General features: G+C 44.1%; 10 protein-coding genes across 24 annotated transcripts; 7 read left to right on the top strand and 3 right to left on the bottom strand.

Moving 5' to 3' along the window:
* Positions 1-24,753: 24,753 nt before the first annotated feature.
* Positions 24,754-37,452, bottom strand: SUCNR1 (succinate receptor 1). 2 transcript variants are annotated; one of them, XM_074591920.1, is made up of 3 exons: positions 36,982-37,452; positions 29,811-29,952; positions 24,769-27,175 (listed from the first exon to the last, which is right to left on the bottom strand). In XM_074591920.1, exon 3 carries the CDS (start codon positions 27,143-27,145, stop codon positions 26,225-26,227), a length of 921 nt encoding a protein of 306 aa, XP_074448021.1. In that variant the 5' UTR covers positions 27,146-27,175; positions 29,811-29,952; positions 36,982-37,452; the 3' UTR covers positions 24,769-26,224. The 2 variants fall into 2 exon arrangements, with proteins under 2 accessions (XP_074448020.1, XP_074448021.1); XM_074591919.1 differs by lacking the exons at positions 29,811-29,952; positions 36,982-37,452 and adding an exon at positions 29,359-29,430 and having other exon boundaries at positions 24,754-27,175.
* A 6,101-nt stretch (positions 37,453-43,553) lies between these two features.
* Positions 43,554-88,158, bottom strand: AADAC (arylacetamide deacetylase). Of its 3 annotated transcripts, none has more exons than XM_074591917.1 (5): positions 87,975-88,158; positions 46,718-46,940; positions 46,411-46,480; positions 45,907-46,078; positions 43,554-45,262 (listed from the first exon to the last, which is right to left on the bottom strand). In XM_074591917.1, the coding sequence occupies exons 1-5, from the start codon at positions 88,008-88,010 to the stop codon at positions 44,654-44,656; spliced, it is 1,110 nt and encodes a 369-aa protein (XP_074448018.1). In that variant the 5' UTR covers positions 88,011-88,158; the 3' UTR covers positions 43,554-44,653. The 3 variants fall into 3 exon arrangements, with proteins under 3 accessions (XP_074448018.1, XP_074448017.1, XP_074448019.1); XM_074591916.1 differs by lacking the exon at positions 87,975-88,158 and adding an exon at positions 52,493-53,095; XM_074591918.1 differs by lacking the exons at positions 46,718-46,940; positions 87,975-88,158 and adding an exon at positions 52,493-52,674.
* An 11,437-nt stretch (positions 88,159-99,595) lies between these two features.
* On the top strand, positions 99,596-114,919 carry IGSF10 (immunoglobulin superfamily member 10). Of its 4 annotated transcripts, none has more exons than XM_074592313.1 (7): positions 99,596-99,688; positions 100,293-100,538; positions 102,470-102,599; positions 104,463-104,853; positions 105,583-109,995; positions 110,666-111,566; positions 112,524-114,919. In XM_074592313.1, exons 2-7 carry the CDS (start codon positions 100,345-100,347, stop codon positions 114,430-114,432), a joined length of 7,938 nt encoding a protein of 2,645 aa, XP_074448414.1. In that variant the 5' UTR covers positions 99,596-99,688; positions 100,293-100,344; the 3' UTR covers positions 114,433-114,919. The 4 variants fall into 4 exon arrangements, with proteins under 4 accessions (XP_074448414.1, XP_074448416.1, XP_074448415.1 ...); XM_074592315.1 differs by lacking the exon at positions 99,596-99,688 and adding an exon at positions 99,904-100,043; XM_074592314.1 differs by lacking the exon at positions 99,596-99,688 and adding an exon at positions 99,928-100,088.
* A 2,694-nt stretch (positions 114,920-117,613) lies between these two features.
* MED12L (mediator complex subunit 12L) lies at positions 117,614-271,219 on the bottom strand. 5 transcript variants are annotated; one of them, XM_074593305.1, is made up of 44 exons: positions 271,046-271,219; positions 264,846-264,950; positions 262,834-263,025; positions 260,758-260,917; positions 257,355-257,524; positions 256,570-256,680; positions 255,860-256,129; positions 253,477-253,626; positions 252,836-252,935; positions 252,493-252,629; positions 240,863-240,994; positions 239,378-239,504; positions 237,110-237,324; positions 235,875-235,979; positions 234,708-234,884; positions 166,159-166,306; positions 165,447-165,565; positions 164,117-164,260; positions 163,395-163,558; positions 162,804-162,935; positions 159,923-160,150; positions 157,216-157,357; positions 156,245-156,365; positions 155,429-155,530; positions 153,583-153,696; positions 150,175-150,374; positions 149,434-149,622; positions 148,241-148,315; positions 147,928-148,118; positions 147,441-147,602; positions 144,662-144,773; positions 143,358-143,447; positions 141,527-141,636; positions 140,885-141,020; positions 140,211-140,372; positions 138,369-138,731; positions 137,220-137,376; positions 135,808-136,028; positions 127,600-127,689; positions 126,902-127,125; positions 123,922-124,078; positions 122,983-123,048; positions 118,993-119,074; positions 117,614-118,539 (listed from the first exon to the last, which is right to left on the bottom strand). In XM_074593305.1, the coding sequence occupies exons 1-44, from the start codon at positions 271,142-271,144 to the stop codon at positions 118,490-118,492; spliced, it is 6,501 nt and encodes a 2,166-aa protein (XP_074449406.1). In that variant the 5' UTR covers positions 271,145-271,219; the 3' UTR covers positions 117,614-118,489. The 5 variants fall into 5 exon arrangements, with proteins under 5 accessions (XP_074449406.1, XP_074449407.1, XP_074449408.1 ...); XM_074593306.1 differs by having other exon boundaries at positions 159,923-160,147; XM_074593307.1 differs by lacking the exon at positions 271,046-271,219 and adding an exon at positions 265,165-265,843.
* On the top strand, positions 169,229-170,248 carry P2RY12 (purinergic receptor P2Y12). Its single transcript, XM_074593312.1, has one exon. The coding sequence runs from the start codon at positions 169,229-169,231 to the stop codon at positions 170,246-170,248; it is 1,020 nt and encodes a 339-aa protein (XP_074449413.1).
* P2RY13 (purinergic receptor P2Y13) lies at positions 172,965-174,801 on the top strand. Its single transcript, XM_074593311.1, has 2 exons — positions 172,965-173,093; positions 173,621-174,801. Exon 2 carries the CDS (start codon positions 173,634-173,636, stop codon positions 174,663-174,665), a length of 1,032 nt encoding a protein of 343 aa, XP_074449412.1. The 5' UTR covers positions 172,965-173,093; positions 173,621-173,633; the 3' UTR covers positions 174,666-174,801.
* On the top strand, positions 196,570-198,675 carry GPR87 (G protein-coupled receptor 87). Its single transcript, XM_074593310.1, has 2 exons — positions 196,570-196,603; positions 197,639-198,675. Exons 1-2 carry the CDS (start codon positions 196,570-196,572, stop codon positions 198,673-198,675), a joined length of 1,071 nt encoding a protein of 356 aa, XP_074449411.1.
* On the top strand, positions 205,810-225,697 carry P2RY14 (purinergic receptor P2Y14). 4 transcript variants are annotated; one of them, XM_074593315.1, is made up of 5 exons: positions 205,810-205,948; positions 210,824-210,908; positions 213,665-213,951; positions 219,722-219,812; positions 221,702-225,697. In XM_074593315.1, exon 5 carries the CDS (start codon positions 221,720-221,722, stop codon positions 222,731-222,733), a length of 1,014 nt encoding a protein of 337 aa, XP_074449416.1. In that variant the 5' UTR covers positions 205,810-205,948; positions 210,824-210,908; positions 213,665-213,951; positions 219,722-219,812; positions 221,702-221,719; the 3' UTR covers positions 222,734-225,697. The 4 variants fall into 4 exon arrangements, 2 of the variants coding, with proteins under 2 accessions (XP_074449416.1, XP_074449415.1); XM_074593314.1 differs by having other exon boundaries at positions 205,816-205,948; positions 213,328-213,951; XR_012587783.1 differs by lacking the exons at positions 205,810-205,948; positions 210,824-210,908; positions 221,702-225,697 and adding an exon at positions 220,126-220,387 and having other exon boundaries at positions 212,942-213,951.
* On the top strand, positions 230,707-233,485 carry GPR171 (G protein-coupled receptor 171). The gene is made up of 2 exons (XM_074593316.1): positions 230,707-230,842; positions 231,936-233,485. The coding sequence occupies exon 2, from the start codon at positions 231,985-231,987 to the stop codon at positions 232,951-232,953; it is 969 nt and encodes a 322-aa protein (XP_074449417.1). The 5' UTR covers positions 230,707-230,842; positions 231,936-231,984; the 3' UTR covers positions 232,954-233,485.
* Positions 271,220-278,187: 6,968 nt separating the features above from the next.
* Positions 278,188-288,030, top strand: CLRN1 (clarin 1). Of its 2 annotated transcripts, none has more exons than XM_074591884.1 (3): positions 278,188-278,440; positions 285,902-286,074; positions 287,044-288,030. In XM_074591884.1, exons 1-3 carry the CDS (start codon positions 278,188-278,190, stop codon positions 287,386-287,388), a joined length of 771 nt encoding a protein of 256 aa, XP_074447985.1. In that variant the 3' UTR covers positions 287,389-288,030. The 2 variants fall into 2 exon arrangements, with proteins under 2 accessions (XP_074447985.1, XP_074447986.1); XM_074591885.1 differs by having other exon boundaries at positions 285,902-286,081; positions 287,123-288,030.
* Positions 288,031-288,358: the final 328 nt, after the last annotated feature.

Raw genomic sequence — 288,358 nt, 5'->3', positions numbered from 1 at the left:
TCCCTTTCAAACACCCCCCCACCCCAGCATTCTGAGATTCGGTGATGCAATTTAGCAGAATAGCAATCAGCTGGAGCAAATAAAGAATTGCACCTGAGGGACAGGCCTACAGACCTTTGCTAAGTGTTTTGTGAAACAAGCAAGATTCCATTGCGTGCTCCAGCAATTAAATCATGCTTTGGCCTTCAGCTCGAGTAGAGGCATCAAATAGTTTGCCAGCCATATTTAGAAACGAAGAAATTCTTTGTAGAAAGACTGTAGCCAGCTACTTATTAGTTGCTTTTAATATTTAACTGAAAGCGTGTATGCTGCTGTGCTAACAGAAGCAATAAACTCTGATCTGTGTGAAAGCTCTGGCATTTTGGCATTTTATCAAAGTATTTCCTTTGGTTCGCAAAAGGGTTTTATATATCTGCAATCCAAAGCAATGGCATTTTCAAAGTATTTTGCTGCAAAACTGCCAAGTTGCACAAGTGGAAGTACACGGTAACTCTTCCTTTATACAGCAATTTCAGGAATGGAGATGTTTTTAAAGGATCATAATCTAAAGGACAACTCCCATTTTTCCCCCGGCATCTGTTACAGCAACATCAGCTGATTAACATTCGCTTGCCAGAGTGGCATTGGCTGGATTCACCGCTGAAATGCTGAGACCTCTTAATATTGCTGGCTCCCTTTAACACTGTCAGGAGCAGAATGGCTCCAAAATAATACACAGCCTTTTGCGTGTAGTCACGCTAACAGTACATACATAGATGGGAAGTCCATGACAGGGAGCACAGTTCCCCTCCTGCCAACGAGGAAGATTAAAATTAGAGGAAGATTAAAATTACTTTCCAAAGTCAGGTTTCGTTTTGATTGTGAACATGGAGAGTTATTGCAGGTTAGCCTACACATACACTTAAATAATTACATTATAATGAGCGTAGCAGACATGACTTTCTGTGCCCCACATATTTTCAGCCAAATAAAGAGAATGCTATTTTTCACACTTTTCAGCAAGGGATTTCACAGCTCCGGCAGCAGCAGCGCCCCAGCTCCAGCCAGGCGCCTCGTGACGGTGACATACGCATTTTTGTACACCGGTATTTCGTTTCGCACCCCTTCTGCCAGCTCCGGCAGAGCCAAAGGCCGCTTCACTCCCCTTTTTAGAATGCCAGGCCCCCGCGCCAAGAGGGAGATGCTGTTCCTCTCCTTTTAAGGCCGGCTGCATGGCCCGGGCCCCGGCCGGCCGGAGGCTGCTGGGGTGCGCGAGCAGTGGCAGCACGACGGGCAGGAGCAGCGCGGAGCAAACCACCAACAGCTGCTCTGCCAAAGTGCTGCAAAGTCCCTGTAACTGCTGCTGGAGGTGTCATTTGGTCGTGGTTTAACCCCAGCCAGCAGCCAGGACCACACAGCCACCACAGAAAAGCAAGAAGAAGAGGGAGAAAAAGAGGGGAAAGAGAAAGGGAAACCCTGCCCCCTGTCTCATGGGTTGAGACAGACGGTTTAATAGAACAATAACAGAAAAGGAAAACAACAACAACAGCCGCAGTAGTAGTAGTAGTAATAATAATAATAATAATCACAGAATGGTCGGGGTTGGAAGGGACCCCTGGAGATCATCTAGTCCAATCCTCTGTCAGAGCAAGTCACACAGGAACGCGTCCAGGCGGGCTTTGAATGTCTCCAGAGACAGAGACTCCACCACCTCTCTGGGCAGCCTGTGCCAGGGCTCTGCCACCCTCAGTGTAAAGAAGTTCCTCCTCCTGTTTAGGTGGAACTTCCTATGTTCAAGTTTGTGCCTGTTACCTCTTGTCCTGTTGCCGGGCATCATCAACATCCTCCTGACACCCATCCTTTAAGTATTTATAAGTCACTCCCACCTCCAGGTGAACAGGCACTGTGCCAAGCAGTGATCATGAGCACCCACATGCCCTGGCCAACCCCATTTACATACCGAGCTTGACATCTATGATATAAAATATTCGATTATTTTTTTTATTAATAATGGTTGGGAATACATTAAGATGAATAATAGTCTTAAATATTCTGAATGAAAGAAGTGCTCTAAATCAAAGAACATTTTGCTTGAGTGATATTTAGATTAGACATTAGGAAGAAATTCTTGACTGTGAGGGTGGTGAGCCCCTGGCCCAGGTTGCCCGGAGAAGCTGTGGCTGCTCCATCCCTGGAGGGGTTCAGGGCCAGGCTGGATGGGGCTTTGAGCAACCTGGTCTGGTGGGAGGTGTCCCTGCCCAGGGCAGGGGGGTGGAACTAGGTGGTCTTCAAGGTCCCTTCTAACTCAAACCATTCTATGATTCTATATACATGGCTTGTCAATCCCCAAATCTTTATTAAAACTACTAGAAAACTTGATATTTAAGAAGGCGGCTCTGTGCTCTTTGACAATGGCAGGGGCAGCACAGCTGGCAGAGCTTTGGTTTGTCTGCTGTAGATACAGCCATTATGGTAAAGACTTGAATTGCAGAATCTCACACTAAGTATTCTTATGGAGGTAATGAAAAATCTTCTTCTTGGAAAACATGCTCTGTGCAAGCTACAGAGGGCTGCATGAGGATGCAGGGGAATTTGCGTCACTGCAGACAGTAAATTACTCTCCAATTACTTGTAATTAGAAGTTACAAGACATCGCCATAGTGATAAGTCCCTAAATGACAAGCAGTCAGAGCTCTATACGTGCTGGACACCATTTCTGAGTTTCAGAGGAGTGAATTGACTTTTCCTATAGGTCAGAGGGTCCCTCTGCGCCAATGAAACGTGTTGCCAGGTACAGCAGTTCTTCTCAGCAGCTCTTCACAGACCCTGCCCTGAAAAAGGCTGCCAAGCATAACAAGAGTTAGCAGCCTGGCTTTGGGGTCTTCCAAATTAAAATAAAAAAAATAAATCTACGTTAAAGCTGATGTTTTGTCATAGCAGTAGGAGACGGCAACAGTCCTTGTTGTGCAAATATGCTACACCACATTAAAAGCATGAGAAAGGCAGAAAGAGAGAAAGGAAAAAAAAAATTAATTCGATTCTGAAGAGCGCAGCAGCGGATCCCAAATGCTCTGGAGGAGGCTGTAGACGTACTTTCATTGTGGGGTTGTCAGCTCCAAGCCCACCTGGCCTTAGCACAGGATATTTTTCCCAACGGCATTTCCCAGCTCAGAAGAGCATCCTCCGGGGCACTGCGCCCAGCCAGCCCCTTATCCCTGAGGCACGGCTCCGCAGGCAGGTGTGGGAGCACGCTTCTCCAGCCACTGGCAAAGGGTGTTCTTATAAACAACAGTAATGCAAACAGCACATGCTCCACTCCGTCTTCTGCACTTACCATCATCTAGAGACAAAAATGATCATTCAGCCTACAGAACCAAGTGGTAAGGGCCCCCAAAGTGAAGGGGGAGAAACTGAACTGTGAGGAAGGCAGCAGCATGTGGGAAGGGATAACTCTCCGCCGTGGGATCTGGATTCATTGTGGGAGGTGGGTTAAACCGGGGGGTTGCCATAAGCCCCTGTGGAGGAGCCATCACGGCCGTGCGTGTCCCTGCAGCCCCCCCAGCCAGCACCACCCAGGGCTGCCATCAGCTGGCATCTATGGCGCTTTACACGTTAACAGCTCATGGCAGAAAATGGGATGCAGTGGCTTAAACCAATACTTAAGCATGCCATTACATGCTGCAGTGTTACGTCAGCAGTTTCAGCCCTCGTCCCAGAGATGCCAGGGCTTGGCTGCGGCTCCAGCTCCCAGTGCAAAAGTTAAACCAAAATCTGATGTCTGTAGGAAATTTCAGTTACCGCTGATTGCAAATTCAAATTCCAAGGTATTCTAATTCACAGATCCCGACTGCCTCACCCTTCAGTAACTCCCTGACTCTTCAACAAACCATAGTCCTCAAGTTCTTTAAAAGACGCTGCTATTTCTCACGGGTCTAGCTGAGACCTACTTTCAAACACATCATCTGCAATGAAACACCCTCCAAACAAGAATTTTTATTGCACATATTTTCCCAATCTGAGGAATTAACCAACACAGTTAATGTATTTTCGGGATGGCATTGGGTTCACAACATCTCAAGAGACCACATCGCTTCGTTATGACAACTTCTCCTGCCACCAGCCCTCGGCCGTACGCACCCAGACCCATCCTTTCATGCCCAAATTAAACATTATCAGGTTAAAAAAATGGGAAAACAACAGAAGTATCACTTCTGTCTTCCTCTCACCTAGGGTCTGAGTCTGGCCATGTAAAAAAATCCCCCTATTTCAGGAATTTTTTTTTTCTCTAAGTGCACATTGCTTGAGAACTACAAATGGGCTGAGGAACCTACCACTTAACCAGAACGCGGTGACAAACACAAACACCAGCAAACACACCATCCACTTCACTTTCACGCAATCCCAGGTATTCCACAATCTGTTTTTCTATGATGCAACTGTTCATAGAAAGAACCGTCCCGTTTGTAAAGCGAACGTGCTTGTGACTGTATTCTGCAGACGCTGGCTGCAGAGCACAGCCTTTCCCCAGCCTGTCCATCCCTGTCCATCCCATCAACACAGGGAACAGAACAGCGCTCACTCAGTAAAGTTCAGTTGATGCAATCGTTAAAAACTCCGGGCACAAAAGGGCATAGGGCAATATCTCTAGAGCCTTGGGTTAATGATTAGCTTATTCCATAAACATAAGCTGGATTTTCTAACCCCATATTTAAAGTTGTACTCCTTGTATTTAAGTAGTAAGCATAGATGTGTGTCATAAAAATCGGATTTGAGGTAAATGAATGTTCGGTCAATTTTTCATTAATTTTTTTTTATTGAAGAAGGCGCTATCCTCCAGAGGATACACCGACCTTCACAACCTGTAAGGCTCCACACAGCAGCAGTGGGGATCAGGGTACAGCAGTGCTTTGGCCATTCACTAGTTGTTACTGTTAGTCAGCGTGGAGCATGACGCTGGGGGCGATAACTTCAGACGCTGAGAATGAAACAAGCAGAAAAGAAAAAAAAAAAAAAAGGACAGTCAAATTCAACAGCCACTTTTAAAGATCGCTTTAACTGAAAAGTCATACGTCTATGATCAACCAAATAACAGTAACTTTGGGGAACAGACTGTGATGGAGAATGGAGATGCCCACCACTCTTGGGTTGCCCATCTTTCCACGTTAAATGAAGGATCTCATCAGGGGAATGTCTCTCTTGGGGCACATGGCCAGTTATGGTGCTGTCATAGCTGCAATGAGAAGACTAGTAAGTGCATTTCATTACTAATCATGTCTCGTTTTCATGTCTGAATTGCCCTAAGAGAGCTAAAGCAGGCACTGAGCACAAGGTCCCCACCGTCATCATTGCGCCCACACCAAAGACCTGCCCTGCCTCGTGCTTCCTCCACTACTGACCCGGCTGGCCTGATGCAAGATTCACATTAACAGCAGGCACTTTCATTACAGTAAAAAAAACCTGGGGTTTGCAGAATGCACATGTTTCCTGTTACTTTATTTAACTAAAATCAGTATTTTTTCAGATTTTTACAACACTTTTTCAACTTCCTCCATGTAAAACAAAATATGTCATTCCATTCACCTTCTGATCATAAGGGGATTGGAAAATCCTGCTGAAGAAAGACTCTCGAAGCCTTTACTCTACTCTGCTGTGTTGTGGTACAGCCTATGCAAAGCGGCGTGTCGGAGTGACAAGCCAGCTGTGGAGAGATGCTCCTTTCATGGGTCACCAGATGTCACACTCCTAATTCCAAAATATTTGTAATGCACTGCTGCTTAATTAATAGCCTTCAGATGGCAGCAGCAAAGTAATGAATGTTGATGAAGAGTAGGGGGGATTGACACACAGAGCACATCTCTTGCCCATGCGTGTTGCCAAGCTGCTGAACGCCGCGTTTTCATCCGAATTGTCGTTTCAGAGCTCCAGGCTGGTTTGCCCAGTCTGTGGCAGGCTGTATCCCGACAGCAGAGCCACGGCACATCCAGAGTACTCTGCAGGAGGAGAGCCCCAGATCATGCGGGCATCGTTACTTGTACCTTATGTTTTAGAAATGGATATGAAGAAGAAAAAAGATCAAATTACAGAAAGACACAAAAATAAATAAGAAGTGCACATACAGACAGCAAGTCCATTAAAACAGATTTACAGGTTGCCTCTTAAAGGCATAAAGCAGAAACCTTCTTTAAAATAAGATTTAAGTCCAGCACAAGGAATCAAATTGAAGTACTTCATGCTAAGAAATACCATTTAGAGAAAGTTATGTTCAATTATATCAGTATGTTATACAACAGCTTGAAGGATTGCAACGATATGCAGCAGCTTTCATGAAAAAGCGGATTTCTCTGATATAATTCAAAGAAGGAATAAAGTAGCTAAGAGAAAGCATTTAAATATGTTTATTTTGATCTTTGCCTTGTGTAAAGCAATACTGAGTGTTACATAGAGCAGTCTGAAAACCGTTTTAAGCAGCATGCAGGCTTATTCTTCCTCGCACAGGTCTGAAAAGCTACTTTGACAAACAACAAAAGTCACACAGAACTCCTTGGAACATCATATATTTCACAGTAAGCAGAGGAACTGTTAATGAGAACAGGATAATTATAACTAAACATTAATTCCTCTCTATTTATTTTGGTACCAAGGTCAATTCTGATGTTACTTCTTCCCTTGCCAAGTTGTACCAAACACTATGTCCGAAGGTACTGCAGTCAGGGGAAAACAAAGGATGCATTAACCTCTGATGGTAACTGGAAAATTAATTTCTGGCTTCTTTGAGGATACTACTGAAATCACTCTAGGAAATAACAAAAATTAAAACAAAGGAGAGAGCGCCTGCCCGCCCAGCTCCAGCTCCACACATAAGATGAAAGATATGCAACTGGTCCTAGGGGAAGGCAAGGATGAGGACTGGGACAGGCATTCGGGGGATCACAACGCTCATCCTAAAAAAACAAACAAAACCTAAATTCAAAGTGGTTTGATAGAAATCAGGCAATTTAAAAATGCCTCAAGGCACTTCTCCAAGTGAAACAGAACAAGCAGCAAGAAGAACCATGCTGGCCATCCTATGCCCAGAGCAGGATCTCCCATTGGACATCCCTGCAAGTCCCTCCCGGCTGCGCTCATGGCGTTGCCCTTGTCACACCACCACCGCAGACGTGAGCGGTGCTGGCCAGGGCTGCAGGTCCCGCATCTCCCACGGGACGGAGCCCGCCCTGCCCTGGGGGCTCTGCCCGTCCCTGCGCCCAGCTGCCCAGGCAGCATCTATGGCAGAACAAGCCACGTCCCGTCTTCACAACCCCAACACCAAATTAAGGTTTGGGATGAGATCTCCAGGCATGGAGCAGATAAACTCTAATAAAATACTCAGTCATGGTAGACAACACTGGCTTGTTCAAAGAACCGTGTGTGTCCATTATTTAAGGTACACCCACTGAAGTCTTGCCTTGAGTACACAGAATTTCTCCCCAGCCCCACTGATCGAGGCACTACTGCGTGCTCCAGGCTGGGCAGGCGGCTCCAGGTCTCCGCAGGATTTATTTCCAACAGAGCGGGACACTCATCCAGGCAGCTGCCAAGAACAGACATCGTCCGCAGCACAAACACTCCAGCACATCGTTTTCCCAAGTGGCCTGGAGATCATGTTTCACAGGGTATTATCATAGTGAAACGGCAAAACTTCACCACAGGCAGCAAAGCAAAATTAGGAAAAATAACACTACCACTACTGCTGAAAAATATCAGTACCACTGTATTTTTATGTTTTAGTCCTTAAAAACTGCCGAAACAGGTTTCCCATTCAATTAAAGGAGCTCTCTGCATTACACTGGTATTTTAAGTGGGATAAATCTGCTGAACTCCCATAGAAAGAGCCTCTCTTGTTTTCCCCTTCCAGCCGCTCCACACAGGAGCCGGAGGGCTCAGCATCAACCAGGAACGTGCCAGTGTTCACCGTCCCAGTTCCAGTTTGGGCAGTAGGTTATCAGCAGCGTCTGGGGGTCGGTGGTCCAGGCTGCAGCTCCAGCTTCAAACAGACCAAATACTTTGCTTAAGAAAGAACCCAGTGACCAGCTCAGGTGCATTTTTAAGAAAACTATAAACACAGAGGGGAAAAAAAAAATATCTGTCCAGATAGTCAGATAGGGGGGAAAAAATAATTTATTATACCATTTCAATTCTCAGGACAATGATCTATCAAATCCCTGTCCTCAAATGTACATATTGGCCAGAATCCTTTCCTGTACAGGGGCTAGAGGGGGGAGGGACCAGTGTGTGGGTCTGGCCTGGAGGCGCCAAACATCTGCTGGACCCCAAACCCCCCGAGACGGGGTCTGTCTGCGCAGGGCAGTGCTGCACGGCACCCAGGGGGTCCCATGAACTCAAATGGCTTTACATCCACTAAGGACTTGAGGAGCGCGTCTGTACTCACTAAATCCCGACAGGGTGGTGAACTGATGTATTTTCATGATGTTTTGGTGCAGATTTGCTGCCCTCGCGCAGTCTGCGGGGCTCACCACCCAGACACGTCCTTCCCAGCACCTCTGTTTTCCCTGCACAGAAGCTGCTAAAGTTTTCCAAGAGCACTCCCTGCAGCAGTGCTCCTCTCGCCTCCCCTCCCATCAGATTCGGGCCAGGAACAGGCAGCTCCTGCCAGGAATCATGAGATTCCTCTGCAGGGAGACTCCAGCCTCTGGGTACCCAGGAGGGCACCAAGCAACCCGTGGCTGCTGGAGGACCTGCCCTAAGAGGAAAACCTCTCCCTGCCCGCTCAGCTGCCTGTACAACCATGCAAATGACACCTTAAAAAAAAAAAGGCACCTTCAAAACCATGGCTGTTAATATGCAAACTGATGCTAAGCTGATGTTACAGCCATTATGAGATCAAGAGTTGGCGTTTGCATGCCATTCAGCTCCATTTTCACAGGGAATTATTTCCCACTCTGTTTATATTCATGTCCAAAAGGTGCGTGGAACTGGAGACACCTTTAAGCTTTCTTCATGCAAATTTTAGTAAAGTCACCCAAAATGTCTTTGGGAGTAAAATCATACTCAAAAGTCATGCTCACAGCAAATCATACTCAGCAGTGAGCGTGACTAGTACATGAACAAGGTGTACCCCCAAGAGAAGATCCCTATTTTGATCTTACAGTGTAACTCCTTAACTATTTAAGCATGCAACAACATCACGTATGATGTTATCCACATTCCCTATGATGCACCTTCAACTTATGACCGCACAAAGTTGCTCTCGGCGTGCTGCACTGCTTTCTCCCGCTGCACAAGGGCAGATGGCGCTGCCAGGTTTCCTTTGGTCAAAAGCCCAGGTGGAGCTTCACAGGGTGCTGCCTTCCAGAGTCACCGGATGAAGATGCCTCCACTGTGGCATGGGAGCTGCTGTGCCTGCCCAGGGCAGCTCCTGTGTCCTGGGTCCCACAGCCACCAGAAAAAACTCTTCTGCCACGCGTGGGGTGGAGCCAGGCAATGCCAGCCTGCCGGGGCCAGGATTTAATGCAAAGCTTTGATTCCAGACCTGCCCGCAGGGATGGGGGTCAAGCAGAGGGGTGTTGCTAGCCCCAGGGAGAACACCACTGTGAAATGAGCAAAACTGAGTTCTTGAAGATACGTTGAAACTTGCCACAGGGCGACTAAGTGTGTTCTTTGCAATTTCATAACAACCTTCTTTAAAGGCACAAAACAATAATTAAAAGGAGATAAGGAAAAACAACCTGCAAACCAAGTAGGCACTGGAAATAAGTTACCTTCATGTCAGGAAAAGGTTATTTCCCTGTGACAGAACTGTATACACAAACCTCAGACAAAACAACATTGCTTAGGGTAACCCATACCTAAATCAACCCCTGCAAATGCACCAAGTTTGAAATGTGCAACAGAAACCAGAATTTCTGCAAGCCCCATAAAAAATAGGATGATAAAGTACTTCCTCTCCACTTAAATATATTATTAGATTTAAAATTGTGGTAATTGAACCCCATACATAAGCTTTTTAATTCAGGCCTTTTTAGAAACGTACTATAACAGGATGACGTTTGTTTTTACTGGCCGCTGCTCACCCTGGAGAAGTCACCAGCCATTGTGCTCCTCCAGAAGGAGGATTTCCTCTAGTAAACCTGCCAGTAAAAAAAAAAAAAAACAATCAGGCATCCTGATAGCTTTATTTGGTTAGAAGAATGGTAAACTCGTGAAATGCCATGAGCTATTCAATAGAAAAAGATTAGATGTGAGCAGCCCAAGGTTCATCATTTAAAGTCATGTCAGTGTGAAACTTTCCATTAGCTGATTAGAGGAAATAAGAGGCAGGGGGTTGGTTTTTTGTTAGTTTAAAGGAAAGAAGAGACAGTCCAATTTTTTTTCTGAAGCTAGCTCGCATCAGCTTCCATTAGAGGGGTAGAAAAAGCATGCTTAAAGGATTCACACCTTTTGAGAGCTTTGCCCGCTGAGCGGAGGATGGAGCAGGGCACGGGCTCCCACGCAGGCGCCCCCCCGCAGAGCAGGGCAGGCTGGCTCCTGGCGCTAAGCTTGTTCTTCACGCGTTCATTTACAGGGGGTATTTCTGAGCAGTTTTTACTCGTAAACCAGCTCTATGGAATAACATTTTTGCACGTTACGTCCCATCTGCCACAGCTGCAGAAATGTGTGTTATGAGGAAAGTGAGACCTTATGGAAGCTTATTGATTAGAATAAACATCATTGAGGACAGGTTGAGAGAGCTGGGATTGTTCAGCCTGGAGAAGAGAAGGCTCCATGGAGACCTTAGAGCCCCTTCCAGTCCCTAAAGGGGCTACAGGAGAGATGGGGAGGGACTCTGGATCAGGGAGGGGAGTGATAGGACGAGGGGTAATGGTTTCAAGATGAAAGAGGGGAGATTTAGATTGGATATCAGGAAGAAATTCTTGACTGTGAGGGCGGTGAGACAGTGGAACAGGTTGCCCAGAGAAGCTGTGGCTGCCTCATCCCTGGAGGTGTTCAAAGCCAGGCTGGATGGGGCTTTTAGCAACCTGGTCTGGTGGGAGGTGTCCCTGCCCAGGGCAGGGGGGTGGAACTGGATGATCTTTAAGGTCCCTTCCAACCCGGACCATTCTATGATCCTATCTGAAGTACACACCAGGGTCCTGTGGCTGCAAAAGCAGAAGGAAGGGAGATACCATATCAAAGTACTCTTATTTCCAATTTCATGCTAAATTTAATACCAATATGCTTATTAAAGCAGTGTTCTCCACTGCAAGACATACAATGAATAATTTAATATCAAAACCACTCTAAAATTCTCTAAAAAACCTTAATAGCTTCCCAATGTTTAGCATGCAGCCACGTGCTTTGCAGAGTAGAATCCTATTAAATCCCTATGAAAATATCTCAGCAAATCACTATTAATCATACATGAGATGACTAAGAAGCAATCCTATAAGCTGGATACAGTGCCATTACATGTTAATATCCATTATTTAAAAAAAAAAAATCCAAAGAAGAAAACAAAGGAGATCTCTAATAAATCAGTGCTGTTGATTGGTGGTGTAGTAACCACATAAGGAAAACTTGAAGCAGCAGCCCAGAGGGGCCACTGCTTTTAGCAAATGAATATAATTCTTTTTGTACATTCATTCAGGCCTGTGCTGCTCTCATCACAAACCTCACTTGCTGTATCACCACAAGAAATTTGGCGTTGGTTTCGATTAAAGCCCTGTTCACCAGCACTGTGGCTCCTGCCAACACAGGGTCTCACCAGCTCCTACACCCAACGTGTCACCGAGCTGCCTAAGGGCAGGGCAGAGCTCAGCAGCACCGGGACCCCCAGTCCCTCCCGGGGTGGCAGAGAGGGCAGGGACTTTTTTTTTTTCATCAGTCAAGGCATGTGTTAAACCAGAGGTTTTCCTTCTTGACCACTTTCTACCTCCCCTTATTCACTAGAGGTATCTTCCGCTGGGATGACTCCATGTGTCAGAAGACTTTATTGCACACTTTTGAGTGATTTACTGTGATAATCAGAAGAGTAGTCTCCTCAATTGATGTTGTCAGCTGTAAAAGCATAAAAGTTTACCCAGAATATTGAGTATAATGACCATCAAGCCATAGTTTCAGAGAGTTCCCCAGCTCTCAGCAATCACAGCTCTTCTTTTGCATCCCCATTCAGGTATTCTGAAACAGGTTTCTTTAAAGATGTCCCTGCTTACTGCAGCGGGGTTGTACTAGGTGACCTTTAAGGGTCCCTTCCAACCCAACACATTCTATGATTCTAACCTCACACCCTACGTTGTCATTTCAAAGGTACTAAACTTACTATGTTATGTCAATGGATATTTTGTCACTCTAGAAGTTGGGTTACAGGCCTGATAGAGTTTAACACGTTATGCTGTGAGTATGAATGCTGCACGTGTGCACCACACCTGTCTCAAAAATTCACGTGCCATTTTCAAAACATAATTGTCCACACCTGAATTAGACAATGATTTGAAATAAATAATTGGAATTACTGCTGTTAAAGCACATGCAAAGTTACAGAAGTAAAAGGAAACCTAAATGTGACTGGCAAGCTTGAGCCCGGGGCAATATTTTTTCCCAGGTAATTTGGAAACCCCTAAAGGTAAGACTTTTATGAAATTAGTGCTGATTTCACCACGAGCTTTACTGCTGTTGGGGTTTTCTCTTAATGAAGCTCTTTTCGAAGCTTTACATTGCACGGTCTTATAGACTGACGGTAACACCATCTCAAGCTTTTGGGTTCAACAAAGAACATGTACTGTATTCTAACTCCTCTCTCTTGCAGACAAAGGGAAGGAGTTCCTCAGGGTGGAATTCCTGGGTCATGATCCCATTGGCCACATCTCGGTGCCTGTGAAGAGGAGCCCTGCCAGCAGGTTCTCTAATGGGCATCACTGCTGGGTGCAAGGGGATGCTGAGCAAAGGCTCCATCAACCTCTGAGCACATCGGTCCGTGGTGCCAGAGCAGGGACAAGTCCTGCAGATGCATCAGGGGACCCAACTGGAGCAGGTTCTTGAGAGCCTGCTTGCAGGCATGGGTGGAGGAGAGCAGCTAGGGCCTGGGAAGGAGCGCAAAGGGACAGGGGTGGAAAAAGGGAAGAATACAAGAAGAATGATATGAATGATCTGGAAGGGAAAACAACTGCAAGGGCATGGAGTCAATTTAAATATATCTATAATATATATTATTTTATATTAGATATTGTAAATATATAATATGGATATATTTCTATATTTTTAATATATCTTATACACTATATATATTTATAAAGGGAGGTGGTAGAAAATAGTAGCTTGTTGGTATGTGAAGGCCTGCCCTGAGAGTTGTCTCAGTGCAGTTGTCAGCCTTTGCAATCATCATTAGTACTGCAGCCAGAGGTGCGCTCCCAGCCGTGGCCAAGCCCCCGCTGTGCCCCTGCCTGGGCATCACCCCCAGATCCCTCCTCTAACAGTATCTTCCCAAGAAGCTGTCATCTCACAGCCACCCAGTTCAGGTGACAGGTTCTTATTACAGACACCATCTTGCTACAGCTTTTATTACAGCCTCTGTATCCCCTCACAGGCACAGGCGAGACATTTCGGGTCTGCGATCCCAGGGCTGCGCGGGAGGAACCCCAGTGACCTGCAAACAGCATGGCACGGGCATCACCTCTTCTACAATGGCTACAGACGAGGAGGCATGAAAACAACAGGGAAACTGGGGCTGGCACTGCGAGAACTGCAAACAAGGTCAATAGCGGCGTTGCTGCTCCAGCAATCAGCGTTTTCCTTAAACCTGTGCAGTTACACAAGATGTATATAATAAAGTGAATCTTACTTCGTCATCTTCTCAGGTGCTTACTGAGACATGCTGCTATAAGCAAAAGCCAATGTTTTAAAATAAACAGATGACACACCACTAAAAGAAGAGAAAGGTCAATAGCCAAGGATGTTCTTAATCCATGTCAGATGATAAATCATGGAAGAGCCAATACATTAATAGATCAATTCTTAGTTTACTGATTTTGGCATTTGTGTTCCATTTGCAGCCAAAACACATTTGAGCTCAGTTTTATAGAGACTTGCACCTTGCGCACGAAAACCTTTTCTTCTGCCAGCACCACCTGGGCACTATTTTGCCAAGTACTCTTATCTATATATCTATATCCTGATGTATCTATATCCTGAAAATATATCCATATATAAAAATTTTCAGTTGTCAAATTCACATTGCCATCAAACCCCAGACAAGTTTCTTTGACACCAGCTCCTGGGTTTACTTCAGCTGTGGTTTCCACTTGCAGCCGCTCTGTACCAGCGGCTCCATTCCTCCCAGTAAGACCAGTGGACAGACAGCACAGTTACACCAAGCGCTGCCAAGCGCCATCTCCAGCCCCGGGCAGGACGGGGGCAGCCTGGATGCCCACCACTGGTCTATGCCTTCGGTGCAGTGACAGCACACTGCTCCACGTGGGCAGCCCCAACGCCACCCACAGCACGTGCTGCGTTTTCCCAGATGCTGTCAGCTGCCTTCATGGGGCCACCCAGCCAAATGCACAGACAGGCAGAGGCACGGGGTTAACTTTTCTGCGACATTTACATCTTGGAAGGGATAAATGTCTAAAAAAAAAATCTTAGTTTATATTAAATACTACAATAAAAATTTACATAAAGAAACAGCAAATTTCAGCATCTTATTCTGCACAAGGGGGAAAAAAACCCCCAACTCTTTGACAAGTACTCAAACATTCTTTTCTTCCTAAATTAAGAGTGGAGAAATCTGTATTGAACAAAATCTTACAAGTTTAAGTCATCCTCACCCCTATTATAAAGGATTATCCTCTTAAAAAATAAAAACCACGAAAGTACTTCAGGTTCCCTTTCAACATAACTCAATACTGCACCTTTTACGTCCCCAGAAGCTGCACTTGCACAGCCCCTTCAGCTTCTCCGTATCCCAGAAACAGCCAAGGAATCAGCACATAATCGATCTCCTTGCTGAACCCCAGGAGTTTTTTTTATTGTCAACCGCCATAACTCAAATCTGGTTACTAAGAATTACAGTCATTTTTAGCTTTAGCTTTTTCAGTTCTCAGCCTCACAAGCAGGCAGCGTTATTCAAGCTAGCAGGTTAATGATTTAAGTGTGTCATTAGAGAAGACTGGCTTCTGTTCTGTTGCTATGAAATAATAGCACAGGAGATTAGCAAGATTTAGATTATCTTGTTGTTATATCAAGTTTTTTCAGGGAGCAATGCAAGCAGAGGCCGGGCTTCTCCTTCCCCTCTCCCCTTTGCAGCCAGGGCATTTCCTTAGGTGGTGGAACTGCCTTTCCTGCTTGGCAGAAACACGAGCCGCTGCCATTGCGGCCCGCTTCCTCCAGCTTCACTCCTGAGCCCAACGCGCTCTCAGCCTCATCGAAGATTTACACAAGGCAAACACGTGTGGATGGAATCAAGAGAAAAGCCCAGTAGCAAATACCACCAAACAGCCAGCTTACAGAGAAGTGTTCGCGTCAGCACATTTCTCCACCAGCAGAGACGTCAACAGCAACCAACAGTTTGGAAAGGCTACAGAGCCACTACCAAGAGCAATATCTTCCTACTTGGTCATGTTATGCTCCCTAGGTGCATTGATAGCTTTTGTGGCTGGATATAGTGACAGAAAATACAGCGTTTGAACTGCTGCTGCTGGGTCTGACCAGTAAAATCATTCCTTAGACCCCCCCTCCTCTTGCCACTCAAGCATGAGGACATCCCATCAGGGAGCAGGTCTGTTAACCCCGCTCTGCTGCAGGACACCAGGTGGAGATACTGCACCCAGGCTCATCTTCCCAGTGCACGCAAGGGCAGCAAAAGCTGTAGAGCCGAACCATCCAGCTCAGGGTGGGACAGATGGTGCATGTGCCAGAACAGCATTTCTGATATTCCTCACCGGCGTTCACCTGCTGGCAGGCACGGGCTGCCTGGCAGGGACCACCAGTCTCCAATCCTCTTCCTCCACTGCAAGGCCATTTCTTTTCAAGCTGGTTAATGTTTTGATGTAGGACTAGAAAACTCACAGCCATATGGTTTCCATCACATTTTCCACAGGACAACATTAAGGAGAGGGTGCCTTTGAAGGAGCAGCCTGAGCTATCATGCAGGACCGATGCAGTGAAGTCTTGACTCGTCCAGCAATACACAACTGCAGGAGACCACAGGCCCTGTATGCCAACCCCGCTTTCATTTCCATCCACCACATTTCACAGTCTCACACTTGTGCCACAGAGAGCATCTTAACAAGGACCAGTTCCCCTCCACATTGCTGCATGAACACTGAATATCTATTTCCGCTGCTAGATAAACCAAACTGGGTCACTTTGTTTCTCTATAGCAACTCATATTTCCATCTGATGGTTCACACCACAACCCAATACCACACAAAACACTCATATGAGCTTTGTGTCCCCAGCAGATCATCTAATGATGCTTTCAGAAGAAATACCACACTCAGCAGTAAATTTTTCTGCTGCAGCTTATTATTTAGTTAGAAAAAGACATTTGAGGAATGTAATCTCATTCTTACCTTTTCAGCTGGCTCCTTCTCCATGCGCGCTTGTCTCAGCTCTCCGGGTGCTCCCACCTGCAGCTCACAGGCAGCATCAGGGCAGAGGGTCCTTATGCAAGCAGGCAGCCAGCATCGTGGTTCCTATATAACCCCCACTGAGGCACCACACCCCATCTGACAGGGAGCCTGTGGCTCCTGGGGCAGGTGGGATTCATCGCCTCCTCGTCAGCGCTGCCGGCCGCCCCCAGCCCCTCGTCCAGGTGGTGGGATGCTCCCCAGCCCCCTGCCCGGGCAGACTGAAGAACGGCACTTACAGCCTATGGCCTGCCGTGGTTTGGAAAGCTGGGCTATGAGAGGCACAGTCTTCGTCTTTCCCATCAGAAAGAAGGAATCAAGCCGACAGCAGGTGGGACGTGTTGTCGGCTTCTCAGCATCACTCACCAAAACTAAGCAGGTCTCTAGGAAGGAAGAATTCATAACACCAAGCCTTAGAGTAGCTGGAAGTGCAGAATTTATTTCAAAAGTCAGCACACAAGCTGCTGAATTGCTTTTATTTATCAAGTGACTTAATTATTTCTACTGGAAGGTTATTCGTGAGACTTTCCATCCTGCAATTCTTACATGACTATGTCAGGAAGTGAAGTAAGAGTGCAGGAATGGACAACGTGAGTCAAAAGCAGCAGTTAAATGTTTGGTTTCGCTTCTGTGGATCAGAATCAAGACATGGGAAAGTAAAAAGAACTGAGATGAGTCTAACTGTCACCTTGCCCATGACAACAGCCGCCGGCAATGTCCTGTCCTCAGGGTGTTTATGCATTTAGGTCAGACCCCCGTGCTGCTGATCCCTTGCTATAAAGCTGCTTTGAACAAACATATAAGCATTTAAGTATGTGTTTTACTGCACACTTCAGATGCCGTCCATGGACCACGGGGGTACTGTTGAGGTGATAACATTTAAACAAACAAAGAGTGTGTTTGGCTGCCTTACAGACTCTTAAAGAACTGAGTTCCTCCTGGGCTTCGGGAAGATTATTTAGCTGAAGTATTTTTAGAAAGCAGAAACCAAATTGAAAACAAGCAAACGTCAGCTGAGTTAGTATCTCTATCGCTATCAACATCAGTAGTTAAAAAAAGTTGTCCAGCTGTACCAGCTACCCTGTCAGGAATACACTGGGGTGGTTCTTCACGCAGGGGGCTGCCAGCGGGCAGCGATGGCAGCCGGGCACAGGGGCTGCAGGGTCACACTGCGGGGAGAGCTCATTTCGAGGTTCCAGGACTTTTTCTGACTTTGCAGGCAGCCAGCCTTCACGTGGCACAGCACTAAATCCACAGCCGCTGCCGTGGCCCGTGGGCAATCCTGTTCTTCTGGAAAGCTAGTCTTATAAATAATTATTAAAATAATGCAGAGCAGAAGCTGCTTTGGCATAGAGCGCTGCCGGAGAGCTGGTGGGGAGAGGAGCAGGTTCCTGTCCCCGATGCTGATGTGGTGGGGAGCAGCGTTGCCCGGGCAGTGACGGGGCAAGAGGCGATGGGCACAGAGGGAACCGCTAGAAATTCCCACTGAATGTAAGAAAACACATCGTAGAATATTTTACGTATCCTGGGCTGTGGAGGAGCTGAGCTCTGCTTGGTTTTTGAATGAATAAAAAACACACTTACGCATTTTTCAGCCCCCTGCTCTGATGGGTGGGTTTGGAGCCAGTTATGATTTCCCTCTGAAGGTGGGTCCTGCTCCCGCAGCTCCTTCCCCTAAAGCCAGGCGTCGCCTGGAAAGTGACTTTCCCTCTTTCAGACAGACACGTCAGGCGCCTAAAAACAGCGATTGAAAGTAGCCCTGTACCTTGGCTTGTGCGTTGGGAGTGGGGAAGCAGACGGATGGGCTTGGAGCATGCCTGCGCTGGGGAGAGCCGAGGGCGCCCAGCGCTGGGACGGGACCCCTTGCCGTACCCGGCATTGCTCATCACAAGGAACATTTATTTTTAGATCGCTTACCGCCACTAAAACATACTTGGACTGTTTTCAGTCTGACTCAGAGCTGAATTCCTGTTCTTCTGGAGGATGAGTTTTCTGTCCCCACCCAAAACGGAGAAGACAAAACAAAATGAAACTGAAAAAAAACCCAGCTGGATCTGAATTGAAGCCCAGTGCGGATGTTTCCAGCCTGTGCTGGTGCCTGTGTCCAAGCAGGGCATGGGACGACTGTCACGGGCCGGCAGAGGGTGGCTGGGGCACTCTGGCCGGTGTCAGCATTGGTCCACAGCCACAGCAGTGATGGGACATCGCGTGGGTCTCCCCAGGAGAACCCAGGCCCACAGCCCATCGCCTTTACCGCCCACCACACCCCGGCTCAGCACCACTTAGCCCAGCCTGGGTGAAATACAGCCCTCAGCAGAACTTGTGCTTTGGGGCTCTTTTGATTTAAATTTGCCTGTATGCTCCTCAGGACTGGAAGAATTAAGCAGCAAGGAGTATGCATGCAGAACTTTTTATCACAGGGTTTCTATCTTAACGTCGCCTGGGACAAAACAAAAGCCTGTGGGGGGGTCTCAGAGCTGGAAACACCGTGGCACCCAGGGCTGGGGGAGCAGCACTCTTACCTTAAAGTGTTTGGTTTGTTTTGGGTTTTTTTCCAGAATTATATGTTTCCCCTGTGAAGTGAGATGCAACCAGTTCCTGCAAAGGCCCTGAGAGCTGCCCCTTCAAAGCGAAACGGGTACAGCTGCAGGGAGTAACTTCGGAGGGAAGCAAACGGTCCTCTTGAATATTAGCCTTTTTGGAAAGAAACTTTAAAGTTTTTCTAGCTGGATGCTACAGACTATTTATTCATTTTCATGATAATTTCTGTAAGAGTCCTTTTTTGTGGATTTTTTTCTATTTTTAATTGCAAGACCAGAAACACCATAGTAAAGAGTGTAATGAACAAAGTTTTCACTAACGAGTTTGGGGAAATGGGAGTAGATGGGGATTTTAGAGACTGTCACTAACTCAAAGGCACAAACCAGGATTATCTCAGGTGGTGAAAGGGACCAGAGCCTGACAGGTCTTAAAATCACCCGAGATGCCTAGGTTTTGTATAGGAGCTCCCACGCTAAACAGAAACGCCTTTTATGAAGTCCAAGAAAAGAAAAGGTGTCCTGCAGCAGAGCTGAAGGGGGCTCAGAGAAGAGTAAGCTGCTGCTGCGCTATTCACCTTAGGCTGGGCAAGGCAGGAGCTGCAGGTATCACAATTTCCAATTATAGGAAGAGTTAAAATTACGTTAATCAATACCATATAATCGGGACAAAACCAGACTCAGAAACAGGGTTACTAAGAGATTATTAAACTTCATTTTTTTCCCCTCTTTGCCATTGCTTTCGGTCCCACCCAGCCGCTGCAGTGCTGCCTTTCAGCCACAGGAGAGCACGAAGAGCTCGACTGAGCCTGAGCCGCAGCAAGGGCTCCTTGGGGCCGGCTGTGGGGAAGGAGAGCAAAGCCCTGAGCTTTGGTGCCTGTGCAAAAGGTTTCTTACTCTCTGGTTTTACTTTGTAGCTGCAGTTTAATACCATCGTTGCCATCTCTTTTCCCCTCTTCTATGTTTTGTGACACTAGTGATGTATATCCTCTGCTAAATCTTCCTTTTAGAAGGAACTAGTCTGTACTGCTCGATATTTACAATTCATTGTCTTCTTCCATTCTGAGCAGAATGGTTCTAAAACTTACTTATGTAGACAGCATGGATTTTTATTTTGGCTATGTATCTCTGTATCTGCTTTATACATAATTTTTCCCATAGTATGAAATCAGCCTGGCCATTCAGAGTTACTGTGGATACGCTGGTCTGGCCTCACAGCTGCCGGCTTTGAGTGGGAGGTTGGATTAGATGATGCCCTGCGGTCCCTCCTGCTCTGACTTATCCTGTGATCCTATGATATTACGTACTTATATATAATTAAATAGAATTTTTTTCCTGGGATTAAACAACAGCTGGTCTTAGAATAAATGGTCAATAAAATCTGAGTTCCTCTTCCTGCATCTCAGGTGGCCCATAAATCCAACTTACGCTGGAGTACAGCATCTGCAGTGGAGACATTAAAAAGAAGGAAACATTAAAAATGACAATATGAGACACAAACCAGCAGTCAGGAGTGTGGAATTTTGTCAAAAATATGTGAAACAGGAAATAATACCTGCCATGAGAAATCTCAGAAGATGTTGGTTTCACATTCTGCCCAGATCTGTAAGTGCCACAAACCTGTATAGTAGGCAGTGCTTTGAAAGACAGTTTTCAAAAGCACTTGGATTTATAATCCTGAGGCTCAAAACGGTTTCAGAGATTTCAGCACACTTTGTAAAGGCAAATATTACCTGCTGATGATTCTGCTCCAGCTGAGATGCCCACCTTTCAGCTGGACGTGAAGTTATCGGTGCCAGCTCCCACTTTGGGGGTGCTGCAAAAGGCAGAGCCTGGCGCAACTCCGGACGGAGCAGCCGCACATGCAGAGAGCGGAGTGATGCTGAGCCTGGCCCGGGATGGTGCCAGCTCCAGCCTTGTCCTCCTCTTAGGGAAGGACGCGAGCGCTCGGGGTGTTGTTTGCTTAGTCAGGGCAGGCAAATATTTCTAGACTCCTGTTCTGCAGCTCCAAATCCCACTCGTTTGTGGGAACCGAATGCAGGGTTTGGGTTGGGCTGCAGGACCTGGGCACAGGGGGGAAATGTGGGGTGCTGAGCCCGGCCCCGCTCGCCCCACGGCCCTCGGACCCTGCGTTGGAGCAGCAGGGATCACCCCTGCAGCCCTCGGAGTGGCTTGATGGGAAACTGCTGATGTGGTTTTTTTTAGTCATAGTCTTGCAGCTTGATTGCATAGAAACAAAAAAGAGCTTAACAGCTGCCAGCCTGTTCCCGCTTCGGTTAGAGCCGTTGCAGTCCTTCAGAATTTCAGCTGAATGCAACTGATAACCGATTTTCCAATTAGCTAGCCTGTGACTTTTAACATTTCGTGTGCCATGATATGATGAAGACGCATACTAGAGAGAAATAATAGCATCTCTATTATAAAAAACAGTTGATATAATGTATGGGAGTTCTATTAAGCAGTGCTGGGCTCTCAGATGCACAGGCACTGGTTTCTAACTTTGCACCTTTTTGATGATGGATATACAGTATGTATTAACAGAAAGAGCATGTATTTAGAGATGACTACTTGCTGGGTACCAAGCCTACGGGCAATAGCTGTGCGGGTAAATCCAACGCTGGTGTGTACACAGGGAGGTATCCGTAGTGACTCGATCCACTTAATAAGGAGCAGATGACCCTGCTCACCTCGACAGACACAGCAAAACAAATAATTAAACATGTTAATCCATAAGAACTGTCACTACACATTGTTTACAAAGAAAAATCACCTCCTGGCCATCGATCAGCCGGACATGGGATGGCACATGCTATACAGATGCGTCTCCGGTGGGGAGAGGGCAGTGGCATCTGGCATATCCACAGCTCAGCCCTGTCACAGGGCTTGCACTGGCCTCGTCCCCGTCTGGGCAGGAGATCACAGACAGACACCGGCCAGACCCCGCAAGGACCAGGCAGTGACACCTGGAAGTGTTGGGCAGGCAGTGCCGCCTCTTCCAGCAAACCCAGACTTGAGGAGAACATCTTAAGCCAGACCTCTGTGCGTCAAAGCAACTTGAGCTTCTGCAAGACTCTTTTCTGTGCTAAAAAAACCAAAAGCAAAACCATACATTTCTTCTTGATTTATACGAAGAGCCTAGAGTCACCTCCCTGGCAGTAACAGAATTGATGACGATGTGTGCTGATGGGAAAAACAGACCTTGTTTTCACCATACTGTGACAGGACCCTGTCCTCGTGATTCAACCTGTGAGACGTACCTGCCCCGGAACACCCCGTGCCCAGCCACGGGCAGGAACGAGCCGGGGTGAGTGTCAGGCGGGGTCACCTGCGCTCCCTCAACAAGCCTTGCCATCCTGTGTGCTCTCTGGAGGGGCAGAGGTGTGTTTTCTAACATCATTAAAGGTAGGCTGTGGCTTACCATTTCAGATTCATACAGGCCTAATTAAATAGATCGTTTCAAATTACCAATGCAGATGCTTCCACGGAAGCTGCCGATCTTTATCTGCCCTTCTGCACACAGGGTTGCCGGGGGAGGCTGAGCTGGCAGCACAACCTGAGCTGAGGATTGCACAAGCTGTTTTCTGGAAAATGGCTCGCAGGCGGCGGTTTATTTCTCTTCTGCCTTCTCCTTCCTTCCTGCCCTGCCTTCAGTACGGGGCCTGAGCCAGCGCCTGGCAGCCCCTTCCTCCGCTTCCCCATTCGCAGCTGAGATGAGGATGCCGAACCGGCGCTTGCACAACCAGGAGTTGCTGCCATCTCACTGCTCTGCACGTACGGCCATCACGTGGGGGGAGGAAAAAGGGGTGGCTGGTATCGCAAAACTGCCCATGACATCAAAAGGTGAAGAAAGATGTTTCCATACCTTGTAAAGATGATGGAATTCACCAGAAGAGAAATGCTACTACTGAGAAGGAAGGGCACGTGGCAAACTACCCATGACAGGCATTGCCTCCGGTGGGTTGGGATGGGGGCACTGGGAACAACAGTGAGCCTAATGGCTTCAAACTGGAGGAGGGTAGATTTAGATTAGGTATCATGAAGAAATTTTTCACTCTGAGGGTGGTGAGCCCCTGGCCCATGTTGCCCAGAGAAGCTGTGGCTGCCCCATCCCTGGAGGTGTTCAAGGCCAGGCTGGATGGGGCTTGGAGCAGCCTGGTCTAGTGGGAGGTGTCCCTGCCCAGGGCAGGGGGTTGGAACTGGATGGTCTTTAAGGTTCCTTCCAACCTAAACCATTCTGCGATTCTATGGTTCTATGAATAACTGGGCAAGGTGAACAGGTGACCAGCGGGTGCAATAGATTGGGTTGTGGAGTGACAGGCATTGCATTTGGTTTGGCAGACTCCTACATGAGATACACATAAGAATTCAGGCTAAACACAAAGTGGCTTTGTGTTGAATATGCACAATTTCTCCTTTCACGTTGTCTCTCAAGCCCAAGATGGATGGCAGCAGTGAAAGCAAATATAGATAGTCAGGTGTAGGAGCTGGCAACCGCAAATCTCTAACGCAGAAAAAAATTAAATAAAACCAGCATGTCCGGGTGGAGTGTACATGGCCTTTCCACTTCTGCTAGGGGATTATGTACATATTTTAACAAAACCCAAACCCACCAACTCCTCTTGTGCCCCACGTAAGCCTATTCACAAGAAAACCAAGACACTGAGCTGATACAGGAAAGCCCCCAATAGCTACAGTTTTAGAAAAAAAACATTTCTTTGAAAAGTCCTGTTCTGTCCACTGCAAAAGGCAAAAGTGAGTCTAATAAAGGTGTTTCAGCTTAATATTTATTGCTGTGTGGTGCTTTCCCTGGAAGAAAATTCCTCTTTGTTGCATTAGACCCCAACTTTAAAAAGGGAATATTCAACCAGCTTTTGGAAATTCTGCTTTCAGCTTCCTCTGTATTGGGATGAACATGCACAATGTCACAGACAGCTGAATAACTGCGTCTTGATGCTAGTTCCAATGGTCCTTACAAAACCAAGAGGTATTTATAACGGAAACCTTATCTGTCCCAGGCTGTGCTGCCATAACATATGTGATAGATCTTTTTTTCATCACCAACAGGGTGATTTAACAATTTATGCATAAAAAAGCAAACAGAGGGAAGAAAATAAGGCTTTACGTACATTTCTCTCCAGTCAAAATTCTGGTTAGCCCTGCCCGGACACTCCCTCTCTGTTCCAGCATGGGACCCGCTGCCAGCAGAGCCGGAGAGCGGCGGCGTTAGCCAGCGGCATTGCCGGGGGGGACAGGACCAGCCCTCCCACGGCAAACTTCTAGGGGAGCAGTCCAGGAGACACTCATGAGATGTGACAGCCAAATCCTTCCCGCAGCATCACCGGGATCAGCACCAGCATCACCCTGAGCTCAGGGGGATCCCCACGGGTGCCCCGAGGGTGCTGGGCGCAGCACCCAGCGCGTGTGGTGGCCGGCCCAGCGGGACGCTGGCACGAGTATTTGCACGAGATACTTGCAGAGGGAAGCAGCTACTTAATCTGCCAAATTGAGCCAAAGGACTACCTCTGCTCACAAACTTCTAGGTTCTTCGGATTAATAGGAAAAAGGAAGGCAGAATGGCTTCATAGACATTAAAGGGAATAGCACATAAACCAAAACACTCAACACAAAGGAGGTTGGTTGTGGTTTTTAAACAGGATGCACAGTTTATTATTGGGCAGGCAGGTATCAATGAAACAGTTAGGTGCGTTGCAGGTGAACACCACATCAGAAGGCAGAACTGAAGCTGTCTCTGATGAGACAGGTGGTCCTTTCTCGATGCCTCAGGGCCACCGAGCCCGTGGGCAGCGCTGGCTTTGTGCTGCGCCAGGGGCCCCTCCATCACCCGTGGAGCACGGGCAGAGGAGGGGGCTGCCCGTGATGCTGCCCGTGATGCTGCCCGTGATGCTGCCCACGCTCTGCCCGGCGCTCGCTGCTCTCGGCACATCCTTCCCCAGCCCAAGCCCGTACCAGCTTCTTACTCCATGGATCTCTCTGTCCTTTCCATTTGAAGTCAGGTCGGTCGACCGGAGAGTAAGTTCTGCTGCTGCAACGATTCTGCAGGGATGTTAGGCAGATAACTGGCTCCTCGTTAGCTCCTGTTTCATTATCAGAACTGTTAATGAAGTTCGAACTGCGAGGTCCAAATTCTGCTTCAAGATATACATTCTGCTCACACTTATAGATAATTACATTGAAGTTAAGTAAATATATAGTTTGAAAAGCGACTGCGAAAGTGCCAGTATGAGCTTGCATAGCCGTCCCCGCGATGTACAAAGGCAAATCTCAGATAAGAACTAAAATGACGGATTTTCTTATTTCTATTTCCGCAAGCTGAATCCAGGTTTAACAGCAAAGAGTGAAAGAACCTGACTGCACACACACACGTCTTCGCTCTCTCGATGCTCCCGTGAAATGCTTGTTTCAAGGAGCCAAACGTTACAGCGTTCTGCGCTCCTCGCACTCATCACAAACCAACCCAGCAACCTCGCCCCTGCCTCCCTCCTGCAGCGCCGACGGCGTTCCACCCAGCCCTTTGCATACCCTCCTTTTTTGCCACATCTGAGATGCCAGCCCTCGCCAAATCAGCTGGAAACGGAAATTGTCCCAGTTATTTATCCTGAAAGGTAAACCTCCCAGGAGAAGCAGCGTTTGCAAACGTTTATGCAAAGAAGACTCAACCTTGATCCCCAGACTGTGTTGAGAATGTGAACTAGTGCCCCTGGCACAGTTCATCCAAGCCTAGGTCCAGTCCAGCATCAAGTTATAGCTCACAAAGCAGCCGTCTGAGAACAGCATATTCCTTCTAATAACTACCATGATGACCTTTTATTTTCAATATTAATCAGCCGTAGCGTGTCCTGCTATGAGAGCACGGTTTCCTGCTGTACTGTTGTGAGAGCACATCGCTTCTGGTTTGCCGCAGTCAGATCAGCAGCAGGAGGGCTCCTGTACAGCAAGGTAACAAGTGCATTTAGAGGAACGCAATCAGCTCATGCATATTCTATAGCGTAAATAAAGTTATCTAACAAAACGGCACTGTACGTTGGTGAACGCTCTCCTTAAGAAAGTTTCCTCCTGCCATGTCCCACTACGAGAGGTCTCCTCCTTCATTCATTTGCTGGTGGTTGTCACCCTGCTCAAGAGCTGCCTTAATTTTGCCACCAGCATCTCTCTGAAGTGGTCACCCATTAAGAAATAAAAAACAGGATTAATGGCACTATTCAAAAACGCAATGGGTCTCGTGATGATGTAAATGATGTTGATGATTCCCTGCGTGCACACAGACACGTTCAAGGATGGTATTCGGGAAGCAAGTCGGACATTGCGCATTACGTGATAGGGAGTGAAGAGCAATGAGAAGATAACCACTGTGAGGATGACTAAAGTAAGGGGTTTTTCAAGTGTCAGGAGAGAACTGACTTGCTCATTCCTATTTTTAAGGAAAAGAACCATCTTTACATAGAAACAGCACATGATCACGAGAGGGATTAGGAACCCAAAGACCGTCAGAAACATGCTATAGATGAGGTTTTCCGCAGGGTCTCCAGAGCTTGCGTAATCAAGACACTTGTAATTATTGTCAGGCGTTATAGGCTCCAGGAAATACATCAAGGGCAGCAGTTCCAGTATCACCCCAAACCATATGGCCACAGAGATGATAACGGCCGTTTTCCTCTTCTGTAGAAAATGTTCTCTGAAAGGATATTTTATAAGCATGTATCGGTCAACACTGATAACGGTGAGGAAAAGGATGCTGCTATACAGGTTTGCATGCAACAGGAATCTGTTGCTATGGCACAAGATGCTCTCCTTTGCCCATTGATCTCTGGAGTAGCTGTTCACGAGTATTGGAAGAGTACACAGAAATAATAAATCTGATAAAGATAAATTGAACAGGTAGACGTTGCCACTTTTCCAGTTTTTCAGGCAGAAAATATAGCCAAACACAGCAACAGCATTTCCAATGAAGCCAAAAATGAACACAAGGCTGTACATGGTGGAAAGATAATATTTTTCTAGGGCTCTGTTCATCAACAAACAGCCATCTGTCTCGTTCACAGCCTGGAAAGTCAAAAGGAAAAATAAATAAATAAATAAAAATAAAAAAATAATAATATATTCACACATACATATATAGACACACAGATATATAAAAATTATAAAAATTGCATGGCTATTTTTATATTGTTGCTGCAATAGTTGAATATAGCATCCTATTTCCTTATGACTTATACGGTAAATAGAGACTTAAACTCAAAGACTATCCCTTACGCACACAAGGTTTCTACTTTCAGCTATCGACCAGGGTTGCCAAGCAAGATGAAAACGTGCGTGATCTAAAACCTGTATGAGGTTCAGCATCACCTGAAAGCATCTGCCGTAGCGACCGAGCTGCCGCTTGGTCAAACCCATGGCACTACCAGGGGCTGGGAAAGTGAAAACGGCCTCTCTCCACTTTTTCACAGCCCTCGCTGGCAGTCATCTGCCTCCCTGTTACCCAACGCCGGTCCCGTGGTCCCCTCACTCATCACTAAAGCAGAAGTTGGCTGTCAAGATTGATAAAGGATGAACTCATTAGCAGCAATACGGCCACGCTCTGACGGTGATACTCAGAATTCGTTAAGAGGTCAGGAGAGAATGTGTTTGTTAAATTCATGGAACCGTTCATCGTGCACATTGTGCGGTTTTGCTGGTAACTCGGTGCCAGAGTTGCACGGGAAGCGCTGTGAGAGAGGATGAAGCGCGCATCCTGTGCATCCCGGCAGATGTGCCGCAGCACTTCCCAGCCATTCTGGCAGGCACAGGGCATTTCTGCTCCTGGAGTTTCACAAGTATCTTCTGTTTTCTACAAAAAGCCCTTTCAAAAAAGGAAGGTTCAGCTACAACTGATCAGTCCTCATTGACGTGAAAGCGACTGTGGTCAAGGGCACAGCACCATCAAATTCAGGATAAAAAAGCCTCCGAAGCCAAATTCACAAAGTTTAAGTCGCTTTTGTTACTAACCGCCTGTGAAGTGAGAACACGGCATATGATTTATTCAGGTCACAGCTCGTAACTCCTGCTCAGCCCACACCCCGGCCACCGTGGGAAAGATAACACTTTTCCAGGGCTCTGTCGGTCAGCCTTTGTCTCGCCGTGCCCAGAGCCCGGCCGGAGGAGGGGAGCCCGTTCCCTGCCGGGACAACACATGGCCGTTCGCAGCCGGGAAGAGCTGCCAGCACCGCTGCCACCCCTCCTGGGCGGCTATTTCATTTTCTCTTTGGCTCCAGACAAAGAGCTGCTTGTTTCAGCTGGGAAGTCGGTAGCACGCTCAGTATTCTTTACGGAGCAACGCTTTCTAGGAAGCCGCGCCACGCGTGAGTTTGCCTGAGGACAAATTTTGCTTTCTTTCTAAAGGTTGGTTAAAAAAAAAAATGCTTTCACGCTACAGGGGAAGAAACAGAGTAGGATCTCAAGTGCTCACTCCTCTCCGTCCTCAGGGAAACACACCCGGACCCACCTGCGGGGGAACCGCAAGCTAAAGACAGCTTTTAGCGAGAGCCTTTGGTTAAAACATTAGCAAAACAATTAGAAAGCAAGGGAAAACAAAACGGTAGAAAAATGGGATATAGATTAAAATTGAAATCAAGCTAAGTCTAAGCTCTGAAAGAGCAGCAAGGCGGCTGCCACAGAAAGCTGCTAATGACAGTCTCCACAGTTCTTGTCATTATTGTCAGTCTTTCCTAAGTTGTTCCGGTGTCTAGAATTTGTTAATAGGTCTCTGCTCTCAAAGCACTGTATTTTATTTTAAAGGTTGATCATGAGGCGGAATAAAGTACAGCGTATACAAAACTTCATAAAGTTACATCCAACAAATACCTACACTTGTTCTGTACCAAACAAACACAATCATACAGCCACGAAGGCTCACTCTGGTCAGAACAACCTGCCGTGCAGCACCCAGCCCAGCCCTGGCTCTTCAGGCTCTTGGGAAGAAACTCAACACGTCAGTGAGATTTGAATTCTAGAAAATGCTGCACTAACATCAGCACTTCAAACGCAAATAATAATTAAAACATTACTGCATTGACAGACACGTTGATTTAGGTAGTCATTAGAAAAAAAGACCGATTAATCAATTTTAAGGTAAGTAGTCAGTAACACAACGAAAGGATTCATTCGAAAAGGTCTCGGCCGAGGAACAGCAGAGTCTCCCGGAGAAGCGGCCGTCCGGCAGCCGGCTCTCGGGCACAAGGACACCTTACCATCCCCAGGGCTGGCGCTGCCTCTCCCCCGGCACTCCCGGACCATGCCGTGGTGTGAAGTGTTGGGATCCCCGGCGCGCAGCGCAACCTCGCCACGCGGCCAAGTTTGCATATGATTCAATCATTAATGAGTCAAGACAAAGGCGCTATTTGTTTGGCTGAGCGGGACACGGGGGGCAGTTTTTGTGGGAGGAAGGTTCTGCAAAATGTGTGCTGAGCCCAGGAGAGAAGCAAACAGACACTTCCCCTCGGCAGAGAACTGTTTGGAAATGGCCGGGGCGGCCGGGCTCTGCTCCGTGACGGGGCTCAGAGACGGGACTCCCCCCAAAATGCTGCTGTGGGGGCGAGGTGCGGATCTCGCCCACAGCGAGCCATGGGCTGGCAGTCGGAGGTGCCCAGCGCCGTGCCCAGCACTCCCTCGGGCGGGCTGAGCACACCGCTCTTCATCCCACCTTTTGAGAGATCCCCGGAGGCACCTGGAGGGCAAAGCCGGCGGCTTGTGTCCTGCTGACATCCCGTCGTCTTCAACCACGGAACAGCCGCTCGCCTCACACTCAGAGATCAACCCAACAGGTGCCGCAGCCCAGTGACATCCTGTAGTTATCACAAATAAAGAAAACAACCTATTTCAATTGCATGAAAGCAGAGCACTGAAGAAGAGCACTTAGTTTTCGTACAGTAACGCATTTTGACATTTCAAAGCTTGATGGTTTATTTGTCAACGCTATGTAATATTATTATGCTTTTAACTTTGAGACTAAATGCTGATTATGCAAAGTGACTCTGTTCCTGCAAGTAATGCACCTGAACCCCTTTATATCAGCACAAAAATTGTTTCTTGGTTTCAAATTATACAGTGGCATTTTTATGTGCACTTTTGATTGTGTTTTTACTTGTGGACCACTGTCTTCTGCTGTTCAGAAGCCCCCAGGCCCTCCATAAAAGATGAGGTTTCAATCTCCTGAGCCCAGGTTGGGTGCCTTGGCTGAAAGTGCTGATTGTTGCACAAGAACCTGAGGGTGCTGCGGTTTTCTTGCATAAAAAGGAGCAGGAGAATGAGCTCAGCAGCGGTTTGGGCTGAGCGGGACCGGGTGGCCGCGCAGCTGACACACGGGAGGTGTCCCAGTCTGGGATTTCTGCTGCTACAGGGCAGGTTTGTATCCAGGGGAGATTTTTAGAAAATCCTGCACTGTGCAAAGTAAGCTTTCATGTACTTCCATTTAACTTCTATCGCTGTGCGTAAGCATGCTCTAAGCGAGGTTTCAAGCCAAAAAGCGGCTGCTGTGCGATCTCTCAATCCACATTAATGCCTGAAGACAAAAGGACCAGTCTCTCTTTCCTGGCTCCAGCCTGCTACTGAAAAACCGATTCACGCTGTAGGCAAAGCTGCTGGTGTCTGTCATGGGGAGACACCAAACCAAGCAGGGCTGCGCCCCAGCAGATGGCCATGCATTTGCAAAACGCGCGTACACCAACATCTAAATGCTTCACCTGATCCCAGCCGGACCAACATTGAGATCGCATGCGGCATCTGGAAAACACGGGAAGTGCTGGCGCAGCCGTGAGCCGGGCGAGCGGCTCCCAACAGCACCGTATGTCCTTGCAGAACCCAGCTGTTTGTCCCCCCCCACCCCACAGAGGACAAGCAAACTGGAGTGAAGTTTGATGCTTTAAGTGTGTCTCAAAAAGCTGTCCTCAGCTGGGTTAGCCCTTTGTACAGCTTGTGTACCCGAGGGCAAGGCTTCCTCAGGCAGGAGAGGAGCCCCAGAGGCTCAGCAGCAGTGGCAGAAGCCCAGGTGGCAGCGGGTGACAGTGATGCTGTGCCGTGCTCCAGCTGGGACGGTCCTTTCACTGGAGAAGGGCATGCCCAGGAGAAAGGGACCTCTCATCGGGGTGGGGGACAGCCGCAGGCAGAGCACCGCTGGGTGGGTATCTCCAGGTCTCCGATGGACCGCTCAGGCTCAGGGTTGCGGTCTTCCCAGGCTCATCCCTGCTCCTGACTGCGCAGGTTACAGCACACCGTCTCATCCAGCCTTCTCCAGGGGCTCACTGCCACGGAGAGCGTTTTAGAGCAAAGCTTTTGAGGTTGAAGTAGTGACAACACGTCAGTTGGCAATAGCTGAGGCAGGCAGGGAGGGTGCCCGCGTCCCCGGCCACTGCTCAGTCGGTTCCTCTGCCCACAAGAGAGCACCCAGCCCAGGGGCCGCATCTCCAGCCACCCTCTGGGCCAGGACGGCAGCTACAGGCTGCTACAGGGAGTTATTTAATCTTTTTTTTTTTTTTTTTTTTTTTGTAAACTAAATCTGGCACAAACACAGGGCACAACACAAACCTCTATACATCAACAATCACTGCAGAAATCTGGAAAGGAAATGAAATTATTATTATCATTTATCTGGGGGGGACACGTGCCTCGCCACTGCCTGTTGTGTGGCAATTTGGACAAGCCCAGCTCACATTAACACGGCTGTGCAGGATGGGTACTTTTAAAAAAACACTATTTAGAAACAGCTATATGGTTCTTGTCAAGTCTGTTTGTGAGAAACAAAAATTCCTGGATATTGGAAGTTTAGCAAATATAGCTGAAGTACAGTTACGGTTTTTTAAATTTAAACCAGAATTTGAATGCCTCATTTTTAAAGCTTAATTAAAAAACAAACAAACAAACAAACAACAACCCAGCATTATGTAGACGGCTGCGGGAAAACGCTAAATAAACTGCTAAATGACACATTAGCTTTCAGTCCCTGGAATTTTGGAAATAATCAGCACAAGTAGGTATTCAGCATTACTTCACCTTGGTGAATTATACAAAAGAGCAGTTTCTGAGTTTTACCAGCCCCATGAAATTAAAATTTTAAGAAGATAAATCAGAAAACAACCAGATGTTGAAACTTCTCATTAGCTCAGCAGTGCGGTGGGCCACGCTGATGCTTCCCACGGACCGTCTGTCTGGTTTTAGAGGAGCCAGGAGCTGCTGTTCTCTCCTGTCACGGTAAGAGCAGGGTGAAATGGGAAACGCCACCGAGGCAGGAGGAGCAGCTGCCGCCTGCTCAGAGCTGCTGGGTTTGCTGTACAGCCCTCACACCCGGACAAAACTGAACAAAATGTGCGAAATCAAATAAGGGAATGAACAGGGGGGTCCATTATGCTCAAAATAACTCCTTTCAGTGCACACATCTTTTGCCCCAGCTACCAGAAGGATTTCTGTATTTTTGGCTTGGGAGGGGGTGGCTGTCAACGTACATGGAGCTGTACGGAAACTGCGAGCAGCAATCACTTCATTTATGGCATGATACGTGCCATAAAATATCCAAAATGGAAATGGATGGTCACTGATAACATTGAGAGTCCATCACAAATGACTCATCACACGTGACTGATGATGGAAGAAGTTTATGGCGGATAAAGTGCTGTGACACAATTTAATGTGTATGTGCAGAAAGTCACAGTAAATGAGTGACTAAAATGAGACTTCCTTCAATGGCCAAGTAAAGCACTATAAGAAGTAACACATTACATTTTAGAGCACTACTTTATATCAGTAACAATTTGCAAGGAAAACTAATAACTGTTCTTAAATCATCACATCTTTCATACAACTGTATTACAAACCCCAGATCTTTTCAAGGAGAACTGGTAGGTTATGCCGAGGCGTGATGTTTGAAGCCCTGGCTGAAAAGGACCTAGTGGTCATGACATATCTGGATTTTCAAAAAGCCTTTGGATGAGGTCCCACCCACGCCACCGATTTGTGAAGAAATCTTGTTACTCTGTGGGTTTGTCTGGGTGAGTCCTGGAAACCCCTATGGGCACCAGTTTCACCCCCCAACCTGTTCCTGCGGCCACACGGCAGAGTCCGGGGGTGTGAGTGCCCAGGACACCGCGGTGCTTAAAAACCCCCAGAAGGTGCTTCTGCCGCCCGGCTGCAGCCGGCAGAGAGTGGCCGAGGGTGCCGCATGGGAGCAAGGCTGGAAACTCACCTCAACTGTTCTCTGCTACAGTAAGTTTGGATTTTCCTTCTCTGGAATCAGGTGCCGTCAGCAGGGCGGGAGGGAGCCAGGCTGGTGCCGGGGCGTGGGAGGGAGCGGAGCTCAGCAGGGCAGGCTTCAGCCCCGGCTCCATCCAGCGAGACAGGCTCAGGTCCAGTTTCTTTGTCAAACGAGCCAAGACTTGCGCTTTTATAATTGGCACAGAGTTCTTACCCTAATATTTTTCATGTACTTCAATATTATGACTAGATATAACAAAATCACTAATAATTCATACTTCACCTGAGCAGTTGCCAAAACACATATAAGGAAGCACCAGCCTCACGTCTTATCACTGACTTACCCGAGGACGGAGAAGAGCCGTCACCACCAGTGTGCTGGGGACATTTGAGCTCTTCCAGTAAGCATCCACACCACCGTACGTTACTGGGAACTGGATTATTCTGGGTTTTGCTCCCAGCAAATGCTGATCCTGATACAGGATCAGAGACAAATGCCCTACTGCAAAATGCAATGATCAGAATTCTTCCTGCACCCCCTTTTTTTTTTTTTTTTTTAATATATTTATTTATGCGTGCTTTGTAGGCACATCTTGAATGGTCACTCAGGACAAACCAGAAGCATTCAAAGCAATCAAAACAGCCAGTTTTCCCTGTCTCCTCTCCTGACTCGTTGTTCAAGTCAGAGGTTTAGACCTCTCCAAATATTGAGGCCAGCCTCTACAACATGCATCAGAAGAATGAAGGTGTTTTTTGGAACAGACGGACCGCCCGTGCTCTCAGTCCCCTGCACTCCCCAAAAGACCACAGGGGTGACCAGTTGCCGCTTGCCAGCGCGCAGCCGTGGGGCAGCCACATGCCAGGGCAACCCCAGACCCTGAACGTACGTTACTGGGAAATGATAATTCCCCACAGAGCGCTTCTCTCTCAGAGTTCTGCATGCACTTCCCTCTCAAAGTTCTACACATCCATCACCACTGTGTGAGATTATTCTCCAAATGCCTATGTTCTTGGTGGATCATTTATTTAGAAACTGATTCAGAAGCAACTGATGCTCTTTTCCTGCACACCAGGCTTTAGGAAAGCACAGCCACCAACATTCCCATTCAGTTCTGCGCTGCAGGCGGTGACAGATTCTTCTGGTAGAACAACAACTGCATGCAAACAGCTAGTCAAATCACCCAATAAAACCAGTGTCTACTGGTTTTAGACACTGTCTAAAAAAGTGTCTTGTGGCCAGAATACCAGGTGTGCGTGTGCTGGGTCTTTTCAGAGCACCTGAAGAGACCTGTGTTTGCCTGATAAGGTTTCCAGCATGGGTAATAATGAAACTTTAATTACACAATGTTGACACAAGTCACAAACCTCTAAACACTCGGGCAGCTGCTATGTTTTTCCACTCTTGCACTCAAAGGCAGAGGGATTTATTTTTCAAAACAAATTGTGCTTGTGAAAGATATTGTTCAACCATGGGTTGACTTAGGCAACCCAGTGCTCACCAGATCTACTAATTGTATCTTATGTCACCTGGAGGGGTTTAAAGAGTATTTGGAGGAATACAAGGGATCTCATATGTAGCTATGTTGAAAGAACGCGTTAATACAAGTTGCAAAGTCAGTATTCGAGCATTTACATTTGCTTATACAAGTCTAACCTTCCAGAGCAGATTTGAGTGCTGAAGGGAGGAGAGAGACAATTTTGGGGTGGGGGCACACCAGAGAGACACGGGTGGAAAGCACGAGCACTCCAAAGGTGCACTAAAAGCTTGGTGAGGTTCTGCACCTGCGCAAGCCGCAGCGTCCTGTGGGGAGCCCCCGGCAGCAGGGAGAGCCGGCAGCGTGCTGGGAGCAGCAGGATGTGGCCTTGGCCACCTTACGCTATTTGCTGATCCTGGGTACGTGTCCATAGTGACTTGGGAGGAGGGAAATTCATCCCAGAACCCTTATTCCTACAGCACCCTAATAACACGCTTTTTTTTATTACAGCCAACCAGTCTTCAAAGGCATGTTGTTAGTACAAACCTTTCCACCGAGAAGCAGCCCAATGCAACACGATTACATGCCCCTAACGACACCAGAACTTCTTCGCACTGGTTTGGTGGATGTCTATAGTGTTTCTCAGGGAGTTTATTGAAACAGTGCTGCTCAGATTTAATCCTGCAGCTCCCAGGCAATTGGAAACAAGTTTGCAAAAAACCGGGCATTTAGAGAAGGAGAGTAGGTTGGGCTCCAGCTGTAACTCAATGCCGTGCTGTTAAACGCATTGGGCTCTTTAGCAACCTGCGGGCTTTAAAGAAATGCAACTGGAGTCAGGCACGTTTGTTACCATTAGATACCCATTTGTCAATTTATATTAGACTGAGGCCTATTAAATGAGTCATGCATATTTAACAGTTTATTATGATGTATTTGCATTTGACTGATTGGAATGAGTCATTAAGGTTGACCTTGAGTGAAATGTGGCGCCTCTCCTGCAGAGCCCTTTAAACAGGGGATGTTTATCCCCACTCGGGATTCATCCCTAAGAGCAAAATGGAACATAGGAATATTCTTTTAGGTCATAGATTATTACTAGGGAACATTAATTAACACCTTGCCCTGGCCCCAATGAGCCAGAAGACAACCTTGCAATGACGACGGCAGTGGAAAGGGGTCAGCAGCACACGCCACTGCCACACACCAGCCCAGATGGCGCTGGGCAGAGTCTGTACAGCCGGTTACTGGAAACGTAACAGCCTAATGACGTTTCTGCCCTTGGTACAAAGAAAGGATAAAATTAAACGTTTACTTTTGTTTATCTGTGGCTTGTTTGTGTTAGCCCAGCAGTACCTGGTTTCCCTGTGCTCCAGAATAAATATGACCCATTTGTCCTCTGCTTCAGTGCCCCCACCAAAGTCATCGTGTTTGGACTCAGATGCTTGTTTGCCAGCTCTTTCAGAAGAACACATCCGAGCATGTCTGTGCTCACCCTGCCTTTAGCTCTCTCTTAGGAAGGGGACACGGCAGTACCCACCCCAGCTGGCCACGGCGATTAGGGGATGCGCGCAGGATGCTAAACACAGCCCAGGCTCCAGCAATCTCTCTTTACCCGCCGTGTTGCTGTTCCTCCTGCAGGCACACGGCACCAGGACCCCAGCTCCCAGCCGAGCCCTGCTGGGGCCCCGTGGTAAAGCCTCCTGCTCGGCAGATCCCCAGGGACAGGGAGCTGGGGACGAGTGGGCACCGAGGGGCCATCACTCCTGCAAGCACAGGGGGCTGTCACCCATGTCTGCACATGGCATTTCAGTAGCAGGGCTACCCGGCTCCAGCTGCAGGTTTGGCCAGACCCACGAAAGCCCCCAACTCCCCCACAGAGTTTGGGATGAAGCTTTCTTGGCTCGGCTCCTCCTGCTGAGCCAGCGTAAGATAAAATTCCCAAACTTTGACACCATGGTTTGCCTGTGAAACCCCCAGCTCTAACACAGGCACTGCCCCACTGAAGGGAAACGGTGATACAAACACTCCCCAGGCAGAGCTGGCTTATAAACTTAATTCAAAACAAATTTTGTTTGGCTCAAATATAGTTTACCATGAATACCAGATTTCTTGGAATAAAAACCTCTGAATTCAGCAAGGAAAAAAATCAAGCAGAACCTGGTGGGGAGGGCAGGATGCGTTCCTGGCACAGCATGGTGAGCATTTGCCATACCCCTCAGGGGCTCCAGCGAGGACGGCTGCTCCCCCTGCCCTCCAGCCCCAGGCTGGCAAGGCTCTCCCCCAGCACAGCGGCGGTGCCAAACCCGCAGCGCGAGCTGCACCCGTCCCCACTGCCCGCCTCCAGCAGTGATAAGGTTTTCCTGTAGGAAAAAAAACAAAACAAAACAAAACCACTATGTCAGGGTGTTGAAAGTTCAAAATGACATAAATCTGGCATTATAGCAGGAGAGGCAGCCTGCCCTGCCGCGGGCAGCTCCTACCACCGCGCTCGCTCGGGTGCAGTGCCCAGCCTTTGGCCACCGGCAGCTCCCCCCAGCAAGGTGGTGTTTCCCGCACAGCACCCAGCCAAACTTTGTGACTCCTTTCCATAGCACAGTATATTTCATAGCTGAACAATCAACCAAAGCCCCAGGAGGATTACACTGCAGGGACCTTTTGCAGCCACTTCTGTAAACCAGAAGTTACATATTTTTCCATCGCAGCAGCGAGCCATGTGGGCCCAGCGCCCGTACTCACCCACTGCAGCAGCACTGCGCTGTTGGACAAGAGACCTGATGTTTATGAATCGCTGTGCGCAAACAAGCGGCACGATATAAAAGAGCAGATAAACCCCAAATGAACCCACTCCCACCTGTGTAACTTCTGCCTGCAACTCTGCTTTTATGACAGCAGCATCTCAGCAAGCCTGCAGTGTAATGGCTGTATGTAGGGTGTTATTTGCATAAAATACCTCCATAATACACATCTCGTATACAATTGCTCCCCGTAGCACTTTGCCATCTGTTATTTGGAATTGTACTAATTACACGCAGAGCCTGAAAATGAGGGAAGACATGAAATTGCTTCCATTATTCAATTATCTTTTTTTTCCTGAGAGGAATAGATCTTCATTAATAATGTATGTTTCAAGAAGTCTTAACGCACAGATTTCATTTGATCTCCCAAAGCTATAAAGCCCCTTTTTCAACCTCCACCTCCCTGCAAGAGGAGGAGGAAGGGGCCTTTGCTATTCTCAGCTGCTGCATGGAAACTTCACCCTGCAGCCTTCCTCCTCCTCCTCCTCCTGCTCCCAAAGACCAGCCCAGCCATGTGGCCAGGCAGGGGGCAGGTGGGGGAGACCCAGCCTGGGCTCTGCCGCCCCGAGCCCTCTGGATTGGTGTGTTCTGGGGCTCTTTTCCCACACGGCCGCAGGTGAGCAGAGAGCTTTGGTATTTCTCTAAAGTGCAACACGTATTTTATTTAAAATGTTAAATTTTGTTGTATTTATACAAAGAAATATACATAAAATATCTATCATACTCTTATAAATGCATTTCTTTTATAAAGTACAAATGGCAGCTGAGTGTAATTAAGGCCTGGTGAATAAGCCCCGTACAGAAGTTAAATGCAAGGTCACAATACGCACCAGTGAAAAAGTCTGAATATCACCATGATTATTTTAAAATAGGAGAAATAAACATGGTTCACATACCAAAAACACCATTTCCCCCCACCCCTTCCCTTCATTGTGATCTACTTTAAGATTAGTGAATATTAACCCTACTAATATCGAGGACATAAAAAGGTACTCTGACTTTTCTCTGAAGACAAGGCAAATAGATCAGCTAATACTTAAGTATCCAGAGCTTTAAAGCCAATGCTTTAAAATTTCCCACAAGGCTGATAAATAGTACTGGCTTCTCATTCACCTGCTTTTAAATATTTTGTTCATTCAGGCAACTGCTGTTGCACTGAAGGATAAAAGGGGGCTGAGTAAATGGAGCATTTATTCTTCCACGCTGACAGTAAAGCTTCAAAGAACTGGTAATAGAGCAACAAAGAATAAACCTCCAAAAATGCCTCTGCCTTTGCCACTGCCCGTGTTTGGCTACTCAAGCCAGCAGCGCAGGCGAGGCAGACTGACGCCCAGTCCGGCCACACTGTTTGCAAAAGCAATAGCCTGGCACAGTTGTGCACTCTTCACAGGTAATTAATAACTAATTCCACCTCAGCACTTTCACTATTAGTGGATTCGTATAAACCATACCCAACAGCTGAGGCTGAAAAGTGCAAAATACAACTTTTCATTTTGTTGGGTTTTTTTTTTTTTTTTTTTTTTCAGCTTTGCTGGTGGTGGTCCCCCCTCCAGCTGCAGGGCCAGGGTGCTGCCGGGAGAGCCGAGCAATGGCTGGGACCCCCGCATCTCTCCCCTGACCCCCAGACCCTGCCCCTGCTACCCCAGGGCCAGGAAGGTCTCTCCTTCTCGCACAGTGCCAAGGGCCGGGCGGGGGGTCCCTGCAGGGCTCTGCCCAGGGGCACGCTCCAGCACCCCGGGGACACCAAAGCTGCAGCAGAGGCAGGGAAGGAGGGCAGGTCACAATCCTTGTCTAGCCCGAAACGTGATCTCCCTCAAGAAAAAACAATGTACGGCAAGGCACAAATGTTTCAAAGAAAAAGACATTTCAAAAATGTCTTACAACTGTTATAGTTCAAGTAGTCTTAATGTGATATCAATGTGTTTAGATTTTTGCCCCAGATTAACATTCTCTATGAATATTGCATGGATTCGTTTTGTTTCTAAGCAGTTTTCTTAACCTTGATTATGTTGAAGCCAGAGAATTAGCGAAGCTCTCTTAGTCACGTGAGCTGGCACCTGTAATGACATTGGCTACCGGGAGGCTTATCAAGAAGGAGTGCCTGAGTTAAAGGCTCTCTCTGCAGCAGTTTTTGTTGTTGCCAACAGTTGGGGGTCCCGTATTGGTGTCAGATAAGCAACACCGGGAGGCAGGTCGGGGTTCTCCTCACAGGTTTGAGAGGTGCTGTCCTCTGCTGGGGAGCATTCCGCCTGGGGCTCCAGGTTAACCTCAGCGTGAAGAAACAAAACAGCACAGCTTTATGGGTTAACACTGAACGGGAGCCTTTGAAACTGCTTCTGTGAAGTGGTTTAACCCCAGCCAGCAACTAGGACCACACAGCTGTTCACTCACTCGTACCCCCACCACCACAGTGGGGCAGGGAGAAGAGGGAGAAAAAAGGAGAAGGAAACTTATGGCTTGAGATAAAGACAGTTTAATAGAACAGTAACACCGGAGTTGATGATGATAATGGTAAAAGAATAGATAAAACAAAGTGACACAATATAATTGCTCTCACCACCCGATGATCAGCTGCCCAGCTTGTCCTGAGCAGCAATCAGGGATCCCCACGCCCGGCCAACCCCCATTTTTATACCAAGCATGATGTCTGTGCTATGGAATGTTGCTTTGGCCATCTTCTGTCTATGCTCCTTCTCAGCTTCTGTGGGAAGCCGAAAGAGTCCTTGACTTAACATAAGCATTACTCAGCAACAACTGAAACAATGTGTTATCAACATTATTCTCATACTAAATCCAAAACACAGCAGCTACTAGGACAAAAATTAACTCTATCCCAGCCAGAACCAGGTTAATGAAAATAACGAATATGCTAAGCAACACCAATGGGATTGGGCCTTAAACTGAATTTGCCGACAGGGACCAACATAATCAACAGTTCCAAAAATACTAGAAAACCAAAACTATTTGCCAAGTTGTGTTTTGTTTACTATCAAACACCAAATTTCATTTCCATCTCTATTGGGAGACTGAACAAATCCTTCCCTTGGGGTGGTTTTTACTGTTTTCTGCTCTGGATAAATAAGTTGCTCACTGTGGCTTCAGCCACTCTTGCCAGAGACGCTGATGTTGCAATTTTCACTGTCACGTTTTGTGCCGCACCAAGCATTTCCAACTCAAAAAGTCTACTTCAGGAACCTAATTAATAGCTTATATGGTCCAATCAATCATGAATCCATATTTAGGTGCTGGTGGTTAAGAGACATTTACTTCTTGTTCCAAGCAGAATCCTATAAAAACACAGTGGGAGGTTAGTAATACTGGAGCATTTTTGCTTAGAGCATACATTTTTCTACTACCTTACAGGTATAAAACATTTCTAAAGGTAAGAAAGATCATTTCTGGAAGTGTCTTTCACGCTGTTCCTCTCACTGCCAACATCTCCACTGCTTTATCCCCTTGATACCTGCTCCACTAGATTCTCCACTAATTTCAGCATTTACCCTTCAGACATGGTTTCACCTCCTCCTTCACTGCCTCCCCAGGCTCCTTCTCATCCAATAACTGTCTCGTCAGCCCTTCCAGTGCCTCCCATGAGTATAGTCCCATGAGAGATGGGCCCATGTGAACCTCATGAAACTCAACAAGGCCAAGGGCAAGGTCCTGCACTTGGGTCAGGGCAATCCCATGCACAAACACTGGCTGGGCAGGGAATGGATGGAGAGCAGCTCTGAAGAGAAGGACTTGGGGGTGTTGGTGGATGAGAAGCTCAACAGGAGCCAGCAATGTGCACTCACAGCCCAGAAACCCATCGGCATCCTGGGCTGCCTCCCCAGCAGCGTGGCCAGCAGGGTGAGGGGGCGGATTCTGCCCCTCTGCTCCGCTCTGGGGAGACCCCCCTGCAGTGCTGCCTCCAGCTCTGGGGCCCCCAACATAAAAAGGACATGGACCTGTTGGAGCAGGTCCAGAGGAGGCCACAAAGACGATTAGAGGCTGGAGCACCTCTACTATGAAGATAGACTGAGATAATTGGAGTTGTTCAGCCTAGAGAAGAGAAGGCTCCAGGGAGACCTTAGAGTCCCCTCCAGTCCCTAAAGGGGCTACAGGAAAGATGGGGAGGGTGGCGAGACCCTGGCCCAGGTTGCCCAGAGAAGCTGTGGCTGCCCCATCCCTGGAGGTGTTCAAGGCCAGGCTGGATGGGGCTTTGAGAAACTTGGTCTAGTGGGAGGTGTCCCTGCCCAGGGCAGGGGGTTGGAACTGGATGGTCTTTAAGGTCCCTTCCAATCTAAACCATTCTATGCTTCTATGAGTTGTCTGAAGCAACAGAGGAAATGCCAGGACCCACATCCAAAGCCTTCCCCAGGGTTTGCCAGGAGCTGCACACACACTGTGCTACGCGTGCATCAGGGAAGCACAGGAAGGACCAAGAGCCCTGCTCAGGGTGCAAAGACAGGGGTAGTAGTGCCCACCCCACAGACCCCGTTGCTCTCACAGCATCAGGTGCTCCCCATGCCCCTGCTGCAGCTGATGCCTGGGCCACAACAGAGGAAACACCACATCAGTGGCCACGCGGGCAAGGAGGGTGTCCCAGGTTTTCCCCTTCAAGGCGGGCATGCTTCAGTGGCATGCTCCTTCAGTGGCATGCACCCACTGAAGGGAGGGAAAGCCTCCCCTGCCCGGGGAAGGATGGATCCCTGCCCAGGGTCCCACTGTGCTTTCAGGCCACCTGGGCTGCCCTGGCAGCACGTCCCCAGCTCTTCAGTCTGCTAGGACCAACGTCCCTCCTGCTTGTTGTGCTAGTCCTTGTCACCAACTGAGTGATGGGTGGTGAGCTTTCCCCAACACTTCAGACTAACACTGTTTTATCAGCGATGTCCCAGTACCTGCAGGGAAAGAAAACAATCAAAGCCAATACCAGTGACAGCAGTGTAATCACTGAGGGATGCCTGCTTTTATATCCCAGCTTTGTGCATGTCCTCTGTGACACATACAAAATAACTGTCCCCTCTAAAAATTCTCTTAATCAAGTCTTTTTCTGCTGTTTATATAGAAGAAAGAATAAAGCAGCCTGTAGGACACAGAGAAAGGATCGCTTAGAGTGACTAAAGGCCAACTCTGTTCATCCCACTAGCACTTACAGCATGGGAAACACCCTACCCAAGGAATATTTTTGTGGACATGACCCTAATACTATATAGAAAGTCAGACCAAAGGTGTTACTGAGGCAAAACTGCAAAACCCTACTTCCTCAGGAATAATAAACTGCTGTTAATTAATCCCCAATGACAAATGAAACTCCAGTCAAGATATCTGCTGCCAGCAGATGGGACGCCAGTCTCACGGGCAAGAGCTGGGACCTGCCAGCAGCATTATGGAGAGCACTGTGAGAAATAACTTCCCAAGTACACTGGGAGCTTGCATGAACACATTTTCCAACCTCAATAATTCTGTGTCCTGAGAACGTACAAACACATTGCAATGCTGTGCACGGGGGTTATATGTGATGCTTTTTAATCCCATGGTACATTTTATGGTTGGTATGCTATCATCAAGGCACTCGCTATTTCAAGGATGGATTCAGCAGCACAGAAACGTAACGCTCCTGCTGCGACACCAAACCCAGTGTTCTGACCCGTCTCCTGGGGCGAGCAGGAGCCCAGCCCTCCCCACAGCCAGGCTCAGCTCCCCGCTGCTCTCCAGCCCCAGCAAAAGCTTCAGCATCCTTTTGCTGATAACATGTACCTACTCAGCCACTTCTGTTTCTCTCTTCAATAAGCACAGTCACACTTTACTTAGGATTCACATTAACAGTAACAGCAGAAGTAAAACAACATCTCCCTGGGTTTGGTCCTGGTTGTTTGCAATAGCTACCATGTGTACTAAAGCCAACTCGTTATTCCTTTCTGATAAATGGGATACTCGAGTGACAAAAGTACATCGCATTGGAATCAAAGACAAGTTTAATTTTTGTATTCATCATTCAGAATTTTTAGGGTATATATTTACTGCATAAAACATTTATATAGAAGATAGTCATTCAAGCTGAATTGTGTTTCTTTTTCAAGGCTATAGGGCTACTAAGATAATTTTCTTTTTAAAAATTCATATGTAAGAACCGCTAAACAATTTTAAGGATCATTAGAACACTTATTTGATAAGTGGAGCATAAAACATACAGCAGTGCTATTGTAAGGCTACGACCTTCATAGTCTTCCTTTATCTGAGGAATATCCAGTGACGTTTTGTTAGGCTATTTCCTTGTAGTATAGCTATTAAAGCGATTACTGAGTAAGACAGATACTTTTTAAAAAAAACAAGCAAAACTGAAAACCCCAAACCTTTGCACTGTTACAGCCATCCCATTTGGTTTTTCAAGCGCTTCCCTTGAGCTGTGCTGGAGAGAGACTACTGCACAAGCCCAGCAGCCACGTGCGATGGGCAGGGTTTCACAAGCTGTTGAGGACTTCATCAAGTTGGGTCCTTGCACCTCCGCTCAACCCCATCGCCCGGTGGTGGCAGCGGGGCCTCACCGGCTTGTCCCACAGGACAAAGGTGGGATAGGGATATCCTAATCCTATGCCAAAGGGGATAGGGAGCAAGGTGCCACCAAGCACCTCTCATGTGCAAATGGTGACCTTGCCCATTTGCACAGGCCTGTGATATGAAGACATTGTGATAGGAAGAAACAAGAAGCAACCAGCACGAGAGATCAAGTCCCACAGGCCCACAAGCCCAGGCAGCGAGTGGGCAGGGTCAGGCACACCAGCCCTTCTGGTCTTGGCCAGGAGAGAAATCCCAGGGCAGCCTGGTGGTTTATGGGGTTCTGAGCTCAGACAACAGCACCGAAAGAACACTTAGGTTAGAATCAGACCGATGTTCCCGCCAGAGATGATGAGAAACGCTGCAATCCAGACGCTGCAGGGCAACACAACGAAGATGGCAATCACACCCAGAAACTCACATAACTCCTATTCTCTTATGCTCCTCAATCGCACCAAGTAAACATGAGCCGGGTACACTAGAGAAACATTTTCGATTCATAGATTGTCATTTAACCACTCAATATATCTCTTCAGCAGCCGGTGCCCTACAGCTAACTCAGCTGGACTCGAGACAAACATCATCGCCCCATGAAAGGCGTCCTTGGCATGATCATGCGTGACAGAAACGCCCGCTGCCCGGAGACGCTCAGCATACATGACTCCATCATCCCGTAAGACGTCATGCTCGCAGGTGAGGATGTAGGTGAGGGGCAGCCCGCGGAGCTGGGCATCGCTCGCCAGCAGCGGGGCCGCCCGGGTATCCAGAAACCCCGGGTACTTCTGAGCGAGCTCGGAGCTTCCGTAGGTGGGACTGGTATAAACACAATCTTTCTTCAGTTCTTCAGGCAGCAAATTGCTCCAGTTTACAAAGTGAAATAAGTGGCTCGATTCAACTGGGACGTGCCTGTTGGAAGCCATCGCCTCCCTGAGAGATGAATCGGAAGTGAAATATTCACTCCAGAACTTGACCATAAGCAACTTGGGTAAAATGGGCTTGTATTCATTTTCTTGGTAAGATGGCAAATTCATGTCAAGGGTTTGAAGAGCAGGGTAAACCAAAGCCTGGACTTTGAGTTTAGTTTTAACTTCAGAATCCTTTAACAGCTGTAGAATTAAAAAGAAATAATTACAAAAAGTTAGTTAAAAAGTGACTTCTGCCTTTTCAGTGTCCACGGCAAATTCACAACCTTTCCAAGTGAGATTCATTACAATCCAAATAATGTCTTAAGAGAGCAACAACATTGCACTGACGTTATAAACCTGAGAGAGAAGGTCAAAAGGCACTGAACTGTGTGTGATGAGATGACACTAGAACATCTAGTACGCTATTTTTTTCTTTTTTTTGCTGCTATTTACATCTATGAGTCAAATTGCTAAAATTCCTTTTTCAAACAACATACCTAAACCAGTCAAAATGTGCTTAAGCATAGAGTGATATATGCCCTAATTATAGGGCAGAGAGACTTTTTTGAGGGTATAAAGCTTTGGAGGACATCATGGCATCAAAGCTACTTCGATGCCGTTAAATGGCTCAAGTAAATTTACTTGCCTGGAAGCTCCGAGCCCCCACTGACAGTCCTGCAGGCTGCGTGACGCAGGTGTGCGTGTGCACCCAGACCACGACAGACATTTGGGAGGTGCATTTGCTTTGAGCAGAGGCTTTTGTTAGTCTTTTGTGTTTGTGAACTGACAAAAAATAAAAATTGAACTAGCAAACCAGCTTTTTTTTTTTTTTTTTTTTTTTTTACCTGTTGTGCCACAGCTGCAGCTAAGTTGCCACCTGCACTGTCTCCTGCTACACAGATCCGATCTGGGTCTACCCCATACTGGGAGAGGACGCTGCTCTGGAGGAAAAACTTCGTTACTGAATACACATCTTCAAATTGAACCGGAAAACGGTATTTAGGTGCCAACCTGTAACTGTTGGAGGCAAGCAGAAGCGTGTTACTTCCTGCCATTAGCAAAGAGAAAGGCTTGCTAACATCTGCCCTAGTGGGGAATGTTTTATTTTCTGTGTCCAGAGAAATGGGAACTATCTGTCTATGCTGGAGGATCAAATAATTTATTGCCCACCCAGCTTCATAAAGCAATATCCAAAATAACTACCAACCACAATTCAACCACTGCAACCTTGACAGCTTCTGTTTACAAATACTTAAAGCTAGCAGGAAAGCACACAGTAAAAAAATTAGAATTATTTAAACAGATTAATTCCAAACCCTCATCCCATCTAGAAAGAGAATCTCTCTTACTTGACTGATACCACGACAGCATTTAACATATTTGAAGTCCACCTTGTCAGATGATCATAGGATTTCATGCCTGAAATGAAATGAGTCACTTAGAATATACTCCAGTACATTTAAGAACAGACACATATATCGCAGCATGTTCCTCTTTGCAGAAGCTTTCAGGTGATTTCCAAAACCTCCACTGGGTTTTAACTGGTGAAATACCAGTTCCCTGACCATCTTTATGTCAACTTCCATAAAACAAAAGGCAACGCTTAACACGTTGGGATCTTCCGTATGGCACCCTGGTACTGACAGAAGAGCTCACCTGCATCTCCTACACACCATCCTCCACCATGGAAGTAGATCACTGCCCTTCTCAGCCCATCAGATGCCCTTCTGGGCAGGTACAGCCGGACGGCAACATTGCTGAACTCTGTGTCTGTCACAGTGATGTTTTCATCAGATGTGGGTGCAACATACTCGGCAGCTGTGAGCAGCATCAGGGCATCCATATAGTGCATCATCCCCAGCCGATCAGCAACCTCAGCCTGAAGCCCGAGTCAAGGGAAAATGGTATTTTAAATACAGCCTCAGTTACTCTCAGACATTAAAGGTCCATAAAGCCATTTGATACTCTGTACAAGCCTGTAAGGTTGTTATAAAAGTCACTAAGTCAAATGCTGCTGGCTTGGAGGAGTCACAGTCTCACACTGTCCAGCTTGAGCTGCTCAACTCCCTCCTCATCTCCCATCACCTCCGTGTGAAGTTCAGTGGCTGGCAGGCAGCCCAGGGGACACCACTTGTCATTGCCGAGACAATGACCAGAAGCACAGGCACAGAGGGCATCAAGGATGCTACAAAGGGTGTGGAAGAAAGCAGAATCAGCTGAAACCTCCAGATACCCAGGACGAGGGTCTGCTCAGTGAGTCAGATCTCCTCGTCTTTCCAGACAGTTACTACAACACCAAGTAATAGCTGCTCCTGAGATGAACTCCAGAAGCAAAAGCAGCTGGTACTTTTAGGATGCCAAGGACACCGGTGGCACAAAAAAAAAAAGATATAGCAATTTGACTTCAAGCTGCACAATAATTTTTAATGATCAGTTCCATCCCAGCAGTCAAAGAGCATCATTTAGAAATGAGTACCGTTACATTATTAAAGTGAAAAGTTTTCTCTACTTTGAGATGTTAAGAAGGCAGAATATATTTTTGCCACTTTACCACAGTCTAGCTCTGTTTAATTTCTTCAGTTTACGTGTAACAATTCCATTAGTTACATACCTCTATGTTTCTCTATCTAAAGAAGAAATGCTCCTACTGAATAGCAGAGCAAGAGCAGAGTTGTGTGTTTATTGTCCGTTCCACATGGTCAGCAGATGAGACAAAATTTTGTCATGCTACATGTGCCACTGGTATAGTTCTGGTATATATTCTGAAGCTATTCCCTGCTCCATTGTCCTTGAGGATGATCCAGCTTTGTCTGAGCCACACAAATCCTTTCCTTACATTGGTTTGATATTTCTCAGTAAAAAGTGAAGAATAACCCTGCCACCGATGCTGTGATTTCCACCAGCCCTCTGCCGGTGAGGCAGTCCCCTGCTGAATGAACTGACAGAAGTACAATTCTGGTGTGGCATCACCGCCGTCGCCCAGCGCTGGCTCAGCCCGACTCCAACCAAGGACCATCCTACTGACTCCCTGACCTGGAGATGGGCTCCACGGGATGAGGAGGAGCATCCTCCAGGAGGGGAAATAAGGATGATGGTAACCGGGATCTCTGTCTGCCTGATGAGTGCATTAGTCTGGGGTATTAAAAAATACCTATAGGGTTAACTTTTTTGAAAGGTTCTTTTTCCCAGAAATCCTGAATCAACCACAGCTGTACAGCAGTGCTGAAGCCCCAGCCCTGTGCCGCACTCCAAGGGGAGAGAGCAGGGGAGACCACCGGTGCCCCAGGCAGAGCTATGGAAAGGGCAAGGAAAGCTTTCCCAATGAACTCCACAGAAATTCCCTGACAGAAGAAAAGTGATATGGTTCAGGGAGTTCCGAGCCAAGGAATTGCCAACTCTTAACACTGTTAAAGCAGTTTCCTTTGAAATTTGTGTTTTAAACATTAATTATGAAATTCTGTGGGTTAATCTAACAATTAGATTACAGTTATTCTAAGATAAAGATAGTTCTAAGATACCACATAAACCCAAAAGGTCTGTATAATACCCTCATCAGAAAAGTCTCATTGTCCCTGAGCTCAGATTATGGCACGTTATGGGGGAAGCGCAAAATGAACCTCTTTGGGTTTTTGTGTTCCTTGTGCTTTGGAAAACATTTTCCACAATCACTTTCTCCATCTTCCATAAGGGGAGCATGGCAGCAAGGACAAAAAAAATCCAAAATTTATTTCCAAGGAAGGGAGCTGTGCCTTGGCAGGCAGAGAGCCTGGCACTGATTTTTAGCAGCTGACTTCTCTGATCAGGCGATAGCACAGGGGGAGGCACCCTCCCTGTGAAGCTTTCCATCAGCTGAACGCAGATAGTTTGTGGCAGGGCTGCAAAGGGCTTTAATCCAGATTTTACTGCTCCTGAGGAGCCAAGGCCAAGGACAGAAGAAGCATTGGGAGGATTTCACACAACTGCAGCCAGGGAAAAGTTCAGCTAGGAAGAAAGATGTTGTATTGCATTCTATACTTTCTTCATGCGTTCTATCTTACACTGTGTGCACGTGGTATTTTCTGAAAATACACGCAGGATTTTGTGCTTAACCACCACAGAAACCGGCTAGTTTATTCATAGAATCATGGAACAGTTTGAGTTAGAAGGGACCTTAAAGATCATATCTGGTTCCAACCCCCCTGCCCTGGGCAGGGACACCTCCCACTAGACCAGGCTGCTCAAAGCCCCATCCAGCCTGGCCTTGAACACCTCCAGGGATGGGGCAGCCACAGCTTCTCTGGGCAACCTGGGCCAGGGTCTCACCACCCTCACAGTCAAGCATTCCTTCCTAATGTCTCATCTAAATCTCCCCTCCTTCAGTGTAAAACTGTCCCCCCTCATCCTATGGCACCCCTCCCTGATAAGGAGTCCCTCCCCATCTCTCCTGTAGCGCCTTTAGGGACTGGAAGGGGCTCTAAGGTCTCCCTGGAGCCTTCTCTTCTCTAGGCTGAACAACCCAACCTCTCTCAGCCTGTCCTCACAGCAGAGGGGCTCCAGCCTCTCATTGTCTTTGTGGTCTCCTCTGGACCCGCTCCAACAGGTCCATGTCCTTTTTATGTTGGGGGCCCCAGAGCTGGAGGCAGCACTGCAGGGAGGTCTCCCCAGAGCGGAGCAGAGGGGCAGAATCCGCCCCCTCACCCTGCTGGCCACGCTGCTGGGGATGCAGCCCAGGATGCGGATGGGTTTCTGGGCTGTGAGTGCACACTGCTGGCTCCTGTTGAGCTTCTCATCCGCCAACACCCCCAAGTCCTTCTCTTCAGAGCTGCTCTCCATCCATTCCCTGCCCAGCCTGTATTTGTGCATGGGATTATTCTTCCAGGCTATTCCCTACCTAAACAGCATGTAGACATTTTAACACAAACATGCGAAGAGAGACACTCCCAGCCTCCTTTCTGCAATGAGATGGGTACGAAGGGACTCTGCAGCACGCCACAGGCCAGGCACACCTGTGAAACCAGGCACAGCTGCAATTCTGCCCCGTGGCTAACTCAGGGCAGGACCTAACCTCAAGCCTCCCACTGGCTCTGGAGCGCCTCAGCAATCAGTACCCTGCCCAGAAGAGACTTTGAAAACAACCTGGGACTGGCACAGGCTGTATTCAAACCATTAACTCATCCAGGCCAGGAAACCTGAAACTGGAGAAAATCTTCACAATTTGGCTAGGAAGCTGAAGAGCTCCCCAGGACCTATTAAAGCAAAGATGACAAAGGATGGCATTTCATGGCATGTCCTTTTGGGAGCTTGGAGAGGACCCTCTTGCTCAGGATCGTCTGGCGGTGGCTGTATTACTTCCCTTTTTTCAAACCAACACCAGGGAATCAGAAAGATTAAAACAGGGTCCCCTCTGCAAATTTAGACCTACTATTAAGTGATTATAAGTTGTTACCCTATAATCGGATGACTGTTTAGAATGTATTTAGGAGACTTTAGAGCCATCTCAAATCTAATTTGCACCAGTGCAGCTGCAGGGAGGCTATCTCCATCAGAGTCCCTTGGGATTACAGTTTTGCATGAGATTGGAGCACAGTTATAAAACACGCTTGCCCTGCGCCACTGCTGCTGGTAACAGACTGCGGCTTAACAAGCAGCCAATGCCACGGCCACGAAAGACGCCAACTCCATGTTAAAGCGAAAGCACACAATCGCCCAACACTGAGAGAAAACGCTTCTACTTGCTGAGCACTGCTGTGCTGAAGGCTACAGGTCTGACCGAGCGAAAGACGAAGCGTTCCTGGGGAAATGAGTTATCTCTGCACATACCCTGCTTGCAGGCTACCTCCAAAAGAAGATCCAACAGGGAAAGCAGCAAGGCAGCACATCAGAAGTGCAGACTACAGTTTCTTTCTCACCATTGTTTCATCTCCCACCTCTCAGCCTGTAAGACTCAAGCCGCAAGTTCAAAACAGACAAGGAAGCAGCAAAGGGCCCATGAGTAAACACACACACGAAATCTTCTGCCTCCTCCTTCTGCTGGCTGTACAGACCTAACAAGAGCTCTGCACTGCAAACGCAGGCTGTCTGACACAGGGATGGCTCTGGAGATTGACAGTGGCTGTTAGATACTGTCCAGAAGTGTGACGTTTAGGAGACATCCCAAGAAAACATGCACCTTTGCCTCCACCAGAGAAATCAAAAAAGAAGTGGCTCCCACAGACTTCTGAAAATCACACCCACCACATTTTAACTGAAACAACAGGAAAGGCAAAGTCCCAACCTCATGTACTTTGGAGCAAACAGCCCTGTGCTGTTTGTGTTTGCGCCTGCAGCGGACAAGCCTTTCAGCGGCATCCCTCAAGCAAAACTAGAAACTTCTCTCTCCTGGCTCCTTAGACCCTCCTCCTTTCAATGTATTTTTTATGGTGGAGAAAAAAGCAGTCTCAAAATGTTTGTAGCCACCCAGAAAGATGCCTGAAACACTCAGCTCCCCTCCTCCCCCCAAACCTTCATCTTTGACCTTGTTTTTAGATTTTGATTACACTGCTGCAGCCACCATTGCATATTAAGTACAGGCTAGATTCAAAACAGCTCCCAGTTTAATGTTATTAAGAGGTGGGAACTACGGCACCATTATTTGTGTGTGCAGCCTCATGGATTATTTACATATGTTTGAAATGGCTGTATAACATGACTGAAAGGAAGCAGAAGCCAGGGATGCAGTATATATAAAAATAGCATTGAAAGACATAAGGACTGTGTTGTCAGTAAATATTGCCATATAACTACAGAGAGGGTATAATACCACTGCCTTTCCAGTCTGCAACATATGGTTCTGTGCTACTTAGATAGATACCATTTTTTGGTAGGCAAGATTACAGTGGTATTACAAAAAAGTTATATATATAGCTTAATTTCTACATGCTCTAGCGTTATCACCCCTATAATTAGCTTTGTGTAGTTTTTAGGCTTATTCTGCTGGTAGATTTCTATGAAACCACAAAAACCAATAGTATTTAAGAAGTGCTCTAGTTTTCCCTCCCTGACACCCAATACAATACTTCAGAGGAAGCTCAATACACAGGTTCTGAGAAACAGGAAAAATTCAAGGAGCAGTGCTCCAGCTGCAAAAGATTGTAAAGCAAAATAAACTTGTTTGCACTTATCTATCCATATTCACATTCCATATCCCATTTCCAGTTACTCTGAGTGTCCTCTTTTTCAAGACTGCACAATTAAGTCTTCTCTAAGTTTCTTTATAGTCATAGTTACAGTAGATTTAATGCTTAATTTCAGATGCTTCTGTCCTTCATTTAGTATATTACCATATATGTATATCACCATATATGTATATCATGTAGGTATAACATATATATTCCATATCTCAGCTCTATAGAGGCACTGAGAACGCCGTCTGCTCTGCAGCCAGCCCCACACCAAGCCCAGCACCAAACTCACCAGATGCCCCATAGCCCTGAAGCTAGCCGTGATTAGCATCACTTTCCAGGGCTCCTCAACATCCTCGGGGATTGGAGTGTAGATGTAGTAAGCGATGAGGGCAGAGGCGAGGAAGAGGCACAGCAGCTTGGCTCCCATCTCTACAGGCACCGCTCTTCCCAGACTGACCGGATTAAACGCTCTCACTGACTCTTAACAGCTACAAGCCAGCACACGCATAGGGCAAAGTTAATCCCATGTTTTGTTTGGTTCCCGGCCAGGAGGTGATTTCTCATCAGATCACCCAGGCAGAGGTTACTCTGCCGTGCAACTCCCCAGAAAACGTGTTTCTTCATCAAGGCGTTCAACCACTCCGAGCTGACACTTCAACCCCAGATTAACCACCGAGGATCCTCCGTCCCCATCACCCCCCTTCCTGCATTTGGCAACGGCAGCTGGCAGAAGGGCTCAGGGGGAAAGCGGCAGTTGAAACATAAGGAACAGAATGTGGCCGGCAAACTGAGGGCTGCCACAAAGCAACACTCAAATGCAAAAGGATGTATTGAATATTCAGGAGCTATTAGTTGCTGCTTCATCATGCAGCAGTTCAAACGCAGCCCAGCTGACAGAGATACCCGGTGGAATCAGACTACAGCAGCGAGCAGCGTGTAACCCACTGTCGTGTCTCAGGCAATACCAAGAACCTCCTACTTTGGCAAAGCACACCCTTCGTCTTGTACTAACACACCAAAGCAGTTGTGCAATAATAGGTTTGGCAGAAAAAAACCTCATAATCTTTTACAGGGCTTCTGGTTACTATTTGAAAGATCAGATTTAATAGCTACTGTTCTCAGGATTAAGAGATTTCTATGCATCTCCCAGAAGCAACCGCTTCTGCACAGGGTGGACTCAAACAGGTAGCAATAATTCCACTAGGGAAACACTACAAGCACAGGCACACACGCAGAGGGAGGGGTAAAAAGAATGACGGCAGCACCAGGAACTCTGCTTTCAAGATTAACTGAGAAGATGAAAAGATCAATTAAAATTTATTTCCTTTGCTGAAGTTTTATCAACTGCAAAGGAGCACCGCCGCTTGCTCTCACACACTGAACAGCCCCTAGGGATGGAGCACCCTTTGGAGGACCAGAGAGCACGAAGCATCACAGAAGACTGCAAGCTGAGCTGTATGTCACCCGCCCAAATGCAGAGAAAGAGCAGGCCTTAGTCAATCTTTGAAATGCTTTCTTTATTTAAGTTCTAGGCACCTGCACAATATTCAAGTGTTTGGGCTTTTTTTAAAATCCAGCTGTGCTATCCCTTCTCTGCCCAGGATGGGATATCCAGTTCACCCCTGTCAGTCCTTCTGCAGCACAGGTCAAAGCCTGACATTCTTGACACCACTCCAACAAAAACGAGAGCCACCACACCTCTGCGGTCCCTGCACTTCTCCCGGAGGCCAGTGCAGGTGCTGGGGATGGGGGTGGGTGAACCCAGGCAAGGGTGGTGAGGTTGCCCTGGCCCCGTGCCCAAGCAGCAGCAAGGCTGAGCCTGCATCCACCGCAGGCACACACACGCTAACACGCGTGCACACGCGGGGTGGGCACGCAGATCAGCAAACCCCTCTTCTCTTTCCTACAGCTCAGATCACCCACTTCTCAGCGGCAAACTTTGGAGGCTAAGAGGCAAAAACACAGATAAAGGAGCTGGATTTCAGGCAACAGGGGAAGAGGAAGCACAGCCGGCTGAAGAGCAAGGAGCCCTGTGCTCCCTCTGTCCCTCCCCGGGAGCGAGATGAGCTCAAGCTCTGCTTGAGCACCGCTTACTGTTTCTGCACTGGCAAACAGCATGGAGGAAGATATAGCAAGACCTGGAACTATCACAAAACCAGTCTTTTATTTTGTTGCATTTTAGGACCGTTTACAACCTCTTCTTCCATGCCAACCACCAGCTGAATTACGGCTGTGCCTTTACAGCACGTGCTGTGCACTGTCCTTACCCCAAGGTCGCTGTTGGCTTAGGCAAGAGCTCACAGTGCTTAGCCTTCAGGCACCAACATCTCCTCATCTCCTGGCAGATCCAGCCCTCCTGCCCTCCCGTGAACCGCCACAGCAGCCTACCCTAATTCACAGTGGTACCGGATAAAGAGAATAATACATTGAATTCACCATTTACCCAAAGCAATCTGGGTCAGAGCCCTTTCAGAGCCCTTTCAGCAGAAGAGACCAGCTGAGACAGCACAAGAACCCCCTCAAATGGGGGGGATGAGGTGCCAAATGAAACATGCGAATATGAAAGTGCAGATTAATCCCATGCAGCAATTACTCAGCGTCTTGCCTCCACACTGCTGCCGCTCTTCACAGCCCTGCACCAGCACCCACCACTGCCAGTTTACTGCTGCATCCCACAATCTCGCACTACTCACTGCTTCCTAAAGCAAACCAACCTCGCTTTGCTGCTCTCCCAGCATATAGCGTACCAACAAAGAGCCACGCAGCATGCCCTCCTTCCTATCTGCAGCATTTTCATATATTCATACATTTCATATATTCCCATTGGTGTTTCAGAAAATAAGGAAAGAAAAAAATTAAAGTAAATGGACTAAAAGCCAGGGCTAACACTGCAATGGACAGAAGAGCAGCCAGTGCGTAGCCCTGCCCAGAGCCAGCACCCCCACTGCCGTGGGCTCCACAGGGATGGTCACAGTGGGAACGGCCTGTCCCTCCGTACTGCATGGTGGTGGAAAGACTGGCATAGAATCATGAACTAGCCCCAACACTGACCTCTGCCTCAATAAATCAGCCCTTCTAAAAATAAGCATTGCAACATCAGAATGAATTTTCAAGATGCAGTTTGGAAGGAAGAAATATGTGGGCTTATAACTTGCATCTGTTCGTAACAGCAGTACCTCTTCACCTCTCTTCCACCCCTATTGCATTTCCACTTACTGCACTCACAACATTACTGCGAAAGAATCACCCGGGTCAACCAATTTCTGCTCAGATGGACCCCTAGGAAACTGCTTGCTTTAGGAAAACACATCGGGAAATAAACCTCTTCAAAGCAGAAAGCATTTGCAAGGCTGTCCGAGGAAAAAAAAAAAAAAAAAACCTCTTTTTCCTTGTCTGTTAGTGTAGGTTCAGTAGCTGCACCGCGGTCAGGGTACAGCCCTAAAGCAGGCACACAGGAGTGCCTTATGTCACACTCTGGAAAGTGGTGGTCTCATGGTCTCATTTGGGGTTTTTTGTCAGTGAAATGCAAGAGCGCCAGAAGCTTATTACACTTGTGTATCAATCGTTACATTTCTTTCATGTCTTTTAATTTTCTGCTTCTTCTTGAACAACATCCTTGCAGTTTTAAAACACGGGTTACCTTTTTCTACCAGCTGTAGTGCTGCTCCTGCAGGTCACCCATACACACCAGTGGAGACACTTCCCACCTCGCTCACCCCATCGCTGCCTTGAATTTTTCCTTCAGCTGTTTTGTGGGATGGTAATTTGCATATCATTCGCATGAACAACATGCAACTCTCCAAGACTGATAGTCTAAATGTTTCTTGTACCCAGAGCCCCAGTGGGACATGTTTGGCAGATGACAGACGACCCTTGGGTTACACTGGATGGTGGCCTGTGACTGGCTTGGCCCAGGGACACTAACGGGCATTGGTGGCCCCGAGCAGCCTCTCCTGGGACCTCCTCTGCCCTTGCCCACCCTCTGGGGGCCCACTGGCACCCAGCTCTGAGCACAGTCCTTGCCTGGGCTGTGCCGCAGGGGTCTGCACTGCCCGTGCACCACCACACGTGCTGGGCATGGCACCAGCGTGGTGCTGGCTGGGCTGAGGGGTGCTCCCGGCAGCGACAGCACCCCTGGGGCTGCCAGGGTGGCCTCGCTGTTAAAGATAGACACTAATTTGATCCTGTGATGACCACAGTGTTTTTATACATCGACGCTGAGAAGGGTCACGTCTTCACTGGGGTACAGAGTAACGACTTACCAAAATAGCAGCCAAGGGCTGGAAGAAGCACACGGGCTCCACGCCTGAACAGGTTCATCATGCTCTGGTTACCCACCTGGGTGGCAGAGGGTCAGGGCACACCACTGCCCCACACCCGCTGGGAACAGACACCTTGGGTAGGGGACAGCTGGCGCCTGATCCACCCGGGCAGGGCTCCAGGGAGTAACGGATGGAGACATGGGATTGAAAGAGGATGCAGGAAAAAATAGCTACAAGCCCCAGGGACCGGTGGTGGCATGGGCAGCCAGCTTGGCAGGGCAGAAACTTGTCCCCAGCTACAGCGGGAGGCAGCCAGATGTCCCAGGCATCTCTGCCAGCCACTGGTGGTGCTCATGGCTGCAGCCATCGTAGGGGGACAACAGGAAAAGCAGAAATCCTCCAGTTAGTCATGCTATATGCCGAAGTGATTTTTTTCATTCCAATACAATATTTTAGGAAATAAACTGAAAAGCCACCAGGAGGCAGTACAGCACTGCCAAAGTTTTCCTTTCCACCTAACAACTGTATTCAAAGGCATTCAAAAGCCCAGTGAGAAACAGTGGTTCTGTAAGTCCTCCTCACTCAGCTGTGACTGTCACCCAGAGACTCCGAAAAAGAGGGGAAAGGATAAAAAGCAACACTAGAGTTAGTAAACACTGTCCACATTTGCCTTCAGTGAAACAAGTCACAACCTTGTAGTAAGAAGCAAAATTTTCCTCTACTGTCCTTTAAATACCTCTGATCTATGTCCACTAAGCAATCAGTATAATTAGAACAGTGTGGGGCTGAAAATACCCTTTGAAATGCAACAACACCACACCTGCTGTAACTACGTCTTCATCCAACACAGAAAGACACAGTAAATAACAGCCATTAGGACCTAGCTTAACAGTGCAAAACATTAAAGCAAACAAAAGACAATCCACACCAAACCTAGATGTATAGCTGTTAACGTTAATAATTTTGGCCATGGATATTTTGTGGTTTATCAAGCCATCCTACCCTCAGTGCTAAACTGCTGCATTTTATTCTGCAACAAACTGAAGTTTGTTTCAATAGCGAGTTGTCCCAAGTCTCTGGTGGCTCCCATGGCTGCATTTCGTACCACCAAGTTCAGAGCTTCATGGTACCATATTGCTTGTCCCACCACAATCAAATTGCCCTCCAATCCGTCCTCAGTAAATTAAAGAGGCTGGGGTTCGTGTCCTTCACCGTAGGGGATTAAGACTTCTTAACACCAGAGACAAAACAGGATTTCATTACCCAAGGGCGAGGACAAATCCTTTGCATGCCAAGCTTCAGCACATCTGCAAGGGGAGAGAACCAAGGCCCCAACGCTGGGCATTAGCAGGAGATCTAAGTGTCACCATGCAGGCAAAGTCCAGAAGGACCTTCAGCCCTCAGCTGGGGAACAGAGGAGACCTACTGCCAGCACAAGGACCATGCAGTGGAAAGCCAGGAGTGCTCCAGCTGCCGGGTGCCTGGAGGAAGCGTGGACCAACCCTGCTCCCCAGGGGCAGCGGCTTTCCCTCTTCTGTCCCCCGGTTCTCCTAGGAGCAGACACAGTTGTGCCCATCTGCCCCGACCAGACCCATACCACCTTTTGGGGACACACCATGTCCCCAGCTTTCCCACAGCCAGGGCATGGTGTGACGGAGACAGAGAAACTTCACTGTAAGGTTCAAACTAACAGTTTATTTGAACTTCACTCACAGGTCCAATATGCCACTATTGCAGGCTTTATGGATACAGCAGAGGAACGCACTATCGCAATTTAAAAAACAATTCACAGGACATGCTATTACAACCTACAAGTGATTCCTGGAACGTACTACCATAAACCACAAGCGCACCAGCTATTTAGTACCTAAAAAGAGTGCACTAATCATGATCTTAAAGCGTGCCAAATATCACGCGTATGTTTCTTAATCACTTACCCTCTCTCTCAGGTGAGGCCTCTTAATCCCTGGGAAGTTACCTTGTACGGCGTCCCGGACAAGGGGGGAAGAATCTCCTACATGCCAGCTGTGTCATTGGAAAAGACTCCCCTTTTTTCTAACCAAACCTTACGGGTTTTATTCCCTGATTGAATGGGGGGGCAGGATTAAGCCTGAGTGGATTATACTATCTGGAAAGTTTATCTCTGGTTTATACTATCCAGAAATTGGCCTGTTTTTATAAAAATGAAGAAGTGGTATTCACAAGATGTTTTATACAAGCGAATTTGGATATTGGTTTTCCATCTGTTGTTTATTACTGAATTGTAAATTGTATAAATGGAAACAAATGTCTTATTTGAGACCATATTCATACTCTGAACAGGAAAAAAGCTATTCACTGAAACTTAAATAAGCTGAAATTTAACACATGCAGTATTTCTGAATACATGACAAAGCAGCAATTCCAGAAATACACTAGGTTCATAAAAGCATTAAAGTATCCAATAAAATATTTTCCTTTTCAGTCTAAAAAGCATAGTATCATCAGAATAAGATAATGGAAGATTTCAAATTAGTAATTTTTTTTTTGATGTTTTAAAAATCAAATATTGTTTTCAAACATATTACTTTTTACAGTTTCGAAGAAAGGTAGCTAGCAATATTTTTGTCCTTTTAACTGTTCTGAAAATACTGATTTCCGACTTTGTTTTCATTTTTGCCACTGACTTGAAAAATCAATTATTTTTTCCATTTCTAGTTAGAGCATGCACTCATCTTCAACACTGGATGGAGGGATATTAAATAATCAAGTTTACCTGAATTCCTTCTTTGCCTCCTTAATTACATGAATTCTGATGTTTTTTCCATGAAAAAAAAAAATCAGTTTAAGACTTATAGAATAATAGAATGGTTTAGATTGGAAGGGACCTTTTAGGGCCATCTAGTCCAACTGGCAGGGACACCTCCCACCAGACCAGGTTGCTCAAAGCCCCATCCAGCCTGGCCTTGAACACCTCCAGGGATGGGGCAGCCACAGCTTCTCTGGGCAACCTGGGCCAGTGTCTCACCACCCTCACAGTCAAGAATTTCTTCATGATATCTAGTCTAAATCTACTCTCTTTTAGTTTGAAGCTATTACCCCTGCCTATATAATAATGTTAAGAGATTATAAAGGTGAAGTTACTAGTCCATAACTGATAAAGACCCAGGCAAAGGTGAGAAATTACCACACAATATACCTGCTCTTCATCAAATACCAGAGAGAACGAAACAACACCCAATTAAATGTGGTTACACTTGCCATAGGTCTCCAACAGACTTCTATGCCACGTGGTGAAGCATGGAGCTTGAAGACTGCAGTGTGCCTGCTGTGTTGTTGCAACAAGACAGCCTTACCAAGAGCAGCTTTGCACATGCAACGAAAAGACCTCTAAACCTTTGACCGCTGTCACCCCACCCCACCACAAAGAGAGAAAAGACCCAAAGAGAGATTCTTTATATATCTCCTTCATTTCTTCATGCACAGGTTGCAAGAGGACTGAGAAGAGCAGGCCACAGTGACTCATGCACACCACTCATGGGAGCTGAAAACAGCCAGAAGCCTTCTGCCTCCTCACCTCCCGTACCCTACACTCCTCCTGCTCCGTGCCACCCCCGCTCCCTGAGAATCCTGTTGTAAGGAGTTATCCCTCTGCCGGGGATGTGACATGGAGAAGGAGGACTTGTGATGGCTTGTTCCCCTGATGAAATGAGACAAACAGAAGTCTGCAGCAAGTTAAATCCTCCTTTTTTTTTTTTTTTTTTTTTTTACTCATTCATATCCATTCCTCTTCTAAGTGAAGAGATTTGCTCAGCAGAGAAATGATACAGAGCTGTGTCACGCGTGCGCTAATTCACAAGAGCCATCTCACTCCAAATCAAAACAGTCACCTCTTTGGAGGTAGATCAAGACAGTAAACTCCCATACCTAACTCACACCAAACCAGAAATCTACACAGACTTTAAACCACCTGCACTGATTTCTTAAGTTTCAAAGTTCAGAACAACTTAAGAAACCCAAACCTCTATCAACAGATCCATTTTGCTCACAATTCAAATTTCCAGCTTCTCCATGTTCACATAGTTCTAGTTTTCACATAGTTTCTTGTTTTTACAACAATAAGCACAATTCCTGAATTCAGGATCCAGCAGGAGGTTGCTGAAAAGTTAAATTTGCCATCCCACAGGGGAACCAAGACCAGTAGAGGAGAGACCTGTGGGACAGTCAGCAAGAATCTCACATAAAATTAAAGCAGTACTGAAAATTTTAGTCCAAAGCAGTTACTTGGGAAAGCGGAATGCCTGACAGACCACAAACAAGGAAAGAAACCATTTGGTAAACGTTTTCAGCAAATGAGTGCTTAGATTTGTTTACTCAAACATACATTTGAATTTATGAATGTACATATATACACAGAAACATATATTTAAGGCTGAATTCTGAAATTAGTAACGCTTTGGGATTGCAGAGTCAATGGGCATGCTGAGGATGATGAATGGAAGAGACATTATTCAAACCAGAGGTCTATACATTTTTAAAATTGAGCTGCAATGACATTTGGGGGGATTAAACTGCTGTTAAAGCAACAGAGCATCTCCGAAAGGTAATTTCAACAGCAGAGAAGAAAAAAGCTTGATGAAAACCAGAGTTTAGTTACGTTTGCTGTTTATCTTTCAAAATGAACACTTTGAGATGTTTTTGAAGGGCATACACAAGGTTATACAGAGTTCCCTGCTGCTCCAGATGCCAAACAAGACCCTTGACTGGGGGCAGCCCCACCATCCTGTGCTGTGCATGAGGTCAGACAAATGATTGCAGGTTCTTTCCTGATATTACAACCTACAAATTCAGAGAGGGAAGTTTGCCGTAATCCTGACTCACACAGGTCCAAGGGGTCAGAAGAGATGTCAAGTTTAATGAGACCAGTCACTCAAATGGGATTGCAGAATGCCGCAGCCCCAAGTGCATTCAGAGACACAGTCTGTCCTGCCAAGGCATCCCTCCAACTCTGCTAGGAACATCCCAGCGCCTCTCCAAACGAGCTGTGGAAGGCAGCCAGAGCTGTGCGTCTTGAGGACACGTTGCTCTCAATGCCCCCACTCTCTTTCTCCAAAATTAGGAAAAAAGTTAGGAAAACAAGGATGGGGATTTCAATGCACTGGAGAGACTCTTCAATGCTGTTATTAAGCAGCTAAAGCCACAATGAATGGGACTATCAGAATGTAACCATTTATATTGGATCTAATATTTGTTAAAATAAACATGCAGGGAAGCACTCAGCAGAAACAGTTCATATTTATTTCTCCGGCAGATTTGCTTCACGGTGGCACCTCCTGGAATGTGGCCAGCCTTTACAAGTCAGACTCTTCAGCAGTAAAAAATGATTGGCCTTAAATAAAGTAACCACTAGGACGTGTTCAAAGATCCATGGACATCCATGTGCTTTTGACTCTGCAGATTACATGAGGAAGAAACATGCCTGCCAGCAGCGGTGAGGGCTCCACAACTCCTGCTCCCGGCCCCACCGGCACGCTGAATTCTGAGCACCGCACCGACAAGGCAGTGTGCCATCCAGGTGCTCTGCGTGTCTCTCCGACAAATAGGATGGACACGGACTGATTTCTGTGCCAGCCTTTCTGTTAGTCTAATGCTATCTAAAGTCAGCACGGCTGTTTATGACCTGCTCCAAAAAAAAAAAAAAAAAAAATCTATACTCACGCAGCTGAAACACAAACCTGCTTCATTCTACTGCGCTCAGGTCCCAAGAGCTCTGCTTTGGCAGCAGTGGTGACATGGACAGCAGGTGACAAGCGGGGTTTGGTGGAACCTGAGCCTCGCCACGTGGACGTACCAGCGCTGTTCTTCATTGAAAGAACAACACACAGGACACCACCATCTGAGCGACTCAGTACCCTTGTGACTCCAGGCACTCTTCCCACCACCCACGTCAATACAGCCAGCGTGATGATCTGCTGCCGGGACAGCACTCTGCACCAGTCTCTTCAGTGCAAATGCTTGAATTTGAAATCACTCAAAGGAAGTGAGCCACTCCCGGTGAAAAACAGAAAGAGAGCCAAACATGAGTATTTCCCCAACAGAACAGCCTTGTTGTGATGGAGCTGAGACTGCCAACACAGATTAGATTGATCTAATTACTACCTTCCTTCCCGCAGTAGTAAAAGTAAAGACGCCATAGCCATGGTGCCAAAGGAAAAAACCTTCAACTCTTTGACTTATTTCTCTGCATCACATGAGGTATCTACAGTAGGACAAATACTTGAAAATGCAGCACAAATTGTCTGCGATAACAATTCAGCATTCCTATAATTTGCAGTGTTTTGTTTGTAAAGTCCAAGCTCAGAGCAAACCTCTTCCTTTCAGCAGCCTGTGCATCTGATACCAGAGCTGTATGGAGCTCTATGGACTCCGACATCCTTCAGTTCAACTTAAAAGTTCCTGATTGCGAAAACTTTCCCATGGGTGAGGCAGCAGCCAGCCCAGTTTCTCTACTTGGCAGCACTTAGAGAAAAGGTTACGTACACTTACACAATTACTGTTAGCAGCTGACAAAGGATATATGCACACTTCCTCTTGCACCGCTGAACTCTTCACTCCTGGGAATTACACTTTGCACAATTAACTTTTGACAGGTATAAAGTCAACTGTACATACAACTTTAAATAAATAGTAATTAACGTATTCCACTAATGTCTACAGCATGCTAGGCAGAGTCCAATAATAGATAAAGATGTCTCCTGTCAGAGACTTGGTCACACACACTGGCTAGTCTGCATTGAGTAATACAGCTTGCTAAGCTACACCAACAGAATAAAACTGGAGGCACACTCAAAGATTCCAGAACATAAGTTAGAATAAAAATTAGTTCAATGACTGTTCCCCATAAATCTGCTTTGAAGTGAGGGGCACTGCAGTTTATGAAACCGAGGACAGACCAAGGCATTCCTGGAGCAGCCCTGACTATCTACAGACCCACGCAGCACCACCTGGAATTCAGTATCAGATCCGTCGCGGAGCTGAGGCATAGAAGGTAACGTGCCAATACCCAGACAGAGATCTCCAGCTTGCACTTCGACAGCCCCTTAATATCTTTGTTTGCCACTGCTTTGAACTGATTGACTCCAATCAGAAATTTCAAACTACATAGTTCCAAAAATAAGATACTTTAGAGCATGAACTGCCCAGTAAAGTAAGGAGAATATTAAAGACTGCAGATAACTGCACTTGCTTGTCTACTATTCTAAAATTATTTTGTATTACACATGAACTAAGAGAAGGCACATGGTCTGTTGTTCAAATCACAACTTCATTCACAAACAAAGAGAATAAATTAAATGGAACATGAAACAAAATGTATTGAAAGCATCAGCCCTTGAGCCCCAGGTCTAGACATCATTTTTCCCATATTAATGCTCATTTTTTATTCCCCATTTTATTCTCATGGGAATGTTTGTAGACTGCACATTTTCTGATACCACAAATCTGACCCCAGGATTTGTCGGCTCTATCAGCACGTCATCTACCCTGACCGCACCTAACTGTATTTCAAATGAGTTTGAAAAGTCCATGAACTGTTAAATTGAAGATAACAGGGAAGGAATTGTTTTTAAGATATTCTTTTGAAGATGCTGCTTTATTAGATAATACTTCTCAGTCTAAAATTTGTTACATTACTTGTGCTGAGTAAGAATGGTGCCTTAGGGAAAGTGTTGACTTTTGGGAGACTTAATATGCCTAATTGTTTACATTGTGCTAAGAAGCTTACTCGGTCCACTTGCTTTGGATTTTAGTTCCCTACTGCCTGTGTATCTGACCTGTACTGACTGTCAAGCTATTCATAAGCCAGAATACTGCCGTTTTCTGAGCTACTGAACAATGGCACTGCACAACAGACTACCTGCAAAGGAGTTACGTTAGTTCAGTGAGCTTAACATTAGTTTCATGATTTAGTGAACCTATTGTTTAAAAAACAAAACAAAACAAACAAAAAAACCCCACAAACAAAAACACTAAGCAAACAACCCAGAAGTATTCTTAAACGAGAATATACCAAACCTGTAATCACCACAGGGAATACACCCTTAATCAGGGATTCTTTTTGAAGGTTGCGAATGCTTTCCTTGATTACCTCAGAGGTTTCAATATATCCCATGAGTGGTGCAACTATTCTCTGGCTGAAACTTTACAGCATTTAATAACAGACGAACATGCAGCCACAGCAATATTCCCATAAACATCCCAGAATAGAGCAGGCAAAAGCCTGTGCTACAGTTTGGCACTGCAGCACAAATGTTGAAAGAAAGATAAATAGCAGAAACAGTTTTGCTGTCTGATTCATATGATTGTAGACACAATTTGCCCCTCACCATAAGGTATTTTCATGTTTTTTTTTCCCCCAAAGATATTTCATATTTCTTTCCCAAAGCTATTCCTCCAGCACCTGGCAGGAGAGGTGCCATGCACACACCTTTCAGCAATGATCCGCAAAAAGGTGCTCCCCCTTACAAAAGCAACTGCTGCTTTGCAGAACAAAGACCCCATTCCTGTGCAGACCTCATTTCTAGCAAAGTTTTCCCTTTTGTTTTTGAAGCAGCAAATGTCGATTTTTTTAATTTGTTCCTCTTGTGAATAGGAGAGAGAAAGGAAAACAACCAGGAGTAATTCTCAACAGCTGCTGAAAACACTAACACAAGACTCTGGAGACACTTCTTTATGCAAGAGAAGGTTTAGCCAAAGTGCCACAAATACTTGTCGTTTATATTTGTAAGAGAAAGGTTACAGGAAGCTAAAGATGTTGGGCTACCAATTATTCATCACCTTAAGTCATACCTACACCAGTTGTCTGTCAGCGCAGTATCTATTCAAACTCTATGCCCAGAGGAAAAATGTAGGCTCAACCGAAGTGGATTACACAACTCTCTGAAAGCTTGTAAAATAATCTTATTTATCTTTGAAGCACCTTCATGCTCTGAAGAAGTGTGGGTCACATCCGATTCGTGCCAACAGAAGGTCCATCCTATGACAACAGCATTTGGAATCAGTATTGCCATAATTAAATCATGGAAGGGCTCTGAAGACGCCTGGGTAGTTTCCCTGCCTGTAAGTACTGTTCTTAGCAGTAGCTTTATGTTATGAAGACTTAACTGCAGGTTGCCGCTAACTCTCAGTCAGAATTAAATTCAAAAGCATGAGAAATTCATCAGTAACCGCACGTCCCACAGATATCACATGTACAGTACGTTCACAGAACTGGCAAAACTAAAGCTTTCTTCTTCATGTTTCCACAAAGAGTATAATTCTGAAATGCTATTTTCCCAATAAATGCATTTTTAAAGCCCATCTCACACTAACATTTTAGGTTTCATTCTCTCCATTTATTACAAACAAAATCATTCATTCAGCTAAAGCGAAACACAAAACATATTTAAAACTAGAACCCAAAATACTTTCATTTGGGTACATATTTCCTTCTCTCCCTCCATCTGCTTTTTCCCATGTCTGCACACCGCCTGCCCTCAGCCAGACACAGACATACTGAACCAATGTTCTCCCAGCATCTGTGGCCAGGCTGGAGCCGAGGAGCACTGGGAATCTCAGGGAAGTCGAGGCCACAGAGGTCTGAATAAACTGAAATCATCACAAAACGCTGGCGGATCACAGTCATTGCAACTGAAATCATCACAAAACAAACGAGCTGATGTTCGCTCATCACGATGAAACATGCAGTGAATGCTAATTCATGAGGGGAAGCCGAATGGTCCCGAACTCTTTCCTTTTCAAGCATAGCAGCGCTGAAAGCCAATAGTCGTACTAGATACTAGCTGTGTATTTTCTCAAAATACCCTGCAAAGCACTTAGGATCATAGGTTACTTCTGACTGTTCACAGAGCCCAGCTGACAAAAATCCCTCCTGGAACAATCTCACCGGTACAAGGTCCAAAATTACGAAGATTCAAGCAAGGTCCATTTGCTCCATCATTCAATCCACCAAAACTCTGTGAAAACGGGGAGAAGACAGTGCAGAAAGCATTTAGTTGATGTTGAAAGTCAAACCATTTAAAACCAAAACAGAAAATACATGATCTCAGGAAACACACTACTAGGGGAAAAAATGCTTTCTGTAAGTATAATTGTGAATATAGTATTGACATTTACCTTATCCCTTCATTTTTATCTTAAGCTAACTTGGGCCTAAAGAAGTGATAAAGTGATAGCTATGGTGAATAAAAATGAATGAAACTAGAAAGGAGGAAAAAGAATAAGTCACATGTTACAAAAAAAAAAACAACATAATTTGAGGATTTGGAGATCTCCCTCCCGTCCTTCCTCCCCCACCCACCCTCAGAGTGGGCTCAGCAGCACGCAACTCCTGACACCCATTTCTCCTGCTCCCGCTCCTCCCAGCTTCCCTCCCTCAGTCTCTGCACTGCTGGAAGCGCTGTGCCCGCACGGTCCCCAGGCCCCGGCAGTGCTGCCAGCCACGGACACTCACACAGCCAGACGAGCCCTGATAAATAACGCAGATCACAGCACCACAGCTCCTCCGCCCAGAGCACAGCGTGTCCTGCGGCAGGACCAGCAACATTCCCTACTGCACTCCTTAAGCAGCTTCTGCTTCCAAGCTCTTTCTTTTTTTTTTTTTTTAAAAAAAAAAAAAAAGTAAATTTTGTGAAATTCACTGGGGTGCCAGCTGGGGCTGGAAGAAAAAAACCAAAGTCCCCCTTTCTTGTTCTTTTTCTTTTACTAAAAGGAAAAAGGAAATACATTCATTTTCATGTCCTGCAATGCATTTTTCACTTCTTTATAAAAGTAGATTTCTTACAAGTCTGAAATGGCCATTACTGAGCCATAATCACACCACTAACCCCTACCTACGTGCCTTTGAACATTAATTTTAGCATCAGAGCTCCGTATATGACACGCCAAAAAGATAGAACAGTTCATAGTGCAGCGTATTTCATGTGTAAAATTCACCTGAAGCGTAAATCCAATGGTATCAAACTGCATCTACAAATGTAACAGTACAGTAATTCCCAGTTTGGGATACCATCTTATTTTCCAACAGCCTAATCATAACCATGGAGTGCTTTAGGGATTTATGAGACAAAATTTGTCCTGAAATGCAGTCTAGACAATCCCAGGGCCACTTGTAAGAATAGGAAATAGTGAGTTTTCATGTAGTGGTTGTTTTGTCATTGTTGTTATTTTAATGTCAGCTTCTGACCTACAACAATTTCCCCCAGACTAAACATGGGGCTTTCTTAGAGCCCTTCCTTCATATTTCATTACTTTCAGAGCTGCAAGTATTGAAACTGAATGTAGTGACAAGAATTTTCACTACAAAACCAATATACTAATAGGAATATTAAATCTTCTATAAAGTTTGAAACAATAAAGAAATATTTAGATATTCCTTCTGTAAATCCTTATAAATGGGGTTTTTGTTCTCACTTTATTCCTATTTTACTGCTGACTGAACTAAGGAATTTGAAGAGAGTCACAGTATGCATTAATTTTATGACCCTTTTGTAGCCAACCTGTCTTTTCCAAGGGTTAACCAGGATTATCTCTCTAAGGTACTTTCACAGTCTATCGGCCGGCGAGAAAAAAGGCCAGAGTAACGCATCCGGGAAATGTGTTATTCATTCTCAGTAAGTTAGTGCTTAGAATGAACACACACAGGGTTTAGCTTCAGAATGATTCTGAGAAATGTTGCAATATCAAATGCTTTTAATAGGCATTAAGGACATGGATTTGCAATAACAGTTTGTTAGTGTTTCTTAATTGAAGGTTCATTCATAGAGAAATTTATTAATGTTTTAAAATACCTACAGCACCCAGCTGGTTGCAGTGCTGCTGCAGAATTCCCGCTCGGTCTCCAGCGAAAAACTCCACATTCTCAAGCCGAAGCTGAAGTGACTTCAATGGATTTGCAATCGCAATAATGCAATCGAGTCCATGAGGCTCACTAGCTCTGTGGCTCAGGTTTCTGTTACAGCAGAGCCAGTACTTCTCACTGGATGTTTTGAAGTGAAAACTATCTACAACTATAATTCGCTAAAACCTTTAAAAACTATTTCTGACTCTAATAATAATAGTGCAAGCTAAGCAAATAACTCTCAAACCACTTCTCTAACTGTTAAACGGGTTCCAAGACTGTGTTTTGCCCATGGGAAAAGGAAGGCAGGAACGTGAAGTGACCTGCTGCTTCGCACAGACCAAGTGAAAGGCAAACCTGAATGTCAGTACCTGCTGAACTCCAGGCAGTTTTCACTCTCACAGCTCAGACTGCTTTGTGGCCCAATCAGTTACAAAAGCGTTTTAGCAAGTTTTCGTGTAAAAACCTTAAACAAGCTGCGAGAGACTCCGCAGCCACTGACAATAACTAACACAGACGAGTGAAATACTTGGAATATTAACAAGACTGAAAATACTGATATGATTTGGCCAAGGACTGGCCAAAAAGGATTGACCACAAACTACGTAGAAATAGTCTCAGAATGTGAATGGTATCAAAGATTAAAGATCCACCTGGAGACTACATAAAAATAAACCTTATTTTTAAATAGTCCCAGTGATGAGAACAGCTTGTCTCAGCTCGTGACAGGCTAGGGTCCTTCCGCAAGCTTCTTGTAATATTTTTCATCTAAAGGTATAACACGCAATTATCACCAAATTCCACATCCCTTACACTCAGGGATGCAGAGGGAAGAGGAGCTGTATGTACGCAGCAAGCACTGCCTCCGTGAGAGGCTGCTGGGGAGGCCACACAGGCAGCACGACACAGAGAGGTGGGCAGTCGCCAGATCCTGGGAAAAAAAGGGTTCCTTGGAAGCCTGCATTAAGTGTGTTAGTTTGGGGCTTCATCCAGCTTTCGTAGGAGTCAATGGAAAGCGTCCCCGGGGTGAGCCACATACCTGCAACAGTTCACACATAGCAAGAAAGCTTTTCACCCTTAGTAAGCAGTACAAACCTGCCAGTTTTTCATTCCAGGGGGATTTTATCTAAATATAGAGTAATTCTGAGTGACACACACAATACATCTAAGTTTCAAGTAAAAATATTTTTGTCTGCAGTTTTGTTAACTCTAATAAAATGCAAACTTACAAGAACAAGCGCATTTCTAAAATTGTAAAATGCATTATAGAAGATTTAGTATCTACAAAACAAAACAGAAAAATCAACTTCAGTCTTGAAGCCACAATGAGGCAAATACAAAATTATCACAGTCTGTATTTAAGTGGAAACTCTGAGTTCCTGAGAAACTTCATCCCTTCTGTAATCCTGCCACGAGCAGGATCTTTTACTGTCATCCCGGCTCTAACCCTGCCACAACCAGAAAATTTTACTGTTTTTCCATAGACTGAATTCTTTCTGGCTAGAAACACAAATTCTGTCTTTAGCCCCCGCTAAGGAAGTTTACTCTAGAGGTGATTTCAAAACCAATGTTAAAGCAGGGTGTGCAGTAGAATACTTTGCTGGCAGCCACTTCCAGCAGCAAACTGGCCATTAATTACAGCAACCTTAGGACAGAACACGGCACCGAATTCCCTCCTGCAGTGTCCCTCTTGCATCCAGGAGGGGGAAAGCCACCTGGCTGGGGACCGAGCTGGGCCCCAGGGGCAGGGGCTCTCCCTATTGTACTGTCTACTGGCTGCTGGCAGAGAGGAATGTCACCTCCCACCAGGCAGGGACCCCCCAGCATGGCCGCAGAAGGCTGGCTCCCAAGGGGGAGCGGGGAGAAGAAAACATTCTCAGCTTCTTCAATGGGCCAACAGACCCAGGTCAGTGACTAACTCTTTTCTTATCGCCGCCTCAAACGCTGCTCTCGGTACCTTGTCATGGAGTGTGGCCACAAGCAGCAGATGCTGCCTCACTGGCGCCTTGCGCAAGGCTTGCGCATCCAGCCCTGGGGCTTCTCTCCCTGGAGAGCCCCTCTCCAATATTTTTTCTGTGCTAGTTCCCGTAAATTATCTTTTTCTGCATTTAGTGCCTTTGCTACTAAACAAAAAGCAAGGAAGGCCTGAAAGTTGTTAGCCAGTGGATTTGACCCAGTGTGCTCTCCCAGACTTCGCTAGCCTCCACCCAGCCTCCCGAGGGTCCTTCACACATACCTGCCCGCTGCGATGGGCCTGCGAGACCGAACGGCTCAGCAAGATCAGCAATTTCTTCTGTCAAATTTTCAGAAGAAATCAGAAATGAGAATTAGATCCCAGTCAACCATCAAAGCCAAGAAAACTACTAAAACTACTTAATTGGAAGGCAACGAAATTATGTCCCAATTAAAAGACATTTCACATTTCACCTCCATGTTGCATCTCTAACTTCAAATTACTCAAAAATTTTAAAGCTGTTTCAGAATGTACATTTAAACCCAGCGAGGTGCCTTCCCATGCCTCTGTCCACTCCACAGAGAGCTCCCAACCCAGAGGGGTTTTTCTGAAGCCAAAGAGGACTCCAGGGTTGTGTCCCAGCCAGTGTCCCCAGCTCAGCACCTCACTGCTCTGGGTCTGCTCAGGCGGCTGTTCCACTGCAGCTACTTTGTATTAAGAAAAAAGAAAAAGTTTCCCTGGGCCTTTTGCCTTGCCTGGCCTCCTCTTAGATGGTTGTCATTTGGTGGCTTTAGTTGACACAGTTCTTTTGAAACTAAACATGTAATTATTTAAAAAGACAGATGCTCTTCCTGTTACATACAACATAAGCTAGCACAGAAAAAGATGCACTGAGTCCTCGGTTGTTTTGTTTTTTGGGGTTTTTTTTGTTTGTTTGTTTTTTAATCAAAAAACTCCCCAGAACAACCCTACCTCTTCTTTCCATTAAGATCAAGGGCCTAAATTTTTTCAGTAGAAAAATTGCATACTGCTGATCTGAAATAACAGCTATGCCAAACTGTAAGCAGCGACAGAAAAAAACAACGCGTATTTACAACATTTTGCTCTGTTTCACAAAACCACTCTTCCTGTGCGGTTTGATGATGCCCTGCAGAGGCATCCTGCAACCTCGCAGGAGAAGGGAACGCCAGCATCCGACCCACTGCAGGACAGACCAGCAGAAGCAACAGCCAGCGGCTTGTGGGAACGGAGCAGCTCCCGGCACAGGGCCCGTCAACAGCCTGAGCATGAAAATCATAGAATCATAGAATGTATTGGGTTGGAAGGGACCTTTAAAGGCCATCTAGTCCAACACCCCCTGCTAGGTCAGGTTGCTCAGAGCCTCAACAAGCCTGGCCTTGAATGTCTCCAAGGATGGGGCCTCCACCACCTTTCTGGACAACGTGTTCCAGCGTCCCACCGCCCTCATTGTAAAGAACTTCTTCCTAACGTCTAGTCTAAACCTACCCTGCTCTAGTTTAAAACCATTACCATGGACATAACGAAATAGGTAGACGGACACAAGAAACAAGTCAGACAATATTTCTGCAAAGACAGATTTATCTAGAAGACTTTTTTGCCGGAAAGCTAAGGAAAACCACGGTCTTCCAGTAGCAGTCAACAGGCACAAACAAGAAAACAGAGTTTGCTATGGATTTAAAAACATCCAAGTTAAAGAAAGTGCACTGGAGAAGTGTAAAGTGTGACTAAAATTAGAGCCCTTAGCAGGGAGAACACCATCACTAGCAAACATCTGCATGGTTAAGATAAATTTAACTAACATATCAAGGGAGTAACAAAGCACCCAACAAACCCACAGGACAGCAACAGGCCCGCAGAACTCCTTGGATCAGCCGGCATGACTTCACCAAAAAAGTGAGGTTAACATCAGGAAATTCTGACCTGCTTGTTGGCTTAGAGAACAACTAAGAGAAGTGTTTCAACTGCACCAGGTTTCCAAGCACAGCCTGTGACTCAGGAGGGGGATCCATTAGTTTTGCTCTCGTTCCTGCTTCCTATCTGGTTTTCCAAAAAGCTCACCCTGTAACCAGAGCCACAATACCCCATGTATACAAGGGGCGTACAAGAGCATCTCAGAATGCACTGTGAAAAACACAAACGTTGTCATGCTTATGTGAGCTTCTACCTAAGGGCTTAAAGTAATACAGAAAGATTTTAATATGGTGCTGTTATAAGGAAATAATTTTTGAAGTTTTAATCCTATTTATAGCTATTGGGAAGCTGATGTGTATTAAAGGACCATTGATACTTTTATTATTTGCACTTCACATGAAATTATTCCCTGGTTTATCTGTCAATGATAACATTGTTGTCATTCTCTGTTACTGGGATGAATTGCTGTAACCCTTGTTTCTCGTCTCTGATGTTTAGGCAGACCCATTTCTGGTAGATTCCTCCCTCTGAAAGCTCCCCGACCTCCTGCCTTCAGCAATTCTGCCTGAGCTGCCTTCGCGTGGCAGCTGGAGCATCTCTCCCAGGGTTGTCCCCTTTGAGGACAGCAGTTGCTGCAGATGTTTGGTCTTCCTTCTTAGCCCTTATGAACTTTTTGTCCTTTATGGATTCTTTGCAATTCCTTCAAGGGCTCTATACTAAGAATGCTAAGCCAGAGACCTGGCAAAACGCCACACACACACAGACCCCCTCAATTATTAACTTTAAGAGAAAGTGCCAGCCACATTCACAGCCAAAGCAAACATTTTTCTGTGTTACTGCTATGTTTAGCATCTGAAGGACCAATAAATGAAAAAACAATGCTGAAAAACAGGAAGCTAGACAGATACTACAGTAACTATGCTCTAAATTAACTTCTTTAAATTCTGACGGAGCTCCATGACATTTGCAACTTAAAAGGATTACTTCTACCCCTCTCCTTGATTAAAAAAAAAGTAAATATCCAAACCAAACAAAAACGTACTGAAGCAAGCACAAATACGGACTAGAGACAAGCGCTCATAGACAAACAAAAGGGAAAGACCCTTCCGTGTCACCAAACTTTGTGCTGCTGCACACAGCCTTACACCAATGTGTTTCAAAAAAGTCACACCATCCTCTGAAGAAAGAAAATAAAAAAATCCTACCTGCTGAAATTGAGCCGAAGTGCTCAACTTTGAACTGCAGTTCAGTAGGACACAATTCCCATGAAAGCTCAGGTTTCTCACTGTCTTCAAGTATTAGTCCCTTAAAACGATTCAGGGTACTTACCTCAGAAATGGTAGATGTGCTTAAATATCAAAGAAATGTGATTCTCTCTATGAACAACAGTAGACATGCTGTGAAAAAAATGAAATATCAACTGTTGAATAAAGTCTAGTGACAGTGCAGCAAGGGGAGAAGGCAATCATATCTGACTGTACTCACACCTTGCCTCAGGCTTGGCAGGAAAACACAAGGTAGCAATAGGAAATAATAATAATATCCCTTTCAATATAATTTACACTTACTAGTGATGACTTCTGCTTCTTAGCCCCTTGCTCATCATTCCACACTTTTTATTATCAATTTATGGGCAAAGCAATTTAAACAGCCATTAAAAACACTTGAAAAGGCTTTCAAACCCTATGAAGGTTTGTGCTAGCTGAGGTGGGGGGGAAGAAGTGATGCCTGGGGAGATGTGGACACAGCCCAGACCATGGACACTGAGAAGGTCTGGAGAACCAGTGCAAGTCCTTCAGCTTCTTCAGCCTGCTCTTTGGCACAGTCTTCTCCACTCCCTTCTATCTCACCTTGTGTCAATACCACTAGGCAAACTTAGAGAGAAATGGCTTTTTAAGCATATATTAGAAGATTTTCACATTAAACAAGCATTGAACAATTTTCCAATGAAAACAAGTATTTCTCAGCAGTGCTACAACTCAAAAGTCTGAGTGCTGCATTGCTGCTAGGAAGCTTGAGCAACCAATGTCCCTTGAGCAAAAGAAACACACACAGAGTGAAAAAAGTCATTACCAACTGAGGATCAACTAACTAGGCAAAGCTTTCCTTGAGTCTATGCGTATATAGCAAGAAGTGCGATAGGAAATAGAGATGATAATTACCTAAGAGAGATCACAGCATGTTTCATGGGAGAAAGTATTATTAATATAAGCACAGTAGTAACAGCCAAGTCCACCAGAAATAGGAAGTGTGCACAGCAGCTCCTAGGGTTACTACAGCAGTGTACACCTCGGGGAAGGAATGTGCGAGCTGTCAGGTTTCATAGAAGTGTTTAATGTCTCTTCACAGAGGGCTCAGCCAGACATGAGTATTCAAGCCAAGATGGGTAAAAGTCCTGGCTAGGTTAATACGTAGCTATGAGAAACTATTATCCACTACCTGAGAACATTCTGTTGGTATATTGCAATTCTAGATTAATTGCTCCCTGCAGTAGAGAGAACAACATTCATATAATAGCTTTGTATTCCTCCCAACAGCTGATTTCCAAAAGCCGGGGTGGGGGGGCAAAAACTTTACTGCAAGCTAAAGCAGTAAAGTCAGCAAGATTCTTTAAGTGTCTTGTAAAGTGATAATACATGATTCTTCAAGCCGGTTGAGGAGCTACCTACATGAGGAAATTGTACAGGCATAACTAACAAACAGGCTGCGCGGCTACAGTTTCAGCTGAAACTGCAGCACTTCCGATTTGTACACTCAGAATAATTAAGGTAAGAATGACTCACACAGAGTACTCCTAACGATTTAACAGGAAAATAAGGACTTTAATAGGAAAGTAAAGAATAACCACCTTTCCTATAGATAAGCGTAGATCTCCATCAATATCTGTAATATTATATCATTTTTATATTTCTGTAGCACCTCAGTTTGACAAGTTTGAAACGACTGGTGAGACCACCTTATAAAGCACAAAGTGGTGTTTTCAATTTATGCAAATCACACGCTCCTTCACGGCAATGCCTACAAGAATGAGCTACTGAGAGGTGTGAAAAGAGCGGGGGGGTAGGGGTGGAAATCCTTCCCTCAATTGAGTCCAACAGCCCTAGCATTGCTCCAGATGGTATTTTCCCTTTGCAGCATTAACTGTGGTTGGAACAAAATGTAGTTTGGAGACAGTCAGTAATCAAGTACTCAAAAACACCAAAAAAAAAAACCCCAAAAGCATTGCTAATATACCAGGATAAAGTAGAGCAGTTGCCTCTCACTTCACAGTGCACATAAAATGGGATCCCATCACTAACAACCTCACACGCTGGTTTTAATGGTTGCATGCATTTTTGTGGCAACTTAGCAGTTGTTTTATAAGATAATGAAATACATTCAAATACAAATGTTAGGAAGGATTTTAGTAATGGAGAGAAAAGAAAGTTTCATTCACATGATTTTGGGTGAAACCGTCCTCCAAGTCTTGAGATTCGTACACAGAAGAAAAAACACAAGCCTGCCTGCCACTGAGTTGTCCATTCCTTAAAACGCTGATCTGGCACAGTCACTACTGCAGGCACTCAACACACGCGGCAGCACCAGAGCACGGTTTAGCTGTCCCGTGAAATATCATCAGTCATTCCGGTGCAGGCAAGGAAGGTCATAGCTGTATTTTACTACCAATTTATCTTCAGGAAACTAGTACGGGATACAAGACAGAAGTATATTACCACCAGCGTCAACACAAACCGAGTTCTAGCACTTTTAGAGGGTAGAAGGCAGTAGAGTGCCAAGTGTTAGCTTCTCAGCAAAATAAGTCACTTGCATAGTTTACTTAATAGCTGATTTTTTCAAAAAGAAAAATATGCCATAATGAGGTTTAAGGCATACACTATGTTTCTCTGCCCCTCTCTCTGGTGGTATTTTTGAGCCTAGGAAATGATCTTCTAGGCAAACTAACAATTTTCAGTAACATCTAAACAACTTGATCCAAAAACATTCCTACCACAGTCCTTGTTTTTCGTCTATAACTGATGACGCTATATTTCTTTCAGCCACACTTAGAAGTTCTCCCCTGTGCACCTATTTGTAATCCATCCCACAGGGTCACTGCCCAGAGCCCCATTCCGCAGTGTCCCATCACACCAAGGCAGGTCGGAGCTCACCCACTGGTCAGCGGGACAACGTCAGTGAGCAGAGGCAGAGAAGTGCAGTCTGCCGTCCCTGCACGGCCGCCTTCTGCGGACACATCCTTAAGTGCGTGGCCTTGCTTAACTTTATCTTATCACTGTCTTAACACATAGGTATCAACTATAAACCATATGTGAAAGTAAGAAATATTGGAAGAGCTTTATTTCCAGACTACAGCTGCAAACTGTATGTTCAATTCCAGGGAAATATAATGTAGATACCACTAATTGTGCTTGGATAGTACTGCAGCATCATGCTGATGGGGTTCTAAGTACACAGAGAAGGAAGCAAATTATCAGAAGTTATCCACATGAGCAAATCCATTAAACCACCAAGGAAGAGAGACATACTCATCCAAACGGTATGAGCTTGGAAAGAAAGGGGAGAAGGCTATTTATTCCCTCCACATTGGTTTCCTGCCATTCAATTGACACCAAGCGCAGCTTTCGTCAAACTGATGTGTAGTATTCGTGGTTTGTTAAAAGCCTCTTTAGTTCTGAACGCACTTTAAATGTACCTTTTCCTGTATTTGAGATAGCATACATAACACTAGTAATCAACTAGCAATCATTTTGAAAGCACAATGGAGGTAGATTGATCCTGGTGCACACAATAAATGTTCACCAATACACTGAAAATGTGAAAGCCTTAAAGAGTATGGTTCATACACAAACAAAAATCACAATTATCACCAAACTGACAGAGAAATGAAATCTTCACCTGCTTCACAAAGAAAACAACTATGATGATATCATTTCTCTGTGTTGTATCCAACAACATGCCTCAGCTGCCGTCTGAACTTTGATTAGAGCAGTCAAATAGTGAAAGACACCAATTTGCAGTAGCTGCAGTAACTCTGATGGGCACCAGCCACTAGCGGTGTATTCAAACCGACCATTACTACTGAGCTGCTTTCCGTAAATTAAGGTGTTTTGAACTCAACACACATGTATGTAAAGCAGATATTTGTATCTCTAACTGTTTACAGGCAGTAAAAGTTTCAGAATCATATCATGAGCTGATGCGATTTAGGCAATGGATCTTGCATAGGAAATTTCAGTGCCGACTGCTGCGTACGTGGCAGTTACCACAGGAACTACAGTGAAAAACAGGAAACTACAGAAAAACCAGCACAAAATAGGATTAGACGCCTAGGAAAGTAGAGAGGAGGCGGCCTAAATGAGAGGAGTCTTAGACTTCTCAGTGCAATGGCTTAACAAGTTTAAAAGTATGTTACGTTCAGCATTCCCAAATTCCCTGCTGACTATTGCTTCTGTGCAGTATTTCAGTTTTAACACAAAACTACAGCTCGTAATATTGGTGAATAGAAAAATAATGAAGAAGAACAGTGTGTACATCCAGAAAGACAGTGGAAATTTCCACATTTGCTTGTCAAGCCAGTTCAGAAAGGAAACGAAGCTAAAATATTCCTTCTGTACAGGCATCCCACACTCCTGTCCAGAGCTACTGAATACGCATTATTTGAAGAATCAGATTTGTGAAACTTTCAGTGTGAAAACCTTTGTACTTGCATGTCTGATTTAGGATGCTATTCTGGTAGTTGCACATGAAGTCAGACATTTGCACGTTCAAACAGTTCCTTACCAACTATTCTCAAACTCATCAATTTAGCGTATCAAACACGTGCTTTCCTACTTGAGCAACACAAAGTATAAGACAGTAAGGTTTTGTAAGAAAGCTGAATTCAATTCTACCTAATGAACTAAGTTTTTGAATAAAGCGTCATGTATCCAGCAGTTCTGCTGAGCTGGTTAGATGTGTGTCACCCACCTTTACGCACTGCACAGAAAACAAAGAAATCAAACCGTAGGAAGGCTGAGCTTAACTGGAACAAAGCCAATGACATTTGCATGGCACACTTGGATCTACCCCGCACAGTGGGGATTTTTAAGTAGAAAAATGAGTGCCATTCTCAAAGAAAATTGAAGTCTCACTTGAAGCAAGATCCTTTTTAAATGCTAAATTTCTACACTCTATTAAAGCTTATTTTACCCTTTTATAACTTTATTGCTAATAACAGTGATATGATTTTAAATACTAGTGATCCTGAAAGTTGTTTAAAAATCCCATTTATGTTTCAATAAAAATTTCTCACTCCGACTCTCACTGTAAGGCTCGCATGACAACCTGTCTGTCTGTAATTTACAGCTGCATTACTCACGCGGTAAACAGGTCCCCAGGGACCCTCGCCTGCCGAGCTCCTTCCCCACAACATCGCTTCCTTTGAAGTTTTCAGCCGCAGACCTGGGGTCTTAGTCCACATGTACTTGTTTAGCTGAGCAAATAAATCACGCTGCTTCAGCCTCCCTCTTACAGAACTGTCTCTTGTCTGCAGTGGTTTATTAGAAAAATAGCAAAGACACTTTTTTCATGAAGGTCTTTATCTTTTTTGATCTGTCTGAAATTTCTGAAGCCAACACTTGAAGTAGTCATTGTCTTGCTCACGTTTTCCTTTGCTTAATTTCTAGGACCACTAAGTTGACATCAGTTTTGTGGTACACCCTACAAAATCAATGCCTTGATTTTGCAAGCACTGTGAGTGACAGACGCTCTGAGACACAATACTTCCCTAGAATCAAACACAACGGGCTTCTCAGCACCTAATAAGCAAAAGCATCTTGCAGATGGTTTTGGTTTTTTCACCTTGTATCCCTCCTATACTCCAGCTGCTGAAAACAAGTTTTCCTGAGGTTACTGTTCCTCTTAGAGACGTAAGAATATATTTTACTGTCTTTGTAATACATGGAATAAAATTCTTGCACACACACTGCTTATCTCAATGTCAAGATAGATAAATAACACTAGTTCAATACTTGCACTGCAAGACCTTCAGAGCAGGTACTGGCTCCAATTTTTTTTACACTGCTTATTACAGACATGTGCCACTAACATTAGAGTACTTCTCTCACTTCAAAAACCATTTACCCATATGAAATGACACAGGGTTTCGTCTCTGAGCATTTCTACCCGCCATAAATTTGAAGTGCCATGAAAAAAAAAAAAAAATAGATGCAGCTTCACCTGTGACATCCCAAGCACCAAGCTGAGCGATGGCAAGGCTCTGCATAGGGCTGTGAAGGTTACAGAAAGCCCTACTAGGAAGATGGCAGCTATGGGGAGCTTGCACAACAACCCTGCACCCTCTCAGGAGAAAAACACACGAACAGAGCTGGCTGAGATAAGGTATATCATCTTTATAAGGCTCCTCCGTCTGAGCGGGGTTGATGGCATTTGCTAGATATATTTAATTTCATTTATACCCTCAAATATACCCACTTTCAGTCTCTCAAGACAGAAAGTACTCACATAAACATCTGAGCTGAGAAAAAAAAAAATAATAAAAATGGAGTGCTGGCAGAAAGTGAGCCAAATGTGTTTGTCAGAGGCACTCAGATGTGCAAAATTAAGTCCTCTGCAGCCAATTCTGAATCCTTGGAAACCAGTGGGAGTTTACCTATGTCATCACTGGATCAGAATTTGGTCCCTCATCCTTACTTATTATGACCTAGAAATTAAATCCAGCTCATACACAACCAACCAGGTATTTTCTACGTGTATTCACAAGGGGAAAGTCTTCAGAAAGAGCAGAGGAAGTAGTATGGTACGCTTACTTTGTTTTAGAAGATTTGAACAAAAATTATGAGGGGAAAGAGAAAAGCCAACAAAACACTATCCATAAAAGAATGTCTGGTGGAACTGGGGCTTAGCATAAGGGAAAGTGTAATATGTTTCGACAACAAAGAAAACATAAGCTCCATATTGTTATACTACTTTCCAAAGCATCTGCATTTAGAAGATCTGATCTCTTTGGCCTCTCTGCCAGATGTTTCTTATTCTTTTTATAGCAGAGATGGGTGAGAACAAGCAGAGTGCATCTCCTAGGTCAGCGCAGCCTGCGCAGGAACAACTGTATTCCAGCTTGCCTCCCTTGGAGGCAACCTGAGCTTCACAGAGGTTGGCAAAACACTAGTCAATCATGGATTACTGCAGTTCTCCACAATTTTCAATATGCAAAAGTAAAAAAAGTTTTGTTTTGGGTTGAGCTCTCTCCGGGCAATTTGAGACCGCAGCATGAACTCTCACGAGGACTGGGGTCCACAGCAGCTTCATCACCTTGTCCCCAACAGCCTTGCACTTGAGCAGTGGTACAGACAGTCCAAATCATGCTCCTCCTGCCTGGGCACCCCAACACTGCAGCTCCCAGTGAAAGAAACTCACAGATGCTTGATACTGCTCTAGGATTGACACAAGAACCAAATTAGAATAAAACCTTATTTTTAATTATGCTTCACGCCATCACAGGATAAATGGGACACAGAAGTCTCCAGTTTTGCTCAACATGCAGGATATTACTCTCACAACTGTCTAATATCATTTTAGTGAAGTCACTTTGGACTTCACGTTGTAAACAAAAACTGAACAAAGCCAAAGGTTATCTGCTAAGTACACAGTAGATAAAACAAGCTAGAAGCCAAGAGCATGTGAATTTACAGCTAAGTACTTCCAGACGGTGACTCTCTGGTCTTGGCTAATCTCAATGTCAGAAAATGCTTTTCCAGGATGGGTTTGATTTTTTTTTTTTTGGAAGGATTCAGAAATGAACCGAGTTTGGTTTTTGGGGGGTTTTTTTGTTTTTTGTTTTTTTTTTTTTTTTTTTTTAAAAAAAGAACAGAAAGAAAAAAGCCAATTTTCCTCTTTTTTGTTCTTTCTTTTCAATGAAAAAAGAATTCTGAAAGTATTTTCAAGAAATGGAAAGACTGCGTTAGTTCAAATACTAGAAAACTGATGATTTTGGCCAGGTACCATTTGGGTTATTCCATCCGTCCTCTGCTTTCAATGTTGAGCGGGTAACTTACCTTCCTCAGCTGCTCTAAGGCACATGGCCTCTCTTTGCAGGAGAAAAAAGGTACTTATTACCTAGAGGCTGCTACAAGCACACCACCGGATACCACCCTGCGTGCAAACGCAAGTCAAAGCACAAAGAAAAGAGGAATAGTAAAGTGAAGCTGCTTTAAAAATACACACTTGCTGTTTCCCACGTCTAACTAGTGCCTCTATTCTCTATTATGAAACAAAGGAAAAAATGTGCAAAGTGTTCACAAATTAAGATGAAAATCTTCTGTGACTAAATGCAGTATTTACTTGAAGTAAATCTGGTATTTACGGATTTGTTTTTTCAAGTGCTTTGAACATAAACAAGGATTTATAAATATCCTGGAAAGTGTTTAAACTTCAGCCAGAGATGAATGCTTCATTTCAGAAATTAACATTGGCTTTGGGCTGACAGAGGAATGACAGCATGACAAAGCAGCATCATCTGGGCCTTTTGATGAAGACCAGCTTACAGCAACAGGTTTCCAGTTTTAACTACAACACAAGCCCATGTTATATCATGTTACGGAGAGCTAAGCTTGCTTTGGAAATAATTTGTTCATGTATATTATCCAAGTACCATCAGCCCTAAGACAGCATTGAGGGGAAAAAAGGCATTTTCTCTTCATACCAAGAAAAATGCTGGAAAGCATGGAAATGAGAGGCAAATGTTGTTGCAGAAATAAGAAAAACATTGCTCGGGTTTCTGAACAGAGCTGTTGAGCATGTGGCTTAAGGACTGCTGAAAGAATTAAGGGCACATTCCTTTCAGCTTGATTCAACAATTTTCCTCATATAAAAATTACAATACTAAGCTTACTGTTGTGGAAAGAGAACATATTTACTAGCTTTTAATAGAGAGTTACTAACTTTTAATAGAGAACTTTTAGCCAGTGTTCACAATCCACTGTAATTTTACTCAAGAAAGACACTGAAATCTTTATTGGTCTAACTATCTACAGTTATTTTTTTCAGGCATTCAAAAACAGCAATTGCCAATGTCCTGATCTAAGTAAAAGCTTATTTGTATAGCAGTGATTTTTTTTTTTTACCTACAGATACCTCCTGGCCAGCCAAAATGGCCATTTCTGATACTTTCGCTTGGGAAACAACAAACACCACCATGACCGACGCAAATGCCTGCGCCCGGGCACGAGGCCTGGCCACACCGCCAGCACCCACTTCTCCTGGGCTGGTACCCGACCCCCCCTCAGCTGTGTGCCATGGTCTGGTGATGTCCTACACAGCCATCTCCCCACCATCCCTGACGAAGCCATGACTCTGTGCCTCTGGCCGAGATCCCAGGATCGCCACATCGGGACGCTGCCCAAGCCAGCAGTACACATCGCTCCACGTTCCAGCATGGAACCAAACCTGAGGGGACAGACCCCAGTTCACACCCCAAAGCCCACAGGGGCAGCAGTGCTGCAGAAGCTGCGTGCCGGCATTGGGAAGCACAGAACCCGGAGAGCGAGAGGAGCCATCAGCACAGCCCTTCCTCCACTGCTGGGAGCATGGAAGCAAAGAGACAGGAGCCAGCTGACAGCCCAGGAGTTCTGCTGCCAGATCCAAAGGAGACCAGGAGTAAACTTGTCACGCAAGAGTCAACCACGCTGACTGAAAAGCTTCCGAGTTTCTCTCATACAAAACTGCGCTGACGCAGGTTTTTGAGCCAAGCCAGCTCTCTCAAGAACCTCTTGTAAGAGCTCACTAGGAGGTAAGTCAAGCCTTCAGTGTAAGCGGAGGGCAGCACAGGTCTGCTCGCCAGCAGGCTGGCAGCGCTTGCTGCCAAGCTTTGGGCGGTGAACACTGGGGCACCATGCCTGCAGGGGTCTGGGCTGCGGCAGACAGCTCCTGACGGAGGATGCTGGCCCTGGGACCTGGCAGCCACCACCGAGTCATCACTAAATGGGCACTGCTTCATCTTTAGGAGCAGACAGAAAGCCTAAGACATGCAGGGAAGCTCTTATGGAAACGAGAAGCCCACACACCCTCCTTGTGACAACACCAGTAAGTAACTTTTCTGACTCCACCAAAATAAAATCTCTCAGCGGCCGGCATCAGCACTGAACTACCTTGAGTGGGACATATGGCAAAGTATAGCATAGCTTGCTTCAGAAATGCAAGCTATAAATAAGATTTAAGATAAGGTGCTAAATTAATTTTAAAAATTGTAAGATTCCATAATCTAGATGGAGTCTATAACCTTCACCATCTTTTTTTTTTTCTTTTAAAAAAATGGGTTTAGCCACAGAATGCTGAAAACCAAAAGACACCAGTAATTAAAAAACTATGTTCACCCTTTATGAAAGGCTTACTAAAGAGGGGGGGAAAGGGACAACAGTAAAGCAAAGTGCTGTTAATTTGGTAGTAAAATAATAAGTGCATTCCTACTCATACTGAATTTATTGTTGACTGCCACTGGAACAGGACGAAGTGCAATTTATATTTCTTCTCCTATGCAAAGCTTAGAGTCTCTGTTGTGCCTATAACTAGAGCAGTGCAAAGCAAAGGGTTACCAGGCATTTACTAACTCCTCCTGTTGCCGGCAGACATTGGGACAGCAGTTGTGCTGTTTTGGCTGGACTCTTTGCAAAGCTCAGATGCGTGGGTGTCTTCCTCATCCCCTCCAACACCACGTGCCTCTGAAGAGCCACACTGAACTGTCACACACTGGGACCCCTCTTGCTGTGTGAATGCTTGCACGTATGACTTATCCCTAGGTTCACGTTAACTAATCTTACAGCCTTTCTCAGGGCCGAGAAACATGCACCATTACACATGGCATAGGAACAAAACCCTTAGAAAGTGAATAGATTTTTAAATTTGGATTCTTAAAAAGGCATTGAAAGGCCTTTACAAACACCCTCAATTTGTAACGCAGATATGTGTTCAGTTGTTAACCTATATCACAAAAGCACAATACCACAAGTTTGCTGGTTGCAGCACTGAAGCCCGGAGAACACGCCATGGTCGTGCCCTCGCCTGTTTGCTGGCGAGGCGAGCGGCAGAGCCCAGGGATCCTCCCAGCCTGCCCCGGCTCACGCTGCAGCCGAGGAAGCGGTGGTTTGGCCGCCAGCGCTGTTTCCCTGCAGGAGAGGCAGGCGGGCCTTTGAACACGCCAGACCTCGGGACTGAGAAGCTCTGAACACAGACAGGAGGGAGCCAAGGCCAGGAACATCCATTTCAACATTTCTGGGAAAGTTAAAAGAGCATCTGAGCAAGTATGGTATTCTGCTGCTCTTGCACTTTTCATCTGTTAGTTGTTCTGCTTCCATCTCCCACTCCTGAAGGCACAGTTTTGCCTAGTTCTTCCTTCACCCTCCGTCACCTTCATGGCTTTTTAAACACATAACTCAATCCCTTCCTCCCTGTGTCAAAAAAAGCATCTGTGCGCCACTGAAAGATGCACACAGGGCAGAGGAACCCCCTTACTCTCTCCTGTAAATTCCCATTCCAGACCCTTCCCCACTGCCCATCCGCCCCCAACCAGGTCTGCCTTCACACCTGCCTCCTGCCCATCCTCGCTCCATCGGCCATCCCTGCTCCCAGAACGAAGGATTCCTTAGCAGTGGCTGCTCTTGTGAAATATAACACAGATCCAACATGAAGTGGAAAAACAAAATATTGACTATCTACCCAGGAAGCTTAAGGCTTATAGGCTGCATTGTGAATGAAGACATGCCTTTAAAAAATTGCCATATTGATAATCTGAAATTTATCTGTGTCAGATTAGTAAATATAATTTAGTTACTGACTGAATGACAGACTTATAAATTTTTTTTCAGTAAAAAAAGTAAAGTAAAATCACATACATTTAGACAGTTCTGATTCGTATAAGGTGTTAAATGTAGGTAGCCTCTTTAAATCCATTATTTTTTCCTAGTGCAACAAAAAAAGGAAGTAATGTTTTTGGTTTTGAATTGTATTCAATTAAAGATTTAGTAAGATAGTCAAAGTTTTTGATTCTTAATGCATCACCATTTAATTTCTGAACGCAAGCCAAGGAATAAACAGAAAAGAACATTTCTTTTAGTGGCTTCGAGTTGCTTCCAAATGCTTTCTTCGTTCCACATCCCTAATAGAAAACTAATAAATAAAACCACATTATGCTGGGCCCAGCACAAGGGATCCCAAATCCAAGAGCCTGACACCTCACCAGAGGATCCCTGCTTGTCTGTGGTGTCCCAGTGGACCCTACGGCACCTCCTGCCCATGGAAATGCCACCCATCCTGAGAAGCCTCACCTGCAGCAGCGTTGCCCAGCAGCTGGGCAAGGAGAGCTGCGTTTTCCTCCTGCATCCACCTCTGCCCCACAGTGCCAGTGCCGGCACCGAGGAGCTGCCACCGCGCTCCCAGCAGCCGCACCACACCAGGGCCTGTCCCGGCACACTGCACCTTCCCTGCTGCTCCCCCCAAAAAAAGGGGAATCTGCATTAAGGGTCATACCGACAGCAACAGGGAGACAAGAAAAGGGAGCAAGGCATAGGGTAAATAAATGTAGGTTAATTGTATTTTGAGCTGTATGAAAGCACCAGATTTCTTGAGTTTTAGCACAGCAGTTGATATGCTATAAGAGATTTTTATGGAAGAAAACTGTGTTTTGGAATACTTTGCAACATTCGTCCTTGGAGAGTATATCACATTCGGTAATGGAAAGGTCATTCAAACTGACTTACGGTTCTGACACAAACCAACAGAAACATACAGTTAAGTCTGAAATATACAGCACGTTTCCAAAACAAATGAAACATAATAGCAGTCACTTAGGAAACCAGCAAGGAAATGCTCTGTCCTCCACCAGTGCATTCTTGCCTTACACATACGCCAACACAAAAATCCGTTGTTCCATCTAGCACTGCTGCAGGGTGCCCGATCTCATTCATTAAACTCAGGATCAGCAAGCTATTCCAGAAGAGCTTGTGTAACAATGGAGTTTCCTCCTCCGTTCCCCCTCACCCCGATAAACATCTGAGTCAGCGCTGATGGAGCCACCTCACACAGGAAGAGTTAAAGCTAAAACCCACCGATGGGCAAAGCCCCATTTTACACCTGGTTTAGACAATGAAATGAGAACCACCAAAAAAGCATTCCCCAAGTAAATAAACACTATTACAAATATAAGGCTATAAACTTCTTTGGATATAACCAGACTGGACTCTGGAGTCAGGGAATTGGAATGGAACTCACTCCAGTGATAAAAACAAGTTCTTACGAACTTCTGAGCCCAAGGAACTAAGATCCGTGCACTTGCCAATCCATCCGTAGCTCAGAGCCACCCCGCTGAAACAAAGCTCCAAATGCTCTAGAAATACCTTTAGTCATATAATTAATTTGAAATTCTCACCTTTCCTCTTAATCAGCAAGTCAATAGCTCTGTACAAGAAGCACAAGCTTTTGACCATCACCTTTACTGAGTTTATTGGGAATTATACAGATGATCTCTTCAGTGTTAATGCAAGTTCAGTAGTGCGTGTTCCTGTACATCCTGTCTCACACATTATCAAGCTCACCTCTCCTCATGACATAAGATATTTGAATTGCGGCCCAGTGTTACACTGAACTTATTTATACACTTTAACAGGCTTTAGACATTTCTACCGTTACAGTCAAAAAACGTAGACATCCATTTTTTTAATTGCAGAGCTATGTTTGGTTTTTATAATAGTTTGCACACTTCTCTGTGCAAGTATTAGGTTAAACGCATTCTGGACGACTATTTTGTAGGACACAGAAAAAGAAACCGCACAGTATTATTCAATGCAAGAACATAAGTAAACAACACAGACTTCAGAAACCTCATCTTGAGATGTTTGTAAAGTCGTATTTGGAAGAGACCTTGTTTTTCCCTGTGGTGATCCATTTTAAACCCGAACACAAAATAAACATGTTAAATCTAATAAACAACGTAGCTTTGGCATTGTATAAATGTTGAACTACAACACACTCAAAGCAGAGTTCAAAGCAGGCGAGTCATTTCTCATTTCATTTTGTCATAGGACACAGCTATTACAAGAGCCTCGGAAAGAACCGCTACACAACAGTCACTGCATACCTTTAAAGAAGCTACGGGACAATATTGTTAAGATAAAAGTAGCAGAAGAGACACACAGAGGTCATTACCTAGCTCTAACCTCATAACTCATGATGACAACTAATTTTTTTTTTTAAAGTATTTTTAATTAGGCATTTTATACTTGAAAATGATTGAGACGCGCTCTGCTGAACATACAAAGGGAGAAATAGGAGAAAATGGCAAGTTTAAACTCTCCACTTTTCACTTTTTTTAATCCATACCACACTTTCATACTGTTTTCTCCTCCCAAATGACTTTTCAGATGCTATTCAACGTAGAAATTATTCAATCACCTAAAGCTTAAGGTTTTCAAAAGGCACACCAAGCGAGCATTCGCCCCTGCCTTCTTAATCAGCTTACTGATGCAAGTTCCCCACAGAACCGCTTCCTTCAGTTCACGTGCTCAGTCCCACAGCCCGCACATTTACAGCCACAGCAGAAAAGCCTTATACTATAAGTTAAGCTTATACAGGAAAGTATACTTTTGATTTTATGCAATCCACCATGACATGTTCAGTAAGTAAAATAACGTGTATTAGCTAAAAGCATTCTCAATGCCTATACTGTGAACAAGCATGTTCCAGTGCAGCGTTCAGGCTTTCTTACCTGTAGAACAGGCATCTTCTTTTCCCTCCTCTCCATATTTCAACCCAGAAAAACTTCTCATTTTCCAGTATTGACCTTGACTTAGAATATAAGAATTCCTACATTTTTAAGGCTTCTTATGGCCTGCAACCACTAGTCTTCAACCATAAGGCTCAAAAACTATTTAATTGGACAAAGCACACAGAACCACACCAGGCCTCACCAAACAAAAGATCTGAACCTTCGCACACCTTTAAATAGTCCCTCTAGCTTTGTGTGAATAACATTAGGCACAGTGTGATTCACCCCTCTAACACCTGAAAATAATGAAGTTCTCCACTTCTCCACCTAATTAAAAATGCTGACAAATTCAGAGCAAAACGTATCAGCTGTGCAGAAGCAAGGCTGCAGTTGTGACCTGAAAAGCTAGCATACCTGACTTTAAAGCATTCCACTTCAAGATGTAATTTAATTGAATTGCAACTGGGAATAAAACATAATTCAGAAACGTATCTATCTTGGAAATCTATATCCATCTATAACTTGGAAATAAACAACCATGCCTTGTTTCTTTTGTCCAGAGATCTCTCTGCTTGTTTGGGTGGTGGGTGGTGGCATTTGCATGTTTGTTTTGGTGGGGTTTTTCTCTTTGTTTTTTTCAACTATTTAAAAGATGAATTGAAGGCCAGTGTGCAGGGCCTTCTTCAGGAGATGACAAATTGTTACTTCACCACAAGCAAAGATTATCCATGGCATACATCAGCTTTTGTTTGTTTCCAATTGGCTGATAGGTAGGTTTTAAGATTCTTGTTAATGAATTGCCAGAACATCTTTCTTTAACCACTGCACTATACCTATAGGTTACATAGGCTTGTAGAATTGTAAGTAACAACATACTGCCCTTTGGACTCACTTATTTTTACCTAAGATGCTGGCTAATTATAATTAGCAATTGTCAAATTGTTAAAGATGGTATCAGCTATTAAACAATTATGCTATTTCAATTCCCACTGATACATTATATCATTAGAGATTAGAGATAATCTATTTAGTCATATGTATATTACACATATATGTGTGTATGTGTATATACATAAATATTCAGGCCATTTTTGCATCAGAGGAACTGCAATCACATCATTTTACTAGTTACTCTTACAATGTGATGAAGTACAGCTTTACCCAGAGCATTATGATAAATAAAAGAAATAAAGAATCATGTTTTTTTAAAAAAACCCCTGATTTTAACTACCTGCTATCTCGAGGAGCTGTTATCTACTGCCCAGCAGGTGCTGCATGCCTCCTGGTGGTGAAGTACTCTCAGTTCACAATGACCACAGTTAAAGGTAGGAACTTCTAAACTGTCATACTTGGTAGTCTAAGTTTAGGACTTTTAGTTCCAACCCGAAGCATACAAATTTACCCCCAAGTACGCAGAAGACAATGGAAATACCCCAGCTGATTTTGGCAGAAGTTGACAGTAGGAATCTAATCAGGCAAAGAACTTGAGAGAAAGGCTTATCTTGGAAAAGTCACAGGTTTGACTTCACATCATGCCCAGTATGCTCAGTTCCCACCATGACACGTGAAATTCTCCAAAGTGCACTGGCCTCTGTGAGCCAAGAGACTCAGGAGGTAAGTGCGTGAGGAGAGAACAAAGCTTTAACAACAAAGTCACTCTTCCCAAAAAAAAATCTGTAGCGGCTCCAGAAGAATGGAGATTAACCCTTTAACCTCACAAGATTTCTCAGTTTGCAAACTATATTTGCAAATTTTAAACCACGTAGGTCACATTCGGCAAGAAATGAAGAAAACCAAAACAAAGCTGCTGTTGAGTTGGTTTACACAGGGGAAAACAAGTGAAGCTTTCCAAATTAAAATTAAAACCTCGATCATGCTTTCTGCAAATTATACAAAGCTTTTGCACCTCACACATTAATCAAAGCTATTGATTCATGGCAAAGTTACTGGCAGGGTATGAGAAGATACAATTAGGGTTGGTTCGTTCTTGTTTTTTAATATACGAACTGCTCATATCAAAACAAGGGGAGTTAAATCCCTCATTTAAAGAAAGGCACTTGACTGTAATTTTGGGGAGATGCATAAACAGAAAAGTTTCTGCATGCTCTTAGCACAACTTTTTTTATTTTTTAACTGCACATGCAGGAGTCTTCTAATACATTTCTTTGTTTCAGATCAAACAATATCATAGGAGAAATCAGAAGTCACTTAGAGCAATAAAAGCTGGTTGTAAGAACTTCTGACCCGTGTGGTTGAGTAGTAAAACTGGCATTTGGGATCCAACAGATACCCTCAGATCCTGACAACTTGGCAGAAACCATCCACAAAACAAAGCACTCTAAATGTAAATTCTCCAATTTCAAGGTCAGTTTTTAAAGCTAAGGGGGGAAAACAAAAAATGGAATATTTACAAAGCCTAGAGACTTAGAAAATGCAAGAAAATCCGTGCTGCAATATTTAACTACTTCTGTTTGTGTAGCTAATTTTGTTGACATTTTATACAGCCAGGTTCATTCAACTTTTTGGTTCTTCTCATGTTTTATTTTTTATTAAGGCAGTTACAGTTCAGCATTGCAGGAAATCAGATAGTTCCACTGGCTGCCATGAGAGCCTTTCTGTGGAACAGATACAGAGGAAAGGACGGGCAGCAGTGAATTACTCCCTCCCGTAGAGCTGCAGTACAATGACCATCCTCCACTGTCTGTCGGTCTAAACAATGAGCACTGACACCAGCCTGAGGAACAAAAACTGTTGCACAGGAGCAGGTTTGACAGCAGCTTGGCTATGGTTTTTTGTTTAAAGGTAAGGGCACTAAATGACCTACTGCAATGGACCGCCATGCTGGGAACTAAGACAAGAACAGCAAGAACGCTTTTTCCCTCGTAAGGGTCATCCTCCAAGTCAGACACCAGCATGATCTAGAGACTGCCCTCGAATTGACTTAAAGAGTCTTCATGTAGTTATCTATGTACTAAGGCATAGTTTTGCATTATCTACATTCACTGAATGTGACAAACCTTTTTGTATCAGCATAGCTATGTTCCCCTCTTTTATGACCAACGTCCCTAAATTTTCCCAAGGTGCTAGATCTAATCTGTTCATCCTGGGAGCTTGTTTTCACTGTACACTGATAAAATATTCCTTTCCAGAGCAAGTAAACAAGACAATAGAGCTGCTTCTTCACTTTTAAATTAAATTAAAACAATTCTATCATCTTTGTGCCTTTAATAACACAAATAACCAGAAAACTTGCTGCCTTATCCTATGCATGTAAATTTGTGCTGTATAGTGGCCATCAAGAAACAATGACATGCCAGGTTAAGTATTCTCACAATATACCTATAGAAAGCAACACAAGCACCTCCAAAATCTGATTTCAATACTGCTTTTGAAATGAAAACCATTACAAAACATTCTAGACAATGTTTGAGATGAGCACTGAAAACATCCCGTCTGCACCTGCAATACTACTTTAACAGGAACGTCTGTGATTCGGTTCATCTGCCGCTTGAGTAGATTTGCAGGTTAACATCTCTGCTTGCCAGGTGGTCTGAAAGGAGACTATAGCTCTCACTGAAGGCACAGGAACTACTGATTCTACGTGTCATTGTAGATCAAACACGCAATTACCCTGTTTGAGGATATGCTCCAGTAATGAGGATAGCAGATTTTCCCCAGGCACGCAGAGTTTTAAAACAAGCTCTTCCTCTAAACTTGAGTGACAGATGATCCCTCTCTTCATGCCCACCTCTAATAACTACCCAGGTGAGGGAGAAAGATGTTACAGCTTTCCACAAGGCAAGAAAAGATAGACCTTTGTCAACAAAATAGGTTATTATCTGCGTGCCTGTATTAAATGCACCGAGAAGGAGCTTTTGATGTGGCTGCCAGTACTGTGGGTGATTTATCGGGCCCCGTGTCATCTGAGCTGGATAGAGTTCAAAAGCGGTGGCCAGTGGGAGTCCCCAGCTGCTCAGACCCAGTGCAGGCATCAGTAACGGCCCATCCCAACCAGGAAAGATGAATTGCCTCCTGACCGCACATCTGAGATACTCGCCGGTCAGCAGGGTACGGAAGAAGAACAAAAGGAAGCCGGAGCACAGAGCGCCATGGCCGCGGGGCCACCCTTTGGGACGGGCCTGGAGGGGAGGGCAGCCACAGCCCTGTGCCCCATGGACAGGCAGTGCCAGTGACCAGCAGATGAGGACGAGGACAAGGATGGGGACAGGGGAGGCTCGCCTGAGGCGCAGCCCTGGCATTGTCCCGCTGCAATGGAGGCATCGGGCTGGGCAGAGCAGGGCAGGCCCCGGTGAGGCCTGTGGGCGTCCTCAGGGCGCTGACAGGGAACAGCCCCTCTGCCCGGGACCCTGTGGAGAAAGCAAACATAAACGCAAAATTTTACATTAATTTTAGCGTCACGTTAATTTTATGTCCATGACTTCTGGAACAGAACTGTGAAGTAAAACACCCGAGTCTGGTAGCATCATCTACGCAATTTTAATTTCATTACTATATTAAAACCGTAATTCTCAGACCCTTTCTCAGGACACACACCCAGAAGAGCGTTTCTGCAGGAACCAGAGGACAGCACACATCCACCTCCAGAGGCGGGCAGCCACCCTCCCTGCCCATGTCTCTCCCTCCAGGCCCCGCAGCCTGGAGGAGCCGTGGAGCCTCCATGCCGGCAGCTGAGGGACACATTTGGGACACAATTTCCCTTCATTCCCACCTGAGAAGCTCCTTTTTACTGCCTGGGACCAGCACTCAGCACAAAGCCGGCGCTCCCTGCGACAGGCAGCACCCACAAGTGACAGTGTTTAACAGTTTCCAAAGCGTCTTAAAGAGCTGAGAAGAATCAACATGGATGCCAGGTGATAACTTCCACAGCAAAAAGAGAGCTTTTTACCTCAACTGGTTCTAGCAATCTGCCCAGACAAAATCTGCATCAATTTAATTTGGTTTCTGTGGTAAGATGCTAACTGGCAATACCTGTCACAATGCAGAAGATATTTAAAAGTACCAGTTTTTTAGCATAGTTGGTAATTGTGAAACAGCTTGTTCTACTCCAGGTGCTGTTGCCTATTGCTATTCATACTCAACAGCATAGGAAAGAGCCTTATTGTCTCCTGATAAGATTTTTACATTGCTGTAGTTTCACTGAAATCAGCTAAAATTCTCTGAAGTAGCAACAGAGAAGTAAGAGTGAACACCAGTAAGTCCAAGGTGCCTTCTGAAGTCAGTCATGCTCTTATGAAAGGCCATTAATTTCCACAGGAGTAAAATGGAACTCTGACAGGATTACTGCCATGAGATTTTGGCCAGGGGAAACAGGAGTGTAATCTCTTTTCCTATGACCAGCTGCCTTGTTCTTTCTACATAAGTAGAAAAATTCATTTAAGCTTTATCAGAGTTCCATATTAAACCACCAAGGCTCAGGCTGCATGCCTGAATGTGTTTGCTTATACATATGAGAGAATCTCAGTCCTCTCTACAAATATTCCTCTGACGTACTGCTTGGTTTCTTGGAGAGCTGTATACAGCACTGCATTGCATAAAGCAGATGTGACTTATGGTCCCCATATTAATATTTGCATAAATATACTAGCAGCTCAAAAAGACTGATTTTCAGAATCGACTGATGTTTTGCTGGGAGTTTGTCCAATTCATTACAATGGAACTTAAGTGGCCGACTATGGCCTCGAGCCACAGAAGAATTGTACCTCAGTGTGTTATTTTGAAAATTCCCAACAAGGCACTCAAAGAGTCATGTAAACCTTTTAAAGGCTGTCCATCAACACAATGAGACAGACGTTAACAAAACCTTATCATACTTATGTTAGTTGCCCTGTTAGTAACCTATATTTCACAGTCTGGCAAAGGAGATCACGTGCATTAAAGCCTATTTGAAGAAATTTACATCACAAGCTTCAATCAGATGCCAGGTATTGTGATCACAGCTGAAAACTGCCATATTTGCTTTAGAAAAACAGTTAAGCCTACCTGAAGATGTGTTATTTTGACTTACTGTGTAAGTTAAGACCCTGTAAGTCAATGTAAACTTTGCCCTAATGCCTAGGAACTTGAATGTATAGCATATTAATTAAAAGAATTTTCTGCATACTCACTCAAGCACAGTTAACATAATTTCTTAAGCACTCAGCCTCAGAAGCTGAGATCTATAGCTCTGAAGAGTACATTGGAAATACCACAGTGAAATGCAAAATACCAGTCTGGTTCTGGCTCTGAGTGTTAAGCACTGTCAGAATGCTCAATTCTTCATAAAAGATCCAGATATTTAAGATTTAATTTGGAGCATATAAGATTAGGTGAGACAAGCTGAGAAACTAGAAATATTTTATGGAAAGTGCTGCATAATTTTGTGCTTACAGCCTTACCCCAGGACTCTGACTCAGTGCTCAGTTCGTTGTGCATGGAGGAGGCATGGGGATACACAGCATCTGCTCCAGAGAACCAGGTAACAACGAGGACTTCTTTCCAGATGTAGCAGTACTTACTGCCAAATACGTGAACTGCGTTGTTCTTTTATCACAGAGTTGTTCTTTCAGTCTTCAAAAACTCTGGCAGATGCAACTGCACCAAGTCACATCTTCAGGTTTTTCCATGTGTAAATTATGGCAGAAGCCATACCTTTTTCAAGGCAAAACAGTTTTTGACAAAGGTACTGGGCCCTAGGAGCTCAGTGACTCCTCAGTCCAGCACTGGGCACGTGTCATCTGGTCAGTTTGGACAGATTCCCACTCCTTCTGCCTGACTGTTCAAGAAAAATGGGACAGTGGGCAGCCTTGTGCCCTGCGAAGCAAGTCCTTCACACTGAATTAGCTTCCTGGATAGATTTCTGTTAGCTTTCTTTTTCCAACATGAATTGAAAATAACATATTCCTACACAGATAAGAGATGCCAACATGCTGCTTTGTCACAAATTTTAGTATTTTCTTTTGTTTGTTATTACTTCCCTATTTAAGAAAATAGTAAGACAATCTGATCCTGACACAATCAGACACACGATCTGGTACCATACAGGGAATTGGCACAGAAGACATTAAAAGTATTTGGCCAGCAAGAAGCTGTGAAGAAAAAGAACAACATAAAAACATTTTGCAAAGGGCATTTAAGGAGAACCGGCATAATATGGAGAGAAGGGATAGCAGAAGGAGGAATAAAATGAGGCAGAGTAGGAATGCATGACAGGAACTGAGACACCTGGAGTACTGGTCTGCGAACCAGCCAGATCAGTCTCACAAGGAAACAGTGCGCATGTGGGAGGGAATGGCCAGTATCCGCAATGGAAGAACAAATTAAAAAGCAAGCATCAATCAAACAAAGAGGTACATAATTCAGATTAGAATTGCACAAAATAAAAAAGAATCTTTTGCTGACACTGATGCATAAAACACAGCAGTACAGTGTTCTTCAAAATCGTTGTGCCCTTTTACCTAAAAAAAAGGTTTTGTTTTTTTTTTTACTCCTGTGGATTATCCACTATTTCCTTTGAGATTCCAGCTTTGTGATTCAGCCCCTTCGCAGTTTGCCTGAAGGAAGCTGACAATATACTTAACGACACAGAAGCACTATGCAACAGCTCCTGCTGCGCACAACACACGTGCAGCTCCCCTGCACTGGTCGCTGCGTTCTGCCTTATGAACAGGGTTGGCCACCAGAGATGCAGACTTGCTGCTTGAAAAGCGAGGCTATTCCCATTTTCCAAGAAGAAAAAGAAAAGAGGAATCATTCCTTCCATACATCATTTGCTCTGTGTCACTTCATTCCCTAAAGTTTGAGTCATTTTGCACTGACTTGTTCATGCTGAGGAAGAAGAAAAAGAAAATGCTCGTTAAAAAAGTAAACAAAAAAACTGAAAAGCAAAATAAGAGCACCAAATTACGAACTCTAATACAGGGTGGATTAGTTTGTGCACTTGAAAAGTCTCTGCATATTTGACTTCATAGGCCTGGCTTTCTTCAAAGATACAGAGTTGTAAGTAATGTTGAAATATGTAATAAACTAAGCAGTGTTCGGTTCCAGAGCCTAGGCTTTGATTTGAATGGTGTTTTTGCCTGAATGAAGATCTCCGTATTGAAGTTCGGAACTCTGAGTTTTACACAATACACTGAACTCAGGTTGAGGGGAGCTGGCTCGTTTCCTTGTGCTACCCCAGATCTTTATGTAGTTTTGCGCAAGCCACCTACCAATCATGCAGCAACCGTGTCCCCCTCTCCCCCGAGACCCTCTGGTTTCAGGTGTGCCTCCCGCTGCCTTGCTGCGCAGCCAGCCGTCCCAGCTGCCCCGCAAATGCCGGGCTTCCTCAGGTAAACCAGAGACCTCCTCCAGAAGCGCGATACCAGCAAAAGTGAAGCAAACATAATGTGCACGAATGTCACCCGCCTACTGTGAGTTCCCTATGCTTTGAAAAGCACACAAACTCTACAAACGAGTTGTAGAGCCACGCTGCCTCTCCTCCTCGCTTGTACAAAGTAAGGTTATATCATACAAACGTACATTAGGAGTTCAACTGCTAAAAACCAAACTGAAATTGCGTTCCATTTTTGGTATGTATAATTTGCTGTGAACACCGAGTCTGAAAGTACTTTCTTCATTCAGCGTTCCTCTTCTTAGCACTACTGAGCTTACGCTCAACCACACCTTCTTGCCAAAATAAGTTTTGCTTAACAAAAAGCTCCCTTGATTCTCCTCAATAATGAATTCCATCTAAAGCAATGTCGTTTAATCTCAGACATGTGCCAGAATTTGCCAGCAAAACAGACAGATCAGCATGGGTTTGTATAACCATTGTATTTTCCGTAAGGCAGCCCCATTAAATCACAACCACATTATAATGTAAAATATTCCACATGTTCTTCAGCAACCTTCTGGAAGGAGAACGTTGTGTTTTTTGTAATCTAATACTCTGTTTCTCAGAAGCATAGTAAGAGCTGGGTTTTAATTACAATACACATAGTGTATCCCTAGATGAATACGCTTTTCTTAAAACTTTGACAAGGTACACTGTACATTTAAAATATTTTTTCATTTTAATGCAGATTTTCAAGTACGTGTTTTTGGAAAATGCTCTCAGAAGAAACTTCAGTCCCTTTTCTACCACAAATTACGGAGACTAGTACAAATAATTAAAAAACGTCTTTTACCTCATGTTTACACCCACAAAAAAACAACACTGGAATGTGTCACTCCAGAAGCCTTGACCTCAGTAATCTAATAGAAAAAAAAAATTATTCATGAAAACAATTCACCCTTTGCCCTTCAGGCTGTAATTAAGATTTAGAAAACATGCCTAACGACAGCCCTGCAAGCCTCTCTCTATCGCTCAGGGGTACAGACTTCAGTAGGACCAGGGACCTTGTTCTCAGGGTAACACCTAAAAATGTCAGCATATAATTTAGTGCCAGTGCTCAATCAGGGCTTTGTTATTTTTCTGAGACCAGAAGTGCCAGGTAGTACAGGCAGGTTAGTGTTTCTTGACATAAACTCCCATGCTGAACCGAACTAAGACCACCTACGCGTTGCACAAGGACAACCACTGAGATGATAATGAACAGCATCCAGTAGGTGCCTCAAGTAAAGTTCTAGCTGGCATACACGCAAAATCACATTACTGCCAACCTCCTGAACTTCCCGTCGTTTGTGTTACAATTCACAATTTCAGAATATGTGCGTTTTTTAAGTGAAGATCATCGTGATGTTCTTCCCTACTTAAGCATACACAGTCTTACGGACTTAGATCACTTCCTCTGTTGTTTGATTTTTAATTTCTCTGAACAGCTTTTAGAACCTTGCTAATGTGCGGCGTGTTCAACCAATTGATCTCTGAGGAATATAAAACTGAAAAGAACCAGGGACGAGGAGTGCTAAGTGCATTTGGGCCTTAGTGGGAAAAATTCAGGTGCTGGATGAAAATCAGCAAAGCTGGTATGCGTGGTGGTGTTGGCAAATAATGATACTTCGTAAGAAGTAGAGAGGGGTGCAAGGAGCTCTGGGGCTTCTTCCAGTGCCATTCGGGAGATGCATTTAGAATCAAAGAATCGTTTGGGTGTGAAGGGACCTTTAAAGCCCACCTACTCCAACCCTCTTGCCGTGAGCAGGGACATCTTCAACTAGATCAGGCTGCTCAGAGCCCCATCCATCCTGACCTGGAATGTTTCCAGGGTTTTCCTAAAAGTTCCTACATTTTAACTTTGTGCAAGCAGTGGTGTACTAGAAATTTCCTGTGGTTTAGAGGGTTCATGTTTAACTTCTAATCCTGACTGCATAAGGATATAATAATTTGGCATTAATTAAAGCATCTATTAAAATACAATTGTAAAGTTTAGCAGCTTAAGAGCTGCTGGAGAGCTAGGTAATCATCTGTTAAAGTATCTACTAACCTTTTCTAACACGTGCTCTCACTAGAAACATGACATCGCCCAAGTTTATCACCGTTATAAACAGCATTTAGCAAAACATAAGGAGCTGAAGTATTGATGGCCTTGATCTAAAATAGAATCATAGAATCATGGAATCATAGAATCCCTGGTTGGAAGGGACCTCAAGGATCATCTGGTCCAACCTTTCTTGGCAAAAGCACAGTGCAGACAAAACGGCTCAGCACTCTGTCCAGCTGAATCGTAAAAGTGTTCAATGATGGGGAATCCACCACTTGCCTGCAGAGATTATTCCAATGGCTGATTGTTCTCATTTTAAAAAAATTTCCTCGTGTCCAATCAGAATCTCCCCAGGAATAACTTGTGCCCATTACCCCTCATCTTTTCCATGTGACTCCTTGTAAAAAGGGAGTCTCCACCTTCTTGTAGCCACACTTTAAGTACTGGAACATGGTGATAAGGTTCTCCCATAAGCCTTCTTTTCTCAAGGCTGAACAAACCCAATTCTCTCAGCCTTTCCTCATACGTCAGGCTTCCCCACCCTTGGCTCATCCCTGGAGGTGTTCAAGACCAGGCTGGATGGGGCTTTGAGCAACCTGGTCTAACGGGTGATGTCCTTGCCCATGGCAGGGGCATTGGAACTAGATGGTCTTTAAGGTCCCTTCCAATCTAAACCATGCTATGATTCTATGATCAACTTGGTAGTCCTTCCCTGGACCCTTTCCAGCCTGTCCACATCTTTTTGTACAGCAGGGACCAAAATTGCACACAGAATTCCAAGCGTGGCCTGACCAGTGCTGAGCAGAGTGGGACAGTGACTTCTTTGTCTCTGCTGGTGATGCCCTTGTCGATGCAACCTCCATCCCCAAACCCCAAATTTAGGAGTAGTTTGAAAGTATCACCACCCAGGTTTTTGGAAGGATCACGCACGAATTCCCCCACGACGGCAAATTTTAGCTGTTTTGTTCCTTTAATTGCGAGGGCTGGGGCCGGCCGGGCTCCCCGCGTTCCGCAGCGGACCCCGGCCCGGGGCGGGGGGTTGGGGCGGCGTTGCCGGACCCCGCAGCCCCAGCGCGGCTCTGCTGTCCCGGGGGACGGCGGCGGCCGCCTCTCCCCGAGCCGAGACGGCTGCGGGGGGCACGGGCGGGCTGGCAGCTCCTCGGGCGGCCCCGGCCCCCGCCTTCCCCACCGCGGCGGCGCCTCCCGGGAGGAGGAGCCGGCGGCGGCGGCGGGACCCTCCCCGCCCGGCCCGGCCCCGAGGTAGCGGCCCCGCCGGGGACTGCGGCCGCCAGCGCGGCCCGGCGGGACCCGCCGCAGGTAGGGGCGGCAGGGCCGGGCCTCTGCCGCCGCACCGCCCTCGGCCAGGTGCCGGCGCGGCCGCGGGCTCGGCTGCCGGCGCAGGTGGGGAGCGGGAGCCGGTGGCCGGCCCGGGGGAAGCGCTGCCGGGGGGCGCGGGGGCCGCTCCCGCCGCTCGGCGGCTCTGCGCGCCGGCTTTGAAATTAGTTAATTTCGTTTGGAATAATTACTGGCAAGAAAGGAGCTGACGTGTGCCTTCCCCAGGATAAATTGCTAGCAGATTTATACACGCTCTGCATAGCCAGAGTCGTGATGCAACCGCAGCCAAATACTACGGCTTCCACGTTTGCTTCCTTCAAAAATTAAAACTCTACCTGTAAGCAACAACTCACGGGGCACAGCGCACTGAGACGAAGAAATTGTGAGGCTGTTTCTTTAAATGACAAACATTTCAGATCATTACGCAGATCTAAAAACCGAGGGGGAAAACCAAGAGTTTGGGGTCTGTTTTGCGGGTTGGTTTTTCTTTCAAGTTAAAAAATTCCTCTGATGCTTCTAGCTTAAAACTGAGCAAACTCAGCACAACTGTCACTGTAAACGCTTCTGTGTTTTGTTTTCCTTGTAGGAATCTGCTCGCTTTTGCCGTGAAGGATGGCAGCGTAGTATTTCCCTGCAGGATGAAGGCAATACGCAGAGGCAGACCCTGGTGCCTGGGGACCCTCCTCGCTCTCTGCCTGGCCGCCCTCCCCGGCAGCAGCGCCTGTCCCAGGCTCTGCGCCTGCTACGTCCCCACCGAGGTGCACTGCACGTTCCGGTACTTCACAGCCATCCCACCGCACATCCCTCCAAACGTGGAGCGCATCAATCTGGGGTATGTTTGACATCAAGATTACCTTTCGACACTTTGCAAAGCAATAATTAGGAGTTTACAGATGCAGGGCTTAAAACTAACCAAGGCAATAAATAAATCTTAAGAGCCTACTGTTCTGCAGCATTCAGAAATGGTTGCAGTCACAGCTAGCAATGCCTAAGACCTTCAACACTAAGTGGAAATTTTGGGAATGTATCACAGGGTATGTAAGAACTCCGAAGAGTTTTGAACTTAAATGAATTTTTTTATATTACCCAAACATTTTGCATCTCTAACACGACACTCAGGAGGAGTCTGAAATAGAATTCTTTCGGGGGAGAGAGTTTTCCAGCTCAGAGTGGGCTGGAACATTAGTATGTGTATTAAAATCTTCAGAGACAGTGATGTGACTTCAGAATGTCACACAATGCTAATATCTATGCTTTTATCAGTCAAGTTAATGGGAAATTACTCGTCTGAATATTTCAGACTCCAAAATGGTTCTGTTCTGTAAGTGGTTAAAATGAACTATACCCAGGGTCGGCTGGCCCGTTAATGCAGTTTCCAGCAAGTATCCTCTGTTACACAATCGAATGATGAGACCAATCAGCAATATTTGACTGATCCTTGTGTCACTTTTGGCACACATAACTGAAAATGTTACACATAATGGTACACATAACTGATAATGTTACACATCCACATGTGTATGCAGAAAATATAAAAGGAAGTTTTCATTGAAGTCTTCCCCTTACCTGCCTTCTGCTTCCAGGCAACGTATCCAGATCCCAGCTCCTGAGTCCTGTTTGCCCTTTCCTTCCATTGATTTTGCCAGTGTTGTCCCGAAGTGCTGTATAAGAAGTCTTACAATTAAGTACCAGTACTTTTAGAGGACTACAAGTTATCTGAGGTGTGAGATGTATGTTTGAAATACATTAATTACTACTCCGGCCATCTGTCTGACTGGTGAATCAATCCAACTTACGGGTCACTTCACAGGAGGTGCGACTGCAGCATGAGCAGAGTCCCTGCGTTAGCTAATCGGGTCATGCAAGTGTGGTAGCAGTCACAAAGTCAAAGGCATCACAGAGCAGGTAACAGCATTTGGGAGGCTTACACCACACCTCCTAATTCTGGGATAGCGGAGCGTCACTGCTGTCAATACCCATGCTGACTAGACTTAGGTATGACCGATGGCCCAACCTTGTCTAGCAGTGTAGTTCTTACTCAAAGCGGGCTCCGTTTCATTTTTGGTTCCCCATTTAAATCCAGCCTAGACTATCCATACTGTATGTGTGCTCATGGAAATCAGGGGAGGCTGAGGCTAGGTCTGCATTAAGAAGCAGTGTGCACCACTGAACACCTGTGGAGTGGAAATAAAACTCAAGATGTACAACTGAAAGGGGCGGGTGGCATAGTCAGAGACAGGGGAGGGACTGCAAGACACTCTGCAAAACCCTAGGCACAGCCCTCGTCATCCAGGTCCCAGGAGGAAGGTCACACCCCAGTACCCTTGGTTTTACCTAGGTTCTCGGCGGACAGCAAAGGAGTCTTTTGCTTATGGTCCTCTTATGGCACTGCAGTGCTGAGAAAGCCCTCCTTGAAAAGAGGCATCAATGTATCACCAACCTCTACCACTACAGGAGCTCCTTGCTCTTCTACATTGAAGCCCAAAACCAACATTCTTGTCTGCGTATTTTTGCAGTTATTTTCCCTATCCACCGTGAAGACAGTCTTCAGAAAGCTGCCCTGGAAAAGTTGCCAAATTTTGTGTTAACATGAAGGAATGGCTTAAAATTTCATCTTAGCAACCAAGAGTGCTACCTACCTTTATGCATTTCCAAAGAGTTGTTCTTAATGTTTTGGTTTGGTTTTGTTTGTTGTTTGTTTGAAAACTTGTGAAGCTGAGCTGTCTGACTAAACCCAGGTCTGGGATGAAATGTTTGTTACAGTTACAACAGCTTGCTTAAACTGACGGAAACAGATTTTTCTGGCCTGGAGAAACTGGAGTTACTAATGCTGCACAGCAACGAGATAAATACAATCCCTGATAAGGTGTTCAGTGATTTATATTCGTTACAGGTAAGAACAAAATGACCTAATCTTAATTAGGAGATGACCTAATCTTAATTTTTGTTATGACTTTTAAACAATCTGCAGTAATACTGATAAATGGAAGGAGACCAGCGGCCTGTAGCATTTTGGTTTCCTGTTTCTTATTGCATCCACGTTAAAGATGAGGGCCTTCAAGATCCAGTATCCTAATGGGAAATGTCTTTCCTTCCCAGGTGCACATTCAGGTACAGTTTAAAGAGCGTGATGAACACATTGGTAGATATGTGTCAGCAATATCTTAACGGGCATCTGCAGTTGAAACTCTTTTGCACAAGAGAGAAAGATTGCAGAGCTCCAAGTACCGCAATTTGTCTTCAGTTAATTTGTTAGTTCATTTTTTTTTTTTAGAGGATTGTTTTCTATCCAGATCTCCCTTTCCCTTCAGTGCAGTATAGTCCTGTCCCTTTCTGTCTTTCATTAAAAAAAAAAAAAGCCTCCTACTGATACTGCATATAAACATTTTAATGCTTTAAAAAAAACATACAGTTCAGTGGTTTTATAATATAATATATATATTTGTGGACTTTTAAAATGTAGTATTTGATGCCTGTTTTGTTCTTTAACTGAAATATTACCTATATTTACATATGTTGTAAAAATTAGTAAATGTACGGTGTCATAGAGGGATTCTGGAGCCATCTCAGTATCTCACTGTGCCATATAGATATTCATATATAAAGTACTTACATGATTATTTAGGAACAACCATTCCCAACTTATCCGATGTACAGGTAATGCTCATTCTCCAGTTAATTTTCCATCTAGAGCTGTTATTAACTGCTATAGAGAAGTAATAATGTTGCAGCTGTGGTGAACTACGAACATGAGAGACCTGAACTGCTCAGACAGAAAACAGGGTATTGGCTCGGTTGCTGGTTTTAGAGGATTAGGGGTGGGAGGGAAAGGCAGAAACCAGACAAACTTTGGAGCACATGGATCTTCAGGTTCCATTAACCCTTGTAAAGGCAGTTCTGTGCCTGAAAGCTTGTTTGTTAACTCCTTGCAACTGACTTAATGAAATAAGCTTTATGCAGTCCTGTAAGTATTATTTCCTCCCTTAGCAAGATGGCAACACAATTATAGATAATTTTAATGGCATTATATTTGGCAAAAAAACTTGCATGTTATTGTGATTTTGTACTTTTTTTTTTCCCCTCACTAATTTTCAAAATACAGAATTTGTGACTGTAACAGTGTAATTGTAACAGGAAAAGTAACAACAAAAAGGCTGTCTTGGGTACCATATTTAGTACTTCAGCAATATGCCGGATTTGTTTGTCTCATAATTACGAATTTGACTTTTAACCTGTCAGCAACAAAACAGCACCTGAGAGTTGAGGTTTGGCAAGTACACACCCCACATGACACAAATCCTGAAACCGGGAACTCAATTAGCAGTTCTGTTGGTTAAGCTTCAGACAAAACAGACTGTTGCATGCATTTTTATAGTCATAACACTGGCTGGAACAAAAATCACTACCACAGTTTATGTCCAAATTCTGCTTACCCTTTTCATAAGTGTGGTTTAATTGGGATTTTTTTGAATGAGAAATAAGCATTGCTTTATTTACTTTTTAACCACTGCATTTTGTAAATGTGACTGCTGAAGTGTCACACCTTGATGGACTGTTGGAACAAGAAAGCATCCTTGTAGTCCTGCAACTAACATAGCATTTAAAAATAATTTAGCCTACGAAGGTTTTTTCCCCAAACACTCGCATTACTAGTCTGGTGAAGTACCTTCATGTCACATCAATCAAAATTTGTTAGGAGTCTTATAACAATATAACATGGGTTAATATTATACACTTGTTACTTTCTCATCAACAGGTCTTAAAAATGAGTTATAACAAGGTCAGAGTACTTCAGCAGGATGTTTTTTATGGTCTAAAGAGCTTGGTACGGTTGCATATGGACCACAATAAAATTGAATTTGTAAATCCCAACGTTTTCTACGGACTCACATCACTGAGGTTGGTCCACTTGGAAGGAAATTTGCTTAAGCAGCTTCACCCAGATACTTTTGTCACCTTGCGCTATAGCCAAATATTTAAAATATCCTTCATGAAGCACATATATTTGTCTGACAATGTGTTGACTTCACTACCACAAGAAATGTTTTCCTACCTGTCCGAGCTAGAGAGCATTTACCTCCATGGAAACCCATGGTCCTGTGATTGCAATCTACAGTGGTTTGCAGAATGGGCAAAACAGAGACCAGGTGAGCTGAAGGCTTTGTTTATACTTTTTAATCACGTTATAAGCATCTGATTCTCTCTTATAAAGGTAATTGTCCTTTATTTATTTATTCTCCCAGAAAAGACTGGAAGACAGAATTTTTGTAGGTGCATGTAATCAGGATAAACAGATTAGTACCATTCAGTTTCCCAGATTAAACAAATCTAGTGGTTTTAACCCATTCCCAAGCACAGCTTTCCTTAATGGAACATTTTCCTTGGCCAGCCCAAAGCTTCTGTGCGCTAGGAGAATTCCACAGGAGATAAGGAAGCTAATTTTTATGTAACTGGCAAGAGTGAAGGCCACATTGTACTAGATTCTTCAAAAACAAATAAGGAACGGGACTCAAGGACTTTCTCTGTCGCTGCCCTGAGCAGAGGTTACACACAATAGTGTAGTGTCACCCCCAAACTGCTAGAGCCTGTGTCTCTCAGAACAGAGCTTCGGCCATGTAAGGCAGAGCCTGCCTTGCCCAGTATAAAACCACTGGGACAGAAGGACACCACTTGGAGCAGCAATAGCAACAGTCCTTGAGCAGTTTCATCAGAGAAAATTCATCAGTTTTCTTAGGTTACTTTAGGTTTTCAAAGGTTACTTTAAGGTGAACTTTGTCAATATTTTGTTCAAGAGATCAACATACTGGTAGCTATGTATCTTTTCTAATACTAGAAGTTGTTATCACAGAAGCTTACTGCCTTTTTCTTTCCTTCAGATGTTATAAAATGCAAAAAAGATAGAAGTTCTGGCGCTCAGCAATGCCCCGTTTGTGCTAGTCCCAAAAATCGTAAAGGGAAAAGCTTAGTGGGTATTCCTTCTGCATCTTTAACCTGCTCTAAGCCAGCCATATGTGACTCCCTGAAATTTAAAAACCTCACAGTGCCAGATGATGGGGATTTGAGTTCCGTCTCTCCCAAGGACTTCATAGCTCCTATAGGATCCATGGTTCTGAACATGACTGACCAAGCAGGAAGTCGAGGTAACTTGGTTTGCAACATCCAAAAACCTAAAGAAATGTCTCCCATCTCGTTTGACAACAATGGCAACAGTACAGTACTCAAAACATCACTGTCGGCATTTCTTGTGTGTAGCATTGATTATGAACATATTCAGCAGCTATGGAGCATATTGGCACTGTACAGTAATTCTCCCTTAAAACTGGAAAGGGACGTCCTAGCAACTAACATGCCTTTTATTAGTTACAAATATAAACAAATCTACTCTGAAAAAGATGAACTTTTTACCAATATAGAGACTGAACTGAGAGCTGAACCATCCTGGTTAATGCAAAGCAAAGTGGCATTACAGCTAGACAGGACAGCAACCACACTTAACACGTTGCACATCCAGTACTTTACGGATGCTCAGATTACTTTGCACAGTGCTGACAAAAAACAGGTGAAAAACAGCTGGACCATCATCTCCAGGGACAACAAAACACAAACGGAACACACTGTTTTAATTGGGGGGACCGTAGAACTGGAGTGCCAAGCAATTGGAGAACCAGCTCCAGCAATAGAGTGGATATTGGCTGATGGGAGCAAAGTTAGAGCTCCTTACATCAGTGAGGATGGAAGAATCGTAGTAGTTAAAACCGGCACATTCACATTACGGACAGCTGATACTTTTGACACTGGGCTTTATCACTGCATAGGCACAAATTACAATGATGCAGATACTCTCACGTTTAGAATTACTGTGATCGATCCTTACGTGGAACACAACAGTGTAAATGGAGCCAAACTTTCCACATTTGTAGGCAGCACACTCTACCTTCCCTGTACATCCACTGCTGTCCCAGATGCTGCCATTAGCTGGGTGTTACCTGAGCATGTGATTCTTCATCATTCTGTAAGAAACAAACATATTTTTGACAACGGTACCTTGAGAATACAAGGGATAACAGAGCGAGACAGTGGTTACTTTAGATGTGTTGCAGCCAACCAGTACGGTGTTGATCTTTTGGTTTTCCAAGTGCTAGTTAGAAAGGATGAAACCACTCTAAAGAAAAAGCATGTAGCTGTGGGAGAATGGGAAGAGGGCGATGGCTCTGGCAATGAACTGCTGGCCTCTGCTACAAGACAGAAACATCCTATAGCTACTCCAGCTACCTTGACAGCTAACCAGCAATCTGCTGCCTCAGCATCCAGGAATCGGGTCGCAGAGAGTGCACGTAAAAGTAACAGCTACGGGAAAATGACTCACAGGCAGTACAAGGACAAAATAAGCAGGCGGTTTAGAGGATACAGAAGACAGTTTGTTTCCGCAGCCAGGAGAGTTGATCCAGAGCGTTGGGCAGCCTTTTTGGAAAAAACAAAGAGGAACTCAACATTGATAGAAAAACGAGGAGAAGTTGCAACGAAACCACCTATGCAAGCCCACAAGTTCTCAAAGGTACCTGGGGACGAGGAGGAAACATCTGGTGATCTCGTGTCTCCAGAAGAAGAATTCATGATACCAGTAACAGAGACAGCCGCTGTATCTACTCTGGGGAGAGCAATGGAAAGCGTGATAACTGCGGGGCCTGATGTGACTGCGAGTAACACTGCTGCTAGGAAAACCTCTCTCCTGGTTGCAGAGGCAGTAACTCCCCTGCCCTCTCCTTTTTCACAGTCTGTGTCATCTGACAGGAGGAGGCCACAAACATATCTAAAACCTACAATTACAAACTCATGGGAAAGATCTGACTTAAGTCAAATATCAGCAAATGGTATAAAACAGTCAATTGTATCAAATGGAGCAAGTAGAACATCTACACTCTTCCCTGCTGGGCAAAGGTTGGTATATTCTGGGGAAAGTAATAACCACAATTTAAAATCTGTATCTACCACACCCACGACGGATGTTACAGACACCAGCAAGTCTGTAACTTCCCAGAATGCAGTGGACAAGCTACATGTTTTTACTGGGACTGTTGAGAAGATTTCCACCAAAACAGATCACCAGATATCTGTAGTGACAGTCAGTGAACCAAGTCTTGAATTTGATCACATTTATTTTCATAGTATTCCGAAAAGAGTAACTCCTAAGCCACCAGTGGACTCAGCTATCATTACTCATCAGCAAATTCAGGTTATTCCGGATGTTACAACCTATACACCCCAGGCCCGGCAGCAATATGGAAGACGAAGGAAAATTTCTGGTAGGAGACGAATTGTTAGACCAGGACGTATTCCAACTATGAAAGAGCACAGATACAATTTTGGGAGGCGAGGATCTGTCAGAGAAAGTACAGCTGTGGCTGCAGATGTTCAACTGAGTATGAAATACGTATCAAATTTACCAGCCTTAAATAATTTAAGCAGCTCCATCAACCCATTTAGCCCAGACGCACCCCTGTCCTCCTCCTCTACCATGGATATGCCATTGGAGCACCCAGCGCATACTCATCAAAACACAGCATTCCTCGGGGAAAAGAAAAACAAAGGTAGCGCAAGGCAAAAAGCTACTACAACAGTCACGCCTTTAATTACAAAAGGCACCCAAGATACTCCTCCATGGAAATTAGAGACCAGCACTCCATTTCAGACAACTACTGATACAGTCCAACCTTTTACTATCAGACGACCAACAGTGGCAATGCATACAGCTCATATTACGACAGAAATTACACATACCCGAGGCACTAAGGCATCTTCTACCCTTGAATCAGTCTCACCCAGTGTTAAGCCTAGAGCCTCAGAAAAAAATTCCCAAGGAGGAAAAATTACGTGGGAACATCTCTTTGGAAGTGGTGCACAAATTGAGGTCCTTCTTCAGAAACTACCAACACAACAGACAGATATGTTTCTATCGACAGAGGTATCGACCGTGCTTCCTAAAACTACGGCAGCATTACTTATGTCCAACACGTCTCCCTTGCACTTTACGCCTATTTCAAGAGGTGGGAATCACAGCAGTGGTTTCTCCTCTTTAAACAAACCCATTCATTATGGCAGGGGTAAATCAGAAGAACATCTTCCCACGGCAAAACCGCAGTCTTACTCTAATCCTGCAACTAGTGCAACCAGAGAAATGGATGTAGCAAGTTTGAAGCCAACAGTTACACCAATTATTACTCTTCAAACTGACACCAAAATCACCAAAAGTAAAATATTCAAAGTGGGAAGAAAGAGGGGTCAGAGGAGGAAGAGGCCCCCTAAAACACTGACTTCACAAAGTGTGACTGCAGGCCACAGCACTGCAGCGATTCCCGCTGTGAACGCAGCCGTATCTGTCGTGACAACGGTTACATCATTAACTATGCCCACAAGTCTTACACCTGCAAAACCTGTCTCTGAGAGTGCAGGTGCAGTCTCGGCGACAGAAATGCCAGCACTGTGGAGCCTTAGCACGCCAGAGGCACCTCAGCACGTGCCTACAGCAGCCACGCAGACATCAGTGACCCCTGTCACGTGGAGGAACAGCCTGTCATCCACGTTGCCACCCGACACTCGTACTGGTCAGAGTCCCACCACCACAAGCCAAACCACACCACTGCTTTCAAAACCTTTCAGCGCAACAACCATGCAACCTGCCACAGTCCGTGCAGCATCTGGGTCAGAACCTGCGCAGCAAATCAAAGCCACTGCAACGGCAGGTGAAAAATCACACCTGAAAATGGAAGAGAGATTTGTCCAAGAAAACCACACTGCACAGCCCACATTCCCAGCAAGAACCGAGTCAAGTGCCAGAGCTCCTGCCACATCTACAGATATCTCTCCTCCCAGCGCTCAGCATCCCACCCCACCACCACCTCTACCAGCGGTTGTGCCGCCTGCACGTACTGCGAGAACCACCTCGCCTCCATGGGGGGAAATCAAATTCTGGCAGAGGCCCTCTGCTGAAGTCACATTAACTGTCAATATACCGACCACACCATCACAGATCGCAACTCCGTACGCTCCTCTGTGGGGAAGGGACAAGGACAGTTCTGTCAAAGGCTGGTCTGAAAAGAGACAAGATCAAGAAACTACCACAAACAATCCTAGAGCCTTGGACTCTTTAAGCAGAAATCATTTTGCAAAGCCCAGAATAACTGGAGGCAAATTAGCTGCTTTCACCGTGCTAGCTAATTCAGATGCTTTTATTCCTTGTGAAGCTACTGGTAACCCCCGTCCAACAATACGGTGGACCAAGATACCATCAGGTAAGCTTGAGAAACCTCTCTAGAATTTACCTTCCATTATAGTCTTGTAATTTGGCAGATGTTTTGTGTGGCAAACTCAAGTATTGCTTCATTTAGGAGTACCATGAAATAACAGGGAAGAGATGAAGTTGGAAACAGTGAAAAAGACAGGTAGCCCAGCACACTTGCTGGAGTGTCTTACTACTAATTACAGAACAGTTCTTTACGGGGAAAAAAAAAGAAATATATGATCTATATTTAACTATAATTCTGTGCTTATTGTGAGAAGATTCCAATATTTATTGTATGTTACCTTCTATTTCAGAACAGTGAGACAAGTGACCAGAAAAATCTATCTGTGGTAACAAACCACTAAATCAAGTTAAAGCTACGCCAAAATATTTTTGAATAATGCAAAGCCTAGTCACAACTATGCCAAAGTATTTTTGGATATGTAAAGCCCCATCTGCTTTATCCAAACTTTGTCTCTACTGGGGACTAAGTTTTGTTTTTACTTTAAAGCTTTGTCACTGTATATGCAAAATACTATTATTTTTCTCTTTTTCTCACTAGTGTCTTGGTTATTTGGGCAAAGTAGACAGGATAGGAAAAGCGTTTTCAGGGGCTGAGTAGAAAGGAACAGAAGAGAGAGGTTCTGATGTGCTGCGCTGTTGCCCCCTTGCTTCTGTAGGAAACGACGCTCTGGAAGGCCGAGGTGATGGAAGATGGGTGGTCTTTGCCAATGGCACGCTCTCCATTGCCCGGGCGGGCCTGGAGGACCGCGGGCAGTACCTGTGCACCGCGGCCAACCCGCATGGTGTGGCACGGCTCCTGGTCACCTTGTCAGTAGTGGCCTACCCACCCCGCATAACCGGTGGCAGGTGGCAACTCCTTACCGCTCACTCCGGAAAGCACGTGGCAGTGAAGTGCAGAGCTGAGGGCAGGCCTCCTCCCACCGTCTCTTGGATTCTAGCAAACAAAACACACATCTCCGACTCTTATGCAGGAAATAACAAAGTTCATGTGGAACCAGACGGCACTTTAATTATCAAGGAAGTCACTGTTTATGACAGGGGCCTCTACACATGCCTGGCTAAAAACCCAGCAGGCACTGACACACTGGTTGTAAAACTGCAGGTCATTGCGGCACCTCCCGATATTCTGGAAGAGAAGAGACAACGTGTTGAAGGAATGATGGGGGAAGATCTGAAACTCCCTTGCACTGTGAAAGGGAATCCTCAGCCTACTGTCCACTGGGTCCTCTTTGATGGCACGGTGGTGAAACCTCTGCAGTTTGTAAACGCAAGGCTGTTCCTGTTCTCCAACGGTACCCTCCGCCTCAGCAACATGGTCCCTTCTGACAGCGGGAATTATGAGTGCATAGCCACAAGCTCAACTGGCTCGGAAAGGAGGGTGGTGAGCCTCATGGTGGAACACAGAGATATGCTTCCAAAAATAGCTACCGCCTCTCAAGAAATGACTCAGTTGAATTTTGGGGATAAATTGCTTCTGAACTGCACAGCGACTGGGGAGCCAAAGCCCAGGATCATCTGGAGGTTACCTTCCAAGGCAGTTGTTGACCAGTGGCACAGGTAGGAGTCTTTTTTTTCCCTCCACTTCTTTGAAACTTCAAACGCTCTCTTCTCTGGTGCTCGTATAAGACATTGATATGTCACTGAAGCAAAACATTGTGAACTAAATTAACTTTTAAACCTTTAACAGTGGTGAAACATCTGTGATGATGGCTTGTTATTACAGGTCTAATAACAGATCACATCAATTGTCATAAGTGGGTGAGGTCTTACCAAAATGGATACAAGTCATATTTAGATTAAGGAAATTGACATTAATCATGCATTGGCTGAATTTTGTCATTTTATAGGAGGAGAAGTTATTTATAAGAGATTTGCAAAGTAGGACTCAGGAGGAAGACACTTGTGTAGTCTCTGCCAAGTCCACGTTTGAGGCCTCCCCCCCATGCCTCCTCCCACAGTAACACTTGCCCTTTGCTGTGGAGGAGACAGTCCCAGGTCAGGATGTTCCCAGCACGCTCATGAGAACTTGCAGCTGGGCCAAGAGAGATCCAGGTCCGTGCCTTGTCGCAGGAAAGGCAGACAGAGAGTAATCACTCGGTGCCAAGTGGACAACACGCAGTGGCACTGCCAGCTGCCCCTGGCCGGGGGCAAGTATTGCCGGTTATCTGCAAGGAGAAGCACGAGGGAGATGAGCAGAGGCTGGCGGGATGAGGGACATAAGGTTCAACAGGCTCATTTGTTCACAGAGGAGTTTTCAGCAATGCAGAGGTGACATTGTGCAGCTTTGTGCATCTGCGTAGAGTCAGTGAGCTCGGGCACATCCACATAACAACAAAAGCAGCAACTACATCAGGTTATAACCCGCTGGGTCTGTGGGGGATGTGGACACAGTCTCTTTGGAGAGAGATTCTGTACTGTATCGTACTGTTAATACTGTCAATCACTTTCAGTGCTCGCTATTCACCTCCAGCATTTTGTTCGATAATTCTTTTTCTCTTTCTCCCCCCACAACAGAATGGGAAGTCGAATCCGTGTCTACCCCAATGGATCCTTGGTTATTGAGGCAGTTACTGAAAAAGATGCGGGTGACTATTTGTGTGTTGCAAGAAACAAAATTGGCGATGATCTGATACTGATGAAAGTCAGCATCGCAATGAAACCCGCCAAGATTGACCAGAAACAGTATTTCAAGAAACTGGTGCCATACGGAAAAGATTTCAGAGTGGACTGCAAGGCCTCTGGGTCACCCACACCAGAAATATCTTGGAGTTTGCCAGACGGGACGGTGATTAATAATGCCATGCTGGCAGATGACAGTGGACACAGGTCTCGCAGATATGTCCTCTTTGACAATGGAACTCTGTATCTCAACAAAGTTGGAGTAACAGAAGGAGGAGATTATACCTGCTATGCTCAAAACACACTGGGAAGAGATGAAATGAAGATACGCGTCACGGTCATCATGGCAGCCCCTCAGATAAAGCACAATTACAAGACATACATTAAAGTGAAAGCTGGAGATACGGCATTACTGGACTGTGAAGCTGTTGGAGAACCCAAGCCAAAAATATTCTGGTTGCTGCCTTCCAGTGACATGATCTCCTCGTCAACGGATAGACACTTTCTGCATGTCAATGGTTCTCTATCAGTCCACCAAGTCAAACTGTTAGATGCCGGAGAGTATATGTGCGTTGCTCGTAATCCTGGAGGGGATGACACAAAATTGTATAAACTGGATGTTGTTGCTAAACCACCTATCATAAATGGCTTATACGCGAACAAAACCATCATGAAAGTGACGGCAGTGAGGCATTCGAAGAAACAAATTGACTGTAGGGCAGAAGGCACACCTCCCCCTCAGATTATGTGGATCATGCCGGATAATATTTTCCTAACAGCTCCATATTATGGGAGCAGGATTGTAGTACACAAAAATGGGACACTTGAGATTCGGAACATAAGGCCTTCTGATACAGCAGACTTTATCTGTGTGGCACGTAATGATGGGGGAGACAGTATGTTGGTGGTGCAGCTGGAGGTATTGGAAATGCTAAGGCGGCCGATGTTCAAAAATCCATTCAATGAAAAAATAATAGCAAAACCTGGAAAAACTACCACATTGAATTGTTCTGTGGATGGAAACCCTCCACCTGACATAAGCTGGATGTTGCCTAACGGCACATGGTTTTCCAGCGGCATCCAGAGTTCCCAGTTTCTCACAGGTAGCGGTGGTACCCTTACCATCTATAATCCCGATAGAGACAAAGCAGGAAAGTACCGCTGTGCTGCCAGGAATAAAGTTGGCTACATTGAAAAGCTGATCATCTTGGAGGTTGGCCAGAAGCCCAATATTCTCACTCACCTGACGGGGCCAGTGAAGGGCATTAGCGGGGAGTCACTATCGCTTCACTGCCTGTCTGATGGGACTCCCAAACCAAAAACAGCATGGACTCTGCCAGGCGGCCACGTGCTGGATCGACCGCAGATCAACAGCAAATACATATTGCTGGAAAATGGGACTTTGGTTATACGAGAAGCCAGCATTCACGACAGAGGAAGTTACGTGTGTAAGGCCCACAATAATGTCGGAGATTCCTCTATAACTGTTCCAGTCGTTATTGTAGCCTATCCCCCGAGGATTACGAACAGACCACCGCAGACCATACACACGATGCCTGGTGCAGCAGTTCAGCTCCACTGCATAGCACTGGGAATACCAAAACCAGAAATTACCTGGGAATTACCTGACCACTCAGTACTCTCTACAGTTCACCAAGGCCGAGCGTCTGGGAGCCAACTGCTTCATCCCCACGGGACATTACTCATCCAGAATCCCCGACCCTCGGATTCTGGTGCATACAAGTGCACAGCGAAGAACCATCTTGGCAGTGATTTCACAGTAACATACGTTCACGTCATTTGAAGCAAGAAATACAGCAGGAATGATTGTTAACAAAGTCTACAGCTGGACTGAGTTCATTCTTGGAAAAAGTTTAATCAAAGGCAGCCGTAGGCATGTAAGTGCCTAAATACATGTACAGTATTCGGTCTGCAATGACCGTGCAAAAAAAGAGAGGAAGGGCTTGGGGAAAATTAGATCTATCATTATTATCTAGCATTGGTTCTTTCAGTGATTAATCAGACTTAAATAAAAACAAATGAGGCACTTTTGCTCTGCCAGCAAACTTTGAATATCAAATAAAAATACCTTCTGGAAATGTACCTAGAGATCTTCAGTAAAGGATAGACTTTTTCATACTAGTTTAATATTGTCCACCTTGTATGACTATCATGAGCATGGATCACATAAAGCAAGAGTATCTGAGAACCAAAGAGCAGATTTTACTGTGATGCAGATTACCTTCTTTATATGTTTGAATATTTAGTATGTTTTTTTAATAAATATTCAATAGCGAAACAAGTAGTGAAGTATTTTTAATAATACAGCTGTTTCACACAGAACCTTTTTTGAAGAGCTTTGGGATGATACATACAGAACATGTTTCTTCTCATTTTTAAATGAGAGAGCAAGCTCTGTTTAGTGCTGTTTAGAAGAAGTGTACGGACCACATGTAGGAACACTCCCACTTGGTATCACGGAATCTTCAGAGTTGTAAGGGACCTCTAGAGATCATCTAGTCCAACTCCCCTGCTAGAGCAGGATTGCCTAAAGCACATCCCTCGGGGCTGCATCCAGGCGGGTCTTGAAAATCGCCAGAGAAGGGGACTCCACAACCTCCCTGGGCAGCCTGTTCCAGTGCTCTGTCACCCTCACTGTAAAGAAGTTTTTCCGTGTATTTGAACGGAACTTCCTATGTTCCAGCTTGTGCCCATTGCCCCTTGTCCTGTCGCTGGGAACCATTGAAAAGAGCCTGGCTCCGTCCTCCTTAAACCCACCCTTTAGATACTTGTAAACATTAATCAGGTCCCCCCTCAACCTTCTCTTCTCCAGGCTAAAGAGCCCCAGCTCTTTCAGCCTTTCCTCATAAGGGAGGTGCTCCAGTCCCATAATCATCTTGGTTGCCCTACGCTGGACTCGCTCCAGTAGTTCCCTGTCCCTCTTGAACTGGGGAGCCCAAAACTGGACACAGTACTCCAGTTGTGGCCTCACCAGTGCAGAGTAGAGGGGGAGAATGACCTCCCTCGACCTACTGGCCACAGTCTTCCCTATGCAGCCCAGGATGCCATTGGCCTTCTTGGTGACAAGGGCACACTGCTGGCTCATGGATAATTTGCTGTCTACCAGGACCCCCAGGTCCTTCTCCTCAGAGCTGCTTCCCAGCATGTCCGCCCCTAACCTATACTGGTGTTTGGCATTCTTCCTTCCCAGGTGCAGGACCCTACACTTGCTTTTGTTGAACCTCATTAGGTTCTTCTCTGCCCAGCTCTCCAGCCTGTCCAGGTCACGCTGGATCATTTTCCTATTGTCGTAAAAGCATTTTTTAAAAATTTCTCACTAGAATACAATTGCATCAATTTGCATATAAATTTAGAATTCTGGTTTCTCCATTCAGTAGATAGGTCTAAGAATCATAGACTCAACCTGCTGTATATGGGGGGAAAATGCCTTCGCAATGGTAGGAAATTGTTACCTCCACATTTCGCGCTAATGAATCACAGACTGGACTGGTCAAATAAATCTTTAAAAGATTAAGCCAGTAACTAAAGCTCAGAATTTCTTATTTTCTTCCTAAGATATATCAATGTCAGGACAGGGGGGTGAAAATACATGCAATACAGCCTTTCCCCTTACATTTGCAAGTTCATGACCTGTGCGTCTCACGGAAGGAACAGTGCTGTCTGTACAGTCACAACTGGTCTCGCAGCCAGCAGCACCTGGAAGTGCCTGATCCCACTGGAGCGGAGCAGAGACCGCCGATCAGTGTAACCATCCCCTGTCTTATGAACAACTCCAGCTCTTTACATCGCCTATAATAATAAAAAAATCCAAAAACGGTAACACATCTCTTTTGGGCCTGTAAGATACCACTTACAGCAATGAAACTCCTCAGTGCTACCGCGACAGCAGCATCCGAACCGCTTGCACCAGCGTCTCTCAGCAGCAGTTGGTTATAGCACGCCAGAGACTCATCAGTGAGCAATTATTCAAGTCCCAAGAGCCAAATGCAGATTCTACCTCATTTAACCGCATCACAATCAACCTGGGGAACTTTTACTTTTTTTTTTATTTAAGACCATAACCTCAGCTTGGATTGCTTTTCTGCTGGTTTGATCATTTCCTGACGCCAACCACAGACAGTTTGCTGGGGGTGTGTTCCCTCCTTCCTTAGCGTTGATGGAGCAGCAGCCACAAAATGGCTCGTGACATCAGTCTCACTGGCTAATATCTGTAATAGCTTTAGCTACTATAAGAACAGTAAATCTTCAAAAAACCAAACCTGAACACAAACAATTACGTAAGTAAGGCTTACCTGACTATTGTAAAAGCCACTCAAAACTTACTTTTCTACAGATTTCCCTGTAGTGAGTATTATGTCATTAGCTGCCTGTACTGCCTCCTGCAGTCCTCTGAAGCTTGCGCAGTGCAGTCTTCCCCCTCCCCACAGAACACCTGACTACGATACCGTTGATAAACTCTTTGTATGGTAAATAAAGCAAATAGAGTTAATGCAAAACAGGGGAAAAACATTCCTATTTAGATTTTAAAAGCCCCGTACGTTCCACTTTCAAAATCAATGCATTTAAAAAAAATTATCATCATATAGGCTAACTCCTAAATTACATAAAATAGGATTAATTTTCTTCTGTTTTTTCAACTCTAATACAAGCAAAATTATGACATATTTGAACAGGTTTGAATAACAACGATTTGTTTGCAGTAATTTTGATTTATAATTTACTTGTGGTTTTGCACCGAGCTGTTAATACGTAATGCCTTACACCGCTGGAACTCATCCAGCAATCAAGACTCAAACCCGGCATTTGAAGTACTTACCGTACAACATTGGGAGCAGACACAGGTAACAGGAAGAACTCATTTTGGGCCACTTCAGTACCAAGAGCTCTCAGCTACGGCAGCGCTGAAACCACAGAAAGGACTTCACTGGCTTTTCCCCCCCTCACTTTGTGAAAGCTGGTACGAGGTTTGTTACTGGAGGCATCAAGTGAGACGCAGAGATTCGCCTCCTGTAAGGCTTCATCAGGACTCGAGGATTTCCCTACGCGAGTGGAGCAAAACCCGCTTTGGGTGTTCAATCCTTCTTACTACATCGTGCACTCCTTTAGAACTGATCAATGGTGAACTTTGTATGAAAAAGACCAAATATGAAACACTGCTACTTCTAGTAGGTTTATTAACGTTACATTGTGGCTTTTAATATAAACTTTAAGAAGTTCTAATACAAGCAATAAACCCATTCAGCACCTTCTTACCACAATGAGAGCAAGAGAAAATTGGTACTTTAAACAAGGAACTTTATAAAGTGCATATGAAAATTACAGTCAAATAAACACAATTTAAATTGATGCTTGTTCTACCAACAAAGAAAGGGTGAACATTTTAACGAACAAATTAACTTCTATGCCAAAATCGGAAGTGCCTTTCAGTTCAGCAGTTTGGTCCAGTGCAGTTCTTTAACCAAAAAATAAAAAAAAAATAATAAAAAAAAAAATCAACAAACCCAAAAAAGTGTTTCCCACAAATAAATAAATCCAGCATTCTTTGTCCTCTTTAAAATTAACAGGACCTAAAAAGCACCAAATTCATAAAATCTGCAATAACATTCTTCAAATAGACCCACAAGTCCATACATTTAAATCTAGTTAAACGCAAAAAAATCCCCAAACCCAAAAACCCCACCTTGTTACATATTCACATCAACTGCAGCACAAAAAATAATTATTGAAATAATAAGAGAAGAAAACTAAAGTTTGCTTTCTAGCAATAACTAGTGCATTGAATTTTGAATGTTCTGTTCTTCAGTGCAAACCTAACATGACGCCTCCTTTCCATCGCTGATTTAGAAGTGTGAAGGATGCCCGTACTGGTTCACTCCTTGTGGCTGGTTACCTGGTTGATAAAGCAAAGGGAAGTGTTTGTGCCTCATGAGTGTACTCTACAGAAATACAGAAAAACACCTTTATTTCATGCAGCGGTGGCAAACAACAGCCAATAAATTCCCTTATATACCTGTCGAATGCACGCAAGGGGGGCTAATTCCCTCGGGGGCTTTGCCTGCGGTAGGACTACAGAAGGGAGGGGAGAAAACACCCAGCAAATTGTGACTGGGCTACCAGCCCAGTGAGGTGGGCTTCTCTGGAGACCAACAGAAATCTGTGGGATGCACTACAGCACGAGAATTTTGGTATTACATGACTACTGGGACGGGTAATCAGCAGGTAGATCACTCACATGTATATATGGCAGCATTTAAATAGGCAGAACACCTCCAGAAAGATAACTCCACATTCAAATATGCATATACATATATTTTTACGTACATCCATGCACACACACACTTACTAGAGAGCTGCTTCTGGAGCTGCCTGACCAGCGCCGCTGTCTGTTGTTGCTGCTGTGTCTGCTGTAAGCCTTGCCTTGGGAACTGCAAAAGAAACATGAAAGGTGGGAGAACCCCGCAGAGCCCCAGTGCCCTCAGGTACCTGCAGAAGGGGGACGGCAGAAGGCAGGCGTGCCTGCGCGGCAGTCCTTGTATTTCGCAGCACAGTAAGGACACATGGAGCACACTCAGAACTCACAGAACATCTGTTCTCTTCGTTCCCTGAAATCTCACACATTTCCAGTTGTTACAGGTGTCACACGTCTCCGGCCAGACACGAGGGACAGAGTCAGTCTCTGTCTTTTCCACCTCTGGAGAGGCTGGTATTCATCCTGCAAGTCACCCTGAGCAGTTTTACTGTCTGTATTGTTCTAAGACAAGGCAAATTAAAACTGCAAATCAAAATAAACAGCCTTTTTAGCATTTTAAAACACTTATGTGTGGTTGAAGCCTAACAGTCAAAAGAAGCTTCTTGAAAAATATTTTCCCCAGGGCAATAGCACTCCAGTTAAAGAGAAGGGTGGGCACAAAGCACACGTTGCTCACTGCACTGCATGGCTGCAGCGGGGCTGCAGCTGCACACTCAATTCTTGGCTCCAGTGATACGGGAGACGGATCTGTGCCCAGCCAACTGGGCCAATTCCTCCACTGACCAAAATAATCATCGTTCTGATCCTTACCCCTAAGCCCACAGGGCTGAGACAAGGCCCTTTCAGTCCATGGCATTAAGCAAAATGGGATTAGACACAAAAAGCTTCCAAAGAAATCTGCTGTTAATGAATTAAATCACGACTTCGATCACTTTGAAAGTACCCTAGGTGTAAATGCCTTGACTTTCACAAATTTGCACCCTATTTATACTTGCATCAAAGCAGAGTTTAGTCTTTACCTGGTCTGACAGCATGCATTACTCCCTACCTATCTGACCCAGGAAGTCTATTTTTCAAGTGAGGATAGGTAGCAGAACAAGCACCGTCTCGCCTTCCACGCTCCTGGCTGTCATTCAGAAGAAAATCATTCTCTGTTAACAAGTTCTATTGATCATCCACTTGTATGCCAGAGTACTGAATATACTGCACACCACGCTACTGAATTATGACAGACAGACCTGACACAGACCGTCTGTGTGCGTGCCATTAGGATGGATGCCTCTGGAGCCAAAGGTCTGCGCATACAAGAAGCATTTATTCCCTTGGAAAATGCATCACCCGTATGAAAGAAAACCGTCTGTGCACGAGCTATCTCAGACTCCCGAGGACAGAGAGCCGAGGGCAAAACTCCCGCATACTGACCTGCTACTGGGAGGGAAACTGTGATGCATGAGGTGCTGCTATGCCAGCAAGCACAAACCAAACCAAGCCCTCACCCTTTACCGTCTGCCTTATCCTCAGCGTCTCTAAGCTCTCTAGATCTGCTTCTTAAGTCCTGGAGTTTTCCTTCTCATTAGATTTGATGAAAACACATGGGCCTCTAAGTGATTTTTTGTGCTTCTGCACAAGGATACACAATACGCCCGACCAATTTGAAAACCTGATGATACTCTAATAACATCATATGCGCTACAGAAAACACCCAGGCTTTGTTTCAGTGAAACCTTTTGCTTACTGAAGGGAGTTTCAGTGTTTTACAAGACTTCAGCATCTTTTCCCTTTCTGGGAAACCAAATCCTTTACTTAAAATATATTGCGTAATCTTCTGGCTAACAGTCCTTAGTAAACGCTGAGGTTAGTAAAAGCATTAACCACACCAGGGTTTCGTGGGGACATGAAACCAGCACGCAGAAAGCTTTCTGCTGTGCTAAGTGCTGGAAGAGGAGCCCGCAGCCAGGCAGGTGCTCCGTCTCTGTGACAGTCTTTCACATGCCCTTTGTTCAAGGTATGAACATGATTAAGAAAAACTCAAAAATGGATGAAAACGATCTTTCAGTAGCTATCAGATAAAGACCTTTCATTTATCCTTACTCTTGCACTTAACAAACCGCCTCCAAGTTTCTCTATCAGATCACGTTGATTAATGCTTTTAACTGGGAAGCTAGCAATTTCAGCAATACTTTATTTTCTCCATTTTTCTACAGCAAACTTTTTTAGTTACCCTCAACTATCTTAAATATGTCTGAAAAAAACTGCCCAAACACAGGAAACAATCATAACGACGCTGTCAATTCAGTGGACGTGTCCATAAAAATTACTTGGTAGTGATAGCGATTTGGTAAAATCGTACATTAAGCTATAAAAGGCTGCAATTCCGCATAAAGGAATGTCTCACAAACAATTCTGTTTGTACAGTTGTCGTCATGCATCTTTGTTTTATGACTAATGATCTAATTTAAGAGGATCTTCAAACAATAAAACCCATTTTTTTCCCCAGCATGTTAGCAGTACAGCCTAAAAATCAAAGGCCTGAAGTCGCTCACGGTCACTTGTGACGCGACTTAAGGCAGGGACTGCAGTTTGGCAGTGGTGGGGCTGCCGGCGTCCGCAGCCGACGGCAGAGGGAGCGGAGGGAGCGCAGATGCTCGCGCAAACACAGCACAGGCACAGCAAGGTGGAGAAATGCCAGCCATCAGCCCCTCACAGTTCCAAGTCAACGCTTTTCTTAGTGTTACAGCAAAACCTAGTTCCATAAGCAGGCTCAATCGTATACGTTATTCTGCTTTCACTTCAAAATATTACCAAGACAGACAAATCCACCAATTCATATGCAGCAGCAGCAACTACAGGTTTCTGATCAAGTTTTTAAAGTTAGCAAGGTCTATTAATTCTTAGTATGATATATTAATTAGGATAACACTTATAAAAACGCACAGCACAGCACGCATACCCAGGAAAAATTCATTCCTGCAGCAGTCAGATGTTAATTTACCTTAGCTTGCTGCTTTGGGACTACTAAATGCCATCATTAGACCCCCAGAAAAAAAGATCCCTGACTCAGTGGGGCTTACAGCACTTGGTTCTGTATCAGATTTTCAAAGGAGTCATTTTTTCATGCTGCACTAGGAGTAACACCGAGGAAGACTTTAAAGCATCTCATTTGTCCCCTCTTTGAATTCACATAAAGAAGTTTAAGGCAGTTAGTCTGGGCAGTCTTATTTTACTCATTATGGAAGAGAGATGTAGAGAATTAGAAAAGCACCGGTACCCATTTTGTAAGAATATCCTCAAGAAATTCTCAAAAGAACTGCTCCGGCTGGTTATTTGTATTGTTTGAGACATTAACCATTAGTTTTATATCAATACTGTAAGACAAGTTGAAACAAAGCATTTGAACTTTTCCTACACACACACACAAATATTTTTTTCAGTCAAAACAATGTGTCATTGTTGGCCCAACTTCGGTATCAGTTTTGACTAAATTGGTGAATGAACCATGAAAGTGCAGGAGGCAGCGTGGACTCCAGTCCTAGAAGGAGCATCCTTGAACAGCAAACCCAAATGCGCTGCTGCAGAGGTGCCAGGCGTCGAGCAGGGCAGTGCAGTAGCCCTCCTTGCCAAGCCCTGCCTTCAGAGGGCAGCAGGCGAGGTCACCCCCAGGGACACCTCAGCACACACATAACCCACCTCCTGCCACGTTTTGGCAGGATGGACGCATTTAGGTGATCTTCTGTGGATGGATACAACCTTTGTCTGCCCACGGTCAGAGCCAGCCAGGAGCTACCTGGACGCAGCAGCTGGCCTTTGAGCCCCAGCTAACAAACCCTCTTGTCACAGCTACAGCTTGGGGCCAACTCAGGTCATGGCCAGAACGAGCCTGTCACTCACACGGCACTCGGAGTGGTGGTGGTACGGCCCTGCAGGCGCCATGCAGTCAGCACCAGCAGGCAGACGGTGATGCCCAGGAAGCTTACACAAACCCTCTCCCCAGACTGCCATGCTGCCCATCTCCATAAGTGACAAAACCCACCCTGTCACTACCCTCACACCTCCCCAAAATACCCGGCAGTCGCCTCTGCTTACCAAAGGCTGCTGCGGTTGCACGGGCTGGAGACCAAGCGCCTGCTGCTGCCCCTGCTGCTGCTGCAACTGAAAGGAGATGGGCATTGAAAGCACAGCGAGACGACACACACTCTGCCTCAGGGAACGGCTACCAGACAAGCAGTTATGGCTGCTCAGGACTGATGGCCAACAGGAGCCGGGCTCGCTTACAGCACTGGTCACTGAAGGCCCCATTTGGGTGAGAAGCCTCACAGCTCTTCTCCACTTTCATCGCCAGCCACACCAAGGCTGACAAGAAGCATCATTAATAGACAAAAAAAAAATACTCAAAACCCGGCATATTTAGTTTACTACAACATCAAAATATTTAGATAAAATACATTATTGTTTGACAGGAACCGGCACAGATAGCTATTGCATTAAAATGAAAACATGAAAATAATTCCAACCAAAGGGCCACGGGAAGGATTTCAATGTAATTTATTTCCCCTGTGCCAAACTCACATATTTAGCTGATAAACAGATACTTACCTCCAAATTAAAAATATATCATCAAATCAGAATATAGGCAATAGGCCACACAGGAAGCAAGCCCTTCGATTTAATTCTGGTGTACATTATAAGGCCAGACAGGGGAGAGCACAACCATTGCTTTTGTCTCAGCACATTCAACTAGGCCAATCTCAAATTTACCTTCTCCAGAGGCATTCTACAATCTTGAGAAATAAAAGTACTGAATTTTACATGTACGTCCAAAGCTTTCTTTTGGAAATCCCACATGTAAACAATGAATTACTGCACTTGAATAAAAGCAGTTCATGTTTACAGCACCAGGCTCTGCTGCTTTAGACTTGAAGACACAAGCGAGCCAGTGTGTAAACCATCACCTGATACAGTGATGTCTGCACTCCAGTCCTGCACTGAAACACCCCGGGCCTCCAGTGCAGCTGAACCCCTCACCTGGAAGAGTCTCTGCTGTCGCATCTGCTGCTGTCTCTGTCTCACCGGCTCCGGAGGCAGCTGCACCGAGTTCAGGGCCGGATGAGGACCCGCGGTCGATGCAGTGTCCAGTCCCCCTCCAACCAGGGAATTCGGCTGCAAAGGCTGATGGCTCAGTCTGATCAAGGAGAAAAAACCAATGGATTATACTTCATTTATAGACAGAGCATAAATTAGTTTAGGAGTACTCAACTATAAGCTGCGACATTAGAATTCCATCGATTTAAAAGACACTACATTTTACAGGAAGAATATATTTCCAAATATGAATGCTTTGAAAATTATTCCGTAATAGAAGCCGTACCGTACTATTGCCCAGTAACTGATGTAGGTAATAACACGTTCCTCTAAGCAAGAAGAACGGATCCAAACATTCAGTTCTTGCTTTATTAGGAAGAGTGATGAGTTTCCACATTTCAAGCAAGAATTCCACATAAGCGCTAAAACATTCTCCCAGCCAAAATATCTCATAGTTACATTACCATGAATTTAAAACTGATTATAAAGACTTTTTACTTTCTAAAATACTAAAAAAAAAAACCCCACCAAGCAAGAAATACTTTCTTAGGACGTTATGTGACTAATTAACATTAACAAAGCAGAAAGACATACATGGGGAAAACATGTTAGCTAGCTTGTAATTTAAATTAGCTGTTTAAAACTCAGTAAAGACAAGGCAATTCAGGTTAGCAGCTTTATTCCTAATGCAAGACACTCTGTAGGTTTTCATACAAGGCTGTCAACCAAGTAAAGGCAAAACTTGAGGCTCTACAGAGAGACTTGGACAGATTGGACCGATGGGCCAATGCTAATGGAATGTGCTTCAACAAGGCCAAGTGCCGGGTCCTGCACTTGGGCCACAACAACCCCATGCATGGCTACAGGCTTGGGGAAGTGTGGCTGGAGAGCTGCCTGGCAGAAAAGGACCTGGGGGTTCTAATTGACAAGAGGCTGAACAAGAGCCAGCAGTGTGCCCAGGTGGCCAAGAGGGCCAATGGCATCCTGGCTTGTATTAGAAACAGTGTGACCAGCAGAAGTAGGGAGGGCATTGTCGCCCTGTACTCAGCACTGATGAGACCACACCTTGAGTATTGCGTTCAGTTCTGGGCACCTCAATACGAGAGAGATATCGAGGTGCTGGAGCGAGCGCAGAGGAGGGCAACGAAGCTGGTGAAGGGCCTGGAGAATAAATCTCACGAGGAGCGATTCAAGGAGCTGGGACTGTTTAGTTTGAGGAAGAGGAGGCTGAGGGGAGACCTCGTCACTCTCTACAACTACTTGAAAGGACATTGTAGAGAGGTTGGTGCTGGTCTCTTCTCACGGATAATTAGTGATAGAACAAGAGGGAATGGGTTCAAGCTGCAGCAGGGTAGGTTTAGGCTGGACATTAGGAAAAAATTCTTCACAGCAAGAGTGGTCAAACACTGGAATAGGCTGCCCAGGGAGGTGGTGGACTCACCATCCCTGAATGTGTTGAAGAGTCATTTAGATGTGGTGTTGGGGGATATGGTGTAGGGGAGAACTTTGTCGAGTGGAGCTGATGGTTGGACTCGATGATCCCAAGGGTCTTTTCCAACCTAAATGATTCTATGACTTTTTGAATAGGTGCAAACATACCCAAAATTGAGCGTACTCTTAAAATATCCAGGCTTGCAAGAATTTAAAAGAATTTAAGGAACCAATGATTATTGCAGAATACCTGGTTATGTTCACAATCCCAGAAATATTGATTTCATTAAAAATGACAAGAATTGAGAGAGAACTGCATAGCTACATACGTGACACTTCCATATTCCGCTTACAATAAGCAATTGATGAGCAAGGCATTTAAGTAGATCTGAACTTAGCTTTTAAAGTAGATTTTAGTTTTGGAATCAAATTAGAGCTGAAGCAGAGAAAGAAAAATACCTCTACTTGGTAACAGAGCTCATCAGGGGTACTCCAGGACAAACTACACGGGATCAGCAAGACAGGACTGCTCTGCTGACGGGCCAGACCACCTTGTGATGGCCAACACCTGCGTGCTCTCTGCTGTTTCAGTGAATCTGGGCCCCGCACTTGGGGAGCGCGCTGGCAGACACTCCACCACAGCTACAGCTCGGCGCTGCGTACAAAGGCAGACCTTGCAAATTTTGACTGAGTTGTTTTTTCCCCCGCTCCCTCTTTTATTTAAGCCTGTGGATTTTGAGACTTACTCTACTGAATATGTCTATTTGAAGTGGAAATTAAAAGTGGCAAAATTTCTGATTCAGTTAAAAGCGGAGCTGGACTGTTAGCTGGACTATGCTAGACTGTCAGAAAAAAAAATCTGATACAAGACTGTTATTGGAAACTCCAGTTTTTCGCTCTGCTTACGCTGTAACATTCCCTTTTGCAGATTTGTTTCCTGCTTCATCTGCCTTCTGTTTCATTACACTTCTTTACCAATGATTGTTTTTCCTGTTTCCCATAGGCACTGCAACTCAGCCGTACTTCCAATGCGAAGTCAATTTAATCTATACAGGCTTAAGCAAAATTCATTTGTCTATTACTAGTTAAACTACCAGGTTGGTCTCGTGTTTTCTTGACTACAGACTCTTAGGTAAACCTGGAATATTTGTTGTTTAATACCACACACGTTTGCATAATATGGATACTGTATTTGTGCATGTAGTGAAATGGGAACCAATAGCCATCTTAAAATGAATTTTTATGTTCTACAAACACACAGGACAACTGTGCTACAACATGTGCCACGACCAACTTAAAATAAAAATTAAATGAGGGGAAAAAACAGGGGGAAATTGGAGAAAGGCATATTTATTGCTAATTAGACCTGGCGTTAACCTCGTTTTGAGTTTTGATTAATACACTTTATTTTAAATAAAGCTTTAGATCTCTAAACAAAGTTGCCATTAAAAATCCCGCAATGTTACCAGCTCTGAGAAGTGCAGAGGCTCACCGCTGAGTGCCTGTCAAAGGCTGGACATACGCAGCCGCCTGCTGTTGAATGTATCCGCTGGGCTGTTGCTGCATCTGCCGCAGCCGCTCCGCCAGCGTGGGGCTGGAATGAGCCGCCGGGTACGCTCGGGGGGTGTAGCTGGGGGAAAGCACGATGCTGCCAGGCTGCTGCTGCTGCTGCAAAGGCATCTGCGTGCTGTACATCGTGTATCCGTGAGGCATGCTCTGTGCGGAAAACAGGCAGAAGAGTAACTTCACTGTGCTCATATTTAAATTAGCTGAACTACAGAAGAAAGAGACGGCCTTTACCAAAGAGCCAAAGCCTGGACAACTGGAGGACAGTCAGAGAGACGCAGTGCTGTGCCCATGCACTGACCTGTGAGTCCCCCCCACTGGCTGTACCCCACTTCTCTTTGCGGATTCAGGCAGCTGCAATGTGGTCACACGCAGCAGGACGGGACGGGCACGTGCCACCCGTCCCTGCGCAAGAGCAGGGCTCTGCTTCACAGCTCCACCCCTCTCTTGTCTTTGTCCCCCCCCCTCCAATTCCCAGAACGACCATGACAGAATAAAGAGTTACTGGTATCACTACCTCACCAAAAATTGGCCAAATTTCAGGCTTAACACAGAAACATGCTTGCCTTTACCAGCAACAACGTTAGGAAAAACTGGGAAGTGACCACGGGAGCAGCACAGTACCTGTGCTTGCTGTAACCCTGGGTACTGTGGAAGCTGAGACGGGGGTCGAACTTGCGGAGTGAAAATAGCAGCTTGGTCCATCGGCTGGCCCTGAAACACACAGTGCCCATGAGATACGTCCTCCACACCCCCAACAAGTCCAGCTCTGGACACAAACCCCACTCAAGTTGTGTCCTGAAGAGTCATGGAGAGACTTGACCATTTTCTTCAAGACAGCACCGTTGCTCAGTGCCAAACTGCTGAACTGCACTTACTCACGGGGAGATGGAAGAATTGGGTTTTGTTTGATTTCTGACACTACTGTAACACTGCAGCAGTGAAGAAACAGCCACTTACTCCGAGGTCTTGCAGACACCCTTTAAAACAGGGCTTTGCAAAGGATTAGGAAAAAAAATATTCTAGCTGTCTTGAAGACAGTACATTAAATTATACAGGAAGCTTAGAGTCAATGATAATCTCTAGTAAAAAATACACAGTTGATATCTTTCTCAGGCTACCTGACTACGAGCTTTCCCCCAGATGAAGCAGGCAAAAGGATTAGCAAACTTTATGATGACATACAAAATATCAGTTTGATAAATGGGTAACACAAGCATCTCCAGCTCCCAACCAGTACCGCTTAGAAACACGCTCCCTATTTGTGATCAGCGGACAGCCTAGTTTGTTCATGTCAAATCGCCTCAATATTTATGCCCAATTAATGGCAAATCATTTAAAGATTTCAACTGCAATGGCATTACTATGTTTTGAAGCACCAGAAAGAGAGTTAAAAAATAAAATATTAGACTTAATTTCAGGACCAAGATTGTAAAAAAACAGCAAATAAGAATTTGCCAAGGATACAATCAAGTCTGTGTATTTTCTACGTGATTGTGATGCTGCTCTTGATCATTTTGAAAAACATTCCACTCAAAAAAGCTCAGCGGCAGACGCAAGCTGGAAACAGTGATGCTCCTTCCTTGTAGCTGCCCGGTTCACTGCAAAAACAGACAAAACTTCCAAGTCCTCCAACAAAGCCTTTGCCATTTTAATCAGGATAGCCTTACAGAGAAGTATAATTTAAGGCTAAAAGTGACTCTGATAACACACTGCAAACAGCAACATTACAATCAAATCAGGGCTAGCCAGTGGAAAAAAAAATCTCAAATGGGATAAAATACTGAAGCACCATTGAAACTCTCCTTTATCTGCTCCCATCCCCTTAGTGGTAACTGCACCAAACGTTAACAGGTCTGTTAAGCACAAGCAGTGGTCCTGCAGTTCAGCTTATTTTGGGTTGGGTTTAAAAACATGTGCATCCTCACCGACAGACCTGGGAAACAAGCAGAGCTACCTATTGTGAATGGAAATCGCTCAGGGAAGCAGTACGGTAGAGAGAAAGTGTTCCAGCTTCAACTGATCCAGCCCTAAGAGACATGGACCGCTGTAACTGGGCCTGGATTAACCGCCCTGTGATCTGGGCAGAAAACAGACAGAAGAGGTCAAGTACAAGATGCGAAACCAGGGGCAAAGCTACCACAGGGTACCACAGGGTTGGCACACGCTCCTTTTTCATGCCTTCCTTTCTTTTAAAAACAAAGAAACAAAGACAACTGACCTAGCTAGGCTCTGTGCCAGCCTCTGGGACCACCGCTAAAGGGGTCACTATAGCACAGGCAGGACAGCAGCCAGCTCTGACACATATCGGCTACACTAAGGAACCAGAAGCTACCCTAAGGACTTGTTTTAAAAACAAGCCACTACCTCATGGAAAATTCTGAAAAACACATTAGGAGGTGTGAACAGAGTAACATCTATCAGTCCTGACAAAAGCTCAGAGTAAATTAAATTTATCTGGAAAAATATCTGCAAAATCAGACAGGGAGCTCTCAAAACAACCACCTGATAGGTGAGAAACTGAAACACGGAACAGAATGTACATCTTGCAGACGGGATGCACATAAACCAGCTGTCAGCCAAGTACAGGGGGAAGGTACTCAACTACCTAAGATTTTTCTTTTCTTTTTTAAAACAGAGGGAAAAGAAGAAAAACAAACAAACAAAAGAACAATAATTTCTCCGAGCAAATTGCTTCTGAAACTTTTTCATAAGGTGCCAACCACACAACAGACAAAGATGCAACCTGAAGACATCTGAAGGTGAAATCTGGAAAAACCATGACTGATTTCCAGAAAAATTGGTGCCTTAAGCTACTTCCTGCAGTAATACAAGCACCTGGTGGGTTCCTGTGGAGCAGTGCTCTGTGTGTTTTTCTTCTGTTTCTCTTGGTGACAGCTAACCTGGGGTGCCCAAGAATAAAATTTGTCTACTCATGCCCATGCAGTGCAGTGTCCCTGCAAAGCCAGTGGAAGTTGTATCAATGGAAATTGCATTAGGCCCTAATTTCATAAGAAAATCCTAAATAAGCAGCTGCACGATCCCAGCAATACACGGTGGGCAGAAAGTGAGTTTTGCCCACCCACCTTTTCCCTGCCATTTAAAGCGCACACAAGCAGCGGAGCTGGCAGGGTGGGACTCAAGAGCAGCACCCCGTACCGAAGGCACCGCTGCCCAGGCCAGGCAAGCACCACGGACAAACCCACGTATGAAACATAAGCAAAAAGCTGTTTGTTAGGTAGGGGACAGATCAATTTATTCCACGTCAGCACACGGCCACCGAGCAAGCTCCCGTGTTACGAGCAAGCTCTGCATTCCTGAACAGTGGCAGCAGATGTTGGCAAATTCAAGGGGACTTCTCCCTCCGGGCATAATTTAGTAAAGAGTTAACTAAACATGCAAGCCAATTGCTGCAAGCCAGAACTGTGCATGCATGTCAAACAAAAACAAAACCAAAAAAAAAGCAGAAAAAACCTAAACACTCCTATACAATGCCGATGCAATGTTACAGTAATAACCACTGTTCCCTTTCTTCTATGCACCTTGAACTGAAGGAAAACCTACTGCTTTTTCCTGTTAAGGTATGTGGCCATAGCGTATTTGGAAGGAATTTTCTTTTCTAGGTGGTGCTGGGACTGGCAAAGGTGATTGTAGCAGCATAGCACTGTAGGCTGATTTTGACCAAAATCTGACCAAATCTGACTTTGAAAGTAGGTAATGAAACACTACCACTTATTTGGATAAGAAGCTGATGATAGATTTGAGAAACCTCACTGTGTACTTGCTGCATAACTAGGCGTGCCTAATTAACTGCAAATATGGTCTTCTATACCCTGATATGCCACCAGTAATAACAGGAATGACTGCACGGATATAAAATATGGACAACAGGGTAAGCAGCACAGCCTTTTTGCTTTGTCTTTCCAATTAGCACTTTTAACAACATTGCAGTTTCCCTAAGACAGGACAAAAGTCCTGCAAAGTAACTCTGAAACAGCTTTTCTAATTAATATCTAGAAAGCTTTCCAACACAGATATTGGGAATGAAACTTCTTGCCATCATTGTTTTTCCCTAGAAAACTGAGTTCTGTGAAGCATAATAATGTAACAGGTATGTGTTAGCTGTTACTTGTTTTGGAAGTAACAAAATATGGTTATTCTAATAAGCGCACATCCTGCCGTGGCTCAGGAATAGACCATCAGGCAGTATTATACTGTTGCGCTCAGGTGAGACAAGAAGTATTTTGGTATTCTGGAACCTAGAGCTCACGTGGAGCCAGGGGAGTCGACCCTCGCTGCCCGAGCTGAGCAGCATGACTGAATCCTCCAGCAGCAGGAACAGGCCCACCCAGGAATGGCTGGAAGTGCTGGTGGCCAAGAAGGACGTGTGGTCCACCCCTTACCGCTCATCAGACACGGCAGTCACCGCCACCCCGCCTGCCACAGCCCACGGCAGCAGAGAGGAGCAGCCCCAGCCGCCGGTGGGGAGACAAGGGCAGAACGGGAACACGCCAGCCAGGCTTAGATGGACATGGCATCGGACATACCTTGCAGCAACTCTAATTTTTCACAGTGAGAAACACAACAGAAGAGGAAAAAATTGATCAATAATGCAGTTGTTGGAAATATTTGTAAGAAAAAAAAAAATACTCTATGTGTGCAAGTGTATTCACAGCCTTCCCACATGCAGCCACTGTGCTACCTAGGTGAGAGGAGTGCCAAAGCGTACCATTCTCATCAAAAGCAAAGTGTGCAGCCTGTGTGTTAAAAGAAATGCATGTTTGTGCAAAATAAAAAATAAAGAGAAGTTCACAGTCTCAGAGTGGTTACCATTATGTTGTCAAAGCCATCCTGAAGGGATACAGCAGTGCTACAGACATCCTAAAGGAAAAGGACAGGCAAGAAAATAGCAAACAATACAAAGAATCGACACAATTAGGCTTGGATTGTTAGTGAAGCGGTACAGCACCTTTACAGAGCACACCTGTATGTACTCGAAGAATGCTGGTGTTTAGGAATGCTAACAAGGTCCTTTTAGATGTTTTTTATGCTAGTGAACCTCAGCACTTTTGTGAAATTTATGAACAGAAATTCTAAACGTGGAAAGGACTCCTTACCATCCACGGCAGCCTACTTATTCTATACATAATACTTAAATTTTTTTAACAAGTCATAGTTCTTAAAGACCTTGCACCACAGCTATTTGTTTTCAAGAGCACAGCAAGTACGGCACAGCGCTAAGGAGCAGGGTCCTCCTGGACTGATTTTACAGGACTCCCCACACCAGTGCCAGTGATTTCAAGCTGAGCAGGTAATTTCGCTCTGCAGCTGCAGAAACATAAAAACCAAAGAAGAAACCTTCCTTATTTAAGCTCTACATAACAAATGACACCACATGCTAGCAATGCTTCCAAATCACCTTGCTCCTAAAGTTTCAAATACCACCTTCAGGCTTGTACACCGCCACAGCATTTCCTAGTCTAAATCCACGACGGCAGGAAGAACTACCACAAGTTGCCCAGGACACGCTTCTGAACCGGAGCGCCACACATGCAGGCAGGTGTCCCACGGGGGCAGCCCCAGGTGCCAGAGAGCACACAAAACTCCAGTGCCACTGGGACCTCGGAGGGGTTTCCCTGCTGTCAGTGTTGCCAGCACATGCGGAGACAAGAAGCAAAGCAGACAGGGCAGCCTGGTGAATTGTTCATTTGTTTCATTACAGTAAAAGTTTTCAAGTATCAGGCTGAATGAATCTTCTCAAACATCCAGTAGGGCAAAATATCAGAACCAGAGAGAAGACACTGTGTCTATCTGGGGTGCTCCCCGGCACACCGCAAAGGACCTGGCTGTGCACGCCACTGTGGAAGTAACTGTGAAACAAAGGCCAGGTTGGATGGCTCTGGTTTGACTTGGTTTACATCAGTTTAACTTATACTGACTTATTGCAGAAATAAAAACATGGCTGATACAGAACCACTGACTGATGAACATCCAAAACATGTCCTACGTTAGCTAAAACATGCATCTGAACCTATCCTGTTGGATTTTAATGCAACTTTTACATTGTAAAAGTTTAATCCACATTTTATGAAAAAGTTCATCACAGACATCTTATTAATCTTACTTAGGCATGTATTCACGCCTTTGTGGTGAATTTATTCTCCTCACTGACAACCTCTCTATGCAGCACTTCGGGGCAGAAGTTAACTGTTGTTCTAAACACCTCAGATACTGTCCTTGCTTGAAACCAAAAGGTTTCCCTTTGCAACATCTTTTGTCTTCTAAATGTGATAGTGTTAAGAGCATTTCTTAAATGCGAGAATAACGCGTTATTTTAAATCTTCACTTTTAGATCCACCTAGTCACAAGTAGTGAACATCATTTGTTTACTCAGGGCTCTTATTTAAGCCTGTATTCTCCTATAGTAATTGAAAGCCAGTTGGACTAACACTAAAATAGTGCGATATTGCCTAATATAAGAAATACTACAGGGTTTCTATTAAATAGGAAGCGGTGGCTCACTGTAGAGCCCAGTACCCTGATATTTAGGGTACCTGATCCTTGTAGTGCCTATAGGACACCAATGAGAGATCAAATATCCACTGTATCACTGATATTACAAAACGCACATCCACAGCTTTTTGGGGCTGCTTTTTTTTTTTTTAAGGTAGATGGTAGCTCACATACAGGGAAACCCTAGTTTCACAATTACGAACAGCCACATATAAAACTATTGTAGCCCATCAGCAATTTAAGCACTATAGAGGGTTTTGCATGCATCATAGCAGAGAGACTGACAGAGGGATGAGAAGGATAATGAAGGAGCTACAACAAAAATAAAGACAGTGTGGGAGAAATTATGAGGATACTTGCTGAAAATTTGGACTATTTTGAGCAAAGAGGGTACATCACAGAGTCTGAAGGCTAGATAGCATAAAGGCAATAATAGGCATAAATGCATATACTGCAATGAGGGTAAGAATGGGTGTGGAAGGACTTTATCAAAATAAAGGTGAGAAGTTATTGGTTTTATCACCAACTACTATACACATATTACAGATTAACTGGGACCCAAAAATCAATTTTCTATTCTTACACCATTAAGTCAAAAGCAGCCCGTCTGAAGCCTATTCTGAAAACTAGCTCAGGCTCCAAAAGCTGTTGCAGAACAGCCGTGTGCAGTTTGGCACACAGCAGCTGCACTCTGCAAAAATGTTAGGAGAAGAAATACCAGCTATTTCTAGAGAACATGGGCATCTGGATGAACATTGCCTTCTGGATGCGGGGAAGGCTGTGGATGTTGTCTGTCTGGACTTTGCTAAGACCTTTGACACCGTCCCCCACAGCATTCTCCTGGAGAAGCTGGTGAATCATGGCATAGACAAGTGTACTCTTTGTTGGGTTACAAACTGGCTGGATGGCCGTGCCCAGAGAGTTGTGATTAATGGGGTGAAATCCTCATGGCAGCCGGTCACCAGTGGTGTCCCTCAGGGCTCAGTTTTGGGGCCAGTTTTGTTTAATATCTTTATCGGTGACCTGGATGAGGGGATTGAGTGCACCCTCAGTAAGTTTGCAGATGACGCCAAACTAGGTGGGAGTGTTGATCTGCTTGAGGGTAGGAAGGCTCTACAGAGGGACCTGGACAGGCTGGATTGATGGGCCAAGGCCAACTGTATGAGGTTTAATAAGGCCAAGTGCCGGGTCCTGCATTTCAGTCACAACAATCCCAAGCAACATTCCAGGCTTGGGGAAGAGTGGCTGGAAAGCTGCCCGGCAGAAAAGGACCTGGAGGTGCTGGTGGACGGCCAGCTTAACATGAGCCGGCAGTGTGCCCAGGTGGCCAAGAAGGCCAACAGCATTCTGGCTTGTATCAGGAATAGCGTGGCCAGCAGGAGCAGGGAAGTGATGGTGCCTCTGTACTCTGCACTGGTGAGGCCTCACCTCGAGTACTGCGTTCAGTTTTGGGCCCCTCTGTACAAGAGGGACATTGAGGTGCTGGAGCGTGTCCAGAGGAGAGCTACCAGGCTGGTGAGGGGTCTGGAGACCAGGTCATATGAGGAGAGGCTGAGGGAGCTGGGCATGTTTAGCTTGGAGAAGAGGAGGCTGAGGGGAGACCTCATTGCCCTCTACAGCTACCTGAAAGGAGGTTGGAGAGAGGTGGGGGTTGGCCTCTTCTCCTGCGTGAATCATGACAGGACCAGAGGAAATAGTCTGAAGTTGCGGCAGGGGAGGTTTAGATTAGAGATTAGGAAGAACTACTTTACTGAAAGAGTGGTCAGGCACTGGAACAGCCTGCCCAGGGTGGTGGTTGAGTCATCATCCCTAGAGGTGTTTAAGAAACATCTAGATTTGACACTTCAGGGCATGCTTGTAGGTTGTTTGGTTGGACTCGATGATCTCAAAGGTCCTTTCCAACCATGAAGATTCTATGATTCTATGATCTGTGTGCAGATGTGCATGGAAATAGCTCCTGAGGGACTTCCTGGATATTTAATTGTGAAAAGCATTGCTGTGCCTCTGCTGCTTACTTGCAGTTTGGTGATACATAGCACCATGAAATTCCGCTATGAAAGCCCCTGTGACACAACAGTGAACAAGAATATCATCAAGAAACAGAAGCAAAACCCAATTTTATGAAACGCAGGAAAAATAGAAGGGGCTAAGAGACCACAGGGCAAATTAAGTTTAAAAGCAGATGATCCTGTCTAAGGGGAATTATTGCAATTGTAAACATTAGCTGGCTCTCCACTCCCTAAGCCTACACAGGGCAAGTAGCCCCAGTGGAAGGCAAAACCACCATGGTGCTGTTCAAACTTGAGTATTTGGACAAACCTGTTGGAGAGACCGTGACTGGGCTTGCTGCCTGAGGAGCCGCTGCTGCTGCTGCTGCTCTTGCTGCAGGAGTTTCATCTGGAGCAACTGCTGCTGAGGTGTGATTGCATGGATAGAGGGGGGCTGCATCATGGTGCCAGAGCGCCGCTGCAGCATGTTCGACAGGGCTTGCTTCGTATTAGTTGGAACAAAGGAGCCTGTCGGATCCAGCCTGGAACCACCTAAAAAACACCAAAACCACAAATGCATTCTCTGCCTTCCATAAGAGCATTGTTGGTACAGATCACTGCTAATTCATCGGCTCCTATTTGGTTAGCTCTACTATAACAATAATGAATTTATCTCTGTAAAGGCAGACAGTGAAATGGATTAAACCAGATTTCTGGCCTGAAAAATTAAATGGGGAAAATAACTTTGAAGACTACTGCTTGTACGTGAGAACGAAAAGTAAAAAGGCTAATGGATATTGCATGCTCTATGTCACATAAAATATATGACTACTACTGATGAACAAAAGTTGCACGTCAGATCAAAAGCATAATATGAACAGCTTATTATGTCACGCCAATTTTATAATGAGATGGCAGTGATTTAGGCACTCTATGCTATTTGATAAAAATCATGTATCTATATGTCAGACTTATGAAGGTAATCTTATACATTTGCTTTTAAAATCAGCATTTCCTTAAACTTTTTAGCCACTGTCTGGTATATTCTGAAGACTTTTACACACTTAAAATACCGATCTAGTGGTATTTGGAGCGTCAGGAAAAAAAACAAAACAAAACAAACTTTAACATTTATAACTGGAATCAAACTTCTAAACTTCTCCTGCATAATATCCGAAAAGGACACTACAGTATTTCTCAAAACATCATAAACTGCTGCCCCCTAGAGCAAGCAAATACCTACGTTAAGCTGTGTACACATTAACTGGAAAAAACTAAACAATTCTACAAAAAAATTAATCACATATCACAAATGATGAAAAAAAAGTGAGACCATGGATTTGTTTGTTCCATCTAGCAGATGTTAAATTAGCCACCATGGTTCTTGGTATGAATCATAGAAGAAATAACCCAAAGGTCATTTGTTCCTTTTAATCATCCCTCTCCTATTTAACTCCTTGTTGAATTTCTATCAGCTTTCTTATACCATCACCACAAATCCCGGAGCAGGTAATTTTTGCTCATCTACCAAAAAAGTTTAATAGCTGAAGAGATACACACCTACAACTGATAACAGAAAGCCCTTCAAAAAAAAGGGCTAACTAAAGGAATAAAATAAATGGCATCAGCAGACACAACCTGCTTCGGAGAAAGTTCGAGAGAAAACATGGTTCTAAGTAGTCAATTTTTATCATATACCAAATAATAAAGCCTCATGTCTGTGAATTCAAAGCTTACACGTACCTGGTGGGAGGGGCTGGTTCTGCACAAAGAAGCCGGGCTGCGGCGGCTGTCCCATGATGTTGTAACCCCACAAGGCAGACTGAGGATGGTGCATCATTTGAGAGGAAATTGGTGAATAAGTGGGAGGCACTCTATATAAGTTATTCTGTGGATATTCCTTAAAATATACAGCAAAAGTGAATGTTACTGACATTCATACCTTACTAACTCATAAATAATGCCAATTTTCCTACTAAATTATTAAAGGACAGAGACAGGTCCCATTGTCATTTGCAATGATGTAAAAAATAGATTAAGTCTCAGGCTGCCCACAGGTAATTAACACTAACGACTTCATAGACACACCATCCATTTTTACCTTATTAGCAAGTTTTTTCTGCAGGTTATAATTATGTATAGCACAAGGACAGCTTACTGTATCAGTATATAACTAACAGGAGGAACTTAACTGAAATATCAAAAAGGCCAGAGAATGATCTTAAACAAACCCGGTGGATGCTGACAGAACACTATCATGTCTACAATACATACAACTACACTGGCAGCAGTGTGAAGAGGATGTAAACCCGCAGAATGCTGCTATTGTAAATCTACCTTATTATTTGGGTGGTGCCAGGCATGCTTTCCAAACCCTTGCTCCAAGGGATTCTTCAGCTTAGGAACACACAGCTCAAAAACCATTAAAACCAAACGGGAAAGTGTCTCAGAAACCAGAACAAACCGCACAGTAAAACAGTTTATCTATGTGAAAGAGCTTCCTTCAAATTGTTTTCCATTTGAATAGGACCTGGGTTTGAACTAACGTTTGCTCTCAACATAATTTGAACAGGAGGAATTTTAGAAATTAATACAAACAGCTGTACTTTACATCGAACAGGAGAAAGCATATATGGAAACCGGAATAATATTTAGGTAGTAAGATCCAGTCTAGCATATTTTATATAGTGTGTACGGTCCTAAACACAGTACATTGCTCTACTCTGAGCTCTAATTGATAGAAATCCACCCTCCTTCTGACCACCTCCATTCAATCCCTTTATTAGGAGTTGCTCCTCCAGGTGCAGACCAGTTTCTGAAGGTAGCTAAGACACCACCATGCAGCATCAGATGCTTTGGTGAGATGTTTTGTGTGGGGCACCAACTACTTACATCAGCCCTTGAGCTTGATTTTGACTTTCGCTTCCTGCCTTTTGTCTTCTTCTCGTCGTCTGTGGCAAGTTTTCCCTGATCTGAGAGCTCTCCTGACTTTCTTTCCGGTTCCTGAGAGACAGGTGTGATGGGCTCTTCCTCCTCCTCCTCTGGAGGAAGGGGCAAGGGCTCGAGGTAGTAACTCCGTGGCTTGGGTTTGGTGTGTGTGTGGTACAGGAGGAGATGCTGCTGCTCCTCATATTTTATCACTTTCCTGTCAACACGAACGGTACCAAACCATGCCCAGGAGAGAGGAGCAGGATTTTTGTGACCTTCAAATAAATCCCAAGGGGACACCTTTTGTTTTGTTGAAACCTGAAGACCCTGTTCCAGAATAAAAGTTAGTATTTTAAGGAAATTGAACACTAGAGCAGACTGCTTGCTTTTGTATATCATTATTTGACTCAGAAAAATCCAGTAAGGCTTTTTTCCTCTCCATAAAATGTACCAAATGCATACTGGTGGGATTTTAACCTCTATCCAAGGCTGCTACTAGATAAACGCAATTATATTTTTATAGTACCATTTGCATATAGCTACGATAGAAATCTCAGGCCCCACGTCTCATATTTTGGAGGAAAAGTCAAATATTTATCAAAAATTGCTAATCTGAGAATACCCTTGCTAAAAGTTTACATATTCAAATAAGGGGAAAAAGCCTAAGCACTATATCACAAAAAATGCCCACCCAGTCTGGAGAATAAAAAGCTCTATGGTAAGCTCTATCCTTCTTTTTTAAATACATTGGTTTTTTTTAAATTATGCATCCCTTCATATTCACAAAAAACCCAAAAAAACCTAATACGCTTTCCCGTCCTGCTTTTTCCCCCCCTGTCTTTTGTAAGCAGGATCACCCTCCATCTTCCTCCCACCATGTAACGTATCAAAAGCTTCCCGGGTCAAATGAGCTCTCAAATGTTGGATTCTGCTTGAAAAGCAAAATACTTTTGTAAGAGTTTCTGCTGTTCAACTCCAAGTCAAATGTAATTTCCTTTTTGGCAACTTTTGTGGAGTTGGCTGACATCAGTCAAGACCCTATATTGCAAGATTGAGCAAGCTTATGTCAACGCTCATCACATTAGCAGTTACAAACTGACCACGTACTCTGCGGATTTAACAAGGAAGGGCATGCAGCAAACACGGTAACTGAATTTTAAACAAACCAGAAAGTGAAAGGTTACCCCAAGTTTTGGATTTATACGAATGGCATAAAACTGTTTCCATTAAAGACGTATATATATATATCTAAAGTTCTGAGACTATCTGAAAGCATCAGTGAATCATCAGGGAGCGGAGGACGGAATCGCCACCTGTGCTGCTGCAGGGCTGGTGATGCTGGTGCATGGTCCAAGGCACACTAGGCTGCTCGAACCATTCGGCTGGGGTTTAACAGCTCCCTGCGTGCCTCTCTAAACCCGCGCCAGGTTTCACGCTCTGCCTGAGAATTTTCACACGGATCATGCAAACCAAAACTGTACAAGAATATTTGGAACAGAAATAAATTTGATACCAAAAATCGTCATTTGCAACGATTTTTAAAGGTTTTATTCTACAAGCCCAGCATTCCTCACTTTCAGCATCATTGCTCATAGGAAGGTTCCTGTTTACAAGAGGTTGCATTGCCGTGACTGAAGCTTTTGCAATGACTGAGTGCATTAGAAAGCTGTATGACAGGAGATGTACAATGCTTTTACGGTACTGCACATAAACTCATGCACTGTACAAGCTGTATCTGTTTGCTTGAATTTCCTATGCCTCAAAAATCATGGAACAACTGAGACGAAAGCAAACATATACTCTTGCCTGTTTCTTATCAATGGAGTCAAATCCTGCAATTTTGTTCCCCTTGGTGTCGATCAAGGATCCCATTGGCTCACAAGTAATAATATCACACGTCTGCTTTGGCAAAGGGAGCAGCTGGCGAACCTTGTCAATGCTTTCTGACCGCTTGTCTCCCAGCTCTTTCTAGAGAATAAATACATCAATCAATCAAACAGAAAGCGGGGGGAAAAAGGAAGAGAAACATCACACTGCTTTCACTATTAGAAAATGTCCAGTTTCTGGATGAATCACTTCCTTCTATTTTTACTAAATTTAAACAAGTGGCTTCGCAAGGTTTTTTGTTTTGTTTTTTAAGAATGCAAGTTATCTTTTCCTCTATTGTTAGAACAGAACGTAGAAAATATCTAATACAAATTAAATACAAATTTAGTGTCTCAAACATGAATACAAGTAGTCAAGCGTCTTGCAGGGTCCTTAACTGCAATTTAATACGAAGAAAATATTAGAAGTCTGCCTTCCCACCCCCAAATTCCTGTATTTTTATTTTCTTCTTTTGCTCCTTGTTGTCACTAGTGCTGTTTCAGTCTCCCCTCTTTTCCAAGAGGCCTTCCCAGAACTAGAAATGACAGGATTAAGAGACAAGCACACAAAGTGATTTAAAAGAAATGCTGAAAACGACAAGATACAGCACTTACTTTTAATTTTTTCACCAAATTCATGTAAGCCCTTTTGTTTTCCTCAGGCCCTCCTTGGGAAGCATTTGACAAGTCCGAGGCAAGCGTCCCATTGATGAGGACACCCAGCATATCGAGCACGGTTGTGAACAATTCGCTGAGAGTAAAGACAAGTATTACCCTGAGGAACTACGGATTGCTAAGAGATCCAGGGACAGTTATTCACGGCAAAGGCCACAAACGCAGTTTTTTAGACAAGCTGGGGTTTTCAGAGCTCTCTGCATACCTACACACCTCACAGCTTGCATGTGTAAGCCCCGGTGTATACATGCAGGGGGTCTGTCGAGACGTACACACAAATCTTATTATAAACTCCAGCTCAGAGGTGCAGACAGCATAAACTGCTAACAGAGAATCATGAGGAACTACAGGCTCCCACTGAGGAAAGCACTCAGGTACATGCTTGTTAAGGAAGAGTGTAAATAGCGGCTCCAGTGCTTTCCAAAATAAGGTGCTCCCTAACCAAGACCGGCACTAGGCATTTAAGTTGCACTCAAGCAGTAACAGGATAATAGTAAGAAAAATATAACAATAACATACATGCAATCTAAACTTAAAAGCACTAAGAACATGAATTAGCTTGTTTAATTAGCATAGACATACTTGTTGGTCTGCATATCAACAGTTCCTGAAGTGATTATCTGGAGGAGCAGAAGTGCCCAGTCTGTGGTCCACTGGGTACTCCTCTGCACGGTATCAAACATGCCACCTACCTGCAAAATAATACAGCAGATACATGTATCTCACAGAGGAACGCTTCCCCTATCATATGGATTACTTATGCATAAAACTGCTATCCAGTCCCGCGAGTTCTTGTGTGCTGAATGCCATCTTGAAGTGCTGACTTAAAATAACTTTTCCTTCCCACCCCATGCTACCAGCAAAAAGCTCCTCCTAAGAAAGAACTACAGAAAAGCAAAATACTTTTACACTGCTCCTTCAGTTTCATATCTTCACTTTCACGTTTGATGCAACAAACTGAAGTCAGGGAAAAAATTTTCAGAACTGAAAAGGTACTGAATTAAAACTTTATAGGAATCACCTTCCTCGCACACCCAAAAATCAACAATAATATCCAGTGCAGAAAGAAAAAATTTGAAGAACAATATAGCATTGACTGAAAATGAAAACTGCTAAATGATATATTTTACCCTATGAACAACTTTTCACTATTTCTACCAGCATCGTATGATACCGTAAAATATGCCTTGGCTTTGAGAAGGAGCCAACTCATCCTCCAAAGGACCAAACTGCAATAACACAAGATACCTGCTCAGGTTGCAAGCCTGATTACCAAATGGTCAGACTGAAGTCCAAATCCCAAATGTAAAAGGTACAACAACTCTAGCTAACAAAAGCACAGCTGGCTCAAGTCCCCTTGGCCTGAACCAGTGGCAGTGTAAGGCTGCGGTTACCCCTCTAGTTGCAAAACTGCGTTTAAGCAGCTTCCGCAGAAATGGGAAGAGAACAGTGCTGCAGTATTACTCCTGCCTTGGTCCTCACTCACTTGGCCTTACATGAAGTCTCCACACATCTGTGCACTCTACTAAACAAGCCGCAGTGGTCCTGACATCTGGTACAGAGGTTTCAAGAGATGTGGAACGTTGGAGACCTTGATGAAAACTTTCTATGTTGACTAATACATGTAACCAAGAAGCAGCAATGGAAATTGCACATGTAAGTTAAACAGACAAATGTTACACTCCCCAAGAGTTCTGAAAGTCTCAACTATATTGACTGCCTAATTCCATAAAATCCTCGCTTACTACCTGGGGACAAACCATGAGTGGACAACAGCTTTGAATGTCCACAAAAAGATAATACGTTTCTGAAGTTCCAGCGACACTGAAAGGAAGAAAGCAGCACAAAAATAAGGCAGGAATAAGGTATAGGCTGTCCTTCCTGTTCGTTTTGTGTCCAAACATTATGGCCAGGAGGCATCAGCTGAAACAAGAGATGGGAAGAGCAGAGACTAAGACCAATGGAGAAGAGACCCCCTTGTGTCAGGGTAGAGGGGACACTAACAGCCCTTGCTGTCCCTGTCCAGCCCCACCTGGGGCTACCCCCAGCCTTGGCCCTGGCCCAGGAGCCCCAGGTCAGGAGCCTCAGCCTGTCCCCATGGCCCTGCCTGGCCATGCCAGGGCTGCATCTGACCTTGGCTCCCCTGATCCTGAAGCTCAGGATCAGGCCGGGCCTGATCCAGAGCCACCTGCCATGGGCTGACGTCATGGCGTGGGCTCACGTCATGGCGTGGGCTCAGCCTGTCTCCATCCCAGTGGAGGCACCTGATGCCTGCAGCTGGGGGCTGCCAGCTCTCAGGGAGCCCCGGCCCCTGCGGTGCCCTGACACAGTGCTTCTTGCTCCCTACCACTTACTCCAGAGCAGCTGTTACATCTTTTTATAACATCAGGATAACCACATAAGTTTTTCTTACCAAGTTGAGACGAAGTTGTAGGGCTTCATGCATCATTTGCCTAGCTTTAACATCGTCCTGGTACCGCTCTTCCCTCCAGTTACTAAGGATCTGAAACAAAGCATTTCATTACGGTTGTTTTCTACCCATAAAGGAATGTTCTGCCTTTGAAGTTTAAGTATTTGTGACCGTTATCTATAAGGAATCATAAAAGATTATTAACCTTTTTATCCTCATGCCTTTAAGGCTTAGAGCAGATTAAGCAAACTAGTGGGGGGAAAAATTAATTTTTAAAGAGCTGATACTCTGCTATCAATAGTGTGACTAGATCTTCCTGTTGTAGCAAAAAGAAAATAAACAGCTTCGTTATGCATTTGTTAGAAATATTGTTTCAAACACCCTATTTAACTGTTCACCACAGATAAGTAAATAGATCTCTTGCACTGGATGCAGCTTCCCAACAGGATCTGGTGGGGTCTCTGGATGAGAAATGACCAGAACCTTAGGGCACCTGGACCAGTTGCATTTCAGGGGAGAACTGATACAGCCAAAGGAAAGCCCAAGTACCAGAAACACCAGGTGAAAATACATCAAAGGAATGAATTTAACTAGGATGTGGACCTATGTCATAGCCTGGACCTGAGCTGAGAGGCAATATGAGAAAGTAACAGCTCTATGGGTATCAATTTTCACTGTCACAGTAATTCATAGAAATCAAAGACAGAAAAAAGGAAACATGCACCCACTACACTGGGCACTGTAAATATTCATTTTAAAGACAGTCTTAAGGAGCTACTGTAGGCTACAGCATGAACCAGATGGGAGCAGGAAGTCAGGAAGTATGGAGAATCAGCAGAGGTTGTGAGTAAGCACAAGTGATCCAAAAGAAGAGCTGTAGGCAATGGGCCAGTTTGGGATTAGCAATAATGTTTTTTAAAATATGAAAAACTCTTAATCTGTACAAGCTGGAGAAGAAGGGTTTTCCTAAAGAAGAAAAGTTCCAAACTTATAAAAAAACTTTTTATGATCAAGCTATAGACTGAGAAGACTGTTCCTCTCAGGACAAACATCTTTTATTGCTTTTCCTGGTAAGAACTGAAATCAGACTCAAATTCATTATATTTCTCTGTAACGCTTCTAGAAAAGAAACATGTATTCACTCTCAAAAAGGAACAGACACCTCCCCATTCTTTCTTCCTTGGACTTTTCCTTTTGGCGTGCCATTGCACTGTAATTTTCCTGCTTTTACACCATCATATACACATAAAACTGATGACACATAAAACATCTAACGAAGGGTGCTCATGGTTATGTGCTTGTTTTACCTGATTAACTTGATTCTGCAGTGATGTTAGAAGCCCTTCCCGTTGCTCATCCTGTCCCTTAAGGCAAGTAAGTACCAATGAAAGGAAAGGTTGCTGACTCAAAAGAGACATGCTTTAAGAGAGGCAAACACAGAAGTCAATTAGTAAAGTTATTTTGATACTTCCCATCCTCACTCCCCTCCTTGTTTTGTCTACCTTTTTTTTTCCTGGAAGTGGCATCGCCTGCATCTATGTCTGTTTCTGTTTTAGTAAATTAGAGCCTTGCCAGGCAAATCAAAGATCATGCACATAAGAAGGCAGAGCACCAGCCAGTATAAAGGCACATGTCATTATCACGCATGTCATTACTGAGAACCCACCTAGCTCGGGGCACTGAATGACCAAGAATTGCATGGACACTTGAGGGCCTGACTCAGAAACAGAACATGTTATTTTAAGATTACTTTGATTAACCAGGAATATAATTTTTGTGGAGATTAGGCGGCTAAACTTTCTAATCCATGTTAATGGTCTGAAGTGAATGTCAAGAAGTTTCCCCTACAAGCACTGATTAGAATGACAGCTGCCTAAATTCCACTAAAATTCAAACATGGGCTTAGTGTAAGTAAACTAACATGCAGCTGCAGCTGGCCGTAGGATATGCTGTACCAGTGCAAGGGCTTTCAGATATTTTTATTTTTATTTTTTTAGATTAATGTGTATCCATTATAGACATAAAATTAAGACAAACTGAAAGAAATACATGAAGATGAATTTGGAAGTACAACATGTGAAGTAGAAGAGAAGTTAAAAATGCCAGCAAAGGGATTTGAGTAACAGCTCATGCAATGATTTTTGCAGATTTAGGTATATAAGCTCCTTGAAAATTACATGCATCCATAAACACAATATAGATACATATCCACACATACACATGTGTATTTATTAGAAGTATTCATTTCAACAGCTATTTTCATTTGGCATTTAACTTGACTTCAACAATTCAGGTGACAATTAGTATAAAGGAATGGCAAAATCCAAAGCTCCCATGAAAGGAGCAAAAGAGAAAGTCTGCATTTTCAAAAGTCATGTTAAACAGTGATTTCTCCAACTTTAGTAACAAAATGGTAGGAACGCATTTTCATTTTCTCATTAATGTCCATAAGAAAATTTTACAGTTTCCAAGACAGTCATTACTGCAGTTGCTATCCCTGCTACAGAAAGGAGAGCTTGAAGAAAGAAAAAGGGAACTTATATATGTTATATAAGATTTCATACTTTCCCATAGTATCATCGGTTTTGTCACTCACAGGGTAGTAAAGTTTGTTTTCGATCAAGAAGAGACTGAAAAGCTTCAAAAAGCATGCACAGAAGTAATTTATTGCTACAACTAGAGAAACTTGGTAAATGTTTTTACTTCTATGCATAGGAACCACTGTGGAGGATGGGTTTGACAGTTTCTATAGGCATTTTATTTGGACTTTGAGAGGCTTGGTTTAAATTTCCTACACTAGAGCTCTCCTGTAGGAAAAGAAACGGAAGACAGAGAGAGGTTCCATATTCCCTTCTACTGATGCAAGCAGCAAGACAGCCAGTGCGTAATGGAAAAGTGCTGAAATGCTCAGAAACACCTAACAAAGAGGTCCAGAAAGCAAGATGTCTTGATGTCTTTTTTTATCTAACAGACCAAGCATGTATTACAAATGAATTAGAAGGACAATGAAGAGATGGATTCCTAAAGCTAATACAAAGCATACTTAACTGAAAAACTGAACATGGCAAACAGAACTTCTGTAGGTCGATATATCACATAAGCAGCTTATTAAAGAAACAGCCCAGATGAACTAGGAGGATCCAGCACAACAGAGACTAATGGGCATACTGCAATTATGACGGAAAGAAAAAATATTAAATCTTCTAACCTTAAAGCGAAAATAAGCTAGGTGGAAGGGGCAGGAAAACAGCAGTAGATTTGAAAGGCTCCATAACTCTTATGACAACCACAAGTCAAAACTAGTACACGCAACACAGGTTTACAAGAGTATTACAAAGTGGCAAAGCCCAATTATTGGTCCCACGCGCAGGGACAGTATACTGCACGAACAACATCGCAGGTGATCAAAAAGATAATGCATACTAGTAACACATAAGAAGAAGAAACTTATGGTGGGACCATATACAACAATCAAATACCATAAGCTTTTATGTGAATTTTTTATTTGAACAACTGTACTTTGGAAGAGCTTCACAAAAAGAAAGATGGTTGGTATTTGAACTTAAGAGGCCTTTTTGTGTATAGTATTCGACGTAATTTCTATCATACCTCTAAGAAAGTACGAAGAAATTATAGGCACTGTGGAAGAGTATTTTACTAATGGAAAATCAATAACCAATAAATCATTAAAATTCTAATGCGCTTGGAAAGTTAGAGATGAGCTTAAACTTAATCCCAACAAGAATTAAGTGATACCTTATGACAATTATGGGATCTTAATGGCAAGAAAAGTGGCCTACTGCCATAGAAAGGAAGAGACAACAAGCCCACTGACTATTCTTTTAAATCTCTAACATTTCCCATCACCAAGCTGCAGAATCACCACTGGAAGATGTGGTAAAAAGCTTTCACACTTCTTCCTCTGAAACCAATGATATTTCTTCAGATTAAACAAAACCCTGTTTGGGGTTGATAACCATTTGCTCCACAAAAATGAAGTTTTTGTGAAGCCAAAATCCAGTCCTCAGTATACTCCTCTCAAAAACACCTTTCAGCTCTCTGTACAGGGATCTCCCAAGATCATACCTTTTTTGCTTCTGTCTATCTCTTTCCTTCTTAGAAGATGACCCCAAATGCTGACCTTTCTCCAGCTCCTCTCCTGCAGCTTTCAAGACCCTACCTTGAACTGAGGTAGGCAGTTTTGCAATCAAGGGAGCCACCAGCCACACTCCTTGCCGCTCAGAGGAACTAGAAGTAGAACAAACTTATTTCAGCAAAAATATCAGTGTAATTTTGCAACCAGTATTAGCTGTTACAAGACTGAACTGCTTTAATAAAGCAGTTGACACAATGCATCTGGAGTAACTATTGTGGACTGAGCAGTCACAATTTCTCGTTTCCAAAAATTCAAGAATAGCAACTATATTTATTGTTAAACAAAAGTAAACAGAAGTAACCTTCAGGTAACTCATTTCTGTACATTCCTGTTTCAAGAGCAAAGAAGTCTAGGCAATCTACACATACTTAAGAATCATGTTGGCTAAAATAATTAAAAAGGTGCTACAAAAAATACCTTAGGAATGTCTTTTTACCATTCTGTCTTGTATTACTTGTGTCAGCATTTCCAACAGAGTTTGGATTGAAGAGGCCTATACCAGAGTTAGAAGAGTTATTGTTTAGATCAGCGGATTGCTGAAACACCTCTATTGTCGCCTTTGCAATATTATCCAACAAGCTGTTCATTTCAGCCACAGACCCAGAACCCTACAGTAAAACATAAGTAAACTAGCACATTCATGGTATGTTTGCTCATGGACTACGTTAAAATTTAACATACTTTTTTGCATTAAATATTTAGATAAGAAAGTTTGAAAACAAATACTCACAGGCTCCTTCATGCACTGTTTGATCATTAGTTGCAGCTCCAACCAAGACTGCCGGAGAGTCCACTGATCTAAGTTCTAGGTAAGAATTAACATTACAAATACAAGTGTCACCACTTCACAGGTCTGAAGGAAAAGTCCCATAATTGAACACATTACATGCAAAAGACTCATAAGCAGATCATCACGGTCACTACTGTTTTTAACAGTTTAATGACATCACAAATATCAGACCTATTAAAGAATGTACACTAGCTTCCACATTTTTGCAGCTAATATTGTTACTCAATACTTTAAACCGTGTAACTTTTCTGAACAAGAATCTCGCTCTCTGTAAAATCTGAGTTTAGTTAAATATAAATATGGAGAACATAATTCGCTCTTTCATTAGCAATTACATTGATCCATGGCATTGCAACCCAAGTAGACATGTTTATATTTAGCACAAGGCCATCTAGACGTGATTAAAGTAAACACAGCAGATGAAGTGATTATTTTGCAGGACACTGATCACTATTTGATTGCTCTTTTAAACACCTCCATCCCTGGAGGTATTTAAAAGACGGGTAGACATAGTGCTTAGAGATATGGTTTAGTGATGGTTTTTGTCAGTTAGGTTGATGGTTGGACTAGATGAACTGAAAGGTCCCTTCCAACCTAGACGATTCTATGAATCTGTGATTTGTCCTGGTCCAGATATTGCCAACTTGATTCTTCACAGTTCTATTCAAAGAAAATCCATTCTGTAGTTCAAGAATTTAAGCATCCCTAATGCAGCTCAACTTGAAGAAATGGTCAGTTTAGGACTGTCTGTGAACGGACAGACAGAATTTTCCATGGAGTGTCTTTCACCACAGGACTGTCACAGAGCCCTACTGAGACAGCACAGGCATCTCCACCTAAGCAGCCCTAAAAGCTTTTCCCTTTTCAGTGGCTTCCTAATGACTGACAATGACAAACAGCAATGGGGAGTGTGCTGCACTGTTGAATCCGAAGTAATGAGACACCAAAAGTCACACTATAAAACATTTACCACAGAGACCAGAGATCCTGAGCACGTAAAATTTTTAAAGAAAAATCTAATGCCTGATTGCACCAGGAACTGCAAACCAATGTCAGTTGGTGGTGCTGCTGAATGACACGTTAAGAGTCAGTGCATCCCAGGTAGTTTTTCCACCTTTCTCCCATTGCATTACCTGAAGTATACGTTTGATGTGCTGCCTCTGAGGGTTGTCACCCTCGGTGCATTCTTTAATACCATGAGGATAACAGATAAGTTGAAGGAGTTTCTGTGCTTGTTTGTTTGAAAGAACAGGATCTAAAATAAGATCTTTGTCTGTGCACAGCCTCTCAGGTTCTTTTAAACAGTGCTCTCCAACCCATTCCTGTAAGTAATCAGATAACAGACTCACAAGATAGTCTCAAGGCAATATTAACTTTGGTAAGCTAAACAGAAAAGTGACTTTTCCATATGCAAAACTTGAAGTGAACTCTGGCTCATGCAACATGTGAGATTATAAATGTCTTCTTGTCATTCAGTACCACCTGAAAGTATAAGACTATCAACATATATTCCAAAATTCATTTCTTCTATACTTTGAAAGCAACTTCGCAACAAAACAAATGCTACTGCAAAAGCACTTTGAGCAGGCAGTTGATGGAGTGGTCCTACTGTCTTCTCAAAGTGTTTGTGATTCAGGTAGGAAAAACACCTCAATTCTGACAAAATGCAGGGAGATGCTCATAACTAACTATAGCAACTTCTTCTCCCCAATAACATACTACTCTGTGTATAATTTGTCCAAATCAGGAAACCCAAACAGAACTCAAATACTGAAGTATTTCAACTTTCATTTTGCACCAAAACACGTTACACTTCTCAAATAAAATAATATGGCTTCTCCAGATGTAGACAGAAGAGTAGCTTTACAGATTACCTGCTGGCAAATTGTTCTGAGCACATATCTAGCATACTCGCTTAAACTAGCAGTTTCTATGGAAACAGCTTTTCCACATGACTTCAAAGTGTGAGAGGAACCCCATATTTCATCCTCATTGAGTTCATCTAATAAGCCTCTCATATGGAAATCTTCGGTCTTCAAGGATTCGACACTGTTGCTGCCAATTTCAGCGTCGCCTGTACAGGAGAAGCACAGAAGCACAGGGTGAACTTTTACCCAAGCCCCCGGTGCCCCCAGAACCCTTACCCACCGGGTGACAACTCTGGAGGCACAGGCCAGCTGAGGAGTAAAGCAGGAGTGAGACCGTTGCATTTAAAAAGGGCAGCACTAACAGACTCCGAAAATCACCATCTTCAAAGTATTGTCCACTTGCTTAATTTTGCATAGAATTTTTTTAACAGATATTTCACACATAGGAAAAGGTTATACAAATTAAACACAAATAAAGCCTCTCTGTGCTCAACAGGAAAAGGTCTGTGAGCGTACAGAATTGCTTTGGCAGATGAGGAAGAGTTGGGTTACTCGCTCTTCTCAGATGTCCCTTTTCCAAGTCTTCTCCCTTACTTTGATTTATTAACACTCCATAGATCAAGAGACAAGTTTTGTGCGGTGGCCCCTTAGCCCATCTTAGTACGAACTTCTTGACAAGAGACACAGATCTTCCTGGAAATACAAAGGGCCAGAGCACGCTGAGAGAGCCTGGCAAACAGTGGTGAACCACTCCCCTCTGGAAGGCAGTGGCACAATTCTACAACCACCATCTATCTGAAATCAACAGGGGCGACCGGAGAAGCAAGGAAAAATACTTTGGACACAATGCAAGAAACATGAAACCTGTAGCAGTTCATGTTTTACTTGCTTATAGGCCTGAAACCTTGGATAAGGAAGAAGATGCAACTACAGTGCGTAGGAGTGGGTAAAATAGCCCAAATTGCTGCACACAATAATGCTGCAGCAAAAACCCTAGACCTGCAAGGCCAGCCAGGAGCATGCATGATGACGGCCTGCATGACACAGCCTAATGTTTTAAGTCAGCAGAAATTCCTGTGGATCTTAACTGATGCACCACATATGACAGTCATCCCTCAGAAAACCCCAGTTTACTATCAAGACCAACAACTAACATGACACAACATGACAAGGCTAAATGGCTTGCTTCAACCATGTGGAATATCTACTCATTCAGACACACATACATTCACACCATGGCCTCTGGTTACAATATGCTAGGATTTTCTGCTAAAATCTACCAAAATATTTTAAACTACTGCACAAGGAGGCTGACAGCTTTTCAGCAGCTGTGGCCACATCCCCAGACTACTACACGTTTAAACAGAGTGCTTGAAACACCACGGTGAGCTGGGTCCTCCTGAACACAAAGTTCTCCTGTCACTGTTTCTGTGTTCCCCAGGACTGTGTTACCCTGGACGAAAAAAAAAAAGAGGGTTGAGCAGAGTTACTACTAAGAAAAACAGCCGACGCCTGTGCCCCCACCTTGGTTTGTGCTGCTTTAGAGTTACTCCTAAACAAACAGCATACAATCCTTTTTTTAACAAGACTGAACTTGTTTTTAACAGCTTATCAAAACCAGAGCCCTGACTGGTGGTGACAGACCAGCCTGTACCCCGACAGTACCCCCCGCCATGGGTGGCAGCGCTGGTGACCTCCTCGGCATGGCCCACAGCAGCACATGGAATTAACTGCTTACAGAGAGGGGAGACACTGAATGAACAGTGTCATCACTTGTGAGACAGAACAGAAATGATTTTTAAGTGGGCCAACAGCAAAAAAATAGAACATACCCTGAGAAGTGAAAGCAGTTATGACCCCTCTGTTCGCCCAAATCCAGGCAAATCCAAAAACTCCTGGTACCACTGACCCAACAGCTGATAGAGCAGACACATCAAGCCCTATAGAACCCAAAGCCCAGGACAATCTCATTGCATAGAGTGTGGGAAACAAGCCGATGGACGCCTGTGCCTAACACACATGAACAGACAGCAGCAAACAGCCTATCCACACCCTCCCCGCACTCAACCATCTTGTCAGAGCAACCACATCAGGCCCAAATCTGTACCCATGAAGGACAAGAGGGAAGAACCTGGCAGGCAAATAGTACGATGAAGAGACTGATACCAAGCCACATGTGAAGCTAAAGCCGTTCCAGAACACTTTGATAAAACCTGTTAAGACATTTAATACATCTTACAGCAGTTGACTGCAGCACCATCTTTCATTGTGGGTAGAGGTTATTTTTTCTAACAGATTTCTACTCACAAAGCTTCCTCAGCATAGAACTGCTACAGCTACCATTTATCTGATGCTTTTCCTCATAAAATCAAGTACATTTTTTTAAATAACCAATGCAGGGTGCCAACAAGAGACATCTCCAAATATAACATTTTGGGTATAGGAGGAGATGTGCTGCAGTGAAGGCACAAATAAACTGTGCCCGAATCCTTCTTCATATCAGCCTGCACCAGACCCTATCCAAACCACATCCCTGCATAGAGGCAAAACAAGAAGCGTTTACACTTTTTGTAGTGTCTACGCTACCATTAATGAAGAAAAATAGCAAATCTCACCACTCTGTATAGCAATAAAATACAGATAATGGCCACAAAGGGATTTCAAACTCACTCTCAAATCCATCTGTCCATCCCAGAGAGCGATGCCATTAACACCTTTCACAATATAGGCACATCATTAAGGATCATGGGGGTTTTCGAGACAGTTCTGAGACATTGTTCGACAGGGAATATAATAATGGCACTCTATCTGGAGGCGTACCTCCGTGGGTATGTCCACATCTGGAAGATCTTGCTTGTTTAGCTGGACATTTACTTAGCTCTAAAAATACACATCACTATAGGTCACAAGAGCTTTAACTGAACTTAAGCCAAACCAAAGCTCTGAGGCAGTTCTTGGTTTGGAAAAATAACACACTTGTTGTTCGTGGAGAGTTGCTAAGGAGTGATACTTTCGCAACTTCCACAATGACAGACACACGTGATTTGCAGTAAAACACAGAAAAAAGGTGGGGAAAATTATTTGAGACCATATTTCCTGTCTGTATTTGAGAGGGACTTGCCTGAGTTTGAAACACACTGGGACTTGCTGGTGGGGTAATGGTCAAAATGTGAGAGAGTCACATCTGCTTAAAGCTTCATCAACTGGGGCTGACTCACCAGAGAAAAACTGTGTCTCTTGACCTGTGGGAGTAATGCTACTCACATGCTACAGAAGCATGGACAGCATCATTTTTCTCCTGTCATCAAGGTTTTCCTTTCTAAGGAGCATTCCCAGGGAAGTGAACTAGCACAATCTGTTTTTTTACCAGAACGCTGGAACAAAAACATTACACATGACTCTGCATAATCTTACCAAGCATCAAAATTGCTTTTAAGACTGCAAACACAGCTCCCACTTCTATACTGTTGTGAGCAGCAGCCAAGAGGTGACGATCGCAAGAAGAACGAATCCCAGGAAATAATTTCCCTATGGAAAGAAGAGTAAATCTTGTAGAAAATTGTCATTATTTACCAACTCAAATTTCCTTTGTACAAACTCCTTTTCATCTAGAATAACTATAGAAGTACAGTAACTGAATGAAGAACTGAATTTTCTGAAATCGAAACTGAAGACCAACAGGTAAGTCATTAAAATCAACTGAGATATACTGTTACGTTGTATTAATATCAAAATAAGCTATGATCATTTAAACAGAAAAAGGAGCCTGTCATTTCACTGTGCCCACGTAAACAGCGAATTTAACCACAATAGGACACTGAAGTGTAGTTTGGTTTTGACTTCACAGATTTAGGAAATTACTTCCCTCACCTAGTCTTCATAACAAATGAGGCAAAATTAATTAATATACATGCCAGTTGCACAGTTAAGCCTGATTCTGCAGCTCAGAAGCAGACTGCAAAAGGAGTCCATGAGTGCTTCTTCTAACCTGAAGGAGAAGATAAACAGACTGAAAGACAGGGAGGGAGGGAGGGAGAAAGGATGGACGAATCCACCTCCTGAGGTGGTTAACTGAGCCGTATGTAAGAAAAGACTGCAACATGGTCACATTTTATTTGATTTGTACTACTTCCTAGAGTTCAGACATGATTTTTCCTACCCATTCAAAGCCACTTTTATTTCTAGGGAAGCCTGGGATCACGTAACATATTTCTGTTACTCAGACGGTATTTTTCATGGCTCTTACTTGTTTTGCTCAAATATGCAACAAAATCTCATTCATTTTTAGCCAAAAAAGAAATTAATATTACTTTCAGATGGAAGCATTTGACACCACTTAAGAGCTGAAATATTTTTCTTTCAATTTCATTTTCCCATAGAAATATCCTTGTCATCAGCTTTGCTGAAATACTTATAAGTCAAAACACAGGTTATCTCCAGGCTTGTTTCCTTTTAATTGTTAGGTGCTTTTTCCTTGCCCTTTTCCTTCCTCTTTTGGTCGGTGGCAAACACATACAGGTCAGACCACAGAATATTCAAATTAAAAGGAAAGAGAACTACATTAATATATTCTGAGAACTAATATCCTCACGTTTCTTCTGTTGGACTAAATGCTTTACTACACCCTATTTTAAACCACCTTTAATTTCAATTTACATGCTAGGCTACCAAACCGCATGATGTATATCCCCATTAGTTTCTGTATCACTGCGAAATAACCCACTTCAGGTGCTGTCACTGTCCCGACAGCACTTAGTACGAAGGAAGGTGGGGACTGCAGTAAGTACTACCAGTGCCAACAGCAGCACTGGCACAAAACCAGTATTGATAGGTCCCAAGCTCACATGACTGTTTCGATGAAATTCCAAAACAAAATGAGAACTATCAGGACAGAACAGTTCTAAATGTACTCCTCTTTGCTGAAGTGTACACAGATGCTGCATTAAAACTTAATTTTATGTTAAAAGATGTAATATTAATATGGTTGAGTTTTATGTCAACGTTATGCCACACCCGCCTGGCTAGGTGTTGATAATGAATAAGTTTCAGCAAACTTCTAAGGTTTCACATGCATATAAAACATTTCCCAAACAAGTAAGTATAACAGGTATCAACTTTTCACTAGTGAAAGATCTGGAATTTTAAACAAGCTATCACTTCTGCTTGCACTATGGATATTTTCACACACGAAATCTGAAGCCGTCAAAAACCATCTAGGTTCACTTTCTGAAATGAAAGGACCACACAGCAGGCAACTTACCTGTTCCCTGTGGAAAGAGGCAGACCTGGGGTGTCCTGAAGAGGTGCAGGAGTAGTCGACAGGTCATCCTTGCCCCAGGCTCAGCATCCGGATCTCCACAGGCTACAGAAGATGTGACATGGACATAAGGCATCTGCCCAGGACCTCACAAGTCACAGTGGCAGGCCTGAACACGTTCTACCTCACAGCCCCATTTTAAATGGGAATACAATAATTTCATCAACAGGAATCAGCATTTATGGCCTTGACTCATTAAAAAACAGGAAAGAATAGTATGATTTTTTGATAAGCAAGAGACTTAATTAATGGCAGAAAAGAATACATGGTTAAAATGGATTTTGACAGCCAAAGCAGAAATAAGAAACACAAATCCAAGCAGGAAGTGAAAAGAAATGTGTGAAGTGGCCAACAGAGAGGACCACAGCTACAGTACTCCAGGTGAAGACAATGAGATCAGAGAGGAAACACCAATGTCAGGCAGATTGTTGCTAGAAGGAAATGCACAAGCTGAGTAGATATGGCAGACATTTGAGTATACAGCGTAGAGCAGAAAAGAGTCGTGAGCAGGTGGTGAGGCCACGTAAGGGGACAGCGCACTATCAGCAACTCTAATACCACTTGTCAAGTGTGGGTTCTCTGATCTAACTTGGCATCGCTTTGTTTGGTAACTGCAGGGACACACGTGCTGCAATGCACAATAGCTGGCATTCCATACAAGAAAGCAGTTCAGAACACGCTACTTATTCAACCAATGAAGACTTCTTAAGAAAAGTCTTAAGTTTTTCATTTTAAGATTTCCTCCTTGTATTTTCTTACCAGCTGCAAGAAGAGAAGGCAGTGCAACATGCTGAACTACATCTTCCAGAGAGAAGCACTGTCGAGCAATCAATATAGCAATGAAAGTGGCCAAGGAATCGTGAAACGACAGGTCACTCACCTTGAAGGAAAAACATTGCAAGGCTTAACAGCGCACACAGCACTGCCATGATTATTAAGGAATTAACTATAAGAATAAACAGTAAAATGTTCTCACTTAAACATTTGTCACGACATTTTAATGCACTTCCCAAACATTTGCTCACATAGACCAATAGCTCTTAACTTCATTTTAAGAAACGACTATTTCAAATACCACAAATTCTGAAATAGAAAACATTAGTCTTATAAAAACTTGAGAAAACTCTATCATTCTGTAAAAAACTGATAACATCAAATACTCATTGCTTGGCTTCAGGACAAGAATATGTCCCCAAAATACACAGCTTCAATCTGTTCCTAAAGGCATATGTAATCAAAAGATACATAAATATGTTGAATCAAATATTGGATAACATCAGTCACCATAATCCTACTGACTTTAACAGGAGTATGGTAACTTACGCCAAGGAAGTAAGGAACAGCAAAGTGTACCACCCCTTCTACAATCTAAGAGCTAACACTGAAACAGGGTCTTTAAAATAGAGATAGTTATTTGCACACCCATCAGGATTTTAGAAAAAGTATACAGACATGGCTGCTCCTTTCAAAGAGTACCTCTGATATTCCGTATCGTTCCATAATAAAGAGAAAAAAAAAGGTACAAAAACTCTAAGCACCGCCCAAATTCTACATTAACTCTGAAGATGTAGGAAAGAATAAAAATTGATCAGGAATCTCATTAAAAGCCTTGAAAACTCAAATGGATACAGAACTAAATTTGCGCTCAGCATTTTGTATTGAGTGGAAACCTTACTATACCTCTAAGCGCACCCTCGGTAAACAGGAGGAACAGGTACTTCAGAACTTACATCCACACTGCAGAGCAGATCATTGAAACCCCAGACATGGTTTGAAGAGCAGCAAAGAGCTTTTACAACCCCCAACCACTCTGAGCTAAGCACCGTGCAGCATGCCGTCAGCTCCGCGCAAAGGTTGGCTATGTCATTAATCCTAGGAAAGAAGAGAAAAACTAATACAGAGGCAAGATATTTTGTAAATATTTAGGTCAAACCAGATCAGCGCTTGGCAGGAGAACTGGTGTTTCCTTACTTAAGGTGGTGGTCTGTGTCCAAATGTGATTATGCTACTGTATGTATAACCTAGTGTTATTCAGTCGCGGACAACTGGAGTATCTGGGAAAAAAACAGTATGCGACTTGTACCCCATAACTTGCATTCATCCAACCTACAGTAGCATAGGGCTTTTATTTTGTGTAAACCCTACTCGTACGTCTCCAGCTTCCCTACCTGTGCTGAGCTGCCCAGGAGAAGCAATAGAGCACCCAAAACCCCACTGCCTGCAACCCACCGTGACAGATGACCTGCCCCTCTCTACAGGGACACACTCTGTCTTTTCTTCAGTGCTGCCACAAACAGCAGCTCCATCCTCTCTCATGCAAAAATGCCACAGGGAAGTGGTGTGTGTGGTGCACGTGGTGCACATCTCCCCAGTCCCCGGGTCACCAGTGACATCTCACCGCAGGAGCCCTCCCTCCCTGTGCCTGGCCAGCACTATTGTTTAGGAGGGATGAGTGACACAAAATCAATTGACATTAATGAATTTTACTTCATAGATTGCATACTGTGTAATGTGTGATTCGGTCTATGATTCAGAGTTGTGTAACCTTTTAAAAAAACAGAGCAGAGTTGACTCATCCCAGTGCAAGTTATTTTTTCTCTGTTCTACAGTGAAACTCGTTTGACCACATTTAGATGTTCCCCTTTGTTGCTCTTACAAAACTGCTTCCTCTCAGCTGCTCTGCTCTGCCAAGGATGCTCCACATTTCATAGAATCACAGAACAGTTTGGCTTGGAAGGGATCTTTAAAGATCAACTGGTTCCAACCCCCTGCCCTTGGCAGGGACACCTCCCACCAGACCAGGTTGCTCAAAGCCCCATCCAGCCTGGCCTTGAACACCTCCAGGGATGGGGCAGCCACAGCTTCTCTGGGCAACCTGGGACAGGGTCTCACCACCCTCACAGTCAAGAATTTCTTCCTCATATCTAATCCAAATCTCCCCTCTTTCAGTTTAAAATTGTTACTCCTCGTCCTATTGCTCCACTCCCTGATCTAGAGTCCCTCCCCAGCTTTTCCGTAGCCCCTTTAGGGACTGGAAGGGGCCATAAGTTCTCCCCGGAGCCTTCTCTTCTCCAGGCTGAACACCCCCAACTCTCTCAGCCTGTCCTCACAGCAGAGGGGCTCCAGACCTCCGATCAGATTCATAGCGTCCTCTGGACCTGCTCTGGGCATTTCAGAGATGGATTCATACTGGGGACAGGGAGAAGGATCCAAGAATTGGACACAGTTTGGGCAGGAGTCAATTAAAAAAGAAAAGAAAAAAAAAATCCCCAATTTCCTTGAATTTTGTGATCTGTCAGCAACCATAAAAAAGAGTGTCAGCTACTGCTGCACCTAGGCCTAACTATCAAGACTAAGAATTTCTTAGCAAAAAATTGGAACAGAATCAGAACAGAACACCAAGGTCTGGTGGTTTTGATTGTGTAAGAGGCATAAAGGTGCCAGGGGCAGTGGTAAGGCTAGATCCAAAAATCGGTGTCTGTTTCACCCTGCATCACAAACTTTGCAGAATGGAAAACCAGGGTAGAACAGTTTCAACGCTGCAATGCCACATTTGCACAAGGCCGAGCTTATGCCTTTACACACTGGAAGGACGAAGCAACTGAGAAGAACATCTGGATTATGAAAAAAAACGTACTGTCAGTATAAAACCCTCACACTGATGTGAGGCTGGTTTTACTGCAAGGGTTCTTCAGCACACTTCTTTTCAGTACCTTGAGATCATCTAAAAAGATTTAACATAGACATAAGACCCCAGAAGTGTCATGCTGGACCAGAGCAAAGCTCCACCTGACTGTGACAGAAGCCAGCACCTGCTGGAGTCAAAATAACAACCACAGTAAGACAGCGCTGGACAACCTGTTGAAGTGCAGATCCCATCCTTAACTCTAGTCCTTGGAGATCGACTTGAACTGTGCACCATGAGGTCCAAGCTACTCTTAAAATACAACTGATAGCTGGTGTAATAGCTTCTATCCAGCAAAACTCCTAATGTTTTTTAAAAATATTTTTGGAAAATCTACAGATTACCTATGGAGATGAAATCCATAATAAATAAATTACACATTTAATAAATTAAACAGTGATTGCATCAGAAGAAGGAAATGACCTAATGCAGAACCTTCCCTCATTTACAGGCTTCTAATGAGCAAAGATTGTGCTGAGCTTTTCTGTCTGAAACAGCACAACTACTGATACAGAAAGCTTACCGACTGTCTTATAGTAAGTACTTTCTGCTTGTTACTCCCTTCTGTTAAATTACGCAGACTGATTTAATGAAATAACTCAGAGGAAACTTACGCAATAAATTTTCAGCAACCTGAAAGAGTAATGAATGAAAACAACTGCAAAAAAGACACAAAACAAAAAGGTGAAAGGAAACGTCGTATACACCATGTAAAAATCCATCCAGTTCTGATCCCTCACGGTTTGCCTTACCTTCCTGCATCTTGGTGCCCCATGCACACATTCATTAGCGCATTGCAGACAAAGCTGTAGCGGTTGGCTGCGTTATCGCTCAGGATCTTGCCCAGCATTGAGTAGTTAATGCTGTGAGCAGAAGGATTCTCGATAAAATCTAGCATGAACTCTGGGTCCCACAGTAAATTGGAATTTGAAGGCTGAACATTGCTGTATATCGTTTGCTTCACCTTAGAACAGGCACTACTGAGGACCAAAAAAAAGAGAGAGTTGCCAAAAAATGTACTTTGCAGGAATGCTGTTGAACATACCACGTGGGATTAAAAAATCCTAGTTTGGTTACCATTCTGTACGCATTTTCAAATTTATTTTTGATAAGGGGCATCTACCAAAAAACAAGGCTGATATATCAATTTCATTCAAGTTTTCCCGCAAATAAAGTCTCAAGTTTCCAAATGGCTCCTATGACACTTCTATGACTGAAATTGGAAGCAGCTGGATAAGGACCATACGTTCATTCCTTATGAGCAATAACTTCCTAGAGCATCAGATGCCTTTGCGGCAAACTGTAACAGTGCTTCATAATGCTGCTCCCCCTCTTTATGTGTTATGACACAGTGAACTGCAGAAAAAAAAAAAGGTGTTAGTGAAGAATGCGAATTTCACACACATTTGGCTCGAGCATTGGGTTTTATACCACAGCTGGAAACAACATCCAGATGGACAAACTTCACTAATTATCCCAACTAGGAAGGCTTTCTCATTACTGAAAAAAAAAAAATAAATCTATTAACTGATAGTAAGTTAAAATACATGAAATCTTTGGAATTTTTTTGAAGTCCACTGGCCCCAGGATGAAGAGACAGAGGAAGCACTGTGCCACCTGGAAAGCATCTGTGACCTGAGGAAGGAATGCAATGTGCGTAGCAGTGCCTGGACACAGGGCTTGGAGGGCAGCCCTGGGGACACCCTGTCACTTCATAGCCCCTGCACACCGCAGCTCCTCATCGGGATGCCCCAGTGCTGGAGAAAGAGTCCAGATGCAGTATAATTACTCTACAAGAAGGGCAATGCCTGACATTAACCCTTTGCTCTAACAGCCAGTGTTAACAGCAAAGAAAGGAAACCAACCAGTGGAAAACTAATACCCCATACCTCAAACATCAGGCACTACACTTAAATGGACTCTCATGCACCAGCACCCTGGGCACGCATATGTCCCCAACATTTGGTCGTCACAGCATCTACACCTTCACTTACCCTGTGGGTCACAGAAAGAAAAGTCCAAAGCCCAAATGATACAATACTGATTGTGTAAGCAAAACAGCCTCTGAAACTGTACTTGCACAAGAAGTAATGCTGGGGGAGTGGTCAGAAGATAAGATTTTAAAAACAAAAGTGAAGGAATGATTTTAAAAAAGGAAGTTTAGTGAATACAACTAAATATACCAAGCATACCAAACCAAAACATGCAGCTCACTTAGTAAAACCCAGTCATGAGTAACACCACAGATGGTATCAGAAGCCATTTGCGAAGCTCTGCAATATACGGAAGGTAAGTCTCTAAATTTGAACGTTTATGAACTGTACTTTATTGTCGCTTCAAATAGAGAGAGACAAATAGCTGGACTTACAGCGTGACAAAAAGGAGCTAAAAAAGTTGCCACGTACAGACAACAAGGTTTGGTTTTGTTTCAGCTGTAGCAAGGAAACCAAGAAGAAAACGAGTCTAGTGCTATTACCCTTTACACAGCTGTCTAAAAAAATGTATAAATTGTATTTCCAGTTTTCAGAGAATTTCTAACTCCACTTGTGTGAGTGGCTTCAAATCAAGTGCTATATGTCTCATATTTAATATATGATTTAGACCTTAAATATCACTATACTACTAGATGATGTTTTGATTTGCTATTGTAGGTTAGTATTAATAAAAATGTTAATTTTTATTGTGTTACTGAACTTCAGGTTTTAAGCAGAAAAATGAGCACACAGCTAAAACACTTCTGTAGTTCTTCTATATTTCATATTTCTTTTTCCTAGTGTTTCTCATATTAAATGCTACTGTTCCCATGTGTTTGTAAACCTATTAAAATATTCAGGTTATTACTGAGAATTCTTTTCCTGCACCCTATGAAATGAAAACCACAAATCTGAAACACGCAAACCAAAACCAGGTATATAAACTAGGAGGGGAAACAGTAACTGAAGCGGTTTGTAAGTCTCACAAGATGCGTATTTGCATATGAAAGATTTCCACTCCCCCTTTAAGAAGTAAGAGCCAAAAATACAGCATATGGGTACCTAAAATATTTTTTTTAATTTAAAAATCAAGGAACCAAACTTTCGAGCATAAAACTTCACAAACTCAAACATGTTTGTGCCTCTCCCCACATCAAAGGAAATATTTAATAGAATCTTACAGCTGCGTCAGCTAGGATTTTGTTATATTTCCATCCAACATTGTATGTATTACAGCCAGTTTGCTGATGCATTATAAAAACCAAATCAGTCACATCCCAATCTGTAAAAGCAAAGGAGCGTGGGGAGGGGTCCAACGCTGTGCAGCGCAGCTGCCTCAGCAGCCGACCCCACACTGACGGTCCCCGCTTCCCTTGCCCCACACCGTCTCCCTGCTCACTGCAGCAATCCGCTAAGCTAACCACAGCACTGGGAGGAGGGCTCAGCCTCTGCTCCTCCACTGCAGGTATCGCACAGTGCAAGGACTTCACTGGCTCAGAACCACACGCTGCGCTGCCACAGGCAAGAGAACTGCATCAGTAAAGGTAAAGCGGCAAAGGCAACGGCGTATTTTCCACGGAAAGCAGACTCAACTGAACCACAGCAGCTTGCATCAGTCTACAGGCTAGGCAGTGGTGAGAAAAATCCCATTGCCACCCACCTGAAAAGGTCTCCAAATTTGCTTCTCAGGTGACTACAGGACACGTACAGATCATAAAGGTAAGCTAAAATACACCTTTCTGGGGAGGAACACTCTGAGGGATTAACGACGTGCTTTACTACCCCACACAACCTGCAAAAATAAAACGATTCTGAGTTCGTTCCAACACATCTTAGAAATGCATCACATTTGTTACGTATCATATGAACCCCACCATTAGCTGGGCAATGCCATGACAGACCTTGTGTCTACAGGCTGATGGGGCTCACGTGAAGTTTGGGGTCACCTGTGCGACTGCCTGGGCCCCAGAGAGGAGAGGACACAGGCACTTGGGGAGCCCAAGGCAGAATGGGGTAACTGGGTAGAAAATCCAGATACACAACTTCCCCACTTTTCCTAGGTTCCAAAGTGTGCAGGTCCCCTCAGCCCCCAGCAGCAGGGAGCAGACTGTAGAGGTGAGCCATCCACTCCACTCACCTGAGCTCACTTACAGCCTTCCAATAGTTGGTCCCACTACCTGAACCTAAACATATTTTGTGCTTACGAGAGAACACCAAAAATACTTTTTGGAAAATCGTAGCTGCCACAAACCCTTCGAAGACTTGAGCAGTTTGCTCCGAGTTGAGGATGAGGCAGGCATGGTAACGCCGCAGAACGGCAACGATGCAGACGCACAGCCCCGTTGTGTAGCTTCCTGCCAGGCTGGATGACTTCAGCAGCAGCTCTGCCTCCACAACGCTCAGCTCGTTCAACAGCTGAAAATGCATACACAAAAATAATGAACCGAAAATAGCTTCCAAGTTAAACACGTAAAACATCTGAAAAAAAAAATACATTAGGGAAAAACTATACAACAAACGAAAATGAAATTCCTTACTCACTACAGAACAAGGGAAAGAGGGAGCAAAAAAAAAAAATATCTTAAAAGACAAAAGTATAAAAGACATCCCTCAGAACCGCTCTTCAGAAATACATGGCATTTCTGGCACCCAGATGCTTTACTGTAATATGATGGTTCAGTCTGAAACAGTGAAGCCCATCCTGAAATATTTTGTGCTAAAATAATCCTGAATTTTATTAATTTTGGAAGATTTAAAAATAAAATACATCTACCAATTCTCCGTAATCGTAAAATTAAGACAGAAGTGGAAGTCTCTGAAAAGGTCAGGAAACTGAAACAGATAAAAATGTGTGGCAGCAAATCAGGAGAATTTTCAGTATAGCTCTTTGGGTTTTTCCCCCCTGTTTTTACAGAAAATGTATCACAGCTTTATCCTGACATAAGCCCCCCCCCCCAAATGAACTCTGTTTACCTGTATTGCAAAGTCTATAAGTCCATTGATATTCAGTGCTGGCTCCATTAGGTCAAAGATGAGCTGTATATGGTGAGCCAAGGGAAGATGATATGATGTTCCTGAGGCAAAACTAGTTATCTGTTCCAGAACATTACTGGAGATCTGTGAAAATACATATTGAAAAGTCATATGGTGACCAAGAGCTTCTTAGACACACTAGTGCTCCAGAAATCCTATTTTATAAGTGGTAACAGCAAATGACAGCATTTTGCAGATAAAAGCACTAACAAATCATACATCAGGATATCTGTTACTCTACCATCCTGCAAGTCAGTTGTAATGACATTTTATTTTCAAAATTGGCAACACAGAAAACGCTGTTCTGCTACTTTACAGTTGAGGGTCAAACTGTTCTTAACATCTACAACATTGATTTATACCCTGTGGGGTATTTTTTAACACCTTTTTGTTTTAAAGGAGAGGCAAAATAATTTTTATTTTCATCTTACTGCACTGTGGTTTTTTTATTGAGGGTTTTCAGATAATTAATTATCCTGAAAACAAAACATGTAATAAATTCATTCAAAAGACCAGATCCAAAGATGTCTTAAAAATTAACACATGCCTCTTACTTCGTTCATTTTGTTAGCCTCTGGTTATTAAAATATACTTAAAAACAGCAGCATCTGACAAAGTGATGAAATCCAATGCTAATACATTTGCACACTTACAAGTCCTGATGTAAACCAGAAAAAAACCGCCTTGTAATTTAAAATAAACTATTTATGTTCTTCAGTCGGCCACTCATACGGCTTTTTAACTGTAAAGGTTGACCTTAAATTCTAATATCAAGAAAAGAACAAACTGTATTATCCACCAGCTTCTCAGAGAAACATACTCAGTTTGTTGCACAAAAGCACAGGAGAGTTCACCATCCTTCATAAACACAGACGCAGTAACGTATCTTGTACATATGCAAGAGATTGGTTGGTTAAGTGTCTCATTTACTAGTGAGCTCTAAACAATCCTGTTAGTGGAAATTTATGGAAAATTGATGTCAAAATTTTCATTAAAAAATCATGACAACTATAATAATCCTGAAAGCTTCTTGCAAAACAAACAAACAAACAAAAACCCCCAAATAACCGCACCAAACCAAACACCCAAATATCTGCTGAAGCAGGTATTTTAGAATACCAAGGCAGCATTTTTTTCTCTTGCCTTTGAAGAAGCAGTGCACTGAAAATTCTTGGTATACACAAAATACTTCTAAAAACCTAAATTTACTTCCCATTTGATATCTCTACAGCAGAACATAAAAGGCTATGATTTTATACAAGGGAAATACCTGAGATGTCACCTGATGTTGATCAAAATAGGACAGTTGCTGTAGTTTTGTGAACACGTTCTCTAGGGTTGGAAATGCTTCTTGTTTGGTTTTCCTGGCTTTTTGCCCTTCATCCCCAACTTAACAGATAAAAAAAATTACTTCAGTCACTTTATGTTTAATGGAGCCCCAGTAGTTTTGCATTATTACTGATTTAAAAGACAATAAAAATCTTAATAAGCTTTACTCATGACTACGTAAAACGCTACTTGCCTCAGTTTTCCATTATACTTGGAACAAATAGCCATAGCATGTAACAATAGCAAAGCTGCTTCAAGGTTATTCCAGTGCAAAAAGGTGACACCCAAGAAAAACTGAAAAACAGTCACACAGTTTTACTAGAAGGGTAAGGAATATGTATCGCTCGCTGGCCAGTATCTCATATTCCAGGCTTTAGCATACCGCAAGTGTTTAGAGCCAAGTTGTTATAATGGAAAAATTGGGAAATTTCTAACCCCAGCGGCCCTCTGCCATCCTGGCACAGCCGTAAGGAAGGCCAGCGGATCGCACTTTGTGCTGCAGGACTCTGGCCGGTACTTCACCCAGTCACTGTGAAGGGGATGAAAGCCAAATTACGCGATCAACATGCATAGCTCCAGACAACTTGCTGAGCACCTCACCGCTCCCATCATCTTTGCTACAGGCTACTATAGAGCAGCATTAAAGCATTTACCACCCATCTCAGTAGTGCTCTTCTTATTCAGAATTTTGAGGATGTCTTTGGTAATCTTCTTCAGCTGATGTCTTGCTTCATCACGCTCCTTACCAACGCCGTAAAGGAGAATCATGCGCTGGTTACACTCATGACTCGAAGATTCATCCTGAAAAGACCAGATACAAGTGAAGCCTCTTTTCTGTCATTACCTGCAGAAATCTGACCCAAATAGACCAAACTGCAATAAACAATAACTAACTCTTTGACACAAAAACCATCTCCTGTGGTTATCAGTGTGGAGGAAACAGGGCCAAATGAAATCACTAAAGAGACAGGGTAAAAACACAGAGGAAAGAAATGTAATCTGATATTACAAATTCTGTGTGTATCTCTAAGGACGGAGGCAGAAGACGCATAGGAACAGCCCTCCTAACTGTCCCCTGGATTGATATTCAGTAGCAGATTAGTAAATAGAAGACAAGATGTCTAAAAACCATGTCTCTTATTATGTACAAGTCCATCGAAAAGAAGATGCAGTCCAATTCCTATAATTCTATTACGCACATCCAAAAGAAACTAAAAGATATTATCATTTACTTCAATTGTAACTGGTTATATTTAGTCTTCTAATAAAATGTATCATATAATGTTGATGCACTGTATGTAACCTAAAAACTTGGAAAACTGCTTTGCCAGTCATGTAAGGTATAAATATTTTGTTCAGTAACATACTTACCTTCCGCAAACTAACCAATCACTTCTTCTTTCAACATAGAACTACTCTAAAAGTTTTAAAAAAATAAGTCTGGTACAAAAATAGTACTAAAGAATCCCAAGGCAAAAAGGTAGTAGATGGGAGTGCAACTCTGTGCTCAGAGAAGTTGCACAGTATTACAAAATGCATGCTCTCTTTTAAAAATAGTCGCTCTGTTTGTAGGTCAAAAGCAGGAAGTAAATCTCTAATTATTTTTAAAAATTCTATTTCTCTCTCTCTTCTAGAGGAAACAAAAGCGGAAGCACTGAGAGTGTCACCTGGAATTTGCAGCTGTCTCTGGCTAAGAAACCAGTTCAAAGCCAGAGGAAGGTCCAAGTCTCAGAACTGGGATGTGCAGCTGCTCCTCCAGCCTCTCCTCACTCGTGAGATTTACAGACGAACACTCCTGCCTGCTCATACGGTGAAGAGCTAGAGAAACCGCGACCGACCCTCCGTCAGCAGCACCAGCTTCTCCTCACAGGAAATACCCACACGTTTCATTGCCTCTCAGCAGCGCGCACAGTAAGCTTCTCTTTGATTTTGGGGTGGGGGGAGTGGCGTCTGATTTTGCATGTTGAGAAAATACTTATTTCATTAGGATTAGACTTGGCAGATAAATCTTGTTACTTGCTTCAAAGCATAAGCCAACTTATTTCTATCTTACTGATAGAAATAAAACTCTGCAGCTCTGTAAGGAAGGTGTCAGGGATGCTTGGGCACTGGCTGACAAAGTGGCAAATCCACTGAGTGCCTTATTTTAGAGAGGCAAGGATTACACAGAAATACAGCAGTTTTTACAATTGCATCACTACGCTCCTGAAAGTTACTCCTTTTAGAAATGCACCACTGACTGATTCAACATCTCTGCCTGGCTTGCCCAGGCAACCAGTTTGGGTCAGACCTGATCTGATCAAGGTTTTTGGACTAAGAGCAAAAGTTTTCAGCCCAGCCCCTGTTACCAGTTAGGCAGATGCCGGCTGCTCAGTGTTCGTGGCCAGTTGTGGCCACCAGGAGCTCCTGGTTGCGTGGCGCAGCACTAGGCAGGGGTCTCAGCAGCCGCAGAGCACGGGAGGCGGCAACTCCTGCGCGTGGGCTTGAGTCAGTGAAGTTTTACGTTGATTTGCAACACAGCACCGGTAAAGGAAGTGATTTAGGAAAAATGACAGGATAAACTGTCAAACTAGAAAGAAAGGTACACATAAATAAAGCTACGAATAACTTCAGACTTCGCTGGCAAACATGTAACCACTGAAGCAACGCACACCGTTAGCCACCCAAGTGCTAATATACAGGGCTGGAGAGCAGGTTCTCCTCTCTCACTCTCTTCGCCTCGGAAGCAATAAACAGTGACTTTGTGGGGTGCCACCTCCACCCTTTGAGCATCCGGGCGACGTGGCGGTGGCCTGCGAGCAGCCATGCCCAGCGGCTCAGCAGGGGCAGGGATGGGGAGATGGACATCAGTTTCAAGGACAATCAAAAAATGCCTCAGGAAGAGACAGACGTCCAGCCAAGCAGAAATACTACAAAAAGGGGCATTCGGTTCCTTTTACTTCAGCCTGGCACTGTTAAATCTGCAGTGAAAACGAGTTTAAATGCCATCCCTTTCCACGCTGAGGACGCTGAGGAAAGGGACGTTTCTCCCTCCTCCCCGGGAGGAGAAGCGCAGTTTGGGCAGACGTGTGTCAGAGCGAAATGGCCACACAGCCTGGCCGCCGGCAGTGCACCACTCCAGCCTGCCCGCCCCACGCACCACAGCCCTCGCCAGCTCCTCTCTGCCACCAAGCCATGGCCCAGGCAGCGCAGCCCCATTGATGCCAGCCAGGCCAGGGCCCGCAGCCCAGCTCGGGCCTCACCGGCTGTAATACTGGTGGCAGGACCACCGGGGCCAGGAGATCCACGGCAGGGACGCCAGCCCCATGCTGCCACCTACATGCTCTCGCCAGGGAACAGGAGGCATGATGCCGGCCATGCCACCCCCGCAACCCACCGCCATGCCGGCCCCTCACCCAGCCCTACAGCACGGGTCTCGGGGAAGCTGTGTGGGAAGCCCAGGGGAGGTGAAGATGGAAGCCCAGGGGAAGTGTGGAGGGAAGGTAACCTCAGCATTTCAGTCACAGAAGATCAAACCAGGCCACCTTACCAACATGGCTGCACCCAGTGCTCTTCTGCAGAAACCTCAGTAAAACAAAACACAACTTACAGCAGTCAAAATCCCCAAACTCAGAAATTAAAAGTAGACTAAAAAGGTTGAAGTCTTATGACAGTTTTAACTCACAATTTAATTTTTTTTTCTTTTTTGTTTTTACAGGGAGCGGGGGGAAAGGCGAAGTGCAAATGAAAGCCACAACCAACTTCAGCTATTCCAGAAACAACAGCAACTGCACCAGCGATAACAAAATCAGTCAAGTAATTTTTCCTTTGCTTTATACAATTCTGTTCCTGGTCGGTCTCACCATGAATGGCCTGGCAATGTGGGTCTTCTTTAAAATATCCAGTAAATCTAATTTCATCATCTTCCTCAAGAACACTGTCATTTCTGACTTACTCATGATCTTGACTTTTCCATTTAAAATCCTTAGCGATGCAAAGTTGGTATCATGGGTACTGAGAGGATTTGTGTGCCAGGTCACCCAGGTTGTATTTTACTTCACCATGTACATTAGCATTTTGTTTCTTGGTCTAATTACTGTTGACCGCTATCAGAAAGCCTCTTCGCCGTTCAGAACATCAACTCCAAGGAGCCTTTTAGGTGCCAAGATCCTGTCCACAGCAATTTGGATATCAATGTTTGCTCTTTCATTACCCAACATGATTCTATCAAACAAGGAGAAAACGCTTGAGAATGTAAAAAAGTGTGCTCGCTTGAAATCCGACTTTGGCTTAGTCTGGCACGAAATTGTAAACTATATTTGTCAACTTATCTTCTGGGTTAATTTAGCAGTCATAGTTGTATGCTACATACTCATAAGTAAAGAACTGTACAAATCCTATAAAAGGACAAGATGCACAGGAAAAGCATCCAAAAAGACTGTAAATCTGAAGGTTTTCATCATTATCGCAGTGTTCTTTATTTGTTTTGTGCCATTCCACTTCACTAGAATCCCCTACACGTTGAGCCAAACAAGAGACGTTTTTGAATGCTCTGCTCAGAACACCTTGTTTTATTTAAAAGAGAGCACGCTGTGGCTGACATCGCTAAATGCTTGCCTAGATCCATTCATATACTTTTTCCTTTGCAAATCATTTAGAAAGTCCTTGCTAGACATGCTGTGCAAGCACACAGCATTGTCAAAAGTCAGAACACATATGAAGGAGCAGAACGAAGGAGATGACACAGACGAGACGCCGCTCTAGAGCTAAGAACTACCCATATCCCTTCTTAGCCACGTACGTTTATTGGTGGGAGGAAGCAACAAAAATCCTGCAAAGAACATCTAGAATTTCTCCGACTTCTTTAGAAATTGTCCTACAGATGAAGCACACGCACCCTGGAACTAATATCGCTGGCTGCAAAAACGGTGAAACTAGAGAGCATGAAAAAAAACAAGAGCATCAACTGATCACAACCTCCATGCCTGTCAGAATTGCTAGGAAGAAGTTTGAATTTATAGCTGGTGCTGTAAGGAAAAAATTAAAACAGAGTCATGAAATGCTACGGATGAGATTATGAACTGCAAAGATTTTGCAGAAATAACTTAACTCGGGCCAGAATAAAGTTCATGATAACACAAGATCTGAGAGATGCAATTAAAATCCACAGTAAGCATCATTTTTTAAATACAGGGAGTTGTCACCTTGTACGCAACTGGCAGACAACACAAATACAGGACATATGTAGATAAGCTATTTATCTGTGCAGATTTTTGGTAACAGAATAACATTTTGCTTATCTCATTATATGCTTGCAATTCTTAATCTGTTGACCAGTAATTAATAGTTGTATGTCAGAGGAAATTATTTCATAACCAGGCTTATCTTGATGTGAATTAATCTTCAAATACTTCACCTTACTATATGAAAAATAAACAAAAATGTACACTTTTATAGACAACATTATATTATATTAGAAAATATACACAGACTCAATTTACAGAGTACTTAGATCTTGGGGAAAGACTCATGGTAAAATCTTTAGTGATTAAGGGCAGCTTTTTTGCATTGTATAAAAAATTTAACCATTTCCCTTTTTTCATTTGGAAAAGGTGAAAAAACCGAGGAAAGTATTTTCAGGTACATAACATTTTCAGGTATTGTAACAACCACACATGAAAAAAATCCTAGGCTACTGTAATAAATTATGGTTAATTTATCATCACTGGGAAACAGCTCCAATTCAGAAATATGTTTCACCGTTATGCAAGAGCTCAGTCCTGACAAAAGCCACTACCTGTCTACCCTTCTCAGGCATTTCACCACTGATATGCAATTTCCTAAAAAGTTCAAAGACGGTTCACTTTAGCACTCAGCTGTAGAGTTCATGCATCTCTTATAACCTGCCTAGATGAATTAAATATTTTACAAAACATTTCGTGCACTGCTCATGCTGGTATATGCACCAACACCGATTACAATCAGTGGCTGGGTTGTTACACCACAGAAAACAGGTCACCATTATTTCCCTGGAACAAGCGCTGCCAGTCACCCCAGAGCGCAGTCTCCACAACCAGCTGGGGCCTAGGACTCATCAGCTCCAGCTGATGCCCAGAAGGAAGCGCAAGATGCCCCACTTCCACCCAACACCCATTTCCCACATTTTTTTGCACCCACTCATGGAGAGAGAGAGTGGCAATTATCTGGCAGCTGCTTTTCCTGATCAGATGAGCCGTTCAGACAACAGACCTTACAGCTATCACTGCTGTACTGTACTGCTACCACGCAGCAGTCACTGAGAGGATACATGGAGACACTTCGTACCTGCTTCTTACAGTTGGGAACAGTGTCAAGAGGTCAGTATGTAAGAGAATGTGGAAGACACTGCCTTGGACATCAGTCCTGGGGTATTGCAACAGAGTGTCTCAGCTTTGTATAGTTCTTGATGAATGAAGAGAAGTTGGGTTAGGCAGCTAGGGACATGTCACGCTGATGACAATGGCGAGAGTGACCTTCATCCTTAAGGACCTTTGCCCTCTGCCAGCCATTTAACACCAACATCATGCACACCTATATTAACCAAAGTAGATAACTCATGCCCGAACTTCTTGTAATACAGCTGCAGCCTGAGAAACTCAAAAAGCGATCCATGTCTGCCCACAAAGGGATGGCTTGAACGTGAGCCATTTCCCACATGGCAGCAAGCAAGGAGCCAGAACCCAAAGTAATATCAGTGGACAGGAAAATACAAGACAAATCACATGACTCAGCTAAACTTATACAAAAAGTTCTGTTTACAGAGAAATGCACTAGATTCCAAAATTATACATAATAAACACATAATAAATACAAGGCATACCATGCAAGGGCAGCAGCTTCTGCCAGAACCAGAAAGTGACTGTAACCAGCATGCTGTATCACCTGGCTACAGTGATGCCAAAATAAAGCAGAAATCCCATTCTAGAAATCACAAGTCAAGCTCAGGTTCATGGATCAATATTAACAGGCTATAGAGGGAGGGTACAGTTTCTGAATAAGTCAGTGCACGTGATTTTGTAGCCGAGTAACCCATTGTAAGGGTGGCTCTGAGCAGACTTTCTGGTCACTCATTTGACGATGACTAGTGCTGTCCAGAACAGGGGAATTCACACACAAACAAGAACTCAGAGCTACGTTTGAGGATTATCCTGGAAAACTGTCAGGAAATAGTCTGTGTTTGTTCATCCTATGTCTCTAAAGGAGCCTAATCATAACGGCACAGTGTAGGTGCCATCAGGCCTGCCTCACACAAACAGAAAGCCAGAAAACGTGCCTGTTTTGATGGATATGGTCATTTTTTTCTTTACTAGTGTAGCAGAAGGTGGTGTACTTTCTGACAGAGAGCAAAAGGAAGAGAGAAAAGCAACAGCAAACGTGATTAACTAACTCGGGCGACACATGAAAACGAGGAAGGAAACAACACACCACACCAACAGAAAAAGTCTCGCCTTTCTACACATTTCCCCATTCTTAATACTTTGCTCAAGGCTTCTGCCAGCAGAGGAACAGCGGATGAAGCGGAGATAGCCAAAGACCCCTCTCTGAAACAGCTGCTGCCAGGTTTGCTCAGGTACTTGCATGATCGGAGCGTTCACGTGGTGTGATGGGGCGCTCGGGCATCTGGCTGTGAGATGTAAGAGGCTGATAACCAGCCACGTGCATCTCATTTTGGAAATGTTATTTCAATTTGTGCTGAGAAAGGAAAAATGGCGTGTAAGATTTCTGGTAAGAAATACCAGAAGTCACTTCCCCAGAAGCACCTTGCTTTTGGGCCACAACTGTAAAATTTCTATTCCGTGTTAAAGTACATTTCCATTTAAAGATAAATGGTGCTCTCGGCAATCTGCTGTTATAAACTTGCTATTATCTTAGGCCTCCATAATGAATATGTACTATTTTAACTTTTAATTAGACATTTCTTTGTAAACAACTCAAAGTTAGATTTAGATTTTCTATGAACTAGAAGAGAAATCGGTCGGTCTATTTAATGCACATTCAGGTTTTGTGTTTGCATAAACTTGCCAGCCACTACAAGGAACGTGTAATTTCTAATACAGAATGTTATGCTTTGTGTTTTCTCTCTCCTTTTCACCCAAGTCTATTCCAAACAATGGGAGACCTTGCAAACAAGAGCATAGTCAGTAACTCCAGTGGAGCACCCTCCTCCGCACCATGCCATCGGGACACCACAGTCACCCACCTGGTCTTCCCAGTACTGTATACACTCGTCTTCCTTCTGGGACTCGTACTGAACAGCCTGGCTTTCTGGGCTTTCTTCCATATACCAAGCACATCAACTTTCATTGTCTACCTGAAAAATATCTTAGTTTCTGACTTTATAATGACCCTGATGCTTCCTCTGAAAATCCTGACGGACTCTGGCCTGGGACCATGGCAGCTCAAAGCCTTCGTCTGTCGCTTCTCAGCCGTAGTATTTTATGACACAATGTATATTAGCATAGTGCTACTTGGCCTCATTGCTTTTGACAGATTTCTCAAGATTGTGAGACCTTTTGGGAAGTTCTGGGTACAAAACCTGACCTCAGCAAAAATCCTTGCGGGTCTGGTCTGGCTCTTCTTCTTTGTTCTCTCTCTGCCTAACATGATCTTATCGAACAAGAAAGCAACACCCCAATCCGTGAAGAAGTGTGCCTCGTTGAAGAATTACTTTGGACTTAAATGGCACGAAGCCGTCAATTATATCTGTCAGTTCATTTTCTGGACTGTTCTCATCCTCATGTTCCTATTTTATACAATTATCGCCAAAAAGGTATATGAGTCTTATCTAAAAACACAGAAGAAAGACAACAAAAGTGAAAAAAGGGTCAAGGGGAAAGTATTCATCATTTTTACTGTGTTTTTCTTATGCTTTGCCCCCTTTCATTTTAGCAGGGTTCCCTATACTCTGAGTCAAACAACCAGCCGAATGGACTGCCATCTGCAGAACCAGCTCTTTGTCGCGAAAGAAAGCACTCTGTGGCTGGCTAGCACAAACATCTGCATGGACCCCCTGATATACATGTTCTTGTGCAAACCATTTGTAGAAAAGGTGTTATGCAGGAGAGTAAAGACATTTCGGAAAACAGTTCATACAAACCCAAAAACCGAACTGGACACACGAACGTCAGCTACTCAGTCTTGACTCTGCAGCTTCACACTCTACAGTACCTGCATATTCACAGAGAACTTTAATTTGTTTTTATTACTGCTGTAGAAAATGAAAGGATGGTTGCACTGTAATACTAATACTTAATAAAAACGGCACAACGGATTTCCTTATTTATGCTTGCTGCTTAGCCTTAATAGGCAAAAAGCTGTCAGTCAAACCGCCGGTCCTGACCTAACACCGATCTTCCCCCTGAGCTGTGCCCTCTCACTGATACTGCCATCACTAATCAAAGCTGGAGGAGCCCAGCCGTGCCTTGGCAGGGCCTGCCCAGCCACAGTGCTGCCGCGCTCGCACCGCAGAGATCCCTGTTACCTCAGAGTCACTCATGCGACTTCACAGCCATAACCACATCGGTCTGAATAGAAAAATAGCATCAGTGATGCATAAAACTAACAGCGATCAGTCTGTAGTCTTGCACTGCTGTGCTGGCTCTGCAAAGCAAATGAGAACTGCAGTTTTTCTGATTTGGTGACTAAATCACGTCCACCTCACAGAAGACAGAAAACCATAGCCTATGAATTAAAAGACCTTGATATAACTTAAAACAATCTACAGAATAATTGTATCCACTTTAAACAAAAAAACCTTACTTGTTAACACTTAAGCAGCTTATTGAGTATGGCTGCTTCTAAGGACAATTTATCTTTATTTGGGATTAAAACCCAGAGCTGTTGACTTTGTATGTCAGTAATTCTTACACTAGGTGTCAGCTTGGCTGGCATGTGTCAGGGCAGGGAAGAGGAGGAACCGTACCTCACAGAGGGAAGAAGGACCTGTTCCCTCCCTACCCATCTCTCTCACACATGTAATTACTTTCCTACCGCCTACACTGTTTCACCATCCTTCCTCTCCACTCCCAGCAGGGACTTCAGTGGAGGACGCAGTCAGCAACACCCCAGTGCCCTCAGAGCACGCTCCTCGCCCAGGCCAGCAGAAGACCCAGGACTGCTTCACCTGCAAAGGGCAGCCCAGAGCCACGCACCAGTCACCCCTACCCTACCATTTGCCAGAGGGGAACACCCAGAAGTGTCCCCCTTGGTGGCACATTCACCTTCCCCATTCCCAACAACAGGCAAAGAAAAGGCAGCCAGCACCGCTGCCTCATCCTCCCCATCCAGAAGATCCCTCTCCACCCATCTCACCACACCAGTCAGAGCTCTCCTTTAGCTATCCCACAGGGGAAGTCCAAATGCACTGTGCCTAGAGAGAAACCGCTTTTTAATCCAAAAGCCTGGAATTTATTTCACTATTTTAAGATGTGAAAGAAGTACCAAATCTACAAAATATGCTAAAAAAACCCTGTTGAGCTTGCCGTAGCCCTCAGCAATGCTTTCTCACTTCTCAAACCACCCGTTCCTACTGCTACTCATCCCCTGACATACCCGCCACCCTGGAGGACCACCTCTGCATCACACGCTGCTCAGGTGATGTGGCACTGCAGAAGGGGCTTCAGGGAAAGCACTGCAACTTGCTCTCTTCCATCACCCCTCCTGGCCTCTGCCCAGACACTCATCTCCGTGACGCTGGAGTCTGCAGCACCTCGCTGAGAAAACAGTAACGTCCCTTATTAACAAACTTCACTTCTCAAGCTCTCCTGCTAACTTTATGCCTTCTTACACATGCCAGGTGCTTTGATCACCACTCGATTGCTATTTTTAGAAATTAAATACTTACAGCAGCCTAAAACAATCACGCAGGTCGCTCCATACGGCCTGATTTTTTCAAAGCTGTTTTTAGATTACTGTGCATTAATTACATCTGCCTTTGGGATTCCCCAGCCTCTGCCACACAGGTAGATGTATACGTCTTATTTAGCAACTTCCACTCGCTGTATCTTCTCCAATAAGCATGTTACATACTTTCCATAACTGTAACACCCTTTTACAACTGGAAACTGAACTAATCCCCAGGCAGCTTCCAGCTGGTTCTGAACTTCCCTGTAAATCAACGTTTTTTCAAACAGCATCTTCCTCTCAGGATTAAATGCTGTTCAAGAATTAATTCCTCTCTCTCTCTGCCCCCCTCCTCCCCCCAGTGTTTAACAGGATTAACTTAGCTACTTTAGTAAAAGTAAATATATTAAAATCTTAGCTGCTAAAATAGTCACTGCTTTAGCAACTGCTTAAAGAAATGCATGAGGAGCCTGAAAAAGTTTCTCTAAGCCGGTTGACATCGCACAGCAGTTAACACACTGACCAGAGCTAAACATCAGAAGATGGTTTCGTAAATCAGCCGTGATCTTCCACCAGGCAGGTGCCCACGGAAACCAGTGTTCCTGAGCTTTGGGTGTATTAGGGAAGAATTCAGCACGGAACTGTGCAGCTCAGTCCTCCCTCTTCCGAATGACTCACACCAGCACAGCTAATACGGGGGTCCCCAGGACTCTCACCACAGACTTACATCCAGCTCTGGATTTAAACGTGGAACTCTGGCCCATTTTTGTGGTTATTACAGAGAAAGACAGTAACATAAAATAAGCAATACAGCAGTGATAAACTTCGAAAACACTGACGAGCAGAAAACTTATTCCACTGTGGAAGTCAGTTCTGGTTTGTTTTTTTTTTTTAATTTTCTCATTTCTACTGCCTGTAATACAACGCTTAACGCTGTGCACAAACACATACTGGCAGTACATGCAGTTAAGAACTAAGAGCCTGCATGTAAGGGTGGGTGTAACCACAAAATGGGCTGAGTTGCTCCTTAAATAAGGGGTGTGCCAAAGGTTTCAGAGGAGTCTTAATCATCTGTTTTTCAGCTGCTGCTTCTTAGGTAGGTAAAAGGGAGCCAGAGTTACCAAACTCTGTGGCAGAGAAATGCAAGGTGACTGCAAGGATAGGACATCTGGTCGGTCCACTTACAGAAAAAAAGTCCCCAAAATACTAACATTCGGGATTTTGCTCTTTTTTTCTGCAAGTTTTTAGATCCCTGCCTCCAGATGGAAGTAAGAATCGTTAACAGTTAAACTGCCTCAAAGTTTAGGTCTCTGCTTTTTAAGGCTGAAAAAAATGACCAAAGCAATATTTTGACCAAAATGGAGACATGTTTTGAGAACAGACTTCCCTCAGAGACAATCCCATAAGACTAGGTGCCATAGGAAGCTGCTCTTTCTGGGCTCTCCAGATTTCTTTACTGCAGTCAAGGAATTTACGTAATTCAGTAAAGTTTACCAGTGTATTCAATACAACAGTCAGCATTTTTCCAGACCTGATTTTTCTCCCAACTTAACTTGAAAAGTTGAAGGTAAAACTAACACTCATGTCTTAGAAGCTGCTGAGAGAAACCTTTGCTTTTCCTAGATTCAGAAGTTGAACAAGACAGAGCAAACACGCATAAGGTTTCCACCTTATGCGTACTTACTCCAGCCCATCACCACCATGAGGCAGCAGCAGAGCTTTTCCTTTCTGCATCCAAATGTTCATTTGCTCAGCTTGTCTACGCTCCAGACTAGAAGCAACAGACAACCTAGAAACTGGAAAACTGGCACCAGGCCTTAAACTTGTTCAGACAAATAAACTTTATTCCAGGCTCCTGTGGTCCAGGATTCACACGAAAACTACTGACACTTATTCTAAACACTTTTAGAGGTTGTTTGGGTCCCAAAAGGGGAGCTATAGGGCACTAGGCAGTTGAGGTTTATAGAAATCAATCTTATTTGGGTACACAAAGGCTTACATTTATTTCTTTGTATACTTGGTTTTACTCGCGTTTCCAAAAAAGTAAATATATTATACCTTTGCCTAATACACACATCATCTAGCCTTCCAGTGGCAGACTGCCTCTCCTCCGAGGGACAGCAGGTTAATTCCTGAATACCTAAAGACAAATTTTACACTTCATACATGTCCCAACTCTCCGTCACAGCCATACACATCCCTCCATCAAGGTTCCTACAACTCCGAGTACTGAGAAAACTTTCATAACATACAGCAGTACTTTAATTAATTAGAAATGCAAAGCAACAATTTGCATAATGAGTAAGAGTTGGGAAGCCAAGTCGAGCAACCAAGATATTACCCATGCAACAACACACAAACAGCCAGAGCCAGCAGCATGTGAAAACCAAAGGCACTAGAATAACCCAAGTCTATGGGCAGGATCAGCCAGGTGTGCAACTTCAGGTTACCTATCAACACAATGTGAACAACTTGAGGATAGAAAAAAAAAAAATAAAAAAATAAGTGAGCCATTTAAAAGTCAGTTCTCGATTGGCTCCTTTCCTCCCTCTTTCTCTTTTAGTGACAGCCATCAAAGCAGTGGTCAAAGTAAACCACCTAAGGAAAGGGGAAGCGTCAGACTCTTCCAAGACACTTCCACTGACAACAGCAGCACCTCCATCTTGCACAGATGAAGGTATAACGCTGGGCGAATCATCCCAGCATTGCAAGCTCTGATCATCCTACCACTTTTCTATGTTTAAAACAAAGAAAAAGCCAGTCTCATATATTATCCAGGTGGCTAATCTGCTTTAAAAATAACCCTGTAGTTCGTATTGCTAAATACGACAGCAAAGGAGTTTTAGAATGAAGCAACACAGTAATTGTTGTAATAACGTTGTTCAGGCTCTTATGAAGTCTGAGAATTGCTCTCTAATCACCAGAATACAAAAAGGGACATCCAACCTTTAAATTTACAAACAATAGTAAAGTTACAGGTTAGCTCTCAGCTTTTCTTTACATCAGAGCTTCACACTTCTTTCGCGCTGTTTTTACGACAAGCTCCATAGCATTTCCTTGTCATGTGGCAGCTAGTCCCGACTTGCTCCAGCCTGAGAACAGCCAAACAACATGTCTGAATTAAAAGCCTACTAGGGGATGCTATGACAGTGGTTTCTAATCCATTGAGTTTTACCGATATACCAAAATACAGAGATTTTAAAGAGAAGTTAATGTGCCATTGCACCACATGCAACAAACAAACAAACCAACCCCATTCACATGTAGATTTTATGAATCTATTTATTATTTCACCACTGTTAACACACAAATTCCATTCACAGAGTACCAATTACTAAAGGCTTGGGTCTCTATAAGAAATTAAATTATATTTTTTAAACATTTCCGTTTCACTTCTAATTTTTTCCATTCTTCCCCACAACATGTCCTGCAGCACTGTTTCTTAGACCCCAGCATTGGAAATGCCTGAAGAAACAGCAGCACAAATGAGAACATAACGCACTACCGTGCCGTGTCTCCACTGAAGCCCGCGGGACTGAGACCGGAGGAGCAGACACATCTGCCAGCAGCACCCCAGGGTCAGAACTGTGCCCAGCACCAAGGGAAGCAGTACAGGACCCGGCTTGGGAGCGCATGGTCTCATGCAAAACACAAGGCAAGCGTGCAGCTTTCAAAATTAGGGTTAAAACTGCTGTTTATGATTTATCTGCAAATCTGCTTCCAGCCCTCAGCTGCAGCACTCAGACTTCCAGGTTCCCAAGTCGCTGGTCCCAGGGGTCTGCTGTTCCTCAGAACAGAGATGGGAGGTTATCGCCCCCCCGGCTGACGGACAGCTGCCAGGCAGCCTGTGCACTGCAACACTAGAAACAAGACCAACACAGCGTGAATGCTTTGTTCAGTGCCCAAGCTGTGGCACCGCTCCTCTCAGGACCTGTGACACTGGTTGTCCAAACATCCCAGAGAAGGACCATCTATTATGAGATACCTTGAAGGTGTGGAGAGGCTGATTTCTCCTGCAACTTTTGCAATGTTCCCCAGAAACACAAAACGGAGGGCTTCTCTTAAGGAAACCTAAAGGACTACCTATGTGGCCTGCAACAAGCAGGTGTCCCTGTGGCATCTGGATGAGCATTCAGAAAAAGCTCGAGAGCCAGGTTTCTGAGAGAGAGGAATTTTGAAGAGTCTAATCCCAGTCAATTTTCAAGAAGCCAGCATGATAACCCACCTTCACACAACTCTCCCTCGTGAAGGGAGATCCAGAGACAGTACACAGCTTGACAGCACAAGGACTGTGAGCCCTGTTCTGTCACTCATCTCCAGGGCCCATGTGCCTGCCAGCAGCAAGTCACTTACAAGCTGGCCTGATCTCCAGGTGGCTCCCTGAGAGGATGCAGTATCAGGAGGGGAAACCCAATGACATCAAATGGGAAATTGGTCTGAGACATGTGGTGAAGATAATCCATGTGCAGAAGAGCAGCGACAGACCATGACAGCACTCAGCTACACCTAGTACAGAGTCCTTCGCACAATCAGGCCCCACAAGATACAGACAGAAAAATTACCACTGGTAACGCCCACGGCAAAAGACCAAGCAGTTGTCACCTAGTCAGAGCTTAAATTCACACAGCTCTGACACAAGTACTGACAGGTCTATGTTGCAACAAAGCCAAAGAATAGACCCTTTGGACAATGGTTGTTTTACCAGTGATAACTGGAGAGGATACCACAGTGGTGAAAAAGTGGTGCTAAGTTAAGATGCAAAGCTGAGTATAAAGAGGTCTGAGTCCAGCAGCAAACATCTGGTATTGGGGAAGAGGTCTGAGAAATCCCCAAAAGGGCAAAGAAACAAAGAAAGAGATTTAAATGAAATCCCTCAAATTCTCAAAAGGAAGGAGATGAGGCCAACCCCAAAATCAGCACAGAATTTGCACAGCACCTTGTCCTCAGGTAAACCAGACCGTGCTGAAAGTCAGCCAAGGAGCTTAAAGTAGGAGGCCCACCCAGATATTCTCATAGCTCCAGAGCCTCCCAGCTACCACACAGGCACAGGACAGAGGGCAAGACAAACAGCCTTGTATGCTCCCCAGAGGAAGAACGAGGTCTCCACTTAACAGAGAGCAATGACATTTACAGAGACAGAAGAAAAACACTTTAAAAGAGATTTAATGCTGAGAAATCAAGCTATTTGCGTGGCTGCACAGTGAGCTGTACCATACCTGAGCTGCGCTAACTGATGATAGCACTTACCACTGTATCCCAGGGTGGCTCTCGCTGCCCTCTGCACCCGATAGCTTCTCAGCTCAAAGGAGCAGCCTACAAGACCATCAGTCAGGCACATACTCCTGTCTTACACAGGCTCCACTAAGAACTGGATCACCACAAGTACTGTTACGGTGCAAAATGACTGAAAGCCACAGAGGACGTGAACCAAAGACTGGAAGGAAAACCAGAAGGCACCATTAGTCTAGAAACAGGACAAGCAGTTGGGAGAGAAAAAAAACACAAGCAGCTGCTAAGCACTGGAGCACAAGAGACAGCTGAAAGAAGGTGAAACGTTGTCTGGCACACACTGTCCTACATAACCATGTGCAAGGTCTAAAAAAGGCAGGCACTTCATCAAGTCTCCTCTCCCTAACTGTAGAAAAGTCTTCTCCATCCTCAGGCAATGATGCGATGTGTTCAACTCCACCCCATGCTTGCAACGGGGACCATCACTTAATGTCAGAATATCCAGCTCCTGGGATCAGTCTGGCAGCTTGTAGTAATAAAGCTGAAAACATATGACAGAATTATAACATGTGTTCCTGCTGGCTTCATTTGCATTATCTGTTTTGCCTTGCAAAAGCTGGTCTTCAAAGATGAACTGTGGCAGAAGTCCCCTATGATCAGGGACCGTACCTGATTCAAGGGAGAGGTCCTGCGGCAAATGGGAATTTTACAATCTGCCCAATAGCAGAAATGGGGAAATTTGCACAGGCCTCCCTGGACTCACGGCCAGGGGAAGCTGTTCCCCACTGCAGGGAGGGAGGTGGTAGGACCTGCTCCTGCTCTGGTTCCTCACAGGGCTCCACGCAGCTGCCAAGGGCACCTATGCAGAAGGCTATCCAGCCTCAGAAGAGGGGGGCTGGGGATCCAGTCCCTCAGATCCTTGAGGAAAAAAAGAAAAAGGCAGAACAGACAGAGCAGTCTGAGGAAAGTGACTTGGCAGCCACTGTCCTCGTAGCATTAAGATTATTTTTTCTTTTTTCCTGAAGATTCAACCAAGGTGATAATATTTACTTTCTTTTTAAGGCCGCAGAAATGGGAAATTAACCACCTCATCCTCCGCTGACATGAAGCAAAATTTTGTCCTAATATAACTACTGCCACCATTAATTCAATGCTTTAAAGCACTGAATTATCTCACTCTAAAAGTGTGTACACCCAGGACCACTGAAAACAGGACCGCAAGACTCAGCGGGCTCACAGTCAGACACCATGACAGTAAAAAGTATGCAATAAACAAACAGTCGAGTCTATTTAGCTGAAATATTTAGTTACAGACTTAACGTTTTGCTTTCATCCTACACACTATTTAGAAGAGAGGATCTGTTAAAAGCACATTAAAGATGTCTAAGTATAGTCAAATTGATAACTGACATGATAATGTCGATTAGCAGATATTTGCATCTATCCAGCACAGGATTTTTCAGTATCACATTAAATTCGCATTCGCCCTGCAGACAAAACCATATTAACCGAAAGGCACAGGCACGGTTGCGCAGGTTGCTGTACAGCACGACTTCAGCCTGTTTGCAACGTCTCCCTGCAGGAAGGCTGCTGCCTTTAACAGGCACTAACCCACCTCTCAGGTGAATCACCGTCTGCGTCCTGGGCGCCCGAGCTGCTCCGGAGCCAGGAAGTGAGCGGGAGCGCGCCGCTCACCTACCCTGGCATGTGAGTCATTCCCAGGAATGAGAAAGCCAGTTGCTCCAGTTGCTCCTGGCCAGGGGAATTTTGACTCTCTGATCAGGTATCGCAAAATAAGCCATCGGAAGCAAAAAAGCTTACTTCCAGATATGGTTTGTTTAACTACCTTGTCGCAAGAAATACCCTCATGCCTACTGTAGTTTCAAGATGCACTTTGGAGGAGTCTAAGGCACTTTCGAGATGCAGCTCAGAGACAAGCGGAAGGCAACAATGGTGACAGGTAAGTGATCTTTGAGCACCTGAAAAGCGTTTGATAAGTTGTTCTGTGAATCCTCTTGTTCTTAATCACCCTCGAGTGAAAACAGGAATTAAGATACAGCTGCTGAAAATCAGACTTGGAACCATAAACTGAATACCAGATCAATTAAAAGCGTGAAAAGTTCTCAAAATAGTACAGCTATACTAACCTTTTATTCATTCATTAAACGTTACTCGCTATTTTTTTCCCAATGGCAAAAAAATGGTTTTCTACTAATCCTTCCTTCTAAGATATGAATTGAAGTGCAGGAGGGTTCATGGTTTCAATATCTTACTTCCTGACAGAGCTTAACTCATATCAAGTAAGATTCAGTAAGTGTAACATCTGAATTTGGTATAAAAACTTTGTACTGTATTCCTTTTCACCTCTTTCAGTGAAGGAAAGTATACTTGAATTCTCTTAATTATATTATACAGAATAAAGGTTCTCTTCCTTCATACTTCACTCAGATCATGTTAAAACTTGTCAGCTTCACTGGAAAAACCACATAGCTCCGAACAAGCAACTTACAAAATATATGTCTCATTAGTCTCAAAGTTTGGGAAATATATAAGGCACTTTCAAAAACCTATGTTGTTTAAGGAGCATTTTAGATTGAAAAGGTTACTCTTAGTTACAAAGAATTGAAAGTAGCACTGCAATTACAGGTTTTGTTAAAAAATGACTTGCCATTTGTGCATTATAGGGACTGTAGACATCTGCCTTCTCATTACGTACGCTTGGTCTGGAAACTCTGGTAGCGTTTCACCTTTTTTCCATCTTTTTAAAGAAGATTCTGCAATCTTCTTTCAAAAAAGGGAAACCAGGAAATCAGGCAAGCATTCAGCTCATGTCACAGATTCACTCCCAGCAGTACAGGCCCTGGGTGACATGAAAGCCGCCAGCATTTCTCTGGGTACAAGCCCGCTCTGGTGGGCACCTTACTCTTTGGGTAGGCAACCAGCTCTCAGGCACCAGCCAGACCTTCCCCTTCTCCTCCCTCCCTACTCTACAGGGAGCTGGCAGTGCCCAGGGAGAACCCCCGGCGCAAAGGACGTGGGTCAGCTCTTGCAGGAGGGAGACGAGAAGAGGGGAGCAGAGAAGAGGAGAGAGGCTGAAGGGCGTGCAGGGACCTCAGAAACAGAAAGCATCTGTTTGCATTAGGGGTGTGTGAGAAAAAAAGAAGCACATTTTCAGAAGCACCAGCCGCCGGTTCCTCCACCTTCCCCGCGGAGGGTTGCCTTTCCCAGCTCAGCCCTGCTGTCTCACCCTCGGCTCCCCTCCCTAGCTGTCGGGGCCCCCCCGGGGCAGGGCGGGAGCAGGGAGACCAGCTTGCCCAGCACCTGCACCCCGCAGCCCGTCGTGCGCTAGCACGCACCGTGCCGGGTGCTGGAGCACCAGAGCTCCCAGGGCTTGGGGGCATCGGGAGATGCCTGGCCACATGGATCCTGGCAGCACGGCTGAGCCAGGAAGACACCTGGGGGTGACCGGACAGGGAAAGCGCACCAGGAGGAAGGTGGCAAGTCACAGTCTGGAGTTTGTCCGACACCAGAGCAGCCCTTTGGAGGCTAGATGCTCCTTCTCAACAGGGAAGCCTACTCCACTCGCTGCACATAGCCCAAGATGAGATATATCCAGGAACAACCGAAGACGGAAGCTCCTTCTCTTTTCAGGACAAGTCTCTTCCTTGTCTCCACAAAGCAAAGTTCAGAAGGACCTCCTGTTTGACCAAGTGAGCACTACGAAAAGCCAGTCAAGACACCTGCAGTAAGACTGTAGCATTAAACGTGAAGTGCAATACTTATTAAAAGTGTGGAACTAAGTGAAAACAAGCCTGACATAAACCTAGAGGTACAGATCCACCAAACTGCTGTCACCTACCAGGGCTCCATAGGAAACCAGGCTACAAGAGACACTAACCCCAGTGCTGCAAAGAAAGCACTAGAGGAAGTCAGTGATATTAATTCCTACATTTCAGGAGTGTTAACCCTTCACAACATAAAAAGTTACAGCACCTTCTTAAAAAACCCAAACAAACAAACAAACAAAAAAAAAACAAAACAAAAAAAATCCTCACACCCTCAGTTATCACAAGTAGGTTTCCACACCTGACCAACACTGAACCTCACATGAGCTACTACAATAACCGCTACTTCTTGTTTTTCCTTGGGAAAATGTCAGTCACATATCAAAGTGACAACTGCTGATGAGCAGTACAAATCGGGCTTCTATCACCTTCACTTCAGCAGCAGCTTCTGCCACTGTCCAAGGAACAGCCAAGAGCTGGCGAAGCAACTGGGCCAGAGGCAGAGCAGCAGCTCCCCGCAGCCCGCACCCTGAAACCCCACCCTGGATCTGCTGTCCATCCGTCCGTCCATCCCTGAGAACGGCAGAGGGGGGACTCTCCAAGCTGCTTGTGAAAAATTGGGGTTGCACCAGGCTGAACTTCTCCCAACCATACCCCAAAATCCCCCTGTCCTTTTCCTTCCTCTTTGAAATAGTTGCTGCAAGTAGCTAACGTGGTTAATTGTGTCGCAGCAATAGATACTGAAGCACACAAAAAAAAAACCAGCCGTCAACAGCAGATGATTTTTTTTGTCCTTTTGCAATGTGAATTAGAATTGCATATAAAAAAAATCAATCGAATTGTTTCAATGCAAAGTAAAACACCTAAAAAGCGAGACTGGAATTACTTAAAAGCTTAAACGGTACTGTTTACATGCACATACCAGTAATATATTTTTCCCCACGCGATATTTTTTCACAGTATCCCCTGTAGCATTTGAGAGACGTGACAGATGAACAATAGCCACAACTACAATAGATGAGGTGTAATGCGATCAATCACATGCATCCTTTTTTTTTTTCCCCTTTGTGACCCAGACATCTCGACTGTTTCCAAAGTTTCACTACGAGCTTTTTAACTTAATGTTCTTCATTGCACAATACCAATCATCAAACCTAAAAGCTAATATTTTCAGCAAAACGCTCTAACACATCTAGCCTGACACCCAGGAGAGTCTTCGCCTTGCCGGCATGCTCAGAGGGGAGGCTCTGGGGAGGTCTCTGGGCTCCAGAGGGACCCGGGGAGCGGCTGCGTGGCACCAGGCTCTGCAGCAGCGCCGAGCGGAGCAGCCGGCTGCCGGCTCGCCTGGACAGAAGCCAGCTCCTCTGGAAGGAGCTCAAGACCACCCAAGCACCACATTCTGAAACTTAATACCCAGTTTTTGCTTTTTGTCCCAACTATTGTGTTTATAAAACTTTTTACACTTAAAAGACTAGGACGTCAGGATTAACAAAGCACACTAGATGAGTAAGGAACAGCCTATGGAACTGAAGGGTGATTATTTGACATGCTGCTCGTTGTGCCAAGAATGGAGCCCACAAAACCAGAAGCAGAACAGACAGGCTGGGAGAGAAGCTTGTGAGGACACTGAGAGAGAGAAAAGTTGAAGTTATTCTGGAGAAATACATGTAGATGTGAACCTGCTTCTGGCCTCCCCTTTGGAAGGGAAGACTAGAAATATGACCTAGTGAGAGATTAAAACCATGTCTTCCAAGCAGCAAAAGAACTGCAATCCAGTGGGATGGAACAGGGACAACGTTTGCAAAGGACACCAAACTGGGTAATACCCTGGAGGGTCGTGCTGCCATCCAGAAGGACCTCAACAGGCTGGAAAAGTGGGCCAACAGGAACCTCATGCAGTTCATCAAGGAGAAGTACAAAGTCCTGCCCCTGGGGAGGGCCAGCCCCCTGCACCAGGACATGCTGGGGCACCGGCTGGAAAGCAGCTCTGCAAGGAAAGACCTGGTGGGCAAGCTGAACGTGAGCCATCAGCTTGCCCTTGCAGCAAAGGAGCCCAGCAGCTTCCCAGGCTGCATTAGGCAAAGCAGGCCAGCAGGTCAAGGGAGGGATTCCTCCTCCCAGCTCAGCACTGCGAGGCCTCACCTGCAGTGCTGGGTCCAGCTCTCGGCTCCCCAGCACAAGAGAGACATGGACATACTGGAGCCCAGCACAGGGCCCCAAAGACGACTAATGCACTAGAGCAAGTGATGGACCGGGGGGGCTGAGAGATCTGGGACTGTTCAGCCAGGAAAAGAGGCAGCTCAGGAGGATCTTATGAACGCGTACAAATAGCTGCAGGGAGGGTGCAAAGCGGACGGAGACAGGCTCCTGTCAGTGGTGCCCAGGGACAGGACAGGAGGCAGCGGGCACACGCTGACACACAGGAGGCTCTATCTGAACACAGAGCAGGGGGTTGTTGGTAGCAGTGTTTTGGGTTTGTGGTTTGTTTTGTTCGGGTTTTTTTTTTTTTTTCATTACTATGAGGGTATTCAAGCCCTGGAACAAGTTTCCCAGAGAGGTTGTGGAGTCTCCATCCTTGGAGATGCTCACCCCCTGACCGAACATGGTCCTGGGCAGCCACCTGCAGCCAATGATGCACTGAGCAGGGAGTTGAAGCTGATGAGCAACTGCAAAAGACAGTGTCAGGAAGGAGCTGACAAGACTGCAGGTGGAGGCTAACCAGGCAGCAGCGCGCAGGCGGTGGTGCTGGGGGAGAGACCAGGAGCACGCTGCTCAGAACTTCGGGACTGCCACCTACACCTAACCCTGCTGAAGTGTTGCATCTTGCATGGCATATTCTTAACGGGGGTTCAAAGAAAGCAACTCTATAGGGTTACGATACACCTTCCACTATCAGTAGGTTTTGTGCAACCAGAAACAACCATCAGCAAGATCTTCTAGAAAGAAGCAAACAAAATATTCCAGAGTTAATCCTTTCCTCCCATCTAACTAGAGGCCGCCATACTGAAAAAACATTAATTAGCCCAACTCTGCCAACAATTATGTTGTGCTTGCTTTTTTTTTTTTTTAAAATGGGGAAAAAAAGGCAAGCAATTGCAACACAGCTCCTCGTCCACCAACAATGGCCATTTACCTGCTGCCCAATGGGATACCATTTCTGTTGGCAGTTCTCTCCTAACTCTTCATGTAAAAGCAGCTGCAGCCTAAAGCAGATGTACGTTAGCACTTCACTTTGAACTACACTGCTTTGGAAATGGCAGTGGAAGTGTTGGCCAATTCTACAGCAAAGACGAGGTGTACAGGCAATTGCTGCAGTCAGCCTGCACAAAGCAAGGCACAATGCACAAGACCAGGGCCCACAATAAATGCGTGACAGTAGTTTCTCCTTTTTGGTCATGAAAAACGCACGTGCTTATCATTAATGCAACAGAGGACTGGAAAGCAATGCTTCAATATCACTTAGGAACGATAATGCATATTCAAGAGGAAGTAGAATTCGTGCATCTTCAGGTTCTGCAAATAAGTTTAAAAAGTAAACAGTCTTACAATAATGATTAGCAACATTTACTAGATTTTGTAACCTCTGCATAGAAAATCTGATTCAAAACAAGTAACCTTAATTGAGTAATATTAATCCATGAACTTTTAATGAGGGACAGTTCAAAAGACAGAAAAAAGAGAGAACTTGATAGTTCAGGCAGCATGCCAAAAAGGTCTCATGTCAGAGCTATCCCACATAAGGGAAAAAAAGGGTTGATACTCATTCACTTGAAATGAGAATAAAATCAATAGTTACATTTGGACACAATATTCCAAAAGTGACTTTGAGAAAATTAGGTATGTTCGAATTTTTGTTTTATTTTTTAAGCGAGGAAATAGTGTTATCCTAAGGGCATATTCCCCCTGAATTGAGAATTTTGCATATTAAAAAATATTATTTAATGCTTAATGCTACACCCAGTTACAGGTGCAAACTGAATGTGAGATTTCAGGCAATACCTGCAGTAAAGCATGGGTGGAGACTGATGTAGAAGGCGTAAATGAGCACATTTAGTTGGTTCCTCAGATGCAAGGTAAATCTGGCACAGGCACTGGAAATATGCATGGTACTTTTAGCTGTCATATACAAAGGACCAAGAAAGGCTAAACCCCAAGTTTCAGTAAGGGACTGCATGCGGGAAGCTCTACAGTTTACAGGAATGGTGTACGAATAATTTTTCTCAGAGACACCCCTTGGGCAAAACGACGGTGAGGAAGGAAGTCTCCGTTAGCAGCGTGTCTCAATGCGGATGTGGAGGGACTGCTGCTCCCACGTGCCTACCGACACAGATGGCGGCTCGGTGTCTGGCAGAGGCTTCCACGGGGATATACGGTCCCTAACCACTGGCATCGTGTGCCTGCTATTGAAGACAAATGGATGGGATAAGGCAGGGACAGGATAGGATCCCAGAGACAAAAGAAGCTGCTCCACCAGCTGAAGGCAGATGGAAGCAGGTTGCAGGGCAGTTTGCCCAGGGCCGGGATGCTCTGCTGTTCAGAGACGTGTGAGAGAAAAGTCAGGATGGAATTGAGAGGGAAGTTCAAGGAGGAACCTGAAAACCAAGGGGTTTTTTTACTAGATACTGAAGCAGACGACAAACTTTCTGAGCACAGGCAGTGGTTCCTGTTTCTGGATACGACTAAGCAGACAAGCACCGTAAGCCACAGCTGAAGACAGTTATACCCTAGTTCTTATTTTTCAGACTCTCTGCAATTAAGCATGGCAGCATCACTGCGTTACAGGGAACTGGCACATACTGTTCTGCACACCCCTCCACCACCACTTTCCCATGAAGGCAGGTACCGGGAGCTGAGGGCACAAAGCCCCACAGAGGGCTATTTTCACCCTCTCCCCAGCCACCTCACGTTGAAGCAGTTCCCAGTTTGAAGCAGCCAACACGTGCCAGCTGGCTGAGTCAGACACGCAGGGTGGTGGACACCACCGTTTAGCTCAGCCAGCCTTTGGCAGGCATGCAGGAGCAGGCACTCAGGGGCTCTACCAATGATGCAGAGCATGGCTGAGGCGGGGGCACCCCTGGAGCCCCCAGCCCACCCCAGGCAGGGCCAGCGACACCAGGCTGAGGGATCGTGCCTAGCCTGGAGGTATCTCCCAGGATGGAGATCCACAGCCTACATGACCAACCTGCATCTGTGTTCGACAACCTGCACAGTAAAAAAAAGCATTTTGTTGTGCTCAGACATAATTTCCTGAGCCTCAGTTTTTGCCCACTGCCTCCTGCCCGGTCATCTGACGTGGGCTCCCCCCACGAGGGACCCAGGCTGTTGAGCCCCTGAGCCTGCTCTGGGCCAGGCTGAACCACCACAGCTCTCCCAGCCCCTCCACAGACAAAAGACACGATGCTTGGTACACGATTACATCTGAGCACAAGTGGCTGTGGTCCTGCAGCGCACAGGAGTCTCTGAGTAACACAAACCCTGGCATTCGGCTAGTTCTTGTCACTGCTTGCACTGCTGCCAACAGCATGGCATCTCTTGGCACAACTGGGACAGAAGCACAGTTTCAAGGATGGGGATGCGACAGCTAGCAAAATGCAAAAAATAAGAAAGTGTGCAAACCACAAGAGAGTAAGAGGCGCATACTCACTCACTGTAGGTATGAATTCCAACAGGAATATCAAGTTATTCCACTATGCATTAGCAGTACATTAACATATGCTCTTACCAAAAGGGAAATGGACAATTTTTAACAGAGCCTTCCAAGGAAGGAAAAGGTGGTAGTGTCCTAGTTATTGGGATTGGGCTTTCTTTCAGTGATCAAGGAAAAGCACTAAGGAAGATAAACAGATGCAAGCAGGGAAAACCAGAACATTAAGGCTTGCTCAGTTGATGCCGCATAGGAGTGGACTGAAATAAAGAAGAGAGCAGGAACACAGGCTCCACTTATCTGCTTGCAGAAGCTTTATGCACACATACACTTACAGCCTACACCAATGCTTTTTCCCCAAAAAATCTTCACAAATAACTCAGTGATTTGGTTCTGATGGGCAACAAAAAAGAAGATAGTTGCAGCCAGCCAATAGCAAATTTAATAAACTGGCTCACATTTCTGTTGTTTACATTAACTCTGTCATTCACCAAACTTTATGGTGATGAATGCAGATTGACTGGCAAGAAGCCACGCATCAAAAAGTCATGTGCTCAAATAAGAAAACATCACTTAAAACTCTGCAGCCCTATGACCTAGAATATCTAGTCTAGATCACAAAGAGAATTTTCTAATTTTTAAAAAGTTGTAAATAAGATGAAGAAAGAGCAATTAGATTTGAAGATACAGAATTTCTTTAAACAGTGAGGCAACTTAAAGCCTTAGTCATTAGAAAAACTATACAGTCATTCCCTACCCATATGACACTGAAGTCTGCCATGCAGCCTATTATTTAATTTCTCATCCGAGGTTCTATCAGTCATGCATATAAACCAGTCTATCAACGTTAGCAGTAAAAGATTACCTCATCTGTGAAACAGTATGTACTTACATTTAATGCAGTTGACAGCCTTTAGGGGAATGACAGGAAAAAAAATAAAGAACAAACCACCCAACAACCAACCAAGTGCATAAGCTACAAGAAATAAAAAGTCTTCTGCTTTAAAAAGCTACTTAAATAAAGGAGCAGCTTCTAGTGCATCTTCAAAACCATCCAAGCAGAATATATCTATATGGAAGAATGAGACAGCTGGTTAAAATGAAATTGGTCAGAAGAAAAGGCTCTGGAGAACTGGACAAGGAGTGGAAAACCAACCTTTCGCAGCACAGAAATACCACACTCAAGTAAAAAAGCCACCATCAGAGCACATAGTCAGTGAACAATTATAAAAAAATATCTTAAAATGCTCTTAAAAGAGAAGGCAGTCTTCATCTCCCATTCCAAGAGAACCCATGGAAAAGGGTGAATTCTCCATATGTGATAACTTTCTTCCTGCTCTGCAATACAGTGGTCTTTATCTGAAAAAATTAAGCTTCTGGAGTACAAGGACACAGCAGATTTGACTCAAATGAGCCTTGCTCACCCACCCTAGCACGTAAATAATGAAACTACACTACTCCAAGTGCTCTGTCTACCACAGCACCCCTTAGCCTGACAGACTTAGGTAGGAAACCACGGAAACACCTTTGGACTGGTGATTCTAAGCAGGATCACCCCTGTGTATCCCAAAATTTTGTCACACGACCAGCTCTGTGCAGCATCATGCCTGCACTTCTCTGCAGCTCTGCACAAACCTGTTTGTTTAAGACTTTAAAGCTTCAAACTACAGCAGCATAAGGGAAAGTCTTTAGCACATAATTAGGGCAGCCTCTGGTAGGTGTTGTCTCTAACCTCCACCCCATGCATGCACCAAAGCCTCTCTGCTGAGCTCAGCTGTGCCAGCAAGGCAGGATATAGAACACTGCTCATGCAGTTTAGCTGTCACAGTTTACATCTGTGGAGAGCTTGCTGCTTTGTTTTTCCAACCCATACGTTGTTGTGATATTTTTGGAACGTTTTAACATTAAAACCATCAGGAATAAGATGACACAGATATCCATTCAGAGGCTTGACCCTAATTGGTCTGCAGGAACACCAAGCAAGCTCGCAGTATGGCTTCCAGGTGACCTGGATTTCCCTGGGCAATTAGAGTGTGGTCACATCTTCACTGGCCAGGAAGATGCATGTGGCAGGGATCCCTCACAGTCAGTACTCTGGGCAGGAATCAGCAAGCTCTTATGGGATTTGGTAAAAGCAAGCAGCTCTGACTTGAAAAGCATAAGAGATGGGATGCTGCTGCTCCTGTCACCCGTGCAGCACGTTCCCGTGCTGCGTCTGGAAGGGACAACAGAGCCCAAGATCCGAGCAGGCAGGCTGCTTCAGCCAGCAGGGGTTTAGCATAGACTGGGGTGATCAGCAGGCTGCACCTGAGCGGATGAGTTGCAGGGCAAGCACAGGAGCAGTGCTGATACTATCAAACCCCGCGACGCACAAGTGAGCCCATCAGAGACTGGGACTGTAACACATTCCCCAGGGTGGTAAGAAGCATGCCTGTCCAGGGAGAGCCTTCTGTCACAGTGGTTTACCCACTTCTGGTCCCGGCGATTGCAGTCCATCCTCTGCAGTAGTTTTCAGCTACAAAATGATGGGCTAAATCCCAAGACTCAGACTAACAGCCCAGTGGATTCAAGTAACAGTACCCAAGAAACAAGACACTGCCCACAAGGAGGAAGAAAACTGGATTTTGATCCACATCCACAGTCAATAGGGGCTTGAGAGTCAAGGATGTTGTGGACGGCCCATCTCTGCTGACAGTAAAGCACAGGATACAGATGGGAACGCAAACACTGCAAGCTAGAGGGAGAGGCCAGAGAAAGCTAGGCAGAGATCCCCTACAGAAAGGGCTTCTCTCACCAGTATCAGAAAACATCCCATCAGTTTTCTGATGTAAAACAAGAGACAGAACCTTTGGAGAGCGTGGGGGCTGTCTGTACATGAAGAGGTATTCACAGATAACCTGGTGTTAGATTTTTAAGGTCTCTTAGTGACAACATCCAGCTAAAAGGATGGATGCAGAGGTAGAAAAAGGAAGGAGTCTTTTTTGACAGGATTAAGAGCAAATCCCTTTGGGACCTAGAGTAACTGACAGTACAAGAGAAGTCCATTTAGCACACATCTGTTCCCCAGCTCCATCGAACCCTGCAGTGTTTCCCAGGGTTACAGCATGAGAACACGGGAGTCAGCAGTCGCATTGCCTCCGATCTCAGGCAACACAATCGATGCTTTACTCGCTCCTCTGGGCTGAGGGTCTGGGACAGCACTTGGCTGAAGAGCCTGAGAGCAGGGAGCTTTCCAGGGACCAGGGCCAGGAATTACGCAGACTTAAAAGGAACTCTGAAAAGCAGGGAAATAAGCATCTTATTTGCATAAGAAGACAGATATGCATCTTTTCATAAAATCACATACTCTTTTGATCTCGGTGCCTCCTGGGCAAAAAAGGATAGCTGCAAATTATAAACAACAACAAAAAAAAGCAATAGGTTACTGCTTCTCAGACCAAGAGAAAACAAATATCTAAAACTCCCTGACAATCTCATTATAGACCCCAGTTATTATCAGAGCAAACAACGCCAGACAAGAAGCCAAATTAATAAAAAGCTTAAAATATCAGAATTAAAATTTTTACTGATGCTTTAAAATAGAATGATTTGCTTTACTGCCATCTAGTGACAATTCAACGCAGTTCATAACTGTGATAATCCCATAGAACAAATTTAGATCTCCAATAGGGCTTCAGTAATTTTATCATCTCTTCATTCCCATATGAGAGCAGTCAAGTCAGGTCTAGTGTAATTGCTGAGACCTGAACTACTTTGCTAGTTTTCCTATCAAAACTTGTAAACAAAGTGAAGCGTAGAAAAATTAATGCATTTGCATACTGCAAGAGTAAAGCAATAATCTGTCATGAAGCGTTATGAATCGGTATTGTCAAAATTTCTCTGAACGATGTCAAAACACTATAATACCATCAGAGCATAAATTAGATTCTGCAGTCTTTCAATATTCCCTGTAGGCTGGCTTCTGAAGCACTTCATTCAAAACCATGAGAAAGGAACAGGAACTTTCAGTTTCCACCCCAATTTGCTGGATACCTTATGAAGTTATACACACATATCTCATACTTACATATGAAACTTTTTCACTTCAAGAAGTGAGAGATGATAAACTTTAAAAAAAAAAAAAAAGTCATCCACCACTGAAATGCCCAAGATCGAAAATAAAGAAACACGATGTCCAAGCAAGAGATGTTGGAATAAGGCCAAGGACCTTTACCCAAGGCGTAAGAAACCAGCGGTAGCAGCAGATCATAATGAAGGCAAGGCCATTAAACCAGCATGTTCTGGCTGTTAGGAGGCAAACTTCACCTGCTGCAGTAACTGACATGGTATGTTTGCAAAAACTTGTACACTAACCTATTTTTAAAGCTGAGAAGGGTAGTCTAGAAGTACCTGCCCAGAGACTATCAAATCCAGTATCAATTTAAGAAAAGAACATTCTTGGACAGGCTGCAAGAGGCTCACTAGTCACAGTCCAGGTTTTTGCAAAGCTTTAGTCGAAATTTTTTTAAAGAAGTGAAAAGAAGGAAGACAAGTTTTAAAAAGTTGAAATCCATCGTATTTTTACAGAGGTTAGCAAACTTGAAGTTTGCTGGCACAAAAAAACCTCACAAGAACATGTAGCTAAGGGCAACTAAAATGCCGGCTACACACTGGCACTGACTCTTGTGAAGCACAGAGGGGACAGAAAGCATGTTAGAGCTGATCCCAGCACAGCCGTTTGCCACCTACCTGGTACAGATGTAAGGAGGACCTGAGGAAGTGAGAGCCCAGAAAATGTTAGATGAGGCATTTCGGTGGTGACATGAACCCAACCACCATGAAACAAGCTCTTCTTAAATTTTATTTGTAAAAGAGCACACAATATTTGTCAATGGGATTCAAGGAAGATTATCTTAACTGCAGCAGATACAGAGAAGGGCTGATATCTTCAAGTCTTACAGGAATACGAGCAGGGTTTGGGCTTGCTTCACCACAGTAAGTGAAGTCTTAGTAGAGCAAAAAACATATACAGAGGGGTAAGTATCAGAGATGGAGACGGGTTCTTTAAATGAAAGGCACTGGTACAAAAATACACGAGACTGAAAGTGGCCACAGAGACATTCAAGCTGAAAATTAGAATAATATTGCTAAATATTACAGCAATAAGGGTCCAGCATAGCTTTGTTAGTGAGTTGGAGAAAGGGAAATAGTTTTAACAGTGAAATTGATAGGCTTACAAAAACTAATGTGGCAGGATGGCCTGCAACGATGCAGCGGATGCCCAGCTGTAAGTCAAGATGTGGCAATGAAGACCTTGATAGCAGAAGAGCTGTGCAGTATCCAGAGAGCAGCCTGTTCATTGGGAATTCTGGAGGATGCTCATTTCACAAAGCTCCTCTCCATATTGGGGAGAAGAAGGTGGCATCTTCTGTTTTGCTTTGGGTTTAATTCCAATTTATTTTCCCCAGAAGGTAATGCTGGCACAGCCCACGCCACATCCTGGATCTACAGTTGCCAGTGGGACTCCTGAAAAGCACTTCAGCTGAAAACCTACAGCAATGCAAACGATGGGGTACAATTTGTCCTATGGAAAACTGCCAGGTAAAATAATCTTGGAAATTTAAGAGATTGAGAAGTGTTTATTGTATTACTATCAGTTCCCACCAACATTTTAAAGATGTAAGTCATTTCAGAAAAGGCTGTCTAAATACTGCCCAGTGCTGCCCCCGTGGGTGTCAGTCCTGGTTTACCACATCAGCCAAGTTCAGAGTATAAACAATATGAAATAAAACGTGCTACAGTTTTATGAAAGAATTTATAAGTCTGAATTTTTTTTCACAAACATTTACACATAAAATCTTAAAATCCCCAGAGGCTGTGATTTTAAAATACACTTAAGCTCAGTTTTAGAGTTTTAATAGGTCCAAAGAGTCTCTCCAGAGTCCTATCTCTTGATAAACAGATCACCTCAGCTCAAAAAAGCTGCATTCTGTCAAGACAGTCAAGAGACGACACCCTGTAAATTCGATCAATAGTTCATTCCCAACATGCTGGTACACAGCTGCATTTGCCCCTACACAAGATCAGGATTGGGCACTGCAGACCTCAGCCCGCAACGTGGGGAGCACCCAGCTCCGCTTGATTCACTGTCTCTCTCTACAGAGAATTTCCAGGCTATTTATTGTCTTCAAATACTGCAAAAATGTTTGCTTGCACACTCCCCCGCAGCTGCGCTGCTGCCCATGGCCATGCAGCGCTGACCCCACCGAGCCGGGCTGCCCACTCGCAGGGCAGCAGCAAGGGCAGGCAGGGAGCTCCTGAGCAGCACGGGAACCTCAGGGATATACACACACTCACACACCACTTTTTTTTTTTTTTTCCCTGTCAAACTATTTGCAGAATATATTTCAGCGACAACCACAGATGAAGTGCTCAGAGGCTAGCGAGCCACAGGCACACTTATTTTGACACATGCAATACTGTTATAAACTCAGGTTTTCGAGGCTGGTTAATCCCAGAAGCCTCCAGAATTTCCCAGAGATAGGACATTTTCTAGAGGACAGTTCTAAAATGTTCCCATTTGTAAAACACTAGAACCATACACTTTAAACTTGTTTTTTTCCCTTATTCCCACAGATGACCGTCTGAGCCAAGACAACAGCACCTCACCCAACTCCACAGCAGGCTTACTGGGGAACTCCACACACAACGAATTCACCACCATCGTCTTGCCTGTGCTTTACCTCATCATTTTCCTGGCAAGCATCTTGCTGAACGGCCTAGCAGTGTGGATTTTTTTCCACATCAGAAATAAAACGAGTTTTATATTTTACCTCAAAAACATCGTGGTTGCAGACCTTCTCATGACACTGACATTCCCATTCAAGATAATCCAGGACTCGCAGCTGGGACCGTGGCACTTCAACTCTTTCCTGTGCCGATACACCACGGTTCTGTTCTACGCAAACATGTACACCACAATTGTGTTCCTCGGACTCATCAGCATCGACCGCTACCTGAAAGTAGTGAAGCCTTTTGGAGACTCCAGGATGTACAGCATCACCTTCACCAAGATCTTATCTGCCTGCGTTTGGGTTGTAATGGCTTTCCTGGCGTTACCCAACCTGATCCTTACCAACGGCTACCCGACAAAGAAAAATATAGACGACTGCATAAAGCTGAAGTCTCCCTTGGGAGTCCAGTGGCACACAGCTGTCATTTACATCAACACCTGCATGTTTGTAGTGGTGCTGATAGTACTGATAGGATGCTATATCGCGATATCCAGGTACATTTATAAATCGAGCAAACAATTTATTAGCTCATCAAGTAGAAAGCGAAAGCATAATCAAAGTATAAGGGTTGTTGTGGCCGTATTTTTCACTTGCTTTCTGCCATATCATTTGTGCAGAATACCCTTTACTTTTAGCCATCTAGATAAAATTCTAGACGACTCTGCACATAAAATCTTATATTACTGTAAGGAAATGACACTGTTCCTGTCTGCATGTAATGTCTGTCTGGATCCAATAATTTACTTTTTCATGTGTAGATCATTCTCACGAAGGCTGTTCAGAAAATCAAATATGAGAACCAGGAGTGAGAGTATTAGATCACTTCAGAGCGTGAGAAGATCAGAAGTGCGCATATACCATGAATACACTGATGTCTGAAGTCACCTGCACAGAGACTTTTGCTAATTTGTGAGAATGCTTGTATATCATGTAAATAAAACATATCTTTGAATATCTGACCATGGAAGTTCATTAAGGAATGTGGAGAGATGTACAGCTTTTCTGTTTCAGCTTACTAACATCCATCTCAAAATTCAAAAGCTTAAATCCACACAGGGATCAGGTTCACTTCAGAGAGGTTTTGGGGGTTGTTTTGGTTGGTTAGTTGGTTTTTTTGAAGGCCAACAGAAGCTAAGGATGCCTCAAGCTCAGAAGGAAACCTGGAGCTCCAGGAGGCTCCAGTTGAGATGGACAAGCTCTGACCTCGGAGTGGGATGCAACATGACGAGTCAACACCCCCGGGGTCCAGCAGATGGCCACTGAAGGGCCTGCAGCAGATGAAGGAGAGGGGAGGGGGTGGCACCCACCCCTGCAGAGACCCCTCGGTGCACCTGCAGGCAGGTGCCTGCCGGGACAGGGCAGCCGTGGGGCTCAGTCTGCGGACACGGCGCTTTGCTGCCAGCCGACAGCATCTTGGCTTTTCCTCTCGGATGTTTGTGGTGCTGGCAGCACCATCTCATCCACAGATCAATCCTACCAAAAATGCTTCCCACCCCTTCCATAATATCAAACATAAAAAATTCAAACACAACCCTAGCTGTCTCTTCTCAAAAAAACAAAGAGAAAAAAAAAGAAAAAAGAAAAAAAGGAAAAACAACCACCAAAAAAAAAAAGACTGTTAAAACAGCTTTTAATTCCCATAAATCTCATGCTAAGTGAAGACACAACAAAAAATGTCCCTTGACAGACTCACATGTGACAAGACTGGGCAATCAACACCAAGCTGAAAGTTCCATTTCCCAGCACTTTCTGTGCCTGCTTAATATAACAGGAATAAGACTTAAAGCATTAGGATTTTTTTGTTCATAATTATTTACATTTCACTGCTTTCAACTCTTGTAAATAATGATAGTGTGCGATAAGCAGGTGAAATTATTTTTGGAGAGCGGTTCAGGCAATACCTTCAGGGTATTATTGTGCACTGTGGTACACGCAATGAGAGCAGAGGAAATATGAAAGGAGAGCATCCAAAATCAAGGCGAGAAGAAAAATAATAAAAGACCAACACAGCAGCTGCTGCATGAGAAAGTGTTGACTAACAACTACATTATTTAAAAGAAGAAAACAAGTCCTGGAGAGTACCCACCAGAGCTAATATTTACTGGGACACCTCAAGTCATTTCAGTGAGATTCTGGCAGGCTTCGCACCACGCAAGCAGTCGACAGCACTCCAGATTTGTTTATAACAAGGGCAGAAGAAAGCAAAACCACTTGTCACAACCGCTTGTGCAAACATTCCCGAGCTGATTTTGCACCAGCTCGTCCTGGAGGAGCTGGGGAGGCAGCCAAGCCGGCCAGAGCACCCACGCCAACAGGGCGGCAAGTGCCACAATAGGGCCCAAGGCTGCTCCAACAGCTCCTCCACTCCAGGAGGTGGTGTGGGGACCTCTCAGGATAAGGCAGAGGCAGAAAGAGAAGTTCCTCCTCCTTTGATGGCATCCATCTCCCACCGAGTGGCGTAGGCGCGTACCCCGGGTACCTCCATGCTTCTCAGGAAGCTCAGAGTGGCCCAGCTGTGGCCCAGCCAAGGAGCTCCCCAAGGATGGGGAGAAGGGTTTGCAGAGGGGCAGGGAACCATCCATCCCCCAGGAGCGTGAATTCAGCCACCTTTAACCATCAGAGACCACCCTGAATTCAGAGGGGTTCAAGAACACGTGGGCACCTCGTGAGCACAGCACGGGCAGCCCTGGACCAACACCTCCTCCCTCGATCTGCAGCCACCCAAACATCCTCAGCGCACCCGCAGAAAGCAGCAGGGAGGATATATTTGGCCACTCAAGGCTACAAGAATGCGTTTGTATTTAATCCTGTAAACAGAACAATGTTTACGTGAATCCTTTTGTCCTGTACTTCACCAGGAATTAAATCAGATTTGTTTATAGAGTAAAAGCTGCTCATACAAAAAACAAACAGCCAACTTTAAAAATGTAGACTGTAAGGAGCTGGTGCGTGTTTTGAGCAATTAATTTTTATACATATCTTATGCAACGTAGTGCAATTGAACAAACAGAAGATGGCAATAGTCTGTCATCAAGTGCCTTATTCATATATGGACTTTCCTTTTACTATAGAAAAACACGGTTTGACAAGAAAATCCTGAAAATGCAGCATTCAAATAACAAGATAAAATACTGCACGAGAACACCTTTAATGAAGTTTCCTTTTTAATCTTTTTTTTTTTTTAAACACTGCTAGTTTAGTTTTAGATTCTGTTTTATGCATAATGAAAAAGTTGAAGTCTAAGTGTTATAATATTTGGATTATATATTTGTATTAATGCAAGTAAGAAAACTACTTACATTGTTCAGGGGAGATCATTTCTGGAAAGGAAGACAGGATACTTTGGACACTTATCCCACTTTAAATAAAAATATTTTAAATGGCTAAAATACCACAGAATGAAATATGTTTTCCAATCAGCTCTGTAGAAAACTATGTTCACGTACAACATCAAAGACTAGTTCTGGGATCAAATTTGCCATTTTGTACTCTTAGGGGTCTGTGCACATACAAAACCATATTAAGAAAACCTTTTTGGGGACTGGGTTGTATAGTTCAAATTCTCGCAGGCACCAAATTAAACGCAACAGCGTACCAGGGTGGTTTTGTGAAACGGTAATCGTTAGGACTGGAAGATCAGTTATGTACACACAGACATTAATAACCAAAGACTCTCTTACTAGGTCTTATATGGCTAAAGAAAGCCAAGACTGAGTGCTTCTGGTCTCCCTTTTACGATGCAAGTAACAGTAAATCACGGAAGGGTTTATGGTTTGTTAAACTGTGCTCAGTAATTACCGTGTTAAATTGACACACACACCCCAAAGCTCCCGGTCTCTTGCAACACCCAGAGGAACGAGCAGGTACACACAGCTCGTCGTTCCCACTAAGGGAGACTGCTACACAAAGTCTTCCAATAACAAGATAATTCATTTATGAGGCTGCAACTTTTTCCCACCCCACTTTGTGCCCTCCCCTCCACGTGCACATCACCCCGCCACAAGGCAAACGCAGGTGGCTCATGCTACTGCACGATCCCTCACATGCTCCGTGGGTTCAGCATGCAAGATAGATGGGTATCATCATATTTTTACTTTCTTATAGCCTTCTCCAGTATTAATCTTTTAGCTGAATTTTTCTGCGTACTAAAGCCTATCTTCATTTACCAGAAAACATCTTTTGCCTTGCAAGAAGGCACGCAGACCCATTACAACAGGTTTTACATCTGCTCAGAGAGAGATGCTAGACTCTGCAGGCAAACTGTGAATGACTGCATCCCTTACCAGATGGAACTACACTCAAGCCCATCACTAGTGGATAGGCTATTTGCAGAATAACTATGCTACAGATGAAGATGGCTCTTCCCATCTTTGTTGCCCACTACTGCTCAGAAACCATCACCACTTGCACCGTTGGAACTGGTGCTCATGAGCCTGCTGGCCTTAAGACTGCTCGACCACAGCCAGGCTATGTGTTTCCACCAGGCTCCCTGATGCCTGGTTTCATCCAGGTTCTTCCAGTCTCAGCAGTGCTCCAGCTCCTCCTCACCATAGACAACAGAGAGCTGACCGTGCCCCGCAGGCTTCGCTGAGCTAACTCCTATCAGAAGCAGATCACAGAACAAGCACACACCTCCCAAGATTAAATTCAAATATCCTGACTACTAGACAATATTTTAAATATATAGTACAGCTGAGTATTTCTGTATATCATGTATGTACACATACACACACTCTGTAGGATTCATCAAATATATGCAGAGCAAGAAAGCTTGAACCCCTCTCAGAATTGTAACCTTATTCCAGGTGGATGGTGGACTTCCTACCCAACTCCAGCAAAGCCCAAAGAGCTGCTTCAATGGAAGCATCCCTGTTTGTCCACAACCAGGGACACAAAAAGGGCAGGTGAGGAGACTGCAGACCAGCCATACAGGATTCAGGATTCTGCCCTCGCACAATGGTGGAGCCTGCACACCAAATGGTGAAGCTCAGTGATGTCTGAAAACACGACCAGATGGCCACCTACATCTCTTCTAGCATGCTGTATGCTCTCCTTACAGGATGCACATGCACACTTTCCTTTCTCACTACCCACTTCTTTTTTAACTAAAGGCTGCATTTACTTAGGATTTCCTCCTAGGAGAAACAGTATTGCTGTTCTCTAGTAAGAATTTTCTACCAAAAAGCATATTACCCAAATATTACCCAAAGCAACTGCATCCAGGGTGATGCCCTTCAAAGAATGGCCTGAAGATACCCTTTCCAGGGGACCAGAGAGATAAAGCAACCAACAGTTTCTGGAAAGCGTGGTCCCACAAGGGATCAGTGGGGCATCCGTATGAAATCCCACACTGGGAAAGGAAGACGCAGCTGCACTTTCCCAGCACAGAGGCCAGCCAGGACGAGTCTCGGAAGCCTGGCGGCTTGGATGCATACGACACTTCATTGCAAAATCACCCCCAAAATACGTTTACTTTATCTCGACAGGATTTATCTGTGGTAATCCTTTATCACTGGTTTATACACACACTAACATATACAACAATTCTTTGAAGATGCTGTTTGTGAAATATTTTCCCAGGGCTAAAAATGAATTATAAAACAATATTCTAGTCCCCAAGTATCAGAGAACTATATTTAATTCGTCTGGATTTGACAGATTTGACATGGAATTTTGTTCCTTAAATGTTCTTCTCGAAAGACAAAGATACAAGAAATTTCACAGGAAAAGTCTCAGGCCCTGATCTATTGCTGTCATTTCAGAGAACCACATCAGGACGGAAGCAGATGTAAATTTTGCTCATGCAGTCTGAGATGCCCATTTTTTATAGGATGCTACACATGAAACACAGTTTTCCAGGTGGAGGCACAGCAGCAGATCAGACCCAAGAATGCAAGGAGCATACAATTTGTGAAGATTTGTGATTTTTTTTTCCCCCTTAGGAAGCCTCACACTACATTGTAATCGAGTAACCCAGCCAGAACTCACCATGCCATGGGATTATTGTGGAAGAAGTGTTATTTGAATGTGTACTTAGAGACAGCTGCAGACCACTACCTGTGCAAGACTTATTGTCACTACGTATATTATGCCATTTACTTTCAAGGTTTCTCGAGCAATAACCTTTACCATGGCTTTCCACCAGCGCAGCTTCTTAGGCATCTTAAAAAAGGAAACTGAAACCTCAAAAGTTCTAAAAATGTATCTTTGTCTTGACACACACCAGAATCTCATGAATTAAGCAATCATAATTGAGTAACTAGCGCAACTGTGACCAGGCTTATTCAGGTATGCATCATCCCCATCCCTCAGCTCTCCCCCCTGGGCCCCGTGCCACCCTGTAAGGCAAAGTGTTCACATCGTGAGTGACGGTGCCATCTGAAGGTGGCCGAAGACCTGATGACCATATTTCAGACGGATCCTTGTAAGGCCTCTGAAGGCCATTCAACAATGATGCACAGACGTCTACCCATCATCAAAATAAAACTAGGCAGAAGGCATTTGCTGGCAGCTTTGATAGGGTAAAAACCAAAATCCAGAAGTCCTGCAATACTTTTGTAATTAGCATGCCTTCTGGTGGGATTATTCTACAAAAATATTTATCTTGTTCATCCTGCTTTAATGAATTCACAGAGCTTGGCCACAGATAAAATACAACCTATGTGTTTTCATATTTATTAGGGTTAGAAGCACTGACTACTTCATTAGAAAGTTTTGATGAGGGGGCACAGACCTATACGAAGGTTAGTAGTCAGAGATATTGCATATATATGGCAATGGTTTGGTGGCATAAGATCCTTCGTTTAGAAAAAACCAAGTCTGAACACACCACCCCCATTCCTGTTATCAAAGGCTTTAGAGTTGCCAGCCCAACTTGCACTTCTGTCATCAGTCACACGAAGAAACAAATCGCCACCACCAGCCCTTTCAGTCATTAGATATACTCTGATACGCCATCAGTTTTCTCTGTCTATGGATCTGTATTCTCCGGTTCTGACACAGAAGTCCATCAGCAGGACCATAAAAAAGGTTCCTTTTCATAGGCATTGAGCTCAGACAAAAAGTTCAAATTATTTTCTTAATAAAACAACAGCTCCACCACGAGAAGGGAATTTTGGACTTTAGGGGAAGAAAAAGACTTGTATGGCTAAAACACATTATCAGGTTGTTGTTAAGCCACCAAAAGTATATGATATACAGCGAGGGTCTTCCAGCAATCATGCTCACTGCTTGCTTTCTAACCCTTTGGAAATAGCAGCTGTATCTTTAGATCCTTAAATATTAAATTTGGCTGGCATTTTGGAAAAATATCCATGTTTGCATAACAAAGCAACCCTTCAGTTTGCCCTGCTGTCTAGAGTCATTCCAACGGGGTGAAACTGTACACAGAGCTCAGACATCCTACCCACCCTTTAAGCTTTTAATCCTCTGCCCCGGACAACTGCTTGCTTCTCTCTGAAACATGCAAAAAGTTATCTGTGCTGCAACATTTAATCCATCACAGAACAGCAGCTTACACTCGAAAACACTGCATTTCTCCTTCTTTTGGTACTTGACATACTCATGGAGAGCTGCACACTTCGATCTTTTACTGGAGACAGCATTGTGACGGACGTACTTCATTCTAGTTTAACATTTCTAACAAGTTTTAACTAAGAATGACATTTCAAACCAAAAAGTACAACCATGCCATTAGGCAATCCAACAATGACAGAATTTCAAATTAAAGCATGACAAAGTCATTCCTGAAGTTGCTCACCCCGGATCCTGTTACCTTTCAGCATATTACCATTTCATAACAATGGCTACGAAGCTTGAATTGTCCGCTGCATCATGAGACCCGCACAATTTTCAGGGAAACTCCATAGCATCCACACATTTTAGCACTTCATCTGGTGATCAAGATGACTTTGCTTAGAATTGACTTCCTTTTCCAATATACACTGGCTACTCGTGATCTTCAGAACGGAAGACCAGTGACATTTCACTTCTGGTCCCCCCGCAAGTGGCGTTCTGCTTCTGTTGCTCAAAAACTCCACAGCGGCCAGAGCTCACCAAAGCATCTTGGCACAGGAGCAGCACCGAGGCTGTGCCGGAGGACCAGGAGCCCTCCAGTCCATCCACAGAGACGCAGCTGCTCCAAGCACACAAGGTATGTCCTTCCCTAGGGTCAGCTAAATGGGAACAAGCATCCTCTTAACTTGGGCTTGTATCTGCACTGTGTATTGCTTTAAATTAAAATTCTACACCCAGATGAAGTCTTGGTAACTATTTCCATTATAAGCCATTTTTAAGGTATATGTATTAGCTCCGGCTTGTTCACAGGGGCTTACATGTTTCATTTTGTGTCTTCCCCTTTCCTGTTGAAGAAGGCAACAAGCTTTGCAAAAAATAAGTATGTAAACAAGATGCTGGATGTATCAGGGTGATAAAACATTATGGTTCCATGCACAGCCTGGAGCTCAGGATGCCTACGAACCAGTGAGTGCTTTACAGTGAGAGCACCACCAGAGTGGGCACGACTATCTGCCTTCCTTTTTATTATTTTCTTCCTAACTACGATAAAAAAAAAAAATCAGAGTTAATTAGTATATTGCTTTGAGTTAGTTCAGCCATTTTATGTTCCTATCAGAATATGATCAAGTTTTAAATAATCAAGAGACTAGACTTTGGACAAAAAAACTGCGTGAGCCTATTAAACATACATGTCTGGTTTACCACTACATCTATATAAAACCACTCACACACAGCCTTTTGATAAACTCCACTGCCAACAGGCTGCTAGAACTGTACCATGGAAACACTCTGTTCAAATTAAGTAACACACTTGCTAATATGCAAAGTGCTTTGTGTAGTTTGTATTGTGTTTCAAGTACAGTGATAGTCATCAGAAGCCCCAAACAATAAACAGAACGGAAAAATAACACAACAGATAAAAGGGAAGCGAGAGGGAGAAAGGAGATGTCACTAACCAGACTGAACACAGGATGGCTATTTAAAGCCACTGGAACAACTTTGAACGTTTAACGTGAAAAGGCACATTTTGAGGGCTGTTTTTAAGCTCTTCCTCCTTTACCTCAATACATTAAACACACATACAAAATTGTGTTCTTCACTCACTATTAAAGGCTAACACCGTTATCTTTATTTCCTTCCGGCGATAAAGTTAGTTACAGCATTAAACTGCAAGCCTGAGCAGCAGGGTCATGCTGCCCATCCGAAGATCCCACTCAATTTATTTTAAAATAGTTTGCGTTCAACTCCCCAGAAATATTTTGCAAAGCACAGAAAACAACCCTTGACTTTGCAAGAAACTAAATGGCAACTTTCGACTTCAACCTAAAGAGATTTCCCCTCTGGAAATAATGAATTTAAGATTCCGTTCAAAGGCAGGTTGTGTTTAACAACTTTTCTGTACTCTCATTCTGGGGACGCAATTACATTACGGAAGTACAGCCAAACAAAAATTGTTCTAAAAACCTTTCATTAAGCGTCAGTGGGTTTTGCTCTGAAAAACCATGGGACTAGAACAGCAACTAGGGATTAACATGAAGCCCGCCCGTGCAGGGGACAGGCGTGAGATGTTCCTTGGAGTATTGGGCTCCAGACTTCACTACGTCACTAAAAAGTCAATCACCCTTCCTAAAACAAACCTGGCCCTCCACCAGTGCAACTGCTGGAGATCAACCACACCATCAATCTGCTTACATTGATCTTCTGAGTTACTCAGAATGATTTATATGATATTCTACGCTAGTCATAAGTATGATGCTAGTATTGTTTTCTTCAGAGAATGCAAGTCAGTACAAAACTACAGTTTGTTAGACATTCACTCGCCCAACATCAAACCCAGAAGTGCTTATTTCCAGAACTCCATTACACCAGGCTGAAAAAATAAGGACAGGCACCAGTGATTTGCAACGCATGTGTTGTTTGATGTATCTTGACACTCAGCTGAGCAGTAACAGCCAGCTCTGCCATCTGCACATTACACAAGACAGCTTTCTTTTAATGTTACCGGGGTTGATGAGAACAAGATGTTTCACTTTCTGTTTCAAAGCATTATCTGGTTTTGGTAGGGAGGTGGGTGCACGGCAGCAGGGGAAGGGATGGGAAAGGAGATCCAAACAACTATGATCCAAAATAAGTAATATATCTACTTTACAACATCAAAGCCCCATTTCTAGGCAGCACTAGAGCGGCTCATGATATGAGACCCCAGGAAAGGAACTTAGAATCCCTTTTAAGCAAGCTGGTATTTTTCAAGTCAGACTCTCAATTCGAATCAAGCCTTTCAAATAGGGAATAACAAACATGCAACCAAAACCGTCCTACAATTTGCCTCATACCGGAGATCAGCTCCAGCTCTCTGCTTCAGCTCTGCCTGCCCTGGCATCGGTGTGTACTATGGTCACACTCTGTCCATGGGCTTTCATTAGGAGCCGAAAGTGTCTAAAAACACAAGCTCCATCCCACTGACAAATGAACACCTCATGACTGATGACAACATTCATAACCGGACGTGACAGCTGCACAAGACCTACTGCTTTAGTACACGCAGGATTGGCAAAGCTTTTAAGCAGTTCCCAATTTCAGCCTCACAGTCTCAGAGCCTGATCTTGCTATGACTGCAGGGATTTCATGTGTACCTATGCTCCTACCTGCCACAAAGCCAGAAACTAGCGGTCTGCCACACATAAAAACCAGGAGGCTTCTCCATGAAGAAACACCTTTCTCGGAAAAGTAAGGCGCTTGCCCACGGCACTGGTCATTTCAAGTTTGTGCAGACTCAGAGGCTTCCAGGATCAGTTTATCAGCATGTTAGGGGAGATGGTGAGGAAGATGACACTGCACTGCTGAGATGACTGCTAGATGTGACATTTCCAGGAAACCTTTGGTTAGTAAAGAACATTAAAGTGCAAACCTAACAAGCAAATCTCCTGATGGCTCAAGATATTTAATGCACAACAACTCGGAGTGCCAACAGATAATTTCATGGACTTTTCAATTGAGACACTGCAGAGCACAGAGTCTGGGTCTGTGGATTCTATGACTCTAAAAAAGGAAGTTTGCAGGCAAAGCATGGAGGAAGTTTACTGTTCTTATTTATAATAAAAGGACAACAGAACCCCATGACTGAAAGTTTCCGTAGCTGTTTACATTGAAAAGGAACAACGATACACAACTATCTACAGAACTCAAACGTGCCTGTTTCCTAATAGTCACTTGGTTATTACCTTGAAGAATGCTTATTCACCAACGGCATCCCAGAGAAGACTTAGATCTCTCTTTCATACTCAGATGAAGACGTAAGCATGATGCATTTCTCCCTCTAACCACAGCAGTGAGACTGCACCAAAAACCAATCCCGTGACAGGACCACGCAGAGGAAAAGGCCAGTTTGTGCTCTGCAGGACCAGGGAGCTCACCTGCGGCAGGTGTACTGCAAGGTCAGCGTAAGCACTCCAGATCACTTGCCTGTGCTCACATCCACCTTAGTTTGCTAGGAGAGGTCTAATTTATAGATCTAAAAATAACAAATTAGTAAGTCATTCAGGGATGGAGCCCTATAATTGGACTGTAAATCAGCTAACCAGCACAAGAAGGAACGTTATGCTTCAGGAAAACATAGAAGAGAAATTGCTCTGCACTGTAGAGAAGATCTAGATCTAGCTCGAGCTTTCTGTAACCAGGAGCAGGGCACGGCTCAGTTTATCTACATCTGGCCCAGCATGAGCACAGATGCAGTAAGCCTGAGACACTAACACTGGTAATGTAGATCTTGCAGAAGAGACTTCTGTTCTCACACACAAGTAACACTAACGAGCCCCAGACGTGCTGGAACAGAAAAGCCATCTCCAGAAAACCAAGCAAATCTTCTGGCAGGAGTTCCATTTCCACACCACATCACTACCTTCAGGTCCAACACGGTGCACAGCCACCTCTGCTGCTGACAGAACACTCATAGGTGGTTTTGGGCCACTTTGGGAAAACTAGAAAATAAAAAATTTGGGGGTAGAAATAACATGCTAAACAATGGTGCTTCCTCCCCGCTGTGCCTATGAAACAAAAGGCCCCTGCAGCGTAACTGCAGCAGCAGGGACCGACGCAGCATAACACCTTCGACCCCTTGGCAACAAGTCTGTTGTGATAACAGGCTTGCAGTCTCCCTTGGAAATCCTGATGTCTTCTTAGATCCGCATCGTAGCCACCTTCTCAGCTTCTTTTCAAGCAGAAACAAGAGGGTAAAAGCCCTGCTTCTGTTACTGCTGTTCACAGGAGACTGGGGAAAGCAGCCTGTGGGCGGGTGTCTTTGGAAAACAGCCAGGCAGAAGGATGTGGAGAAGAAAGTAGTGAAAAGCTACCCATTATCAGAGAGCATAGTGCTAGTACAAGGGGTAACAGTTTTAAAGTGAAGGAGAGTAGATTTAGATTAGATATCATGAAGAAGTTTTTCACTATGAGGGTGGTGAGCCCCTGTCCCAGGTTGCCCAGAGAAGCTGTGGCTGCCCCATCCCTGGAGGTGTTCAAGGCCAGGCTGGATGGGGCTTCGAGCAACCTGGTCTAGTGGGACGTGTCCCTGCCCAGGGCAGGGGGTTGGAACTAGATGATCTTTAAGGCCCCTTCCAACCTAAACCATTCTATGATTCTGCATAGGTAATTAAAGCTGAAAGAAACCTGGAGAAGATGGCTACCAGCCTGGGCTGTGCTCTGGACTTCGCTGCCAGTTTGCTTTGAGGTGTTCAGTCCTCAAATAAGAATCTTAGTTTTGTTGCGTGGCATTTTAATCTACTAGAGCCCAGTCCTTCAGCGACAAGTTTGCCATATTAGCCCATAGGAAAGACTTTCTGTCGCACAAAGGTTGGTAGTCCAAATTGTTGGCTGCAGGCTCAAGTCCTGATTTTCTTATGAATCAGTAAAAATGGTTATTCAGCTCTTTGCTAAATACTCAACCGCTTGAAACAATGGGAATAACTTTTGAATATTTAAGCTATCTTCTCACTGCTCAAATTTTCCCTTTTGCTAGGTCTTTGAATGAAGGTGTCTTTCAACAGAAAGTTTGGGGTGCTGCACATAAAGTGAAAACTGCGCTTGGGAGAGATTTAACTGAGGTTGGTGGAAAGTTTTGCTTTGCCAAGAAGTTCCTCTTATCCTTCATTTTATGTTTCTCTTTCAACCTCACTTGTCTTGTCAGACTGCACTTTTCTTACTCTTCTGCAAGGATTTCATCTGGACACAAATGGAACATTGCTTATTTTAATTTTAGGCTTAGATGAGGAAGCTATTGGAAAAAGTTTGTTGTGGGTCACACTCTGAAAGTTGACCTTGGTCCCAAAAGGGATATTGAGGCTTCTGCTGCTGTTTCTGGGGAGAGGAAAAACAAAAAAAAAAAAAAAAAAAAGGTTTTTTTTAGAATGAATTACAAACGCTGTCTCAGAGGGTCAGAGGTTTTTTAAGCACTTGTGATCAGCCAAAGCCTTATCTGACCCATTCCTCTCATCCTTGCTTCAAAAAAATGACAATGTGGTGGATAGAAAGGGATACGAAGTGTGTCTGACTGGGTGCCTTCTGGGGAGCACCTGAAAAGCTGTGTGCGTTGTCCTGCCTGATCCTCTGCTGGCTGCAGAAGGTCAATCAGAGAGAGGCAAACAGGGCAGGTTTGCCCTTGGACAAGCCTCCTCACTCCACAGCCCAGCCCAGAGCAGCCAGCTCCAGTGGGTCTTCCCAGGGAATCAGCCTCGTGGCTGGGAGTGGCCAGGAGATGCACCAAGACGGGCAGCCCCCAACACCGGCGGCTCTCAAGGAGATGGTGGCACTCGTGTCCCAGCACAAGCTGCCACGAACTCATGTCTCATGGCATGAAACTGAGCTCCCAGCTCACAGGCATGATTACTCTGTCATTCGGAACGGGAACAAGAACAGAAACAGAATCCATATTTTCCCAAAACGTGCTTCAGTTAAAAATAATACCCCATGACCAACAGGAGAAGGAACTGGCTTCTCCCGGGTGCCCTGCCTTGCCCAAAACCTTCACCAACACATTGAGCCTCGGTAAGAGAGCGTGTCCCAGCAACAGCAGTTTAACAGCCCCCGCCATCCCCAGCAACCCCCCCACGCCCCATCTGGCAGTGCTCAAAGCAACAGGGCTCCTCCCGACTGCTCACCACCTGTGCCGGCACCAGAGCGGAGCAGGACGATGGTCTCCACCAAGCCTCCCCCAGGAAAGAGGGGTGTAGGCACACGAGGACGCTGGACGTGCACAGGCGTGCGCACACACGTGCGGGGAGCAGCTGGCACTGGGGATGACGCAGGGCAGCTCACACTGGGCAGGCATGCTGGAAGGGTTACGCTCCTGACACAGGTGCAGAACAGGGGGAAAAGAGCAAAGGGACAGGGAAGTGCTCCTCTAAGCCTCCCCCAGACACTGGGGGCATGCTCCTGCCCCTCAAGAAGAGGGTTAAAACCTGCAACCTCTGGCACTCACCACTTCTTCATAAGTTACAAATTTAACCCTCTCTTCTCCTGAGGCAGATGAAGAGCTATGACTCTTCAGGGCAGACAGATTTCCTTCAGTCTGCTTGAAACCAAAGGCTGACGGTATGAGGTGTGACACACAAAGTCCCTGAGACGTGAATCCTAATGCTACAGCCCACCAGCCCATGGGGCAGATGCAGTGCAAGGGGGCCCACAGAAAGCAGGCTGTTATCAGCAGGAACCCCGCAGGAGCTGCCGCAGCTCAAGGAGACTGCTCAAAGAGGAAGGAGCCCGGTGCCAGGCAGCTGAGAGGGGACCAGAGCGTACTCCTGCCTCTGACACACAAGAAAGTAACTGAAACCAAACTTTTACATCACAGCATCTGCCTGCCCGACCCAAAGTGCTCAGACTCAAGATTCCTAGAAAGGCTGAATGCTCACACAGCCACAGAAACAGAATATAAAGCAAGTCTAAAAACTCTAAATGACAATCCGAACTCATCACACAAAAACAATGAATAATTGACCATTATGGCTTAGATCTGGGAGAATAAGAGAGGGGCAAGAATACTCACAATAATGTAAAGAGAATTTTGTCTCTGAAGATACTTCCTTATTTCACTGAGAAAGATTCAATTAAATTTGGCAATAGGAAGGGACTACAGGTTTCAGTTAACATATACTGACTCTGAGTAAAGGATGCACGCACAGCAGCAATGTGTCAGCAGAAGGTGCATTCATTTGTCCATGCCTTTGGGCTCCTTCTTGTAAGGTGATAAATACTTACAGAAGGAAAGTCCATGAGGAAATTGTGTATTTAACAGAGGGTTTGGGTTACACTCTGTAAAGCATAGCTCAAATCATGTACTGAATGCTTATTAACACTGATATACGCAACTTACATATTTCACTTCTTTTTAAATAAACATCCTAATCTCGGTTTCTCTCCCCAAACCTCAGATCTCTCTCAGAATATACTACTTTCCTAGATTCATAGAAGAGATATTAGCTTTTCCATTACCATTCATTTCCACTAATTTTGTGCTTGATTTCAAAGCCTCCCAGTAAATGTACGGGAATAACAGGAAGGGAGGAAGACAGACTGGTGATTAAGGCTAAGAAAAAAAAAAAGAAAAAGAAAAAAAGATTCATCAACTTATCCCAAGAATACTTCTCTCAGCCTTTGAGCACGCCCCGGACAATCCCAACATAACCCTGCGCGCTCCAGTTCAGAACACTCCCAGTAACAAAAGCAGAAGCTATCAAAGTAGCAAACTTTACAGAAAAGGTCGCAGCTAGGCCTGGGAACAGTTCAAGAAAAGAAAACACCAGCCCTTAAATTAAGATTGCTTACTGCTTTGCCAACTGCACAAACGTGTCTTTCTTGAAACCAGTTCAGCGCCGACCTCCATGGAAGTACGTGTAAGCACATGAAAATAGCACTGACCATCTGCAGCACTTGAGATCTCGACCACATTTGGCCAAGCAGCAAGGCACGACTCACCCGCTCTTCGACTTTCTGCTTGGAGAGATACAGCACACTCTTAACCACTACCACTACTGAAGGAGATAATGAAGATAATACTGCAACGCATTTGCTGAAAGACCACTGAAGCCGATCCAGCTGTGCAGGAGCAGCAAATGGGTAAAGCAGAGCAGAGGGAAGACTGCACTCCAGCCAGTAAGTAACAGAATCTGCTGCAGCTCACACGGTTTTTATGGTGTTTGACATTATAAAGCAGTTGTGAAGGGCTTATTCTGTAAATCTGTTTCATAGCTGAAGAGGGACCACACATGCAATTTTATACTTCTCTCCAGGTGAAAGACTCTGCCTTTTCATTACATGTTTCTGTTACCTTAACAATGCTCTCAAACACTGTCTTTTAATTTTTAAATAACTACCACTAATGTTTTTTAAATTGACAAATAAGGTGAAAAGGAAATCATCCACACATTATACAAACCACAAACAAATTGCTTAGAACACAAATGAGCAGTCATAACTGTAAATAAATACAGTAGAGCAAGGCAGACAAACTCCTACACCTATTAGTCTGAGACGTGGAACAGCCTCAAGCTATGCCACCGGAGACTGCCGATCTACAGGTAAGGATTGCTCTGTACTGTGTATCTTGGCAAAAGATATTTTTCTTAAACAACTACTCTTATTTTAAATTTATGACTGAGGAAACATAACTATATAAAACATATAGTTTAAAACATTAGAAAACAGAATTAGAAATCAAATATTTAAATGACAAATGTTACCATTAAAATAGAATATTAAAGGGAACAATTTCTTTATTTGAGCCACGTTTTACTTCTTTTAAATACCCACGTTTGGGACAGTAAAACTACTAAATATTAAAATGTTTTATTGACATAATTATACTAGAATAATTATAAATTCGATAGGACAGTTGTTTATAAAATCCTCTAGTATCAAATCATAAACTGACCATTCCTAATATCCGGGTCCTAACTTTTCCTCTTACATCCACTACTCCCTAATTCAGATACTAGAGCTGATGGGAGGTAGGAAGGATCTCAGTGGGGGTTTTTTGAGGCTTAATTAAAAAAACCGGAATATTTGGGTTAGATCTGAAAATGATCCAACATGAAAACAGCTCAAAGCATTTGTCAGTCTCCGTGTGAATATCAGGGTTTACACAGATACTTCATAGGCTCTAATCCTCTAATGTTAAAAGGTTGTGGTTTTCAGCCCTTGTCTAAAAATCAGAAATAAAAGTAGAATGAAAAACTTAACTTATCAGGAAAATTAGGAGGTTAAAACTCAGATTTCGAAAGTAGCATAGGGACTCCTGGACAGTAAGAAGAAATGAAACAATTCTTGGTGGCTTTTGCAAGACAGAAATAGAATTCTGCCCTTGAGGTGTCCTCACTCTGACACCAAATGAGCTCACGCCACCCTCCAAAGAGCCTGGTATTTTAACAAGAAATAAACAATCTTATCTACAGCCGTTCTTTATACCTGTGAGCTCTCCTCACTGGCTTTGTCCTTCAGAACACCAGAAATTAATCATACGCGCCAAGAAAACAACACATATGATCTAATTGTAATAACTTTGGTCAGGAAAATCTGTTATAAAAGGCTGTCAATGCTAAATGCTCTCTGCCCTAACTGGTGCCATTTCCCGTGGTGTGCGTTCTCCCACGGTAACAGCGGTGTCACTGGAGCTGTGCTGGTGAACCGGGCTGCGGGCGCAGGGGGACACCCCGCTGCCAGGCAGAGGGGACCGGCGGGAAGGCCTGCGGCTGCCAGGGCTCCGCATCTCCCTGCATCCCTGCCTCCTGCCAAGAGAACAAACCTGGGGATAAAAACGTTTCTTTTCCTCATCACTGGATTGCCTGAAAATGTCACCTTGCAACATTTTTTTTTTTTCCTCTTTTTTTTTTTTTTGTTTTTCCAAAGGTGAGCAGATAGGGAGGAGAGGAAGGAAGGAAGGGAGGGAGCAAGCAGAACAAAAGCTCAGTACTCAGATCTGCATCAGTTTTAGAAACAAATGTTTTATATCCAACTGGAAATGAGAATTCATTCAAAATCGTAAAAACGTCAAGACTTTCTACTGCAATACCACATACTTCTGAAAGGTGTTAATGGGACTCCTCTCAGCCCAATCACAGGCAGGAAACGTTTGTAAAGCACTGAACTTACAAGCCTGCAAATCGTTTTTGCAAATATAAGGAATGAGAAACACAGATACAATCATGAATTCTTAAGCATTTATGACTATCATTTGTCTTACACAAAGAAGCTCAAATCTTCACCCACACCCCCCAAGAACTACACAACGAACCCAAAGAATACAGGCAGCCGCAGGCAAATATATCCCCAGCAAACACATGTCACAAGAGATGTCAAGGTTTTATTCCATGTTTTCTGTTGTAACAACATTTTAAAGGTTAGATGATATTTCTTCCAAACAAAGCAAGTCAGCTGCTCCCCTCAGTTAAGGGACGAGGAAGAAAAGACACTCCAGGCAAAGCGCAGAGCAAGGCAAAGGGCTGCAGAGGGATGCAGTGGTGGTCAGGGGGCTGCCACCCTGCTAGGTGACATGGGGTCTAGACTACCAGGTCATTCGAGGGGCTGCAGCCCCTGCACAGGCATTAGTATGCTAAGTGGGGACACTGGCAGAAGGGGCAACTGTGGAGGACTTGGGGATGGGATGCAGACAAGAGGAAAAAGAGGCACAAGGCAGACAGTTCACATGGCCCGGCTGCACCACCAGGACTGGCACGCCATCCTACAAAAACCCCCAAGGACAGCATTCTGAGTCCAACTTTTTGTTTGACTCCTCCCACATTCGGGAAGTCAGGAGTTTGTAAATAAAACAGCATAGCATGAAAAAATACTTCCCTCCATCACCAACTGCCACCTCTTCTCTAGCATATCCCGAATTTTGCCTTTTTGGACCAAAAGTGAGAACTACCATTAAGATGTAAAGAGTTTACACTTCTGTTCCTGCCCTTGCTAACCACAGCTACAGACAGACGTACCCGCAGCATCACCAAGGCTCGCCTGGGTCGGCGGAAGCCACTGCTACTCCTGGGGACGCAGCAGCAACCTTCATGGGACACCCGACCTCTCTCAGCCACTTGCACAGGGGACACTACCCTCAGCAGCACCAAGAGGAGCGGCCCGAGAAGAAACACAGCTGGCTCAGCCCTCTGTCCTCTCACACCAGACGTGAGTCGTCGTGAAGGCAAGAGCTGGAAGGCACAGCAGGAAGGAAGCGAGACCCCTAGATGTTACTGTCACACTTATCAGTGCCCCTTTTCTATGAGCCATGCCAGACGAAGCGTGCACTGAGCACCACCACCACCTACGATGCTATCTCTCAGTTACTCGCTACTTCCTGCAACAGGAATGCGGTTTTATTTTCTCTAATTCGACTAATTCATCCTAATTTGACTATTCATCCCATTTTCCTCCACTGCATTCTATGGTCTATGACAAACAGGACTACCGCCCAATACGTCATTTTAAAGGGCTGAAATAGTACATAGTGTAGTTTACATACTTTTATTCTCTTAAGTATTAAAATCCAGACATTGCCTTATGACAAATGTTATAATAAGAACAGAAAAATAAGGAATTCTTAGTCTCTTGGCAAACTCGCAAGAAGTCAAACGTACCAACATATCTCCACCAGTCACTGCAAAAAATGCCTTCCAAAGAGACCAATAATTACAACCACGGACCTGAACATCTCCACCCTGGCACCTACCCCACCGGCTGCCAGGTCAGGCACCTTCATGGAGATGCAGGAAGGAGCAGCCCAGCCCTGAGCATGCACCGGCTGAGAAATGCCCAGGCAGCTGGAGGAGAAGGCTTTCCCTTGGACAACCCTTTCAGCTCCCACCCGGCAGAGCACCTTCAGGGAGACACAGGATCCCACCACCTGAAAATCAGAGCTAGCAGGCCCTGCTTTTATTTCAATGTGCTGGTCCAGCTCCTCACGAACACGTGAGCATGTCCAGCCTTTTAAGCCCCGCAGGAGACCCACTGCAGCCTGCCCTGATGGTTTCCAGCCAGCTCAGAGCAGCAGCGCCGAGGAGCAGGACAGGCAGCTCACATTGCCATGGCCAGGGACACACGTCCAGACTGGGAGCTGCCTTCCCACTGGATCACACCAACGTGGCTGGGACTGCAAGTTCAGACCACCACCGCTATTCCTACCACATTAGAAAGAAAATCTTAAAAAAAAAAAAAAATAAATTCTTCTTTTAGCTCAACTCAGCACAATTTGCAATTGCTGTGTTTTGTGTATTGCACTTCCTCTTTCTCTGCATTTCTCACAGTATCAGAGATAACATTTGTTGTGATCTTCTTCCCTGATAAACTCCATTCTGCAGTTCAAAAATGGTTTCTGGGGACAGTGACCACGGTCAGCAATCCCTGACCCAGTAACTGCACTGCATATTTATCAAGCAGCTGCACTAATTTCCATAAATAGCCTAAAATGTGCACTCAGTACTACAGAACGTTTGTTATACTCAGAGTAAAAAAAAAAAACAAACCAAATCGTAAATATTATTCTTATGTTCAGTAAAGCAGCCATAAACTTTGAAATTTGATAGCCAAGTTACAGAAGTCAAGAGAAAGTGCCTTAATGATATTGGAAGGATTACAAATGATAGCATAAGAGTTTGAATACAGAAGGAACTAAGCATTTTTAATGGTTTATGCAACTTTCCTTTTCTGTATTTTGCCAAGACAACATGATTTGCAAACTGAGAAAGTTCAAAACTTTTATATGTTTTACTAAATCAATCTTGTTAATTTGGTGAATCAAGTTTTCTGGTTTTGCACAACTAGTTGATATTATTTACAGAATAAATATACTGTATGCTGGACCAAGCATTTGAACGTAAAATGCCACTCAAGTTCAAGAGCTTATTCTCACATACAAATCACAAATTGCTGGGTGCTAATACACACCAGCAAACAGCAGCAGTTACGCAGCAGAAAAAAAAGAAAAACAGCAATGTTTTACGAGTTAGGGAAAAGGAAAAAGTTAAAAAGAATCCTTAAGCTTAATAATCACTTCAAGTAGCACTTGGACAAAAAGGCCCTGCATTGACCCACCAATAAACATCAAATGAGTTGTATTCACCGCTTCCAGATGAACCCCACCATGGAGGGAGGGGTGAGTATCTATGCTCATTTCAAGCTGTATATCACTTGGTGGAGCCACTGCAAGTTCTCAGGAGAGAAGAGGATGTTCTCATTATGAAGGTTTAAGGGGTGCTTGAACAAGAATGCAACCAGAAAAAGCATGAAAGAGCAGCTCCTCTACAAAGTGGAAGCATGCCTTCTGCCAACTCCATGCAGCCCATCTCTGCAATCCATGAATCAGCAGGAGTGTGCCTATCATGGTGGCTGTGGTTATGAGGATCCAGAAGCACCAAGCAGCCACATGAAGGCCTCTCTGCTAGACTGATTCTTTACCAGAGCTTAGGAGTTACATCTGGTGGTATCACATCACCATAGCTCCTACAGGATCCACTCTGGGACCCACAACTGATGGAGGGAACAGGCTAGCGAGGTGACAGTGTTCACTATCAACGCTGAATTATTCAGAGCAGTAGGACAAGGCCTTTCAAAAGAGCTGAGCATGTGACTAGGTGACAAAAATAGCAGATAAAATTGTTCACAAATGCAAATGATGTGATGCACAGCAGAGGGCAAAAGCCTCTAGCCTTACCCATGCAGCGATGGGCTTTAGGTTGAACTTGACTGCTCTATGACTGTATCCCTTACCAATTTTTAAGTTCTCCCGAAAGATCTGAAGACTTGTCTGCAGTACCGATCATCAGACAGTCTAAACAGGCGTTGCACTGTGGGAACCCCTGAGTACCACAGGATCACACTGTCCTATGTTATGATATACAACTCTAACAACTGTATTTGCCTGTCTCTCACATAGATCTCCCAGCAAGAGAAGAGGCCCCGTGCCTGAGAATGGAAGACACTCTAGACCCTTAACAAAAAGCACCGCAGCAGTCAAATCAAGAGAGGTAAGGGGGCTTGCCATTGATATTGGAAGATTTACAGAGTCTAGCTTGAACTTTGGCCTCTTTCTCAACCACAGGCAGTTGATAAATCTGCTGGTATCAAATGTAAAATTTGTCTAGGGTGTCTTCCATGCTGCATAGACACAATATACTTTACAAAGTTTTAACATCCACATCTCTAATCACACACTTCTGAAATAATCCTTTGTTGTATGATGCCTCAGTGCAAGAAATACTTCATGAACTTCCTGAGCCATTTAATATCTGCTATTAAGTCCAAACATAGAAAGACCCACCTCCAGGTACTTTGTTTTAGGAAACCATACAGAAAAGGAACAACTCCTAAACACACCACATGCAGAGAGAAGGTCCTGCTCAGACATCCTGCCAGGAGGAAGAGAACACGTACACAGTGGACAGCACTGGGAAGAGAACAGTTTTTAAACACAGTGTGTTACCATCTTAAATAAAAATGCCATTTGTTATTGGTACTTTCCAGTTGTTTGAGCAGATGGTTGAAAGATACAGAGAGAAAAGAGGAGATCCTCCTAGTGTTAACAGTATCACCCCAAACCTTACTCATTATCACCTCCTAATCCTAACACCTATTCACGTGGTACTTGTGACACCCATTCTCCACACCATCTTTTTCCTTTAAAAAAAATAACCAACCAAACAAAAACAAATGCCTCGATGACTAGAATTTAAACATAAAGATAGGATGGCAGGTCCTCATATGGGAGGACAACCAGGAAGAGATTAACTTCAGGCTTTGGGTGTGAACACAGGCAATACCTGCTCCTTTGCCCCTCTTATCCACATGCACTCCAGAAGAGCACCTAGGCTGGTCAGCCTTTACAGTGTCTGTGAAAGAGATACAGAAAACAACATACCAAAGGAAACAATTTTACCTATTTGAAAGAAAATTTCCATTTCTAGTTATTGCAAGATTGCATTCAGCTTCCAATCTGCTACAGAAGAGCATCAGCTACTGACTCTGAATTGTGGCAATAAGGAGATTCTTTATTTTCTAAAAGATAGGGTAGAATTTTTTCCCAGCTCCATGGCACATGTTTTCCAGTTGCCTAGGTTTTCATTTGCCAAATACAGCAGCATTGTATCTATATCTGTTCTGCCCTCCCTACAGAGGATAATCCGCCCCCATAAACATTCTGTCAAAGAACAGCAGACAGGAGATATTATTTCTTCTTGGAGATCCTCTAAAATTTAAATCTGAATGACTTAAGAGGACAGCTCTAGCTTCTACGTTACACTATCAGACAGATATTCTCCTGTGTATCGTGCTACTAGAAGTTTAAAGCAAACTGTGCTAGCTGCACGTAAGGCTTTCTTTCAAGTAAACGTAAGAAAACATTGGCATACACTAGATATTTGCACGCTTGACTAACAGAAGAGTGTTTTCTATGCCTGTATGCAAAACAGACGACTTGTACAACAAACACTCATATCCCTCACATGCTTCCTGGTAAACCAGTGCTAAAAATACATACTGGTCATTAAGGGTTAATGAGATGTATTTAGATTCACAAAATCACAGTGGCTCAATCCCCCTCCTAGTTCACAGCGCGTAGACTTATACCTGCAGAAAAGGGGCAGCCCAGGGCTTGACGACAATGGATTAAAGTCAAACAGAGAAGCAAATGGATTCTCTGTTCAAAACAGCAGTTTACCCTTGAACATCATCAAAAAGTGAGATGGCAGCACTTGGAAAATACTAACTATGCATTCCTGCTGGAAATAATACGGTGTGGAAATGTGGCGGTTTCTGAGAAGTATGCCAAGCTTGTTTTGGAGAGCAGAAATTTTAAATTAAATTAATGGAAAGCCTAGCACCATTTTATCTTACTGAGATAATCTTTCTCTGCTTCTAGGAACAAAGATATTGTAAGATGTTCAACTCCAGCACAAACTCCTCGGGAAACAACTGCAGTCACAACACAGTAATAATTAAGACAGTCATTCCCCTGGTCTACTGCTTAATTTTCATAGTAGGGCTGTTGCTGAACAGTGTGGCAGCGTGGATCTTTCTGTATGTTTCTAGCAAAAAGAGTTTTATTGTCTATCTCAAAAACATCGTTGTTGCCGATCTCCTAATGAGCTTGACGTTTCCCTTCAAAATTCTCGCCGATTCAGAAATTGCACCTCCCCAGCTCAACACGTTTGTGTGCAGATACTCTGCTGTTGTTTTTTATACAAACATGTATATCGGGATAACATTTTTTGGCCTCATAGGTTTTGACAGATATTACAAAATTGTAAAGCCTTTATTCACCTCCTTTGTTCACACAGTTAACTACAGTAAGGTGATCTCTATAATCATATGGCTGTTGTTAACACTTTTATCATTTCCAAATATGATTTTAACCAATGAAATCACTAAAGAAAATTATTCCAGAAAATGTATAGGTCTTAAAAGTGAGCTTGGCAAACAGTGGCACAAGGCTTCAAGTTATATTTGCACAGGGATTTTCTGGATTGTTTTTCTTCTGCTAATCATTTTTTACAGTTCTATATCAAAAAAAATATACAGCTCTTACAAAAAATTCAGACGTAACTCAGATGCGACCAAGAGAAAAACCAGTCGTAACATATTCAGTATCATGTTTGTATTTGTCATTTGCTTTGTACCCTATCACATCTGCAGAATACCATACACTCTAAGTCAAACAAGCTCACAATTCAACTGCGAGTCACAAAAAGCTCTGTTCTACACAAAGGAGTTTACTCTTGTACTGTCTGCTGCAAATGTGTGCCTTGATCCCATTATTTATTTTTTCCTCTGCCTACCCTTTAAAGAAAAGCTGTATCAAAAACTGCACCTCAAGCCGGAAACTTCAAGGGAGGTTGAAATTTCTAAATCCAGAAAATCAAATACACTTCGGGAAAGTATAAATATAGTATAAATTCAGGTCTTATAGTATAAGTTCAAGTAAAATAACACACTTACGAAAGTTATTTAAGAATGCAAATGTCTCAAAGAAACTGAACAGGTGAGAACCGGCATTAAAACAGGAAAAAAAGGTTTCAGCATAAAATACCAAGTGGTGTTTCTCTATCCAAAAACATTATTGCAAGTTGCCGATATATTTACTACGTGCTATTTCAGCTGACGCTATGATTGCATTATAGTGGGATATGACCTATCTGGATCTCAAAAAAAAAAAAAAAAAAAAAAAAAAAAAAAAAAAAAGAGAGGAATAACTGGAACAACACATTCTGGAGCTCCAGGCTGTGGGTCTCTGAGCGGATTAGCCAACAGACCCAGTAATGAAGCTGAGCTGCTGCTGTTTCTCACAAAGCCAGGCATGACACACATGATGATCAAAGCAGGCTGAAGGGCCTGAAAAAGCAAATCCCTCCACCACAACCACAGCAGACCCCTCAGAAGCAATACGAGGAAGTTCAGCACAAGTCTCTCTGACTTGGCCTCCACCAGCCCATAAAAGAGGACTGAGACCTCCAGGAGAAGAAGCGCTCACAAAGCAAAGCACTGAAGGCAATATGCAGCTTAAGGAAGGACTCTATTCCAACAACTTGGGGGAGGGGGAGAGATTTCAAAAGAAAAAAAAAAAGGCTGATCAAATCCTTAAAGATGTGCACAGAGCCTGAAAAAACTTTAGTAAAATTTATACAGATATTTATATATTTATTTTTTAAAAAGTTTTTTTTATATATATGCTTTCTTAAGGGAAACAGTCTATAAAATTAAGAATTAAACTTGATTATTTGTCACCCTTAGGCAGCAAATGTTAGAATACTTTTACAAAATGTGATGCTCAATATAAGCAATTGTTTAAAGAGGATCCTTCTACAAAATAAATAGCACAGTTACACTGTACCACATTCCTCGGTACTTTTCTGAAATAACATAGTGCACACCAAAAATGTTGATACCAAACTGATGGAGATTTTAGTAACTCCCTTGCCGTTGTTGCAGAAGGACGTAAGAACACTCAAGGAGGCGTCTGAAAACACACATGTACAGCTATCTAGAAACTCGGGGGCAACCCAGAAAGAATGATTTGTTGGGTTTTCCTCTGCTTTTGGCACGATGATAAAGCATTTCACTCTATACAAAGGTAACAGCTGAGAGCCACCAGCCTTCTATATATAAATATAATATCTTTTTTAACTGTATTTTTCAGTGCGGCCTTCTTTTTTTTTTTGATTGATTGATTTTATCACTGTACAGGGAAAACATACTAGTGCATAAAGTATCCATAAAAGCTTTCAGGCAATGGCTCTGGAAGCGGAATGCTTTCATTTTACTTAACAAAGAAGATACAGGAACAGAAATAACACGTGCATCACCTTTCTGCCACTGTGTTTCATTTTAAGTCCTTACAAATAATCTCTCAGGGTGAAAGATTTTTAAATATATTGTCTTCAAACTCTCTCCAAGGCTGCGCGTAACTTCTCTTGGTCTGAGACCACCAATCTACAGTAACAGTATTCCACCATCACACAGGATTATATTTAAACCTGACATCTCTAAACTGCCTGCTGAGTTTAAACACACCTTGGTAGAGCAGATTTACTGCCATTTGTTTCCTGCTTACAGCTTTCGCACCCCAAACCCAGAGAGAGCCAGCGCCCGACACGCGGGGGAGCCTGGATGTTCAGCTGAGGGCAGGGCCTGGGGGGATCCTCGGCCCGAACCAACCCTTAGGAACTACATGAGAAAGCTGCATTTAGGTTACTTTGTGGGTTTTTTTTAAAAATACATAAAAGATTATTTATATGGTTCTTTCAGAGCTCCCTGACTCCTGTCAAACTGAGACTTCGCAGGCTTTTCCCTCCAAGCAAGGGAAATAGTCTGCAGGGGAAGGGAATCTGTTGCTTTGTAGGAGATTTTTTTGTCATTTATGGCAAAAACATGTAGTTCCTTACATGGTATGGCTTGGTATTTGCCTACGTAAATCTAAATCATTGCAGCTGTGAAAGCACAGGGGCATACAGAGATGAAAACACTTCTACAATACGTATTTGTATAACTTTGTCATTATTTTGCAAGCTTTGAAAAAAAATTATTTATGTTCTGAAATTGTTTCCTCACTCCACCAGATTACTGATATTAGAACAACAAAAATCTACATTAGGCAAGCGGGGGAACGTATGCTGACCAACACACTTTCCAAGACAACTAAATTTCTAGCTTTTGGTTCGCTTTGAACTGGGATGGAAAGGTATGGGGCCAATTTTTTTTCTGCAGTGGGTAAGTTAATTCTTTCACAACTTTCCCAGCACATGGCGCCTCAGACAAACCTAAGCAGCTCCTCAGACGCCCAGAAGTCTTGCAGTCCCATGCTAAATACCAGCTCTTGCCTTGTCAACCTACCACCTGCAGGAACTTCCCTACTATTCTTGCAGTGAAAATTCTGGGTAACCCAGAGCTAAATGGGTTCCTGTTGGGCAGCAACCCAGTCCCCAGCTGCAGCTCATCCTCCTGACTGACTCGTGACCCCCTCCATGGCACTGCAGGAAAGAGAAGCTGGATTTGCTCTTTTAATTATTTGGAGAGCTAAGTTGTTCAGCCGGACCTGGAATCTCTTGCAAAGGCGTGCTGGTGCCCCTGGGAAGAATCAGCGTGCATCGCAGGCTGCTGAAGCATCAGACACACACTTTTGCACAGAAAAGTTGTCGTGCTCACACACTTCATCCTCTCTCTCTCCCCCAAGCCAGGTGAAGTTCCCAGTCACCCCTTTATAAGGAGACGGTGTCCTGCTGTTCAAAACCTTGAGTTAGGACCCAGGTAGGGTGGTATAAATCTGCTTCAAAAAGCCCATAAACGTCTCACATTTTCAACCATGCATCACCTCATGAACCTACCCTAGCCTTTAGCAACACCGTACAGCCATCTACCCAGAAGCCATCTCAACATTACACTGGACAAATGACAATGCAGCAGTTACTGTGCAATGGGTTATTTATGCTAATATTGTGGTGTAAGGCTTCAAAATGGATCACTTTCTCTGTCACTGATAGAGCGTAGCAATTTTTCAGGAAAAGAGCTGAACCTAGCAAATGGAAACCCTTCCTCAAAACACCATTTCAGGAGAGAAAGCTCACTCCACAACTGCCTCAACATATAAAAAATCCTGGTTGTGCAGAAATCAGCAAAAAGACTCTCGCAGAGTTTAATTTTGCAGGATACCATCTCAAAAAATGATCTCTATGGTAAAAAAACAACACAAACAACTCACCAAAGAGGGGGCAGATGCCACTTCAATATACCTAGCAAGGCCACACAGTCACAACCAGCAGAGGTAGTGAGAGAGCACCCCTCGTATTTGCTAACTTTAACACAGAAGGGACAGGAGGGATGGGTTAGTTTCCCTCTGCCAACACCCTCAAGCATGTTCTCCCCTCTCACCCCAATAAATAAGTCCTTTATTATTTTTATGGAAGTATCTTCAGTAGCGCATCTAATAACCGTCACTTCAGGGCACTGCGTGTCTGTAAAAGGCTGTTCAAACAATTAAAACAAAATATTGATAATTGACAGAAGGCGACAGGACAGGCTGAGGAGCCACCCACTATTTGACAGTAGGCAGGCGTGCTCTGCCAGCTGCTGCTAAGGTTCATCCCCAGGATGTGGTTATCTGCCCGTAGTATCTGGAGTTCACACTGCGCTGTGTGCCAAGCAGAACAGATCCTTCCCCTTCCGACAGGTTGGGCGACGCAGGCTACACTGAACACATATTACCTCCTTATGCTCTGAAAAAAAATATATGAATCAGATTTTTCTTCATCAGAAATAGCTATTTCTGCTCAAAATTCATACCTACCCTGTGCCAAGATCATTCCTATTTTTCATTTACAATGCAGACATTGCAATGGGATAAAAAAATTTAATCTGTCAACAAAAGTCATGAAAAGCCGTAAGAGAAAATACTAAACTTGCTACTTTGTACATGTTTGTACATGAAAAAAAACTTCTTGGCTACATGACTAAAGGACAGCAAAGACACCACTCCAAGATCGCCCCTCAAAGACATACCTCAATACCAACACAAGGACTGTGAGAGCCACGCACAGAAAGAGAGGAAGACTCTCTCAGGAGTGATTTGTACTATCTGCTCATTTCCATGCCTCTGAGGCTGACTTTGAATACTTCTCTCAAAGATAAGCTGAAAGAAAAATCAAGTGTTTGCAAGTGTTTTTTGGTTTTTTCTTCCTGTCTACCACCATGTAAGTGATACAAAATCATGATAAAAACCAGGGTTTCCCATCAGTACACTACCACACATCGACTGCGGAGTTTCTACCCGTGCACATCTGTCTGGCTTGTACAGGCACATAAACAGACACTGAAGAAATCAAAACTCGAACTCAAAATTAAATCTCAAACTTTCGTTTATACAGAGCGTGGCCCAGGAGAGCCACACCCCTCATGCAAGTAATCCACCCCAAAACGTTCTCCATGGCAGCTGTCGCAGCTGACTCCTGAACATGCCTCTGGAGATCTGCCCTCAGGAGATGGTGTCACTGCCTGGGCCGAGAGGAGGAACAACGGCCGCCACGGCTCTGCCCATGCCTCCCCCTCCCGCCGGGGGCTGCGGGGCTGGACCCCCCTTGCAAACCGCCTGATCCTGCTCTTGGGCTGCTTCATGCCAAGCAGCGGAATAAGGACACAGCAGAATAAGTATCTCTCAGGATACTTCCTCTGGGAGAGGGAAGGTCTCCTGCTCCCCCAGCACTGTCCCACACTGCAGGAAGCTTACAGTTACCTTTCCCCACCTAAGTGTGGGTGAAATTTCTCCATTTTCTCCCACTGCACCTGACGCCGGAAAATCTGACAGAGAGAGTCCATGTGGGCACAACGGGCAAATAAGCCTTACTTTTGTAACTGCATAGGAAGTAGGCTTAAAAACCTTATATAGAGGAATCGTGTAACTTTATGCTTGAGAAGCTTCCTGATTTAAAAGATATACAGATATGAATGATGTAGATTCAAACATTAGTTTCCTAACAGATGGCTTAAGCAGTTGTTATATATTTTAAAGAGAGGAAATAACACAGAGCCTTGAACATCCGTGCCTGGCCAGTGCTTGCTAATATTTAATGCTCTCCAGGGCTGAAGACAAGGGAACACACAATGAAAACAAGGGGCTGGGAGACATCCCCTCACCATAAGCTGCACTTGCCTGGCAGCCGCAGAAATAAGGACAAACATACTGTCAACACACACTCCCATGCAATCCTGCCTGTGCTCCTCCAATACAAAAATAAAGTTGTACAAAAACTTAACTGCACCCCTTATAGCGCATCTGTAATTAACTTTAATCCTGAGTAAGTCCCACAGGACCCTTACCTAAGGAGCCTTGAGTAAATAACCCCTGAGGCGACTTGTTGAAGGAGGGGGAAAAAACCTCTGGTGGCATCTCCTGGGGGAATCGTCAGCCAACCCGAGCACTAGCGCGCCCCGAGCATGTGCCGGGGACATCACACAATCACTACACAACGCATTCATCCCCAAGGAGCAGAGCCCACACAGGCAGACACCCACTCTCCCATGCCCGGGCAGCACCGCCCCACACAGCCCCAACACTCCCCACACACGATGCTGCCACGTAACATTTCACAGCTTCAAAGAGTCCAACCCCAGGCGAGGAGAACCCACAAGTACTCCAAGGTCCACCCAAGCTCACTCCCCATCCCTGCCGGCTACTCTCACACCCTTCCCCTTCTCCCAGTTCCTCTGCATCCCCCGTGGGTAACCTGGCCCGCAGCCTTCAGGAGCGAGTCCAGGCTCTCCCTCATCTGCGACGTCGGAGTTGGGGCTCCCCCTTCCCGTGGCCACTGCCCCCTGCTCCGAGCCAGCGGCGGGTGCTCAGCTGGATCATACCTGCAGTGGAGGGTGCTTGGGAAAAGAAAAAAGAAAACGTAAAAGCCTTCTAACAGCAGAGCACCAGAAAGCCTCTGGAAACTTTTTCTGGACGTAAAACCTTTCTCCAAATGAACATGCAAAATGTGGAGAGGTATCAGAACTGATCCTGACAGAAGGACCACCCACATAAATCTTTGGTGTGTCCAATTCGAAACACAAGGCTCCTCATGCTCTTTTAAAGGTCATCAGATCTAGGGTTTTTTTTTTTAAGGTTAGATGTTATTTTTTCTAGCTTTGTTCTCAGAAATGATTTAATCATTTTGGCTAAATTCCCACCCACACCAGCACCCCTTCCCTTCCTTGCTCCACCCCCCAATCCCAGGAATAAGCCAAAGCAGGCATGCATCACGGAAAATTTCAAATAAAAAGTCAAAAATTCAGAAAAGTTTAAACAACCAAAAATAAGGTTTTATGATGAGAAGTGCTCAGCAACTTTAATTACAGCGAAATCTACCATCTGCATCCGTAATTTATGAACTAAAATGGCCTTTAAATTAGACATATAGACAGGGAAAGGGGACACCACAATAAAAACAGAATTACAACTCAGTAGCCTCATGTTCTCATGTTTCTTCTCCTCCTGCAACACTTCTGTAGGAAGTGTAGACCATTTTTCAGTAAAGGTTTACCTACCCATCACCTCGTCTTTTTAGACCTAGAAAAGTTTTCTGAGCTGTAAACTGACTTGACAGAAAAGGGGAGACAAGCACAAGCACACAAAAAAATGACTGAATGCTGCATTTCAAGTTAAAAAAAAAAAAAAAAAGAAAAATACAAGTATGGAAAGATCAGTTTTGCTTGATGAGCATAACACCATAAAATTAGTCCATGTTTGCTCAAAACTGAACATAGGATCATTCCAGACTATGAAGCTTTGCAAACATTTCTACAAATATGGTCTGAACTTAAAGCTTATGACTAAACTTAAAACCAGACATTCTTAACTCGTTTCTTCACAAAGCTCTGGTACGCAATTTGTAAATTCCTGTGGATGCTCAACTACAACAAAGTGCTAACATTTGGGGGTTTCAGTATCGTCAGTCCCTCAGCCCTCTAGCCTGGTGCTAGACACTTTCTCCTAGTTTAAAAAAAAAAAAAAAAAGCTTAATTATAAACATTTCCCCTATATCCCTAATGTGTCATTTTTAGTTTTAATAGCGCTTGGCAAATGTCCAAAGGTTTACAATTTTAATTGCTATCAGTAGAATCCCTATGTGACTTTAAATCAGCAAATTAGGTGGCAACTCTAGAAAAAAATGGAATCTCATGTAGGAATATTATAATGAATGAGGGCCAACTACACTGCAAATCCCTGATTCCAGATGGATTTTACATGTAAGACGTACAGCGGGGCGGGGAAAAGAGTTTCTGGTTTTTAAAAACAAAAGGAAGGAAACAGCCATTAGGGTCACACATCTACAGCCCCAGGTCAAGAATCTGGGACTAACCTAATGTTAGCTTTAGGAAATACAAGGAAAAAGTCCACGTGCTGGAGCTGACCAAAGCACACATATCTCGTCATCCTTACACACACAATAAACATTTAAACTTAAATCTTCAGGCTTGAAGGACCTCCAGGTCCGCAAAGTATCAGCCAGTCGACAGCACTATTCACCATCCCTGTCAGCGCTGATGCGGACAGGTCAGGCAACTCAGACCATCTTTGCTCCACAAAAATGTATTTTGAATGGTAATAATTGTAATAATCCATGCTACTGGCCACATCAACATGTCTAACTCCGCTCTTTCGCAGACATTTTCCTCCCCATCCTTCCCCATTTCGCCGTGCCCAGCACCAACTGCCCGAGGAACGGCTCAGCCAGCCCCACACGCGGGTTCCTGCGCCAGGAACAGGAAAGAAAGGTCTCTCCGGGCTGTTCCGTGAACACTGACATTTTTCTGTCACCTCTTTTTTAGGTAACTTCCACGTGGTTTAGTTATTTAAATGCTGGTTTTAACTGCGTCAATCAGCGCATTTAAAAACCACAGACGCGTTTCAGAAAACCAGCAGACGCAGCCAGGGGAAAAGATTAACACACTATTGGACTGCGAGAGCAGCCGTCGAGAGCCATCAGACCTTTGCAGACTAATGCTCAGAAGACCCCAGAGACCACTAACACAGGTACGTGCTTTTAGTCTTCATCTGCTCCAGCTTATCTAGAGCTACGTAAATATACAGGCTGAAATATTAGCAATGCCAAAGTCAGGCACTCCAGTGCTGAGCAACACAGCCGCTGCTTTGCCAGTAGTCAGCGTTACTGGGCTTCTCAGCCATGCCATATCCTTGGGGGCTTTCAGGAGCTTTTCAGGGCTCGGTTTGCCCCAACGCAAGAAACTCCCACATCCCCAGGAGCATGGCAGCAAGGCCAGCAGCTCCCACAGCCCTGCCTGCTCCTCACCTACACCACACTTACTACCCAAACTTAATTCAACTTGGTTATACAATTTCAGGACAAAAAAAAAAACACCCCGGTCATGGAGTAGTATATTTAGTTAAAATAAGACCAAAATTTTCCGCTTTTCTTCCCTATAATATCTAGTCGAGGCCAAAAAGGAAGCGAGCAAAATTATTTAGTAGCTGCTTCTTTCAAAACGTGCCTTTTCTAAAGGCTTCATAAAAATACGCTATCAATTTATTCTCTGTTCAAGTAAGAAGAGAGAGCAGTTTGCAAAAAAACTTAGGACTGATTAGAACTATTTGCTCACCGACCTGACGTAGCCGCGTAGTGGTTTGAGAGTGCATTAACTTCAAAACTCCTAACACATTTTTATAGAACAAGACTGCTACAAATATCACCCTCTTTTAAGGCATAGGTTCAATTGTTCAGAAGTTACAAAGTTTTAGTATGATCATTATTAACCAGATGCTTAAATAGATTCAAACCTTTTCTTTTTTTCTTATGTTTCGGGGCGGGGGAGGGGAAGGCCTGAACCAAACACTCAAAGTGAGTGTTTCTCAGAAGTCTATACATTTTCAAGAAGAAAAGTTTCTCAGAAGTCTTACATGCTTTCAAGAACAAATCCTAATGCATTTCCAAACTTTTCCAACATGAGAACAAAGCCGTCTTGAATATCTGTGAAGCAGCACGAAGAGAGAGAAAAATATTTCTTCCCAATTGCATTTTTTCCATTAAATCAAACAAAATTCTCAGAGAATAATTACTGTTGCTCAGGAAAAGCTGATGTCATTGATGTCATCTTGGTTCTTTTTGTAGGTTCTTGGTATCTCCTAGCAGCAAAGCCAACTTGCACAAGAAGTTTACAATGTCACGCAATGTTTCACACTGCCATATCGGTGAAGAAATGGAACCTTTTACCTATTTTTACTACTTGATTTTTCTTATGGGATTTATTGGAAGTTGTTTCGCACTATGGGCGTTCACACAAAAAGATCACAAACAGAAGTGTATGAGCATCTACTTAATTAACCTCTTAACAGCAGATTTTTTGTTGACTTTGGCGTTGCCAGTAAAGATTATCGTTGACCTAGGAGTAGCATCCTGGAAACTGAGAATATTCCACTGTCAAGTTACAGCCTGTTTCATCTACCTGAACATGTATTTATCAATTATATTTTTGGGATTTGTAAGCATGGATCGTTGCCTTCAGCTAATGCACAGTTGTAAGATCTACCGCATTCAAGAGCCTGGATTTGCCAAGATGTTGTCTGCAGTCGTATGGACAATGGTTCTCCTTATAACAGTACCTAACATGGCTATTCCAATAAAAAACATTGAAGAAAGACCTGGTGCAGGATGCATCGATTTCAAAACAAAATTTGGAAGAGACTGGCACGTGTTTACTAATTTCATATGTACAGCAATATTCCTGAATTTTTCAGCTGTGATTCTGATTTCCAATTTCCTCGTTGTTAGACAACTCTACCGAAACAAATACAGCGAGAGTTACGCAAACGTGAAGAAAGCCCTCATCAACATACTGCTCGTAACTGCAGGCTACCTACTGTGTTTTGTTCCATACCACATTGTTCGCATCCCCTACACTTTGAGCCAAAGCGATACCATAACCAGCTGCTCTCTGAAACAAGCTCTCTTTAAAGCTAAAGAATCTACTTTGCTGTTTGCAGTATCAAACCTCTGTTTTGACCCTATTCTGTATTACCATCTTTCCAAATCATTCAGATTGAAATTTACCGAGACTTTTGCAGCACCCAAAGAGGCAAAGGTTTTCCCAGATGAAGAAGTACAAGACAGAAGTGAACTGCAGATGTAAGGGTACTGATTCTAAAATACATCAGAAGAACATGCAAATCCACAGTATAAACAGCCCTTGTGCAATTGCGAGCATAGCTACCGTGGTCAACAACGTTCCTGCTGAGTAGGCCCAAGCAGAAGGAAAAAACTTGAACAATACCCATCGCTTCGTTATGCATTCACATAGTAGGTCTGAACTAGCAGAACGTTCAACGTACCAGCGACGGCCTACCAAGGACCAGCAACACTTAAGAATACAACATGTTCAGACTCAAACATACCTTGTAATTATTTACGGTAAACACCTGAACTCACCTTTTCTAAGTTAAATATTCTGTACTTAGTATATTAAACGACTTGGTGCAATCAAGTGAAGAGATTATTTAATAGCAGTTCATAAGCTGCAAAGTTTTCACAGATACAATTAATCCAAAAACATTTTAGAGGGCATTATTTACACCAGAAAGTGATTTTAAGCTGCACTGATTAAAAATTATTGTATCTGCTTACATCACACCTGCAGTCTTTATAAATAAATTTCTTGTCCTTGCAAGTTCCATTGCCTTTCCTTGCTGCTGCTTCAATGAATATGAAAAAAGTTAACATGTTATTGCAGAAAATTCAAGGAAATTTTTAAAGTTAAGACAAAGAGTAAGTATAAATATCCAGTGTGTTCTCTTTGCTTGTTTTACTTATAGAAATTTAGAAAACAGCAACTAAGTTTATTCATATTCTAATTTATACTTACTTAAAAAAAAATGCGTATTTAGAATAGTCAATAATTTAAATCAATTTGCATAGGCAAAATCCAGCTACCTGGATTAGCTCCATCTGTAAACCCAAAACGTTTCAGGAACAAAACCAAATCAAATTATCTTTTTTCTAGTCCTTAAAATGGGCAAAACATAAATCAAACTTTAAGCAAGCATTCAAAACTGTCCTGAACAGAAAAAGCTCATTCAGTATTCTCGTAACAGTTCACCTGCAATAAGTCAGAACCCAAAATTTGTGGAGTAAGAAGTGTAATGCAAAGAAAATTGTGGTTATCACATCATACTCTCACATGACACTGTATTGACAGGATTTAATATTGTTAAAAAGTTATCGTTGTTGTTTAAAAAAAGAAAATTTAGTAGATACAGTCCCATTTTTAAGGCTTGTTCAGTATTTGGGCCCTTTTTCCAGCACAGCAGAAAACATGAAAAGTAAACCGAATGAGGGTTTGGGATCTGGAATGATATTCGTGGGGCTTTCTTCAGTTCCCATGAGCCTACAGACAAACACAACAGCAGCAGCAGCAGCTAAAAATCCACGCTAGAAACAGAAAGGAGTAGGTGGGAGGAAATAACACCATTCTGTCCCTTACATTTCAGAACTATTTCTTTCAGATATTTTGGTATTCGTGCATCTGGCCAACTACAATATCAAATTTTCTATTTAGCAAACTTTTATTAGACCCTGGAACACGGTGGTTTTATTGTGGTGCCTATCTCCTTACTCGAATAAGTCATCACACATTATTATACCTCTTAAGTGTTCTTCCAGCTAAACCCCTTCCGATAAAACAAAGGTGCCCGCATGCTGCACTAAAGCCATCCTGCAGCACAGGGTGTGCGCACACTGGCAGTAACTGTGGCACCCGAACCGGCCAAGAGCCCTCAGGCAGGGGTCACACAGCCCGGCTATCTTCAGACGGTGAACTTTTCTTCCTTTAAATGCTTTGCTGTCACATCAGGCAGCACCGTTACGCGCACAAGTACGGAGGTCACTCACCAGAGGTATAGGGAAATGTGTTGCGTATTGCAAATGGCGAAGGAGGTCATAATTGGATGGAAAAATCAGTTCTCTCAGTCTTTCCCTCTTGACTGACTTTTCGCTGGTAACTGAAATTCTTCTGTCTAAAGAAGAGTTCACATTCTCACAAGACTCCCCAGGCATCGGAGAAAAAATCTAAGTCATGTAAAACAAACGTTTAAGGTAAGTGTAACCTCCAGCTTTCTAAATTCAGCAATTGCATTCAGAGATACGATTTTGTTCTTGCTTATAGTTACTTTTTAAACATCTGAGGTTTTTCAAAGATAGACAAAGCAAGGGCAATGGTAATCAAGCTTGAAATTTAAGATACATATACAGATTATATCTCTATGCGCATCTCCATTGTTACTAGACAAGTTTTAAACTAGCAGTATTCAATCAGGAAAAACAGCATTATGATTCAGAACAGTCTCCATAGTTCTTATGCTGCTGTGACACAGAAACTGAGATATTCCAGTGACCGAGGGAAAATAATGAAAAGGGTGAAGCGGGAGGTGACAGGAGACATCGTAGGCAGGCATGGATATGCTCGAAACCACCAATATCACAGATGTTAGGCAGAAACAGGGGTCCCAATATCCTGCAAATGGATCTACACTGATAGGTCTGGGCACAGGAGTCCGTGCAGGTGCAGAACAAGGACGAATCCAAAGGAAGAAACTAAGAGACTCGAGAGTAATGCACACTCAGGCTAACAGTAAGAAGAAAAAGAGGGGGAAGCAGATTTGGAAGACTGAGACAAGACATAGAACAGTCACTTGAAAAGCATATGGTATCAATTTGGGGTTCCTCAATGTCAAAGAAGTGGGTAAGTCTCCATATTTGTTCATGCCTAACTGTAATACACAGACCTGAATATGCCGGAGGCAAGGGGGAGGGAGGGAGAGAGGAGCGCGTGCAGGTGGACAACTAGAACAAGCACAGAAGAGCAGTAAGTTGTCATAGAGCAGAGATGCAGAGAAAGGAGGCCATGCACTGAAAGATGGCAGGGACTGCATGCCAAAGGACATTGGCTGTCGATGGAAGAAGCAAGGTGGTGCTAGGGCATGGAGAGACATTCAGTGACAACAGCAAGCAGCAGGCACAGGCATCAAAGACATGCAGAAAATCGAAAGTTAAACCTACTGGAAATTCCGAACCAAAATCTGCCTTAAAGTCACTCTTGTCTACATCATCAAAAATACTAGCAGTTCCTGAGTCAATGCCCATTTGTTCCATAATACTATGATCCTAATAATTGCCAGAGAGAAAAAACAAACATCAGTCACATTTTATTGAAGACCCATTTCACTGATCACAGGTAAACCCAAGCATTCTACCTATTTAAGAATTAAGAAAAAGTATTGATGGTAGGAAGTTTTCAGACACCGGCTTTTAAATCTTTATGGTAAGCCTTAATTCACTGAAGTATTTCTCAAGCTTAAATCCACAGAAGCACAGAAAAGGGCAGGAGCCAAAGGGGGAAGCAAAACTTTACAGTATATCCCTGTGAGCAATTCTGCTCCAAGGACACCTACAGAACAGGAAGCTGACTCTTGTACCTTCCCAGGGTCTACTTCCTTCTTTGTTGTACCAGGAAGGCAGCTTGTAGAAACCCCCTGTATTTCAGGGCAAATCTGGCCATGAAACCAACGTAAGATATATACAAAAGAAATTAAAAAGAAATATCAGAGGATGCTTTAGCTGCCCACAGGCTCCACGGGGACTGTGCAGCGGAACAAGAGGTTACATCTCATAACACAAGTACAAACGTGGTCTGCAGTCTTGAGTTTCAAATTGCCTTCCTCTTGCTCTAATTTTAGAAGAGCTTATGAACCGCTCATCTGATGGAAGACTCGGGATTGCACCTGGACTGTGCATGTATGAGTCATGAGGTTTGGCTTCACAGTCTTCCACCGGCAGCTGTGCAGCACACAGTAAGGTCCTGATCATCTGCGAGCAGATGACCGGGCATGGCAGCAGCACAGCCCACACTATACAGATGATGTGGAGCTTACTCCAGGCTCCCCACTGACTCCTCCTGCTTAAAGCTCTCCCGTCTCTTCATTGAAGTACATCTGTAAATACACTTTTCCACTGGTACATTTAGAAATCTACATTGTGCCTTGTTGTTTGTTGTTTATTTAGATCACGAGAAAACTGACAGTTCAGTATATTTGCGCCAAAATGGCAATATTTACAGCTGTATACAGGAATGAAACTAATGGATCACTTTCAGTCTTCTCAAAAACAGAGAAAGGGACAAAGAGACACAGATTAAAAAAGTTAATTTCTTATATCTGAAATACTAATGCTTTGGTGAAAACCTATGTTTAATAAAACAGAGTACCAAAAATGGAAGAAATAGCATGAAGTGTTACCTCCAGTTTCACATCACGATCCTTAGAATAGTGTTCATCTACAGCTTCCCCATTAGGTGAACGTGGTCTAGTAGTTGCAGTGATTGACAAGTCTCCGCGTGATATTAAAGTGCACATGTATGCATCATGGGAGAAAACATCATGCCGAGTGAATTCAGAAAAAAGCAGCACCAAATTCACAAACTCCGTCTTCTCATGGTCACTATTTGGGTCAGCTACCCACAAAAAAAAAAAAAGTTAGACTGTATTTTCAACTTATAAATACCTAGGTTTCAACTATCCAAATTGCAAACCCCAGCAAATTAATTTTAAAGGCCTACTAAAAAATGTCTTGTGCATCCTGCATAGGTTTCTCTTTGTTTCTAGAGAACAAACCATTTCCCATCTAATCTGCATGCTTTCGCTTTGCTATCAGCTCCAGACACTGGACAGACTGCAGACAGCAGTGGACTCCAGAGCATCCTACCCCACGCACGGCTGCCCCGGTCAGGTGGGTGGGTGTCAGCAGTTAAGCACAATGTTCAAATACTTCTAAAAATTAAGAGGGAGAAGAAGGTGAGGATATTTCTTGTGTGAAGAAAAATTAAAGCTGAAGCTTTGGATTGTAACAGAACACCCAATGATTGTCCTTTCCTCCCAAATTATATTACTAGAGTAAATGTTACTATCTTATCTATAGTACTTTTGTATTCATAACAGAAAACCTTTTAAAATATTTTCAAAGAACTCAAGATCTCTGCATGGCAGGCCTCCACGATGTAAAAGCAGTATTTTATTAAACCTTGATAGTGTAGAATATTTTATCTATTAAACATGCTCACGCACATCAGGAGAAAGTTTATTAAAATAAATGCGTGTTATTTTGACAGTGCCAAAGCAAAGCCTAGAGAAATACAACATATTAAGTTATTAAGTTTTCACTGGTCACAGCTATATTTAATTTGACTTGTTCTGTACCACAGAAAGGTTTGCAACATTGCAGTTAACAGAAAATAGCTTTATACCATACCAACTCTATCGGACACCAAAACCTCCAGATACAGAACTACTAAATCCGAATCATCAACATTTACTTAAAAGCAAATTATGCTTTACAAATTCAAATTGGTTTAATATATAACACTACATCTAGTTAGAAATTCTCACTACCCTGCAGGACAGAAGCTGTACCAGTAAGCCCAAAAGCACAGCAGCTCAGGGTCAGGACTCTTCTCTGCAGCCCCCAGATCCCACGGATCCAGAGCTGCCCGCTGGGATCCACCCCTCCAAAGGAACGGGTGCCACTGGATGCCACGGGGAGGAGCACCGTAAAACACACGCCTGCAGACCAGGCCATTGGCCCTCCTTCAAAACATAGCGGTTACATGTTTTGCATTTTTGGAGACACAGCAGCTCAACCACCGTAAAAACAATACAATACCACAAAATTTGTCCAGTGCTCGAAAATTCCAAAGAATATTTCAAGCAAGGAAAATATTCCCCAGCAGCTCTCCCTACACTGCCTCGCAGAGCTACCCGTGTGAAGAAGGATGATACTGCATTTGAAACAAGCACATCAGAAACACAAGCCTAAATAACACAAATAGTCTGGATGTTTTATTAAAATCAGGGTCACCACTGGCACGAAAATAGAGCACTGCCAATACCTCAGAGTCTGTAACAAATTTTTAAGAAGTTTCTCCTTTTTCGGATGTTGAGAGTTTTCAGTATCATGTTTCAAACCACTTAAAATCCCCTTTACTTTAAGGGCACCAGAAAAAAAGTTGCACTAACTAGCAGTACGTAACATACCAGAAACACATGGTACAATATCAGACAGTTTTATCAGACCAAGACATTTCATAGAGCAAACCACGATGAAAAAAAGTTTCTTTTTTCAATCCACCTATTTGTCAGCTAACAGCTTTCGACTTTAACACTTGGCTGTAATTTCCAACTCAGTCACTTTGAATGTGGATGTGTTAAAAAAAAAAAAAAAAAAAGAGGTGACTGTTTAATGATAAATATTCATAGAGTGCAAGTAATTTCCCCAAATCTCTTACAGCTTAAACAGAAATAAACATAGTTTCTGCCAATTTTCCTTTTGTGAAAAGGGCAAAGTAAAAATCACAGAAAAATCCTTTAGCAAGGAAAATATGCATGTATTAAAATAGAGCAGGTAATCACAGAAACTGAAACAGCCACTACAGCAAAACAAAAACTTCAGCTGCCAGACAGCAGACCAGTTGCTTCTGACCTACTTTGGAACATAAATTAGTTAATACTCACATAATGAGGGAGCTTGTGTATCTAAAAACCTTAGCAGAACATTCTGAAAAACAGGAAGACTGGAACCTGTCAAGGAGGCTGAAGACAGAGATTCTTTTTCATCTAGGACTTCAGATTCGCCACATCTCTGCACAGTTAAAGAGATAAAAAAGCATGTATCTACACACAAATGCATACAATATTCCCACAATTTGCATCTGAGGCAACTATACGTGCGGTTGCTTCCTACCTCTTCATAAAATCCAGACTTGCTCTAGAACGACAGGTTTTTCCCATTACCTAATTTGGTTATTTCTAAGGTGTTTTATTTAATCCTTTTGGATTACTTAGTGAAAAGGAATGCCTGAGACATGTACCATCATCTGCAACAACACGGTTTCATATAAAAGCAAAAATTTAAGATACAGAACTTCCAGGACCAATGTGAATATAAAAGGTAACTCCTCTTGTTTGAGTAAATTACGCTAAATATAATACCAACCAGGGCAAACATCTCCGCTTTGAGTGGATTTCGGTGCTAGTGAGGCAGAAGCAACGCACTAAGCTCCCTTCCCCCTAATTAATGGTTTGTGGTAAGGCACGGACAAAGCACAGAGGCTTTGGAAAGTGAAAGTCCTTTTGCACCTCACGCTGTCTGTACGTCTGTCTGCACAGCTGCACTTCTGAGAGTGCTCTCATCTGTCTGTCCCTGTACCCAGGCTGAAGAGACAGCACACAGCACTTTCCTGGGGACCCTCGTCTAGGAAAAGTGCCTGCCGGGGCTGCTGGGATGCACGTGAGGCCAAGTCAGCGGTGCTCTGGGCTACGAGGAGTACCACGGGTCCGGAAAGCTGCAGCGAACGCACTGCTTCTCTTTAATCCTCACTACGGATCAGACTGAGTACTACTGAAGTTTCAAGAAGCGTCAGCTTATGCAAGCTGGAGTAGGATCATTTGCCACAACAGACAGGCAGCAGTTTACATCAAAGATGTCACTACAGCCTCCTGCTTCTCCAGTGAAATGCTTTATTTCTCCTGAAAACAAAGGGGTTCTACAGAATGTAAGACTGAAAGTTACACTTGAATTTTGCCTCAAAACGGACCTTAGTTTTGGAAGCTTCCCAGAGTCCCCCCACCAGCTGAAGAGCCCTGTCCCGCCAGCCAGACACCCACCCCCTCTTTTTAAGGGACTCCCGTTACTGTGGCACCCCTTTATTTGGGCAAGTAGTTCACAGAAGTAAAACACTTCAAACAAACAGACATAAATCAGCTAACATAGACCATTCTGAGTTAGGTTGCGGTTTCTTCTTATTTTAAATAGAAGGCTTTTTCATTTTAAATTTATCTAGAATTGAAAAACTGTAAATTGACGACAAAAATCCTCAGTGCCCCAAATGCCAAACTTACTTGTATTGTACTGAGTAGAGATTAAAGTGATATTTCTTTAGAAATATCTTACTTTTTAAGCATACTGTTCGCACTAGTCTAAAAGTAGAAATAACTTACTTCTGCTTCAATTTCTGCTTGCCTCTTCTCCAGGAGTTTGGCTACAGCCATGGCCCTGTGCTTACCGGACCTTTTACAGCTCACAGCCCATTCACAAAGCAGCGTTACCACAGCTTCATCGTTTGGGGCTACCTGTTCAGGGCAAGAACAAAGACAGAAAACCATTTCACCCACACAGCCAACAGGCTTATTTCTGAGCAAACAGCTTGCAGCAACCAGCGTTCTGGGGGATGAAGACAAAAGCTGATTTTTGTTCTTTAGTACCGAGAGATGCACACATTTGCTTTATTCATAGTGTTCTCAAATGAAAATATAATCTGGAAGCCAATGAGGAAAATCCCAGTTTTCACACTGATGATACTCAAATCAAAATTTTCCTTTATCATAACGTTGCCTCATAAAACCAGAAAAGGGCAATCTGCTTTATGAGCAAGAGAAATGGGAAAAGCATATCATACAGAGTTTCTCAACCCAATTAACCACACAGAATTTACGCTTTCCTTACGTTAATTCTTCCAATTCTTCATCTGTTTCCAGACGATTACTTGCATCCCACTGACGCATTAAAAAACAAACCAAAAAACCCTAACCTCTAAAAGGTGTATCTATCAGATAACTGAGGTCAAAAAACTCCCAAAAAGCTCGATTTATTTCTGACCCAACACAAGACATTTTTAGGAAACCGTACATGTCTTTAGAAAATCTGTATTTACAGAATAGCAATGCAATATAGTATGCTTGTATCTATTGAATGTTCATCCAATCTCTTGTTTCCACTAACCACCCACATTTTGGAAGTATTTTTTTTCTTGTGTGCTACTGAACTGGATCTGCTGAACTTTCTCGCTCCTGCCCAAGCTGGCAACCATCTCTGAACACTTAACCATAAGACCGACCTGCAAATTAAGCAGATGTGATTTTTCTTCTTTCCCCAAGACCAGTGGAAACAACACTTAGAAGTAAACATTAGAAGGGCCAGAGTCAAGCACAGTACCCTCAGAAAGACAATAAGTTTTTTCAGAGTGATTAGGCATGAAAGTTACTGCTTCAAAGCTATCCCAATCGTCCTCCTCAGAAAATACAAAAAAACAATGCTATGCTAAACAAGGCTGGTGTGTATGTGCGCACACATCACAGAGAAGTTTCCTGTAAATATGCTTCAACAGGTGAGCAAGAGATACTAAATGACTAGGGGGGGTGGAGTGGAGGGAGTAGGGGAAAATGCTTTTCTCTTACCCAAATGAAGTGACGTGGTAATGTCACCACTGTTGTGGTTAGATGCAGTCATCTAACAACAGAAGCATGGATACCACATATTTTTGAAGGCAACGCAGACCACCTGAAAGAGTCTGATCTTCACACTGACTTCTTTCCCTTTCTGCTAACAAGAAAAACCACACCAACAAAACCAAGCGCTTCTGTATCTCGAGTGGGAAACAACAACTCAGAGCTCAAGAAAACCGTCAGGTCACCCATCCCCTGAAGCTGCACCCGCGCTGCATCGCATCCTGCAGCATCCCAGGGACAGCAACACAGGACCTCCCTCACCCTCCTTCTCACAGGGAACAGCACCTCTTGCAGAACGGCCGAGCAGCTTTTCTTCTCAAGCAAAGAGCAGGTGATGCTCCTACGACCGAATCCCTTCAGAAAAGGAGGAAAGCCTGGAAGAGGTGCAGCAATGGAGCACTAACGCCAAAGGTCAGAGCTCACTGTGCTGGGGCAAACGCAGAGAGGGATATCCTGGCAAGAGACGTTTAAAGGAAGACTTACATGGGGTACTTCCGAAGGAAAAAAATGGTTATAAGAGTTTTTTGTTCTGGCCTAAAGAGAAGGGCTCAGTCTGTTTTTGGGAAATGTCAAATTGTAGAAGAAAAAAAAAGAGAAATTTTTGGCTTTTAATTATTTTTCCACTTGAGAGAAACGAGGATGCTTTTCCTCCAAGGAATACGCACACTATGCAAACATTGCCAACACACAGACAGACACTGAAGTATACATATGCATGTGCACATGTACAAATATTTTCTTCAGACACCTCCTGAGATACTAAGCCAAGAATATCAGCCTGTTATTGAACTGCCCTTGGAGCTACGCTCAACTATACTTAGCACTGAAAAGCAAAACCACTGCAGCCTGCAGTCAGTGAGCAAACCACTTCCACTGCTGCTGCTCCTGCTGCTCAAGTGAACAGATGCTTAAGCCTTATGAGAAATGTGAAAACAGCCCAAAGTAAAACTCTGGTCACTATATACAAGAACACACACAAAGTTCAAACCAAATTTCCTGTGCCTGTGTTTTTGGAGTGCTAGTGAGTATTACTTGCAACTTCATGCCTGTGCCGCTTACCTCTGAGCACTACAAACACACGGCTCGTCAGGGCTCAGACTGCCTGTGCTGCTGAGCCCTCCAGTCCCCGACGGCCGTCTCTCCGTTCAGTGAAATGGGAGCAAGTCCATGAACAGGCGCACTGGGGAGGCAGGTCTTATGAGACGGACCCACCTCAGGATGGGCTCTCACGTGGCCCAGAGCCTGTGCACCCCCAGGTTACAAAGCCAGATGCCAGGAGGCCACAAGCACTGTCATCAGACTAGCTGTGTGTACTTACAGGTTGTAATTAACAGGATACCTCGTCTGAATTGCACACCCAACTGTCTATGATCGAGGGCTAAGGCTTATTCTCCCAAGCACATTTCTTTCATGTTTGGTTGTTTGTTTTACAATCTTTCATGAAGCTCATTGACAATGAGTACAGCAGAAACTAAACAACATTGTGATCAACAGCAAAATGCACATTTAGAGTTTTAGGTATTATAGGTATTAAGTGAGCAACAGTCACAGTCTTTTTTTTTTTTTTTTAACTAAAGATTGCATAAATGACTTATTTGATAGCCCAAAGAAAAGAGAAAACCCAGGGCAAGCTGACCTTTTTCTGTTTAAGCTCGGTATTATTTTAGTAATTTCAAGAAATGCTGTGAATTCTTACTTTTGAACAGCACTTCCATGTGTAGCTCTGTATTAAAATTCTCTTTACAAAAGGGATAAATAAAGGACAGACCTTTATGCAACACACAAGAAACTAACATGAAATTATCCTGGTCAGGAGTGCACTGAGGTTTACATAAATTAAGTACAGATTAATTCCTCATCTGTTCTACCTGAGCTTCAAGAGATTTCAGAGAATGACTGATCTGCTTTAAGTAGCTTATTCTCAAGGGACAACCTGATTTTTTTTGGGTGGGAGCAGTGGAGGTGGTGCTAAAATAAACAGCTAGAAAAAGACAGCTCTAGAGTTAAGAAAATGCAGACAGTTAATTCTGTTTCTAAACGAGTCATCTGCTAATACTGTGATATTTATTAGTGCAAAAATAGAAAAATGACTCCCCAATTCTACACCTTTTCAGAGACGCGGAATCCAAGATCACCACAAATCAAATGCCTAGAAGTGATTATGCACCTTTAAAAATCACAGTATTGATTCTGCAGTTTCATATATATGCAAAACAACCTCTTTTGAAGGGAAAAAAGCCCACCATAAATACTTGAAACATCAAGGTGTTTATCCATCTAAGAATTTCAACCAGATCGCTTTTAAGCGTCTAAAAACAGTGAGTTCGGTTCTCAGGAACCGACGCATCCAGCAACTAAAAAAAAAAGAAAAAAAGAAAAAAGTTATTTGAGTGCAGTAATTATTTGAACCGTTGATGCAGACTTTTGTCAGGCAAGTTGGCATCACCAAAGCCATTCCCATACATTGGGCTCATGGAACACAGGGCCCTGCAGCAGCTGAGAAAAGTGAAGTTGAAGTATCTAACCATCAAATACTTTACTTAGCTTTTGACTGAAAATAACAAATACATTTGAAAGCTATATCAAGTCCCTGCAATAGAAATAGTTACCCAAAGCCCCTACAGTAAGTACAGCTCTAGAACAGTAGATGGGCAGATGAAGACTATGCTAACCAACCCACAGCTCGTTCGTAGAGTCACAAAATGGAAATTAGTTAGTCCAACGCTGGAAACTCCAGCGCTGAGCGCTCGCTGCCTTGCTGAGCGCAGACAGGTTGTGCTGCCCCTGGGTGCCGGGGCGGCAGCAGCCTGTGACGCTGGTATCACAGGTGGGAGAGCTCGAGCTGCCGGCCCCACTGCGCAGCCGCGTGACTTCCTTCCTCCCCATGCTGTCTCACCATAGCTGTGCCTCACCGTTTCCTCCCTTCTGACACTGTGTTCACTTGAACATGCTAAGAACGCAATTAAGTAACACCTCTCAGAATAATGAGGTTCTGGATTTGTCTAATTTGGGATCTCGTACCTGCAGATGGTCTGCCCTGGAAAAGCACAGACCACATTTCAGAGAGGCTCAAACTACTGCCCTGAAGAGTAGCATTAAGATCACATTTATACCCTTAAAATTTCAGGGGCAGGAAAACAAAAAGATCAGTTCACCAGTTACTTAATGACTACGTTTTGTAGGGAAGACAAGACGTAAGGTGCTGGAGAGAGAACAGGTGTGGGCAGGCAGGAACTGCAACACCCTCAGGTCAGGGGAAGCTCTCCCACAGTTGAGACCCTTCCTCAAGATTCCCAAACCTTCCACAAGTCCTAACAAAAGAAGAACACTTCAGGGTGGCATCAAATGGGAGATATCATCTACACCAGGTAGCACAGACCTTTGAAGCAAAATTTCAAGTTTAGACAACTCACTCACAACATTTGTCATTTAGCCAGGACCCAAAATAGCTGCAACTTTCTGAAAACCACCAGTCAGACCCTTTCAGAGAAAACCAAAGGCCTCATTTACACCAATTTATAACTGGAGCAGAAGGCGGGTGAAGAAAAGAAGAAAAGAGTTGTTTTGTTTTTATTTAAAAGAAAGCACCACAATTAGTAACACAGGGAAGTATTAAAAGGAAAGCATTAAACATTACTGTTCCTCATAGGTTTAGAGAGAGGAAGCCAAAAGTAATATTAAAACTCCATTTTCATTAACTCTAAGCCCTTTTCCTGTTAGTCCTTGTTTTTATTATTTATTTAAGATTTGCTACTAAGGAACTAGTTTGACTTTGCGCTAGCTAAGGCCACCGCTGAGGCACCTGGACTGCAGAAGTTATCTGTTCACAGCGGGGGCAGGAAGAGCAGGGCATAACGCCCAGGAGCTCAAATCACTCAACGAAAGGAAACCCCAACCTCCTCTCACCTCATGGAAACCTCTCCAGAAAGCAGCCAGGTGCGTGACTCAACACTGCCAGGCAATGCCCGTGCCGTTTGTCACGGCTGCTCACCGGACTGCCACACACGCCGGGGAGCTGCCGCCCAGCCCAGCATCCTCCCAGCACTGGGAGCCACTTACAGGAACTCGCCGCCTCTCACCGCACCTCAACACCTTCAAGGGAGAGGGGAACGGCGCCCGAGAAACCTCTCCTCTTGCTCCGTGGGTTGCTTTGTGGGTTAAGAGGGAAGGAATAAAAAAGCTTGCAGCAAATGTGCTCTTATGCCAGTCATACAAGCCTGCAGATGATCTAAATGAGATACTAGATATAGATATAGACATACACAGATATTTTTCTGGCTATTCCTGTTCCTTTCAAAACAGAAAGACATTGAAAGTGTATTCAATCAAATTGTTCAAGAAATCTGAGCAGGTGCTTATTGCAAGTCGAGTCTGTGTCACAGGAAGCCAGTCTGTCCTTAAACCATGAAGAAGGTTAACAAAAAAACAACAGTGAAAAATACGATTGCTTCCTAGTATGACAGCATTCAGTCTCAAAACACAGAGCTGCTTTATTACTAATGTTGTAGAATTTCATAATTTAAGAACGTTCCCTGTAAACACTATGCTTTTTTTTTTTTAAAAGGTTGACGATCTAAATAAATTTTTAATCACAATTCCTGTTAGCATTTTCAAATTAACTCCTCAGTGAAATGAAATTAACATTTTAACATTAAATTCCAAGTTTGCTTTCTAAGAAGACAAGAAAGGGTTTTCAGAAGCTATATTTTTATTAGGAGAGACAAAGAAGTTGTACAATACAGCGTTTATTAGTGCAGCCTACCATTCTAAAGAGAACAAGTAAGGAAAGACGACAAGAGCTAGGAACAAAAGCACTATCTGATTTTTGTAGGGAAAAAAAAAAAAAAAAATGGGCCTGTGCCATCCACAAATTCCTGGCTCAGAATCTCAAATCCACACAAACCAACTCCACTCACAGGAACAGTCAGGACAGGTCATTCCATTTGAAAACACATCTGCGTATCCATAACAGAGGAGCTCTCAAGGTGTACTACTCTCTGTGGAAAAATTGTCCCTAAAAATTTGGGGGTTTTAAACCCACTAAATGCAATTATACAAGCAGTGCTATCTCAAATATGGAATATGAAGAAATGCCTCTGACCGCAGCCCAAGAGGGACAAAATCATTGCAGGATGGTAGGCAAGCTCAAGCTCTGCATACACACCACAGCACTAACAACGGCTCAAAGACAACCCTTTTTATTGGAGTACAATTTGCATATTTGCATTAAACTATAAGACCATGTTCAAGAAAATATTATCCACTGCTTTGAAGTTGTCTAATATAAAAAGAAAAAACAAGTTGTGTGTTCTTTTTAAGGACCCCATCGCTTCTTGAAGTCATAGAATAAGTTTTGCCCTTCCATAGAGATTTTGTACTTTAACTCCCTTAGACACCTAGGTGAGCAGGAATCTGATGTTGGATTTACTGAAATAAAGAAAGGTGAAAATACCCACACAAACAAGCTTCAGATAACTAAGGAATTCAAGCAACTGAACAAATGCTAACTGCATTATTAAAAATATTACAAGAATGCTCAGAACATGCTCTATTTTCTCAGTGCTTGTGGAAATAGACTCGGATTTTGCAGGTATTTCAATCCATATTATTTTGCTCATCTTGTCTCTCTTACCCATCATGCATCCCAACGCACTCAGATTCAGGTCCCTTATGTAGTAGCAAACTGTTAAATTGTAGCTTACTAACTAAAAAGGCATCGTTAGACCTCCTTTCCCACAGACACAGCAGGGTTGGGTTTTTTGTTTGTTTGTTTGATTTCCAGCAAAATGATCTCAGAAAGACAAATATTAACTCTCTGCATTTGTAACAAGCCCTATTCGTGAGAACCAAGTTCAAACCAGGACTTTTTCACTCGAAAAACATCTCTTGGCATCGTAAGAATTCAGTTGGACTTCAAAGACAACATGAGAAGCAAGACCTACATACAAGTTCAGAGACTTAAACTTTAAAAGCAATTCGAATGCACAAATATCCATGAAGTTTCAAGGATTCTATATAATGTTTTCAAGAAATCAATAACAGTCCTTAAAAATCAAGCGCTCTCTCCTTTCCTCCATTTACTACCGCATACTAGCTAGAAAATACTGGTATGAAGTTTCATTCGCCAGGTATCCCTCCCACCGCTTAGGTGTATTTCAAGCTACACTTAACCAAATTGTATTTTTCTACACGCAAGACTGACAAGTTAAAAAGTCTTGCCAACCATTCTAAACAAAACAAATTAAGAGAGGAAAAAAAAATTAAAAAAATAAAATAAAAACATCCTTTCTCAGTTCCCTTCTTTAGTTGTACCTGTGAAAGACTACGACAGATAACAAAATACAGGCAGACCAAAAGTTAGGTGAGAGCTGAGTGGGTTTAAGCCACAGCAAGATGACAGGCGAACTGAAAGAGTTCACAGACATTATGAAGAAGTCGCTACTGCATTCTCTAGCTCCCTCTTCTGAGGACTCTATTTTTGCACAAATTGACTCAAGCCTTCAGAAGGAGGGATCTTTAAAAAGGGGTGGAGAGGAATCAAAGGTGTTCCAAATCTGGATGAGGGCAACACAATTTTACTCTAATTTAAAACTGTATGGTAGAAATACAGATGGTTTACTGGATTGATTTATTTAAAGACAGCTCCACAATAACCACCACACTGGTAATCATTCTGGAGCTGTGCACAAGAGACATTTTGAGTCAAGGAAATGTCAGATGGAAAATACCTGCGGCTATAAATAAGGCCAGTAGTTTTCTCTGCAATACCATCTCAAATGAAAGTGAATTTACTGCTTTATGCCACGTCACAGATTTCTAGATTTCAAGGCCTCCTACTCAGCCAAATCTACTGAGAAGCTCTACACAAGTCAGTGAAGCAGAATTAGAAGTGAAAGGTCCTTTGTATTACTCACTGTGCACATGGTCATACTCACAAAGTAGCATCGCTCTTACCATATTAACTGTGATATTTTTATTGGCTGTCAGACCTTCACACCAAAAGAATTCAACAACTGTTATCATTTGGAACTTCATGGGTAAAAAGCTGAGCATCTGATAGATGTAATAAGTGCTATTTTTTGGGTTGCACACAGTCTGATGGAAACCCTGTGCCTGTAAGGAAACCTACCACACGAGCACCCATGCATGATTAAGGCTCAGACGAAGCTATTCTCTACAGGATTACACAGGGACCATCACTCTTAAGACACAGAGACAGTTGGTCAGAAACTGCAACAAAATTCTTGTCTCCTATTTACAGTCTGCTTAATAACGCAGCATTTAATAATGCGATCAGGGCTCCTCCATGCTAAGTTTTCTCCAAGTCAGTGGAGTAGCACTGGATTCCCCTCCCACTTTTGTGGCCTCTCTCGAAGTCAAGGATGGAGAGTTTGTTCTGGGTCTGGTCGAAATGTGAATTTAACATCACATTTTCTCACACAGCTTCAGTGTGCCACCTCTGTCATGCACAACATGACGCTCAAAATCTGAGCCCTGTTCAATGCCTGCCGTCCACCTGCCCCATTTGTCCTACTCAAATTCAGTGCAGAACTGCAGCTCAGCCCCTCACTCCACATATCTCTCTGGTTTGCTCTCTCGTGTTCTGTCACCAGATCCCAGCCTTCAGCACCATTACTCTGCATCTCCCCGTGGGATGAAAAGCAACTCCTCCTCCCTGCAGAGCCCAGGACAGCTGGCCTTTCAGGTAATCTCTCTACACCCAGCTACCCTCCCTCACTCCAGCCCCTTCCCCTAAATTTTACTTTTGCTCGGACACTTGGGAGTCATGAGTTACATACTAAAACAATTCTGGAGAAATCAATAGCGTGTATAAGAGCATCCTGAGCACATTTGACTGTTTCAGTCCCCCTCAGAACTGAAGAGCTTTGTAGCAGGAGGCACCCTCCTTCCACTCCAGCATGTGCTCAGTGCTTTGGAGCACCACTCTCATATGTACTTGCACTGGCATCATTTGCAGTCTTCATGACAATGTTTGGCAATCCAGCAGGAAAAATGGACAGGAAATAGGTTCCAAACATGTTTCGGTTGGGCTCACATCAAAACAGTGGTAGCAGATAGCTGTCCTTCAAAGCTTTAAATAACGACGTCAGAAGGCAGACGTCCTAGTGATGGACATCTTATTTACAAAATAAAAGTCCTTAGATGAGCTGCCAGATGAAAACAGAGTGTACGCGACCTCGTAACTTATGGCCTTTTCTGCCAAGAAAAAACAGGCTACGTTTATCAAGCAGGAAGGAAACGAAGAGAGAGAGAGACAAACAGCATTGCATGTGGCGACATCCTTGTGTCCTTAACCTTGCAGCGCCGCAGCCGATGCGCAGTTGGTGCAGGGAGGCGCCGACATCCAGTGGCCACCAAGCAGCTCCGCAACCCTTCTCTCGGACACCAGGCAGGGCTGCCCGGCAGGTAAGAACCAAACGCTACAGTGGCAACTCGAATACAACTTTGGAAGTTCAAGTACCAAAATGCACAAGTGCCATCAGTCGGGCACTCAGCAGCCCAAGGCTGCTCTTGTCTAGCTGCCAAAAGTTAAGCTCGAGTCAAGCAACAACTAACAGTCTTGAAAACCCCAGAGGAGGTTAAGAAGCTGCAGATAGTTTAGAAGTTTAATTTCACATCATCTCCAGACCCAGTAAGGTAAGACTGAAACTTTCAAAGTTAAGTTTTCTTCTCAGAAAGAAATCAGCATCTTCTTTGCTTCTGCTCTCCCTACAGTCTCCTGTGACTACTGTGCAAACATGGGCACATCATCACTTACATGTGATAATGCTTTATTCCTACTCAGCATTCTTTATCTAGGAGTAAAACGTTATGCCATTAGAAGTTAGGTAGCCCTGCAAATTAACTAGACAGACCTTCATGAAAGTGTTCGGTACCCAGAACTGGGGAGCCCATCTTTAAGAGACATGTTTAGGGGCCAAAACAGGCATGTTTTCAAGGCAACCCAACCTCAAGTCACTAAGTACCATAAAACAAAGGTAACAATAGCAGACAACCACCATAAGAACAGAGTAATTCCCTTAATTACCTTACTTTCAGAAGTCTCCCTACCAACACTGCCTTTTGAAACACAAAGGAACAGTTTATTAGTACAACTGTAGATGGAACTCAGAAAATCTTTTTTGAATACAGACAGGGAGAAGGAAAAAGATACAAATACAACAGCAGAAGGGCAACAGCACAGAACCACACCATCTGACCCCAAAAGCAGATGAAAACAAAAAGCCAGCACTCAAACAATAAAGCGTATCACACCCCACCCATTTTAAAAATACAAAAAAAATCTTGTGTGTTGAACTCCTGATTTCATCCAAGCATTAGGGTTAAGAACTTTCAGCAACTTCATCTGCCTCCTCTAACAGCTCTCCTGCCTCTGTTTCTCTCTCATTACCATAATAGTGTATTTGAAATACAAGGACAACTGTGGCAACCATTTCACTCCTACCTACTGGTTCTGCCCCTCACATCCAGAGTCTGCTGGCAGGCATCTCTCTCCGGAAATCCTTCCAGAGATGTTATCCCCCAAACACTATATTCTGCTTATTTATTTCAAAGTCATTAAAACACTGATTGACAATTATTATGCATTATTTCTGTGCAACAGATGGTCTTGAAATATGACCATCAATCGCTGAGAACTTATAATCACGAACAAAAAACAAACCATTTTGCATAAAAGCTTTTAAAACATTAACATGAGCAGCTATGACATATTCCCTACTATTTTACACTTTAAAATTTTACTTCAATAGTGTATTATTAAAACTATTTCATCTGTTCCCCAAACACCTTCCAAGGAAACTCAGGAGTTTGATATGCCCAGTGACATTATCACCCGCACTGCACAACACCAACAAAACAAAAGAAGAGTAACATGTTAAAGATTTCTGATAAAGTTTTTCATGATCTCTGAAAACAGTCCTAGGAGCACAGGTAAAAATGTCAAAAAAATATAAATGTATATAGTTTCAGGATATTTTACTATACTTAATAACTTATTAATTTACTACTTTCTGCAATAGATGTAAAAGTTATCAAAAAATAATCCAGAATTTTACTTGATAGAACCCAAAAAACAAACCACACAACCTTGATAGATCATTTCCCCTAAATGAGGTTTCAATACGTAGAACTGAAGAATTCAATTACAACAGCAAAGAGCTGTTTTCTCCTTATAAACGAAATGTCAAGTAGTAAAGAAAAAACATACCAAGAAAGCACAAAGCTTTTGTATCAAATATACACATAGACACAATTCTCATAAGTAAAAATAAAATCCGTTGTCTACAAATTAGGAAGTGAGAGGAGAATGTAGCTGTTACCTCTTGGTTATCTTTATTCTGATTTGCCCAGAAAATCTTATGATAAAGCGTCTCCATTGAATTGCTGGAATCTGATCTGTCAAAACAATGCCGATCCAACACTTCCAAGGTGTGCAAAACTCGGCTGATGGTCACCCCTAGAGATGGGAGTTAGAGAGGAGCGGGGGGGGGAGGGGAGGGGGGAGTTAAAAAAAAAAAAGGTTTTCACAGGAAAAATTGCATTACACCTATCTGTCAAACTATTACTAGAATTAATCATGGTGCAATAGGATTATACTCAAAGAAGAAGAACAGATGCAAACCCTAACGCTCCCAACATTTGTTTCATTTTGAGTTGTCTTACCTGCAGTTGATTCTTGGCACTTGTCAAAAGACCACCGCACCTCCACAGCACGACCTCTTTGTTTTATCTGCTGTTCTACTTCATAAATCTTTGCCCGAACCTGTAAAAAAGATAGCTGCTAATTAGCTAGTGGTGGGAAGTCTCAATTTTCATTTCAAGCTTGTGACAGCTTTCTCAGCAGGAGCAAGGTACCCTATGGTGTTCCACAACACTCCCTACATTTGGGAACAACAAAATGAAATATGTTCTGTTCAAATATTTCTGTCTGTTACGAATCATCTTGTACAATAAAGCATCTTTTCCTTACATTTAACCCAGCAAAAGTTAACTTTCAGGGTGTCTGAAAAGTCATATCTCACAATACGGTATATGCCAAGCTTACTCTTATTTGCCGTTTTACATCTTAAAGTAATTTCAGTTTAATAACAGAAAACACCTGAACGTAAATAAAACTCCTGTCATTTTCACAAAAATCAGTACCTAAATGAAGTACAAAGTAAAGTCATAAAAAAACTAGCACAACACTAGTCTTGAAACTAGACCTACAGAAATACCTAAACTTGGCTGTAGTCCTAATGATCACAAATTATTATTTGGTATATAAAAGAGATTTTAATAATCTGACAATGAAAAATGCTTACCTGCTGATTAAACGCTGAATTTCCACCTGGCATAGGTAAACTAGATGGAGCAACTTGAAGTAAATCCAGAGGTGAGCCTGGATTAACGTTCTTATTTTCATTTGTGGAATAATTCCACACCAAGGCACTTGGGCAACAAAGAGTTACAGTCTGCAAGCAATAGTACAAAACAGAAGTAATGTCTTTTTCTAAACATGTGCGATAGACAGTACCAACAATAAGAGAGTCCATGAGACTAGAATCACTTTTGATCTAACTACTACAGTGAAAGAAACAAAAAGACAGGCTTATGCACAATTTAAAACGTTAATTTGAGAAAATTCAACTACTATATTATTTTCCTTCTTCATTATTAAAAAAATTTAAATATATACTTGTTCAATTCTCATTTGTATTACTTTCAAAATGGCAACAAAGACGACCACCAAAGGTTAATTTCAGTCAGATCCTTTCTGTGAAACGTGAATGGGCTTTAGAAAAAAGAAGTCATTTTGGTGTTCAGCTTACAGAAAGAAGCTACATGTGAAACATTAAAATTTAAGAAATTAATTAAAATCAACTCTTCTGTCAAGATTTTAAAGCACAAAAGCATCATTGAAATGCACCACGAACTTAAGATTTACTTCAAAAGAAAGGTTTTGCATTGACAGGCTTCAAAACAGCCATTTTATAACAGCTTGTCAGCAAGTACCTATTACCCTGTAGCATTTGGTATAGCACAGAGCAAAAGCAGAATGCTTTGGTGTTTTGGGGTCAGACCTTAAATGTTATCTAAAATGATGGAAGCGGATTCATCTTATAGATGTTTATTTTTGAGACTGCTTGATTACTTCTTGGGAAGCTCCCCTAGTCCAGATGTGGGTTACAAAGCAGCACGTCAGCAGAAACATTGCCTGGAGAAATGCTCCTCTGAAAAGACGGAGAGCTTGTCTGAATCCAGGCTGTCCTCTGGACCCACTCGTTAGCACAAGAAAAAGAGGTAGAAAAAAGAGAAAACACACACGTACACAAACCCAAATAGTACAGGAAGAGCAGAAAGACAACCAGCTGTGTTGCTAGTAGAGAAAAGCTGTAAAACTGCCAGAGTACACAAGCGTACCCCAGCAGCCCAGGATGGAGACACACGCTGACATTCCCAGGACAGATCCATGTTCAAGAGGAAAAAAGTAACAGCACGCTGAGAGCCAGATGGGATCTAATGTCCTGACTCATGCATCCTCAGCAGAGAGAGGGATGCAGATACTCTCCCACTTTCTTTCCTCAGACAGCACGACTGAGTCTTCCCTGCATACAACCCAGCCTGCCTCCAGGCTCTGAACTTCCAGCACTGCGACGACCACGAGGAAGCAGCAGCCCTGGAAAGGGAGCTGCGTACCACAAGAAAGTGCTCTTTTACTGTGGGAGTGCTCCAGCGCTCGAACAGGTTGCCGAGAGAGGTGGTGGAGATGTTAAAAATCCAGCTGGACATAGTCCTGGGGAACGTGCTCTAACTGACCCTGCCTGACTGGGAGAGTGGGCAACATCATCTGAAGAGGTCCCTGCCAACCTCACCCATTCTGTGGTTTTGTGATCCCACGAGCTTCAGCATACTCCTGGTACCACCCCCAGGGCATCTCTACGACCCCTAGAGACAGACAACTGAACAGGCAACAGCAGGAAGGCTTGAGGAAGTCTCATCAGGTCAGCACTCAGGAAGGCAAACAACTGCAGCTCATCATACAAGTCCTTTTTTAGAAAATAATTACTCTCCTGACAATTCTGCTATTGCCGGGCAACACACACAAGTGAACAGTCTCTTCTGTTCCACAGTTTTAAAAACTGTGGAAGTTGATAAAGCAGTAACAAACCACTCGCAATTGTGACAAAACCAAAATGAAGCGGCCTGCAGTAGCACCAAGCATTAGCGACAAGCTGGAAGAAGCAAGGAAATCCTCAAAGGCTAGAGCTTGCAGGAGTCAGTACGGTGCTGTCTTCTGTCCAGCCACACTCAGCAGACAGCCAGGGTCTGGCAGAACCGTGCCAGCTCACTGGGGTGAGAATGCAATGAGATGCAGAGAGCATTACTGCAACCAGAAACACGCCATCACAAAGGAAAGGTTTGCCCATCCCTGGCAGAAGAATCGCTCCTTCCCGCAGCAGAGGTACAGACAGATACACAGACAGCACAAGCTTCTCCAGGTGGTTCCACCATCATGTCTCAGATAGTGTGGAGAATCCACCCTCCTGCTCCCCCCAGACCCACTCAGTCCTCACCCTTTAATGGACACAGGTACATTCCAAACCACAACTACCACACCTTGTCACACCGAAAAAAACACTCCATTTTCCAATGAACTGAATGGTTATAGCCTTGAAAACAAAGAGCAATGGAACATTGGCCTACCTGCAGCATACAACTAAGTCCATACACCAGTGGACGGTGTTGAGGGCAGGAGAGGAAATCTGAGCAGGCCAGCTGTACTGGGCTCACCACGGGACCCGGGGCAGTCGGACTTGGGGCTGCCAGAGGAGGGTTGCTTGGTCCAATAATCATATGGGGAGAGTGTGCAGCTACAAGATTAGGACCATCGCTTAGCAATATAGACAGACGTCTGGCACAAAAATAAGCAAGGCGACGGGATAGGTAAGCTGACTGAACAAACTCTTCCGAATACTGAAATTTAAAAAAAAAAAAAACAAAAAACAAAAAAAACACCTTATAGTTTAGTACACAGTGTACTCCATGTGTTTGTTTTCTTTAACGATCTAACATTGAACGTGCGTAAACTAGAAGGGATTACCTCCAATATTTAAGACTCCAGAAGTCAAAAAAGAACAGAGCAGCTCAAATATGCATCTATACTTCTGTCTCTTAAAAAATTCATCTGCTCTCCAGGACCAGTTACAGAATCCTTCTATCAATTCAAGTTAAGGATTATAAAGCATGAACATTTTAAAGGCGTTTATAAATTCCAAACATGCACCATGCAATATATTTCCCTAAATGTTCTAAGTAAAAACATTTACACAGATTTTACCACCACAAATATTAAAATAATTTAACATGTATGAATCATGCTTATATTGATTTTTGGCTTTAAAACATGCATGTACCTGCAACATTAGTGGCAACAACAGCTTAAGAAGATCATCATCAGTGGGTCTGATTTTTTCCAAAACATCCAGTATCCATGTCAAATACTCATGTCTCTCGAGCATTCCTTCCTAAAGGATTTAAAATAATACATCACGTATTAACTGGGAGCGCTAAACAAGCAGGCGTGTAATTACAAGTTTTATTTCATTTCTGGTTTAGCTCTCGTTATCCATCTCAGCACACAGCTCCCAAGACCCTCAACCCCCACGACACAGGCAGGAACCACCCGCCACCATGGCAGCCCTAAGGATAGGGAAGCAACTGCGTACAGCACCAACAATCTCCACAGCTCAAATTCAGCACATTGCCTGATTTACTGCTGACAGACCCCCCTCCCAGCAACCCTTCTGCTATTTCTGTCCTTGGGTAGAAAGAACCAGAGAGTTATTCTGGGCTAGAACCATGTGGAACTGAACAGCCAGACCACCACGCCAACACCCAGAGCTTCATGAGCCACGCTGACCTCAGCCTGATCCACAACCATTAAAAAAACCCTTAAAAGACGGGATAATATAGAAAAGACAGAACAGTTGAGTACATTACTGCAGTCGCAGTCAAGCACACTAAGCGAATCAAAGCTTTTTCAGCTAGCAAATCTTAAATGAATTAGCATTTACAATGCATGCAAGTCTTACCACAAAAGCTACCAGTAAGTTCTAAAATTAAACTTTCCAAGAATGGTAACCTAAAAAAAAAAAAAATAAAAAAAAAAATAAAACCCATGCACTTCTTAAAGTATTACCTGAAACATATAAAATGACAATTTTTCATTATATTCCCACTGCTTCAGGGCTTGTTCCATCTCTTGAGGCATCACTACAGAGCTGTTGCCTTGGCTGGAAGTCACATGATAAAACTCCGCAACCTTTGCCAGCTGCTCTCGAAGGTATCTGGTTATAATTTGAGTCCATTCTACAAAATAAGTTTAAAATTAGAACATTTCAGGTGATTAAAGGTTTCTTTCACAGTGAGAATTCAAACAAACGTATATCACTTTTGTCATCAAAAATACCTGTGCAAAACATCAACCCACAGTTGCATAACGCAGCACCTAATGTGAATTAATGGGCTTCTCACGTGCCGTGCCTCTCCTGTGCGTTGGTCTCAAAGCACACATACTGTCAAATGGGCAAGAAGCCTGCTAGCTTAGGATGACGTAAAAGGCACTGACACAAGGTATGCCCTTAGGGAATCACCTGTCCCTTTCATCAGATTTCAGCATTCAGCCAGAAAACAACCTCGAAATAGGCAAAATAAATATATTTTGTTACTTCCTTCCATCTGGACCTTTAGTCTCCTCTTCCTTTCCCCTCCAAATATAGCCAACGTAGAACTCAACAGGACTTTGCACAAGCAGTGGGATATAAAACTGTTCTTTCTGTAATCACTCTGAAACGGACAACTCCTCCAGATTTTTACTCTGATGAAAATAAAAAAGCTCAGGAGCAGTTTCTTAGGTCAGAGTGACCAGCACAGTGCGGAGGTCTGCCAGTATGACTGATTATCTTTCCTTTGCCCTAGATAAGTCAGTAGGTGCTTTTCAGCGAACACACAAACCTAAAAATCACCAGTTTTTCTCTCTGCTTCAGCAGTGATTCTGTATTTACTATAACTTGCAGAAATTAGTGAACATAAGTGAACTTGTTTGGTCATATACATGAAGCTTTGGGAAAACAGGAATTGTAAGGAAGGCATTCTCTTAACAGCAACTGGAACAACCAAGGCTATTTGTTAGTATCTCAGAGACAAACATCTGACAGAGCTGTATTTAATCAGCATGCAGCATGTTTTAGAAGAGCACTCTCTTCTATGAATCCATAATGCAGTTGCTTTGACAATCTAAGCCTGTTTACTGTCAGAGTTACAGGAACCACCACTCTCAAACACAACTATTTTCACTGTTTACTACTCACCTCAGACTTCAGCTAGCACATTCACTCTTTTTTCCCTTTGCATTTGTAACTGGCAGTTCTGTCAACATATACAGACTATATGTTGAATGCTTTTCTATCCAAATCCACTGGAATTTCTGTATGAAGCTAGTGGGTCTCAGTGTTTTCATAGAGCAGGTTAACTATATTTACTTCAAACATTCGCCCACTTTTGGAAAAACAATTCTGAATCCACTACTTCAAACTTATTTGTGTGACAGAATGAAAGGGTAATTTTCCCAAAGCAATTGCCAATATCTCTGTGCCCCTGACTTAGAAACAATGCAACCAGCTTTCTGTTATCCAAGGCACAGATATAGAACATTTTGGGAACTGTCAAAGGCTGCTCAGTAACACACAGCAAACTACTTCCCAAAAGCTCTCAACACCGTTAGCAGAACAGGAAATTTGTACAGAGGACTGAATCTTCAGTAACCTACCTCAGAATACTTGGTGATAAAAGTCACGGGCACCTCAGCCTGCAGACACTCTCACTGGCTTCGTTCATCCTCCCTGTGCAGCAGGTGCCACCATGGTGCCAGCCCAAAGCAGAGCCAGAGCAGGAGTACCTGCCTGCCCCACGATGCACCTTCCCAGTAAGCATAAACTCCTTTTATTTCAAAGAGCCGCTACTCCCAGCCAGAGCAAACCAAGTCTAGATCAATTTGTCACAACAGAGTGGACAACCTTAGCTTTCCTCACCTCCTCCTTCCTCCCCCACTCCCAGACAACCAAAGAGGGTGCTTCTTTTAACTACACCCTAACAATTACACACCAGTCTCAGTGTACAGCATCCCCACTTCAGTCCCCCTAGCAGGGCCACAGATACTCTCCTATCACTAGAAGAGCTACTCACGACAGAGTAGGAAAGCAATCAGCCCGCTCTCACGGTCTGATCTGAGCTTCCTGCTAGGGTCTAGCCCAAAAAATTATTCATTATTCAAGAGAACATTATTCAAGAGAAAAGGGAAGACAACCTGAGAGGTTGGAGAGAGGGGCTGTTTCAGCATCCCATGGTGCAAAGGACAGAAGGGGAATTTGAGAGGTGGAAAAAGCAAGTCACCCAACCCTGCTCAGCAGTGCCAGAACAGCTAAAAGGAGCCTCAACCCATCCCACGTCAGAAAAAGGAGCGGAGAACTGTGCTATCTCCCACTAAACCACTGACCTCACTACAGAGAAGCTAATCCCACCACGGCAGCCTCCCAGAGTTCATAAACCAAAGGAGACACCATTGTTTTATCCAGGCAGGTGTCTCTCTTCCTTCTTGGCAGCCATGCACGTTGCCTCCCCCTTGCTCTCTGTCTCTAAGAATCAGACTGATTTTTTTGAATGCTTTTTAAACTATCACCAAAGAACAAACATAGGATGTTTGCTAGAAAATAGAAAATAAACTTTTGGGGCTTTAACTAGGAACTCAGAGTGAAAACTAGTGTTATGAGCTTACAAATAATAAAAGAAAAAAAAAAACAAACCACAAAGCAAAGTTTGAAAGAAACAACAGAATGAGCTTGCAGGAAGACGCAAACATTTCTCACAGCAGTACAGAGATGTTGCTGAACATCAGTGAAATTGTCTGTTCTGAGCCCAGTTACTTTGAGGACAAAGAAGGAAAATGTTAATTCCAGACAGTAGAAGAGCTGTAGGTAGCATATGTAAATTGAGAGAGTAAAACTACAATTTTGATAATAGTTAAAGTACCTTTGAACACCTTAAAGGTGGTCACTGCTTGGCCCACTGGCTTGGTGCCGGACGGTGGCATTTAAGGTTAGCACTTAAAATAAATACCTTGCCACCTATGTTCTAATAAATAAGCTTTGAAATCCACATTTCATCCCAGGCTTTCTAAATCAGCAGTTCTGTTCATTCCCTGGTAACATTTATCTTAGCACAGCCTTTGCCACTCCTGCCAACCCCACAGAGACCAGTGTCAGTGGTGAAGATGCAGCACAGTCATCTCATCAGATGCTGCACGTGGAGATTTAGGGAGGAATCAGCTGGGAGGAGAAGCAGCCAACAGGGTAGTATTTATGCTGCGTGGATCTTTGTACTCTGTGACACACATTTTTAAGTGAAACTGATTTAAAAGAATTTTTATTCCCCTTCCCACTACAAAGATTCCTCTCTGGACACCTAGTAACACCAAAGCCATGAACAACAGGAGCATGCCCCTTCAGCTGTTATTATGCTTTTAGATATTAGAGATGTTTATTTACCAATATTTGGGTCAGTAGCCTGGCGTTTCTTGATTTTAGCTTCAGAAATAGCAGCGTAGTAGGCACATGTCATTTTGATCAGCCACGCCGCTCGCAGCAGTGGCACAGAATATTTTGCTAAGTAAGCAAAAACATCTTCTTTTTTACTGAGAATAGGAACCTGAAATGAAAGAGGAAGCAAGTTATAGCACACAGTCCAAACAGCAGCTGGCACCTGCAGGTTAGCCCAGGCCTCCTCTGCTCAGCCCCATGCTCCCTGGGAAGCGGCAGACCTCTTCATCAACCTAGGAACCCACTACGCTGACACACCTGTTATCTAGACACATAGAAACTAAGAGACTTGACAAAAAAGAGATAACCACCACACACTTGCCCCAGGTTTCACCAAGAGCATCTTTTACCCGCTCAGAGATGCCTACAGGGCTACTAGCAAACCTCTTAACACAGCCAAAGACATCCAAAGTGCAGGAACAGTCCTGCAAGCTGATCCTCAGGACCTCTGGAAAATTGTGATATATCAAGTTTTGGGCAAGGGTTCAATTACACAGACACTGCCAGTTACCTGGGTGCCCCTGGTTCAGATGAGTCCGTAATAACCAGAGCACACCAGGGAAACAAAGCCTGGCCAGCTAATACTGCCTGCACTGGCCACGCACACCACAGGGCCAGTCCCACAAGACTTCCAGGTAAAGACTCACTCTATTCAGTCACAGCAAGCCTTACAACTTTCTGCATAAAGTAGAATAATTTCAAAATGCATTGTTTAAGCAACCTATACGAGAACAAGACATTTCATGCCCAGTGGAGATAGAAGGGAATGGAGACACAAATGCTACACTTACTATCCCCTACCAAAAAAATCCTCATTACTCCTTCAGGCATACTCATCCTTTCCAACAGAGTGCCTGGAGAACAGAGGTGTGTCAATGCTGAAGAGAGCAGCAAACAAAACACTGACCCTTTCCTCTTCAGTGGTCAGCCTAGGGACTCTACAGAATCAGTTTCAGTTTTCCTAACATGCTTGTTTCCTGTTATTGAAGGTTTATAAATTCAGTTATAAATAAATAAATAAATAAATAAATAAATCTAACTTAAGTAATGAAAGAAATCTCTCTAGTACTTCTAGTCACAAAGTTAACCTCTCGGAAAGTTAGGGGGAAACTTAAGGTGGTGGCATGCTTGCCACAGCAAAGCTCTTGTTTTTCTGGTGGCTCTATTGATGGCAAAGCAGCACACGTTCTTCATCAACTGCATAGCAACAGACCAAAAACTGGTGAAACTTGTACCTTCTGTTATATTCATCCGTTTATGCTCAATAGTCTTGGAATACGAGTTCCCTATTTCAGTTTAATTTATACTCAGAGTAACTCCCAGACACTGTAAGATTAGCTGCTTATACACAGAGCTTCAGGAAAGAAAGGCATGAATAACAGCACCTTCGTTACTATGTTCCAGACACCACCTTGGATGAGTTTTAAAGACCACTTCAAATTTATCTTGTACTGCTGTTCTTAACAGCATGCAGTATCCAAAGAGATAGCTCAGAATTGCCTTTTCCAGTTATACAAAGACTGCCACAAAGCAGCAAGAATTCTTCTTCTTAATTGGAAATTTCATCAAGAATGCAACTAATAAGACTGTTCAACAAAGATTGTTAATACAAATTTAAATGTGAAGAGCACGCAAAGGGGTTGGAGTTAGCAGGCAGGTTCTTTTAAGAAGGCATTGGCTTCCTAGCCAGTTATCTCCTTGCCAGACACAAGAATTTCTGTAAACTGTTCCTTTGCTTGAGGAAAGAGACCCTTGAAGTGAAGCATACAGGCAAAGAATCTGGCTGTCAGTAAGATAAACACACTTAAGCTGAAATACAGTCATTCAAAGAAACTTTTTATCAGCTAGATCAGAAGTCCCCCTTTGCCCAGGTACCCTCCCTCCTTGCAGAGAGGAAACATGCTGCGCAGCAGCCGCCTCCAGCACCGCCCCACATCCAGCACATTCAGAAACACTGCCCTATTGTTATAGCCCAATTCAGTACAACCCAACGTCCAAGAAATAGAGGAAGGAGTATTTTGATACCTTTTTTGCTAAAAGAGTCAGTGGTTTACTTCCTGCTAAATCTGTGAACCAGTTGTGAATCGCACTCTGAGATCGAGCAGTAACCAGCCAGTAGTTGTCTTTGGCATTTACTTGTGGTTTCTTCTTTCCTGTGTCCTGGAAAGTGTTAAGTTTTAGCTTTTCTGCTAGTATGCTGCTAAAGTATGCGCCAATCTGGTGGGAAAAAAATGCAAAACATATATGACAACCCAGTAAGTAAGCATCTATCGTACATTAACGCACAAAGGATTTCCATCTGAATAGGTATAGTCATCAGTCTAGTCCAGGCTATCAATCTTATAAGATTACACTTTCATTCCCTGCAGCTACGAGATGGACATTTATGATATTAAGCACTCGTGCAACACTTCTGCACTATCACTGTAGAAGCTACAAGTCAGCAAAACCAAGCCAAAGATACCAGAGATGCAGCTGCCATTCATGACAGGTCACTGGGAATGCCCAGAGCCACATCCCTCCAGGAGATGGGCATCTCAGATTTAGATCCCAATTCAGTGTATTCTAAGAGTATCTCAGAACATTCCTCCCCTTCTACACTTTACCATAGCATTAAGTGTGTAAATACGTGTTTCTCACTTCTATTTACAACAAAACACACTGTCACAAGAACCGCATTCGTTGTCTTTGTGTCAGCAGTTACAGCAGACAAAACTTCAAAGATTCGGGTAAGCTAGAAAGTGTTCTGACTTCTATTCAAAACTCCTCCGCTACCACTCAATACCTCCAGAATGAAAAGCTTTGTAACATTTGGTTCCCCAGTACTTTCAATCCCAAAACAGCAGAAAAAAGCCCAATAGAGATTTTACTTCCCACGTAAGCTTATTTACTTCTCAAAATTACTGTAACAGAAATTAATTTTTAGACCCGACAGTAAGACTAAAATGTTTGATTTTCTAATAAATGTATTCATAGTTGGGTAATTTTAAAATCTATGAAAAGCTTTTAGAAGATCATTTTGGTAATTCTACACTTAAACCTTCCAAATAACTATAAGCACATCCTTACGAATTTCTGTTTTGCTTCTCAAGCAATTATGTTCAATAGTCAAAACAGGAATAATTAAAACAGAAGACAGAAAGAGCCTGCAGGTAGCAATTCCAGAAAACAAAATCAGAAGAATGTAAAGGAAACCTTTAACATTTCAACAATAGCAACCTTGTCATTTACTTGTATCTCTTCTTCTGCTAAAAGAGCATCAACGTATAACTAAATTCACATTTTCCAATAAGCTTTATAAAGTTATATATTTTAAAAGTCAAACAGCAGAAAATTACTTTGTCTAAAAACATTTTTATAAGCTTCCTGATAACATTCTCCTTCAAAATCGTTTCTTTGTGCTTTCCTAACAGGAAAAAAAAGTGAGAGTACATGAATCTGGACAGATCCCTCAAAGAAACAGGGGATGGAGATTTTTTCTATACAGCTATTATTCTCAATTTGGAGGATAGTAACTAATATTTTAGTGATTTTTATTGCTCTTTTGTATGTCACACTTGACTCTTAAAAAAAAAAAAAACAACACAGGAGAGCTAAGTTAAATTTCACTAAACAATACAAGAATGTACTTCCAAGACACCCAGAGCACAGTGACCAACTTCTCCTGTCAGAAAACAGCCTGATGAAACAGATACAAGACAAAAGCAAGTTAAAGATGTGTAAACACTAGAGACTTTCAGGGAAGGAGTCACAACTGTGTTTGCAAGTGAAGTAAATAAAAGAACGAGCAAAAATTAACATCTCTTCTACAATGAAGTGTGCTAGTTACATTTTGTTCTCAACATCCATGTTTTCCTCTGAAGACTGGTAACACTAGGTAGCAGAAAAACAGCTCAGCATTCTTATATTAATTCTGAAATTAACTTTAATACAAAGACTTCCAACTAGGAAGCACAACAGTCAAGAACCAAGTACAACCACTGCCAGGTTGGTTCCCATTTCAATGAGTATACTCAGACCAAAAAGCCTTGTCTTACCTTTGAGGCATTAATGACAATATTTCTAGCAGATCCATGCTCATCTCCAGAGAAAGCAGGTTGATTACTGAAGCCTTGCTTTACGTTCACTGCAGTAAGTTCATCCTGCAAAGAGCATTTTAAGAGCAAAAAATTAAATGACAATTTAAGAAGTCACATCATTCTGAGAAGTATGGTTTTATAACAAAAATTTCTGTATTTGCTAGTATGTCACACTCTGCGTTCACCTGAACCCTCAAAGCACTTTGCACATTCACAGTATTTCAGTGAAGGGGAACACAATGCCACTCCTACGCTCCAGTCCCCATTAAGTGTTTACCTTACAACAAGCTTCAAGGCCATAACTTGATAAGGATCCCACTTGTTTTGCTGCAAGAGGATTGCTGACCATGAGAAGGGTAGCAGGAAACAAGGTCTTGGCAGCCTTCGTAAAACCTTCAGTGCTCCCCAGCACTCAGCCCTAAATCTTCCTCATGGAAGAGATGCCAGTCACCAGCCGTCCTGACCAGCGGAGGGAGAGCAGCGCATCCTCCTCTCCTCAAGATACACTGGGATTGCTGGAACCACCTGCATCACTCCACAACAGAAAGCAGAGGGGTAACACCCCTCGTTACCCGCAGACCTCCACACGTCCCTTCCCCCAGCACAGAAGAACTTTTGCATCCTTGTTTTGTTGAAGTTTAAAATGTTACTATTTCAGTTTGTGGCCTCACAACCACCATTTGATACTATCTACTGAAATAGGAAATAGATCACCTCCAGCAGAAACAATTTCAAGTAAACGTCTGTCCCTGATGCAACTGAACCAAATTCTTCTGGAATTCTTCTTTAGTAGTGGAAGTATTACTCCCCTCCTACTACAGTATCAACACACCTTCATTTTGCTGCATATGGGTATTTAAGCGGGCTTAGCCAAATCATATTCGCCGCAAGAGCACAGAACTAACATAAGTGGAGTCAGTAGCATGAGGGGCAAACACATACCCGAGTCTTCACAAATGCAGAATATAACTTCCTAAGTGAGACCCACCATCGCCCCATCCTTTCCCCATCTTCACTCCACATCTTCACCAAAAGTTAATATTCTCCCATGGAGGCTGTGCACTTCATTCACTTATTCAGGACCACATGCCTGTCAGACTGAGGTTTACCTATGCCAGATAAATGGGAACTTGACTTGTTTGTTTCCCCCAACAAATCAGTTACTTGCCACCAAAGGTACTCTATACAGGCTCAAGCGGTCTACGGACCCCTGGTAGCAGTCAAGATATCCAAACGATCCCCAAGATGATTGTGAAATAACCTATGAAACCAAAGAGCGACTGCTGTGCAACTAAGCAAATAAAATAGGAGAAAATAAAGTTAAGAAAGTCATCTTTTACTAGAAGATTTTGTTAATAGTTTTGGGCAACTTCTCTCCCCAAAAACAGCAACCCAGAAGCTTCCATTCAGCTTATTCTCTCACGCTTTGCAACGCATTTTGCTTTTCAGTATTTTCGCAAAGTTTGGGAGTAACACGGAAGACAGTAATGTATTTAGAAGACATGTAAGCTCTCTAGGGTTTATGAAGTTAGCAAGCCTCATCTGAATTTTAAATGAAATCAACAAGAAGTGCTGGAACACTCCTCCACCCACACTATCCCCAAGACAGCCTTGCAAACACAGATAAAGGCAGAGATGAAAGTGATCAAAGATATTATAAGCAAATAAATAAAAGGTAAACGGCAAACAGATGGAGATATATGTTACTATTAGTGCCATTTCCACAGATGACCCCACTTCTGTTATCTTTAAACTTCTCCTCCTTTGAAAAAAGCTGTCTAGATATCATTATGCTGAAAATAACTAAGAGCCGTATGTTTTACTGCTGTATCTACCACCACTGTCGGAACAAGCTGCGGATGGACTGACAACACAAACACATCAGTGTTTTGGTTTTGTCTGGCTCAGATTATTAGCTCAGATTTCTCCCTGCCTTCAGCAGCAGTTTAGAAATTCTAAACACGGAACACAGGACAGTTGCATAACCAAACGCCAACTAGAAATGAAAAGACATGTCATCTGCAAACACAATGCACCCAGATACCTTTTCAAGCAAATTAACAATAAAATGGATGTTCACAGGAGCTCTCATTACATCTCACTTAAGCCGGCTCCATTAACAGCTCAGGGTCAATTTCTAAGAGCACAGCTGTCCCCTAGCAGAAGCGAAGGTTTCCTGGCCACCAGCACAGCTAAGTTGCACAATACTGAATGTCCCAGGGTTAAACATCCTTTCATTTGGCTTGGTTTGCAAGCCCTCCCCTACTGACAGGCACAGGAGCACCACACGCTGCTGTCACTAAGTGACGCGCTCTGCGCCACGACGCGCCAGATCCTCTGGGCTCCTGCAGGGATGTCAAGCTTCCTTTCAAAATGTCAAGCAGGGCCCCAAGCGAGCCCAATCAAGGCTTAAAACCCTTTTGCAATTTTAAATAGTCAAATGAACAGTCAGGCCCAAATTGCGTTAATTTGCTTCAGAAAGAATTGTAATTGTTTCATGTGGGATATTTAAGAACCACCGATATATCTGCAGCACTCCGTTTCTGAACACGTGTACAGATGGATATCTTTACAGAAAGAAAGCCTGACGAGTTCAGCCGACGTCCACAGGACCTGAGTGTCACCAGCTCTGCAAGAAGTCATACCCCAACTTAAATCTGTGTTTGTTCACTCCATCGCAGCCGTGACTCCTGCAAAGCGTGTTCAGAGGAGGCCACCTGTAGCACTCACCCAGTTGGCTGCACTCAGGGCACTCAGATCTAGACCAAGAACAAATGAACTGACTGTTAGGATCAAGCATTGAGGCATTATGGTTGGGTGTTCTAGACTACATAATTCCATATTAACTTGCTTTTAATGAATAAGAACGGACTCTTTCAACTTAAGCATTCTCCTGCTTCCTTATTACTGCGGTTACACTTGCTCACTGCAGCACCAAGCCACGAAGAGAAAAGCAGAAAGCTAATGATGTATAACGGTTTTGAAAAAACAGCAACTGGCCAGTTTATTCTGACATCTAAGCTGGGCAAACAGACAATGTACAGAGCTATACCGGCATGCAGTCAAAAACAAGTCATTTTTGAAAGGCATTCTTTTTCTCCTTAAGCTCCAAAATTCCCTTCAACAAAGAAATTTAAAAGTTCATATTAAACTCATAAAAGAAAAAAAAATGGCTCTTTTTAACCAGTCATTACTGTTAGATCCTCTCACATGCTCCTTCTTTTGCTTTGTGTCTCTTAATTACATGAGGGCACCTACTTTCAGCATCTTAGAGCAACCATAGCCTCAGCTTGGAGGCCCAAACCCTCTGCAGGAAAGTCCAGGATTTCAACATGTGGCGTAGCTGCTGCAGCATAAGCCTTCCACTGATGCTCAGCTTCTGCTATGTTGGGCTTGGTTTGAACAACAAGATCAAAATATAACTCCCTAAAAGAGACAGTATAAAATATTACGCCAGTTATAGATTACGAAACAAGCTATATTTCGTGATGAATAGAGGAATAACAATATTTAGAGGAGCATTCCCCACTCTGAATCAACAGCTCAGAAGTCACAGAAAAGGATTAGCCATACCCAACAGCCAACCACAGGCAGAAGCAACTTTTGCCGGAGACTGCGAACACCCTAGCCATATTATAAACAGATACTGAGAGCAAGAAGGAAGATCGGTCTTTCAAGACAGGTCTATTCCCAACTGGCATAAGGGGAACAATACCAGAGAGGCTTCTCTGACAGAAATTTCAACTTCTTTACCCATCCTACCAGCAAGGAGGTGGTCTGGGCTACTGGCGATTGTAGACATTGGGGAATTGAGGCTTGGAAGAGTCAAACCCTATGCGCTAGGAAATTTCTTCTGTCTGAAGGCTATTTCTCAGCATAAAAATATGAAAAATATGTCAATTGAGCATTTTTGTGCTTTGAAACTGAATTCAGCTAAAGTTAAAAAGATTACTCGGGTAAAATCATGAGGCTCTGGCCCTGATGATATGATACATTGAGTGTTTCTATCTTTGGCTTGCACCAAACACAATTTGCATTATATTTTATCCATCTTAGGGAGACAGTCACAATTTAGAGTACAGGAAGCGTTAGAAAAAAAAGTTAATTTCCACCTGGCGCTCAGGTGAGCGGGCTCAGGAGCACAAGCCCAGTATCCCTGGAGGTGCTAGCTCCTAGCAGAGAGGGAATCTGGAAAGGCACAGGGTGACGGTCAGCAACACCGTCACCAGATGGTCCATTCCCACCTCTACTAGGACCCACAACTCTGGATTTGTCTCCTTTTTCAAATGATAGACAGACTTCACCAACCCAAAGGCTGGAATGACATAGGACTATGTCCTGTAAATGCCCCATGCACCACACACCGACGCCACCCACACGCACCTGGAATAAAGACTTTCCCCAAGCCACATTTCAATCAATTACATTATGGCGAATAACAATGAGCCTGGTGCAGTTATTTTCTATTTACTAATGCACCCATGTAACATATTTTAAATATTAACCATCTGGGCACTTGCCACTTCCATTCTTATTGTAACGGGCTGCATATTTATAAATGTGTCTGTAAGAATCAATCCACCACCTGACTAAAAATATGCAACAGTCCAGAGCTAAAAATTCATCTCCATACATTGTCATAGCTGAGTTCAGATGCAGTTCTGCATGCCTGGTCACAATCACACACAAAAAACACACACTAGAGAAATATTTCTAGGTACCGTAACCACCAAGTCCGTAAGTATGATGAGTACGGCATAAGGGTGAAAAGACAGAAAGATGCTAGAGGTCAAAAAATTGAGCTATTTCTCAAAGGATTAGTGATGGACTTGAATACACATCTTTTATTGCATGTTGTCCAAGCCTTTCTCAACCAGCACTGACCAACAGTCACACTCTGATGAGCACTCGCCAGCCTATGTGAACCAGATGATAATGCTCATACACAGCTAATAAATTACTCTTAATTAGTGTCCTTTCTAGAAGCCTCACAAGACGAGAACTGACCAGGAAAGAGAGCACAGCATGAAGAATGCCGTATGGCTGCCCTGCTGTACTTGCTCAATTTAACTGGAGTTCATCTTCTAGACACGTCAGACTGATGACTTCCACAAGTGCCGATTCACCGGGACGTAAGACAGCCAGGACCACCAGAAGAGGACATCCCAAACCAGCCACATGAGAGGCAGGGGTATCTGGCACACACGGCTTCATGTACAAATCACAACCCAGCACAGGAGGCAAATCTCAGAGAGACCCGTTGACTTTGCTAGGAGACATCCCAGTCACATAACCCAACTAGAGGCTTCTTCCACTCACCTCTGGAAGGCTGGCAGCCTGGAATCAAGACTGGGAAGCCAGGCTGGGAAGAGCCTACAACCCACACCGTTGCTTTGCTGGATGTGCCAGCCATGTCACAGCACCCACGCAAACTACACAGTCAGCCCCAGCACTGACCGACGGCAGGTCTCCGTGGGTTTGGTTGTGCTACCCAGGAGTAGGGTACCCACAACCTGATGCAAGAGTACAAGCTACAGCCCCGCTCAACCCTGCCCTCTGTGTTTGACCTCCAAAAACCCTCCAGCCCTTTCATTCCTTCAACCACACGTCCCTGCTGTCAGGTCAGGAACACGGGTGGGCAGCTCAGCAGGCCCATGCTCGCCCCAGCCAGTGGCACCTCTCACCCTCTGGGAGCCCCTCACAGGCCGGGGGTGCCCCTCAAGGGTCTGTGTCCCTCATGGCCAGGGGTGCCCCTCAAGGGTCTGCGCCCCTCATGGCAGATGGTCGTACCCCTCACGGGTCCGTGGCCCTCACGGCAGACGGCTGTGTCCCTAACGGGGTCCCCCCCTCACGGCAAGTGGCCCGGCTGGCAGCCCGGCCCCTCTGCCCTCACCGCCGCCCCGCAGGGCGAGCCCAGGTGCCGGCCGGGCCGCAGGGAGGGCGCCGAGGCCGAGGTAGCGGTGAGCGGGACCGCCACCCCCGCCTCGCCGCAGAAAATGCAAGTCAGCGGGCGGCTCCGCGGCCGCCCGGCGCCGCTCAAAAGTTTCGGGGGAGGCGCCGGGCCGGGAGGCGAGGGCGGCGGCCCGCCGCGGGCGGGGGGCGGGCGCGGGGCTGGCGGCCGGGCCCCGGGGCGGCGGGCGCGGCGCGGCCGGTCTCACCTCCTTCTGGCGCGGGTCCTGCGGGTAGACGTCGGGCGGCCCCAGGCGCGGCCGCTTGAGCGGTCTGTGCTCATAGCTGAGGAGCCCGAAGGCGGCCATGATCGCTCATGTTCGCCGGCGCGGCGGGCGGGCGCTGGAGCGGGCTCCGAGCGCCAGGGAGCAGCACTCGGCGGCTCGCCCCCCGCCTCACCCCCGCCGCGCCGGGGGCGGGCTGCGCGCCGCGGCGGCGGACGGGCGCGGGGGGCGGCGGCGCGGCCCGGCCCGCCCCGCTCCTTCCCCCGGCAGGTGCCGGCTGGGACCGCCCGCAGCCCTCCCTGCCGGGGGCACGGCCGGACCCCCTACCCCTGCACCGCAACGGGGCGATGGTGGGGCCGAGCGCCGCGCCGGGGACTCCCGAGCTGCCCCCGGGGGAGGGCGAGGAGGGGGCCGGGGCGCGGGAAGGCAGCGCTGCCCGGCCGGCCGGCCTGGCGGGGGACAGCCCTGCGGGGGGAGCGGAGCGGCCGGCCGCGCTCCCTCCAGCCACGGGGACGCGGCACCCGCGCGTTGACCCCATCGCCCGTTCCCATTTTTAATAGCGTTCATTTGAGCGGATAAATAATTGACGCGGAGAAACAGCCGCCCGCCGCGGAGGAGGCCGGTCCGCCCACCCTCTGGCCGTCCCCCCGCCCGGCTCCGCTGCGGGAGCGCCGGCGGTCTCTCGTCTCCCCAGGAGGAGCGCTCGGCCCCCCTGGTACAGGCTGCCCTGCCTAGCCAGCCGCGGTGGAGGAGGGTGCAGCAAAGCGCCCCCCCCCCCCACTATCTTCCACCCGCCCTTCTCCCCTCGCCCTGCCCCAGCCAGCCCTGGGTGGCCCTTGGGCGAGCCGCTGGGGCCACCTCCGGCCGGCTACCGCTCCCGAGGCAGGGCGGGGGGGGGACACGTTGCTCCGCCGCCCCCTCGAGGATGCTCCCGGGGTCTGGGGGCCGCTCGGTACCACCCAAGGGGATACCCCGATCCCCCTAGATCAGCCAAGCCGGACGGGAAAGGGGGTGTGGAAACGAGGTGCGGCTTCTGATTAATGAATCTCCAGAACAAAAGTAGCAAAGCAGTAAAGCTCCAGGGCTCCCCCTCTTTCCAGCGTGCAGGTGGGTGTCCCGTGCTTATCTGCCTTCCCGAACCGGGGCTGCAGTCCCCATCACAGCCTGTAATTAGCGTCCTGCTGTGCAGAACACGTTCCCCTCTCGGTATAGGTGCCATCTCCTTCGGTGGTGGCGTGGCAGGTGCATCCCTGTGTTAGCATTACGGTAAGCAAGCATGAAAACTTTTCTCCCCGCCCCCCCCTTCCTACCCATTATTTGTGCCAGATCCTGTCCTTGTGCTACATCTCCGGGACAGTACAAACACGAAGGACTTTGGAAATACAAGATTAAACAGTGGGTTGCAAACAAGTCCAAATAAAATTAACACCAGTGCTCTACAAATGAGCTTATGTTCAAAATTAGTATGGACAAGAACAGGAACTAGAGGCAAATCACATTTCTCTCTAAGCAATTATCTAATCAAACCACAGATCACTTAAAAGCTGAGGCTGAACTAGGCGGTAACAATAAGGTAGGATAGTAATGCTCTACACTGTCTCGTATTTGTTAAAACATCTTCTGTTTAAATCTTTCTCACTTTTGGTTACTGAATTATTGTCCATGCATCTGCTGTGGTGTTCACCAAAGGTAAGGCTCAACAAGTCTGAGACCTTCAAACTTTAACATCTAGCTCTGAGATGCCTTCTTTGACAGGTTTATCAGACTTCCTATATGATCCAAGGGCATGCTCCAAGGACCAGGAGCATTTGTCATCTCTTTTCCTTCACTCCATCAGGGGATAATAATGCTTCAGAGCTTTTCATAAGTTACACTGGCACACTAGATCAGTGTTGTGATCCCTGGCTTCAGGAAGATTAATATCATGCATATTTAAGATAATATCATCACATTTTATTCCTGAGACTTCATCAAACACATCTTGGTGTATTTAAACACACAGATCTTTTGGTGGTTTTTGTCACACAGAATGGTCTGACAATCTCATCGTGGCACTCGCTGTTCTGTGTTGATTTGCCTGGATTTTACAGCACCTCTGTAGTGCGAGTGTCCCGGCAGAGACTGGCCCCAAGTCCATAGATCAGGGTTACAAATCTGGCTACAGATTTGCCCTATCCACTGCTCCAGTCCTCACTCCAGTCGCTGGTGTTTGGGAAGTCCTGGTTCAAATCTAGGGATTTTTTAAACCCTCAAGTCTGCAAACATTCTGATCTGGAGTTTTAGTTTGTTTTTCTCCAGAAACACTGCCAGGGGAGACGGGTATGGTTGAGCTGTCTCTGTTCAGAGGGTAACATGTATTTCATGTCACCTTTAGTTAAGCGAATAGTGCTTTAAGCCACCACTTTAGTATGGGAATTTGAGGAATAAGCTCTGAATAAGGAAGAATGGTAAACACCAGTTCATAGTATGGGGTTTTTATCATTGTGACTAAATTCTTGTCATTTGCTATGACTTTGCTGACACTAGTTAAAAATAGAGGGTAACTTATGAAAATATTGCATTAATTATTGGTTATATGCTTTCTTCAAGGACATCTCTTGCTTTTAACATTTGCAGGTCTATTCAGTTCTTGTGTTAGTGAGGCACAAATGGCACCATTTCTCTGGACTGCAGCTGACTCCAGCCAACAAGCAAACTTCCCTCAGGTGTTTCTGCTAAAATGCACGTCACTATGGGTCCTCATCACTGCTGGTGTTTTCATCCTGAACGTACAACTAAGGATGGCCTTTCTGGAAAATTGATATCAACTCTACAGGAGTTGTGACATGGTGGAAAAGAGCAGAACATAATGAGCATCAGTTCTACATATATCGTGAGTCGTTACATGACTGTGGATATACAGCAGTTTTCATCCATAAAAGTTATAAAATCCAAATCTCTTACAAAACTTGGTGTCAGTTTTCGAGGTCCTAAAATCTATTTCCACTCTATCCTTACCATAGGATAAATTTAATCAATAAAATGAAGAATAAAGTGCGTGTTTGATTGCAGCGATTACCAAAGATCACGTTAGTGCAGGAGATTTCAATCTCTGTGGGCAATGGTATGCTATTACTGCTTTCCAGCTTCATGTACACAAGCCACTGCTCTTCATCTATCTATACCTCACATTGTGTGTTTACTCTGAAATATTGTAAACTGGGGTTTAGGCATCTATGGGAGAAAAAAGGAGATGGTTCTTTTCCATCCTCACTTAATGGGCATTTGCTCTCATCAAAAGTATCTAGTTCGGTGTATTTTTCATAGTGGTTGTTCACCTCATGCACTGTTGACCTGCACAGGTTGCTAAAAGCAGAGTCAGTGAACCAAAATCATAGAATCACAGAATTTTCTAGGTTGGAAGGGACCTTTCAGATCATCTAGTCCAACCATCAACCTAACTCTGACAAAAACCATCACTAAACCATATCTTTAAGCACTATGTCTACCTGTCTTTTAAATATCTCCAGGGATGGTACCTCACCTCAACCACTTCCCTGGGAAGCCTGTTCCGATGCTTAATAACCCTTTCAGTGTAAAAATTTTTCTTAATACTCAGTCTAAACCTCCTCTGAATGGCACATGATGCTGCTTGCTCTGGGCAGTGACTGAAGGAAGAGCCCAAGCACCCGCAGCTGTGACCGAAGTCGCATGGATGGCAGCATTTTATACATCACCACTGGTCCTCACACAACATCATGTTATACTACAGTGACAAGTGAGATTAATGAGTTAATCGTCATACAACACTCCAGTGACTTGGGCTGAGAAGTATTATAGTCTATTTCTTTAAATTTAGGGGGGTTTTAAAAACTTAGCGGTTGAGAGAAAATTTGAGGAGAAAGTGCACCAATGACAATTTAAAATGAGCCCTTTTCAGGAACAGCTACACAGGAGCACATAACACCATGTTAAACAGGAAGGAAGAGTACCGAGCTCTCTATAAGGTAATGGCACGGGTGGAAAAGCCTCCTGAGACCGTCATCGTGCCACTGTATGAGTATGGCGTAAGAGACGAGCCCCCTGTATATCTCAGTATCCAGTCAAGATTGTCTAATAATATAGCCTCGCCCTGAAGTTTTTTTATAAGCTAAACAACGATAGCAGTCTTTCCTTTATCTTTTTTCATCATGTGCAGGCCTGAAGGGAGAAAGGGGTATTTAGGGGAACAGGAACGAAAACATTCCATCAGCAATCCGCTCACAGAAAAGCTGGGAGCAAAACGCAGGACTAAGAGAAGGAGCAGCAACTGGCCAGGGTTCGGGGAGATGTCCTGGGGTGCAGCTTTGCTCTGCAGGGACGCGGGACAAAGGAGCTGAACCTGATGCAGGGCAGAAGGCGGGGAGGAGCAGCATCCCTCCTCGCCAAGGGCAAAGCCCCGAGCAGCCAGCACACAGGAGAGGGGCTATGGCAGTGCTGGGGACAACCGGAGCCACCAGAGCCTGAGCCAGTGCGGAGAAGGGCACCCATTTCCAATATTACAGGGAAAAACAGCAGCAGATTTCGTAGCACCTTGGACATATAAGGTGGGAGAAGGGACTTGAGCAAGATGAGTAAGCTGAAGAGGAAGGCTCTTCTCCGGTGAATGGGATGGGAGTATCAGGCAAGACCAGAGACGGCAACAGGCTGTGAACCGGTCTGTGGTGCTGCGTGATGTGTTACTCCCAAAACGAGCATCCAGGTGCTCGGGCCAGGAATTACCATCCTTTACCTCTGTAACACCGAGTCACAGCAGTGGCTTTGCCATGTTCCTTGGTTACTTCTATTTGGATTTTAAACTCGGCCTTGAACAGTGACTCACCTAAGTCTTACTTTTAGTGTGATATTACCAGAAAGCGGGGAATCTGCTGCTTCTGAGGGAAGAAACAAATGTTTGATTCTCCTTTTTATCTCATGTTTTGGTGCATCTTCTTTGCTCTTGTCATACATTCAAAGCAATAATCATAGTGGTGGAGCACACAGCATTTGCAGTAAAATATTTTCTGTGATCATCAGGTACCTCAGCTTCACTTCTTCAGTTAATTATCTGAGGGAAAAACTAACCCATTATTTGCTTCACATGCTCTAGAAGAGGGAAGATGTTACAAAAACCCGTCAAAAAGTTCATTGTAGGAGACCTCCTTTTCTATAACTGCCTTTCTTTAACATCAGGGAGCATGAGCTTCTTTCCCTATGCTTGTTGGATAAACACAGTACCCCAGATACCAGGAAATATTATTTTTACAGTCCAGAAAGCAACAAAATGTGTTACTGTGCAAACACGAACAGACCCTGTCAAATGCCTCCTTAGTGTTCGCTGCAGAATTCACAGCTGGAGTTAGAAAGGGACTCGTGCTGCCCCTCAAAGCCCATATTAACTGAATTGTTTTCAAACAAATGCAGCCAGGATCCATAGCTGATAATGGATGTTCCAAGAAAAACTTACTCCAGGGCAAACTCCAGGACAGTTTTCCTCTGTGATTTCCAGCTTGCCTGTGCACAGTGTTATCTCCAGCCCCATCTCATCTCCACTATCTTCACACCACCGGACCCTGCCTGGCCCATCGCAAGGCACAGGCGAGTGCTGCGGGGCAAAGGCCCCTCGGTGCTGGCTGCTCCTGGGTCACCACCGCCGCTTTTCTGAGGCATTCTGAAACGCCTTGGCTCATTCAGAAGACTACGGAATTTTCCGTGGCATAAACTACTGCTCCACGTGGAAAGGCTGTCAGAAAGCTAACTCTTGAAAAGAGCAGTCACCAAACCAGATAAATGCAATAATTTTTCTTCCCCCCATCAAATTCTTCCTAGGACATAGTCACTTTTATATGCATATGTTCAAGTCTGTTGCTTTCACTGCTATTGTGCTGGTGATGATCATACTAAAATATTACAGTCCCTCTTCAGGGAACCATAAATGCATTCTGCTTAAGTAAAGTATTCAAAACCATCTTTAAAAATAAGCATTTCCCCAAACGCGTATGTATTGAGCACTGTGTGCAGTGCAAGCTCAGTGGTAACGGACCCCAGTGATACAGCAGTGTGCCATCTTTTGGTTACATATGATGATCACAGCACGAACTACAGCTCTATTTAAGCAAAAAAATCATTTGTCTGTACACAGCCTTGCTTCAGTTTAATTCCAAAGTTGTCTTAAAATATATGTAGCTAAACCAGACTCAGTCTTTAAGCCTAACTGATATGATACTCTTAAACCGCCTGAAAAGTATTCCTGCAATTAACATCCAGTTAACAAACGACCCAGCCTTGAGCAGACTGAGTCTTCTGTAAACAAGAGAAAATTTGTGTATATTTGAAACCTGAACCGAAACGTTTGTCTGAGCATCCCACACACTGCAGCCAAAACAATACAATATATAAACAGACACGCTGCCCTTCTCAGGGAACACCTTGGCAGGGAAAAGTAGGTGCCCAAATGCAACCGAATACTGCGGAGGGGCCTCCTGGCTTGGCAGGGAAGCTGTGTGTTACCTGTGCCATTGCACTAGGAACAACACACGAAAAAAAAACCCAACCCAAAATATAGACACACACACACACCCCCCAACAACAACAAAAAAAAAGGTGAGCAGCTCAGCATTGCTAGCTTTAGAGGAAAACCTGGAAAAATAGAACTCCCTGAAAACTTCCTTTTTGAAGAGCAGATAATTGGAGGCAGTAGCCAAGCCTGTCTCCGAAACCCCCCATTCACCCAGTCAGACGGGGGGCTGGGAAGAGCGGAGCACTCATCAAATTACAGAGAGGCTCCTTCTGTCATCTTAAACCCTTGTTATCAAGTGACACAGAGGATGCACTGAAACACTCTTCAAACTGCTCTATTTTCCAGCCTATTTGAACGCATCAGCGTGCGAGCTGGAGCTGTGCAGAAGGGGACGGGTAAGAAATAAACCTTTACAGCATCTTTCAGAGACAGTGTGCCTGGTGAAGGTTGCTGCTGCTGAAGGTCCCTTGGGAGAGGGCTCCCACCGCCAGCCGGGCTGGCTGGGCGCCCGAGGCTCTGCCTGGGCATCGCTGCTGCTCGCCCTGCTGATGAAGACCTTGTCGCTGCCTCGCTGAAAGCTGCGTCCCCTTAGAGGGCTTTGCGTGCCACCATGCCAGCTCAGCAGAAGAAAATTATCTTTTGCATCGCCGGGGTGCTGAGCTTTGCCTGTGCGCTGGGGACGGCGGCAGCCATCGGCACGCAGCTGTGGGTTAAGGGGACGATACTCTGCAAGACGGGAGCCCTGCTCGTCAACGCCACCGGCCAGGAGCTGGAGAAGTTTATTGGCAAAATCCAGTATGGGCTTTTCTACGGCGAGCGCGTGAGACAGTGCGGGCTCGGGGGGAGACCTTTCCAGTTTTCATGTGAGTAACAATGGCATTTGAATTATTTAGCACCGCACTGCTGACGGCGAGGGGAGCCGAGATATTGCTGCCCCAGCCTCCCCTTGTCACAGACAGAGCCTAACAAGCACGAAATATTCTAAAGCAAGTGCTCCCATTACGGTGTTCTGGTCTTCAGGTTCAAATGACTTTTCTTTTCAGGCTAACATTTTCAACAATCTATATTTCCATGATGCAGATACCTACATTTCAAAACATTTATACTATTTCTTAAAAAAACCAGAATATTTTTGTTTTTCAATTAATTTCTGTCATCTTCCTCTGTGTGTGTGCGCGACAATGTTATGTCCTCCGTTCCATCGTGAAAGAGTGAACTAAACTAGCAGAAATCTCATGAAAGGGCCGGGGCGTAGATACATTTGGCTGCTGTTGAGAAACAAAGCAGACAAAAAGTTAGCAACCTGCTGCATTAATGGGAAAAGCAGCTGGTTGATGGTAGCTGACGCTCAGTCAGTTGATCTACAAATGGAACTTGGTATCTGACATCCAGAATTTTATCAAAGGCTGTTAGCAATGGTTTTGCTTTACATGTAATATTCATAACCTATTTATCTTCAAGGATAAGAAGATCAATAAAATGATCAAGTGAACGCACAGTTTGTATATAGCAGCACATTAAACAGATAATAACAAACAGCCATTTGTTATATGTACAATATGCCACCCGAAGTTATTACAAAACACAGTTGAGAAGCATTCTGCTAAAACAGCACTGGGAAATTGCTTACACGAGTCATTTAAGGCAAGGCAAGGTTAGCAGATTAGGTATCAGAAATTATTTACTACATAACATATTTCCAAAGTGGTAGACCAAGTTCATTTAATATAATATTAATATTTGCCATCTCTAATTAAATTCCATCACTAGTCTATCTATATAGCTCGGTTGCTTTGTTTGCCGCCACAGCGTGCAGATATTCCACCCTGCCCATTATAGGCTGGGGTGAATTTCCAGAGGGGGCTACTAAATCCCAGGGAAGTCACTTGCTGCTGTAGGTGACATCGTTACGAGCCACAGCTGACAAAGGCGCTGGCGATCAGCAGGGCTGTGGCTGACCTTTGTCCGGGTTCATTACAGCGACGGAGCTGTGAAGCACAGAAAAACTCTGTAGAACGAGGGCAAGATGCAGCGGGACTAAACCCAGCCATGACAGACAGCCCCCACGCCAGAGACAGACCCTTCACTTCTGTTTCTAATCCTTTTCTTTTGACATATTTGTTACTTAGATACTTTTAAACTATTTCATTGGTGTCCCTTACGTTCAGGCTCCCACCCGTACATTTCATCTTGTTATGGCTGAAATATTTTAATATACTGCTAGTGTGATTGTAGCAATAGCTACAAAGGAATTTTAATTTTGTGGGCGGTGTGAATTAATATTACAGGTACAAGACAGAATACAAATACACAGCTTGTTTGTGATGATTTAATAATATCAATCATCACATATTTTTATGTGTCTCACAACGCTACACCTAGGTAAGCTCTGGGTCTATGCAAGTACTGCAGACCGTTTTCAACCAGAAGTACTCCAGGGTTAATGGAGTTTGCTCTCACTATGGCCATACACTTTCTACCCAGGTTCTCAAGAATCTCACATAACCAACCTTTCCTATCCAAATGTTTACCAAACTTTCCTTCATAAGTGTTATTTCAATGGAGCACATAAACACAATGTAACCAAAGAACACAAATAATACCATGTCAAGTTTTTATTTAGTCCCAGCTAGGCAACCCACTTCGGAGTGATCAAAAAAACAAAACCTGAGTGTTCGTATAGAACTGCAGAATCCTACTGCACGGGACAATATTAAAAATTAATCTTTTTAATATGAGTGCCTAAGGTACACATTCAAAAAACTCCAAGGCTTTCAGGAAGGAAGAAAACATTGAAAAAGTAATTCACTCAACATCAGTAAATATCACTGGTCTCATTTTCAGGCAAAGAAAATGAGCTTTGAAGCATGTGCTTCAATGCCTGTTCCCAGGACCTGAAATCTAGGCTGGATTTAATCTTATGCCTAAAACTCCTCAGGTCAGAAGGAATTGCTGACGTGCCCGGGATGGAGCAGCATCCCTCTTTTCCCTCTACCCGCTGTCCTGCCCTTCGGGCACCGGCTGCAGCCGAGCTCGCAGGGCTGACGCACGGGGTCAGAAACGCAACCCCAGAGCCTTCACCCACCCAACACCCAAGCCAAGCTGCCTATTAGAGCATTCTTTTACCTTTTACTCTCCTTTCATACAAGCCAAGCATTCATTGTGAAATACTTCACTAGGTCTCACTCGTAATATTGCACATCCACTGTAAGTCTTATTTACCTGCGCTGGCATCCATTATATGGCACTTTGAAAAGATAACACTACCAGGTGATCTTTGGCACTGCGTATACCTGAAGTGTAGCCCAGTCACAGTCTAAATAGCTTCCCAAGCCCAGTTGTACAGATCACGGCAATCCTCAGGGCAGGCTTTGCCTCCCTGAGCTCTCACTGACAGCTGCTGGTGGAAGCATTGATGTCCTCCGTAGAAATTGCTCTCAGATCATCTTTTATTTGAATTAAAAAGCAAACACAACACTTCCTTTAACAGGATTTATGTCTAGGAAAAATGGTTGGGTGGCTTCACAGAATGGTAGGGGTTGGAAGGGACCCCTGGAGATCATCTAGTCCAACCCCCCTGCCAGAGCAGGGTCACCCAGAGCAGGTGGCACAGGAACGCGTCCAGGCGGGTTTGGAATGTCTCCAGAGACGGAGACTCCACCACCTCCCTGGGCAGCCTGTGCCAGGGCTCTGCCACCCTCAAGGTAAAGAAGTTCCTTCTCATGTTTAGATGGAACTTCCTATGCTCAAGTTTGTGCCCATTACCTCTTGTCCTGTCGCTGGGCACCACTGAAAAGAGCCTGGCCCCATCCTCCTGACACCCACCCTTTAAGTATTTATAAGTGTTGATAAGGTCCCCCCCTCAGCCGTCTTTTTTCCAGACTGAAGAGACCCAAGTCCCTCAGCCTTTCTTCATAAGAGAGATGTTCCAGTCCCCTCATCATCTTTGTAACCCTCTGCTGTCCCCTCTCCAGCAGTTCCCTGTCCTTCTTGAACCGGGGAGCCCAGGACTGGACACAGTACTCCAGATGCAGCCTCACCAAGGCAGAATAGAGGGGGAGGCTTAGCAAAATATACCTCTACTGGAAGCGGTCACTTCATGAAGGGGCTGGTTCACGTTCTCTGGGGCTGCAGCAGACCCATCCCATCCGAGTCAGAGCGCTCGGGAATTCACTGGGAGCCTCCCGGGAAGCAGGATAACCATATAAAATATACACATCCATAGCCTAATGCACTGAAGTGCACTTTAGCACGTCTGAGAAGAAAAGGCATGGAAAATAGGCTAAATGATTTAGTTCTATGTTTGTTCCCATTAAGTGCTCCCCTCTGACCACTACCTCTCTTTTAATTGTAAAATGAATTTGCTCTGCCAGCAAACCCGGTTGGGCTGGGGAAAGCCTTCTGCCTCATTTGCTCTTGCTGATTCTCATCAGTTTCTGGGTCAGCAGTTCATTTTCTAAAGGTCGCCGGCATGCATACCTAACACACAATTTCATTCATTACAATGAAGGAATGTTTTCCTTTCAAGACAACATAGCTGCTGGAATTAATTTTTCCTGATATGTCACATATAAAATTTTAATGACATAAACCACTACTATAAATGCAGGCGCCAAGGGAAAGATTCAATACAATGCAGTAATATGTTTTCTTAAAACAAGCAATACAAAAATGTATTATTAAAGACACAGTTTCGTATGTTCTCCCAAAAGATCAGGTAGCGTTGCAAGAACTAACGCTATTCCTTGTTCAAGTTCCGCACGGGTAGGGACTCCTCAGCCTTTTCCCCAGCTAGCCTGAATGGTACAACAGCAAAATTGTACTTTATACCACACTAACAGCATGACTGCTTCTTATGCTGGTAAATACATGAAATATGTAATATGAAGTCCAATAAACACAAGGTCTAGTTTCCAAAACATGCTTTGTGTTTTACTAGGACGATAGAAGGAATTGAAGCATCAGTGGCACGACTGGACAAGAAGCAGCCATCAGCAGAAGTAACCTTTTATGCAGGCAAATTCTTCCTTTAGGTGAATAGGTACATTTTGCAAAGGGGTAGTTTTGCCGTGTGAGGCACTTGCCCAAGCCGAGACGGCGACCAGTTGTGTTCCTGGCCTGGACCTGGCCTCCCCGAGCCCCCTGCGCGCGGGCAGCACCGCGGAGGGTGGGCGCAGGGCTTCCTCCACGTGCCTGGTGAAGGTCCCAGGGCCATGGCCCCCTCTCTGCTCCCAGCCAGCCATCAACACCACGAAAGGCAATATTTATTTAACATAGCTTCAAGAATAGCTTGCAAACATTTGCTTCCTTAATTTCCCTTTCATTTTGTCGGGGAGATAAATTGACTTGACGCCACATTACCTGCTTCTCTGTGTTTACTGCATGGCAAGCTGCAGAACTGTTTGCTGATAAACACTTTACAAGGTAGAGTAATTTATGGAGGCTTTTTTACTCTCTGCACGTTACAGCTGCAGCGAGGCAGCGCCGAGGCGTTATTACCCCCGCTTTAATCATGCCCCTGTGGATCAGGAGCAGTTAAGTGTGTTTGATGATTCCTTCTAAAATACACGTTGTTGCCAAACAAACATGAATGATTAAGAATTATTCTCTCGTACCAAGTCTGATTGACTATCCCCTCGTGCCCTAGCTAAGCAGGATCACAGTTTGAAGTAGTAGCTAAAAGGCTGCATAAAAATATTTAAAATAAAGTATTCCTAAAGCCTTGCACATGCAGTCACAGTCACACCAGCCGTTCCAGGGCTGGAACTCAGCACAGCCTTCAGCCCGTCGGGCAGCGCTTCGTCAGGCAGCGGTCATTAACAACGTGCAAAAGTGGACATGCCATTCAGCTGCCGCTTCCCACCGTGGTGGTCCCGACCTGCTCCCTGGGCCCTGGGAGCGCCTGGCGCAAGCGATGGAATGGCAAAGGCAGCTGATGCGAAAGTTTCCAGCTTTTGGAAACCTAAACTTCTACAGCATCTGGTGAAAGCGTTCCATTAAGTGCGTAACACGGGCAGTACCGGCACTTCCCAAACAGCCGCCTCCTTACGCTCCACTCCCCGGAGCAAAGCTCTGCCGCAAACACCCGGCATTTCTCCCACCGGCAGGATGAGAGCAGCAGGGCACGGGGCAGCACCCGCCTGCCCAGCTGCACCCTCCTTTTGTGTCTTCTGTCTCATTTTAGCCTGGTACCACACTTTGTCGTTGTAAGATTTCTCTATTTCCTCTCATTGATTTATCATCTTCCCTTTTTGCCTTCGGGGTTCCAAACGGAAAACGTTCCACAAGTGTTTTTACTTGAGGAAATACAGGGGACAAAATTTTGATCGTACAAAATCTGCTTATTCTTTCAAAATCTCACTCAGAGAGTTTGTTGCAAATAACTCTGATGTAACTTTTATTAATTTCTCCCTCTTTAATAGCGTATTTCATTTTTAAAATAATTTAGGAGTTTAACGTATGTACAGAAATATATCCCTTTTCTATTTTTAAGGATTTTTATCAAAATACCAACTTTTTTTTCTGTTTTCTAGAAATAGAAAAATGCCAAAGGATAGGAGGTAAGAAACCCCCCATCCTTTTAGGGGTCTATATGTCTCCTTGGCAATTACTGTTAGTAGATTTTCACAGGGAGTCTCTGTACTATGAACAACTTCACATGTTATCTTCCCCAGATATCGTATGCTCCTGGAGCCCCGAACGTCTCCCAGCAACACGCCGTGCACAACACAATTAACCTGCCAGTATGTCAGCACCGCCGCTTCACTAAGGATTTCCTGCTCTTCGTAATAAAATACGGACCTTTTATAGATTTATTGCTTAAGGTTTTCAGAAAAAAAAAAACAAACAAAAAACACGCACATATTTTTAGCCAAAATTCTTTGGATAAAAACTTACCAAAACAGCACTGTGTATTCGTATAAATTGAAGCGGGGGAATCGCTGCTCTGAAATAGGGAATCAGCATCCCTGCCTGCAGCAGCTCCCTGCTTCCCCAGCAGACAAAGCGGCCAGATCTTAACATCTGTGCGCTGGGGACACATCAGACCTACATAAACCACACACGCTACTGCAAACCAAACAAGAGACCCCCGAGGGACCCCTGCCCCCACGGGGGCTGCCCGGCCTCCTCCCTGCCCACGCACCCACCCCAGGGAGGGGGAGCCAGGAGAAGCATCCCTTGGGAAGGGGAGGTCCCTCACCCTGTCCCGGGTACCACAAGACACGCAACACACGCGGTGTGAATTCTGACACAGAGTCTGGAACTTCTCATCCTCACCTCCCCCTCCCCGCACCTGCGTTTTGGAAGAAAAAATAAATACAAGGCTCTACTGACCAGAACAGTCCAGTCTGAGAAACGTGTTTTGTAGGAGTTGCTGACCACTCCGGGCAGGGTTGGGTGTTAAGAGCAACACAAATTAATTGCAACCAAGCCCAGAAGCTGATAAAGATCCAGGCAGGCAAATAAATCTCAATTCCATTCAGTGAATGTGCCAAGCAGGTATAATTTCATTTCCAATCTCGTGTCCCTCAGTGGGACCTCATGAGCACAAATGCAGAGAGTCTGTTTCTGGATTTACTGTCCCCCCCTCCAAAAGACATGAGTAGGTGGCCAAGCCTGAGGGATGCGAGATCAGACCCGTAACACAGGTGCTGTGAGCAGCCCTCCATGCCATCTGGCAGACCGGCGCAAGGTGGACCTGCCTCCCCAAACAGAGCTTCTGATTTTTTTCTAAGAATATGCTGTTCACGTTAAGGACCAGACACCACCTCGGTAGATGGTACGCATGTTACCCTCCACCTTGCACCTGCATCCTCTGTTTTTTGAGGAATGAATAACCCCCAAAACCTCGCACTGCCCTGAATAGCACCCGCAGGCGGAGAGGAGTTTGTTCCGCTTGACTACACACCGTGTGAGGGTGCAGCCGCCGAGGATGCTGATTCGGATCAGGTCCCCAGCATCTAAAGAGCCACAGGCAGGGTGCTGGGACCACGAGGGTGCTGTTCCACATCCCACACGGGGCACGGCCAGGGTGGGGGGAATAACACACATAGGGAAACATGCTCGGGAAGGGGAGGAGAGGCTTTCCCTGGAGCTGGTCTTTCTCTGCTGGCCAGACTACACTTCCAAGCATCACAAAATGCTTCTGCCTCCAAACATCCATGAAACCCTGTTTCTGGTTAATAACTTCATTTTCATCTTTGGTTGCATTTGTAAGAGCACAATTTAAAAGAATTATCACAAACCAGCAAAAAATCCCTGGCCTGACTTCTAAAACAACTTTCCTAACGTGTGTAACGATGTTTTGTCTGTTTTCTTTTTAGTTTTTCCGGATTTGCTCAAAATTATCCCTGCAAGTATCCATGTTAGTGTCATTCTCTTCTGTACAGTACTGATCGTCTTTGCTCTGGTGGGAGCAGGTTTCTTCATGTTCAATGCTTTTGGCAGTCCTTACGAAACCCTGCACGGCCCCGTCGGGTTGTACCTCTGGAGCTTCATCGCCTGTAAGTGCCACCCACCCTGGGGCTAACGCCTCTCCGGGTTCGCTACTTGCGGTGACCAATTTATCGGCATAGGAGACCGTATTAAGGACCATGTCTGCATTTGACTCTAAACCAGCAAAATAAAGCTAGGCGGAGAGGTCAACCTCAAAACGTGTTTTTTTCCATATTGGAGTTAAGAGATATACGTTGAAATCCTCCACAAGGGTGGGCAGTGGGGTGGGTACGGGCAGCTGCGACACCTCCAGCCTTTCTGTGTAAGCTGGCAGAAAAAAGGGGATGGTGCCCAGGAGTTCCAGGAACCTGGAGCTGGGGCCACACCCCAGAGGCACAGCACACAGTCAGAACCGGGAATCGCACCAGAGCGGGGATGGGGGGAGAAAACCCAACCAAAAAAAAAAAAAAAAAAAGTCAGGGATGCAACTGCCCATATTCACCATGATGGGAGGCTTCCAGCCACGCAAGCGAGATCACCACTTACACCAGCAAGACTTTCTCAAGGAAGGGAGGAATTGAGAAATGGAAAGGGAGAGACTGACAACAACTTGCTGTAAAAGTGGTCCCAGAAAAAACTCTGCCAACAGGGATAACGGACTATCCCTGTCCCTCTGCCACTTACAGAGAAGGTAAAGCCCATTCTCCGTGTCGCTGCTTTGGCTGACAATAAGATTTACCATTACTTTACAAGGTATTACGTATTACAATCATAATTTAATAAAGGACTTAAGTACATATTTATCTTTAAACATGCGGACAGTTCAGTTATGTTCAATGGGACAATGAGCAGCTTAAAGCTGAAAAAGAACACAGATAGTTTGCCGGATCAGGGCACTAAAGCAGCAGGGCTAAATATTATGGGTCCTAAGCCAAATTCAATTAAAAAAGCTTACCAATTTCAATAGCCGTTGGCTGGGAGTCTAAAAATAATCCCTGTCAAAGCTAAGTTATGGTGGCCATAACAACACTATCAATATGGCATTTGGTTGGGATGTACACGGCACGGGCTTGCTGCAGGGATGATGAGCATCTCCCCCTCCGTTTCAGGTTCCTGTGGCTGCCTCATCATGATTCTCTTCTCTTCAGAAGTGAAAATCCACCACCTTTCAGAGAAAATTGCTAATTTCAAAGAGGGAAGTTTTACATTCAAGACTCACAGTGAACACTTCGCAAATTCATTCTGGATCATCCTGGTTTGCTCCCTGGTGCACTTCCTGAACGCCTTGCTAATACGATTTGCTGGATTTGAATTTCCCTTTTCAAAATCAAAAGATTCTGGGCCAATCACTGGAGCTGCTGACCTGATGTATTAGAATTCCGTAATTTCAAGCAAAGAGGTCCATCACTACTGCATTCAGCTGCCACCAGGTGTACTAACTTGTAAATGATTAGCTCTAAAGAAGTTAAAAAAAGTGAAGATTTCAAATAAATGTCGATATGGCATATGCAGTAAACAAGAGAAGACATGCTATTTGGTAATGTCTAGATCAAAATACCCTCTGTTCCTTGGGGTAAGACTTTATAAAGACATTTGGTTTTTTTCCAGTAAGTTATTTGAAAAATAGCTAGTATGAAGAAAACTAGGAATATCAATAGCATTGAACTGGATCTGGGAAGTAAAATAAACGGATTGCAATAGAGGGACAGACTATCACCAGCACCTTTAGCCCTTGCGAAGGCAGCAGAGAACAAGGACACCCAGCAAACCTATACACATTAAACAAAAGAAAAAAAAAAAGTAGGAGCTTTGCCCGTAACACACGCCCGGCTCCATCTCAGAAGCACAATGCTCAGACGGAACACAACGCTATAGCAAGTGTTTGCAGGACAAAACCCAGACACCTGAACCCATCACTAACACTTTAACCTTGCATCACATGCACAGCAATGTCATCATTTCCGTCCATAAAGCTCTCTTTTGGGTTTTTTTTGGTTTTAACAAACCAAACTGTAACTCTTTGACCCTGAAGTCCCAACAGCCCTCATTTCCTCATGCTACCACTGTAGCTGGGGGCTTCGTGATCTCGGTTAAAAGGCTGCAGGCAGCAGAGCGGGATGGAGAGGAGATGCAACACGCTCCCTCCTGCTTGCCCGAGGGAGGCAGCCTGGCTCGGTGCTGCTGAACAGCCCCTCTGCGCCACACCAAGGCAAAGAGCATTTCCCAGAGCAAAGTGACAGGAGTGAGACCAGGCACCCTTCACGTGGCACTGCAGCCTCCCAACGCCTCACGGCCAGAAGCATGAAGAATCCTGCCCAGAAAAGAGCCCTGCAAACTCGCTCTCA

This window comes from Larus michahellis, chromosome 6 (genome assembly GCF_964199755.1).
Source record: "Larus michahellis chromosome 6, bLarMic1.1, whole genome shotgun sequence".
NCBI classification, from domain to species: Eukaryota; Metazoa; Chordata; class Aves; order Charadriiformes; family Laridae; genus Larus; species Larus michahellis.
This window is presented reverse-complemented; position numbering and strand designations above follow the sequence as displayed.

Bases quoted from the DNA above. Each gene is read 5' to 3' on its own strand.
- GPR87 (XM_074593310.1), top strand. From the start codon at position 196,570: ATGGGGTACAATTTGTCCTATGGAAAACTGCCAG. The intron at 196,604-197,638 runs GTAAAATAATCT...TTATTCCCACAG, and splicing joins GTCCTATGGAAAACTGCCAG to ATGACCGTCTGAGCCAAGAC.
- AADAC (XM_074591916.1), bottom strand. From the start codon at position 52,630: ATGGGAGCCAAGCTGCTGTGCCTCTTCCTCGCCTCTGCCCTCATCGCT. The intron at 46,481-46,717 runs GTGAGCTCTTCT...ATTTCATTTCAG, and splicing joins ATGGTGTGTAGGAGATGCAG to GCATGAAATCCTATGATCAT. The intron at 46,079-46,410 runs GTAAGAGAGATT...TGCCTCCAACAG, and splicing joins GCTGTCGTGGTATCAGTCAA to TTACAGGTTGGCACCTAAAT.
- CLRN1 (XM_074591884.1), top strand. From the start codon at position 278,188: ATGCCAGCTCAGCAGAAGAAAATTATCTTTTGCATCGCCGGGGTGCTG. The intron at 278,441-285,901 runs GTGAGTAACAAT...TTTTCTTTTTAG, and splicing joins GAGACCTTTCCAGTTTTCAT to TTTTTCCGGATTTGCTCAAA. The intron at 286,075-287,043 runs ATCGCCTGTAAG...CCATAACAACAC, and splicing joins GGTTGTACCTCTGGAGCTTC to TATCAATATGGCATTTGGTT.
- P2RY14 (XM_074593315.1), top strand. From the start codon at position 221,720: ATGTTCAACTCCAGCACAAACTCCTCGGGAAACAACTGCAGTCACAAC.
- GPR171 (XM_074593316.1), top strand. From the start codon at position 231,985: ATGTCACGCAATGTTTCACACTGCCATATCGGTGAAGAAATGGAACCT.
- MED12L (XM_074593305.1), bottom strand. From the start codon at position 271,144: ATGGCCGCCTTCGGGCTCCTCAGCTATGAGCACAGACCGCTCAAGCGG. The intron at 144,774-147,440 runs GTATGATCTTGG...CCTCTCTTAAAG, and splicing joins GATAGACAGAAGCAAAAAAG to CATGTCTCTTTTGAGTCAGC. The intron at 143,448-144,661 runs GTAAAACAAGCA...GCTTTGTTTCAG, and splicing joins TGCAGAATCAAGTTAATCAG to ATCCTTAGTAACTGGAGGGA.
- IGSF10 (XM_074592313.1), top strand. From the start codon at position 100,345: ATGAAGGCAATACGCAGAGGCAGACCCTGGTGCCTGGGGACCCTCCTC. The intron at 100,539-102,469 runs GTATGTTTGACA...TGTTTGTTACAG, and splicing joins GTGGAGCGCATCAATCTGGG to TTACAACAGCTTGCTTAAAC. The intron at 102,600-104,462 runs GTAAGAACAAAA...TCTCATCAACAG, and splicing joins GTGATTTATATTCGTTACAG to GTCTTAAAAATGAGTTATAA.
- P2RY13 (XM_074593311.1), top strand. From the start codon at position 173,634: ATGGGAGACCTTGCAAACAAGAGCATAGTCAGTAACTCCAGTGGAGCA.
- P2RY12 (XM_074593312.1), top strand. From the start codon at position 169,229: ATGAAAGCCACAACCAACTTCAGCTATTCCAGAAACAACAGCAACTGC.